Below are 261367 nucleotides of genomic sequence, written 5' to 3' on the forward strand. Positions count from 1 at the left end.
CCTTCAGCTGATGAAAGCGGTTGGCGAGTCGCGCCTGAGGCTCCGGCTGAGGATGACTCCACCGGCTGGCGCTGGCGCTGGCCTCGGCCTCGGCCTCGACTCTGACGTCCTTGGTGGTTTCGCGAGCAATGCTACGGCTACGACGGCTACGGCTACGGCTACGGCTACGGCTACGACTTATTTGTCAAGCCGTGACTACGTACAGAATGTTGTCGAAAACTGGTGTCAGCTTCTAAGAATAGCCCGCGGGTGCGGCGGACGATAGCGGCCACCTGGGAAAGTGCATAATTTAGGCATATTCAAGACCGCCCTAGGGACCGCTCTGTAACGCAGGAATCGTTCTTTACACTGTCTTTCCTATATAAAAATAGATTCCCCACTTTCTACTTACCCCCCACCTTGACGCCATTTCTTACCGCTAATCCTAGGTGGTAAGCTGAAGCTATTCGTACTATACAATCTACTAACTCTCGATATCCCTAGGCGTTGAATACCCTCGCTATTGCCCTCGCTGTGGCCGTCGTTGTATACCCTCGCTGTTGCCCTCGCTGTCGCCCTCTACTATGACACCTTATATCCCTCTTGACGTATATAGGCAGGAGATCGAGGATCTTGTCTAACTTAGGCGCTCTGCTAAAGCTATTCGTATTATCCTACTTAATAACTATAGTATTAGCGTCATAAAGCGCATAATCAATAACCGCCTATAGTTATAGAATCTCCTAGCGAAGTCTACTGAAGCTATAGATAAGCGTATTTATAAGCTTCTCTGTCTCTCTCTAAGCACTCAAGAGATTCTCTAAGTGCTTATAAGATAAGGTATACCCTTATCTAAGCGCTCTCTTTATAGAGCTCGTAAGCGGCTTAGAATATAGCTTCGGGTCGACGATCCTAAAGAACGTAGGCGGTAGGAAGCTAAGATCGAAGCTCTTCTAGTTATAGAGGACTAGATCGGAGATATCGAAGGCTATAGTCGTAGGCTATAATATATCTTCCTTCGTAACTAAGGCTATTTCTATCCTCGGTAAGTGAAGAGATACTAGTAGCCTATACTAATACTAATTTTTCCTAAAGAGATAGGATCTATAAGGTCTACCGAACGATTAACCCTAAAGCTATCGAGCGTCGTCGATTAGACCTCTAACGCCGGAGAGGAGCTTATACTTACCCTAGGCCAAACTAGATATAGTATATTAATAGTTATATAAAGCTAGAACCCTTTAGATTTAAGATATATACCGCTATCGATAGATACTCTCGATTTATTATATAGATTTATATAGGAATCTCTACTCGAACAGCAGTAAGCGTACTCTATTAATATCTCGACTATATAGCTTCGAATAGCTTTCTACTACGTATTATACGCACTAATCTAGGCACAGAAACAGTAATATTTAGTAATATATATCTCGCCCTTCGCTAGTCTACATCAGATAAAGATCTTTAGCAGAAAGACTACTTCTTCTACGGCCGAAGCACTAAAAATCAACGGATTAAATCCTAGTAGAGATAGCTCGTAGGGTCAAGCGTCTTCCTCTTCTACGAATATTTCTATATACTACAACGCGATAGGATCTTCTTAAAGCAGTATCTTCTAGAGCAGATATCGCTTCTTACTATCTACATACCTATCCTCCGAGCTCGTATATACTTATACACGAATACGTGAGATAACGGGAGTGTAAGAGCATGTTCTGTTATTATCGTAAGCGAATATGTCTATAAGGACATAAGTGCGGTCAAACATGGCAGAAGGTACCCGTAAGGGGCCGAACATGTAAGGTTAAAGGAAGGTAAAGTACGCCCAGGATTATATCCTCCCCTACTTAATAAGACTCGACCCGAGTCTACCGTACAAAATCAGTCCTTGTCGGACCCGAAAGTGTGCTAGCACACATGAATATATACGTAGATAAAAGAAAAGTGGCCGGTCGCGGCCAAACTGTGGTTAAACTGTAGTGTGAAAGTACCCCACTAAACCACCTAGGGCACCTATCCGTAGGTAACCCGACATATTATATAATACCCTAGTAGTTACGGAGGTATTATATAATATATTAGTATATAGAAATACCCCCTATAGTAGATAAACGTGAATAGAGGTAATATTTCCGTTTTCGGATATAAAGGGATATATTAGCTAAAAATATTAATAAAGATATAGCGTATTAGGTAAATAAACGGCTTAAATAATAGCCTAAGGCTAGTAGGCGCCCTAAGGCCGTCTACATATCCGATATAAATATTATTAGATCCCCTACCGTCTACCGTCGCTCGTTAACGCCTATCTTATCTACCCTACGTAAGTTTCTATTAATTTTATCGGTCGTCTATCTCTAAATACACTAGAATTAGCTACCCTAACGTATTCGGCTGCTAGATACCTTAGGGAGAGCCTTCCTAATATATATAGCTAGTAGATACTACGGGGATAGCTTTTCTAACGTATATAGCTATTAGGTACTCTAGGAATAGCCTTTCTATAGTATATTACTATTAGGTACTTCTAGAAATAGCCTTCCTACTATACCCTACTATTAGCACTTTAGAAATAGCCTTACTAATACTTCTATAACTAGGTTCCCTCCGAAGTATCCTTTCGGTCGTAATTATAACCGATCCTTCCCTGACTCCTATCGCCGCTAGTAATAATAATTAGCCTTCTAACGCTACCGGCTCTGCTAGCCCCCCTACCCCTAGGGACCCTTCGCTTCTTTTTATACTCGATAAGCTAGAAGAGGACCTAGTTATAGCTCCTATTTAAGCTATACCCGTTACTATAGCTCCTGTTTAGGCTATATCCTTTATTATAGCTCCTGTCGCCGCTGCTATTTCTCCTATCCCTATCGCTATTATAATTCCTACCGCCCCCGTTCCCTCTATTCCCGTCTCGAACCCTCCCGCTTAGGTTAAAGGGCTAGATAACTATAGTAATCCGGATACTTCCCTTTTTTATACTACGCTTAATCTAGCCTTTTTAAAGTAGCCTACCTAATAGAATATAGACTAGCGTAAGAGAAAGCCTAAGAACTATACTACGCCCTCCTAAACGTACTCTACCTTCGTTTAGTAGATCGGGTTCGTAGCCGAATAGGCCTATAAGTAATATATAAATAGATATAGACTGTTCGCGATCTATATTATTAATATTACAGACGAGAAAGGTACCTTTAAGCCGATTTTTAATAGGTCCTATACCTACTATAATTTTAATATAGCTAGTAATTATTATAGCTTCCGGTAGTCCGGTTAGATACTACCGAAATTTATTTTACGGCCCCTAAAAGACCTAAACCTTTACTACCCTACGTTAAAGTATCCTAATAAAGGTAGTCTAGGTAAGTCTAGTAAGGGTAAATACGCCCGTAAGGCTCTTACGGACTCCGATATAGAGGAAATTAAGACTCCCCCTCCTAAATAGGTAGTTTCTACTAGGCCCTCGACCCTAACTTATAAGTATATAGATTATATTTACTAGAAATACCTTAAACTCCTCTATACTTATATAGAGTTTATAACTAAAAGGATCCTAACTGACTCTTCCGCGTCTAGTAGGACCCGCTCCGCTATCGCTACCCCTTATAAAGGCATTTCTAGTACTAGTAGTATATTATATATTACTATCCCGGTGCCTAGTACCGTATCCGTTCGAGTATACGTATCCGTAACCTCTAATAAGGGGAAGGGTAAGGCCCCGGAGACTTCCTAGACTAGACCTTCCGTAGCCGATATTAGCCCGGCTATTATCCCGAACCCGTCCTTCCGTAACCTTTAGCTCGTCCTATCTACCGATAACCTACGTATATAGGTAACTACCGTAGATAATAACTTTACCGTTACCTATACGGCCTATCGGTCTATTCCTAGTATAATCGAGGCCCTATAGAAGTGCCGACGTAAGATAAAGGGCCCTTTAGAGAAGTTCGGCTAGTTAGATACTCCCGTTCCCTCCCCTATCGAGTCTAAGGAGGAGGAAGAGGAGGGTATAAAGAATCTCTACCTCTCGGACTAAGGTAGCTTCTAGTATTCGGGGGCGTTCGGATAGGGATATCTAATATATTATTTTTCGGCGGCCGATGTAGCTTTTTTATTAAATTTTCTCGATCGATAGTACCCGTTTACTAGTAAATAGCTCCGATCTTTTATAATTACTTACGAATTAAATATACTTTTTAAGAATTTTCTTTTCTAGGTAACTATAGTTTCTAGCTATAGGCTTATATATATAATCTTATTCCTAAAAGGACTATAAATATGATTTAGCCCTTATAGAGGTAACTAAGGCGACTAGTCCGAAGACGTCTATAGCCTTTTAGTTACTAAAGGGACTATTACTATAAATAGCCTATTAAATAGTGTCTTTTCGTATTTATTAGCGTCCCGATAGCGCTAGATACCTTCCCGAAGAATATCTTCTTCGACTAAAGCTTCCGAATCTATAGTAGATTTATCCCCTAAAGCTTCTGACTAGAGTTCCTCCTAGTCTTCTTCTATAGTTTTATATTATTTCTTTTTCTTCTATACGTTTTTAGCTATATTCTTAGCGATAATACGCTAAGCGATCGCTTCCTCCCTTACTTACTCGTAGCGTATACTATTATACCTAAATTTATCCTATTCTTCTTAAGTAAATATAGATAAATCTGAGTAACTAGGTAGATATTTATCTACCTCGAGGATCTTTCTAATCTCTTTAGGTCTATTTAGGCGTAATCCGGCCCTACGAAGGGTACTATACGCTACCTAGGATATCTATAAACGCTTAGGATTATCTATATTAGCTTCTAGAAGTCTTAATCTATTAATAAGGCTTCGGAGTATACGACTATTCGGCTTCTTAAGAGCGTATATTCTAAGTAGATAGGCTAATAGGACCCGATAGGGCCTAAACTATTTACTCTTGAATTTCTACCTATTTTCGTTACGAATAAGAACCTAGTCTCCCTCCCGGAAGCTTATCTTCGTAACTAAACTATTATAAATATAATTCGTCCTAATAGCCCTAGCGAGTAGTAACTCGTTTACCTTCGTCTAGGTATTATTAAGATTCTAAAGCTTATCTAGCCTTTCCGTAAAGGGTTAAGCGTTCGTAGACGAATTATTACTAGGGATTCGCGGATATATACTATATACTAAGAAGAATAGACTAAAGCCTATAATAGTATACTTATAGAGCCTTATAGCTAAGAGGGCTTACGAAAGGTACAGATCCTATACTTTCGTCGGTTTATTTATTAGATACTTTATTAGCATCCGCCCTAAGAGTCTATTTAAGTTCTCTACCTTCCTATTCGTTCGTAGGTAGTAGGGTATTATTATCTAGTATTTTATCTTTAATAGGTTTAGGTAGTAATAAACGGTACCGGCTAGGAGATTCTAGCTATTATCGGAAATTAACTCTATTAGTATACTATAGTACGTAAAGATTTTATTATATAAGAACTAGCCTAACGCCTCCTCTATTACTTCCGGGATAGTTTTAGCGACCGGCTAATCGGTTATATAATCGATAGCCGTAATAATCTATCTATTCCCGTTCGGAGTAGTTAGTAGGCGTCCGATTAAGTCGATATCCTACCTCTAGAAGGGTCGGATCCCGGTAGTAACTATATATTAGGGGGTTTCCCGCTCTAATCCTTTCTTAAGGCCCTATAAAACTTAATAATTTAGATATAATCGTACGAGATCTTCTATATTCTACTATATCTACGGCTACTATACCTATAGGCGAATAACTCTATTTAGGCCCGGATAGCCTAAATAGCCGAACTTCTTATATAGGCGGGATACTAAATCGCTACGAAAGACTAGCTCTAAATAAGATACGTAAAGCCCGTCTTCGTAGGTAAAGATTAGTTATCGTTCCTCTACTCTTACGCTTTTCGGTATACAGAAGCTTAAGTTCGGAGCGAACTTCTATATAGTCTTTATAGTAGCTTTATTATTTAGTAGCTCTTTATAGTTAAGGAAGTATATAGTTATAGCTAACTAATCTTCTTCTAGGACTTTATTAATAGTCTAGCGGACTACTTAAATTACGGCTAGGGTAACGTCCTAGACCGGTCGGGATTATAATATATTTATAGGGCTATTATAAATAAAATTAGGCCTCCTACTAATTATATTAAGGACTATAGCGTCCGATCCCTTACGGTACTAAATTTTTAGGTCGTATTCCTAGAATTTACTAACCTAGCGAGCTAAACGCTTACTATAGGTCGGGGTTATCTATAAGTACTATAAACTTACGTAATCAGTAATAACTATAGTCTAGGTACTATTCTTAATATATCGATCCTATAGACATAGCGCTTCTTTAATAGCTAATAGCTCTTTCTTATAGACGGGATAGTTTAATTCCGCTCTAGTTAGCTTACGGCTATCGAATACTATTAGGTATAGCTTCTTATCTTAATTAGCTTAAAGTAATACTATCCTAATCGCCTATTCGGACGTATCTATTTCGATAGTAAAGGGCTTTACTCTATCTATTTAGATTAGGATAGGAGTATCTATAAGCGCTTTCTTAAGCTTTTAGAAAGTACTCTTATAACCGGTCGTCTACTAAATCGGACGGAACTTCTTTTTATATAAGTCCTCGTCCTTCTCTTTTAGTAACTTATATAGCGGTACGTAGATCTATACGAAACCTCGGATAAACTTACGATAATACGTAGCTAGTCCGATAAACTAACGGACTTTATATATATTCCGAGGGGTCGGCTATTTCTAGATAATATTAATTTTAGTAGGGACTAGACGGATCTAACTATTCCCGATAATATAGCTATAGAATTCTAACTCCTTAGTCGCTATCGTATATTTACCCGGCTAGGCGATTAGCTACTATTAATCGAGTACGGAGAGGACCTTTTCTAGGTATTAGTAATGCTCTTCTATCGAATTAGAGAAGATTAAAATATCGTCGAGATAGATAACTACAAAATCTCCTAAAAACGGCCGAAGGGCCTTATTTATAGTCGTTTAGAAGGTAGCAGGGGTATTATAGAGTCCGAAAGATATAGCGAGCTATTCGTACTTACCCTAAATCGTATTAAAGGCAGTCTTCTTAATTAATCCCTCCCCTATCCGAATTTACTAGTATCCCGATATAAGATCGATCTTTAATAGGACCCTAGCGGTACCTACCTAATCTAAAAGCTCCTAGATACATAGTAATAGGTACCCGTTCTTAGCCGTTAGTTTATTTAAAGCCCTATAATCTATATATATACGCTAACTATTATTAGGCTTTTTTATAAAGATAATAGGGAAGCCCTATACACTCGCTAACGGGCGGATTAAGCCCTTTTAAAGTAGGCTTTCGATCTATTATACCTATTCCTAGAGCTTTTTATCCGATATAGGGTATAAGTTAATATTAACTAGTCGTATATCCCTAGTATTAATTTCGTAGGCGATAATACGCTCGGGCGGGAGTATCTTAGGGAGTTTATCTTTAAAGATATACTTAAACTTATATATAATCTTCCGGATATATCTATTCCTATAATCTAGTACTAATACCGGTACCTCGTCCGTTTTCTCTTTTTTTAATACCTTTAGGACTAAAAGGATAGCCTCGGTACTCTTCTTCCGTACTGCCCGTAGAACTTATTTTGCTCTTATTAAGTTTAGATAACTATTATCTGCTTCTAAGGTATTCTAGCGGTCGATTAGTGCGATTACGTAGGTTCGCTTATAATTATATAATTTTATCTTCGAAGTTACCTAGTCGATCTTAGGATTTTAGGTAGTAAGGAAATCTTTACCGAGGATGAATTTATAGTTAGGAAGATCTAGAATCTATACTATTAGATATCCCCGCTATAAACCTATAGTAACTAGTAGACGGACGGACGCGTTAGTAGCTAAATAGCTACTATCGGGTATCTATACTCTTAACTTATCTATTTACCGGTAGGTTAGTCCTAGGCCCGAAAATCTCTTTATAATATCCGTTAAGATAAAGATATACGATACGCCGTAGTCTAGAAGAGCCTATACTACTATATTTCTACCGGTAGCTCCTAATACTATCTTATAAAATAATAATAAATCCCCTATAGTAAAGAGGGAAGCTTTAATTCTAGGCCTAACGGGGCTAAACTTATACGCTAAGGCGTTTAAGTTAGCCTAATTAGCTTACTCCGGATCTAATAGGTCCTAATCCGGTAGTTTAGGTACTACCGAAGCTTTCTTTATATAGCTAACTACTACTTCGAGAGTAGTCGGCCTTTTTAGTTTTTCGAGTCCCTAGGTATTAGTAGATTCTAGTCCCTTTTTAACTTATCGGTTTTAGGATTAGGGTATTCGCGCTTAAAATAACCCTTTTTACCGTAAGCGAAGTATTTAGTATTATTCGATTTCGATCCTTTCTTATCCTTCTACTAGGATTATACTATATTTAGATCTATCTTATCTAGGTTACGCTCGTCGCTAGTAGTCGTTCTACTAATATAGTTTACGATTATTAACCCTTACTTAAAATTAATAAAATAGTTAATAACGCCCCGTAGATCGGTCGGAGGGTTGCGTTCTTCCGCCTATCTCTTCTATAAGTTAGTATTTATACCCATTTAGAGGTATTAGATAATAATATCCTCCTATATCTTAGGATTATACTCGGATATAGCCTACTAGAGTTCGGTAGTATACTACGTAAAAGTCTTTCGGCCCTATTTATATAATATAAAACGGTCCTACTTCTTCGTACTACTAAGATACTCCGAAAACTTATATAAGATCTAATCCTAGTAGACTTACTAGGTCTCGATCTTTTTACCGTATAAGTTCGCGAGCTATCGCTCCTAGCGATTATTAGTATAGCCGGTTAAGGCTCCGCGAGTATATATAACCTTATCTTTATTATTAGGTTTAATACCCGCGAATCTAGCTACTTCCGTAAAATAACGCTCGTAATTACGAAGATAATAGCGTACGGCTTTATCCGGAATACTGCTATCGTACTTCTTAATCTTTCTGATATATTTTAGAATAGTTTTTTTTATCTCCTATCGGGCCTAATTAAAAAGTACTAATAGTCCTATAGTAGCCTACGGTAGAGATATAGGTATCTACGTAGCCGGTTACGCCGGAACGGGCGCTTACAGCTAGATAGCTACTTTATAAATTACCCGGGCGGTCTCTTTCGCTATCTCTTTATAGATACTAGGATTAGCGTTATTTATAATCCGCTCCCGGTAGGAATCGGCTAGATTCTTTAGTAGATAACTAAGGGCTTCCTCCGTAACGGGAGTAATCGGATATATCTATCCTAGGCTAGTAGCTACGGTACTTTCTATAATAAGATAAGTTTTTTAAATAAGGGTTCTAGATTAAATAAAATTTAGATATAGTTAAGGTGTTTCTAGTCTAAACGTTTACGTTCGTAGCCGATCGGGGTCCTTAACGACCTCTTTTAATCTCTTATCTTTTACTTCCGATCCTCGGTACGGACTAAGTCTACGTACCCGAGGGTAAACCTCCGGAAGGATGTCTTATTACGGGGTAATCTAAAGTAATTAGACTATTCTATCCGTTTCTCTATCTTCCTATTATAGTCGGGAGGTATCGTATACGTACTAACGTAATCACTCGTAGATCCTTACGTAGTAGTAAGGGGTTTCGGTTACCGCTACTTTCCTAAGGACCCCGAGGTCGCCGATATCGCCGACCGTAAGCTATCGCTCGCTAGGTCTTGATGCTGTACTACTACGCTAGAATAGATAGAAGAAAGGTTCTTAGAGCTCCTAATTAACCTAATTTTTCCCCTACTCTCTCCGTTATATAGAGATCGCTTTAGGAGGACCTCCCGATAGTTAAGATTCACTACACAGTTAGGCCCTCCCGTAAGCGGCCGTAGAAGGCTACTCAGTTTCAGAGGTTTGCTACTATATAAGATAACGGGAGTGTAAGAGCATGTTCTGTTATTATCGTAAGCGAATATGTCTATAAGGACATAAGTGCGGTCAAACATGGCAGAAGGTACCCGTAAGGGGCCGAACATGTAAGGTTAAAGGAAGGTAAAGTACGCCCAGGATCACATACGTAGAATATTTATCTAATTCGGCGACAGTCTCGCCGGCTAAATACTATCCTAGGGAAGCCAGTTATAAACTACTACTATACCGACGTTCAAGATTATTAGTAATCCTTTAACCAAGGACTCCTTCGAAGGCTATAATAAGATATAGAAGAGTAGGATCCTATCGAATACCTACTACTAGCGACTATAGCGTAGTGTCGCTCGCAGCTTCAGCAAATTAGGTAGCAGCTTACAGGCGTTAGCTTTAACCCTAAAGATCCACTACTTCAGCTCTATAGGGAAAGAGACTAGCCATACCGAGCGGTATATAAAGCACTTCGGCTTCGTACATTACACCACTACCTATCTAGTAAGGAGCCTATACTAGGCGTTTATATAAAGCCGCATAGTGTATATTTATAGTCGCCAGCAGCCGAGACAGCTAAGACAGCAACCGAGCCAGCTAAGACAGCAGCGGAGACAGCAGCGGAGACAGCAGAGACATAGTTTAAAACAGTATTTACCTCTTACATTAAGCTCAAAGGTCCTCAATCAATCAATCTCGAATCTCAGGCCCTCGCATCTTAGGCCCTCGCACTTCGAAATAGCATCTCTACAGTCCTCCCAATAGGATACTATAGCTACTACTATTATAGCTAAATTATCTTCTTTAATAGCTACGGTAGCTTCAATAGCGGCAGCTTCTTCAACGCCTACACCATTAACACCGACACCTTCAACACTAGTAGCTACAGCTTTACTAATAACTACAGCTTCATTAGTAACTACAGCTACACTAATAACTATAGCTACACCAGCGCAGCTAAACTCTCGCTTTTCGTCACTTTCTAGCACAGTAAGCGCAGCCCGGAGCTCTTATCTACAACCACATCAACAAGAAAGACGTCCTCTACCACCACTACCACCACCACCGCCGCCGCTACTACAAGAGATTCATATCTCTACGTCCTTCTATCTCTAGGAGAGCCCAAAAGGGATAGAGCGGCTACAGGGTAAGTACTACTACCACTAGAAGAAGCTAGCTAACCTATCTTTCATCTATCAGTATCGGTTTCTCACATATTCCCCTCCTCCGAGACCATCGTCGATATCCCATCCTTCGCGAGAGACCTTATCTCAAAGCTCGATCGGAACGTACTCTAGCAATCAGGATACCAAAAGAGGCTACGAGATCAGTTCCTTCTAGCCAAGGATATCACACGGGGTAGAGGGAAAGGGCCGTTAATCGCCCACTTTCTCTCTGAGCAGAACCTCTTTCTAAGATATAGGGCCTACCAGGGCCTACTAATAGGGCTCATAATAGGGCTCACAAAGACCTACCACCAGGGCCTACCTATAAGATATATAAAATCTGGTGAGGCATTTCGGTTAGATATCTCGGCTAGATATCTTATCAAAGATAACAGCTTATTAGGCAACTTTAGCCGATAATGTGCAACTATAGCCGAGATCATACAACTTCAAGACTATAGCTACCACTATACAATTACAAATGATCTAGACCAATATCATGATACTATAACTATAACATAACTACATCATAATGATATAACCATAGGCAACCTTAGCCGATTACATACAACTATAGCCGAGATGATGCAATTATAACCAATATTATATAAACTATAGCCTAAGGCCAGCTAGCCGAGCTCAGGTATAAATACCCACAAAATTCCTAACTAAATAAGAATTGAACCAAGCTTCCTTCACATCTTTTTCTTCCCCTTCTGAGTATCTTTATTATATCATACCTACCTATATCAACTATCCTAATATAACTTCCTACGCAGCCTTACTGCTTGCTTAGACTCTTCCTATTCAGAAGCGTTAGTAAACTTTACCAGCGCTTCCAGATAGAGAAAGGAAGACATCAGATACACGTTATAATCCTACGATCCTCGGAACAGATAGCACTACAACAAGAGGAGAAGGATAAGCTATTCATAGAGCGGCTCTTTAACTACGATACAGATCAGGATACTGCTTCTATAGTAGTAGCAGAGGATGCTACTACTACAGCACAGGATACTACTACAGTAGCAGTAGAGGATACTACCCCTACAGCAGTAGCAGAGGGTACTACATCTCTTACAGTATCTTCCTCATCGAGGAAGCGAGCAGCTTCTCCATCACAACGAAGCCAGCGGCTTAGGCGGCGGCGTCGATGGTAGACGAATATAGACCAAGATACACCATACAAATAGCTTTAATATCATTATATCAGCGGAAATGACCAAGATGCACTATAAAATAGCTTCATTATAGCGACAGCGAGGTAAATAGCCTTCGAGATAGCACCTCACCACCTAATATCAGCGGAAATGGCCAAGATGCACTAAAAAATAGCTTCATTATAGCGACAGCGAGGTAAATGGCCATTAAGATAGACATACATGATTTAATATAGGCGTTGTAATAGTAATTCAAGTATCTAAATTTTCTGCCGGTCTTAGAATATGCATAATTGTGCACTTTCCCAGGTGGCCGCTATCGTCCGCCGTACCGCGGGTACTCGGCTGGAAGTATACGTCGCTAACAAGCGAACGGGGTGCGACCGGAAACCCCCTGTGGATTCAACCGACACTATTTCATTTCTCGGGGAAATCGCTGCCACACATGTCATAGTCGATCCCGGTGCCGGCCCGCAGGGAATCGATATAAATAAAAATAAGAAACCCACGTTGTGCCCCTGCAGTTGCGACCAGGGGGGGGGGGGGCCGCCACATAGTCGCATGGAAAGCGATGGATGTCGTCTTACCAATCGACGTCAGCCGTTGCACCAGAATGAATTAGGAAAATGAAGGCGATCAGCTGTCAGGACACGAAGCCATCCATGTCCATGGCCCGGGAATGATTGGCATCGTGCGACGTGTAGCCGCTGGGCGATACACTTCGAGCATCCGGTCCGAGACCCCGCCGATTAGCCAGATGGGGGCCGTTTTGCTGGTCAAGCCTCATTTCGCACCTCTAACCCCATCTTGCACACCTCCCGGCTCTGGTACGACCACTAGCCCGGGTACTATGAATAGCATGGCCAGCATGGACAACATGAATAGCATGAATAGCATGGACAGCATGGATAGCATGGACAGCATGGATAGCATGGACAGCATGGATAGCATGGATAGCATCCCTGCCGTGGGGAATGACTGCATCAACTACGCGACCACGGCTTGATGGGGCTTCATTCTTTCCTATGGCAGCATTTGTTTATCCGAACGTCCATTAGTGGGAAGAACACAATCAGGCCTGACGGTGCATTCCGGCCCCGAACTAGGGTTGAACGGCCCTGGGTCGAGCTGAACTTCATCGATCGAGCGTCCATGAGGCCTTTTGGCTGTGCGGTTCCTGTCCAAGTCGGGCTAGAGCTGCGAAGGGAAATGTCGTACAGAGTCTTTGGTGAGCCATAGGGGATGGCACACCAGGGGGGTTGCCGCGGACAGGAAGAGGATGACATTCGCGAGGTAGGGAAGAATGGTCTGTTTCTCATCAAAGGGGGCGACGGTGTTTCAAGGAGTAAAAGAAAGGACGAAACCGCCCGCGGATCAGTGCATCTCTTCAGCCTTCCCGTGAAGAATTGGCGATGCAACGGTACGCCTGGTTCCTTGGGCCAACTACCATCCACCTCCTGTCTGGTCGTCATGTGTGCCTTTGGAAAGCAGCTCATCTGTGCGGGTCTCGTCGGCCGATAAGCCTCTCCAGGCCGGCAAGGCAAGACCCAGGACCCAAGAGAAAGAGACAGTCGGGGGAACATTCAATATGCCGTGCGAGTCCGCCGAGGTTTGCATAGACGTTGCAGCATTCCATACAGTAAAGAGGAAACTCCCCAGCCGAGCGGTCGTAGAACTTCTCGCTGTCTGGCGTTTGCTCCACCATCTGACGGACTCGCCCGAAGTCGCTACAGTGGCTGCTCGCTTCCATGTGCTGGATAATGGCCGAGAAACGCGAAGAGGAACGGCCACAGAGATTGCATTGCAAGCTGCGCGACGGGTGTGCTCTCATATGCTGCGTCGTGTCATGTTAGCAAAAGGAGGGAATTTCCCGCTTCGATGTATGACAGGGAACTGACCTCGCGCCGAACATCTTCACCATCAAGCACTCGAATGCAGATCTCGCAGCCAAAGTGCTGGAATATGGTATGCTGATCGAAAATCTCTTTCGAGGCCAGCACGAGATCACACTCCGGGCACCAAAGGTGTGATTCGGTTCGATGCTGGTTCAGAGCATCCTCATCGGAGAAGTCCACGTCTTCGCAGTCGAAACAGATGCGTTGGTACTCCAAGTCCTCTCGATGTTCCTGGTACCAGCTCGCAAGTTGGGCACCATGTGTGACGGGAGGTATTTTGACAATGCGAGTAGATGGCAGTCCATGAAGGGTACCATTTCCTGCAGAGCCGACAGTGGTATCGCTCCTTTCGCCCTTCGACATGGCCTCCCACTAGGAGAGACATGATCTTGATTCACTGGGCTGTTCTTGAACTTATCACGATGCGACGTGCCGTTCGGCTAGAGGTGAAAGAGAGAGGGCGACTTCGGGCGAAGCGAGATCGGCCGCGGGAAGGAGGTCGGGAAACTGAGAGTTCTGTATGCGGGCGTTTATCATCCAGACAATATATCAGCAGAGCTAATATGATTATCTACAGGTTCGTTCCCGTGATTTCTTCTCTATTCTGGTCGAAATGAACTGCTCGAGGCGCGAATATGAGGCTCCCGTACTCAAAACATCTTCATAACGGAAGGAAGCTTAGAATTCAATGGTCAGCGATATGGGAAAGTAGCTAGGTACTTCCCATTCAATGAATCTTTTCAAGATGAGGGATCGCATTTTAATCCCAAGTGCGCCCCTTTCGAAGATTCTCCCTGAGGACCGAGAAGGAACCGAGCAGGAAAATTAGGTATCTGAACTTTTTTGAGTCCCATGGATAGTCTCCAAATATTGAAATATAGTACGCTGGGGACCTGTTCAGTGCCTAGTAGATACTATATCCGAATGAGAAGACGGGAGATCTTATATGGTAGTGTTCAATTAATTCAATATGACCGTAGACTGAGTGGGTCTGTGGCGCATTGTCTGTATGTCCATATGGGGAGAAGACGTGCATATATTTTCGCGATCATGCAAGCTCGACATCATTACGATGTTCGACACCTGCAGCGGGGTCAGGTTCTATATCGCCCTCGAGCGCCGTATAAACAGAGGATATGGAATCAGAGTCAGAATCATAATCCTCCTGCCTTCCGATACGAGGCTGAGAGGCCGCCGGGGCCGTTGTATAAGTTTGTGTCGGAAGCGTTCGTGGGACTCGTTCTGACTCAGGAGTTGGATAACTTGAGATTGCATGGGAATCAGGAACAGGGGTGCTGGGCGCCTCATCTTTCATTCTATGTACCGGGGGTCGATGGGCCTGGGCAGTTGGAACCGGTAGCGGTGGCGAAACGAAGGATGAAGATGGTACCGAGGCGACCGTTGCAGACAATAGTGACGCTTCTTTGGGCCGAGATTGACTTCGACTCCTTGTATGCCTGCTCCGCCGTCGATGCTGGTGCCTGATGGGTGATTCTCCTCGAGCTGCTTCTAGTAACGCAGTGACTCGGTCGCTAGCCAAAGGAAGCGGCTGCACGGCGGGTGGCCTTGCCCCCGGGGTGGCCATACGTGGGCTGGTGTCGACAGATCCGGCCTGACTGATTGATCGCTCCTGATCCAAGCTACCCGGCAGTTCAACGGGTGTCGAACTATCCGCTTCAATGGCAGGAGGAGGCGTATACGTTCCTAAGAACGAGTCACGCAGGCTTTCACCCTGAGACGCCCTAGGCAGACTCGCGGGTGTCGATGTGCTGGGCTGTCTCAGACTTTGGCTGAGGAGCTGCTGTACTTGATATTTTCTTTCTTCAGGTATACCAGGAGCGAATCCAACTGTGTCTGGCATGTTGAGAAGATCCGGGATATCTGCATCTGGCATTTTACCGCTCGATAAGAGCAGTTGGAGGAGATCGGGCTGGCCATAGTATACAGCATAGCGAATCGGCTGCCAGCCAGCCTCATCCTTCTTCAACACTGATGCGCCGCGTCCCAGTAGCAGAGAAGCTACATGCCAATGGCCCCCCATAGCGGCCAAGCACAGTGGTGAATCTTCCCGGAATCCGCTATCAAACTTGAGGGACAGCGGGGAGCCTCGATCAAGTAGCTTCTGCACCACGTCGACGTGACCGAACCGGCTGGCCACACAAAGAGGTCGATCACCCACACCATTCCGTGCATCGAGCAAGGCTCCTTTTGCACACAAGAGGTCTAACAAGAAGATTGACCCACGAGCGGCAACGATATGCAGAGGCCGTTGCTGGTGTTGGGATTCTGACGCTTCGACATCAGCCCCTGTCAACAGCAGCAGGCGTGTGATCTCAAAACTGTCGGCCATGCAGGCATAATGGAGAGCCGTAAGACCGGTCTTGCATCGTGTTTCGAGCGGCGCGCCTTTGCGCTGCAACAATTCCACCACGGCAAATTGCGACTGCATCACCGCCAAATGCAGTGCCGTTCGGCCAACGCTGTTGACGGTATCTAGGGCCCCTTTCTTCTCGCTGAGGATTCTGACTGTCTCTTCGTGTCCATTATAAGCAGCCCAATGGAGCGCGGTCATTTCACTGTCATCGGCACTGCGGAGAGAAGCCTTCCGCTTCAGAAGGAAATCCACTGCCTGGGCCTTTCCCGCCCCAGCAGCGCAGATCAATGGTGTTTTATGGTCTCGGCCGGGGGCCTCGATATTCGCTCGGTAATCGAGCAGAACTCTGATCGCTTCGATATGGCCTTCTTCACAAGCATAGTGCAATGCCGTCATCATGGTCCCATCTTTGGCTTCGATGTCAGCGCCCTGCGCGAGGAGTAATTGCATAATCTCTTCATCTCCGCGCTTGGCAGCAGCGTGCAGAGCGGTCATCTGATTCTCAGCTCGAGCATTCACCTGGGCGTGGTGCATGAGTAGCACTTGGACAGACTCTGGTTGTCCACAGTCTGCTGCTACCCGCAATGCAGTTCGACCTTTGAGATTCGGGGTTTCGATGAGTCCTCTTTCTACCATCAATAACTCTATGACCTCCCAGTGCCCCCTCGATGCGGCTAGATGGAGGGCTGTCTCGCCCGATCCGTCTGTCACTGTCAGTCGAGCGCCGCTGCAAATCAATAAATCAACGACTTCTTCCTTGCCACAGTGCGAAGCAACTAAAAGGGCAGTACGGCCCGATCTCTCATGTCTTTCGTCGATCAGATAGCCCCGCTCGATAAGTCGCTCAGCTTCTTCTCGAGAGCCAGCTTGAGCAGCTTTGATAAGTGGGGAAACCGACGCTCCATCCTTGGCGAGATCGATGCTGGTGTGAACGTTAGGTCTTGACCGGTATCCCCGTCTGGGATTCGGAATACTCGGAAGATTCTGCGAGCCTACAGGCGATGATCCCTTGAGACTTCTCCGACTGCTGGTATTGATACGTCCAAGGAAAGAAGAGAAGCGCTCTAGTCTGGATCCCGACGTCTGCAATCGAGGCAAGGCTTTTGAGTCGGAGACAATTCTTCGGATACCATTTATGTTTTGTCGCAGGGGAATCTGAGTTTGAGATTGGCTCCTGCTGTGCACTGGCGCGGACGGGCTCTGTGGCAAAGCAAGGAAGTCCCCTTGTTGTTGAGCAGTGTCCAATCCGAGGCCTTTCTGCTTATGGGCTTCGGAGTGATAGCTACCATAGCCTTCGTCCGTGAAGGAACTGTGGATAATGCTAATACTCGGCTGTCTTGAAGGCTGCGGATGAGTCTCAAGAGGCCGAGTCTCCAAAGGTTGAGCATTCGGAGGCAGACTGGATGTTGTCCACTGCTGCAACGCCCGTTGATAGACCGGCGAGTTCATTATAGTTGCATCGAAGTCAAATATCCGATCGCTGAATGCCCGCCGGCTGCTGCTTTCGGACAGGTTATCCGCGTCGCTGCCCACGCGGCTGAGACGGCCTGATCTGAGGGTGGCAGTATCACCGGCCACTTTGCCGATGATCTGACGGGTCGTAGCCCGTCGCAGTAGACGGACTTGCTCGGTGGAGGAATGGCTATTGTGGTCAGTGTCATACTCATCATCAACAAAGACCTGCTTACGCGCTCTCCTACCATTGACAGACTTGAAGCAACAGCTGTAGCGCCTGAACTTGAGCGTGCAATTTCTCCTGATGCCCTCTCATGGCTTCATCATTCCAAACGACCTTCATGCGGATCTTAAAGCCAATCCCCCCGCTTTCTTCGGCGCTCTGGACCAGCTCCAAGACCTCATACGACAAGACCTCCATAATCACGCGACAGCCATCCATGGCGACCGCCAGATCGTGGTCGAGCTCGTCAGATTTGGGTCCATCGCGGCCACTACCACTGCGGTGGATACGGAGCCACTCCTTGAGGCTAGTTAGCGCCGTCCGAATGCAGGCCAGCTCCTGAATCAGGGATTGGATGGTGAGATCAGCCTCTCGTAGTTTGCCGGCAAGTTGACGCAGGCCGCCGACGGTCGAGGCGATGGCCTGCAGGACCTGTATGGCACCGGAGAAGAGACCGAAGGCCGAGACTGGATCCATGGCGCCTCGTGTGCGAGAGAAGCATCTGCCAGCTGGCGAGGAGTGAGGCTCTTAGCGCCAAATCACATGGCGGGGATGTAGCTGCGCCCGCGTTGGGGGCCGTCAGTGCGGGCTGGGGACCACAGAGGGGAAGTAGACATAGATGCTGCATTCATGGATCTTGGTCGCCCAAAACCGATGAATAAACCCAGTACGTGGATGCGGCGACAGCTGATTATGTTGTGGTTATCATGGTTATCATGCGAAGATAGACATAGTACCCAAAGAGACTCGACACTAGCGTTTGTTTGGTGGATGATTTCTTGTTTACACATCGCTGAAGGTAGTTCCAGAAAGCCAGGGTAGATAGTTCTATATTTCGATGCACGAACCATCATTCCACATGAGATCCGAGATCCATGATCTGGGAGGGGCGGGTGGAAACATGGATGAATTAGGGACGGTACAACGTTAAACTTAAAAAGACCCGTGGAACTCGCCGTGTTGGCCATATTCGAAGCAACCTGATTAGATTCTTCATAACACACAAACGGGATGCTATCTTCTGCTTTTTGTACAATACAGGCTGATTCAAAACTCCGGCAAAACCTCACCCCGCGCCACAAGCGGCATCTATATAAACTCAAGCTCGGGTATCACGTCCAAACACCAGATTTTCGCCCTGGGCAAATCGATCAAGAGGTTGCTCCAGGCTTATGCCTCGATCGCATTCTTGACCCACTTCTCCAAGCCTCCCTTGGCAATAATCTCCTGCACATTGGGAGGCAGTTCGCCCACCTTGTGGGTCCACTTGACGCCGTTCTCACCCTCCTGCACCTCGATCTGGCTGCGGCGCACGTCCCAAGTCAGGGTCCAGCCGGTGCGGCGGGTGAGAGCCTTGCCCTCGCCCACACTGAAAGTCTCCCGCAGACGACTGATTAGGCGAGGGATCTCCAGGCCCATCAGGGCGTTGTTGATACTGTTGCGCGAGAAGATGTTGCCGAAGCTGCCAGCAACAACTAAGGGTATCTGCTTGGCCAGGATAGCGGTCGCGGCCTGCTCACGCGAGGAGCCGCAGCCGAAGTTGTAGCCGGAGACCAGGATGTCGCCAGCCTGGGCAATTTTGGAGAACTCGGTGTCGTAGTTCTCCATGCAGACCTGGGCCATGGTCTCCACGGACACGTTGTCCTGGTAGGTATATTTGCCTAAAAATGTTATGTTTAGTGGCGCGTGTTCACATGAACCCAACCGAATGAATCTTACCAGGATAAATGCCGTCCGTGTTGATGTTATCACCGTCACAGAAAATAATTTCTCCAGAGACACGCTCCGGGAACCCGGGGTACACATCAGTCAGGGCGTCATCGGCCTTCACCTCAACCTCAGCCGCGGCGGGCTCAGGAGCGAACTTCTTCTCACCGTCAGCTACCAGGTCATCAAGCTGGCCGATGACCTTCTCGAGGGCTTCCTCGGCAGTGAGCATCCGCTCCTCTTCGAGGATTCCATCTCCTTCTCCGCGTCTGACACCGGTCCAGCCCTCAGGTGTCTGGTACCAGCCAGGGCCAGAGAGCTTTCCGCTAAGAGCACTCGCGGCGACAACTTCAGGAGAGCCGAGATACGCCTTTGCCTCAGTCGACCCCATCCGTCCCTTGAAGTTACGGTTGGAAGCGCTGATGCCGACCTCACCAGGTTCGAGAAGTCCCGTGCCTAAGCCGATGCAGGGACCACACCCGGCGGGAAGAACGGTCGCACCAGCATCAATCAGAACCTGCCAGTCACCGGCCCCCTCCGCCGCAAGCTGCTCCGGAATAGACGCTGCGGCAATATAGAACTGGACACCCTCCGCGATCTTCGGGATCTTGCCGTCGTTCTTCTCAGCGGCCTCCTTGAACACGCGGGCAGCAGCGGCAATATCCGAGGCGCGCGAGTTAGTGCAGGAAACGAGATAAGCCTTGTTCACACTGATATTGGCCGCCTCCAGCTCACTCAGGGGCGTAGCAACCTTCACTGAGTTCGGGCCCGCCACGTACGGGGACAGGGAAGAAAGATCCAGGAACAGCTCCTTCGCGTACTTGGCGCCCTTATCCGCAGTCAGAGGATTGGCAAACAGCTCCTCGATAGCCTCGTGAGTGAATCGCTGGGCAGCCAGAGTCTTGAAGGGGCCGTCTGCCAGACCCATAGCAGCAGTAGTAGCCTTACCCTTCATCCAGCCCTTCAGCACATCGTCCATCGGGAACAGACCAGACAGGGCACCCCATTCGGTAGTCATATTCGCAATGGTCATTCGGCTATCGATAGGCAGGCTGCGCATCGTCTCCTCGGAACCAGTGAACTCAATAGCGTGGTTCAAGACATCATCCTTGTCAAACAGGCCGCAGAGTGCAACAATCACATCCTTACCCGTTACACCAGCGGGCAGGACGCCGGTAAGAGTGACCTTAGCGATTGCAGGCACCTGCCACCAGGTCTTTCCGGTGCTCCACACGCTTGCCGCGTCCGTCCGGACAATTGGAGTTCCCTACATATCGCAATGATCAGTAAATTTCGACCTTCGGACCGTACAGGAAAGGGGAAAAAGATTTACCAAGCAAGCGACGGCGCCATAGTGGTTGGAATGGGAATCCGACGCAACGCACATGGTGCCAGGCCAAGCGAAACCCTCTTCTGTCATGATCTGGTGACCGATACCACGTCCGGCAGGATAGAACTCGACGCCATGGAGCTTCGCAAAGTCCTCAATCTGCTTGTACTTCTGGAGGTTCTTCTCGCTGGTGTTTTGCACGTCGTGATCCAAAGTCATAACGATCTGGTTGGGGTCGTGCAGCTTCGAGGCGCCGATGGACATGAACTTCATGGCGACAGGCCATGAGTTGTCGTGTGTCATGCAGCGGTGGGGGGAGATTGTGACATAGTCGCCGGACTTGACGAACTTGTCCTGGGCCAGACCAACGGAGTATTTCTGTACAATCTTCTCGGTCAGAGTCTGGGGCACGGCCTTGGATGCCTGCAGTGACGACAAGACAGCTGCGGTGGCCGGGTCCTCTAGCTGTGAGTGGAAACCCTGCTGGGAGTTGAAGGCTTGCTGGAGGAACACTCGCGAGGTCGCGAAGGTACGGCGCAGTGAGCTGGGGAAAGGGCTTCGCATGGCCCGACGGCCGGACGGCATCAACCGGGACTGCATCGAGAGAGGAAGATCAGTAAAAGGCCATAGGAGGAATCAATTGAGAACTTACAGTCATGTTGCCCACCTTCAGCTCAAATGTAGTCGGGAGATTTCACAAGGATCAACAATATCGCCGCAGAGAGAAAATGCCCCGTCTATTCGGCAAATGAGCGGCCGGGAATTTGGGGAGGTGACTCATCGCTCCGTTGATTGGCTGAATTTCAATGGATGAAACCAAACAGGGCAAACATTGCCATCAACATTCACGTGACGTCAGGCAATCTCCCGATATCGGATGGACTTCGGATTTTTCTTCTCCAGCTTCTGCTCTGCCGTATTGTTTGAGAGTCAGAAGATCATATACCAGCGTGCCAGCTTCCCAGTCTGTGGATGAAGGTATGAAGGGCCAATGGTCAATGACTTCTATAATCGCAATTTATTCTACCGCGACTCCGAAGCTACATTTCCTACAGTATAGTGAAACTAACTAGTGCGGATCAGCCCCGCCATTCCGATCTTGTGAAAAGACGATCGCAGCTCGATATATACCGTAATTGAAGCCAAATGTCCATTAATGAGGTCTCAGTTCCATTTGTCTTTGGCAAAATAGATCTGCAGTAGCAATTTTTACAGCAATTAAATTGCCCTGGTGCAATCGCAGCTGCAACTTCCAATGTCCCCGCGCGCACTTAACTCATACCCCGCTATTGCCGCCAGAATGTAAGGAAAACAGGCCATTGGCCAAGAGAAGAAGATCCGGTGAATGGACTGGGAGGTGCTGCCAGTCTGATTTGGCGGAGAGCTAAAATTGACCGAATGCTATGACTCCAAGGTTGATTGATCCACTCCGGTGCGGTCCACCTGTGACTCTTTTTCCCTCTCCCGCAGCTTCCCTTTTTTCTTTTTATACTCAAGATACCCCTCCCTCTACAACAACCACCAACTGCCCACAAAATGCCGACCCGGCAAGAAGTCTCCTACTTTGGAGCTGGTCCAGCTCCCTTGCCGACCCCCGTGGTCGAGGCCGGCGCAAAGGCCTTCGTCAACTTCAACGACTGCGGACTCGGTCTCGGCGAGATCTCGCATCGCTCCCCCACCGCGAACAAGATCCTCGATGACGCCAAGGCCAACCTAACCGCGCTCCTCGATATCCCGGATAACTACGAGATCCTGTTCATGCAGGCCGGTGGCAGTGGCGAGTTCAGCGCTGTCGTCCACAACCTTGTCTCTGTCTGGGTTGAGCGCCGACGCCGCAGGGCTGAGGCCGAGGTGCTGAAGGCCAACCCCGGTGCAGAGAAGGCCCAGGTGGATGAATTGGTCTTCCAGAGGCTGCAGAAGGAGGTGGATGAGGAGCTGAAGCTAGATTACCTCGTGACTGGATCCTGGTCGCTCAAGGCTTCGCAGGAGGCTGCCAGACTGGTCGGCTCTAAATACGTCAACGTCGCTCTGGACGCTCGGAAGACCAATAATGGCAAATTCGGCACGATTCCCGCTGAGAATACTTGGTCCTTGACCCCTACCAAGCGTGAGGGTGGCAAGGGCTCTGCTTTTGTCTACTTCTGCGACAACGAGACTGTGGACGGTGTGGAGTTCCAGAGCTTCCCCAAGGTTCTTGAGGCTCAAGGTCAGGACGCAGAGGATGAGCGCCTCGTTGTGGCCGACATGAGCTCCAACTTCATCAGCCGGAAGGTTGATGTCAGCAAATATGCTGTTATCTTCGTACGTTACATTGAACTCATTTTCAAATATACAGACCTAACACGCAATACAGGGTGGCGCCCAGAAGAACATCGGTGTCACTGGTATCACTATTGCTATCGTTCGCAAGGATCTTCTCCCTCCCCAGACCGCGACTCCTCCCGCTGCGCTTCTGCACCGGCTTAACATCGGCGGCCTCCCCGGGCCCGTTGTGCTCGACTATGCCACTATTGCCAAGAACAACTCTCTCTACAACACCCTCCCCATCTTCAACCTGTGGATTGCGGGCCAAGTCATGGCCAACCTCATGACTGCTTTCGGTGCTCAGAAGGTCAGCGGCCAGCAGCAAATCGCCGATCACAAGTCGGACCTCATCTACGGCGCGTTGGACAAGTACCCCCAGGTGTACCGGGTCGTTCCCGATAAGAGCGTCCGCAGCCGAATGAATATCTGCTTTCGCGTCTGCGGCGGAGATGATGCCAAGGAGAAGGAGTTCATTGCGGGTGCGGAGAAGCGCCTCCTCCAAGGTCTCAAGGGCCACCGCAGTGTTGGCGGCATGCGTGCCAGCAACTACAACGCCGTTCCCTTGGAGAACGTCCAGAAGCTGGTGAAGTACCTGGAGGACTTCGCCTCGACCCAGTAAACTGCCCTGGAGGCAGTGACGGTGGTGTTTCAGCGAAGATTCAACCTGGCGCTTTATTTTTATTTTTGTTTTACTGGATCTCAAGTGGGTATTCGACAGGGGGTCGCTAAAATCGTCCGGGACTGTTGCAACTATTCAAGATAACTCCGTGGTATATGCTATGTTCTACCAGAAAATAATATGATACAAATGACCACAAGGATCTCTTCATAGTTTCCAAACGGCCCAATCCTTTAGATCCAGCTCTTTGATCATGCCCTGCAAAGGACCCTGGAGCTCCTGCCCTTGCGCCCAAACCTTGGGACCGGCCATGTAGCTGATAAAGCCCTCGGGACCAGACACCAAGATCAGCTTTCGTTTCTGCGGGTCCTCGGTAGGATCTGTGGATTTGATAAACTTGGAGAGATCGTTCTTCCCAATAAAGCGGTTTTCCTCGTCTAAGTAGTAATCCACAGTGATCTGCCCCGGATATTGCGACTTGAGCGCCTCCAGTTCTCGTACAACCAGTGACGAGTTCTGGCTCTGGGAGACTGCAGCAACCGCCGGGGGGTTGGAAGCGCTGGATTGAGAAGAACCAAGCCAGCCCGAGAACCACGACCGACTGGGCACCAGGGCTTTGGCAGTATCACTCTCGCCACCCACGCAGTCTGCCTTCAGTCGGCTGGCCCAAAGAATGTGTATCCTAGGGCGGTTTTCCTTGGTTGTGCGATTCAGGAGGGAATACCCAGCCTGCAGCGCCGGCGCAATCCCGGTTCCTCCAGCAATGAACAGTATCTCCTGAGTCTCTTCGGGGATCACGCACTCTATCTGAGGTCCTCGCATCTCGATATCTGCACCGACCTCCAGGCTGTGAAGATACCGCGAGACCTCTCCAAACGGGTCTTTTCGAATAAAGAAGCGCAGGTATCCCTCGTTCTCTTCATCCACGCTTAATGATGTCGCCGCCGTCGTAGGGAGAGGTGTATAGTCTCGGCCGATCTGCAGCTGGGGCTGCTTGAACATCACGCTCCATACTCCAATCCGCCACGCATCCTCGTAGACCTCGTAGTTGCCGTCGCTGTGGTATCGCGGGCGCAGGGTGAACAGGCTGCTGGTCGCGGAGACAGGCTCACGGGAGACAAGACTGTACTTAGTGAAGGTCTCTTGGTTCAAGGTCCCCGAGCTGGGGCTCTGCGATCGAATGTAGGCGCCTGCGCCTGCTGCGGCTGCGCTCACCACAGCAAGGCCTAGCCAGCGAGATTTCGGAGACGCCGAGGGCGGCGGTGCGGAGGTCGATGCATACCGGCGAGACCGGGTCGCAGTCGACCGCAAGCCAGAACTGCACCGGCAGCAGAAGGAGGGGATGGAGGACTTCATGAAGCGTTAAGGAGGGCGCACCGCCGAGAGGTGCACCGCGGGGAAATTGGGTTGGCGCTGACGGAAAGCCGATTGGGTGAGCGACCCTGAAATAAACTGCACAACCCCTTGGCAGCGGCTCTCTTGGCCTCGTTACCCGGCCTTTCACCTCTCCATCTGCTTCTCACCTAGGGTCTTGCTGGAGTTTCATGAAGGAAATGGAGAGTCTGGCCGGCTTCTCTTGACCCCAGTTCTGCACTTCCTGGTCCAATCGACCCTCGCCATCTTCTCACGTTCCTCCTCCCTGCCCCCTCCTCGGATTCACTCCTACTCGACGAACAACACAAGAGGATGTCGAGCAGCGCATTCAAACACGAGTCCAGGAATGGCAATCTCACCGCCCCGCGAGACTCGCTAGAGCTCGCATCGCTTGCCTCCTCGTCGCCGGTCTCGGTCGGTGGCTCCTCGCGCTCGTCATCCCCCGATGGCATCTCCTCCTCACGCAAACTCTCCCTCGAAGATGAGGACCCCCTCGCCGGCGAAGAGGGAGATTTCTATCTTGAATCGGGCCGTCAGCGCGGTTTACGCTCCTACTCTATCTCCTCGGCCTTCGATTTCGGTCGCAATCTGTTCCCGTTGTCGCAAACACAAGCCGGATACGCACCACTAGGGACCCCTTCTGCGCTGGACCGACAAGGAGCGGATGCCTCATTGGAGCGAAATAAAACATTGACATACCTGAATGGCCTGTCGCTGATTGTGGGTCTGATTATTGGCTCTGGCATCTTCTCCTCACCGAGCCAAGTCAACGCAAACGCAGGTTCGCCGGGCGCTGCGCTCATAGTCTGGGCTGTGGCGGGCTTGCTGGCCTGGACCGGAGCCGCGAGCTACGCGGAACTGGGAGGCGCCATCCCACTGAATGGAGGCGCACAGGTCTATCTCTCTAAGATCTTCGGAGAGTTGTCCGGGTTCCTCTTCACGTGGTGCGCGGTACTAGTCCTCAAGCCCGGTTCTGCGGCGATTATCTCGATCATCTTTGGCGAATATGTCGTGCGTGCATTTGTAGGCGCCGACGTCGAACATATTAACCCCTGGATCAACAAGGGAGTCGCGCTGGGAGGTCTGTTTGCAGTCACTCTGTTCAACTGCATCTCAACCAAAATCGCGACGCGTATTGGCGATCTCTTCCTGGTTTTCAAGTTCGTTGCTCTGCTTGGTGTCACTATCACAGGCATTGTGGTTGCGGTGACCGGCCTTTCGTCCAAAGGAACTGCCAGCCAGGAATGGAAAACGCACGGCTGGTTTGAAGGCACCAATACCGAGATTTCCGATTTCGCAGTTGCGCTGTATGCAGGACTCTGGGCCTTCGATGGCTGGGACAATGTGAGTGACTTCACATGAGATCTACTGAATGTTTTTGTGCTAACTCCTCCCTCAGACGAACTACGTAACTGGCGAGTTTAAGAACCCGAACCGCGACTTGCCGCGAGTGATTCACACGGCAATGCCGCTGGTCATCGTGTGCTACCTGATGGCCAATGTCTCTTATTTCCTAGTCCTGCCTCGCGAAACCATCGAAGTGAGCAACACTATTGCCGTCCAATTTGGCGGGAAAGTGTTTGGCCCCGTTGGCGCTTTGATCCTCGCGCTGGTAGTGGGAGCCAGCTGCTTTGGCGCTCTGAACGCAACCACCTTCACTAGTGGTCGACTCGTCTATGCAGCCGCCAAGGAAGGCTATCTACCATCGTCTTTCAGCCGCATCGGTCTCGGCAGCTCTTCCTCGCCAACTCCTCCAGCGACAGACCGTCTTCGCCGCCGCTCATGGGCCCGTAGGTCCTTCTCACGCGTATTCGGCGACGAGTCTCGGCTGGGCTACACCCCGATCAACGCCATGGCTTTCAACGCCGCGCTGACTATGGTCTATATCGGCGTGGGCGAGTTCGGCACCCTAGTCACCTTCTACGGCGTCGCTGGCTATACTTTCTACTTCGTCACCGTGCTGGGTCTGATCGTCCTGCGCATTCGCGAACCCCATCTCGAGCGCCCCTACCGCACATGGATCACCACCCCAATTATCTTCTGCTGCGTCAGCCTGTTCCTCCTCAGCCGCGCGATCATCGCAGAGCCCCTCCAGACCTTGATCGTGGTGGCCTTCATCATCACGGGTGTTCCCGTGTACTACTGGCGGATCTACCAGCGGGACGGCCCAACAAGCATCTCAGGTTGGAAGTTCTGGAAATGGCGCTCTCGGTAGCAGCGTGTGCGCCCACACTTCTTGATATTTGCGCACTTTGCTGGCACTATTTTTATGATTTTGATACCCATGCATATTGCACATAACCCGGGTGTATGGTGAGATGCGCGCCGATGCGCCTTTGATGTCTTTTGTCCTTCGCGCGCTGCGCGATTGGCGTACGATGTGATGACGGTGGCTGTGGGCCTGTGCATTTTCATCCTTTTCTTCCCCACTGTCTTATTACCTTTGTTCGTGTGATGAAGCTAGTCGAGTGTCTTATACCGATATGAATAATCATAATTTTGCATTCTATATAATAGCATTGTGGCGGAGTGATAGACTACTAGGTAGGACGTGTCCAAAAGATGATCCGGTGCGAGATGCATTCGTTATATGGAGGTTATGTACCATATCGAAAAAACCTATATATACATCTCATGTCTTCTGCAAAGAGACAATTGGCGACTCCCCCGTTCTCGCCTCATTCGACGTTCGATAAGATCGCCACTTCCAAGCAGGGACTTTGGCTGCATAGATCTCATCGACTTCCGCAAATGTGCGGCCTCGAGTTTCCGGCATGAAAACGTACACGAAGACAATAATTGCGGCCATGCAACCCGCAAAAACGAGATAGGTCTTTGCGCCCAAACCCGCCGCATCTGCAGAGGTCAGCTGCGGAACGACCAACGTGGTGATGACAGCCGTCACCTCCTGGCACGCAATAGTATACGACATGGTATGGTGGCGGAGTTTGGGGGTGGCCATCTCGGACGGCATTAGGGTGGAGAGCGAGTAGAAGGAGGAAGCCCAGAAGAAGTTGAAGATGAAAGAGAGCACGGCAATGGCGAGGGTGGAGTGATAGTTTTTTGTGTCGAAAGCGAGGCCACCTGCTACAACGTCGATTATGAATAAAATAGCCATCCCGACGAATGCCGTCGGCCGTCGGCCGGCTCGGTCGATGACGAGCGGAGCGGCGATGGTGCCGGCCAGGGTGCAGCATGATGCGATGATGGTGAGGGAGAATGGGTCTCCGATACCCAGTTCTGTGAGGAATACTGTTGTATATGTCGTGGACAGAATGACACCGGAGATCTGATTGAGAGAGTAAAAAGAGCCTGCGACCAGAGTCCGTCGGAGGTGCTGCCGCTGGAAGATATGCCAGAACTTCACCTCCGCTTGCATCTCGCGGTCGTGTTTCTCGCACAATTCCATGAGACGAAGTTCGTCTTCGACTTGCTCGTCGCTAAAGCCTCGGAGTTTGCGTAAATTATGCCGGGCTTGCGCCAGGTTGCCTTTTGCCACGAGCCACTCGGGGCTTTCGGGGAGCGGCATGGTTATGGCGATCAAGATCACGGGCACGGCCGATTGCACTGCTAACGGGATCTGGAAGGACAGATGACCTCCGAGTTTCTGGGTGCCCCAGACAATGGTCGTGCCAACGACCCCTGCTGTGAGGTTGAGGATGTTGATGGAGCTGACACTTCTCCCTCGCATTGAAGCAGGGACCACCTGTATATGATACTTAGCATGTCCTACTTCCCAGGAGCAGGTCGGGCTTTACCTCGGACAGATAGAGAGGGGCAGTTGCAGTCGCAATTCCCATGGCAATCCCGTTCACCGACCGTCCTCCCACGAAGGTCCCCAGGTTCGGAGCAAATACTTGAAGTAGCCCGCCGCCAATTGAGAGGAAATACGCTGCCATCAGGGGCCACTTACGGCCAAAGTGGAAGTTCAGGGGAGAGGCCAATAGACCTCCGAGCACGGCGCCCACCAATGGCAACGAAAAGACCAAATTCTGATTGTGCGCCGTGAGGACGAATTGGCCGGTTGCCGGGTTGGGTCCTTGGAACTTCTCGACCTGATTGTTCGTCAGTTCGGTGGTGCTGTGCGCGCGTCGCCAGCGGAGAGTCCACTCACGAATCCAGTCAAGGCAGCCACGGGCGAGATGAGCTTGTCGTCGTATCCAAACATGAACGACGCCGCGCCAAAAACGATACAGACGAACACCAGGCGCGCATTGACAGCGCCCTTCTCTGGGCTTGAGTGGTCGACGTGTTCGACCTCGGCGGAGCCGGCCTCATCTTTGTCGGCCACCATCGTGCGAAGCGAACGAGCCCAGTACGATAGCAGAGCGGACGGCGCAAAAGCCCTGGAGGACTGACGGGACTCCGCCTCCATCCGGGGTTTATATACACGTCGAGCTCAGTATACGGCCATGACAGGGCGCGGATTTCCCCATGGAGAAGCAGGGCGACGATGGGGCTTCCCCAGACTTTTGGACGGTTCGCATCGCGTTAGTCGGGCCAAGTTTCTCCGAGGTTTCCCAGTTCAGCGCAACCCCAGGGGTTCGATGCCCCCAGCATTCCAAGGGTCTCTGGGGATTGTGGCTCAGCCAGTGAGCCAGTGAGCTAGACTGCCGCAGATATATTTGCAGATCATGTCTGGGCCCGCTGTCACTGTCCATCGCGACTGGGTTTCGCCGACAATCTTCCGCTGCGATGCCGACGCAGCCCCGGTCGGTTCGCGGGAAAAGTCAGTCTTTGTTGGCTGCGCTGGAATAAACCATATACCAGTGTATGCCATCAGTCCCTACCTCCGAGGTGAGGTATCCTCGGCCAGATTGTCGGTGTGAGGAGGCGTCAGATGTCGCAATCAGTTTCGCTGAGCAGCACTACCGTACCGTCTAGTTCCATTGGACCGCTCAAGGGTTGATATCCGCTCCTCAAGAGACCCGTTCGAGATCAACCTTTCGCAAGCTCTTTGACTTGAGTAATCACTGAAGTCGCCATGTTAATTCTAGTGGGCTCGCCAGACCTGGCGGGACACGAGCTACGGGACAAACACCTGCACACTGCTGTAGAAGGCACTGGTGACGAAAAAGCTTCAAGGATCGCGGCTTCAAAACCATCCTTTCATCTGACGGCCCCCAATGGCTGGATGAACGACCCCTGCGGGCTTGGCTATGACCCTGCGACAGGACTATACCATGTATTCTTCCAATGGAATCCATACGGCAATGACTGGGGCAACATGTCTTGGGGCCATGCCACTTCCACCGACCTTGTCTCGTGGAAAGTATCACCTGTGCCAGCTCTGACGCCCTCCACGGAGTATGATCACTGCGGTATCTTCACTGGTTGTCTGCGCGCAACAGATGTCTATGGAAATCCCGGGGCTTTGACAGCTATGTACACGTCTGTCCGGCATCTTCCACTCCATTATACCCTGCCGTATATCACCGGCTGCGAGTCTCTCAGTCTAGCTGTCTCCAATGATGGGGGCAAGACATGGGAGCGCCAGAGCTGCAATCCGGTCCTCTCCGGTCCCCCTCCGCATCTCTCGGTAACAGGCTGGCGTGACCCCCAGCTCACCACTTGGCCTGGGGAGAAGCAGCGAACGAGCTCGGATATTCCCCAATCACCACTATACGGGATTGTATCCGGTGGTATTGTCGGCCAAGCGCCTGCGATTTTTGTCTATACAGTCAATCCGACTGACCTCCGGCAATGGACGTATATCGGCCTCCTGGTCAATGTCGGCCTCAACTTTCATCCATCACGCTGGTCAGGAGATTTCGGTGTCAACTGGGAGGTTGGCAACCTGACTACGCTGACCAACGACGCTGGTGACTCCCGAGACTTTGCAGTCATGGGTGTTGAGGGGTGCCTGCGCTCTGAAAGTTCGCTTTGGACAACCCCCGGTTCAGCTCGGCACAGACGACAGGCTCGGTCCCAGCTGTGGATGTCTATCAAGACACGTAATGATACCGCGGGCTGTCATGGCGCTTTGGCAGAGTATGCGTTCGCTGGATACTTCGATCATGGCTGCTTGTACGCTGCCAACTCCTTCTGGGACCCTCAAACCTCTCAGCGCATTGTGTACGGATGGGTCACCGAGGAGGATCTACCCGACGAGCCTCGTCATCGCCAAGGATGGAGCGGCATGATCTCGATTCCTCGAGTGATGCATCTAATGACAATCTATCGAGTCACGCAAGCACGCACTTCACAGCTAGAATCGATTACCTCCATTGAAGCTGTCCCCGACACATCTGGAACGGGTACATTCACGATCCACACCCTGGGAATCAGCCCAGACCCGCGACTCTCTCTCCTGCGAGATGGGGCCCAAAAAAGGCAGCTTCCGCCCTCTTCTTTATCTGCGCCTCTACACGCACAGTCGGAACACTATCTAACCTTGGCTTCGGCCCGCTGGGAACTCGAGGCTGAAATTTCAGTACGTCAGCCATGCGAGCGGGTGGGCATTGAAATAGCGCATACTGCCGGTGAGTATTCCTTTCTTGAGGAGGGCCTTGCTCTGAACCTTGAAACTGACATGTTCAATAGAATTCACGCATTGTACAACCCTCGCATGGAACCCTGCCACGGAGTCATTCACCGTCCACCGACCCCCACTAGAAGACACAGAAATCAATCACGGATACGAGTCTGCATCGCATACACTATTCACTAGGGTCAACCAACAAGGCGACGAAGTTGAAGAGACCTTGCAAATCCACGCTTTCTTTGACAAGAGTGTGTTGGAAGTCTTTGTCAACAGCAGAACGGTCATCTCAACCCGGATTTACCACCCATCAGGTCAGTGCTTCGGGATCCGATTTTTCGCAGAACGAAACAGCAGCCAGCCCGGAGACGAACCGGCGTTACTTCTGAGGGCCGATGCGTGGGATGGACTTGGGACTCGCCGAGAATCAGCGGTAATGAACCACGCCAACAATCACCGTAATACTCCCCTACAGCAACAACCTTAGAAAATGAAAGAGCCAAAAGAGCCAAAAGAGCCTTCTTCACATAAGTGTACACTTGGTATTCCCAATCCATTCCTCTATTCACACAGACTCCACGCCAAAAATTCCGCAAAATCACACTAATCAAAACCCACTACTGTGCCCAGCTCCCCTGGGATCTGCAGCGCGCGCAAGTGAGCCCTGTACTTTTCCAAAAACGGATGGTTTCCTCCCCGGAAACTGCTGAACAGCAGGAGGAAGCTTTCTGCCATGCTCTGTGGAGTCGAGGTTGTGGGCAGTGATTTGGAAAGGTTGCCTAGCTGCGTCATCCCCATACCGAAGGGTGGGCTGATGTTACAGAGGATATCTGTGGCGCCCATGGCGATATCATACAATTTTTCGGTCTAGGGGAGATGTTGAGTTAGTCCAGAAGGAAAGAAATGAAGACGCTAAGAGTGCGCGGGGGTACTAGGGTTGCGGGGGGAGGGGGTTTCACGTACATATCCGATTCCATGTGCTTCCATGGAGCTAAGCCGTAGCGAGCGACATAGCTGAAGCGTGGATTCTGCAACGGACACTGCGAACCCAAATGTCAGTTCAGGGCGCTCGGACTGGGTCCTCAAGAGGCCATGGTTCAGGCATAAAAGCCACACGCGGTTCTGAATCCATTTCTGCGTGGTATAGACGTCTGCGGCCTGGGTTTCGCGCAGGCCAATTGCGAGGAGGGCATTGCTCTCATGTCCGTCGCCTTTAGCTCGCTCGAACCAGTCGTATCCCTTGTAGCGCTCCGCTTGGCTGATTCGTTCCAAGCTGTCAAACATGGATAAGGCTTTGACTTGTGTGAATCGTTGGCAGTAGCCGCTGCTCAGGTCGCAGCGGCGATTCCAGCAGTGGATGAAATCTTCATCGATGGCATCGAATAGCTCCATCATTCGTGCGAGACCCATCATGCCTTCGGCGTCTCTTTCGTTGTGGACGATTATGCCTGAGACGAGGCTGTGGGCGGCGTTGTGGAGGAAGTCGTGTACTGAGCGCATGCTGAATCCCGGCTTGCCGGAGAATGTGACGGGATGCAGGCGCTGCAGAGCATAGGCTCTATACTAGCATTAGTATGGTTATTCCTTCAATATATCGCATATGAACACACCTTTCAGTGATGGATAGGACGAGATATGTCCGTAGCCGCTGGCCTTTCTCTTCTCCTGAGAGATCCCGGTATGATCCAGGATCATTCAATCCCAATGTGGACGCAAGATCTAGCGCCTCTCGCAGCCGCAGCCATGCCGCGTTATGTTGGTTGCTGCCAAACAAGCAGCCAAACAGGAAGAAACTGGTCAAAACCGCCTCAATCGTAGGACTTTCACCAAAGTCAGAACAGCTTCGCATCTTAGTCGCTTCATGCATCATAGAGCGAGCCTGCGTGGCGCGAGACGAAGTGGTAGCACGTTCATTGATCTCAATTGGCTGCGTTAGCGAGAATGCACATAATGACAGAAGCATTGCTCCAAACTGTGAATTCGTGCGATGCTCCTGGGACATCATCCGTGTGTACAAGGAGGACCGACTCAACACCGGGACAGTCGGATGAAGGCGGTCGAAATATACGTCAATCCAGGGTATCATATTCGCTTCGTTAATTGCACTGGGCCAGAATCTTTCTGACTCCTGGCTTTCCGATGACTGCATCGACTCCACGGCGGAGGGAAATGCAAGCCCTTGGTGCTCTTGCGGGGGGATGCTCATCGTTGATACATCAGGCACTGGCTGGATGATAGATGGGAGAGATGGTTTGAGGTAGACGTAGCTTCCGGGAAATTCAAAGACAGGCACTTGGGCGCCCAGGTTGTCTGGCAGCCAGTATTCCACGTCTGGGCGGTCGTTCCAGCCCACGGCGCTGCTGCTGTGGGAATCTAAAGATGCAGTCTCGCCGCCCCAGGCGTCTACTACACCCGATGCTGGACCAGTCGGCGCCAGGACGGCCGTGCCGTCCAGCGGCATCGTGACTTGGGCCTGCGCGGGCGTCCAGGATGGCCCCGGCATGGAAACATGCGGGCCCGTTTCCACCGATGAGGTGGGGACATGATACTGGTAGGCTTCCTGCTTGGAAATGGGTGACTCCTGTGGAGTTTGAGGGATGATATGTGTTTGCTGCTGTCGAATTTGCGACACACGGCTGGGGGGCCCGGTCAGCGCACTCTCTTCGGCGCGTGGCGCGATCACTACTTACTGCCCGGTTGGCCCGCGCTTCTTCTGCGGTTGAAGGAATGTGCAGTCAAACCCCATCGACTGGCAAGCCTTGCAGGGTTGCGACAGGCTGCACTGGAGGGCGGCGGGTTATTAGCGCCAGGGGCGACACGGAGAGGGGGACCGTGGCAGGTGTTACCTTGATCTTGCGGAACTTGCATTGGTCGCATGCCCGCTTCGCGATCGGGCTGGACGTTTTGGTGCGCGTGCGGATGGCGCCGGTCGGCGACCCTGTGCTCGTGGAATCCATGGCCGCGCCTCCGCTGCTCCATCAAGAAAGGAATCTCAGTCTTGAGGGGGAGGATTGTGGGGGGGGGGTGGTGGTTGTGGCTTGGCCGAGTGCTGGGTCGCGGTTGAGGATCGGATCTCCGACCCACTTGCGACGGTTGCCAGTTCCCCGCCTAGAGAGCCCATTATACCGTTTAGTGTGATCAACCTAGAGATCTCTAAAGCTTGGCCCATTCGTGGTCTAAGGTAGGGAAGTTTCCGATGGCAGCGGCTATGTACACCAGTACCGATAGACTAGAAACGAGGAATTAATGACTATAGTCATGGATCTCAGCTATCGCAAGAGTCGCAAGGACAGCAAGAGATAGACCAGAGATGTCGCAATTCAATCTCATTTTGATATATTCTACGGCCTCTATAGGGCATTATTTAGCACGTAGCGCCAACTATGTCTATTCAAATCCATTATCAGAGCTCTCCTACTAAGTAAGAGCAATGTGGAATGCTAAGATCCTCTTCTGCTGCACAGTCAAATCGCCCCCAGCAACACCTGGTCCGGAAGATAGTTGATCCGTGGTGGCCTGAGGCGGCTATCGGGCCGAGTGAAATCACACCAGATGCTTATTATGCAGTGCGTTAAATAAGTCACTTACACTCGTACTGTTTATTCAATACAACTGATGATAGATAGCGTTAATGAACTCTTTGCCATGACCCAACCACCTCACTTACCTTACCTGAAGGCGCCAACACACGGACGATCACGCTTCGACAGTTCTTGTAGTCCTGTAATTATGCCAAAATACTTCTCCTTTAAACAGATCTAGGGATACGTGCATTTAGGATGGCTGTCCCCTGAGACAAATCGATAAGGTATCCGCTTGACATATTCCTACCAATGAAAGACATTACAATGTACGGACCGACGTCACATAGAAATGCCGACTATGCCATTGACTTCAAATCAGCGCCAATCGGCTTCATGCCCGATTCAACGCCCTGTGGCACCTCCAATTCCTGCTGAACTAGATAATTGCCCAATCAGTATACCCAAGGTGCGGCTCGGGCCCCGGGGATCGGAATCGGCGGCTTGAAGCACATCTTTCACGACAGCCCCTACTTTTGGCCCCACCCCCAACTGGGCTCCGCAGAACACAAGGAAGATGCAGAATATTCTTATCGCTTATGATCAACGTCAAACCAACAACAGCGAGATAATACTCATCCATGTAGGGAGATTAATCAGAATATTGAATCCTGCCATTCCACAAAGTCCTGGCTTTTTTTCGTAGCTAATATATCGCGGATCGTAGATGCAAGTATATGGGTCATGGGCGATGGGCTGCTCCCAGCAGGTCGCATAGGCCGTGGTAAATAGGCTGGTTGTTCCGGCGCCATGACTGTTGGAGAAGGGACCGTTGGAGAAGGGGGTCGTTCGTTACTCCAACCACGCCTGCACCCCCGCATACGCCCCCACTTTTGGCCAACGAAGTTAGCAACTAATAACGCGACACCCTCTGACCGCTCGGATGCAGAACATACTTAGTCGGCTGTTTCGCCCCGTAGATTAGGAAGGAAAGATATCCAGAGTACTCCGGCGCAATGGGCTCCATCCACCCGCCGTGGGCGCATATCGTCTCCCAGAAACGTGCGATCAGGGACCAGCAAATTGCTCCATACCTGGTCGACGATAAAGAGCTTCGAGTACCCCGGGTGCATCAGGTTGATCATCGCACTCGTCTGGAGCAAGAGCCCCAGGTCCAGAAAATCACGGACATAGACGATATTGCATGCCTGGTGAAGGGACTGGAGGCGGGTGAGTTCAGTGCCGAACAGGTCATACAAGCCTATATTAAACGGTACGAGACATTCCACAGCTATAGAAGAGGATTGACTCTGCTAACACGGTCATTTGGCAGCGCGGTGGTGGCACATCAGCTGGTAGGCGATTCTCTAGCCCTCTATCCAAAAAGAAAATTTGCTCAAACGACCTAATAGACCAACTGCTTGACGGAAGTGGTATTTGACGAAGCCCTTCAGCAGGCAAAGAAGCTGGATGAAGAGTTTAGTAGCACGCATAAGCTCAAGGGCCCTCTGCACGGAGTTCCCATCACCCTCAAGGACCAGTTCGATGTCAAAGGGGTCGACACAACCCTGGGGTACGTGGGCAGGTCCTTCAAGCCAGCCAGCCAGGACGCAGCTCTCGTGAAGATACTGAAGGATATGGGAGCCATTGTCGTTGCAAAAACAAACCTGTGCCAGAGTATCATGGTTCGTGCACCGCTTCTTTTATACGTTTGTGCTTGCACAATGATCGGTTCGCTTTGCTGAACTAACTTGTCCGCAGTGGGGGGAGACGGAGAACCCTCTTTGGGGACTAACTACCAACCCGAGAAATCCTGCATTTACATCAGGCGGCTCTACAGGGGGCGAAGGCTCATTGCTGGCGTTGCATGGCTCAATAGTGGGCTTTGGGACGGATATTGGAGGCAGCGTTCGCATTCCACAGAGCTTCGTTGGTTTATACGGCTTTAAGCCAAGTGTGAGACTCACCGAGCCCATATATACCCCTTTCTTTACCTGGATTCCATCAAAGCTGACACAATCTACAGAGTAGCCGATTCCCCTACGAGGGCGTACCCGTGTCCACCGAGGGCCAAGAGCACGTCCCATCTTCCGTTGGCCCCATGGCCCGGGACCTTGCTTCGATCAGCTATATCACCAAGCTCATAGCGAATGCTCGACCCTGCGACTTAGATCCCCGCTGTACCCCTCTCCCTTGGAACGAAACAGCATTCCAGGAAATCCAGAACCGACCCATGGTCATTGGCCTCATCCTTGACGACGGCATGGTCAAAGTTCACCCACCGATCACGCGCGCCTTGCAAGAGTTATCCACGGCACTGACAGCCCAAGGCCACGAAGTGGTGATCTGGGACATTGCGGACCACGCTGGCTGTATCGAGATAATGGATCTCTTCTACACCGTCGACGGCGGTGAGGACATCCGTCGCGACATGGCCGTGGCAGGCGAGCCGTATCTGCCCCATGTCGAAGCCCTAGTCAATCGCGGCCAGGCCATCTCAGTATACGAGTACTGGCAGCTGAATAGGCGCAAACGTGCTGCACAGAAGAAGTATCTCGATAAGTGGAATGCTGTCCGTTCTCCTTCGGGAAAACCGGTCGATGTGCTGCTCAGCCCGGCAATGCCGCACACGAGTATTCCGCATCGCAAGTTCCGCTGGGTCGGGTATACCAAGATTTGGAACTTCCTTGACTATCCGGCTTTGGCATTTCCTGTGGATCAGGTACGGGCTAACCTCGACAAGCTGCCTGCAGAGCCCTATGTGCCAAGGAATCCATTTGACGAGTGGAATTGGAATCTCTACGATGTAGACCAGGTCGACGGATACCCAGTGAACCTGCAAATTATCGGCAAGAAGCTTGAAGAAGAGAAGGTGCTTGGGGCTGCTACCACCATTGAGGGAATCTGGCGGAGTCATGTCCAAGGGAAAGTTTGAGAAAGTGGGAATAGATAGGATCAAGTAAATTTCGGAGTCGATGCTCATATACATGTCCCATAGTGGTAAAGGAAATAGAACGTTGTTGGTCATTGAATTTCAAGACGCCATTAACGCCACGGGAATATGCTGTGGGATATCAAATTTTCACTCAAGCCTTCGGGGCTTGGAAAAGCTCCGGCTTCATGTTGATTTTGCAGAGCTTTGAGATGCAGCCGCTCAGTTGGAGCAGCGACTGCACACCTTCCAAGATGCGCATGTGGGTGAACCCGATTTCTTTGATGAATTCCAACTTGGAGTGCTCCGAGAGCGTAGGGATGGTCTTTGTGACGCGGAACATGGTGCTGATGATGTCGTGGGAGGAATATCCCAGAGTCCTGCCCCAAAGGAACAATGTGTTAGGCGAGTTATAAGTCAAATGGCACCGCAAATGGCTACTTACCATAGCTCGTTTAGACCCTCCAGCGCCGCATCCACCTTGCCCTCCCAGCAGGCCTTGATCATCGCCTGGACCTTGACCGGGTGAGGACTGTCCACGACACGGAACACGTTGTCTCCGCTAACAAATCCGAACCCTGACCAGGTACTCTGCAGATTGTTAATGGCCTGACGCATATCACCCTCGGCACTGAAGACCAGGGCTGCGATTCCGTCCTCGGAGTGTTTGACCTGCTCCGCCTCGCAGATCTGCATCAGTCGTTTCACAACCTGGGCATCCGTCAAGCGGGCATATCGAAGGATAGCACAACGCGACTGAAGGGGTTCGATAATCTTGTTCGATTGGTTGCAGGCAAAGGCAAATCGGGTTGTCGTAGAGTAGATTTCCATCGTACGCCGCAGAGCTTGTTGTGCACCAGGCGTCATGCTATCTCACATGTGAGTGTGTACTCTGGGCAAGTGAATTATCCTTTGAAGGAGATCTCACCTATCGGCTTCATCGAGAATAACCAGCTTGTGCTTGCCTGGGGGCAATGTGACCTTCTTCTGGGCGAAGCCCTTGATCCGGTTGCGAACCACATCGATACCTGAATAGTCACTATCAGCGTCCATCGCCTGCAAGCTCTGCCGGAAAGCGGACAGTCTGACCTCTCTCGTCACTTGCATTCAGCTCTAAAACAGCCTCCTTGTACGCATCACCCAGCAATTGTCGCGCCAGGCACAGAATAGAGGTTGTCTTTCCAATACCTGGCATGCCAGAGATGATAACGTGAGGCATGTTGCCATCCTTGGCGATGATCTTTAGCCGTTCCACCGTCTCCGTGTTGCCGACAATGTCATCGAGGAAGATAGGACGGTACTTCTCAACCCTGTTGCAGCGAGTAGGTGGGAAAAGTCAGCTCTTGGACCTAGCAACCATGACAACGTACTGACCAGGGCAGCTCGTAGTTTGCAGGTGCACCGGCAGTGGCAGCCCGGAGGCCATTGCGCTCGGCAGTTTTGGATGATTCGGCTTGCACCATGCTGAGAGTGTGAGTGAAAGATGGCGCGGGGGGAAGAAAGCGGTGTTGGAAAGACGCGAAAGTGGACGCGCTCCGCGATAAGTGCTTATCGGCTGCCGGGCCTAATAGCGACCGCACCCCTCGGAATAAGATTATCATCTCCAAAACTTCATTCGGGATAGCTTACGGTACCATTCTAATGGTTCTTTGTTCTGGTTTACTACATTCTCTTGCTCGTTGGTTACCTATAACTAGTATCTTTCCCTGTTCTTTTTTTTCTTGTAGGGTTACCTTAATCCCCCTCGCATTCTTCCTTTGACCAGGGATGTTGTACATATATATTGCGATCTTTAATTGCGGAGGCCATGATGTCTATCACTCTCTGACTCCAGATGCAACTCATTTCGTAATTATCGTAAGCGGGAATTAAAACAGCCTTGTCGTTACTCTATACTTGATTACCCATTGGTCGGTTGATAGCAGAAAACCTGCATATTACCTGGTTGGTAAACATAATGTCTCCGAGTCGGTATTGAGCTAGCAATAATATGATAAGGATATAGTGTATAGCTATGAGAAAGTTTGCACTCACTAACCGATATAGGGTAGTGGTTAACCTGTCAGCCTTTCACGCTGAAGCCGGGGGTTCGATTCCCCCTATCGGTGATTCTTTTTGCGCCTATTTTTTTTTTTCTGCGCTAGTTTATTGTCTTACTTGGACTGAGCGTTCCTCGAACCTGCCTCTCCTAACTTTCATTTCACTATCTACCTAGTTTTATATCAACGTCTAATTCCCGACCGCTTTTATCATAGCCAAGGCAGATAGAGAATGTAGCGAGAATTACATTTAGTTTTTACACAGTGGGGGTGACCGTTTTTGTCTAAGATTATGAAGGTTGTTGCTTATCATTTCTCACTCCCTAAGACCAATAGAGCAATAGCCCCATTAGTGCAGTACTACTGGTGCTTGTACCCACCCATAAAATAGGCTTGGTCCGCAAGGAGCGGGGGGTATCCGGTGAAGGAGGAGGAATGTGTAGTTAGGATTCTTACGCGGACTGACTGCATCAGCTAAGTTTCCCAAACCATTAAAATTTGCATCCATTAACCGATATAGGGTAGTGGTTAACCTGTCAGCCTTTCACGCTGAAGCCGGGGGTTCGATTCCCCCTATCGGTGATTCTTTTTGGCACTTTATATATCGGTTTTTGATACCCATCAATTAATTGCAAAAGAACAGAAATTGTTCCTATCCTAGGCATCGCCAGGGCTGGAAAGCGATACCACTCCTCATGACTGATCGAGACGATCTCCTATATTCTCTACAAGCCATCTCTTGCGAGTAGAATTAGCGGAGCAGTCCTGTTTTGGAAGAACTATTGAGAAATCGGTGTGGCTCAGCGCGAATATAGCTGAGAAGCGGGCTACCAAGCAGGTCGGCCCTGCGCAGATTAGGTTTCTGTATCGTAGATTGTTCCTTTGTGCCTGTCCCCCTGGCATGGGCCACGGCAATGTATCGTAGATCGTATCGTGATCCACTGTAGCAACCTTGTAGGCCTGTGCCCAGGGTTTAGATCAGCTACTTATTTTTTATTTATACAATCACACTACTTGCATCCATTTATTTTCAACTATTATGATTGAAAACTGACTGATTTCTACCATTGATCTCTTCAGTATGAAGATCCATAGCTGAACTCCGGGAGCAGAACTACGTCCGTGTATCTAAGCATCATCTTCCGCCGTTCGCGGCATTCCCTCCCCTCACCATCATCTCTCCACCCTATTCTTACCTACCCCCGGCAGCGACCGGCCAACACTCCTTGTTCTTCGTCTGTTGTGACTCGACCTTTGTCGAGCCCGCCCATTCCCTCCCCACGATCTCTGCCCCAGCGCGCGATCCACCCCCACCCATAACAACTTCCGCGGTCCCGCGCCAAAACACAGTACAATCGCGCAACACGCGCAACACGTGCAACGACCTATCCGCTAGAGCCTCACCACGCGCTGTCTTCTCACAATGCCTGCAATGGGGCCAACCTCTGTTCGCCGCAACCTGTTCCACCAGAACCTAAGCCGCCGCCCAGCCTCCACGGGCCCTCCGAATGGCAACGTGCCGCCGGGCAACAATGCGCTCTCGAACCGTCCCTCACACTCGCATCGGTTGAAGCCGACTGGCTCGGACTCATCGTCGCGCCCCATCAAGCTGTCAGAGAACAAGGAGATCGTGGTGCGGGACCAGAACGGTGGCTATAAGCTTGACGTCCCTGCTCTGCCGAATGCGCTTGTGGGTGAGGATGGGGAGGAGCTGGGGGAGCTCGAGGCGGAGGAGTGTGGTGAGACGGCGCTTGATTCCTCGGAGCTGAGTGGGCGGGAGAAAGAGAGTATGAATGATCATCTCCCTGGGTCTGGATCGGAGGTGTCTAGGAAGCTATGGCTGACGGTCTTGCAGAATTGGAGGCAGCGCTGGTCGAAATGGTGATTCGGCATCGGAATCGACCGTCCAGCAGTGAACCGGATGGTGAGTTGCTATTCTGGTAGCAATGGCTTCGCCAATGCAACTGCTGACATCAGAGGATTATGACCAGAGATCTTGAATATCGTCCACCAGAGCCTACGCAGGAAGGTCGCATCGTTGGACGACGACAAGTGGATGTTCGAGCCTGAAAAAGAGGTGCGCTTCTAGACTGGTTCGATTACACGCTGTATGCATCTTCAATTCGTTACACGGTCAATCGGGTACGTCCGCTGCCAGGCAAAATCCCCTCTGTTGCCATCTAGTCGAGCTCCATGTTGGGAGGGGGTGCCTCGACCTTCTTCGCCGGCGCGCCTCTTCCACCAACCTGGCCCTGGCCACCCTGGCCACCACCGAACAACATGCTACCCATCATGTCCAACAATGGGTTCCCTTGCCGCGGAATCTTGATGCTGAAGTACTGTTCGCCAATCTGCGCCAGGAAATCGTCCCAGATGCCCACCTCCCGGATCTGTGCCGCATAGTGCGCTGTCAGCTGCTTGAAGAGATCGGCGCTGGCTCGCTGGATCGTCAGAAGCAGCAGGCTGAGGAAGTTGAGCAGGGGGAGCGCTGGGTATAGTCGAATATCGGAGCTGGCGCTGCTGACATTCTGCACGCCAAGGGCCGGGTTGGCGGTCGAGAGGCGAGAGGTGAAGATGAGCAGGGCCTTGTTCGCGCTGCGGACGTTGCCGGTCAAGAGGTATGGGAAAATGGCGCGCGATGCGTACAGGGCGGCGGTGTGCGGCTCGTCATGGGTGTACCACTCGTACTCGAGCTTTGCCAGGGTCTCTGCCGACTCCGATGTGCCCAATACCAAGTGTCTTTCGGCATCGTACGGTTCGTTGTCTGTGCAGAATCCAGAATCAGAATCGGTAAAGGTGCCACGAATGACGCAATCTATCATCCATCAACCCACCTTCTGCGTAGACCGAGCCGACAGCATGGTGCAGCTCCGGGTCTCCGCGCTCCAGCGGGCCATGCCGTCCACTCCACCCAATGATCTCCTGAATGTAGCGCTTTCTCGTCGGCTCCTCTGAAGGGAACTCGCGCAGAAGCTCGATCAGACGCTCTGTTGACGACCATAGGCGTTAGTCAAGCCACAAATTCAAATTCAGGACAGCATCTTGCACCACGCACTCTTGAGGGCGCGACCCTCCGTATCGTTCTCACCACCCTGATACCCCCACTCGGCCTTGTTGTAGACTTCCACGACGAGCATGATCGCCAGGTCCCCACCACTGGCCGACGCACCCTGCTGGGAACCAGCCCTCAATAAGGCGGTCGCACCACCAGCCAGGAGCTCCGCGGCCGCATCGTAGTTCGACTGCTTGATATAGCGCGCAGCGATGACACGCAGTTGCTGATGAGCTTCGTAGTAAGCTCCGGCCGCGATCCTACGCGAAGGGGAGGATTGTCAGCTCGGGAATTTTCGCAGTCCGTCAGGCCGCAGAGAGCGGACTTACTTTTCTTGCTGGCGGGCGATTGTCTTGCCGATGCGGGATGTCATTATCGAGCGAGCGAGGCCCCGGTACAAGGGACTCGATGGGCGATAGATGTGCAAATGAAAGAAGGGCCCAAGCTCAAGGGCGATGATGAAGCAGAGGCGGGAGTGTTCGCGGGGAGATCGAGGACAGTTGGTGGGGAGGCGGTTGGCCACTGACAGCTCGGCCTGGCATTTCCATTTCCCCCCGAGCTCTCTCGATCCGGTCTTTCGCGCGGCTACTACCTGACGAACTCTACTTGGCGAAGATTGGTTCCTCGTTTGCTTTGCAACCTGCAATTCAGCCACGCTCAGCTTCGGCGAGACTCTTGCCACCAAGCTACGACGTCCGGGCATCTCTTGAGCGGCCCGCGGTTGGCCGCCTGTTCTAGCTGTTCTAGCTAGGGACGCTACCTGATATCGACCAGGTTTCCCTGAGCTCGCCATCGAACCCGCTTTCGAGACCACCTCGTGGAGCCCTGGGGAAGCCCGCTTCCAGCCTCTTCCAACAGCTCTTGCTAGCGACGCGCCAAGGGCTAGAGAAGGCCCTTGCGCGTGAGGATGATTGGTGGTCATTGTTAAATTACTTGCGGAATCAAATCACCACTGCGAGCCATGAGTCGCGCGATCTTCGACATCCAACCAGTGAACCGCTTCGGCGGTTCAAATACAACAATCCGGCGCCCCAAGGTACGAAGGACCGGAGAGAGTGGACTCCTGTCCTTATCCGCAGCGAACAGACTAACGGGCGGTGATATATAGGAGATCGCGTGCTTTTCCTATGATCAGGATCGCCACTTCGCCCTGGGCGATGCATCAATCGCATATTACTACCCGCCAAGTCTGCCAGCAGATCTGAATCTGGGCTTTGATACGTTTCAGAAGCTGAACGATGCGGCTGATGAACATCTGGATGCGCTCCTAGATACCATTATTGCTCTGGAGAAAGATACGGGGAAGAAGTGCGAAGCTGATATTGTTACTTGGCGAGGGATGATGACCAAGGTAGGTGACATGGGGTGAAATGTATACCGATGGGTGCAATGGGAACTGGTTTCTGATCCGCTGCTCCAGATCTTGACTGCTCCGTTTGACATGATGAATGGGTTAGTAGCTTTCTGTTCGACACGGACAGGGGTCTTTTGGTTTTTTTGGGGAGGTTTTTTTACTGACGCGTGTGGTTCCGTTCCAGCTTTGAGATGAATGCAACCTGTTTCCAGGTAAGATGCACGCCCCAAGACCCGAGAGCACTGGACTGACGTGAGATTAGGGCACAATGTGCGTGATCCCATGCAATATACATGGACGTGAGCATTCAACTAACATAGACCAGATTTATTGAGGAGAATAATGCGTACAAAAATCAACAAAAGGAGATCCAGCGCAACCAGAGAATGCCCCCCGGAATGGCCTCGCAAGAGCTGATGATGTATTGGGGTATGGTACATTCTTTCCAACCCTCCATGAATTATCTTGCTAAAATATCCCAGGTTATAAATTCGAAGTTTTGTCGGTCCTACGGAAGCCATGGGACTCGACGTCCCGTGCCGAGATCGAAGGCCGACAGGACGAAGTGGTTAACAACAGCGCACAGTATTGCTCCGTCGTCAAGACTGGCATGGGAAGTGTGCGCATGGTTCTCGGTGGCGAGGTTGATGCTGGTATGTTGTTCGATGCGAAGGCCTCCCTCCCGGGTTTATACTGATTGGAATCCACCCCCTTCTCTCTACAGTCTGGGACTGCAAGCCTGAACGAAAAGAAGACCCCATCCACTGGGTGGAGCTGAAGACATCCGCTGAAATCCGCAACGACCGCGACATGTTCAAGTATGAGCGGAAGCTGCTGAAGTTCTGGGCCCAGTCCTTCCTGCTTGGTGTGCCGAAGATCATCGTTGGCTTCCGGGACCAGCAAGGCATCGTTCATCGCTTGGAGGAGTTGGACACGGCGAGTATCCCTGGTAAGGTCAAGAAGGTGGGGAAAGGCTCCTGGGATGGGAATATCTGCATTAATTTTGCGGCGGCGTTCCTTGAGTGTAAGCCTGGGCTTTGCTACCCGTGTATAAGACGGAGCTAACATGGGGTTTACAGGGCTGAAGCAGACTATCAAGACGGATGGGACTTGGAGGATACGGAAGCTGGAAAAATCCCATGTAATTGAAGTTTTCAAGGTGGAAGAGTCCGGACACGGTGATATTCTTTCAGCTGCGTTTACAACTTGGCGATCAGAATTCGCATCGGCGCTGAATTGAACTATCACGCGCGTTCCGATCTTATGACACGGTTATGTATAAATGGTATCTTAATTCAGGATGTAGTGTCCTATCCATGGTGCTCGCCTATTTCAAGCCACTGTTGAACTTCAACGAGCCTTCAAGAATCCGCCTCCAGGGCTGCGGCTTGCTGAGCGTCTAATTCTCGCTTTCGAAAGTATGCGTCCCGCTCTGCTTTGCGTGCGGCAGACTTGACGCCTCTCTTGTGGCTATAGCTGCTGAGATGGATCTTCCACTGCTCGTCACCCACAATGGTCTTCCCGCACACCTCGCAGGTGAGGCTGGTCATAGCAGACCCGGGCTGTGCGTGCGCCTGCTCTTCTTTGGCGGCAAGAACGGTCTTCGCCAGCTCAGACAGAGACTTTGGATCGGGCGTGGGTTCACGGTGAAGCATCGACTCCACGATTTGTTCAGACGGGGCCCTGATGCTCTCCGCCCACTGGCTGACGTTGCTGCTGTCGAGAAGGTATAAGCGTTGGGTCATGCCCGCGTCAGACAGGGCCCGCCATAACTTGTTGCGGATCCATTTGATTTGCGACCCGCCGTACTGGCGCGTCGCAGTCCGGATAGACTCGGTACACCGCTGCTTCAGAGCCTCGAGTTCTTCTTCGCTCAGCTCTGCTTTCCGGAGAGCCGTGAAGTAAGGAGCCAGCTCTTTGAACCCAATGGCCACCCACACCCCACGGGTGAGATCGACCTGAATCCCTTTAGCCTCTTTCTCCTGTAAGAAGTCGAACATGGTCTCCGCCTCTGTCATTAAGCCCTGCTGAAGCATGTCGTCGACACGCGCGTCCAGGCGCGCATTGAGAATCTCCTTCTCGGCGTGGACCCAGAAGATGAGGGTATTATCGAATCGCAGGAGTCCCTCCGACTGCAAAACCGCCCGCTCTTTCTGAAGCTGCTGCTCCGCATAGATCTCCGAAGCCGGTCTTCCAGTTTGAAAGTAGATCTCCAGTGACCGGCGGATCTTCCGCGCGTCTTTCGGATGCCACCGTGCAGCCATGACGGGATCCACCTCCTTCAGTTTCTCCATCAGAACCTCAGGAGCTGAATCGAGAATAGGCCATTTCTCCGACGTAGACGGGACATCCCCGGACACCTCCACGCTGTCCTCCTCATCCGATCCTTCCCCCACGAGCTGGTCTTTGAACAAAACCGCCTGCGTATAGTAGTGTGTGCCCCCGACGAGGATCGGCATTTTCCCGCGCGACCGAATGTCCTCTATCAGCCGCAGCGCTTCCTTCTTGAAGAGGCTGATCCGCCAGGCCTCCGCTTCCAAATCGACACAGCTCAACAGGTGGTGCGGGATGCCGTTCCGCTCGTCGACGGGGATCTGGTTCGTGATGATGGGAAGGCCCCGGTACATCTGCATTGCATCGCCATTGATGATTTCACCATTGAATCGGGACGCCAAGTCCACGGCGAGCTGTCTGTCCCTATTAGCGACTCGCACTGAGTACTACTGGATGCGACAACGTTCTCTCTCTTTCTCACCTTGGACTTGCCGGTGCCCGTGGCGCCGACGACGGCTATGAGGGGATCCATGAGCGCTCTGGGACCGGGCCTGAAAGATCGGAGGGCTGCGAGCATTCCGAGCTCCGCATCGTGCTGGCCTGCGAAAGTTGCAGCAACGGGAGGGGAAAAAAAGAGGCGTGGCTGTTATCGCGGGTTTATCGCACATTACCTCATCCGCGGGCGATGGCAGACCCGCGCTAGGATCAGCCCAGTTTAGTTCTAGCTGGAGGATGCTACATACCTTAAGTCGCAAGACGTGACTCATTTTCGTGTTTCCTGCTACATATTTACACGTTTCAATTTACTCTTTGTGATTTTTGATTTCTGATTCTTTTTCTCCCCTGAGACCTTATCAACAGTTTCCAACATGCCCGCTCCGTCAATCGAGGTGAAAGACCTCTCCTATAAGTTCCAGGATGGCTCGGAGGGGCTGGAGCATGTGCACCTGGATCTCCCAGCCGGGAGCCGAACCTTGCTGATTGGCGGTAAATCCTTGAAATATCTACTCTCTTGACTTCAAACTGCATCCCAGGCTAATGCACGAAAACGCACAGCAAACGGCGCGGGGAAGACCACACTGCTCCGCCTGCTGTCCGGCAAGCGGCTTGCCCCCACCGACACCGTCGCCGTGGGCGGCCAGGACCCCTTCAAAGACAGCTTGGAGGGCGTCACCTATCTCGGGGTGGAATGGGTGTTGAACAGCATCGTCCGCACGGACATCGACGTGCCCACGCTGCTCGCCTCCGTGGGCGGCAATGTCTGGCCCGCGCGACGGGACGAGCTGGTCGACATCCTCGACATCGACCTCCGCTGGCGCATGCACGCCGTCTCAGACGGTGAGCGCCGCCGCGTCCAGCTAGCCATGGGCCTGCTGCGGCCCTGGACGGTGCTGCTTCTCGACGAGATCACCGTGGACCTGGATCTGCTCTCCCGAAGCAACTTCCTCTCGTTCCTGAAGCGCGAGACCGAGTCCCGCGCCTGCACGATCGTCTACGCCACCCACATCCTGGATAACCTCGCGCAGTGGCCGACCCATCTGGTGCATATGAGCCTCGGCAAGGTCAAAGCCTGGGGCTCCGTCGAGACCTTCCACGACCAGGTGCCCGAGTGGACCTCCGAGAATAGCAGACTCGGAGAGTTGGTCCTCAAATGGCTGAAGGAAGACTTGAAGGCTCGTGGGCCGCGTAATGGCCCGTCGATTCAGGCGAAAACCTACGGGGCCCTGGATGGGATCGGGGGCTATGGCCTGGAGAAGCGCGGCGACTAGACGCTGGTTGTTGTTGTGTCTTCCTTGTCCGGCTTGATGCTCATTCCTATGTGATTCTTTTTCGTTCTTTGGGATACATGGGGATTGGGGAGTCTGCTAACAATATGCCATTCAACAAACATTGGGTTCAACCACCTAGCATGGACGGGGTTTCGTGGGCATTTGGGTTCTAGAGACGGGGCGGTGGTTCTATTCAACATTTGGAGTTTTTCAACCATGACTCATAGAGGGCTTTGCGCGGTTTCTGCATATATAAGGTTACTTCCAAATAAACGTCTTTATTGTCGCTGCATCCTCTTGATCCATGATCTGATCACAGGTAGAGGGGAAGACTACCAAATCGGAAATGATATCGACACAAGGACGTCGGACACAGCCGGCCTGGATGACCTCGAGAAGAACGGCGTATCAGGGCCCCCTCGAAAGCACAGCGGTCGGGATCCGCTCGTACAGACACAAATACCGTGGGCTGCAGACAAATCTATAGGGTGATCCCGAATATCCAGGACATCCATCAAAGCCGGCTACGCTACTCGACATCTCCCTGGGACAGCATCAAACACGCGCTGTCACTACAACTACATGCCCGGGACCTCACTCAAGGAAAACCGTCTGCTTCAGAACTGGAACGAGTAGCGCATCGCCGGCAAGTCAGAGGGGAAACGGAGGAGAGGGGCAAGACCAGTGGAACGGTTGGAAAGGGTGGGGGAACCAAAGAGGAAGTAACCAGGAACCAGCCAAGCCCGCTAGAACCAGGACAATGACATTTGCAGAGCACGGAAGAGAAATGAAGAGAAGGAAAAGGGAAGATAGGATAAGGAAGAGGTAAAGTAAAGTCAACACAAAAGACCAAAGCAAACAGGACGCAAGGGGAAGATAAGAACAGGGTTTCTAGCGCTGCAAGTCGAAGGGGAATTCGATTTCCATTTCCATTTCCACAGGGAGGCAGTAGACCAGTAGACCAGTAGACCAGTAGATCAGTAGGCCCGGCCCAGGCGCAAAGGCAGATGCCGACTCAGACCAGATCAGACCAGACAAGACCAGATGAGACCAGATGAGACCAGATGCGGCCAGAGGGATCCGAACCAATCCGATCCGATCCGACCAGAACAAGACGAGGCCGGCCAAGACTATCGACTCCACCGTGGAAGACCGAAATCGAGGGAAAAGAGAAAAAAAAGAAAAGGGTCCAAAACCGTCGGTGATGCATCTCGTATGTCCCGGGGCCAGGGTCAGACAGAGCACGCATGGGCGGGATATCCATCCATGCCCCTTCCTCCCCTCGACCGGCGAAGCTATGCAGTCTTCCATCCCGGCAGGCCAGACTTGCACAGAAAGGGTATCACTTTTTCCTCCCAAGAGCATGTCGCAGACACCTCCAAAATAAAATAAAATAAACTCCAGGCCATGACCTCCCACCGTGACGTGACAATCATCAGGCCCCCGTTGCTGACCCCGCCAATGATTCGAAACCTCCCGTTTTCCGCTCAGCCATGAAAGCCATTGAAAAGAAAAAAGAGTCCATGTTCCACGTCCAGGCCCACTCCCACCGCATTGCATGTCGCCCCTGCTCTTCTCTTTCATGCCCCCATTCCACGCCCAGCCCGACAAAGGTTCGCAGTTCCTCCCCTCCATCATGGCCCCCCGCTGGTTTTCAAAAGGTGTACAGACTCAGCAAAAGGCCCCTCCGTGCTGTTGATTCAAAGCCCACTCGAAACACGATGGGTCGTCGGGTCGGCAGGTCGTCGAATTCTCACGCACTGGTACGGAACGCATTAACAAACAGACGTGTCCCTCGCGGAGGTGGCATCGGTCGGCTCAGTCGAGGTGGGCCATCATCTCCTCCTTGGACAAGGGCTTGAAGTTGTCGATGTCAAGACCTTGTGCTTCGAGAGCGGGACGGGCGTGAGGAGGAACGATCTGGCTATTCAGTTCGGGCGCGATCGAGAGTTCTGGGCCATTATGATCAGTATGGAGATTGTACCAAACGATAATATATCGTAGTTGAAGGAAACAGGGAAAAGAAATGGTCGGTATGGGGGCACTCACCATGCCGCGAGAAGTCGAACAGGTTGGGTAGATCCTTGGCGGGGTTGCCATGGTGTCGCGAGTCCGGTAACCGAGTGGTCGGGTCCCGCAGCTCATCGAAGAAGGGGTGGCACATGGCTTCGATGGCCGACAACCGCTGGGTAGGGGTGTATTCCAAAAGTGCCGAGATGAGATCGATGGCCTCGGGGGGAGCCTTGCGGAAGACCTAGGGACGGTCAGCATCCATGCCCGCGATCGAGCGACCGGGAGGGAGCCGGGCGACAACATACCTTGTTGAAGGGATGAGGCTTGATCTGGGGGAACTTGTGCTCCATGTAATTGGGGTTCATGGTCCGAATCTGCTCACGAGTCGGGGTGCCGAGCACCTTGATGATTTCCACCAGCTGGTCAATTCCCGATTCACCAGGGAAGAGGGGTTGCCCCAGCATCAACTCGGCCATCACACAACCAGTCGACCACACATCTACCGAGGAATTAGCCCCACGCCGGCGGGGGTCAAGGGGGAGAAGAGAAAGCAGACGACGAGAACCAACGTACCGATCTTCGTTGTGTAGTTGGTGGCACCGAAGATCAACTCCGGGGCTCGGTAGTAGCGAGAACAGATGTAGGAGACATTGGGTTCATTTTCGATGAGAATCTTGGCGGAGCCAAAATCGCAGAGTTTCAGGATACCAGTGTTGGGGTCCAGGAGGAGGTTCTGGGGCTTGATATCGCGATGGCAGATGCCTTGTGAGTGGATGTAGGCTAGCGACCGGAAGAGTTGGTAGATGTAAAGCTTGACTTCCAGCATGGGCATCGTCGTCTTCAACTTGTTGAAATACCGCGATGCGCGATACACGGTCTCGGGGACGTATTCGAGCACAAGGTTGAGGTACACTTCATCTTTCTGCAATTATGGGGAGAATGGGTACAACCAGGTCAGCCGGGGACTGAAGGGGAGAGGGAGAGAGAGAGAGAGAGAGAGAGAGAGAAGAGGGGGAGAGGGCGCTGCAGCGGGAGAGGAAAGTCGTCTCACGTACCCTGTCGCCGTTGGAGTAGTAGAAGGCCTTGAGTTCGACGATATTGGGATGGCGCACGATCCGCATAATCTGAAGCTCACGATTCTGCGAGACAGAGAGAAGTCGATTAGCCTGAGGGGGTTGCCCAGCACCTAGAGATTCCGGAGCGTCCGCCTTACCTTGAACCGCTTGTCTTGCAGGACTCTCTTGATAGCAGCGTCCTCGCCGCTGGGGGCCATCTTGGTCTGAAACACGACGCCGAACGATCCATTGCCCACGATCTTGCACTGGGTATATGAGATCTCTTTGGCCTCGCCCGTCAGGCCATCTTGGACCTTTTCACGGACGACCTCTGCGCGGGAAAGAGAGAAGCGTCAGTGATCGACTAGAAAGCGCAATTGAGCACCGGGTAGGACATGCTTACCACCCATGCGCAAGGTCGGGAACAGCCCAGGCCGACTTTGTGACATCGCTGGGGGGTGGGGAGAGGTGCTATCGATGAGGAGGAAGAGAATCCGTTTTGGGCGAGGTGTAGGTCGGTGGTGGAGTAGCTTCGGAGGGAGGGGGGGGGGGGGGGAGGAGTGGGCGGCAGGTCCGAACGGGGCGAGTTGAGAAGAAACGGCGAGCGCCAAGAATGCAGGAAAGAAGAGAGCAGGAGGAATGAAGAGGAAAGAAAGTGGGCAAATGGCAGGAGAATGCTTGACCAATAGAGAGGACGTGGAGGAAATAAGACGGGTTAGACTGGGAAGGTTAAGTGTGGACTGGGTGGATGAGGAGGAGGTCACCTGTGGTTTAGTCAGTCAGTCGGGGGAGAACTGGTACGTTGGGTGGTTTGGCTGGGTAAGGGAAGCGGGTATGATGGGTATGGGTAATGGGTACTGGGTAATGGGTACGGAGTACAGGTAATATTGGATTGTCAGGGCTGAAACTGACGAAGTGACGTACCGGGGGGAGCGGGACTGGTTGATTCCCGTCCACCACCTTATGCCGGTAGGAGAACTTACGGGTAAGAGTACAGTTGGTGGAAGTTCAAACGGAGGAGGAATCGACGATAGCCAGGAGTAAGAATGGGGGCCGGAATAGAACAGCACCAGTGATGGGTAGAAAAGAAGGTGGGGAGTGGCAGTGGACGTGGAAGGTCGCGCAGAGGGGACCACACTACGTTCAATAATCTCCCATAGCCAAGGGAAGAAACACCTCGAAGAAATGAGAAGAAAAGAATACCAGAGGTAACGGCCAGCCACTTTGGCCATTCCGGCTTTATAGACCCTCTTTTGGGTTCGATCGTGACCTGAAGAAAGACACATTGAGGCCACGATCTGATCTCCCATTCTTCTTGTCTCCATAGCCCCTCTTCTGCCCCTAAGCTAGACTAATGGCTCCCTTTTTTGTGGCCTCTCTTCCCTTTTTTGATGAAGTACTGTACATAGTCTTTCTGAATCTGACTCTCACAGTCGGGGGCTGGGCCACGCTCACGATACACGATACCAGACTGTGAAACAACCGATACAGGACCGCATCTGTATGGATTGCGGTGGGACATGATATCATACTGGAGGTACGGGATTGCCGTATTCACTGATACCTGGGTACAGTAAATACATGCCAGCGGTGTAAGGAATCTGGGGAATCCACGCTCTCTCAAACCTCTCCTCGACCGCGCGACCTCGACACCGGGACCTATCCCTCGTGGTACTGCCGGTAACCTCCCTAACTGTACGAAGGACTAGCTAATAATAGTCGCATAGTCGGATCCGAGCTCCTAGACGGTATATTCATAGTCATCGTGACCCGCAACTCCAGACAGCATGACGGGTCAGTCGGAGGCACTGATGTTCCGCGGTCGGGTGACCAGCCGTGATTTTCCTAGGAACCGCCACGATTGGCTGCCGCTGCCTCGTGACCACGACATCATCGAGTCCAGCTGACTGGGAGAAGCTTGGGCCATGCGGCGGCCCGTTTGGGATCAGGAAAGTACGGAGTAGACTTGGATACTTCAGTCCATAGCTAGTCGAGAAAGTATGCTTGGTATGCCCACCAGTATAGCTCCGGACTCGATAGGAGGTCGTCCTGGTCCCGGTCCCGGTCCAGGTCCAGGTCCAGGTCCAGGTCTAACTCTCGGTCTCGGTCGGAGATCTGGGTTTGTGTTTCCGGAACCCATCATTTGCTCTCGGCTCCACGGTCTGTTTTGTTTTCCCCCCTGCCAACTGACTCCCGTACCTACATACTCGAGGTACTTTTCTCCTGCGGTCGATCGGTTTCAAAGCTTGCTGCCATGCGAGATACGGCACGGGACTCGGCAGCCCAATGCCGTCGATCGCCGTCCCCGGGGAGGGTCTAGTCCCTTCTCCGGGGCGAGCCCGGTGGGCGGGATTAGGAAAGAGCACAGTACCCCGTCTCTGGTCTATGCAATATGAATATGCTTAGTCCGGACCCTCGAACCGATGCAAGCAGGGATCCCCTTGGCATGTGAGCTGCAGTGATCTCAGCCGACGCCCAGCTCCGAGTAATTAAGATTCCACCCGTACTTTCCTCGGTCCCATCCTGCGGGTCTGGTCCTGGCTCTCGCCCTATGGACCGTCTGATTCTGCACATCCTGTCTTACGATATATATATCTATCTACTGGAGTGTGAGTGTGAGTGTGAGTGTGTGTGTGAGTGTGTGTGTGTGTTGTTTGTGTGTGTATATATGCGCATCTGGCCAGAAGTACGGCGAGTCGGTGTGGTAGTAGCAGTAGAAACAGACCCGACCGATCGAGCATACCTAGGGGAACCTATTGAGTTCCCTAGTCGCATTACGTTCTGACAGGGTAAGTCATGGGAGCTCGACTAGTTTAGTCACTAGCCAGCTATAAATCATCCTCACGCCCACCAAGTCACCACCACGAGGACTAGGACCCGTCACCAAGTTCGTCAAAATCATCATCACCAGAGCCAGTCAATGTGGAGAGGCGTTCAGTTCCCCATTTGCTTGTTCTCCCTCCCAAACTCTCCATCGAAAGGGGCTCCGGAATGTCTGGTTCCTGACGCTTGCCCCTGATCAGAGATCAGACACCGCGACCCTCTCCCCTCCCAATCGTAGGTCAGAAGTCGGTCTATCTGGGACTACTGTACCCATCCAGCATCTCACAGATCGCAGGTTCGGGCAGCCGAGATCCGCCAATAATGTGTGGCGGGTTCTGGGTCCTCCTGCTCGGGCGGGGCTGGGGGCGGGCAGAGGGCCCAACCCAGCAGACCGAGTGGATCGAGTCGGGGGAAATGTACTTTACTCTGTACACTGGCCTACGTACCTCCGTCCACTGTAGTTGATTAGTTCTGAGCTTGGGCCCTCCAGCTCAGCGCGGGCGCTGGGGTTATTTGGGTTTAGGGGGAGAGGGCGAAGGAGGATGGGAAGATAGGAGGTGCAGACGGGACTGCACCTGGCTGAAAAGGTTAATGTTGAGCAGCTCCCGCGCTGCAGTCACTGGGCGGTCGAGCAGGCCAAGCCTGCGGCTTCAGGCCGTGCGTGGACGTACAGGCTCGTCCGCTAAGTGGCTAGTGACTAGGGACGGGCTTAGGGGCTTAGGAACTTACAGTAGGTAGAGTGACCAAGGGAACATTGGGGGAAATCGCAATACGTATTAGCCAAGCCGAAGCGGAAGGCCCCCCAGTACGACGTAAGATACTCAGCCGGACCGTTTCTCGTGGCAGGATACTGGTATTTACCAGTATGGACCTGCGTCTTATTTCCGACTGCATTTTGATTCACCACCTTCACCACGACGGAGAGAGAGAGAAGTGAGAGAGTGAGGGACGGGTTCCTGTCGTCTTCTTTGAGGGAGTAGCGAGGCAGTTCCTATATAACTAGTCGCGCGGTTCCTCAGGCACCAGTGGTTCCTCAGGCACCAGTCCCCCAGTATAACTACATCACTCACTTCAGAACTAACCCTATCACATAATCCCACTCCGGGTAACTAGTTACGCCGTGCTCTCCGTAAAGCGACTGGGTCCTGGTCTAGTGCCCTCAACGAGAATGAGCCAACATCAACACTCACCCCCCCAACCATTCGCCTCTGCCCTTGACCCTGGCAGATCAACATCACCAGACAGACCGGCCTCGCCACAGTTCGTGCTGTCATGCGACGCCGCGATCACGTAGTGACGTAGGCCGCACGGCCCCGGCACTGAACTGGGACATGACTGGGACCACTCCAACCGAACCCCCATGAATTAGCATCAGCATGGCCGACGATGGCCTGCGGGAACCGTTCCCATGCCGGAGCTGAGGATGGTCCGAGTCGCCGGTCAGCCCACTGGATGACCGGTTCAGCGGACCCCGCCTCTCTTCCGCCCATCACGGACCAGTGTCCCTGGGTGCAATACTAATCCGTGCCCTGAGGGCTACGAGATTGCCTTGATCAGGTGGTCCGCGCAGTTCCCTACCGTTCTATAGCCTCCCTACTGTACATGCCTGGTGTGGCCCGTCCGTTCCTGTGGCTTCGGCACTCTGCTCGAGCATACTCCAGTCTGGTCTGTCCGTGGTAAAGAACCCCCAGAGGCAACCGCCGTTCCTGGGACTCGGGCCACTGGCATGAGAATAGGATTTGGATCTGCGGCCTGCCGCGCCGGTCCGAGAGGGATCCTGGTCCTCGGTGGGAATGCACATCCACATCCACCGACCTACCAAGGGCGACTACGAAGGGTCCCAGCCGGCATGGCATGTGTGTGTGTGTGTGTGTTTCAGGTTCCTCGACGCGGAAGCATGGGCAGGAACCCAGCTATGCAAAGCCAATGCCAACGCCGGGACGCAAGGGCACGGCATGGCATTCCTTGAAGCGGCGCCTCAGTGTCAGACACGTGGAGTGGGATTAGGCTTCGCGTTTACTTTCTTGCTCCGGTAGCGGGTACAGGCTAGCGAGTATGGAAGCATAAATGTAATCTTAGGGAAGTGCATCAGGAATTCCACGACCTGCGTCAGTGGTGTGTCGCGCGAGGTAAATAGGGAAATTCGGCCGAGTATATTCCTGTTCACGTTTCATTTTCATTACTCGGGCTCGGGGCATCAATCTCCGCTGTCCTAAGACCGAAAGAGAGAGAGAGAGAGAGAGAGAGAGAGAGTATCTTCCCTATTATACCATGACTACCAGCCCAGAATGAATTTGAGATTCGGGAGCGAGAATTGGGACTTGCCGGCGGCGTCGGAGAGGAATTTAGGAATGTGAAATATGCGAAATATGCGAAATATGCGAAATCGGATTCTGGCGCGGCTCATTGGCTGAGATGGGGGATCCAAATAATACACCTACACCACAGTACTGTACATGCTTCCAATCATATCATAATAATACACGTTTCTGATTCCTTTTCCTTTTCCCTTTCCATTACAGTATTTAGTATTTACTTGGCTGTGAGTACGTTTGCCGTGGACGGGCGCTAGGTTTGGGGCGATCTGCCTGGTTTACGCGACGATCCAAATAAGATGCGCTGGAAGTACGGAGTGGCCCCATCCTTGGTGGGATCTGCCCTCGTTGAGCGCGTCTATCGAGGATTCCGGCATGTTACAGTAGGCTGGAACCGGCCAACTATACGTGCAGTCGGCTATGATGGGGCCCATCTATTACGCCACAGCCTGCGGTGTACAGTACTTGGACTTGGACTTCGGACATCGGTATGGATACATATGTATTCCAGAGGCAGGTATGTACTGTAGTGCTGATGCCTCCCGCATGATTATGGCGACTACGACCGAGCACACCACTCCCGATACTGACACTACCTGCCACTCTCACTACCCAACCGGCAGAGCCCGTTGTGTTGGGCCCCGATATTGGGGCGTTCTGTCGGTTTCGTCTATGCACAACCCAGCCACAGGGCCCCAACCACCCCGAGGTGCTTCACGGGCTCAGGCAGATTTCAAGAAAAGGTTCGCAACCAAACTATGGACGATGCATCATCTCCCAGCCAATTTCCGCCACGAAAACGAGCCAGTCAGGAGATCCTACCAGGGCCCCGGACCAAGAGACAGGCGGGAGTGGACCATTACCCACAAATAATTTCGAGGAAACGAGCGACCCCAAGACGACCGAGGGTTTACCCATTGGGCCCCTCTTCCGTCTCCCACCAACGAGGACTCTCGCCTGCGGGGATCATTCAGTCCATCCAAACCATCCAACAATCCCATCCACTCCGAGTCGCGCGCTACTCAACACTTAGCCTTTGTGTGAAGGGGGGCGGGGGTCCGTGACCCGCGGGAGGGGAAGACCGGCTCAGCCATGGAGTATGGTTGATCAATACGTAGGTTATAAGGATCAGGAGTTATCATGGTTCCGGACCGGACGGTAAGGACAGAGCGTAGTGTGGCCCCGTCCACCTATGAAGTTAGAAGTTAGTCAGTTGGTTGGTTCGGTAGTACTTCGAAGTGGGGATGGCCCCGGAGAGCCCAAGGGCCAATGCAGGTCGACAAACCCGGACGGAATTGGGCCAACGGCGAGGATGATGTCAAGGCCGCAACCCCCCGCCGACTATCAGATTATTCGTGGCCGGGATGTGAAAGGGCTAGCGGCGCGGGGGTGGCTTCGGGGTTTGTGTGGGAGTGATGGATGATGGTGGTGGTAGTGCAGGAGACTGGGGGGGGGAAGAGGACGCCATGGTGCAGACAGCATCCCATGCCCTTTCGGTAATCTTATGACATAGTTAGTCGTGACGGAGTACTCAGGAAGGTCCGCGGATGGATTGTGTGAGTGAGTGTGAGAGAGAGAGAGAGAGAGAGAGCTTGTTCAGAGCCGGGATGCAAGTTTAGCGTCACCCTCTCCTATATAGATCGTAATAGTCGTCCTGGAACCCGAACTGATTCTCCGTAGTTGCGAGGTCAGGCAGATGCACTCATAACATTAGCTGTACATAACAAGTCCATGGTATTTCGCCGAGATACCGGCCCCAGGGCTGGTTGGTGGAGCCACCAAGTTGGGAGAACCAGGACAGAACGGTTTGCTCCATGCCAGAGATGCATAAGGCCCCCACCTCCGGAGTCTTTCTGGGCTCGTGGGAGGTTCTCCAGCAGCCCACTAGGGCCCACCGTGCGCCTTTTTTCTTCCTTTTCGTTCGGTTGCCTCGCGCACTTTGGATGAGAAAAATTACCGGACACCGCCTTAGGCCCGATACGCTGGTTGTTGTGGGTGCCTGATATTGGTGGCATACATCTAGAGGAAGAGGTATTGGAAGACGGGAGAATTCACACCTACATCGGGATGCACGGATGCATGTACAAACGGTCTAGTATATTAGCCTGGTTTCCCAACGAGCGAGCGGGCGAAGGTCCCACTCTCAACAGTCGATAAACACCCGTTCCGAGGGCATTGGACGCTAAGGTCGTAGCATTACATGGCTCTCAATTTTAAGATGAGCTATGGACTAGTCAAGGCGTTACCTAGCGAGCCTGTTGACCGGTCAATCGATACGGGCTCCTACAGCTTTTTGACTGCCGGAGCCCCTTACAGTCCAGGCCTGGCCCTGCATCCTCCTCCTTACGCGTGGAAAGATCATCATACATGCAAAGCGCTGCAATCAAGGTTCAAACACTGTTTTACATTGGTCCGTCTATGATGCGAAAACATAACCAGAGATCTCTCCAGGCGCAAACCATGCACCTCCCACCTCACATAGACCCCTCGCGATCCCACGGGCCACACGAACAAACACCACGGTCATGAAAAGGGGAAACGGCAAACCCGATCAATCCAGCGAGAAGCAAGACTCACAAGACCACGGGCCAAAGCAGATAGCCGGAGAATGCGGGCATCAGATGCTGGTGGAGACGAAGAAGAGATAGGCAAGGTAGATCCAAGGACAGAGAATAAGAAAAAGGCAAACAGACACCAGGGACGAAACAGAGATGTGAATCTATACAGAACATGCGGGACATTCCATGGCGCCAAACAACTGCCGCCAGCACCAGCAACCCGTATTCAAATAGATATACCGAGGTGGGTGGAAGTGACGTGCCATGTCAATCCAGACATGGACATGGGGGGAAAAGGGAGCGAAGAACTACTAAAACAGAGAGGTCGAAGGGATGATTCGCTCGAGAGACCTGGGCGGGGATGAATGCACCCGGACCGTGAGAGGGTGGGAAGGGGGGAGGGAATCTTGGACGGAAGAGAGGGGATTGAGGAGATTAGAAGGGAGGAGGGGTCATGCTGGCCGCATCGGCCTTCTCCTGCAGCTCCATCAGCTCCTCGCCGGCGATCTCGAGAGAGACAGCGAGGCCGACCTTGGCCGTTTGCTATTGTAGAAAAACAAATCAGTCAGCAATCAAATGATCCCAGAATGAACATATGAAAAGAAATTAGGGGGGTTCATTGTCATACCTTGGCCTGGTCAATCTCACCCGCAAAGGTCAGAGAGATGGGCATGGCAATGCGCTTCTCCAGAAGGCAGCTAACCTTGCCGGCGCTGTCGACCTGGGCGCGGAACGAAGAAGCACGGAAGTCGTACTTGGCACCAATGGCAGTGGTACCATCCCGGGTGGGACCGCCCATCATCATAGCAGCAGCGCTGGGGGAGAACTGGAGGTTCATGTCGACACCAGCCTCAACACGCTCGGACAGCTTGCGCCAGTAGGTAGCGGCGAAGGTACCCTGGGCCTGCAACTGAGCGGTACCAATCCAGTCATCTCCCTTGTACTTGGCGCAGTAGGACAGAGCAGTCTCGGGGCGGGTGTTCAGGCCCTGGCGCTGCCAAATAGCCTCGAAGCCGAGGGCCAGGCTGGGTGTGATGGACTGGAGGTAGCTACCAACGAAGATGCCGGTGAGGCCGCCCTCGAGGAAAGACGGGTTGAAAGCCTTCAGCGATGCGGAGAAGTCCTTGCCGGTGTAGTCGTTGTCGATCTGCATGAGACCCTGGGCACCGCCGGGCATGATCTGGGCATTGGTCTTGGTAACCAAAGCCTGGTTCCAGCGCCAGTTGTAGACGGCCGAGAGGGTACCGTCGCTGCCGAGGTTACCCTGCATGAAGACCTATTGGGAAGAAAGCGAACTTGCCGTCAGGGATTGAACCAAAAGAATGACACTAAATCTTGAAATAAAATGGGAACGGAGCTTGTTCTTACCTTGGGGCTGCCGTACATGGAGGAGAAAGCGTACGGAGGCAGGTTGCCGGACGAGCCCATGGAGAAGGCATGGGATACCCGGAACAGAGGAGACATGCCAAACACCTTGGTCAGGTCTGCCCGGAGGCCTGAGAACATGAAGTTGGACAGCAGAACCTCCTTTTGCACCTCGCGCGCGATGTTATCCACGGTGCCGGGGTTGGGCAGGTTGAGCTGTGCCCTGCGCTCGGAGAACGCGGTGTATGCATCGTTGAACACGGCCATCGCGGGGTTGTCCGTGAGGATGGAGAGAGATGATGTGAGATCGGCCATTTTGGAAGATAGGAAGGTTGAATTATAGGTGTCGTCACGCGATGCCGGTCAACGGGGGGTTTTCGTTGCGAGGATGAAGACAATGGGCAGGAGGAGGGAGGATTGAGACCAGCCCGATAATTCTGGGACGAGTAAACGTCTCAGGCCACGAAGACTTTGTAAGAGGACTGTATCTGATCCACTCGGGGGAGTCGGGGGTTGTATCGAAGGAAGCGGAGCTGAAGACTTTCCTGTGAAAAATGCCAGTTGCGCAGCGCCTTTGGTAGCTGCCGTTCGCCGGGCTCCCTTATGTAAGCACACCGGGGGTTCGCGGGCGCGCAATAGATTCAGCCTCAATGAAGTAGGTTGATCTTGTATATTTTGGTGGAGCAGGAGACTGACCCGAACAGTAGAGATAGGATCTGATTTCTCATATATTATTAAGGAGTTGAATTTGATTGTGTTGGCTCGGCTTAATTATAGGTGTCGGATTCTTTTGGTCTGGTGAGGATCCACCTGATATCTACACTCACCGTTATCGCCTATACCGCCTCCTAGCTGCGTCCTACTTTTCATCCCTCCAACTTTCTCTCTCTCCAGGAATTCACCCTCTGGCATAGGCTGATTTTCCTCTTGAACCGACTGCTCTGTGAATAAGGAGCCCGACATAGCAATTACCGGAGTGGCACCCTAGGGAAAGGGCCTTGTTCGTCACTCCTTTTTGGGCCCCGCGATCATGGACACCTTACTGTAAGACACCCCTCTCCCTCGTTCGATGTTCGGTATACAGAGACATCCTATCTTGATCATGGAAGAAGCGTGTTTAAAGCTGCCAGCATAACCTATCATGAGGCACCCTTTCTAGAAGCAACACGGATATCCTCCCTTGGATCGATAGCTGACGTCAATCCAGAACCGCCGAGATCGTGGCCAACTCGCCGCAGTTCCGGCGGAAATCCTCAATTTTTGTCGATGCCATTCATGATCTACCTGAAAAGGCCGATCTTGCCCCGGCCCAACTGTATAGCACTGAATCTGGCCGGCTTTTCCACTCGGGCCGCATCGTGATCATCACTGTGGGGTTGCCCGCAAGAGGAAAGACGTACGTCTAACCTAACCTCTATAGTATTTCTCATGCAGCATGCTTATCTGATTAATAAATGACAGACACATGTCTGTGGCCTTAGCACGCTACTTGCGATGGTATGTTTCATTGCCGTGGAGCTGAGCCGCGCCTTTTCCTCTTTCCTGCCAACCACCAAGCTAACAAGTATACCAGGCTGGGTGTCAAGACCAGGATCTTTCATCTTGGTGACTATCGACGGGCCACGATTCCATTTGGCGAGGACATGCCTGATGACTATTTCTATGTGAATGGTGAGTGCAACGGCGATGGCCATCAAGTCGTTGATACTGACTTTGTGCCTAGCCTCGGCGTCCTCTGTTCTACTTCGTCAGAAGATTGTACGAAAGTGCCGCGAGGACATTTATCATTTCTTGAACCACGAAAATGGCCAGATCGCAATCTATGATGCTGTGAACCCCTTGGCCTCAGGGCGGCGCTCGCTTGCTAAAGAGTTCGCAAAGCATGATATCGAGGTGCTGCACCCCGCTTAGTTCCACTGAGTCACGTTGACAACTCACACTTTTTCTTCTATAGACGCTATTTATCGAGTCCTGGTGCGACGATGAACGAATTATTGAGGAGAATGTCCGCAGGGTCAAGATCTCCTCCCCCGATGTGAGGATCGTTCGAAGAGATTATAACCACCCCCACCAAACTGACTAGGCAATAGTATATTTCATGGCGCCCTGAAGATGCAGTCAAGCACTACTTGACCCGTATTTCCTCACGCATCCCTCAATTCCAGACCATGGAAGAAAAGGACCTGAACTACATCAAGGTTTGTACAATTGGGTTCTGGATCAAGTCTTATATATTTACTTTTGAACAGATGATTAATGCTGGCGAGCGACTGATTGTGAACAACCGTAGCTTTGGCTATCTCTCTAACCGCATTGTGTTCTACCTTTTGAATCTCCACATAAAATCGAGACGAACCTACTTTGTGCGGGTTGGCAGTGCCCCAGTCATACCGATAGGAACCAGACGTAACTAACTGTTCATATAGGCTGGAGTGTCGCGAGAGGTCGGATCTTACAAGACTGATTCGTCTCTCTCAGAACAGGGCGACGAATACGCCAGAAAAATGACAGATAGCCTGCTTGCCCACCGAGAGGCAGAGAAACAGGATATGATTGACCGGGGTGACCCGAGCTATGAACCACGACCATTGAAGGTATGGACATCCACCAGACGCCGGACCGTGGAGACTGCGAAGTACCTCTACGATAGAGGGTACATGGTCCGACAGCGGTCTCAGATGAGTCAACTCAACCCCGGCGTCTGTGAGAAGATGTCCGAGAGACGCATCCGTGAAGAGTTTCCAGATGAGGTTGCAAAGCATGAGCTTGACCCCTACCATCATCGGTATCCTCGAGCCGAGGTAAGAGATCCACGCCTCTCCGGTGTTTGAACTCGACTGACATAATGATAGTCTTACCATGACCTTGCAGTCCGTCTTGAGCCTATAATTCTCGAATTGGAGCGAGAGCAGAATGATTTGCTCATTATTGCCCACGAAAGTGTCCTGAGAGTCTTGTACGGCTATCTCATGGCTTGCAACGCCGCTGACATCCCATTCTTGGAGTTCCCTCGTGACGAGATTATTGAGGTATGCACAATTATATTTCCCATTTGCTTTATTATTTGAGCTAACTCACGTTTGCTTTTAGATCATTCCCGAGAGCTATCAGAACGAGGCGCGCAGAATCCATATTCCCGATCTCCCAGCAGAGATTATTCCGGCCTCGCCTGAAGACCTGAAGATCCCGGTGCCCTCTAGCGGAGTGGTCTCCCCGATTCAAGGCCTGGGCAGTCCACTGGATGGCGCTGCAACCCCTCAGAGCGGCTACAGGACCCCAAGCGGGCTCCGTACTCCTCGTGAGCCCGAAAGGATCTCTCAACAACATGTCGAAGACGTTGTCTAGAGCTATCCACCGAGAATCTTCTTCTGATTGACTTGAGGAGATTCTTAATTCCGGGACTCATTCCGGTATCAAGTTCCTTGTTTTATCGCATTGATCCATATTCTGTACCATCCAAGTACCACTAGCCTCCGTGTAGCGTTGAGACGAAGACTATATTATCTCCCGGTTGAAGTTCGTACTTCTCCTCGCCTTCGAGTTCCCAGTCGGCGTCATTGATCAGGACAAGGATTCCTGGACGACTATCATGATTATTAGTTTCGTGCATAGCTAGGCATATCTGTCCCACATACACATTGTCTTCCATGATGAACATCTCCTTCCTTTGATCCTGCATCAGGTTGTCGACCAGGTATGGAAGCAAATATGCGATGTTCGTTGGGCTACCATCTTCCATGCTACCAGGCAAGGTGACCTTATGCTTTCGTTCATTGCCAAAAAGCAACTCGAGTCCGCCACTGTAGAATTGTATTAGAGTCTAGTCGAACAATGGGGGGAAACCGGGACGGTACGTGAACTCGACGATAATGGGAATGGAGGCACCGGCGGCCATATTTGCAGAGTCTGCCATGGCTTCAGTGATTGTAATGGCAGAACCTCTGGCGTTTTCAGGCACGCTGACAGTGTCGTCGGCTTTCTTGACCGGGCTGGTGAAGGTTGGAAGTCGGCAGTGGGGAGGGGCTGGGCGGAAGCATTCTTATCGATAAGCTCGCTTTCCCAATCATCTTTTGCGACAGCTCTTTTTTCCGCCACTACAACCTCCAGCGCTGACACGACGGGGACGTCTGAGCCCGTGCAAATCATCACAAGCATGGCGTCTGTTACGACCGAATATATCAGCGTGGGAGGAAACCGGCACCCGGGGGCCGCGGATTGGGATGTCCAGTCGGGCGTGCTCGCCTTTGGTGCGGACAACAATGTCGCCTTGTGGGAACCTCTTGTAAGTCCAGTGGGCGCCATTGAGTTGGTATGTTTCTGCCTGGAGCTGACCATTTCCCTAGGATGACTCCCACAGGGGCGTTTATGCTCTGCTCGTGGGCCATTCCGACAAAGTGAGCGTCGTTAGATTTTACACCTGCCCCGCATCAGGAACGAAGTTTCTCCTCACCGGCTCCGTCGATCGTACAATCAGAGTATGGAAACAAGAGGCTGGCGATTCGCGTATTTATAAACAAGCTGCTTCCCTAGAGGCCCATCAGGGGTCAGTGAATGCGATTGCCGTGGCCAACGGGACGGATATCGTTGTGACTGGGGCCGCAGATGGAACAGTTCGGATTTGGAGAATCAATGCGCAGAACGAATTGAATTGCGAGTTGGTGGAAACAATCACTATGAAGCCTCGGTTCTTCCCGCTTACGCTGGCTATGCGGGTCCTTGAGGGAGACAGTGGCAAGCCTTTGGTGCTGGCTGTGGCAGGCACTACCACAAGCGTACAAATCTACGCTGCGGAATCATCCATTGACAAGCCAAATTTCCAGCGTCGGGCTGTGCTTTCGGGCCACGAAGCTTGGATTCGATCCCTTTCATTCACGCAAGACAAACAAGGCAAGACCAGTGATCTCCTGCTTGCTTCGGCTAGTCAAGACAAATACATCCGTCTGTGGCGATTATGTCAGGGTGAAGCACAGGTCCCTGCACCAATTGATGAAGATGATCCTTTGCTGGGTGGCATGGAGCCTACTTTGTCGAATAAAGCCCATGAGTTTGAAGCATCTGGATCGAAGTACTCGATCACCTTCGAGGCCCTTCTGTTCGGAAATGAAGATTGGATCTACACCACTGCATGGAATCCCGATCCGGCGCGATCACAGCTCCTGACTGCATCTGCCGATAACACCGTCACAATCTGGGAACAAGACTCAGTATCAGGTGTTTGGATGTCAGGGGAAAGAATGGGAGAGATTAGCACTCAAAAAGGCTCAACTACCGCGACTGGCTCTGCTGGTGGCTTCTGGATTGGACTTTGGTCTCCAGACGGCAAGCAGGTGGTGAGCCTTGGCCGCACCGGCAGCTGGAGAGTATGGCAGCACGACTCCGACGCGGACGCTTGGATTCAGAAATTCGGCATCTCTGGCCATGTACGCTCGGCTCATGGCGTGCAATGGGAGCCCAGCGGCGGCTATCTACTTTCCACCAGCGCTGATCAAACCACACGGCTTCATGCTCAGTGGCTGCGTGACAATAAGCGCTCATGGCACGAGTTCTCTCGCCCTCAGATTCACGGATACGACTTGAACTGCATTGACACATTGGGACCAGCTCAATTCGTGTCAGGCGCAGACGAGAAGCTTCTACGGGTCTTTAATGAGCCCAAACAGATCGCAGAGCTGCTCGAGAAGCTGACGGGCTTCCGACAAACGATTGAGGGAGACATGCCAGACACAGCTGAGATTCCAGTCTTGGGTCTTTCGAACAAAGCTCAAGGAGACGAAGCCCCGGTGGAAGAAAAAGAAGAATCCAGCGGAGTGGCACGGTTTGCGCCTGCTGCTTCGTTAATTACTGAAACCCCGCCCCTCGAAGACCAACTATCTCGGTACACACTGTGGCCAGAGCATGAGAAACTCTACGGTCACGGCTATGAAATCTCCGCCGTCGCCGTGAGCCATGACCGCGCCATCATTGCCACCGCTTGCAAGGCCAGCTCCGTCGATCACGCAGTGATCCGTCTGTATGATACATCAGACTGGCACGAGATCAAGCCATCTCTCGCAGCACACTCCCTCACAATCACTGACCTGTCATTCTCCGACGACGACCAATTTCTTCTGAGCGTGGGGCGAGACCGCCAATGGGCAGTTTTTGCCCGAAGTGAACAAGACCCGACCACATTCAACAGTTGGGCCACAAACCCCAAGGGCCACTCTCGAATGATCCTGGGCGCAGCCTGGGCACCGATTACCACACAGCGCATTTTCGCCACGGCTGGGCGTGACAAATCCGTCAAGATCTGGCAGAAGACCGAAGATGCGTTCACTTGCAGGACTACTATTGCTTTGATATCCGCAGGGTCCGCAATTGCCTTCCTGCCCACGACATACAAAGATTCCTTTATCGTTGCTGTCGGAGAGGATAGCGGTGCCGTCTCTGTCCACAGAATTGCCATCGATAACCTCGAAGCGCAGCACATTGTGACCATCGACCCGTTGATTGCGCCGTCGAGGGCAATTACGCAAGTATCATGGCGGCCCGTACCGACCGCCAATGTGGATAGCAGAACTCGGTTTGAACTTGCAGTGGCCAGCGAGGATACGTCTACGCGCATATACGCCATCTCCAACATACTCTCATGATCCCGGATGTACATAGATATCACCTTGATGTTAACGATGTTTACCTTTCTACCCTCTCGCCGGATCTAGCATTTCTAGCAGCCCTTCAGATCAGAACTGCTGATTTTCCGCTCCACCGATAGAGCTGGGAATAGTTGATTGGGTGCATCGACTGTTAGTCGTAGCGTGTGACACGATGCAAGTAAGGCTGCAGGATCGAAGGATTGCTGACCGCTGATCTCAGTGTCTGGAAAGACCACATAATCCTTAATCATTGGTACCTGGCGTGGGGTTCCCCATGGGGGCCGAATGAGCATACTTGCTGCGACTTTTAAGCCTGGCACATCGGATGATGGAGTGGTGCAGGCCCATGTGCATAGGACAAGGGATATTCGTAACACATTCGGCGCAGGCTTGTTTACTCTGGTTCTATGGGTTCGAAACATTGGGCCCATCCACAGACACATCTTTCTGTCCGTCAATATCATGTCATTCGGCTAGCTAATGAAAGGATCGAACTACACTGTAGATTCAAAATCGTGAAATAATCCACCACATAATCTCGTTACAGGAGTGCTGCCAGCATAACAACCCCCAACACACTGAAAAGGCCACTCTTGCCCTGTGTATGGGTTGCAACAGATGAAGTCGTCGCTGCAGCGGTAGTCGCCGGCGGAGAAGGTGCGACAAGGGCCTTGTTCGAATTGAACACCGCTGGCAACGGGGCAAGATCATATGTGTTCGCGGGAGTCACAGTCACATAAAAAGGGCTCGGCAAAGAAGGGGCCAGGACATAAGCCACGCTGAAGAAAGGCAGCCCGAGTTCAAGAACAGGCGGTAATGAACTGGATGATGTCGTAGAGCAGCGCGAGTCATCCGACTTTGGGAAAGCCAGGAATGAGAATGTCACATCTGTGAGCTTCTGGATGGTAGTGTCTTGGGCTGTGAGCGTAACTGAGAAGTTCGAGGTGCATGTATCCACTCCGGAGGGGAACGTAATCTGCTTGCTGCCAAAATTGAGTCATGCAGGATATGTGTGGGCGGAGCCATTTGCCATGGAATCTGAACCCGTTGCAAATTGTCGGATGGTCGCATTATGGGGTCAAATTCACCATACCAGTGTCCTAGAAGATGCCAGACTCCGAGCCAGGCAGGATGTACCACGGCTTTGATTGCACCCGGTTGGCATCATAGCTGGGCTTTCCCATCATAACCCAGATTGAGCGCAAAGGGAACGGTGAGGGTTGCTTCCGCTGGACTTCTGTACCTCTGCCCTTCTATTCGCTTTACATAATTTCAACCCCCATATTTGAACCCTGTAATCTCCAAGTCCTCGAAGATTGCATCACATAGATGGTGTGGAAGAGAGCCTTGGAGACACCTCACGCTCGGTGCGATTCTGTTTGCAGTCCCTACCGTTCCACTTCGACGCCAAAACCAGCATAGAAGCCACCTAGGGCAGCTACCTACCGACTGATAATAGAAGAGAACATAATGAATACAAGTTGAAAGTAGTTAGAAACTCGTAGTACCCTGGTGATAATTTCATGAGTCGAACGCTGTCGGATGCACAATCCACATCAAGTTGGGCCCCTTGATCGATATTCGAGAATTCTGTTATGATGTCCATGCGCAGTCAATGGTCACGCCTTTGGTAGCTCGCCTTCCTTGTCATTCAAACTTCAACCGATTCTGTGGTCCGCCATGTGGAGAAACTTCCTATCCTCGTGGAGCTCTTCGACTCTCCCACGTCGCTTGGACTCGTAACAAATTTGGCGCGAAGCGCGGCACGGATATCCTTCTTACTCCGGCCCTTCCAAGCGAGATAGCCGTCCTGGCTGAGCGGAAATAGAACCAAGTTCTCTGGGCGCGCCATGAAAACCTCCACCTTGGGCGGCGGAGTGGCGGTGATTACATCCAGCTCCTTCGCTATCTGACGACAGTATGTGGTGAGGGGGAGATCATTGACGTCCTCGCCAAATGGATTCTCGATCTCGCTGCCAATGAACAGTAAGCCGATAATGATATACGCGGCCACTGGTGGCGAACAGGTCGTCAGCGATTGTTCTTGGACACCCGCTGAGTTACGGCCAGCTTGCTTACCCATCGAAGCAGGGATCGTAGTCCAGTGCAAGAATTTATACAGCTGAAAGGGAAGCAGCATAACGTAGACCCAGGAAATCTGAGCGATAGCGATGCTATACGCGGCGGGTAGAGGAGTGTCGAGGACGCGCTCCGTCCCGGTTAAGATCTCGTTGAGCGCAGATATCATCGTCACTACATGAGTTGGTCCGTCATTCATATCTTGTCTCTCTCGCGAGTCCTTTCACTTACTCGTTTGGCCCTGGTACTGAGCTGGACCGAGCGTGCCGTTCTTCACACACGCATCGACATAGGCGGACAAGTGGACCAGGATCTCGAATGGGAGATTGCCGAGCGGCTTCTTGGACCGCTTAATCAACTTCCGTGGGTTGGACTTGGCGAAGGAAAACCCCAGATACTCTCCTGCAGATTTCCATGGAGTTTTGGAGTTGGGAGAGACGACGTTGGGATCGTGCGCGTCGAGGGCAAAAGTATCTAAATGGCCGATGAGCCCTGCTAAGTCCTCGTAGGCGACGTCGGGCTCAAAGCGGAGCTTGTGTTTTAGAGCGACAGCAAACGCGAGGATCAAATTCATGGCGGATCTATAGCATCGCTGGTTAGTCGATATCTATGACCCGGGGCCGATCGGCTCCTGAATATACAGCTTTCTCAGCAGATCCACCTTGCTCTGTTCCTCGTCCTCGCGTTCGTCGATATGCACCCAGATGATGCGGGCCAGGTTACGCGAGGTTTGAATGAGGCCAGCCCAGTACTTGCGTCCATCGGCCCATCTTATTTTCCTGTTAATTCTCGCGGGAGCAAGCCAGCAAGCCCACGCCATCGATGACTATACCTTTCGTACGCAGTCGAACCACGGAACGACAATGATAACCCCACCACGAACCCCAGCACCGTAAGGAGGATATTGTTGATCCCGACTAGATACTCCCACGAGCACGTCAATTAGTCCGAGCTAGGGCCAGACCTCCCACCGAAGACTTACGATCGTGTTGAAAGTGAGAAATGCAGGTAATGAGCGTCGCCCAGCCGCCCACGAGTAACAACGGCAGGATCATTTGGGGCATAACACTCCCTTGGATTCGCATGACCATCGGCCACTTCGAATGTTGGTTCATATTGCGGGGCCCATGCTAGGCGAGGTGATATCCGTTATATCTACGTCCGCCTCAACCTCGCTTCCCAGGGTTACATACAAAATACCGCTCTAGCTCGCTTCTCTCCTGCACCTGGAACTGGGACTCCCGAGAGTCCGCCAGATTGTCCATGAAACTCGGTCGCCGCGAGAGCGGCTCGATGAAGTCCTGCTCCTTTGAGCCGGGAAAAAGTCCGGTTGGGCGGTGATTGTTATCATGATGTACATCGGCTGTGGACGGGGCAGGATCGCCGCTATCTGACATGATGGAAGACTAATGAGCCCACGAAAGATATCAAAGAGGCAAAGGAAAAGTCCCAGCTGCTGGAACCATGCCAGGTCAACAGACGAGTTGATTCGAAAGTCGAAATGAACGCCGACAAAACATACAGAAGTATTGATATGAACGGGGAAGAGGAAGAGAACGACGTCATGCGTGCTTTTCCCGATCTACGGCAACTGGTGACGAGGTACATATTGATGAGACGAGGCGATGTGTCGAAGTACATCGAGCTGCAACGCCACTTGCTGTGTTGGGACGCAGCTGCAGCCCCGCCAAGGCGGCGCTAATCTTTGAACGAAGCTCAGGGCGTCAGCCTGGAATAATAACCTTTGGGTCTGTTCATAAACGCTTGCGCTCGAGGCCATGCGGATGGATTGACTGGGATAGATACCGCACGACCCGAGCGGGGTGATCATCGCCCCGCTTGCCCCGTCGATCCCTGGTGTGGCATGCTTGCAGCGGTGTTGAATATTATACCGAGGAAATCACTGCGCTGCTTCGATATAAGTGATGCGCAACTATTTTATACCTCACGATACGCGTTGCTCCGGAATCCTATTGTTCAGAATTCATCGCAACGCCATCAGTCCCCACGATGTCGGCGTAGTCTCCCAAGTGCAAACCCAATCTATGATTGTCGTTAAAAATGAAGAGCCAGGCACGAAGCCGTGAAGCATATGTGTTCAACGCTTGTATATCATCGTTCTGGCCTTCGTTTTCCGAGAGCCAGGCAATCCCAACAACAGCGAGTGGACCTCGTTGCACCAAAAAAAACACACACAGGAGGAACCTCCTCTAGCTGCCTTCCATATTCTTAGTACAGCTCCAGAAGTATCCAGAGGGAGAACAGGCAGTCTGAGTGACGACGCATAGTACGCTGAGTCGGAGGGCAGGTCAAAGTAGAGCCCTCCCCTTTACGTGACTCGGGCAGTTCCCCTTCCACTCGAGAAGCTTCTTTCGCTTTCTGGATACACGCGTCAACGCACAGAAGAATGTTGTTTTAGTCAGTGAGCATGAGGTGAGAATCCCTAGTTAGGCCCCAAGATGGACTCGCAGAGTCCCAATTGTAGCCGGTTCCAGCACGGTGGACGGGCTTTGGTCGAGTTTCTATCACAGACTATTTTCAGGATCATCGAGCTGAATTGGGCGGTCTCCCTCATTCGAATAGTTAATGTAACCACGAGTTATGTCAGTTTGCGCTCGAGAAAATGAGATTATAGTTATAGATCAAAAAGCTCGTCTTCAAGCGCAGTGTTGAGATAAAAGCACACCTACATATGATCTTGCTCCCCGTGGGTTGATATAAGACTATACCAGCAGCGACAGCTCAGCCAGCCCAGGTACCTCAATGAAAGCAACAACCATGTTGATTAAATGTATTGTATGGTGCATATGCGATTAGTGACGTTGTACTACCCGCGGCGAGTTTTTGTGTTGACGCAGGGAGCTCGGGCCGGAATTTCTTCTTTCCGGGCTGGCATTTACCTCTGGGGAGCTCTCGCCCGCTGAACCTCTTAAACGTCAACGCGATCCCCAGCTCTTGGATCCTCCCAGTGTTGCCCCAATCTCTTCACACAATGGCCGACTACGAGCGCCGGAATAGTGGCCACCGGGGGGTGGTGGTGGTGGTGGGCGCAAGCGCCGCTATCGAGGTGAGTGATCCTCCCAGAGGCCTCTTTTTCTGTGCTGCTGACCATGACCATTCCCAGATGACGAGGACTACGATCGCCGCCCTCAGCGACGGAGATATGAGGAGCCACTCTTTGTGCAGGTCCGCCGGCAGCTGTTGACCATTGCGGAATCGGTACGGTCTCTCTCTTGACTTCTTGATGCGCGTTGTTATCCTACGGATTACGGAACGGGATACTGATGCTGCGAACTATTGCATAGGCTGCTCGGAGAGTGGAAGATGATGTCGTTGGAATCGCGAAGAGTGTGGCAGAGAACTACGACGATGAGGAGCTGCGCGACACTATGATCAACATCTCCCTTGACCTGTACGTGACGTGCCTCCTTGTCCCCCATTGGACACAAATCCGATGCGCCTACTGACGACGTGGTTCAATGCAGTGTCCTGGAACAACCGATGAAAATTCCATTTGTTGCTGCGACGGCTCTGGTCGCCCACAATATCAAGCCGGAGCTTGGAGCGGAGCTGCTGCAGAAGGCGGTTACGGCCTTGCAGAAATACATTGATTCTGGGTCATGGCGCGAGGTCAAGCTTCTCATCCGCTTTTTGGGATGCCTGCAGCCTCTGTTTGAGGGTGATGGTATTTTTCCACTTCTGGAGGAGCTCTTCGCTCGCGCGGTCGATCTCCAGACCGCATCGTCTGAAGACGTAAGTGGTTTTGTCTCCTTCGGACAATGTCCTTCTGTCCTAACTGGTTTTCTGGTCATAGTTGCTCGGCATGGAGCTTGTCAAAATCATTCTCTTCACCATCCCTTACGTCATGTCATCCAGCGCCACTGGTTTTGAGGCCCATGCTTCCGCGCTTCTCGAGAAGACTGACATTATCGCATCCACTCCGCACGCCCTTGTTGACTTGGTGAACACCTTTAGCCCGGAGGAGAACGAATCTGCCGCTGGCCCCAGTTTAATCAGTGTTCTCCAAACCCAGCTTCAAAACGAAGCCAGCCAGGGTTGGGAGCTGAAGTGTCTGCCACGCCCTTGGAAGGATGCGCTGGAAGCGGAAGGCGACGAGCAGAAGCCTTTCGACGTGGTGACCAAGGTCGCTTTCCCGCAGATCAATGTCCCGAACCCTGTGCCGTATGGCCCCCGGGCTCTCTTCCCGGAGGTCTACCTCTCGGTCTATGCCAACCAGGAGGTGGACACCGTGCCTTCCATTTCGGACATCGCCTCGTCGCTTCTGCGAGACGCATTAGTGGATACCATCAACCTTCTTGACTTCAATCGCGTCGCTACGGCTAAGTACCTTATTGATGTGGATTGCTACTACACCCGCCACACCTTCGTCAAGCGTGCCACGCCCTTTGACCGCATGCGTGATATGGCTGGTGACAATAAAGCGTGGAAGCCAGAGGATGTGGCGGTGGATGCCGTCTTCTCACAGTTGTTCCAGCTGCCGACATCGGAGCATAAGCTTGTATATTATCACGCCCTCCTGACCGAGTGCTGCAAGATTGCTCCGGCGGCAATTGCGCCCAGCTTGGGCCGTGCGATTCGGTTCCTGTATAACAACGTGGAGACCATGGATCTAGAGTTGAGCAATCGGTTCTTGGATTGGTTTGCCCATCATCTGAGCAACTTCGGCTTCACCTGGAAGTGGAGCGAATGGTAAGTGGATAGATCTTGGATTTTCCCCCCTGGCAATAGTTGCAAGGGGCCGGCAAGATGCTGACCATGCATATAGGGTTGAAGATCTCGAGCGCCCTGCCATTCACCCCAAGATGGCCTTCATTCTCGGTGCCCTGGACAAGGAAATTCGACTTAGCTTTGCGCAGCGCATCAAAGGCACTCTCCCCGAGCAGTATTTGCCGTTGATCACAGAGTCCAAGGAAAAGGATACCCCCGAGTTCAAATATCTCTCCGAGGGTATGTGTGACGGCAGTCCCCCCCGTTTGACTACTACTAGTACTTTTCCAGTCACTAATTCATCAACGACAGCAACCCCGTACTCAAAGGAAGGACAAGAGCTCATGCAACTCATCCGCAAGAAGGCAGGCGACGACGAGCTCCAGCCTGTCATCGCCTCCATCGAGGAACAGGCGCAGAGCCTGGGCGTCGATGACCCTAAGGTCCCCTCCACAGACGCGCTCATGACCTCCATCTGCTTCGTGGGCTCCAAGTCCCTCTCGCACGTGCTGTCCTGCATCGAGCGCAACAAGGATCGCCTGCTCGCCATCGGCGCGGCCTCCGAGAAGGCCCGCTGCCAGATCATCACCTCCGTCATGGAGTACTGGGCCGATCAGCCCGGCATCGCCATCAACATCGTCGACAAGTTGCTCAACTACACCATCATCAGCCCCCTTTCCGTGTTGGAGTGGGCTCTCATCGAGCACATTGAGGCCGGCGCCATCCTCTCCAAGTCCCACATCTACGAGATGATCTCGGCCACCGTCGGCAAGGTCACCAACCGCATGCGCCAGATCGTGGCTGCCCGCACCCAGAAGGGCCTGTACGAGCCCCAGCTCAGCGTCCTCGATGAGACCCTGTCCCGCGAGCGCGTCGGGATGCAAGCCCTCTTCAAGTTCATCGAGGACTCCCTTGTCTCGGTCGCTGCCGGCAGCAACGACGAGCTCATGGAGCGTGGCAATGGCTCCGGCGATATGCCCGAAGACCTCATCCTCCGCCAATGGGGCCGCCGCTGGCTCCGCGTCTTCCGCCGCAAGGCCGCTGTCGAAGAGGCCTTTATCTCCGATGCCCTGCTCAACGCTACCCCGGTCGGCACGATCGCCCCGGTGCAAGAGGAAGTTGTGGATACCGTGGCTGATGGAGACATTCACATTGCTGATGCGGACGGGCCATAAATCAGTGGACCCTGGGGGTATGTTTGGGGGCCAGGTTAGATGGGGACTTGGAACTTCGATTTTAGCACTGATCTTGCACTTGTTTTCATCCTTTCGATTTTTTCTGTGTCACTGCGCGATTGGGATTTGCCCCCCGTTTCCTCTAATCCATGGATGCCCTGGGCGCGGATCTTGATTTTGATCGGTGACATACTCTGGATTTGTACACTACGGAACTAAAACCGAACCCTGAGACTTTGCGTGCTGCCGCAAATGGGAAATAAAAAATAAACAAAAACGAAAAACAGAATATTTCTCATTGTCATAGTCATAGTCATAGATTATTCATCTCTGGTCTCGTGCTGTCCAGGCTTCTTTGGTAACATCTGACTGTGCTCCTGAGTTGGTGAACTTCCGCACTACCGCAGTGTCGATTCAATGGTCCCAACTACCCAACGAACTATTTACTCGCGGTAGACTATATCCATTTCTTGAATGGACGTGGTACAATCATATCGTAACATTACATATTTCCCCTTGGATGGTCACTTGACCCATCTCCCGTATACGCCTCTACCATGCACCCCGCAAGTCGCAAGTGCCGGTTCACGGGAAAGTTCTACCCCCAAAACCCTAAATCAAAGTTCGAAAGTCAAAATCAATCAACGGCTGTCCCGAGAGACCTCTTGAAATTCCCCGTACAGGCAGAGCTGGAGTCCCCAAAACCAGCCCATAGAGTACAGACAGTATAAAATGAAAGAGAAAAAATCGGAGGGGGGGAGACAAAGACGTCAAACGGCATGGAAATAAACCCCAGAATAAAAGAAATGGATATCTCAAAACCAACCAAACAAGGACGGGCCCCTCGTAACCTCGTATACATAATGTCACAGAAACAACAAAGAGCCAGGCAAGACCAAATATAAGTGCACCCCAGAAAGCACAGCGCCCGGACAGGATATGTCCAGGGACAACCCAAAAGAAAGGGACGACAATAACCAAGAACCCCCCCAAAAATGCTCCTATCTCCATCAGATCTGCCGAAATATACCAATCCCAAGCCGTCCCGGAGTCGGTTCGTATCATCAAATCAACATCACATCAACAACATGACTCACCCACCCCTCCTCTCCAAATAGTACCCCCCTTCCTCACCATCACTACTGGAGCCGCCCGTATACATGGATAGACTATCCTCATAGCAGCCACGTCGCTCCTCATCCGACTCCAACGACGGCATCCGGCTGCCCATGCCCATGCCCAGCGATGTGCCGCCAGGTCCATGCCCGGATCGCTTGCCGGTCGTTGAGATCCGCCGGTCCTTGCCACGGCCCTTGATGCCCTTGTTGCTGTTCTTGTAGAGCTCGGCGAAGTACTCCCACAGCTCGCGGTCTGCTGGGTTCATGGGGCCGGCGTCTCCCATCTGCGCGAAGCGGAGGGTTAGGTTGCGGAGGGTGCCGGAGTGGAATTTGTTTTGGTGGGACTGGAGTTTGCATTAGCTGCTGCTGCTCTGCTGCTCTGCTGCTCTGCTGCTCTGCTGCTCTGCTGCTCTGCTGCTCTGCTGCTAAGAAGAGGGTGGAGGGGGAAATATGTGTCGCGGGGTTTGGCTTGGGAGGGGAATCCGGGGCTGTTGTACCTTTAGGTTACCCAATTGCGTAAACTTCTTGCCACAATCATCCAGGAGACAGGTAAATGGCTTTGCGTGGAGGTGAGTGATCTGGTGCGCGCGTACATTGCCCCGTTGGGCGAACCGCTTGTGACAGATGTCACACTTGAAGGGCTTCTCGCCCGTGTGCCGGCGCTGATGAGTCTAGCCCGGGGTGGGTCAGTCAAGTCTCGTGCGGTCCGGTTTTCCGAGGTGCAGGAAGGAAGGGGTAAGTTGTAGAGTGGGTATCCATCTGGGACGGGTAGGGCTTGGGCATCGACAGAAGCATGCTTACCTTGAGGTTGCCTAGCTGCGAGAACCGCTGCCCGCATTGGGGCTCCTTGCAGATCTGCCCAACGTCGTCAGCAAATCTTGCTCCACTCTCCCCCACCACCCATCGGCTCTAGCCCGGCCTGGCCTGGGCGAGTCTGGGCCTCTCAACCGGCCGTAGCCAATGGGAGATTCTGCTAGTGTACCGTAGACTTACAAAGGGTTTCTCTCCTGAATGCGCTCGGTTATGAATATCCAGATGCGTCTTCTGCGCAAAGCTCTTCCCGCAGTTCGGCAGCATACACGTATACTTGCGCTTTTTGCCTGACCGCGACAACTGCCCTTCGTTCGTGAGCAGGCTGCGTGGAGGCGACATGGGATAGCTAGGGTAGCTTGGATAGCCCGGCGGCGCAAGCTGCTGCAGCGGCGGCAGCGACTGCTGCACGGGCACCGGCGAGCTCGCACTGCCGGGCTTGGCCTGGATGGCTTTCATCAGGACATCGACCTCCGTCGAGAACTCGGCTTCACTGCCCTGCTTCTTCGAAGAGGAGCCTCTGGCTGCCGCCGCCTGACTGCTCGGCGGCGGCAAGCCTGGCCGATGGTCCGCCCCTTTGCCCACCTGGTTGATGGCATTCTTGGCCGGGCGGATCTCCGGGAGGGATTGCAGCGGGGCCGGTTGGTGGTGATGGGGCTGCTGGGGCTGCTGGTGTTGATGGTGGTGTTCTGAAGTCAGGCGCACCGGTGAGGCCAGCGGTGGCTGGCTCGCCACGAAGTACTGATAAGCGTGTGAGGGCTGACTCAAGGCGCTGGAGCCAAAGCTATATGCAGCGGAGGTGGGAGTTGGGTGGTAGGGCAGCGAATATGGAGTCGATGTGGGATGGGAGTAGTAGGGGAATATAGGCGAGTCCATAGCGCGACGATGGGGGAATGAGCCCACGCCGTGGCCTGGGAACTCATAGGAAACCGGTTCAGCAGTCTCCATGATAATGAGCCGACCAAGCAGACGCTAACGAAGCAGGAAGAGGAAGAGAGAGGCAGACCCGGTGGGGGGGGGGGGGGGGGGGAGGATGTTCAGCGCAGGACGGTCTGGGTCGGGGGCAACCCTGAAACCCGGACGAACCGGACAGCCTCACAGGCCCCAGCCCACGCACTCGACACTGTCTTGATCTGGATTTGTGTTTTGACTCGTTGGGCGCCAGTTGGGGACCAGAGATCTCAGGGCGCCTATTTTGGTTGGTTTGGTGCTGGCTTGGTTTGGAAGAGGAGAAAGGGGGGGACGACAGAGGGAAAGAAGAAGAAAAGAGGATGCGTGGACGAAGTATAGAAATAGACAAACGGGCTGCGCGGCACGACGAGGAGCCGGGTGTATCCTCAATCCTTGAGAGACTGGATTCTAGACGACGGGATCGTCTTGAATAATGAACCCTGGGTACGATACGGGGTAGTTCGTCTCACTGCTGCGAAGATCCGCGCCGGATGGCCGTCTCGGGGACCGATCGACCTATATACCCCCGATCTCCCGCCAGGTCGGAACGAGGCAGATGGACAGAGCGACGGAAGACAGATCGAAACGAGACAGCGAGCGTGAGAAAGAGCGCGAAAATGACTCCACCCCGACTCCCACGGGCTGCAGGTGGGCTGAAGACGCGCAGACAAGCAAGAGGGTCGCTGGGGAACTAGTGGTGATCACCCGCGTCCGTCGTCCAACGTAGTCAAATGGTCAAATAGAGGCCAGGGCCGACTGGGGCGGATGGAGTCAGAGCCAATGCATCCACCGGCAAAGACGCCAAAGACCAAGACCATCAAGTCTTGGCTCGACTGTATGACGTTCGCCCCGAAAAGGGGAGCAGTTCGAGACCAGACGTGCAGGGGCGATCTCTCGAGGGGCGTGGACGAGTACGGAGCAGAAAGAAGAATCAAAATCACTGGGAGAATGCCGAGCATAAATGTCGTAATTATAATCGTAATGATTATTTTTGCGCGACATTTCCACGTCCATCAAATCAGAAAATCATCATCCCAGATGGACCTCATGGACGCCACGATGAGGCGATCTGAACACCCCACTGGCGCATCCTTTCGGACATCCGGTATCACGAGCAGGGAAAAACTCTGCATGTTACTCCTGGGGATGATCATGATTATCATTATCATTCGCGATTGGTGTCATATCTCTGAGCATATCCAATCTCTGTGGAAGGGCGGAGGAGGGGGAACTCTCGGTGTGCCTCCCCGCGGAGTCCGCCGAATTCAGTCGCAGCCGCGACTGGCGAGGGCTGACTGGATTTCGTGACATGACTTGAGACAATTCTGGCATTCTAATTCTAGTTAGCAGCAGCACTCCCGCCTGGGGGATGGGCTTAGTTCCCCGGCCCGCAGCCACTCACCACCCGCCGGCATGTCGCCCTCTCCACCCGCTTGAGCCCTGGCCCTCGCGACGGTTCCTCTCGTCACTCGACTCTTTTCTGCCTTCTGCAGACCTCGTTTCTTTTTCGTGTTTCTCTGGATCCGCGGTTTCCCTGTACTCCGTCCTGACGGGACCATGAACAGGAACCACCGACCCAAACGGGAAAAAAAAAGAGAAAAGGAAAAAAAAAAGGAAAAAAAAGGAAAATGAAAATGCCAAACAGCGGCATCGCCCTCGAGGGCGGGCCGGGCCTTCGGGCTTTCAAGCTGGGCGATCGGCAGTCGACAGGTCGGTCGAGTCAGCCTCTCCGTCTCCTGAGAGAAAGCTTTTCGCGCTGTGATTTGCCCTCGCCCGGCTGGACTCCTCCAGCGCCCTCCTCCCCCGGTCCCCTTGACCCTCAGCGAGGGCCAGTGGCTGGGGGCCAAACTCGAGAAACGGAGTCGACTGGGGTCGAGGCCGGCTGTTCATTGGGCTCCCCCGGCTGCGCCCGCCCGATAGTCGCCAATAGCGTCCGATCCCCGCCCAGCGAATATCCTGGTTAGCCGCCCATGGCCCCAGAAATTCCTTTTGCTGTGACCCCCGATCGGTTTCAGCTCCCAGATCTGTGAGGGCGATCCTCTAGGTGAATCTGGGCACGCTGGGAACGCTGGGCACGCTGGTGTCACGCTGGCGTGCTCCATCTAGGGACAAAGTACTCTGTGCCAAGAAAGTGTACGGATATACCGTCCTTTCGTACCTCTGGATGCCCCCGGATGGGGTCACCTCACTCGTGGCTTCCCGGACAGACTCTTCCGCTGCCTCCTTTCGTCGAGGACGGAGACGTGACCCCCCAATACTCCAGAGCATGCGATGATCATCCTCGACCCCAGGGAGATTGGAAAATGACAGAGCACGCCCGCGGCGAGATTTGTTTTCATCCCGGCCACCTGCACGGCCAGTGGTGCGTCTGGAGGCGTCCGCCCTTCTGGTTCCTGCAGGGATCGGGGCTCACGAACTCCTGCCAGAATGGGTCCCGACAGGTGAGCGTGCGAGCGGATGCGGCTGCCGGTGGACGGAGTGGAGCTACGGCGAGTGAATACAGTACAGGCGATACTTGGCCACTCTCCGTCAAGGACGTGCTGATGTACATCAGAGGGGCTATGGGTATAAACCACTGTAGTATGTCAGTATGCACTGACAGGGGGGGGGAACAGAGCAAGAAGGACTAGCACTTAATGAACATGTATACCGGTACTGACAGCCGAGCACCCTTCGACAAGCCGATGGAGGCACACTCTTTCTCCTTGTCTGGTCGGGTCGGGAAGGCACCCGCTAGGCTGCGCGAGACTATCTGCCCTTACGATCCCATCACATCCAGGAGGAGTTAGCTCTGTGCTCTGTGAGGGTACTGGAGCTGGCGTTCCTACCGAATCACAGTAGTGGACGGAGAACCCCCAGGTGGCCCTCCATCCTTCGTACTCGGTACCCGGGGGGATCCACTCCCCCCTCATGAGAATGACGGATTCTCCTGGGCCGCGGATCGCCCGCCAGGGTCGATAGGTCGACCGGTCGCCTGGCCAGGTCGCCCCCGGCGGCTCTGGGGCGATTCCGACCAGGGGTGGCTCTGTTGGGCCCCAGCGGACCCAGTGTCTTGGGCCTGTTCTGGCTGGGTGTGGCCTGCTCGGTTCGATTCGGCTCTGGTTTGGCGGGCCTCCACCGAACTACACTAGACCCTTTTGCACGACTGTGCAACTGGCCTGGAGAGGGTCAGATGATCATGCGGACGGCTGAGGGCCTTCCTGATGGGGCTAGCGGCATCGTCGGGACTTCTGGCGTGGTGCGACGGGAAGTGGTCGAGAGTGGTTGGCTGGCCGAGGATTGGGCGACCCCGTGGAGTCTTTAGTGTAGTAATAGGTGCAGACGGTGTACGGGACTATGGACCGAGCATGTGTATATTGGGAATTGTATGGGGGGTTGTATGGAGGGGGTTTGCAAACGTGCCTGATCCAAAGAGAAGGGAAAGGCGACAATGGAAATCAGAACCAGACAATCAAGAAGAATTGGTAACAAGAGTAACAGAAAGACACCGTCAAATTCAAGAAGCCCCAACCTGGCTACGAAGGAATCCAAGCAAGTAAAGTCATATTGCGCCGTGGCTGAGCCGATCCCTTTTACCGTCCTGTGTACGTCGAGTATCTGCGTCGCAGAGAAAGACCAGTGCGTCAGTAAGGCGGCCAAAGATCGCGCAAGAAAGAGAAGATCATGATGGACCATGGACGAGACCGGGAGATGATCGCAGACCCGGCGCTCTGGGATAAGGGGGAAGGGGGAAAGGGAGAGGAGGGGGGACAAAAGACAAGGATGGGCGATTGCTTACCTCCAGATCCGTGCACGCATGTCTCCACTGCCAGTGGCGAAGAGGTTGCCAGTCGGGGCAGGGGCCACCGAGATCACTATCCGCGGAGAATTAGAAGAATGATCGTCAAACACGACATGCACCGGCAGACGGGGGAGAGGAAGGAGGATAGATAATAGATAGGGACAACCGAGGGATAAAGATAGTGACAGCACACTATCATCCCAGCTATTCCCTGACTATCGACGATAGACTCACCGGAGTTCTTGTGCCCCTGCAGCATCATCTGCGCGTTACCAGTAATTGGATCCCAGAATTGGACCCCACGGTCCTTCGAGCCACTCATGACCCACTGGCCATCGGGCGTCAGGCAGACGCTAAGCACGAAGTCCTGGAGCACGCGGTAGTCAGTACCCAATTAATGTCAAACGTGGACCCTCGGCGGTTGCCGCGTGAGTGGCCGTTCCATGGAGGTCATGGAGACGACGAAGAAAGAAGACGAACCTTGTGGCCCTCGAAGGTGCGAACACACTTGCCGCCCTTGACGCCGCTATGAGGGTGCATGCCCCGCGGGACGGTGAGCTCCCACAGCTTGATAGTCTTATCCAGACTACCACTGACCAGGTCGCGGCCGTTGGGCGCAAAGGCAACCGAGTACACGCTGTCCTTGTGCCCGTCAGGGTTTTCCAGACGTTCCACGAGGTAGCCGGTGGTGGTGTCCCACACCCGCACGCTCTTGTCCAGCGAACCGGCCGCCACGTAGTGGCCATCGGGGGACATGGCCACCGTGGTGACGCCGTCCTCAATGCTCAGGGTGTAGACGAGCTTGCCGTCCAGGATATCCCACAGACGGACGGTCTTGTCACCACTTCCCGACGCAATGTACCGGCCGTTGCCGGCAAAGTCCAATGAGTAGATATCCTGCTCGTGGCCGCTGAAGATGTGCTTGATAGTGCGCGCAGCAATATCCCAGACCTAGAACACATTGCAATGATTCGTCAGTCAATCATCAAGTCTTGCAACACGCTCCCTTCCACGCCCAGTGTGTAATTCGGAGCCAGAAGGGAGAAGGGGAGGGGGGGGGAGGAAACCGAGGATAGCATACCCGAATCTGCTTGTCCTCCGCGCCGGTCGCCAGGTACTTTCCATCCGGGCTGAAGCAAACACTGCGGATGTACAGGTCGCCATCCTTGTCGACATTCTCATCCTGCAGGGTCGCCACGTTCTGACCAGTGGTCACATCGAAGATCTGCGCCGAACGGTTGCAGCCCGTCGCCAGGTACTTGCCATCACGGCTGAAACGGACACAACAAACCACGCTGTCATGGTTGAGATGGTGCACCAGCTCCACGTCCAGCACGCGCTGTACCTCCGGGTTGAACACGGCATACCAATCGGTGCCCTCGCGCTTTTGCGACGCGGGAAGGTCGGCCGGGTCCCAGTTAGCGAGCATGTTGCCCGGGCGGTCGGCACGCACGAGAGACTGGTTTGGGGGCGTGGGGCGAGGGATCTGAGGCGACGCGCGAGGATCCGGGTAGGCAATCTGCGTTTGCTGGGGGGTGGCCGGGCCCGGGGCGGTGCGACGACCCTTACCGGGGCCAGGAGATGCGGTCGGGGGAGGAGGAGGTCCGTAGCCTGTGAGTTCCAAAACAAGTGACCCAATTCGTTAGCCAACCTGACAATACTTCGCATCTCACGCAAACATACCGTTCACAGCAGCACCAGGCTGATATCCTCCAGGGAAGCTCTGCGGGGGCTGCGGCGCACCAGGCTGGGCGGCCGAGGCAGGCTGTTGAAGGCTATGCTGGGAAGGCTGCTGATCCTGGGAGGGGGGGAGGGGCAAGACCGGGACCACTACCTCCTTGGTTGGTCATGATACCACCAAACAAGTTGCTGGGGCCGTGGCCCAATGAAGGGGGTTGCGCCTGAGGACCGGTGTGCTGTGCGGGCGCGATGTGAGAGGCGACGGGTTGCACGCCGCGCGACTCGAGCTCGTGTCTCAACATTCGGATCTCCGCTTCGTAGCTGTAAGCGCGCATGGAATTGTCAATCGCCGAGGGTCACCAAAAATTGCACCAGTCTCCCATCGCGCATTTATGCGCGGTCGTGGGAAGAATAGGGGAGGAGGAGGAGGAGGAGGAGGAGGAGGAGGAGAAGGGGGGGAGACACACTCTGCCTTCATCTTGATCTGGGTCTGCTCCAGCTGATACACCTTCTGACGGATCATCTCCATCTCCTGGAGCTGTCCGGTTACTGCGTGATCTGTCAGTTAGAAACATATTTCAGCGAGTTTTCGCGACCCATGAGAGAACGCTACAGCCATTGATGGACTGGCGACACTTAAACGGTGGAAAGGGGACGACTCCGCATATTTTGCTATTGTGACGAGCCACGGGGGAGCAGGGAGCAGGGAGCAGGGATATGAAGACAGTAGGAGACATACACTGATGCTCATATTCACCAGTGCTTCGAGACTGGCTCTCGAACTCCTGGCGCAGTTGGTCCAGCAACTCCGTCAGGCGGGAGTTGGGGGCGGGCACCATCCCGCGATGAGTGTTGTACATGGTGGGTTCGGTTTGACGGGTCGAGAAACGCTGTCACGCCAGTGGACGGGGGTGCTGTACGGATGACAGCTGCTGGAAGGGACGGTCGAAATCAGCGACAGCTCGCGACGACGGATCGCAGCTCAGCTAGACAGCCAATAGGGCGATCACTGCGCGATTGCTGCTCGGTGGAAGACACCAGGCAGCTAGCCACAGCAAGGGCAATGACAGTCGATAAGAGAAGAGGGTGGTTCCGAGCGGTGGGGATGGGGTTGAGAAAGAGGGATGGGTTGGATGAGGTGGATGAGGTCGGACGAGGGAAGAGGGGGGAGGAAGAGGCTGGCAGCGGGAAGGTTGAGTTGAGTTTGGGGGGTGGAGATGGGATTTGGCGGGTAGCGCTGGCGCGAGAAGCGAGTCACAGAGCCGAGAAGCGCTGCTGGGTGGGGAGGGAGAAGGGAGGCAACTCCTCTGGTTCCGGGAAAGGGAAAAGGCGAGAGGGAGGAAGGCAACTTACCAGACTGACTAAAGGACCACAGTGAACAAAGTTAAGCGGGCTGGCGTGGTCGAAGAACCCGTTTGCAGAGAAGCCGAAGACCAGGGACGTGGGACGGAGGTAGAGGTCGGTCCGGCAGGTCCAGCAGTCGTAGAGGGCAGCGTCCGTAACTACTCCAGAGTGAGTTAGAGAAGAAGAGGGTCCAGATCGTCCGAAAGAGCCTGAATGAGCCGGGCTGAGCCCACCGTGCAGTCGCCTTAGTGCCTGAACACCTTGATGCCTGGGTGGCCTGTGGCCCCCATGCTCTGTGGCCTGAGAAATCTCTGCCCGACTCTCCAGGCAGCCAACCCCTGGATTAACCAAATCGGGTAAGCGTACCGGGCCTGCACAGTCCTCCTGAAGTATACTTCGTACTGCGTAGTCCGGATACTTCCCGCAGGACGGTGGCATGAGGCCAGGTCCAACGTCAATCCGATGTAGAGAACTAGACCGAGTCCGACACATGGCATATGGTCCTATATAGACAAGCCGATTGTAATGAACCAATCCCAATAGTCCAACCGCTGGTGCAATGAGAACCGGCTTATTAAGAACGTGTGGCTTCGTCGCGGCTGGCGCCGTTCCGCGCTGGTGTGATGCGGGCAGAATTTATTATTCGCCCCGTCAAATAATCTCCAATCTCCCCCTTCCACATCTTCTCCTCCACGTCCTCTTCCATCCCTCTCCCTATCCTCGACATCATGGATATCATCCTCGAGATCTGGGACACCTTCATTGGTGATCACCTCTACTCGGCCCTTCTCCCTACCTCCCTCTCCTCCACCGTCGGCCTCCCGGCCTTCGTCAATGCCGCCAACAGTACGCTGTCCCTCTTTGGCTCCGACAAGCCCTTCATCTACGAGCCCGCCACTCAATTCATCCACTTGGAGCCCTCCAAATATGCCTACCTGAGCGCCTGGCCACGGAATAACATGTACCGCCAGTTCACCAGCTTTTTCTTGATTACGTGGTATGCGCCAGAATCACTCCCCCTCCCCCCTCCTCAACGTTCTTTTTAAGGAGAGAAGCGCGCGCAAGAACTAAATTGACCTGACGCTGATCCAGGATCTTCGGTCTTCTCGTGTATTTCATTGTCGCGACCGCCTCGTACATCTTCGTCTGGGACAAGTCCACCTACAACCACCCCAAGTTCCTGAAGGGCCAGATCCCCCTGGAAATCAAGCAGGCCATGTCCGCCATGCCACCCATGGCTCTCCTGACCGCACCCTTCTTCGTCCTCGAGGTCCGTGGCTACGCCAAACTCTACGACACCGTCGCCGAGGAGCCCTTCCCCTACTACAGCATCCTGCAGTTCCCCATCTTCATCTTCTTCACCGATTTCTTCATCTACTGGATCCACCGCGGCCTGCACCACCCTCGCGTCTACCGCACCCTGCACAAGCCGCACCACAAGTGGATCATGCCCTCCCCCTTCGCCTCCCACGCCTTCCACCCGCTCGACGGCTGGTCCCAGAGTGTGCCCTACCACGTCTTCCCTTTCATCTTCCCCCTGCAGAAGGTCGCCTACGTCTTCCTGTTCGGCTTCATCAATCTGTGGACCGTTTTCATTCATGACGGCGAGTATGTCGCCAACAGTCCCATCGTCAATGGCGCCGCCTGCCACACCATGCACCACCTGTACTTCAACTACAACTACGGCCAGTTCACCACCCTTTGGGACCGTCTGGGTGGCAGCTATCGGAAGCCGAACGAGGAGCTGTTCCGCCGTGAGACCAAGATGAGCGAGAAAGAGTGGCAGCGCCAGTCGAAGGAGATGGAAGGCATTCTCAAGACTGTCGAAGGCGACGATGACCGCACCTACTCGGCCGCCACCACGACGAAGAAGAACCTATGAGCCCGTCACGACCAATTTGGTTCTTTCTTCTGATTCTTTCATTGTTCCGGGGCGTTGCGAATCTGACTCGCGCTCCGTGGAACCCGCGCATGCCATGGGTCGAGCTGGTTTCGATCTCTGTGTTTTAGGGAGTTTCTTTCTTGGCCCTTGGCTGGCAGGGGCGATTTGGGTCCACCCAACCATTCCCTTCATTTCTAGCGTACATTAATATCGCGCTGTGCACATCCCATACTCAGTTTTAATACCTTCCACAAAAGGCGCCTGGCCCGGTGGTCACGCGGTCTGCCGGATTTCTGTACATATCTATCTGCCCATGGCGACCTGAATGCATTTTGATGACAATAAAGGCTTGGTTTTTACTCTTTACGTTCCGTTCGATTCCATACCCCCTACTTAACCTAAATGCTCTAAGTAGCTCAGTTGCCGGACTCGGTGAGTCGACATATCAAGAGCTATGTACAACACTACTAGAAGGTATGTATCTAGTGTGCACCAATCTACCGCTGTACAGCTAGCTAGAAAATAAACCCCTCAGCCCAGAAATCCAGATCATGATCCATCATACAAACCGAGTGATCGGCCCATCATGGTGACACAACCATCCACGTTGGACATCTGACCCCGTGCAACACTCCCGTGCGCTCGGGTTGCTGGTCTCGCTCTGTGCGGTACGACCATCTGTCCCCGCAGGCTTCAGCTGCGCCACAAACAAGCTCACTTCGACTCGACTCGGTACGTACTGCTTGACGATCAGGGCAGCTGACAGCCGCTCGGTCACGCGGGTGTCCGAGCACATGGGCACAGACTATGGGATAGCGGATAGTTCCAGCCTACCTAGGCGCCCTCGACGCCAGCTGCTTGATGAAGTGACTAGTCCGTGTAGGCAGTAGATGTAGAGGGCACGCTGATCCTGACAGTTCTGCACACGTGGAAAGCTCATCTGCTGTATACCCTTGTTCTCCCAGCCCTCTTCCAACAACACACCGCCGGTACCCAAGAAGTCCTGCAAGGACTCGCGACCAAGCAAGATTTGGAAGTTGTCATATGATATCAGACCGAGTGTGCAAATATATGGGTTGGGTTCGGCCCTGGCGGTGGTAGGAGGACTGCCGACTGCGCTGGAGGGCAGGCAGGTTTATATAAATTGGCAAGTACCGAGAACGCGGTCCATAATTGCGGGTAGAAATACTCGTCTCTAGTGCACATCAGCAACATTGATGAGTGAGAGGGGTGAGTAATCACAACGAACAGAACGCGGTGGTGTTTATATAAAGCTTATATGTTGGACGAGCTTGGGGTAAGCTATCAACGACGGCTTTATAGACTGGTACAAAAAGGAAGAGCCCCAATGATTACGACGGATTCGAATTTGCCTGAGCTAGCTAGGAAAGTAGAATCAAAATGTACGGGTGACCATCCCGCTCGGCGACATTGTCTTCAGTCTCGTCTTCCACGTCACGGAGTCTTTGACCGGACGCCAGTGACCCTGCTCGGGCTGTCAAACCACTCCATATAGCTTGTCGCCGCCAGGGCAGGTAGTAGATTCGGAGAGAGAGTTTGTATAGGGAAAATTCGTACGGGTTCTCCGGCAAATTCAGGAACCGTTGTCGATATTCATGTACGAATTAGCGGCTTCTCTATCTTTCAGGTGGTTCGTTGAACCGAACTATTGTTTGGCGTGGATAGAACTGGCTGCTTGAGGTTCCGATAGTTTCATTCTCGTACGATATAAGCTGGAGTTTTGATCTCGGGCCAGACTCTCCATTCAGACTGGTTATCATAACAGCCTCTTAGTCCATTCCATTCACCCGTCCCTCCCCCCATGGATAATCACACATCGCGATCCATCCTGAGGATGGAACCCGTGGGCAGCGAGATCCTGCTCTGTTGTAGGCCAGACCTCCACGTTAAAGTTACAACGGCTCCCCCCAGTCATGGTCCGGTGCATCTCAACGACGCGATCAGCTTGCATAATATCTCCGCACTCTAGAACCGTGACCTGAGCGTGCACCTTGAGCGATAGGTCTAGGATGCGCCGGTAGAAAACATCCTCTGACCGATCACCATCCTGCCCCATGAACCCAACGGGAGGTACCAAAGCCAGCCGTGGCTCAAAGAGCCGAACGCTTCGCGCAGTGGTTCCGTTGCGGAAATCGGACGTCGAGATGTACGGTGGGTTGGAGATCAATAGGTCTATCCTGGGCGCGGGGACCGATATATCGGCTAGACCGGATTTGAGCGCATAGTGGGATAGAATCTCTTCCACAGCTGGGATGGAGCTAGCCTTGCGACCCAGAACATCTGCGCGGTGGAATTGGATGTCCGCGCGGGCTCGGCGATGCAGGGCTTCTCGTCGGACGTTATGGTCGAGGTTTTTTCGCGCAAGGTTCAATGCTATGGGGCTGAGATCGATTCCTATAATCTGCATGTGCTTGAAGTGTGGGGCGAGGAGCGCGTGCAGGAGCAGCGCTATGCAGCCGGTGCCTGTGCAGAGGTCAAGGATGCGAAGCGGCCTCGTCGCGCTGGTTGGGTCTGTGCTGTTGCCGCCGCCCTCCAGCGCCATCTGGCGAACTAGCCTGGCGGCTTCATATGTATATGACTCTGTTTCTGGCCTGGGAACGGTGTTAGATGTGTGTATCTAATACTAGTGGCGGTTGTGTTTAGTGGAGAAAAGCTCAGTCACACCTTGGGATTAAAACGCCCCGTCGACAGAGTATCTCCAGGTCTCCGAATGGTTGATCCCCCAGGATATACTGCAGGGGAACCCCTTGCGAGCGCTGGCGGCACATTGATCGTAGGCGCGTTCTCCATCCTAGCCGTGCTCCAGGCGCGAGACGGGAGGAGGACGGGCTGTCGCGTAGTGCGCGTTCCCGGAGCCACCGAAGCTCATTGCGAGCTGAGTCTAGGGATCGGCATTCCTTGAGGAGGAGAGGTAGAAGAGAGTTCTCCTGATAGGCCCTCACGAGCGTGGCGGTGGGGATTCGTGGCATTTGGCGAAGCGCAATAGCGCGGGGAGAAGGGCTGACGATGCCAAGCGCTGTGATCTCCCCTCTGGTCTTAAGAAGTTAACCGGCCTTCGGGAGGACTTCACGACTGAGCTACGGGGGAAAAAAATACACGATGTATGAAGTAATAGGAGGATTTCATTGAGAACGTTCTAGGATTCGTATCACATTAAAAAAAATTCTCGAGATAAAAAATCGAAATTGGACAGAGAGAACACGACCAGGTATTCCTCGACTCCGATGCACCACCGAAACATGACCGAAACATGCTAAAGTCTTCAAACATAGTAAAGGAAAGCAAAAATATCTACATAAGCCGAACCGAACCTTCCATTAGAGCGCAAGCAAGGCTCCGGCACCAGTCAGGCCCAGAGCCAGTTGCTTAGACATGCTGGTGGCGCGCGGCACAGCAGCGTTCTTCGTCGCCGACGCGGAGAAGAAAATGTCGGTGCCTCCGCTAGGACCGCCAATGCGCGCGCCAGAGCCCACCACGGCCACGGTCGTCACTGGGTTGGCCACAGCAGTCGCCCCGGGGACCGAGTCATCACCAGTGCCGATTTCCAAGATGTGGTTGTCCGTCGAGTTGAAGCGTGTGTTGGCGAGGGAGATCTCGTTATTGGCAAGATCGTACACCACATACGCACTGCGGAGGAACGTGTCGCCCAGGACGGACATGCTATCGCCGGCCGGGACGATGCCGAAGGCGCATGCGCGCTTGCCGTTGTGGAAATAGTAGTCACCCACGTCGAGAAGCAGTTCGCTGATGCCAACGTTGATGGTTGGGGATGAGAAGGTGTAGGAGATGTTCACCTTCTGCTCCGCCATGCTGCAGGGCAAGTAGCCAACTCCGCTGGATGAGTCATAGTCAACGTCCAGATCCTCGAAGATTTTCTCCACAATCTCATCGGGGAGATATGTTAGGGAGCTGCCCGAGTCGAGCAGAACGGCCGCAGGCAGCGAGCTGGACGAGTAGTTGGTGGTGTGGGACGATGCGGTGAGAGCCACTGCAGTGAGTGCGATGACGAATTCGGAGTAGCCGCCACCGGCTTTCTGGATGGGCAGGGTCTCCAGGGTGCCGTGGTACTTCTTGGTGTTCACTCCGCCGAACAGAATTGAGCCGGTGTTCGCATCCAGGTCGTTCAACCACAGACTGTAGGCGTTCGATTTAATCAACCCTTTCTGGACCATGGCCTTGGGCAGATTGGCATAGGCGCTGTCCCCATTCCGACCCACTTGAACTTCGTTGGATGGATATCCAATTCCCAGTACACCATCTATCCATACCAGAACATATAAGCCCGCTGTCCCAAAAGGAAGTCTGAGAGGTTTCCATACCTTGAGAGGCGGACGTAAAGCCAATGCCGAACTGGAGAGCCTTCAGGGTCGCAGACCCGATGGTCACGGTGTCACGGGCGTAGTCACCGACCGCCCCAGAGCCATCCGCATATGTAATGTTGAAATCCGAGTTCACAAAGGCGTAGGTCGATGATGAGCTCGAGTCGTAGGTACCTGAGGTGCTGCAGGGGTCGCTTCGATCTTCACAGAGAGTCGAATTGGGGGCGTTGACCCACAGGTCACTACTACCTGTGTCCAGGACCAAGCGCAACTTCTGCTCCGGTGTTCCCAATGTCACATTGGAGTAGTAAAGTGTTTCCTAATTTCCTGTGTCAGCCATATAGTTGAGAGAAAAAGAGAGAGAGAGAGAGGAGGGATTGAATAAAGCGGGAGATTGAAGCGATCTGCGACCTACCTCGTTGTCGAGAGCCTGGTTCACCGTCTGGCTGCGCTTCATTCTTCTTAGTCGGTCTCGGGCCACTGGGTTCACGATCTCGTTGCGCTTGATGCCCAGGTCGACCACGGCCGGGACATCTCTTTGATGCAAAGTCAACCCACCCAGCGCTGGGCCGCCAAGGGTGGCTAGCCACAGCCAGGTATTCTTCATAGTTTTCCTCCCAGATACCCGACCTCCGCGGCCAGGAATGTGTGTGATCGGCACGCCGCCTTCTCTTTTCTGCTGCGCACGATCTTCACCGCTGCAGCTTTCCGGAAGCGACAGAGGTATCACTCCGGAATGGCAGTGAAAATGCAGTCAGCTGGAGGGTTTGGGATGGAGCGGGGAGGGCGAAATGGGGTAGAAAGGCGTGTTCGATGCTGTAGGAGGAGTCGTGAAAAAGAAGAGAAGAGGGAACACCGGCAGCCAGGCTGGAAAAGTCGGCCAATGCCGCCGGTAGGCATCGATGATCGATGCGGTTGTGCCGGGGCGATAGATGTCGTATGCCCGTCCGACTTAGGGTTCACTTGGCCGCTTTGGCTGCGCAACTCGGGGCCAGCGGGGTCGCTGGAAAAGCAGCTCGGTTGCTCAACCGCCAGTCAGCGGCTCGCGGGTGGCCCAATGCTTTGGCGTGGGCTGCGCAAGCGTAGTGAAGAGACGCAGACGACGGAGTCGCTGGGTCCGCCCGGGTAAGGCGCTGATGGATCGGGAACGAAGGCCCCACTGTCATAGATGCAGCTGTCGTCACCAGCTGGAGGGAGGCGGTCTGCGGCGGTGAGAGCCTTCTCAATGCCCTAGAGGGGATGGCCCTCTGCTCCGCCATCACCAGCCGCCACCAGAATAACGCCCGACCATGGAAAATTTTCTGTTGCGTACGTATGCAACGTACGCAGTTGGGGTTGCGGGACGCTGATGACGCGGATGGATGACGCTCCACTCGCGCCAGCCTGCTTTCGGTTAGGCTACGGTTGCGACAGCAAAGCCAAGAGTGATCCTCTTGCTTATTGAGACCTCGGAGGGCGTTGGATGATGGAGGGGTCACTTCTGGTTTCTTTCTTCATATCAACTAACCTGCCTGGGTTCACCACGTGTGTGTCGGGGATTTCTTTGACTCTGCAGATCCTCGAACGATCCCCCGTCTCCGGGACATACCAATCCCTATCTAGGGGCGCGGCTTCCGGAGTATAGACTGTGCCTAGCGTTCCCGAAACTAGCCGATCCCCCGAAGCTACGATTGCTACTTGTATCATGGAGCATTGAGGGGCTCGAAATCCACCCGACTCTCCTTGTTCCATGAGTTCGGAGACTCAATAGTAATTCATACTCATCATAATACGGCATCACGCGCAGTAGCTTGAGTAGCTGCCTACTACTGGACCTTCCCCCTCGCCCTTCCACGGTTCGGCTGTTTGCATAGCCACCTCGACTGTACAGCCACAGGGCTAGATGACGACCTCCAATGTTTGGATCGAGGGATCGATGGCACTACGAGCGATCGGCCAAACCTATCCACAAGTGGCAAATGAAGCTACTGGATCCGTCCGAGTATCGTATCTTTCCCGGATCAGCCCCAAAGGGTATATGCTATGATATTTTGGAATCCGGGAGGCTGTCATCAGCCCCCTTTGGTGATTATGAATACTGTTGGTACATAGGCTGGCCAGTGCCTCCGCCAATCTAAATTACAGCCCTATCGCATCCCGAACCTGCCGCATGGTCACGCTCGCGTTGGCCTGTGCCGCCGCCGCACCCTGCTGCGCCACCGAATCCAAGTACCCTGTCTTCTCGTCCATGATCGATCGATACCGCTCCCGGATCTCTTCAAGGTGATGTGCGATCTGGCGAGCGACGTGCTCTTTCAATGCCCGGAGGGTCGCGCCGTCGAATTCCGAGGCGATTGCTTCGCACGACTGCCCTTCGAAGTGGCTCAGGATCTCAAGCAGGTTTGAAACTCCGGGCCGATGGGCAGGGTCGTATGTGATGCTGGGTTCGGAATCGGTGAGGGCAACCTTGATCTTCTTGTGGATGACGGCGGGCGAGTCGGTGAGGATGATGCGGGACTTTTCGTCGGCGTGCGATTTGGACATCTTGGATGTTGGCTCTTTGAGTGACATCACCCGCTTGGCGGGGGCTGCTCATCTGTCAGGCTGGTGGCCGGTGGCGCCTTTCTGGCCGCGGGGAGATCTTACAGATGAGGGCTTCGGGAGTGGGGAAGATGGGCCCGTAGAGATGGTTGAAACTGTTGGCTGTGTATCTCGAGAATTCCAGATGCTGTCTCTGGTCTTCGCCAACCGGAACATGGGTCGCCCTAGTTTGGGGGTGAGCAATGCCCTGATCCTCCTCATCATGTAGAGATCGCACCTATGCACAAGAATATCCGCTGCTTGGAGCACAGGATAAGAAAAGAGCCCGAGTCGCAGCTGTGCCCGCGCGTCTGCGTCATCCAATGTTGTGTCCTCGGGCAACTGGAGTTTGCTCTACATGAGGTGTGGTCAGCGGCCATTGCATGCTCCGAGATATCTTGAAGCCCCTGGGAGGTGAGAATCTCACCTTCCATTGAGTCATCCGTGATAGATAACCCATTGACGCAACCGTACTGAGAATCCACATCAACTCTGCATGTGCCGGCACCTATCTTCTTTGTTAGAAGGCCCTCCTGTTCCCTAGAATCTCACTACCGGCGATGATAGACGTTTTAGCGCCACCTACTTCCGATTGATAAAAGATCGTGGAGCGGCTCGGATCCAAGCCCACCGCAAGCAGCGTGCCAAATGCCTCCCTCCTCCATTTCCGCAATGATGCTGCATCTTGCGGCACAGTCAACGCGTGGAGATCCACGATCGAAAAGAGCAACTTGGTCCCTGCTGTCGCCTCATTTTGGAGCCTCACCCATTCCCGGAGAGCTCCGAGATAGTTGCCCAGATGTGGAACTCCTGTCGGTTGAATCCCAGAAAAAATAATGGGTTCCTGAGCAGGAGGTGAGCCGGTGCTCGTGCTGTTTGACCGATACCCTTGGGACGGCCGGATGGAGGTGCCCGGGCGAACACGAGAGAAGCTCCCGCTCACCGATCGCGAGGGCGCGTTTCGCCGAGGGCGGATGGCGATACGCATCGCGGAACCGACCATGTATGGACCGTCGAATTCAAGGGACGATTGGGCCAGGGACCGTCCTCCGCGGACTTTTCGGTGCCCGCCGCAAATCACAATCTGATCACGTGATTTGACGTTTCGAGGTCATGGTGGGAGTTGATCATGTGAAATGATCAGGAACCTCCGTCTTGCCCGGGATGCTCCTGCGATTACCTGGCTAGCTCATACAGCATTTGTCTAACGATGTTCTTGAGAGAGGTCCGACGCCTGGTCAGCTCGGAAAGCCAGCCATCACAAAAAAAAAAAAAAAAAGTCATAAGCGGACTCCGGTTCTGGATTTTGGAGACGGCAATGATCAAAGTAGAGTACAACGGGGTCTGGCCGGGACCACAGAAAGCCTGAAGGAGATGATGACTAGAATATAAAACTACATGACGCCCAGGGGTTCCCTCAAAAACGAATTATGCAAAGCTCGCGCAACAGACCAATCCCGTGGTCAATTTTACAGGTTCTTGCGCTCGGCAAATCGCTCGCTGTCCAGCGAGTCGAAAATGGACTCCTTGGCGGTGTTGTCGTGTCTCTGACCGAACTGGGCGAGGTGTGGGCCCACGGTTTTCTGGATGTCGGACAGAGATGCATCCAACGCCTTGCCGGCATCTGTGACGGGGGTTAGCGGGTCGGACCGATCAAGCAAACGTGCATCGCGAGGAATCATACCCAGGCTTTCACTCTCCCAGACGTTCGCCTTCATGCCGACTCCGTAGAACGCGTGTTTCCGGAGGAAGGCCAGCCATGCCTGGACCGCCTGTGGGTTACCATCCTTGATCTGGATCAGGCGGCGGAGCGTGATCCGTTCGAAGTTCTCCTTGCTCTTCTTATGGACGAAGTTGCTGCGGGTCACTGTCCAGCGTTCAGTGATGCGGGGGAGCGGTACGGGGCCGGAGACAGGGAGGTTGAGATAATAGGCGGCGCGGATGGCGAAGTCGGCAAAGAACTCCAGGTTCTGGACGCTGTAGGATCGCAGTTGGAGGTCGCATACAGGGAGCCCGTATTCCGCCTTCCTCCGGAGGGGACGCAGGTAGAGCGCCTGGACGCTTCGTGGAAGTCGAGCGTGCTCACCGAAAGCGCCTAACCGCTCGGACCTGGGATACTATAAGCAATGGGGTTCGTTCCTGCCGCGCAGGTCTCTTGGAAGGCGATGCAATCCCCTCACCATTCTTTCACACGCAACTCGGATGGTTGCTCAGCATTCGTGGTACTGCATTGGGAACCCAATTCCGTCAATTATTCCATTCGATCCCAATCATCTTCCAGGGGTTGTTGCAATCTTACGCGGTGGGTGTAGGGGTGGGCTCTAGCTTGGCCTGGGGAGGTGTGGTCGTCGTCTCCGTAGATGGCGCATTCGACTGGCTCGGGGTCGAGAGTGCGCGAATGGGCATGGGCACCTGGTTCCCGGGTCAGTTCGCTTCAGTTTGCTTGGCTCAATCTACCCCTAGTCTAAAATAGACTTACCCGCAGGCGCTTGCCAGCCCCGATCAAGGAGCGCGTGCTGGGGAACATGGCTGATGGATGTGGCTATCTGTTTGGTGCGGGTTTTTTTCTCGAAGTTGGAGTGATGCGGGCTGACCGCCTTGGGTCGACCACGGCCGCAGGCGTGTACCCACGGCTATGGCCAGCAGTTCGCCCAGGGCTCGAGGGGACGTAGTATAGAATGCTGGGAGAGTGTTTCTACTGTGTCTGAGGAGATTGTTCTATACTAATGGATGTATGTTGTTGTGTCTCCAGTGTAACTATATGAGTCTCCCTATCAATCTCGTATACATTCACGCCACGACCGTCTTTGGATATAGAATGTCCTCGGACGCAACAAAAAAAGGCCTACTCGCGCTTTGCAATCGATACAGCTCATACCCAGAAACTATAACGCAGTCATAACCCGCAAAAAATGACCCATTGAATGCAAGCTAGAACGATAGAGATGGGTATCAACTGTCGTAGGGTAGGATCGGGACCCCGACGGCGGGCCAATGGGACCGCACGCGACTCCGCAGCATCAGCAGATTCTTGGACCCGCCCCTCTCCCCTCACTCGATTTTTCTCTTTTCTTGTCAGAGGCATAGGGCTCGTCCAAAACCAGGCAGCATGGCTCCAGCAGATCATTCCGCCTTTGACCGAGCGAATGAGACGGTGTCCTTTCTGAAGAGCCGCCTGCCCGAGAGCCTGCAGTCGCCCAAGGTGGCCATTGTATGTGGCTCCGGGCTGGGTGGACTGGCAGACACGGTCCATGCTGAACCTCGCGCCGAATATGACTATGCGTCGATTCCTCACTTTCCCCGTCCTACTGGTGAGTCTCTGGCTGTTGGGTGGTCATTTACAGAGAAGGAGATGGAGATCGACTGACGGGTGCAGTTGCCGGACATGCTGGAAAGCTGGTGTTTGGACTGCTGGGCCAGCAGATCCCCGCCGTCTTGATGGTTGGCCGAGCACAGTAAGCTTCTGGCGATGCGGTTGGGTGTCTGCAGAGCTCACGGCTGATCGGGGTGCTCATAGCTTCTACGAGGGCCATTCCATGGATCAGGTCACATTTCCGATCCGCGTCTTCAAGCAGCTTGGTGTTGATACCGTCGTGTGTGAGTGTCTACGCCCAGAGATTGGCTCTTGCTACGACAGATGTTCTACGACAGGAATAACAAGACGTGATTGGCAGTGACAAATGCGGCCGGAGGCCTGAATTCTGAATATCGCGTGGGCGATATTGTAATGTTGAATGATGCAAGATGGCTTCTGATGCTTCCTATCTGAACCGAATGGCTAACGCCGACTACAGCACATCTTCCTGGCCGGCCTGGCGGGAGTTCATCCCCTCCGGGGGCCCAACCTGGAAGAGTTCGGAGTCCGCTTCCCCCCTCTATCGGATGCATATGACCTGGAGCTTCGTCGGCAGGTACATCAAGTGTGGAAGCAAGTCATCCCAGCCCAGAGCACCAGGAGGTTGCACGAGGGGGTGTATGCCTTCGTTGGGGGTCCTACGTAAGTATTCTCCCATCGCGCGCATCTGCTGTCATCGATCTGACGGCAGAAAAGTTATGAAACCAGGGCGGAGAGCCGGATGCTTCGAATGCTCGGCGCCGACGTGGTAGGCATGTCGACAGTGCCGGAGATTGTGGTGGCGAGGCACTGTGGCCTTCGCGTGTTGGCGTTTAGCCTGGTAACCAACAATGCAGTGCTGGCACCTGTCCCGCGTGGAGACGAGCACTTACTCCAGGGTAAAGCTGCTGGTGAGCTTAGTGCTATCCTTGAAGAAGGCAAGGCCGGCCACGAGGAAGTGCTGGAGGCCGGCCGCATGGCAGCATTGGATATGCAGGTGAGACACCCCATACCTATCCACACCAGGACACCAGAAACTGACAGATGCAGAAATTGGTGCTGCAAAGTCTCGTGAGTGCTTTTGGGACTACTTAGATAGCCCGGCGCCAATGCCGCAAGCTGTATAGCCGCTGGAGATAGAACCCGAGCAAGCCATGGATCATCCAAGCAGCCAGTCGGCTGATCGTTCTAGCTTCACTTGATCTTCCGGGTTCGCTTGGCTTGTAGGTTTTTGTAGAAGGCCTTCTTTCCGCTCGTCTTGGTGGCTTGGATGTCGCGGTACTTGGACTCGAAACGCCTGTTCTCCCGCTCCAGCGCCAGCGTCTCCTCGACAAAGTTCTTCTTGCGGTCCTTCTTGGCGATTCGGCTACTGAAGAACTCTGTCGGGCCCTGGATAATTGTGCCAACCTGCGAGAACTCAGGAGGCTTGGCCTTGCCATTCTCCTTCTTGTAGTGTCTCTTAGGGTCCAGCACCGAACGCATCCGAATCAGTTGCAGGTCTCTCTTGAGACCTGGGGTCAACTCGGTCTTGGGAAGGTTGAACCAGTCAGGTCCGGCGGTAGCTTTGTCCTGCAGGGTCGACCAGTTAGCCAATCCATCCCGCTATAGCACTTCGGAAAAACAAGTGTATGTTTGTGTATGCTCAGAGTAACTATGAAAAATAAAGCTCTCACTAGTGCAGCACAGCCCAAGACGGACTGGTTACGCCGCATCAAGCGCTTATGCGTTGGGAAAATTTTCCTCATAGCAAATGGTGACGGGATCAAGGGGACAGGACAGTGGTATGCTCACCTTCTTTGCAGAGTTCTTTGTCTGAACGGACCGGAGAGAGTTGGCCAGCTCCTTTTGCTTGAGATCAATGAGCTGGGCCGAATCAGCGGTAGCAATCCCTTCACCACTCGGACGCAGGTAGGGCTCTAAAGTGGAGCTGGCGGACAGCTTGGGAATCCTAGGAGAAGTTAGCCAAGCTGCTTTAATAACACCTAGAGAGGATGGCATCATACCTCAGGGAAGCGGCATCGTTGGCCTGGGCGATCTGGGTGTCTGAACCGCGCAGTCGGGCCTCTGCTTCCAGCAACAGTTGTTGAATCTGGTCATCAGTAAGATCCACGTCCTCTTGAGGCGGAACATTGGCCTCGATATCAGTGGTAGCAACCATCCCTGCAGGTCAGGGCGGAAGGTCTCGGGGAATGGAGAGGACCTGGACACAAGCGGGCTTTATAGGATTTTTTTTTTCTGTTGATGCTTGTCGGGGCGGACAAACTTTTACGAGAAATCTCTTTCGGGACGTCCAGGATCATGTGATTCACAAGTAGCGGGGACCTGCAAGAGAAAGCGAGGTACACCAAAGACGAAAGTACCGGTACCTCCATCCATTCTGGCTAATGGGACACTTGAGGCACAGGGCATAGAGACCTAGTAATGAATTGAGCCCGATCCAAAGGAATGAAGTAGCTATAGGCTTTTGTCGCGACTCCGACTGGCTAGTAGTGCAGCGTAGCTAACTCGGGCTGGGCCGCAGCTTGCGACCGTGGAGGGGGGGTTCTCCGGAACGTCAGACTGCTAGAGCACCTCCACGCTTGGCACGTCCCCCCGACGCGCTTCCAACACCACCACCAGAACGCGCGCTACTCTTATCGCCGCTCCGATCGTGTCTGAGCGATTGCTTGTTAACCTACTCGCGCATCCCACCCTCATCCCCTTCCTCACCGGTCGCGTCGCATACTCGACACCCGAGAGCTTTCCCCGGGACCTGCCCAACCACAACCCATACCACCGCCGCCTCGCGCGCAACGCGTTTTGATCATCATGGAGCCGGCTCCTCAGGGTAGCGGTCAGCAGCAAGGCAGACAGCAGCAGCAACAGCCTGTCTACGATATCAGGAACGGCGGACACTATGGTAATTGCTCCCCTCCCCGGAGTGATCAGGCCTTGATGGCACGGCAACGTATTTGGGCACCACTGCCCATTCGGACCCGCGATAGGGTTTTCAGTGTCGCATTCACGCTTCGAATATAGGCTGATATTTCTTGCAGGTGCTAGTGCAGCGGTATGCTTCAAACCATGGCCCGGCCTTCGTGCCAATCTCCCGGCCTTCGACTTCTGTGATAGGCCCCCCTGGTGAACCCGACGCTAACTAGATTTTGAACTTGATTAGCTCTCTGCGCAAGGATATGCTCCTGTCGCTGAGCTATACACCGGTACCTGGGCTAATGTAGGCCCCCAGCGCAAGCAGTTTAATAGCTTCCCTCTGCTGACACCCCAGTTAGGTGAACCAAGGTCTGCAAGGCACCGCCCGCGATATCTTGACGACTTACTGGCAGCATGTCATCAACCACCTTGAGACCGACAACCATGACTACAAGATCCACCAGCTGCCGCTCGCTCGCATCAAGAAGGTGATGAAGGCCGATCCGGAGGTCAAGATGATTTCCGCCGAGGCCCCCATCTTGTTTGCCAAGGGCTGTGATATCTTTATCACCGAGTTGACGATGCGTGCCTGGATCCACGCCGAAGACAACAAGCGCCGCACTCTCCAGCGCTCGGACATTGCCGCGGCCCTTTCCAAGTCGGACATGTTTGACTTCCTAATCGACATCGTTCCTCGGGAAGAGGCGACTTCTCACGCCAAGCGCTCCAGCCAGGCCGGCGCTGCGGCCCCGGGCCCTTCTGCCACTCCAGGCCAGATGCCACCTGCTCAGCATGGCGTTCAAGCGCATATGGGCCCGGCTGACTATGGCTCCCTGGGCCAACATGGCATGCCGCAAGAACAGGAATATCGCCCACAGCCGACAATGTATCCTGGCACAGTCCAGCAGGACCCAACAGCAGCATATGGCCAGCCACAGTCGCAGATGTTTGAGGGGATGTACGCTTACCCCCATATGCCTCCTCAGCAGGTTCGTGTTACCTCCTTTCTACTCGCCCATGACCCTGAGCATGAAACTAACGCAGGTTTAGTGAGCCACGAATACGAGCGCAATTGGTCTTTCCATTCGTTGATTCAAGGGCTTGCGTGTGTTTTCCCGGCGAATACTGGGCTTTATGGTTGTCTATGCTTTCTATGTTCCTGCCTTGTCTTTTCCCCCATTGAATCTTTTGTTTTGCCAGGCTAGGGCAACTCTGATACCAGTAGTTGGAACAGGGAGAGATTATGTCATTTTGTTCCAGAATCTCAACTGGAGTTGATATTATTTGTTATTTCTTTCTTTGAATAGGATATGATTACATAAAACCTGCTCCGGACTCTGCGCTAACTCTACAGGGACACTTAAGGTCCTGGAAAGTCCCCAACACATCAAACGGAGGTTTCACAATAATCTTGAGCAGTTTGTCTGCAGAGGGATCAAGACTTTTTAAATCGTGAGGACAGGTTCGCAAATTTATCCACCTTGGCGGGCGCTTGCACCGTTCGAGTTAACCTGGGAGGTAAGGTTAGCAAAGTATTCAAGGGCAATCATCACAAACGGAGAATCATACTTTTCAAGTAGGACAGGTCCCTGCATGGCGTCGACACGCCCGTATTTCTTATTCCTAGTCGAGATATCGTAGAATTCATCCGCATTGTCTGCTTGCATGAGCTGCACCGTTTGCTGCAGCTCATCGAGGTTCTCGCGCAGAATCGGGACGTTCAGACTATCCACAAATTGCGCAAGGTATTCCACATCTTTGGCCAGTGCCATAACACCATTCGGGTTGATGGCTCTCACTTCTGGGGCAAGGGGTTGAGCCTTGGTGGTAGAGTCGGTCAGCCTGTTGTACGGTAGTCGGTGAAGGGATGAGGGGGAAAAGGCTTACCAAAATCATGTTTGCAGCATGACTGAGTGCGTCAAAGTAGATGAGCTCCTTGATTTCAGTCGGCAGCCCGAGTAGGGTGGAGTTCATGATATTGGACAGGAACCGAGTCAAAGTCTGCATATAGTTGCTGGGCTCGCTAGGAGGGGTGGGCGCCATCCATTCGTATTCGGCTGTTTCAATGAGATCGTCGATCTTGGAGTTGACAACCTCGAAGATCCGCTTCTCAGCTGCCTTTTTATTGCTTCTAAACTTCTCGGTGGCCCTTAGCGCGATTGAGGTGCCGGTGGAGTTTTGTGATCTCGCAGCGGCCAGGAGTAGTTCCAGCTCACGGCATGCCAGTTCGAAGTGTTCCAGATTGATCAGAATCTGGACAATCTGCCCGAGATATTGTGAAGAGAGTCGCTCTACTAGAGTATCGCATACCTTCCGGGAAAGAAGGTCATCCAGTGCCTACTCACTCATCTGCTTTAGCAACTCATTCCATGATGCACTTTCCTAGATGACAGCACTCACATCCTTTAAAGTCTCATCAATCACATTTGGATGGGAAAAGTCGTCATTTGCAAAGAAGTAGAACTGGTTCAAGAAATTCCGAATGTCGATGCAGCATAATGGATACATCCTGGAGAATGGTAGGATGCAAGGGAAACTGTATCCTTTGTGAGTTTGTGTTGACAGCCACTCAGCAGAAGGCGTAGAGAACATACACTTGTTCATCACGTGACTTATCCGGACTGTACCAGCTCACATTGAGCACCTTGTCATACTCCTCCAAGGTCTGGATTGGCATGGGCATATAGTCATCGGTAGATACAATCTAGACCACATTAGTGCTCAAGGATCTTCGGGTCTAGAGGGGAGCTTCGTACCTCTTGGAAGTCATCACTAAACCGCCGTTTAAGAAGCTCTGCGTATTTCTCAAATAGCTTCAACAGGAAGTCATCGAACACTCTGACTGAAAAGCCCCACGTCTGTTTGTATGTGTCAATACTGCTGCCTGGATGTGCTAGAAGGAAGGAGGGAGAGACCCGCTTACATTCATGGTCTGCATGAACAGGGCAATCAGATTCTTCGTCTTAAGAATACTTTCCGCGTTGTCTACTTCGTGCAGTGCCTTGGCAATCACACCAACCGCGGCCTGACATGACGAGTCCCACAGTTCGTCAATCTATACACGCGCCAGTCAGCTCATCATTCAGAAAACCAAGCGATTGAGGTCGGTGGTGGAAGAGTGGGAGTTTCGTACCTCAACGGATGATCTCAGGTCTGGCACACGCTTCATTGTCGCCCGCTCAACAATCGCGAATCCAGCCATTTCTTCAAGCATATTGTGAAGGCTAGCACCGTCCTCATCAACGAGGGTGACGGAGGCAGGAAGCAAGAGGTCTTTTTGCCGGCGACGTGTGTTGGCGTACTCGATCCTGAACTTATCCATTTGCCCCAACGATTGATGGATGTGGAGGCACTCGAACAGTGGTGCAAATGGGACCTGGAGATCCTCGTTCTGCAGCAGATCGTACTCCTCGTCCTCATCCGCCACGAGTTCAATCGCAGAGTTGAGGTTGAAGTTCTCCAGGTACGGAGTCTTCTCCGCTCGCTGCTTGAGCCTTGACTTGCGCTGGTCCGTGTGAAAGAGGGCCAGCTCGCCCAGAAACGGGGACATTTCACGGATGCGGTACAGCCAGGTGTTCAGATCGGACATGACAGCCTCTGCGATGGCACGTTGTGTGGCTGGCACCGATCGCTGAATCATCTCCGCAATCTTGTACTGGGTCACTCCTTTCAGATGTACATTTTGTAGCTCCTCCAACGCTCGTAGGGCTGCATAGTGGTTCTTCTTAGCTAACAAGTCATGGACCTGGTTCGCCAATCGCAGCACCTCCAAACAGTCCTGGATCGCTCGGGACGTTTCATCGATATTCTGTCTGTGACCCCTCGACTCCACCAGCGCCTTCTTCTGTTCCGCCAAGCGCTCTGTACTCGTTTGTATTGACTGGTTCAGGTCGAGAATCTCCGCAGTAAGGCTAACGGTGCCTTCGCGAATCCGCAGCAGGGAGTTGACCGACGATACGAATTCTTGGTGGTTGGTATTGCAGATGCTTTCAATTTCCGCCTCTTTATCGCTTGCAAATCGCGACAGAGATTGTAGCAGCTGAGGGGTTCGGTTGCCGACGCTATATTCACGAATCGAAGGAATCAGCTGGTCGAGGTAATCGGTATCCGAGGGGGAGATGATGATCTGCGGGCGTCAGTTCCCATTCGTTTTTGGGGCAATTCAGCGAAATATTCTGACTTGGTTTAGCACATGAGGCTCTGGCGGGGACGGCATGGCCGGCATGATGGTGCGCAATTCAACCCTGGAGAGGCCCGCGGACATCGGACGGCGCGTGGGGAGAGCTGCAGTTGCAACCAAAGCATTTCCCACTTGAGTTTAGCGCTGCGCTCGGACCAACATTTCTGAACTATACAGCTTTCAGATGTATAAAAAGATCCCAGCCGTACCTAACAGCACTTCTGGGACTGTGCTCGACGAACAAACAAAAGAGAAGTCTAGCTCTGAAAATGAGCTTCAGGCCATATGGCGCCGTCCCGCTGAGCTCCTTTGTTTCTTTCATACTGCCAAAATATCCGTGAATCACAGTCCTGCTGTCGCGAGCAACTCAACTGACGGTACCTTGGAGAGGTCATCATGACCTCCGATGGCATTTAATCTACTGTACCTAGCATGTACGGTACTGCATTGCTCGCACTACTACCACCGCTATTTTGGAACATCAGACATCAACCCCTGCGGTCCGACTGCAAGATGGCCGTAAATCCAAGGCACTGACGATGCGATAAACGCTCAAACGATGCGATTTACGAATCGACCAATCCCAGGCCCTCTCGCTCGAAGGCATGGGCTGATGGAGCGGAGATGCTATGAATCGCCGCTGTCTATCGACGACTCATCGCAACGCGCCAGGAAGGTATAAGCACCTGCTGATCACCCTCAGAATGTCCTTTTTTCTCTTTCCCTTCTCCTTTCCCCTCTTCTTCTTGATCTTTTCGTCTTTCCATCTTCTTGTCTCCTCGTCGTCTCCATCGAGGCCGACGTGCTTTACGTTACTTTGTGAAAGCCCTTTTCTTCTGGGCTCATCGTTCGATACTCCACAGCTCCCACCTCCAACTTGACTTCTCAAGTCAATCATGAGCAGTGGCCCTCCGGCTGACAAGCCAGGTGTGGCGGGCTCAGACTCTCAGAGTGCCCTGATCAGACAGTCCATGTCTTTCGCGCCCTGGCATGACGACCCTAATGTTCAGCCAGCGGTCAGCCCTGCGGCTGGTCGTGCTCTTGACTATCGGAATCCGTGAGTTATTTATTATTCACTTCTTTTCTCACATGGTTCTCTCTGGTATCATGCTTGGCCATGTTTTGCTCCATGAATAACGTTTTGATATAATGACTGATCGTGTGTGTTAGTGATCTCTATGCGGCCTGGGGCCTTCTACATGGACCTCAGCAGCCGACCACCACGGCACCAGGCACGCATGCATCCACCGAGTTGCTTGATTACCCAATGCATACTGCATCTGGTGGAGATCGTGCTTACTCTGCATCTGGCGGACATCATGCTTGGTCTGCAACGGCCCAGTTATGGACTGGCTCTGAACAAATTGGCTATGAGCAGACAAGTCAGCAACCTCCTCGCCCTGGTTATACATCTCATTCGGGGTTTGCTGTTCCCCGCCACCCCGGCAAGAGACATTCGTTGCGAAATGTCAGCCGCCATTACCTTGTCAAGAACGTTTCCACCGACATTGAAGGTCTGCAGCTGCTGGTGCTGTTCGAGGTATGTACTTGATACTGTGCGTGAAGAGCCTAAGACTGATGCTGCCATCAGAGTTTCGAGTCAAAGGAGGGTCCTTTCATCCCAGAATTGAACACCAAGGGTCGCTTCTTTGTCGGCTTTGGTGATATGAACGAGGCAAAGCGGGCTTACAGCATGCTTGAGAATCACTACCAGGACTGGGTGCTGATCCCAGTTTCGGTAGAGGACTTCAATCGCGAGAACAGACTCTCGGCCCCCCTGCCTCCAAGCTTTGACGATCGGGTTCTTGCCATCATCTACTGTGGTGGTCAATCGAGAATCAATGCCTCCAACATTGTGACCCTCCTGAAGCCTTACTTCGAAAAGATCGGTAAGGTATTGTCTATCCAGGAATTACTTCTTGGAGTCCCCGCGCAGTCCGCTCGTCTTGTCACATACGAGCTTGTCGTTCGCTATTTCGTCTGTAGTCACGCTTTGAACGCCATCAAAGCCTTGAATTCCATACGTACGGAGGTACGTCTTAGAAGCAACCCGGCTCCTACGCTGCAGCACATGAAACATGCTAATTGGAATGCCGCGTAGGACTTCGTCATTGAGATCACGCCATGGCATCCAAATATCGAGAGCCAGCCGATTCGCCACTGGACCTCCTCCACGAAGATGCGTCGGATGTCTCACCCCAGCCATTACAGTGGGAACCAGCCCAACCGGGGCTACATATCTCCTGGGGACGCGGACAGCTCTCCTATTCCACACCGTGATACTGGCAGGGACTGCACTATTGATTTGGGTAAAATCTTCTATCGCCAGGATGATCGTACATCTGTAAGTTCCGACTCATAGAGCTCCCCATGAATCTCATACAGGGTTGACTCAAAGCTCATGTATTTTACGAAGGTCATGCTCCGCAACATCCCCAACTCTATGACTTGGGTAACACATCGTCCCCTTGTTTCCCTTCCCTTTTTGCTAATCTTTATTAGCAAAAACTCAAGGACATTCTTGACCTGACTAGCGCCATTCGCTTTGACTTCTTGTACCTTCGAATGGGTAAGTCGTATTTATTATCCATCTGTCTACGTGGCTGAATATGACTCGGTTTGTGTGACCACAGACTTCAAGAACAATCAGAAGTGAGTCTCTGGAAAATTCAAGTAGTTTGATCATCCTACTGATTTCACTTTCCCTTACAGTGTTGGCTACGCTTTTGTCAACTTTGTGAGCGTGAGTGATGAGTCTTTTCGGTTTGCAATGACGGTGACTGACAATTCTTTAGCCTGGTGACATCCTTGTGGTTAGATTAAAAGCTCTTGAAATATTGACTTGTGCTGACCATGTTCTAGCTTGTCGAGGCTCGTTGTGGGTTTGCATGGTAAGGGTTATCTATCTTTCGTTTTGGCTTTCGAACATTTTACCAACTCTGTTCAGGCCTGGCTTTGAAGGCCACACGGATAAGATTGCTGAGATTTCCTATGCAAGTATGTAATCCTTTTTTGATCCCAACATTGATGACTTGCCTGACCTTCTTGAATAGCTGTCCAGGGCAAGGATGCACTGGTCGAGAAGTTCCGCAATAGCCCGGTGATTCTGAACGCGCACCACAATCGGCCCAAGGTAAGACCCTTTCGGACCTTGACAGAAACAACTACTGAACCCCATTAGCTGTTCCACCTCAGCGGCCCTCGAGCTGGTTGCGAAGCGACATTCCCGCCCGTTAACAACTTTTACACCCTGGCCAAGGGTGTTGATCGGAGCAAGCGGAGCGGCAAGTCATCTTGGCTAGGCATCATGAACTTGAAGACTAATCATATACAGGGTTGTTCCGTAGCGACAACCGGCCTTCGCGCTTTGGGTTCCGTACTCACCGTTACGGTGGCAGCGAGTGCGACAGCCCCGCATTCGAAGAGCTCCACGGCGACCGTGGAAATGAGACTCGCGACGTTGAGATGGACACCCCGTTCCAGGCTTCTCGGGCTGATCTTGATGTCTCTATGGGACCCCCTTCTCACCCTCAGGGTTGGTCCTCCCGCGCTTGAAATCTGCTGAGTTGCCTGCATCGATCGCTCATAGACCGGCCCCCCATCTCCGGTGGCTTCCACATCTTCTGCGCTGGAATGAGCGATCGATGGTTCGCTTGATGCATTTCCTTTGTTCTCTTCCTTCTTCACTTTACATTTTTATCTGAATTCCCTTTGGTGTCTCTCGAGACGCGCGCGGTTATGAGGCGTCGTGCCTCGCGACTATGTGTGGCTCCCTACGGTGACTTCGGTTCCGCTGGTTCCCTTCGGAGATGAGATGGCGGTCGGTGCAAAACAGAGATATGTATCTTTATCGGTATTTGCTCAGTTCTAGTTCTATTTTATGATCATGCTGCCTATATGCAACGTAGTCCGACGATCCGCGTGTGGGTTGATACAGTCCGGGGGGTTTCATAGATCGGTCATTTATCGCTATCCCGTGATCCTTATCAGCTATCAGCTGCGAACTAACCTGGTCGAAATGCCGCCCATTTTGCTTCTGAATTTCTTTCCCGAGCATCTAGCTCGACTCACTACCCTCCGTTATTCTCGCGTCATGGATTACCAGGAAATTCGGGCAACGCATGCTGTGCTGCATTTGATCTATCATCGCAACAAAAACCAGCATCAACGAGCGAAATGGTGGAGGTGGCTGTCACAGTTGAAGCGCACCGCTTTGGATCTGGGATCGCAGGACGCAAGTGTCGTGATGCCTGATTCTTACAAGCAGCATCTGGCCGCGCATCTGATTCCCAAATGCTATCTGTACGTATTCCTCGCACATACTGTGTTGAAATCTGGGGGAAGGCGCCGTGGTCGATGTGGTCGACATGCGCACTGCTAGAATTTAGCTAACTCACTCCAGGGCGTTCTCTACTGTCATCGCCGAGAACCAGTTTTCAACGCTGGGAATCGTGCTTTTAGCGACTTTGTCGCGCTTTTCCAAGGCAACTGGTACGAAGTACGAGGCGGAGACGCGCCGACGGGCGCAAGTTAAGAAAACCCTCACAGCTGCGCCTGCCGAGGATTTTGGAGAACGAGTGAGTCGCAGCGAGGCTGGTGGGCTGCCAACGTCGGATCATGAACGTCAAGTTCCCCGGAAAATATCGGGGCGGTCTACGACAGAGAAAGCATCGACCTCTAAACGCACAAAACAGGCTAGCAAACGAAAGAAGAACGCGATCGATGATCTATTCAGTGGGCTGCTTTGAAAAAAAAAAAAAAAGAAAACAAAATCCTATCGTTCAAGTTATTGCACAGTCTCATCTTCGTGACCGAAGAGAATAGAGGTTGGCCTCGCCTAGAAGGTTCACTGCGACGTGGTGGGCGGTTGCCCATGCCATCGTGTACAGATATTTAGGCGAGAACACGGTCCAGATGAACAGATGAGTCCTCAAGGCGGTACAAGCAGCCATGACAGAGACCAAAGAGGTTGCGATGTGGAATGTTAGCAGCGCAGCAGTGTTTTGACCCTCCGGGCCCCGTTGAGGTCGAAGCAAATGGCCTGCAGAAACCCACCAGATCGGGCCTGCCCAGTTGCTGACAAATGTCAAAACTCCCACCATCACCACGCTATAGCTGCCAACGCCGTTGTAGGCACTCGAGAGGTCGACAGAGGAGATCGCATTCGAGCCGCCAAATGCAAAGAAGGTTGTGTACTGCAGGATCAAGGTCGTGACAGTTACTTCGATCCCCGTGAGACTCATTGAGGACAAAATCGAGGCAGCGACGCGGAACAAAAGGAACAGAGGGATGTTGGCCGCTCTAGACTGGGTCATCAGGAACAGATGAAGAGCCTCATGGAGGAGCGAGCTTGAGACTATTGACGGCAATCAGTCAGAGGTCAACGAAGGGAGTTTCGGGGAAGGAGGTTAGCTTACCGGGCCTCGTGTCCGGGCTGTGTTGCGTCACGACAGCCAGAAGGGCACACACTACAAGTCCCCCAAAGATAAGCCTCGCCTGCAAAATCAGCGACAAGCTTTCTGGCCAACTCTCTGCAACCTTCGATAAGAAGGAGCTTGCGAGAAGCTCAGGAGAGTCGTTGGCCATAAAGTTCAGTTTGAACAGGAAGGCCAAGACTGTCAGGATCAACCCCCCGAACTTCAGCACGGCAGCAGATGGGAGGTTTCGGAGAAGATGATAGCCAGCATCCGCATATGTGAGCACTATGAGACCCCAGAAAACGGCTGGGTGAGCCGGTAGGAAAGTACGGGCGATATCTGGCTCTGCTGCGAACTTTTGGCCAGTCTGGTTCCAGCGACGGAGGACTCGCAGGGCGACCGCAAGTACTAGCGTGGCCAGCTTGCTGGCATGGAGTGTGAGGGGATGGGTAATCTTTGAAGTGCCCATTGTTGATGATTCTGAGCGGATGTGTAAATAGAACGTCCATCCGGAACAGATCCAATACCAGAACTGTTGCTCCTCCTCGACGTAACTGCTTGCAAACATCATGCTCCCGTAGCCGACAATCATGAATGTCAGGAATGCGCCAGTGTGCGTCGACCGTGCGCACTCATGATAGGTAGCGGGAAAGACCAAAAGTGCCGCAGCGCCTGTTATCGCCAATCCCAGACAGAGCCGGAAAATGTTGTAGTTACTGGCGGTGCTGCTCATCACATCTTGTGCGATGTGTGAAAACTGCAACAGAGACGATTCAAGGGTCGAGAAAGACTCGTCGGTTGTGATGTTGGTCGAAAGAAGCTGGAGAACTTGAGACCATGCACACTGGGCACCTTCAATACCCGAGTCTGCTCCATTCGCACAGCTTGCCGCAATGGCTTCCTGACCAAACACAAAACTGGGGAATGTAGCCTCGACTGTATTCAGAAGCTGACGAGCATTACGAGATAACAATTGAAGCCTCTCGGACCCTGTGGTTGCGTGAGTTGACGTGTCTCCGTTGATCAAGTACATCGTAAGGCGGCGAGCAGAATGACTTACTGGAATCCCACATATCTAGAAACTCCGGAATGAAGACCCCCAAGCTATTCAGAGGGATCGGCAAACCGAGGAGCCCGGCTAATGTGGGTGTGATGTCCGCTTGTTCAACCGTGCGATAGTACTGGAGATCAGCAAACGCTTCGATGGGACTTTCGTGCGGGGACGCCAAAGCCTCAAATTTGGGCGATATAAAAAGTAGCGCGGGAGATGTTTCCCCGGCCGATGCGCCACCATGGTTCCCGGCATCATTCATGCCATGGTCACCACAGAGAACGAACAGGGTAGACTGGAGGTGAGGCTCCTGCTGAATTGCTGTATACACTTCGTTCACCACTGCATCCATTTCTCGCTGTTTGGGTCTCATGAACGAGCTAGCGGAGTGTCAGGCATGCCAGTCAGAGTTGAGATACGGACAAGGATAAGATACCTTCTGGGTCCTGCCTTGTGGCCAATATGGTCCAAACCCAGGTAATGCATGATCAAGGCAGACCAGTCGCTTTGCGCAAGCTCCGTGGGAACATGACGCGTAACATTCCGGTCCACTTCCACAAAATCCTATGGCGGATAGAAGATTGACTCTCAGCTAGGGTTTCGCAGTTAAGGGAATGCTCTTCCACAATATCACTGACCGATACGAAAAAGCTGGTTGTGCCTTCGGCCCGGCCAAACATGCCTGGGAAGAGTTTAAGCCATGTATCATCCCCATACATGACCAGCTGGTCCCCTCGGGCTTTCAATTGGGCCAACCATGTGTCCTGATATGCGAGAGTGGACGAAGTGTCTGACTCGGCGATATTGAGGATCACGTCGAGGAAAGATGGAACGGAGCCCGTAGTCATTGCCTTCAACCTCGGCATAGTGACCGTTGGAGAGCTCGCATGGGCGGTAAACGGCAACGCTGCACCGGCCCGGATTAGACTAAAAAGGAATCAGCTTTTAGGTCTTCTCTTCCTGCTTTATGCTGCTCAGATGTGCCAGACCTTTGCGTGAACAAGAACCCAGACTCGGTCGAGTAAACAAAGTCACTGTGTCATTCCTTTAATGGGCTGTTCTGCTTCCGTGCTGGAATAAATTCAATTCCTACCTGCGCAATGCATCTACTACCATAAAAATGACTTTATCGAAAACCGCAGACGTGGCATTCTGGTTGACCTCATCGAACGTCGCTAGGCCCGGGAGGAGCGGTTTATAGGGGAAGAAGCCGGACGAAAAGGTGAGGATGCCCACTGGCACCATGAGATTGGCCAGCAGGGTCGCCCAGCTGCAATGGAAAAAGCCCATGATGCTCACCCCCAGCGACGTCTTTGCGGCGCCAGGCGCGCTTTGACGCGAGACATGCTGGAGCCGTTGACGATGGGCGACCACACCGCCTTCACGATCCCATGTGGCGCAGATCTACAACATGAGGGAATCTACTAGATCTACTAAGTTTACCCCATCTACAGATGCAAGGTTGGTCCCAGAAATGCCGGACTAGATCTAGAGATGCAATTGACAAGAAATGGTAAGAAACATATACCCTGAGGACTCCCAACGCCGTTGATTAAGCTGCATCCACTCCCCATCACCCTGCATATTCGACCATCAGTTATCGTTTCCTCAAACCAGCGCTTACTTCTTCTTCGAGCCCTTCGTAGACTTGGAAGCAGGTTTCTGGAACATGATGGAGTTCCGGGGCTTTCGGTTGCGCTGCTGCTTTTGCACCCGCCCGGATTTCTGCGATCGGGTCTTGGAGGATTTGGTATCGATATCCATCTCTGTAAAGACAGCAATTAGCCCTCCGGTCCATCATATCAATGAGAGGGAGAAAATCAAGGAGCAGCGGAGCCAACCTACCCTCGTCAGCGGCGGCTGTAGCCTTCGCGGCATTCCGGTCGGCTATGATGGCAGAACAGGTTAGGAGAGATTTCTCTAGGGAATAGGAGCAGCGCGCGCACACGTACCAGTCTCATCAGATCCTAGATCCATACCGGCATTCTCGGGGGCCTTGGGCTTAGGCTGCGCGGCAAGCTCCTGCAGCTTGGCGGACAGTCGCTCGGTGCGGGCATCGACGATAGGGCCAAACACCTTCTTGCGGAGGTTGGCTCTGTTGCGCTTGGACACGCTCGCTCGGACACTTTTCGCCATGGTGCTGCTGTGATCTAATCTTGTGTCCGAAGGAACTGCTGTAAAGTTGGCAAGGCCAGAAAATGTACGGAGAAGTTGGAGAAGTTTGTTGACTGAGCTGTGAAATGCGGCGGGCTCGAACTTTTTTTTTTCTATCGCGATAGGCGGGCGTCTTATGTCATCCGCAACAACGCCCGGCTCGACAACCGCCGTGGCTGGCCTTCCCCTCGAACGCTTGCGCTTGTTCCTAGGAGGAGGGCGATCCGAGACTTCAGACTTCTCGGCAATTGAGGCCTGCGACGCGATCATAGTGCGATGTATCTGTGCAGAGCCCCTATCACCGGCTTAGCTGCACTGCACTCCGCCTGAGCCCTGGTGCCCGTTCTGGGCCCTCGAAATCAGCCCGCGATGGCGTCCTCCAACCAGCTGTCGGAGATTCCACACCTCGTGGCCCTCATCAAGACTCTAACAAACCCACAATTGAAAGATCTTTTGCGCAATGAAGGGCTTGCAGTGTCTGGGGTCAAAGCATCTTTGCAGCTCCGCATCATCGACTGTTTGTGTCCTTCACCTGTTCTTCTCTACCTTCATCCCTAATCTAGCCTGTCATCCTGCCCCTCGCATTGCCTCTTTTGCTGGCCCCTCCCTACAAATTCTTGGTCTATGTTTGGCGACACATCCTTCTTGATAGACACTAACGATCTGGCCGTGATAGATCTTGAGCGCCTTGCCAATTCCGAAGGCAACGGAGCCCGGTATGATGCCCTGAGGCGACGCATTTACCAGACCGCGATCCCCGGCGCGTCTGCTTTCCAGTCGTCATCTCCCAGTTATCCACTCCAACCCCCGCCTGCTGGTCCGCCGACACCGTCGCACCCTCGGCCGGCACCGGCGGCTATGGGAGGCATCACGTCGCCCCATTCAAATTCACTTGGTTCGATTGCATCCACTCACTCAACACTGCCAGCATTGACTGATTGCTTGGTTCTTCAGCCCGTCTTACTTTCAAAGAAAGTCCCTTCTTCACGGTTGTGGCGCCTCTCACGTCGGTGATGGAATGTAAAGGTGAGCGCTGAGGCACTGAATCCCTCTATCGTGCAGTCGGTCCGTTGGTCTAATATTCGCCAGTCCGTGAACAAACGAGGGATAGTGTGGAGTTGAAGGTCAACCTGACTCCGTCCACTGCCTCGGATCTGGCAATTGACCCCAATCTTCGGGTGATGGTTTATTGTGCTGCCGACTTCGGGCTCAAGCAATACACCAAGTCCGATATTGCATTTCCCCATCAAGTGGAGCTCAAGGCCAATCTCGATGAAGTCAAGGCCAACCTTCGTGGACTGAAAAACAGACCCGGTACTACGCAACCCGCCGATGTCACAAATTACATACGCAAGAAGCCGAATTATCCCAACAACATTGTGATGACTTACGCATTGACCTCAAAGGTGAATCCCTATTCTCATTCGTATTGCTGCAATTCGCAAAAATGCTTCTGAGCTTTTTCATGGAGTCACACCCGAAATGCCTTTGCTGACGGTATATTGATAAAGAAATTTTTCGTGCTGGTCAACCTTGTCAGACAACACCCAGTCGATGAACTTGTCACGCAGCTCAAGTCTCGCAAGATCATTTCGAAGGAGCAAGTGATCCGCGAAAGTACGAACCCGAGCTTCCTTTTATACTTTTGGGTGGCGACTCTGACGCATGCTTGCTGTAGTGAAAAACCGCGCGGATGATTCTGATATTGTTGCTACATCAAGTATCATGTCACTCAAGTGCCCGCTATCAACACTAAGAATTCAAGTGCCCTGTCGCTCCGTGGTCTGCACCCATAATCAGTGCTTTGACGCGTCATCATTCCTTGAATTGCAGAAGCAAGCCCCCACCTGGACCTGTCCTGTGTGTTCCAAGTCTACCAGTTTCGAGTCATTGCAAGTGGATCAGTAAGTCCAGATCCTTTCTAGCGCTTCCAACCCCCTTAATGGACTCCGAATCTGTATACTGACCCGTGGCGGGGGCAGGTACGTCGATGACATTCTCGGAGCAACTTCATCAGATGTGGAGCAGGTCGTGGTGGAACCAGATGGCGCATGGTCCGCGCCTAGTGATGCGGATCCAGTGAACCTAGGCGGAAGAACCCCCGCAAGTGACGATGACGACGACCTCATTGAGATTAGTGAGCCGGGAGTCCCTGCTGTCAAGCAAGAACCTATACCGTCGAGCATGATGCTAGAGCGAACTCCCGCCCAGTCGCAGTCCCGAGAGGCATCGACGCCATCCTCCGCGGCTCGCCTATCCAGCAAGAAGCGACCTGCGGCCCAGGTCATCGATCTTACTGGAAGCGACGACGATGATGATGAATCGCCCGTTCCTCCGCTGAAACGCCAGGCTCTGAGCTTCGCAGTTCGCGGGCTGTCGTCGCAGGACTCTCACCAGCTGATGGCCAGCAGCCCTCTTAATGACCGACCTTACCCACCGCCATACTAGGGTTCGAATTGTAGTCTCTCGGTCCTTGATCTCCCGATGCCATACACCTTTTTTTGTTCCTGTTCGGCTTCTGTCTGGTCTTTTGTTTCTTTCGACCGTTCCATTCCCTCTTATGTTTCACATGCATCTGGCTGCGGTGTTTCTGGCGTATCCCTGGTCTTGGGATTGCATTTGGGTTTGCTTAGGCAGGTGTAGTTGTGCTTGTCCGGTCCTAGGAGAGGAGCATTCTTATCTGGAATTGATCTAGGTGAATGCATTGTCCGTATGTTCACCCTTGTGTCTTGTACTGGTGGAGTATAATGTTTTTGGGTACTGCGTAAGTCTATGGTTGTCGGAGCTGTCGGTGGTATAGCTAGTAAAACAGTGAAAGGGGAGTGGGGAAACCGAGCTGCGCTGTCAGTTGATCGCCCGCCTCCCCCGAACCCGAAACGCCTTGGCAACCACCATCTTAACAACGTCCACCTTCCAACTTCCCTCTTCCCTCCCTCCCAGCCTCGAAGCCGCTCCCCCGTCCGCCATGTCATTCGATGCCTCTGCTTCGTTGTCGATTTCCGATCCAAATGCTCGCGCCATGAGCTCCTCATGCTTTGACTTCCTGCTTATCGAGCTGGTGCCTATGGCCGAACGTCTGGCCAAGGACCTGTCAACACAAGACAACGACCCAGAAGATGAAGAGGTCCGCGAGTCCACGTATTTTCGTCTCGAGTCCCTAGGCTACCGGGTGGGTCAGGGTCTCGCGGAAAGGTGTGTGGATGCGCCTACTCCCTCCCATTGCGCTCTCGCCTACCGGGGGCGCGCGGAAGACCACCCCCCTTCTTATCGTCAGCCCGCGTCAATGGCATGCTGGCTTCGTCTACTGACGCCTATTGGATTGGTCTAGGTTCTCGCGCGATCGTCCTCGATTTACCGACAACCTCGATGTGATCAAATTTCTCTGCAAAGATCTGTGGACCGTTCTGTTCCGGAAACAAATTGATAATTTGAAAACAAACCATCGAGTATGTGGCCCGGCAGGCAGGGGCGGGAGTCGTGCCCATGGCGAGCTGGCTGCGATGCTAACGAGGATTGAATAGGGAGTCTACGTTTTGACTGATAGCGCATTCCGGCCGTTCGCCAGGATGAGCATGGCTGTGCGCGGTGAAGCAATATCGATGGCACAAGCGGTAAGGACCATCACACAAACCCCTCCAGCGTGCCTCGGAGGCGGCGAAAGGCTGATCGACGTGACTACAGTACCTGTGGTTCCCTTGCGGGATCATCCGCGGCGCCCTCGCAAACCTGGGCATCAACACAACAGTGCAGGCAGAGACCTCGGATCTGCCTGGGGCCACGTTTCAAATCAAGACTGTGCAGGGCCGGCCTTGAATTGGGGGAGAGGGGAACCATGGTGTCCAGGCAGGCCTGGTCTACTACTTGGCAAACTTGCGGACGGGCCTTTCGTCCCTTCTTCACGGGCCCTTCGCCGGCAGGTCCGGCAATGATGCGTGTCCACCGCAGACCGCTCCTTCCTGTGGGCGGCCGATGCATCATGAGGAGGCGGCCTCTTCACTCATCTGCTACGCAGGAGTACGTGCGAGTATACAGGTCTGAAACATAATCTTATTTCTTTACGCGCGCGATCTCCCCTATCTTTGCGTGCGAACAGCCTGTTATTCGACTGAGGAACCCTCCTGTCATCTCTGTTTGTCGTTCATAATCTCATCGCCTCGCCCTTAAAGCCTATCTTTCAGCGATAACCATAATTAGCAAGGCTCTGCAATTTTCGAGGCCATGACGAGGTCGCGTGCCTGTCGGTGCATATCAAATATGGGATGAGATGGTGGAGTCCACCAATGCAGCATAGGGTGGATGGAGAGGCTGGGGGAAAGGGGGGAGGGTATTTACTTTGGCGGGGGGTTCTGGGCAAACTCGACACCCTTTTCGATGTTGCCCTTCAGGCCCTTGATGCAAGCCTCGAGGAGCTTCTGCTCCTGATCGGTCACGCCACCGAGGATGTTGGTGGCCTTCTCGGCGCCGTTGGGCTGTATATATCGTGTCAGCTTGTCCTTCCCGGCATGACGATGAAAAATTTCATGATAAGCTTACGCCAAGTTCCACGGGGGTGGAGAAGAAGTCAACACCAGTCGCCTTGGCGATCTCCTCGCCACCAGGGACACCGGGCAGGTAGACGAAAGTAGGCTCGACAATGCCCTTCTCACCCTTAGCGGCCCTGATCACAGCCTCGGCAAATCTGCTCTATGTCAGTAAAATACGCCTTGTCAGGAATGACAGGATTGGACTGGACCTGAAACCGGCAAATGCCATGGAAAGAGTCGCTGAACCGGCACCGTCCTTGGCCTTGACAACCTCATCACCACCGAACTGGACGCCTGTGAAAAGTCAATGGCTGGAAACCACAGAACAATCGAACTATGGACGAGACGGTAGGGAGGGGGAGGGCACGTACGGTTGACAAGAGCATCATAGCGGTCAGCAGGGATCTCGAACTTAGGAGAGACCTTGCTGAACAGCGGGACGATCGTCTCGCCAGAGTGACCACCGATGACGGGGACGGTGGCCTTGGAGGGGTCCGACAGACCGGAGAACTCCTGGGTGAAAGTCTCGGCGCGAACCACATCCAGAGTCGTCACACCGAACAGGCGCTGGGGGTTGAAGACACCAGCAGCCTTGAGGATCTCGGCGGCAATGGGCACGGTGGAGTTGACGGGGTTGGAGATGACCAGAACGAACGCCTTGGGGCAGAATTCAGCAATGCCCTTGACCAGGTCACGAACAATGCCGGCATTGATCTTGAAGAGGTCGTCACGGGTCATACCAGGCTTGCCTATACTTGAGGTTAGCAAGGCACAACTCACTGGGTTTATGAACAGTTGTTTGGGGCGGGGTACGAACGGGGAATGCCAGCCGGGATGACCACGATGTCGGCGCCAGTTAAGGCGTGCTTCAGGCCGTCATCTTTGGGGAGGTAGCCCGAGATTTTCTACTTGCATGTCAGCGGGGGTGATTCTGGCTAGCCGCGAGCGCATGCCCACAGAGACTATCTAGGAGGATGGGGGAGCAGGTGGGGTCACGAACGGCAACGGAGGAGATGTGGGACAGGTCGGCGGCCACGCCAGGAGTGTTGACGACATCGTACAGGGCAAGCTCGTCCACCAGGGGAGAGGCCTTGAGCAGCAGTGAGAGCGGCTTGAAGGGAGCAAAGGTCTGTTAGCAAGCTTCTGGGGGCACTGGATCTCTTTGGAGGGCTCACCTGGCCAATGCCGCCAGAGGCACCAAGAACAACTAAACAAGGTCAGTCGGCAGCTAGAGAGCTAGAGAGCTAGACCATGCACGACTCACCAGCTTTGACCATGATGTGAGATGTGTGTAAGTGAGGGGGATGGATGGAAGAAGATGGGTTGGCAAGAAGGAAGGAGAAGAACCGGTTATTTATTCATGAGCTCGGAGAGGAAGGAGGGGCGTGATTTGAGGGGCAACCCCGGAGAGTCACAAGCCAAGGGATCATTACCAACTTACGGCCTACTTCCACTTACCCACTGCCAGGGCCACTATCTGTCCATGGCTGGGATGGTAATTAGAGCAATTAGAGCAATTAAATCAATGAGATCAATGAGAGCAATTAGAGCATGGCTACCCAGCTCGCCCCTCGTCTCGTCACCAGTGGTACCTGGCGAGTACCGAGAACCGGCGGTTCCTCAAGTCACTACTATACTCCATTCGGCGGCCCGGTCTGCGAAGTCGGCAGGTCTGTGTACAGAGCTCTGGACGGACAAAACCTCCAGAGGACACGGGCTTCGGAAGAAACCTCTCTGCGCCGGAGGGGCGGACTGACGGAGCGGTCACCTCCGTCGATATCGAGGCTCTGGGGGTACGGGGGAGCTCGACTCCACACGGTCTATGCGCCCTATACTATCGCACCCGCTCCCTACTTATACTTATCGCTTACCCTCCTTACCCTCCTTACCCTCCCTTCCTCTTCCTCTTCCTCTTCCTCTTCCTCCTCCCCCTCCCCCTTCGTCCGAGCAGGGCAAGATTTCCCATGAACCCTATCCGCCAACTCTCCCCTAGTCGTGGCAACGGCTCACGTCTCGGCAATTGTCGTCGCACCCGTAACGCTCGGGAACCTTCGCAGGACTCTCCTACCATCGGGAAAAGGCGGGATGCCCGACCATTCCACGGCAAACGACATCATCGCGACCTCTCGAAGGTGGGGCCGCTCCGCTCGGCTTCCACGCCTACTTCATCCTTTCGGCTGCGTTTACAGACTAACCTCCCAGCCCGACGGGCTACCAGGCAGTCCCCCTCGGCCGACCAGTGCCTCTCCTACAACACCCGCAGGCGGATCCTTTTTTTTCCCGCATTCCCCGTGACATGGACACTTTCGTTTCGTGTGAAAATTGCATTCTCTTTTTCTTCCAAAGACCAGGGTCGGGCCATTCCCGCCCCACCTCAGAGCAAGTATTTGCTAGATTACATGGACGCCTCCGTCCTGCTCCAGCATAGGCGCGCGCACCGGTTTCCATTCAGATGCCCATCCGATATCCGATCCACCTGAAGTGCGCGTTCGCCCTATCGTTTTGACTCTTCATCACTCGCGTCGCGAACACTTTTACTCCGAGGCCTTCTCAGCGGCCTTGCGAGCCTGGACGCCGCGGACCTTGCGGGGCGGGGTGTCCTTCTTGGGCTTCTGGGAGCGGCGGAGGGCGCTCACACGGGCAACAGCCTCCTCGCGGACATCCGCGCGGTAGCCGTTCTGGGCGGTCTGACCGGCGACACCCTTGTAGATCCTGTTACACACACGCACGCTGGTCAGTATCAAGATTCTTCTCGGTCCGCGAGCCTTGGTTCTCATGCCATGCTCATGCGCGAGTGTATCGTAAATGATATATGGATCGATTCGCTGGCGTAGCATGGAATTGGCGGTGGTTGGGGGGAGCTCCTTACTTGCGGGTGGAAGTCTTGGGGCCGTAGGTCACGGTAACCAGGTTCTGAGCGGGCTGCTGGGGGTTGCCGGCCTTCTTGGTGATCACGACGACGTCACCGTTCTCAGTAGACTGGACACCAACGGCCTGGAAATATCAAATGGTCGAGTTAGGATATCGTCGGGAGTGCCACAGCTGTTTTCCGAGCACAGCGCAGGGGAGGAAATGAATACCTTGTTGTTGGTGTAGCCGGAGTACTATGAACCCCTCCGTAAGCTTTCGTGTGTCCATCATGGGATCCATGGGATTGGGCTCGAGAGGCCCATCGCGGTATCATACCTTGTAGGATTGCTTGTTGACCAGGTTCAGGGGGTCCCGGGAGAACTGGGAGCCACCAAAGGTGTTGCGGCGGACCAGATAAGCATTCTGGTTACCTATGATGCCACAATCTTGGTCAGCCACGGATGCGCGCTCAATTTCACCGGAGGGACGGGAGGCATACGGGTGATCTGCCAGATCAGGTCGTTGGAGACGTTTGGGCGCGAGACAGACATGGTGACGGGAGTGGATTGCGGAGGAATTGGGATCGAGAATCGCCTTTCTGGAGGTAGTCGAGGACGGCTTGTGTGATGGAATTCTCGACTCGGGCGCCTCGCTAAGCAGGCCGCTTTGGGAATAGGGCCCGTACTGATGCCTTGGTGCCTTAATGCCTTGGTGCCTTCCACCATCGTAACTAAATTGGAGCTAGTGAGTGACACTAGTTACTCGTGGACGCCTTGCTGCCTTGGGATTGTTGCGGCCTGGCCCCTCAGGCATGGATCTCTGCTTTCCCGCTTTCCCCATTCGGCGACTCCGGGCGTCACGGATGACGACTCCCTTCCCTTCGCCTTCGCCCTCGTGGATCGTCTGGCCTTTTGTTTACTTTGCTTCGAGAGGCGTTATCTCGATCAGCCTGCTCCCAAACTGCGCGTGAACCCGCTGGGCTTCGCCAACCATGACCTACTTTCTCTTCTACTCTCTCTTCATCTCTGTCATCATCTGCGGAACAGGTACGTCGCGAGTTCCTCCTACTTCCCCCCTCCCCGCCCCTACCTCCTTTCCCTTCCTTTTCCAGAGGATTTGAGGGCTCGGAATCTGGAGGCCTGTACGTGATCAAAGCTGACCAGGGACTTCAGCGCTCTATCTCACCCGGTCACGATGGATTCACCTGCTGCCGGTGCCTGACTACATCTACCATCGTCTTCCCTCCAGCTTCACGGGCGATTTGGAGGCTGGCCTGAGTTCCTCCCAGTTTGACATTACTGCCAACCTTGCAGATGGCGACACACGAGCCGGCTTGGATCTGAAAGCAAAGCGAGAGGTCCGAAACATCATGAAGAGCCGCAAGGTCGACTTCGATGAGGCCCGCCGAATCTATACCGAGCAACGATTCGCAAAGAATAATATTGGCCCCGATGGTCGGCCCCGAGACCCCAAATTTGTCTCATTCTCATGACCTCGCGCACGCTTAGCTTGTTTTCCGTTTCTTCCTTTTCTCCCTCTCTCTCTCTCTCTCTCTCTCTCTCTCTTCCTTTTTCTTTTTCGGTTGTTTCTATTCAAACCACAAAAAGTGGTTCTCATGCTTTCCTCTCCGTCTACCATGCTAGCCGTAAGAGATTTCATATAAGTCATTCCATTACTCTACAATTTCATAGCAAATTGACAAATATATTTTGATCACATCCCTTTTGATTGATCGAGAGTTGACCCACTTGAGGACTAACTAGAATACTTGCGCCAAGGGCGCGGCTAGCCCGTGTCTGTTCATATCGGAGGGATCTGCAGGCGCTTTTGACGAATACATTCCCACAAATTTTTCATTGTGATCCGGACACCAACGTACGGTCAGCCTGGGCCCCACCGTCTTTGTCGAGGCATATATGTGTGTGTATAAGGGATTCACTAGGCTGGAGGCAGCGGCTTGATGTCCCAAACATCAGATCGTAGCATGCGAAACCATGGCGGGACTATTCGATAGAACTGCAGTGACGAATTCCAGAGCATCGCCCATGATGCTCAGCGACCGGTTCCATACCCTGGCTGCTGAAAGCCGGGGGGCAACGATGAAGGTGCAGCGGGGGTCCCAGGTCCACCTGCGGGGGGACAAAGCCCGGAGGGCCAAATCCTGGCGGCGGAGCTGCAGCTTGTGGGGGATAGAGAGGTTGCTGGCCAGCGCCATTAAACCCTGGTGGGAGGAAGGTTTGAGGCCCGCCATAGCCAGCCTGAGACGGCGGGGGACGGGCTGGGAGACCTGGGGGTGGAGTGGTGAGTGATGAAGGGGGAGGGCCGGGTCGGCCCTGCGGAGGAGGAGGAGGTACGCCCTGATAGCTCATTGGGAGGGGTATTCCCCTGCCCATATTGAGATCGGGCGTCTGCGGAGGACCGGTGCTCACAGGTCGGGACAAGTCACCATTTGGTATGGCCGTAGGAGTCGCAGGAGGGCCAGTACCCGCTCCCGGAAATTGAGCTGGTGGAACCTGCTGTGTTGGTGGCCGAACATTATGCTTCCGAGCCTGCGCTGCCAACGTCCTCTCGGCCTCGTCACCGTGCCTCTCTCCTTTGCCATCCTTTTTGTAGGCATATTGGACAGAAACTTGTTTGTTCATGAGATATTGACCGTTCATATTGGCGATGGCCGCATCGGAAGACTCAAAGTCGGCAAAAGAGACAAACCCATAGCCCTTGGATAGGTTGTTATCGTCCCGAGCAACCTAAGATCGGTTAGTTCCGCGTTGGCTGCCAATTCCTACAGATCAAGAACAAGACGTGGGGAAGGGGGAGAGGTTTCCCCGGGTAAATGGCACTGACCTTGGGGAAATTGACCAAACTCCCGAACCGACTGAATGTATCATAAAGGACTTGTTCCGAGACCATGGGATCGAGGTTTCCGACAAACAGCTCGGCACCAATTTCCACCGACTTCTGCTTGTCGGCTGAGGCCTTGTTCACACGGATGGGTTTCCCATAGAGGCGGATCCCGTTCATGATTCTCGATGCATATTCGGCATCCTCCTCGCTAATAAACTCTACAAACCCATATCCTTGGTGCGACTGCGTGACTCGGTCTTTGGGGAGGTGGACGTTCACGATGCGCCCGGCCTGCAGCATCAGCTCCCATACCAAGCTATCGGAGGCCCGCTCATCTAGGTTTCCGACATAGACTGTGGCCTCTTTGTCTTGCTCCCTGTTCCTTGGTGAGCGCCGGGGGTGATTGACTCATAGACGTGGGGAAAGGGATCTTACCAGTGCCTTGCGCCAGACATGACGGCGACGCCAGTCGCGGCGAGGCAAATTCAAATTCAAACGAACAAGAAAAAGAGAGAAAATCCTCCTCAGTGTAGCGAGAGGGTGGTGACGAAATGGCTTAATGTTCTCAAAGCGCAGCGAGGAGGGCAGAGAAGGATGGACGTTGGTGAAGGTGGTAGGCGGAGGGAACTGGAGCTGGCCGCTGATCATGGGATTTCCCGACCCCCGAAAACTTTTGAGCCCTCGCGTTCCCGCGATCATCCAAACCACCTCTTCCATCCGGTCCTCCTCCTCATCCAGAATCTATTTGCAACCCTTCAGCCCCGAATTTTTGACAAGCAAAGCTACTTCACTTCCGCACTTCCCAACCCTTTCTACTCAACATGGTCCAATTCTCCGAGGAGACCAAGGTACGGCGCCTTCTTGATTTCCAACCGCGAGTCTTTCATCACCGCTAACTAGAGTCATTTCTATCCTTCAGGAGCGCGTTTCGAAGGTGATCGATATCTCCCGGGTTGCGATCCACTAGTGAGCCCCCTACCTTGCCAGCACCAACTCTCCTGCGATCCTCTGCGACCCTCTTCACGCCTTTCCACCCACGTTCGAGCTGACCTGTTCGGATCCACCAGCGGTTACTTGCCTCTCATTGTCTACCTTGGTATGTCTCAAACAAAGCTCGCGCCAATATTTTCAAGACCGGATGACCAGGTGACTGATCTGCAAGAAATAGGCTACTCCTACAGCGAGCCTAAGCCCTCTTTGTTCAGGTATGTGGAAAGCTCCCGCAGGCCGTGTCTTCGTCTTGAAGACATCTTCAGCTTATTCTGCGGCTTTTTCTCACCCGGGCAATAGGCTGTTCTCGCCTCTGGCATAAGCATCGCGCTGCAGGGCATCCGTTCGGAACACAAATGATGATATCCCGTGCCACGTATTGATGGCCCGGCATGAGCTATCTCGTCCAGGCTTTTGGAATCTTGTTCACCTGATTTTAATGCCTCTTCCAGCGACGTTGGACCAATTCTTGGTGGCTAGGTCTTAGGACAGGCTGTACAACTCATCCAAGTCTGCGACATGTATTTTTAAATGGAATATTGATTTTAATCGGTCGCGCCTTACCTGCTCGGTTCCATCGATGGGGACGTGAACAATAGAAAGAAAGCCTCCCCGCCCCAATGAGTATTTGGGCACGTATCTGGTATCCTACGCGATACTCCGTACACCGTATGTCTCCGATGGCCTATGACCACCTGAGAATGGCCAATGGCGGAGGGAGGTTCTGCCGCGGCTCCCCGTCGCCGACCCGTCACCTACAGCCCGCCATGGCGGAGAAACATCAGTCTGGCACTACCACACGCCCTATCTCACCGACCGTCTTCGATTCCAGGTCAGGGTTCATGACTAGCCAGGATGGTTTGTCTTCATCCTCTGTGGAGACCGTAGCCGGATTCACTGCAGGGCTTGTCTCGACGCTCTGCTTTCACCCGCTTGACTTGCTTAAGACTCGGCTTCAAGGTAACGCGCTTTAGCCCTCGCCCTGATCCCGACCCATACCCTTGCCTCCATGATCGTTGGACGTGATCTGACTCAATTCGCTTTTCCTAGTTGACCGGTCAACCTCCTCTCGTCTTGGCAGCTCCTTGCGGATCATCCGTGGAATCACCACACATGAGGGTGGCTTCACTGCTTTCTACCGTGGGCTTGCTCCAAACTTGATTGGAAACTCTACCAGCTGGGGCCTGTATTTTCTATGTTACAGCAGCCTCAAGGGTGCCATTTGCACATACCGAGCACAGGAAGAATGGATGCTTACATCTTCTGATTATTTTCTCGCATCGGGTGGAGCAGGTCCGTACTCCCATCAGGAGGCCCGACCATCACCTCCCATCTAATCAGATATCTCTAGGCGCTCTCACATCTATTCTAACAAATCCAATATGGGTGCTGAAGACCCGGATGCTGGCAAGTGGCGCCCAAGCCCCGGGGGCGTATCCCTCATTCATATCTGGTGCGAGGGAGATTTATGGTACCGAGGGCATGCGGGGGTTTTACCGCGGCCTCGTCCCCTCGCTATTTGGTGTGAGCCATGGTGCTTTTCAATTTATGGCCTATGAACGATTGAAGCGTTTCAGGTTGCGGACGCTACGCAGCGAACCCTTGACGGGAGACCCCAACACGGAGACAATGGCGAGACGGCTCGGGAACTTAGATTTCCTTGTCCTCTCCGGTTTATCGAAGATCTTCGCCGGGTGTGTGACTTATCCGTACCAAGTCATCCGATCACGGCTACAGACCTATGAAGCCCACATATTGTACCGCGGTACTCTGGATACCGTTTCTCAGATCTGGGCACAGGAGGGTGCTGCAGGTTTCTACAAGGGTCTCGGGCCAAATCTGCTTCGAGTTCTGCCAAGTACTTGGGTGACCTTTCTTGTTTACGAGAACACTAAGGTCTACCTGTCGAAGCTAGCAGAGGAAGTATGAAGCAAATTCTGTCGCCTTATATGCCAAGATAGGCAACCCCTTCTTTCTTCAAAGTACCTTTACAGTAACACGATATGACTTGGGTAGAACGAAGTGAAACAAGAGAAACAGAAACAAGAAGATAGATATTAGAGCAATAACATCTTTTTAATGTAACAAAAAACCTAAGAAGTAACAACAGATTGAGGTCTACTGGTGTAACGGAATGTTACGATTGTGCGCTACTATATGTATCGGTCCTGAGCATGTCAGCCTTGAGGGCTAACATAGTGGTCTTTTTGGCCTGGTTGTACAATCATATGATTCAGGCATGACCGGTAATAGAAGCCTAAGGTTATTCTGAAGTAGAAGCCTGGAAAGGGGCGCTAAACATTAGCAGCAGATTAGCAGATGGTAAGCTAAGGAAACGAGTTATACAACTACTAACCTACTAGTGTTTGGCTTGTAGTCAGTAGTTGGGCGGATGCCATCCAGGTAAATACCTATGATAAACGCCGCTTTAGCATCGCGCGACCCGGGTGCAAAGGGTGAGTGCGCAATTACTAGGCTGAAAACCTGGCTAAGAATTGGTGAGAATCACCCTTTGTCACTCTCTCCTAGCTGAACTATGATTGAACAGTAAATCTGAAACCTTCATCTGTATAGCTAATGGCCACCACGGAACGAGTACGAATCTATCCGACGTTACTATAGACTATCCTAAGACAAACTAAGCCTATTTCGATAAGACTAGAGTATGATAAGGATATGTGTATATATCTAGGCGTATCTGGCTTACTCTTCGAATAGTCTTACCCTACTTCCCTTCGTCTACTATTACTGTATTCTATCCCCATCTAAGTATATCGTCCGCGGCGTCCCTTAATACACTAGAAAGTGTTTCTGTGTATAACATAAAACTCTTGATACTTTTAGCTCAAAGATCGCTACTATGACCTAGAAGAGATTTGTGAATCCCTATGGAACTTAGAGGGCGAAGTCCTTATTTATCAGATGATTAAGCGGCATAGTATTGACTTTTACCACTTGGATATCGATATGTAACTGCCTGTGCGGTATCCGATTTGGAACCTCCTTACTTTCTCCAACGTGTATTATTTACTAATTGTCGTGATATGAGTAGGAATCTCAAGGATGAAATTCTCGCCGTGGGATATGAATCCGCCAGTGACGGAGACAATGGGATTTTCTTCCCAGTGCCCCTATAGTTAGCACATGATAATTACGCTTGTGGGATGAGTGAAGATCTACAAAAGCGCATTCTCGATTCGAAGTAAGTCAATCCCTATACTTAGCCCTAGACCGCTAACTAATTATAGCTGATTAATAACTTATATATAAAATCCTAGATGCAATGAGGGCACAACGAATGAACTAAGAAGCATGACCTATGAGCAAAGCCTGACAACGTTTCATCATATATTACCGGTTTGGAGTTTTCATGCCCATTCTACAAACAAGATCACTAATTATAAGACTTAGAGAATGGTCCATCTATGGGACTGCTATGGACACTGTCACCTGCTCTATGTTCTTGTGTGCGATGAATCTAGGCAATGCGTGGAGGGAGACCACATGATCGGCACGGTTCTGGAGAGCCTCAAAGCTGTCATCTTGATCGGTGAGCCCGATCAGCTTCCCCCAATGGTGATCTCCCTGTCGAATGGCAACGAAGGTGCCAATTATCTGGTCCGATTCCTCTTAAGTCGACCCCGCGACATTGACTACCCACGTACGCAGCTATGTATGGACTACCGGTGCCATTGCGCTATCATAGGAACGTCCAACGAGGTAATTTACGTAACCACGATTTGGAGCGTGTTGGCCGCGACGCTGCAGCCATTGCAGAGACGGGGATTTGGGGGTTATCGCCGATAATGCTCCGCATGTTCTCCTCACTTCCCCTACACGCTCTGTTTGAACGGCTAACGTAACCCCGTTCAATGACTTGGACGCCTCGTTCAGCCTCGATTATTATTCACATCAACTGCATATACCCCAATTCTTTCCTTGGTTCTGGACAGACTACTCATCAAGAGGCCGAACCCAGATTCTGGCTGCCTACGGCATGAGCATGGCAACTGGACCCCTGTCACTTACTCCACTCTGCCAAATCGACCTATCCGCTCGATGCTCGGTCTAGCGATGTCGATCGTTCCCCTCACCGAACACCGAAGCTCATTATCGGGTCAAATCAAGTCTCTTGATTCTCTGCAAGCCTTGGTGGAGGCTTTGCCGAGCCACTCCCGGTTGGCTTGGGATGAGGAGCCCTTCTCCTCGTATGGAGATATAGCGATGCTACCTTCCCCGGGGCTCCTGCGGAGATGGCTGGTGCCGTCCCCACGATTCACTCTGATAGTGCCTCTGACTGGTTTTTCCGCTGAAGGTGATTTCTTGGCTTTGCCCGCTCTGTTATTCTCCAAGGGAAGCGGGTAAGGATGATCGTCCCAGCACGGCTATCTCCGGCCTCACGCATCCAATTCCTGTTGGCCGGGTGTCACTGGACGCGGCTGGGCGCAATTTACAGCCCGATGCATTGCGCTCCCCTCTTCCTGAAGCATTATTTAAGATGCCTGCGGACACTCCGGTCACAGCTGTTTCTTCCAGCATCGAAGTTGAGGTTGTTCCTTTGCATTATTCCGGACTGTTGAGTCACAATGCGCGTCCACAGCCTGATCCCGCTAGTGCTGCCTCTTGCAGCAGCGGCGTCGATCCCTCTCGGTACTGAGTTCGCTCGTCGCCAGCTTCCCAACGAGCCCAAGGGTGTCAAGACGATTAAGACGGCGAACAATGTCACTATCCGGTACAAGGAGCCTGGCAAAGAGGGTGTCTGCGAAACGACTCCCGGTGTCAATTCATATGCTGGCTATGTGGACCTGGCTCCGGACGCGCATACTTTCTTCTGGTTCTTCGAGGCACGCCACGATCCGGAGAATGCGCCAATTACCCTGTGGTTGAACGGTGGCCCTGGTAGCGATTCATTGATCGGGTTGTTCGAAGGTGAGTCAGGCCATTTGCTTTGCTGGGATATCTATTGTTAACGGGATTCACCTATAGAACTGGGGCCCTGCAGTGTTAACGAGAAGAACGAGACCGAAATCAATCCTCACTCATGGAACGAGGTTTCGAATATGCTCTTCATCTCCCAACCCCTTGGCACCGGTATGGAAGAAAACGAGCTATTAACGAGGAACATTCACTGAGACTCTCTAGGCTTCTCATATGCGGAGAAAGAAGCTGGCTCCCTCAACCCCTTTACAGGCTCGTTTGAGGATGCGTCTTTTGCGGGTGTTCAGGGCCGCTACCCGGTCATCAATGCCACTCTGATTGGTAAGTAGCCTCTTTTGGAGAACCATGGTAGTAGAAGCAAGTCTAACAAGGGGAAAGACACCACCAATCTCGCTGCCGAAGCTACCTGGGAAGTCCTACAGGGATTCCTTGGTGGTCTGTCCAAGCTGGACTCGAAGATCAAATCCAAGAGCTTCAATCTATGGACCGAGAGTTACGGAGGGTAAGCTTTACCTTTCAACCCCATATATGGCACAAGAATGGGGTATGCTAATGATTTCTTAGACACTATGGCCCAGCTGTAAGTACCCACGCATTGAATTGGAATGTATGCATTTACCGAAACCTAACGAACCCAGTTCTTCGACCATTTCTACGAGGAAAACGAGAAGATTGCCAACGGTACCACCGAGGGCATCCAGCTTGATTTCAACACTCTGGGCATTATCAATGGAATCATCGACGAGTCCATCCAGGCTCCTCACTACCCCGAGTTTGCCCGCCACAACACATACGGCATCAAGGCGGTAAGATATAGTGCTATGGTAACGAGGAAACCCTTCAAACTAACCAGATCTCAGGTGAATGAGACTGTCTATAACTACATGAAGTTTGCCAACTCCATGCCCAATGGCTGCCAGGACATGATCGCCAACTGCAAAGCCACCAACCGCACCTCGCTCTCCGACCTTGCAATCTGTACCGAAGCCGGCAACATGTGCCGTGACAATGTCGGTATGTATCTCTTAGGACTCAACCCCCATTGGCAAACCGGCACCGACTTACACTACTCCCACAGAGAGCCCATACTACGTCTTTAGTGGCCGCGGCACCTACGACATTCGTCACCCTTCCCAGGATCCCACCCCTCCCAGCTATTACCTCAACTACCTAGCCAAAGACGAAGTCATGAACGCCCTCGGCGTCGACCTCAATTACACGCAGTCCAACAGTGAAGTCTACTTCGCCTTCCAGCAGACCGGCGACTTCGTCTGGCCCAATTTCATCGAGGACCTGGAAGATATCCTCACCCGCCCCGTCCGCGTCGCTCTCATCTACGGCGACGCAGACTACATCTGCAACTGGTTCGGTGGCCAGGCCGTCTCCCTCGCCACCAAGTACAAGCACAGCAAGGAGTTCCGCGCCGCGGGCTACGCTCCCTTCACTGTCGACGGCGTCGAATATGGCGAGACTCGCGAGTATGGCAACTTCTCGTTCACCCGTGTTTATGAAGCTGGCCACGAGGTCCCATACTATCAGCCCATTGCCTCATTGCAGTTATTCAACCGCACGCTGAATGGCTGGGAGCTGCCCACTGGCGAGAAAAGGTTGACGTCGGACTTTGGGTCGCATGGCCCGGCTACGGCAACGCATACTGAGTCGTCGGTGGCTTTGCCGACTTCGTCTGCTACTGCAGGCGTTTCTGTTGGAAGGATGGCTTGGTAGTGGATTGGTATCTATATACATGAGCATTTAGTGTAGTCGATATCCGGACCATTCACTCTGAGTCTAGTCTATCCCATCAAGAATCAGATCATGTCTGTCGCTAGCTCGTGGTCTTTTCCTGTTTCTTAGTGCGCATTTCTGGGCCTTTATCTTACTATATTAATAAGATTATATCAAATGGTCGGTATCGGTTGTCGTCGGCTTGGTGAGGGTCGCAAAATTCCAAGTCTGCGGTGGCCGAGCCATTAGGCAAAACTCATCGTGAATATTCAGTGGTGAGCTGACGAAGTCCATCGGAGCGACTTCTCTTGCCGGTCAAGAACGCAAGGCCCGCATTCGATTTCGGCACTTTGGCTACCCTATCGAGGCGATTGTCGATCGACAGGAGGTTTGCTATGTTAAACATGCCATCGTGGTACGTCTTTTATCCAAATGAATTTAGCAGCGCCGACTAAGACTAAGTCTGTCGCGACACTTGCAAGTCGGTCCAGGTCGAGTCTGATTGGGGCGTAGAGTGGGTTGACCAATATATACTGAAGGATAAGTAGTTATACAGTCGCAATCGCAATCGCAATCGCAATCCCAATCCCAATGCGGATGGTACACGATGAAAAGCCCCGCAGAACACGAATTATCTACCCTAGTGGATGTTGTGCTTCCTGATACGTTTCGGATTCTCCAATTGGGGATTGACGGTCAATGCCTGTTCTATCGGAATACATTGACGGGGTCTATGGCAGCCCGGAATGCTGTTTATGCTATCCCGGGCCTCTCCCAGGGCAGAGATGATGTCACATCGCATTGCTGTGGAGTAGTCTGGCCCCAGGTCGCAATGACCGCGCCTCTCCGTTAATCGGCGCGGATGTAGACCACTGACACGTCCAGGTGTAACAAGGGGGAGTGGTAAAAAGGAAAGGAGGAAGGGTTGATTTGGAACAAGGTAAATAGATATTCGATGCTCAGCTTGAGATCGGGTGGTACCGAACGCCACCGTTTTATGCTATTCCAAAGATGTAGGTAAAAGGGAGGTGTAGGCCTGCCGATAGTTTGTCGTAACGAATCAAACCCCAAAAGGGTGGGGGAGGGAGGAAAGATCACGCCGCGTAATATGCATGGAGTCATCGCATCCAGGGGATGCCAAAAAAGAACAGAGTACAAGATACAGCAAGGAAAGATGTGGTGGAACAATGTGGTGATAATGCAATCAATGCCGCGCCTTCCCGGGCCTGATCACCTTACGCCTTGCTGCCGTTGACCTCCTCGGCGTGCGGCTTTTCGGGGGTCTCGTCCCTATCACCGAGGACTTCAGCGGCGGTCTCGTCGGAGAAGCGCAGGTCCTCTTCGACATCGGTGCTTTCCTTGACCTTGAAGAAGATCACGGGCGAGGCGATGAGCATGCTGCCTAGGAGCAAGCCCCAGCAGGAAGCGAATTCGGTCATGAACGGAGTCTTTTGGGCATCCATGCTAGAAAACGAATTAGAATCAACCGCAACGGTGTTTGCACGAGAACGGGGACACGTACCGCCACATTCCAGCCGCACCCGCCGACTGGATGCCCTTGTAGAAACCGGCGAAGTTGGCCAGCTTGCGGGCGTTGTTGGAGAGAGATCCCATGTACCTATATCACAACCAAGTTAGACCAAAGGGTGGCTCCAGTGAAAGAATCCTAGGCTGGGTCAGGGTGCTCACCAGTAGGTGCAAGTCTGGAAAGCAGCATCGTAGAAACCATAGAACATGTACAAGAACATCGGGCCGATGTAGTGGCTGTCTGTGAAGTCCGTGTCCGCCTTGACGGTCTCCCGAGTGTACTGCTTCTGGAAGGCATAGCCACCGCCCCAAATGCCCAGGGTGATCGCCATAAGAAGGCCAAAGTTGATTTTGGCACGGGTTGGGCGCGAGAAGTACTTCAAGTCCAGCAGCTGGCCGAAGATAAAGGCGCCGACCATCTGCATCAGCCAGTACAGAAGACTGTTCAGGGCGCGTGTGCGCACGGTGAAGTAGGCCAGATTCACGGCATTGAAGTGGTAGCCGTAGAACCAGTTGCTGGCCAGGAACATGGGGAACATGAACACAATGTACGAGTCGCTCAGCAGGGTCTCCCACAGGCCGAGGAACTCGGATTTCCACGTTGGGTTCTTGATCACGATCACACGCGACCCGTCGTTGCGCTTGATGTATTTGGAATCGACCAAGCCCCAGCACAGGACGAAACCCGCGGCCATCAGGACCATGAAGGCGATGTAGGTACCGTTATTCACGTTACCGGCCGTGCTGTGCATATTTTGGCCGAGGGGGACCTATGAGATAAACCGTTTAGTACCGGGCCCCAGGGATCACGGTCTGAATTTCGACGTACCAAGCTACCAATAACGCCCCCAGGTTGAAAATTACCCAGAAAATCGCAATGTACTTGCCCTTCTCATGCTCATAGGGATAACTCATCATCACAGCACCCTGCGCGCACCACAATAGACCCGCACAGACACCCAGCAAAGCGCCCGCGAAGATCAAGAAGCCCGCGTTCTGGTTGATATTATACGAGAGCAGCGCGGCCGTATAGAGGAAATACCCGAAGCCACCCAGGGACAGCGTAATCCGCAGACCAATGCGATTGGCAATGGAGCCAGCAAAGAAGCCCACCACGGCAAAGGTACTGTACAGGGCTGTGTTGGCGTTGTTCACATCGGTCGGATTCACTTGGCCCCCGCCACCCAGACCCGTCACCGCATTGTACATGCCGGGGCAGAGGAAGCAGACGCACGAGACCAGATACAGCTGCATGTCCGGCGACGCGAACCACGGCGCTTCCCATTTTCCGATCTTGAAAAGCGGCTTATACATCCACGGCTTGCCGAGCACAGCATGGTCCCTGGCCGGCTCGGGATCCTCCACATCGAAGGGGACGGGAGTCTCTGGCGCCCCGGAGGGGTCCTTGGCTGGGGCCTGTACCTGCACCTGCGGCTGCTCCGACTCAGGGGTCGTCGCCATGATATTGAGGGATTGTGGGGGAGGTGGATGGGGAGGAGATGAGGAGCAGATCAGGGGATCGCGAAAGGAGAACGCGAGTGGGAAACCAGGGGGGGAAAACAGGAATGTACGGTTTTCCCACGTGAGGACGCGAGATCCAAGGAACTCGCAAATTTCAATTGGAATGAAGGGAGGGCACAAGAGCGAGCCGAACAAATTTATGAGTTATTCGCAGCGCGGCTATTTGGGGGCGTTTCTTTTTTTTTTTTAGACTGGAGATCCGACGCTAGTTAAAAGTTATAGCCGAGCTAGAGCTAGCTAGTCTTATCATGTCTCCCAGGTAAGTTGCTTTATGGGATGGTACGCTGGAAACCACCGGATCATACAATGGACCATGACGAGGGGTGAAGCGAATTCACATGGACCCAGGCGAACATGGAGAGACATGGGCTGGCCGTGGGTAACTTGCTTCGTGTGGACAGGCCGACATGCGGGGAGGGGGAACAGATGGAGACTGGAGACTGGAGACTGGAGACTGGAGACTGGAGACTGGAGAAGAAGGACTCATTGGAGCGTGCGGCCGAAACCACAGGCCGGCCAGCTCAGCATGATAACATCCTCGCGGTTCTACTGGCCGAGACAGAAGTCATGATGGAGTCGATATGGAAACCGAAGGGAGGCAGGCTGGGCAAGACTGGGCAAGACGGGGCGGACGAAGAAGCGCGGATGCGACCGCAAACAGAGTCGCATTCTGCCGCATGCAACTCTCCGCATGCGGGGACCCCGTACTGTATGTACCGTACAGTAATATTACCTCGCCTGCAGACGGTCCCGGGCGTCACCTCGGTCTGCTGTTGGTTTCTGGGTATACCACATCGGCATGCCGATGTCACCTCTGCAGAAAACAATGGATGTTACATCATCGCACCACCCATGCTTTATCTGCCATACTTCCCCTAACTCCCCGCCTCCCCTGGTGCCTGAGGGACTGAGCCGGAACCACAACCCCAACAGCTAAACCTGAGACCACATCCGTGTTTACCTTTCCGCTCGACTTCTCAAGTCGCTGAACCCCTCCTCCCCGACAGCCTGAGCCGTGACCTCGATCTATATCTCGATCGCCCACCATGCCCGGCAAAACCGCCACCACCCCGCGCATCACTAAATTCACCAACTGCCGCCTCGTCCGCGGCTCCAGTCTGGTCGAACAGGATCTATGGATCGATTCGCTGTCGGGCAAGATCCTCAAGGATCAAGAGGCCTTCTATGAGCTGCACTTGTCGCCCGACGAGATTATCGACCTCGGCGGCCGCATCCTGGCCCCGGGGCTGATCGACACCCAGCTCAACGGCGCCCAGGGCTTCGACTTTTCCGTGCCCTGCGAGACCAAGGAGGAGTATGATGAGGGCATGCGTCGGGTGAATCAAGGCTTGGCTTGCACCGGCGTGACCGCCTACCTACCCACCGTGGTGAGCTCGACGCCCGAGGTGTACTGGAAGGTAAGACAAGACAAGAAAAGACAAATCAAGACCCTCTGCATGACGAATCAGCCTAAACTAAACGCCCTTCCCGTGTCCAGGTCCTCCCCTCCCTCGGCCCCACAGCCGCAACCCACCGCGCCCAAGACGGCGCCGAGTCCCTCGGGGCCCACGTCGAAGGCCCCTTCATCAGCCCCGGCCGCAACGGCATCCACAAGCCGGAAGTACTGCGCTCCGCCGAAAGCCAGGACGACCTAGTCTACTGCTATGGCGCCTCGAACCTGGCCGCGCCCACCTCCATCAAAATGATCACCGCCGCCCCCGAGGTCGGCAACATGATGGCGCAGATCCCCCACATTGCCGCTGCGGGGATTATCTACTCCATCGGCCACTCCGATGCCTCCTACGAGCAGGCCGTCTCGGCGACCGACCAGGGCGCCCGCATGATCACGCATCTGTTCAATGCCATGCGTCCCTTCTACCACCGCAATCCGGGCGTGTTCGGCCTGTTGGGTCGGAGCGAGCGGAAACGCCCGTTCTATGGCGTGATTGCGGATGGTATCCATCTGCACCCGACTTCGATTAAGATCGCGTATAATGCGCATCCGGACGGGCTGGTGCTGGTGACGGATGCCATGCGCCTATGTGGTCTGCCGGATGGGGTCTATGAGTGGACCAATGGGGAGCGCATCGTGAAGACGGGCGCTCGGCTGACGCTGGAGGGTTCGGATAAGATTGCCGGCTCGTCGGCGACACTGATCGAGTGCGTCAATAACTTCCGCCGCTGGTCCGGGGCGAGCACTGCCGATGCGATTAACGCGGCTACTGCTGTGCCAGCGAGGCTGTTGGGAATCGAGCGTGTGAAGGGCTGTCTGGATGCTGGTGCCGATGCGGACCTTGTGGTTCTAGGCGAGACCAACGATCCGTACGCTGGTCCTACGCTGACGGTGGATCAGGTATGGAAACTGGGCGTGAAGATCCATGATGCTGATAAGACTGCTGCGGTGGCAGTTTGAGACAGGAGGTGGGGAGTGGGTCTGTTTTCCCTTTTTCCTTTTCGTTCGTCTTCGGTTCGCTCTCCTGTTTTCTCGGCATGCTTTCGGATATCTCGTGATGTAGGGTTCGGCGTTCGGGCGAATTTGCATTTCGTGGGGCATAGAAACATACTACAAGCACCATTACAAGCGCCTATCATATCCATAGAGATTCAGAGTTAGATTTGCATCGCAGAAGTCATTTGAATACGTTAATCTCAGCTAATGTATGTGTTTGGTCTTTTTCCAAGTTGATATCACCCTGTTTGTATATATGAACCCGCGGCGGCACCGTCCCAATCCAATTGACGGCCTACTCTATCTACTCTTATGTCCATAATACTGCTGTGCGGGTGAGATGTATATATGTATATATATATAATGGTTCATAAGGTTCCACAAATCCAAAATACCGGGCCCGTCTGGCGGACTCTGATTGACTGGGAAATTTCCAAAGGAAGGGAAAAGTCAGGGCTACATGCTGTGCGGTGAACCCCTTCCTTCTCCCCTCTCTTCCCTCCAATCTCGACGGAGCTCTGTGCCGCGCGCTCACCAGCTCACTCGCTCTCTCGCTAAGAAAACAGAACAGGAAAGGAAAATTTTGGCAGGCATAGCTGGCTCGTACCAGGCTAACGCCAACCGGTCATGATAAGCCTGTGTTGATAGGCTTACAGACGGGGCTGAGAGCGGGTCCAGCCAGCCTCCTCGGCAATCAACTCCGCAGCACGCTCACCGATAGCCAAGACCGTGAGCATGGGGTTGACGGTGGGGATGTCGGGGAAGACACCGGCATCAGCAATGCGAATGTTCTTCAGGCCGCGGACCTTCAGCTTGGGGTCCACCACGGCCATGGGATCGCGGGTCACGTCACCCATCTTGGTGGTACCTGCCGGGTGGTACACGGTGTGCGCCACACGGCGGCCATACTCGGACAGAGCCTCGTCGGTCTGGACATCGGGGCCAGGAGCGACCTCCCGCTTGATCCACTCCTTGAACGGCGACTGCTGGGCGATCTTACGGGCCGCCTTGAAACCGTCCACAATGGTGGCCGCGTCGTAGCCCTGGGGGTCGGTGAAGTAGCGGAAGTCCAGCGCGGGCTTCACAGAGGGATCGGCAGAGGTGAGATACAGACGACCGCGGGAGCGGGGGCGGGGGATGTTGGGGGTCATGCAGAAGGCGTTAATAGGCTCGTCGTAGCCGAGGCGGGCGGTGTTGAGGGTAAAGGGGATCTGGTAGCAGTGCATCATGAGATCGGCGGCACGGCCGTCGAAACCGGCCGCATTGGGCTCCTCACGACGCAGGAAGATACCGGCGTCGGAGTCCATGGTGGTCTGGTTGGGGGGAACGGGCTGGTTGAGCTCCCACATGATGATACTCTCCGGGTGGTCGATCAGATTTTCCCCGACACCAGGGATATCCTTCACGACGGGAATACCGAGACCAGAGAGCTGCTCGCGAGGACCCAGGCCAGACAACATCATCAGACGAGGGGTGTCGACGGCACCGGCGCACAGGATGGTCTCCTTCTTCGCGCGGAGCGTGTGCTTGAGGCCGGACTGCAGGGTCACGTTGACACCGGTGACGGAGTCACCCTCCACATTGACCTTAGAGACCCAGGCGTTGGTAAGGATGGTCAAGTTGGGGCGCTTCTCATCGCCACGCAGAATGGGGTGGATGTAGGCAACGGAGGCACTGCTGCGGCGGCCATCATCCGGGTTGTAGGAGACGTTGAAGAAGCCAACACCCTCAGTCAGCTCGCCGTTCTTGCGAATATCGGCGTTGAAGTCCTCAATAACGGGAATGTCCATGGCGGTGGAGCAGGCCTGGACCCAGTCCTTACACAGCTGGTTGCGGTGACGGGCATGCACGGGCTGGAAAGTGTTGCGCAGGCCATCGATCATGCGGGTGAAGGTCTCAAAGTCCCAGCCCTTGCAGCCCTTGGCAACCCAGTTGCGGCAGTCATACTCGAAGGGACGGAAAGAGATGAGGGTGTTGTGGCTGGAGCAGCCACCCAGCACCTTGGCCCGGGAGTGGCGGATGAAGCTGTTGCCTATCGACAGAGGGTCAGAATCCTTGATACCGAGGATTTCCCCAGCAAGAGGGAAGATGGACGCGATTGAACAGGGAAAGCATACCGTTGGGCTGCTCGGTGGTTGGGTAGTCGTAGTCGAGCTCGCCGCCGAGGAGGCTGAGCCACTCCTTCAGGTTGAGGACGCGGTCATCCATATAGTCGCTGGGGCCGCCCTCAATGACGAGCACGCGCTTGTTGGGCAGGTATTGGGCCAGGCGCGAAGCAATCACGCAGCCGGCAGTTCCGCCACCGACAACGATGTAGTCGTAGCTGTCGACGTCGAGCGCCGGGAGGTCGTTGGTGGTCGCCATGTTGGATCGCAAGGCAGGTGGTGTTTGGAGGGAAAGAAGAGGAAGTCGGGGAGCTCGCTACTTGGTTTTAAACGGTGGATTCCTTGGGGTCGCAAAGAACAAGACCGGGAGGTGGGCAGGGGTGGTTTGATTGATTATGCAGACCTCGTCCAATCTTTTGTTTCTCTAGGTAATGCACTGGTTCGGCTCGCGTGTGGCTCTGCTTCGCTTTTCACACATTTTTTTTCTGCCGGATGGATGGCGGAGGCTCATTGGACGCAGAGAGTCCAAGTGGGGCGTCTCATCATAAGCCACGACCCGCCCAGATGATAACGGCGAGAGGAGGCGCTGGTTCGGGCGGGAAAAAAAAAGCCCAGGATCGACAATAGCACGATAGGGCTACTGGATCTGTGAGTGTATCATAAGTACCGAGTCGAGGCAACGGTTAACGAGAGGGAGGAGAGGAAAAAGAATGGAAGATTGGGGCTGATAAGGCATGCCCGAGCGGTCCCGTGCGGTCCCCCTGCATCGCTAATCTCTCTCATCCGCTGCATGCACTCCAACTACTCCAGTTGCATTCGTCCATCGTCCCAGTGAAGAGCGCGCATACGTCAGCGAGTCCTCGCCTCAACCAGCCCGTTCCAGCTTAACTCTTCTTAGTGCGTTTCGACCCCAAGGACGATATGGGGCCACCCCGCGCTCCATATCGGACCATTCACAGTCGCAGGAAGTGCAACCACGCGCCGCCAGCGATTCCCAGTTCCAGCGAGCAACCGTCCCTCTCCGCAGCCACGCGCTCATCGAGGCGCCCGAACCACAGATGCCTGGACACGCTAATGCACGGCGGTAATGCTAGCCCCGTTTTGTTCGAGACGCCCGAGTCACAAATGGCTGGACACGCTAATGCACAGCGGCAATGCTAGTCCTATTTTGTTCAAGTCGCCGCGCTCGCCCCACCCACAGTGCCGCGGTGCTTTTCCCGGCCGAGCTCCGAGCCAAGGCGGTGTGTGGTGCAGAAGTGTGGCGACCATTTGGACAGCGATAAAGAATCTCTTCTGCAAACAAATAAGGTGTCTTTCTTCGATCTGTTGGTATCAGCAAATCCTGGCCCGCCATGTCCCTCCCCTTCCCGACCCGTCAGCTTTACTACGACGGCCAAGTGCGCGCCGCCTCGTCCGGCAAGACCTTCCAGACTATCAACCCCGCTACCGCAACGCCGCTGGCCGAGATCCAGGTCGCTTCCAACGCTGATATCGACGCTGCCATTGCTGCCGCTGACCGCGCGTTCGTGACATGGTCACAGACTCCCTATATCGTGCGCGCCCGTGTCTTGCACAAGGCGGCTACTCTGCTACGCGAGCGCAATGATGAGATCGCCCGCGTCGAGACGCTTGACTCGGGCAAGGCTTTCACGGAGACGAGCACCGTCGATGTCGTGACCGGTGCCGACGTGCTCGAGTACTACGCCAACTTCATCGGCGGGGGTGGTCTCAATGGCGAGACGACGCAGCTGCGCGAGGATGCATGGGTGTATAGCAAGAAGATCCCCCTGGGTGTCTGCGCGGGTATCGGTGCTTGGAACTATCCCATCCAGATGTCAGTCTCATGCCCGTCTCCCCGGGTTTTTAACTAGCTACTCCGGAAAACTCCTCATACTAATTGTGGTTGTCTCTAGTGCCCTGTGGAAGTCCGCCGCTTGCCTGGCCGCCGGTAACACCATGGTCTACAAGCCCAGCGAGTTCACCCCGCTCCACGGCGAGACTCTCGCACAAATCTACACCGAGGCCGGCCTTCCGGCCGGCGTCTTCAATGTGATCAACGGCGCTGGCGACGTTGGTGGCTACCTGACCAGCCATCCCCTCATCGCCAAGGTCTCCTTCACTGGCCAGGTGTCCACCGGCATGAAGGTCGCTGGTTCTGCTGCCGGCAACATGAAGTATGTGACCATGGAACTGGGTGGCAAGAATCCGCTCGTCGTTTGCCCGGATGCAGACCTGGAGAGCGCCGTCGACGGCGCCATGATGGCCAACTTCTACAGCACCGGCCAGGTCTGCACCAACGGCACCCGCGTGTTCGTGCCCCGCGCGATGAAGGCTGATTTCGAGAAGCGCCTGCTTGAGAAGATCTCCTTTGTGCGGGCTGGCCCGCTCTTCGACGAACAGACGAACTTCGGCCCACTCAGCTCAGAGGTCCACTACAAGAGGGTCGTCGAGTATATTCGCCACGGCATCGAGAACGACCGCGCTACCCTGCTATGTGGTGGTCTTGGGAAGCCCGCTGTGCCCCAGGACCTACAGGCCGGCTACTGGGTCAAGCCCACCATTTTCACCGACTGCACGGACGACATGCGCATCGTGAAGGAGGAGATCTTCGGCCCTGTCATGTCCATCTTGTACTACGACACCGTTGAGGAGGCCGTGCGCCGTGCGAATGCCTCTGAGCTTGGCCTCGCCGCTGGCGTCTTCACGAAGGATCTCAATCAAGCCCACCGCGTCATTGACCAGCTCCAGGCCGGCATCACTTGGGTGAACACCTGGGGCGAGAGTCCCGCCGAGATGGCCGTCGGCGGCTGGAAGAAGAGCGGTCTGGGCGTGGAGAACGGCCGCAAGGGTATTGAGGCTTGGCTGCAGAATAAGAGCACCCTGGTCGATATGAGTGGGGCTGTGGCGAGCGTCTTTGCCAAGCTCTAGAGATCATGCTCTGTTCCGTTTTTTAATATTTTACGACGTGATGTGTGGAAATGGGTCATATCCGGATAGACAGAGACCATTCAAAAGCAATATATAGACGCTCTTAACCTCGCCATTTGAACGATATTCCTTCCTCTTTTTCTCAATTTATGGAATTGAATATAAATACGAAACACGTTTCGCGCTTCTACTGTTGTGGCTTTGTAATGTAGTGGCGTAACTAACATATCTACTGGTTTATTTCGCTGACTCCTAGATGAAAATAATAATAGCAATGTTGACTGACAATTTCGAATGCAAAATTCCTGAAAAGAAAAGAAAGTGTATCGTATCCAACATATATGTCAAAACCCCTTTCTATCAATTCCATACCAATCGCAACGAGCTGAACGCCTGGGTGTGATTGATCCCGGTAAACATGAAGTCAGAAAACAAAATTGAATCGGATCGAATCAGGGATGAAAGACCATGCAGCGATGTAGAAAATGTAGAAACCCTAGGTAAGATAGCAGAGAAAGACAAAACAACACCCAGATCCCAGTTCTCCTTAATTATGAAATAGTTGCAACCCAATTCTCAATTTTCGAAGTTCAAAAAGAACCCATGCCTCCTGTGGCCCTGGCCCACCCTGGGCCCTCACAGTGTAGTCATGCGAGCACCCATCCGATCGAAGATCAAATCGTTCTTCAGGGTCCCATCCAGCCCCCCAATCGCCGAGTCCACCATGCGCGACGACATGCTATCCGGCGTCAACTCATCCTCCTCCATTGCCCGGTGCAGCTCTGTGTTGATGCGCAGATCCTTGGGCACCTTTTCCGGCGTCCGGGCCGGCGTCGCCACCATGCGCGGCGGGCTCCTGATCGGCAACGTCGCAGATACTGGGAGCTGATTTACCAGTGCAGGGCCCTGCGTGCGCGCGTCCGTCCCCGCCTGCTCAATCGACTCGAAGTACCGCACCGTCTTGACCTTCAGCTCCAGCGTCGCGTCCCGGTCGCACACCACCAGCGGGTGCCGGTGCAACTGCAGCGCAGACAGCGTCCACATGTGGTTCACGCCGTCTTCCAGTCCCTTCTGCACCGCGAAGGCCTTGTGCGCACCTGTCGCAACAATGACGACTTCCCGGGCGTCCATGATCGTTTGGATGCCGACTGTCATTGCCATGCGCGGCACCTTGTTCACATCGTTGTCGAAGAAGCGTGAGTTCGCGAGGATCGTGTCGTAGGCGAGGGTCTTCACGCGCGTCCGGCTGGCCAGCGATGAGCCGGGCTCGTTGAATGCGATGTGTCCATCCGGTCCCACGCCGCCGAGGAACAGCTCGATGCCGCCGTAGCGTGCGATGCGCTGGTCGAAGGAGGCGCACTCGGCCACGAGGTCGGCTGCGTTGCCATCGAGGATGTTGATGTTCTGCGGTGGGATGTCCACATGCGAGAAGAAGTGCTTGTACATGAAGCTGTGGTACGACTCAGGGTGATCACGGGGCAGGCCGACGTATTCATCCTAGGGGGAGTTGGTGAGACGATGCGGGTTGGTTGATTGTGATGGGGTCAACTTACCATGTTGAAGGTCACGACATTCTTGAACGAGATCTCGCCCGCGCGGTGGCGCTGGACAAGGATTTTGTAGATGATCTCCGGGCTGCTACCAGTTGGCAGACCCAGCACAAATGGGTGAGTCTCCGTCGGGTTGAAGTTTTTGATGCGGCCTGGGATGTGGTGTCAGTATATCCGGTTGGTATGAATGCACTTCCGTGCCAATCCGAGCTGCAGCGCATCACTTACTGACGATGTACTCGGCGATATACACCGACACCTCCTGAGGGTCCTCACGAATGATAACACGCCTGGATAGCAGAGAGAAGCTATGGTCAGTGTTAATTGCCAGGGAGGAGGATGATCGGCGCATACATGATGGTTACGTCAGCGGACGTAGAGGATGTGGGCGGTGGTCAGTAGGGCTGATGAAAGGCGCAAACTCTATGCTCCCAGAAAAGATGTAAGGGGGAGGGGGTTTGAGAGTTGCAGAAGATTGAGAGTCAGTAGAAAGTAAAGTAGTGAAGGGAAGAACAATCGATAAAAGGTAGAAAGGCAGAGAGGCAGAGGCCCACGGATCGGTTACGTCGAGGCCCTCGGTGTACGACAGTGACAAAAGGATCTACTGTGTCGTAGTAGGGTTCCGCTTCTTTCCTGACTGCGTCTACTACCACTACGGATTATCGTCTCCGCAAATGTATCGTCGCATGCGCCATGTGGGAAATGGGTCCAATGGCCTTGTTCGGATATGATACGGTAGATACGGCAGATACCGTAGCCACCGTTGAGGACGACTGGCCACCACGAGACGGCGCCTCCACGCCTCATTCGTTGCGCCCGAGTTCCTATCATGGGAAAATTGGGTATCATGGGTATCATGGGGTCTGTTCCGGGTTAGGGGATCATCCTATGACGACTTATCGGACAGGGAAGATCGGAAAGCAGGGTGCTTGGCCGGTCCAGCAGGTACCCTGTCCTTTGTCCGGATCCGCATTTACCGGCCATGTGGTGGCCAACAATAGACGGGAATGTTGAGAATGTCGAGCCTGTCGAGCATGTCGAGAATTTCAATGACGCAGCAGCAGAAGGACATTATGATTGGTGTGGTTCCCGAGCGGATCCCCAATGTCAAGTTGGCGTGAAGGTTCCATCGTGGCACCAAAGGAGTTGCATCCGGTGAAGTCGGCAAACCCGTGCAAAACCCCCAAACCCAAAAACCGGGGGAGAGTGCAACCCTGCAGCGTCGCAACCGGATCCTGTATGGTACAAGACAGGTATTTTATACGGCACGTGACCAAGAGCTAGGCATGGGACGGGTAACGGACTCATGGTAGAGATGAACTCTGTAGGTGGGACGGCGGGAAGTGGAATGGTTGGAGAGAATGCCCCAAATTCATGATTAGACTGGGACCCCAGGCCATGGATCAACAGGAGGCCCGAGCTGCATGGCTGTCTATGTATCGGCCCGGGTCCAATTGAATTACTGTAGCCCCAGGCCGGCAGTACCACAGTCCGCGGGAAGGCGCTAGGCGGAGAGAACCAGGTCCAACTTTCTTATCGCGCCTGTCGCAACCTCCCGATTGCGGCTTGCGGCTCTTACGCTTCCCCGTGCTTATCCTGTCGGCATTCGAGGGGTGCGGTTCTGCTGGTTCTGCTGTCTAACTCCTGCTGTCACCTGACTGCGACCTCGGAGGGGACTGTCATCTCGGCCTCACCTCGGAGAAGCAGGTTGCAGCTCAGCTGCGACTACCACGACCACTACCACCACGAAACCGCCCACCCCCATCCACCTGGACACCTACCACCCCATTAATCCCTCCACCCTCCTCCACTACCCAACGTCCAAGCTTCCTGTCGGGCACTGCTGGCATTCCTCATTCCCCTGGGCCATGGCCCCGAAAGAGGACATGCTGCCCCCGGGCTGGGAGGATCTAGACAGGTATGTTGATCGCCTGCTTTCAGGTTGAATGTTCCTATCCCCAGAACCCCGCCCATCCTCCCTCTCCCCCTCTCCCCTTCTAGATGTTTCCTACCACCACCTAGTCTCCCAACACGGCACTGTGGAACCCCGACGGGCCTTTCGGGCCATTTAGACTTATTTCCCTTTCGGGAAACTGAGCACCTGAAGATGCGAAGGTGTGCGCCATGCTGACTGACCATGTGGTGATGCCAGGCAAATGGGCCAGCTCTTTATGATGGGCTTCGATGGTACCTCCGTCAGCCCGCAGATTCGCTCGCTCATTGAAGACTACCACCTGGGCTCTGTTCTCCTCTCCGCCAAGAACTTGAAATGTATCTCTTCTTCTAACTTCTGACTGCTCATCTTTCAACCCGCCGGGAGAGAGAGAGTCCCCTCCCGCTGGACCGTTACTGATTTTTTGCGCCCACAGCTGCCGAGGCGGCCACCCGGCTGGTCCTCCAATTGCAGACCATCGCACGAGATGCTGGTCATCTGGTTCCGCTGCTCATCGTGTTGGACCAGGAGAATGGCGGCGTCAACAGCTTGTACGATGAGATCTATATCCGCCAGTTCCCCAGCGCCATGGGCGTCGCGGCCACGGGGTCCAAGGCGTTGGCGCATGAGATTGCGGTGGCAACTGCCCAGGAATTGAAGGCTGTCGGGGTCAATTGGATCCTCGGCCCCGTTCTAGATGTCTTGACGAATGTGCGGGATCAACCGTTGGGGGTGCGTACTTCCGGCGATGACCCGCAAGAGGTGTCGCAGTACGGAGTGCAGTTCATGAAAGGGTACCAGGAAGCAGGGCTCGCGACCTGCGGCAAGCACTTTCCTTCTTACGGTAATCTGGAATTTCTGGGGTCGCATACTGACGTCCCCATTATAACGGAATCTTTAGAGCAACTCAGTCTGAGCGCTCTGGTTCCTTTTCGTAACGCCATCATGCAGGGCCTCGATGCTATGATGGTCGGTGGTGTGTCCATGTCATCAGCTGGGATGAATGTCATGCACGCCTGTCTCAGTGACCAGGTGGTGGATGAGCTCCTGCGGAAGGACTTGAAGTTCCAAGGAGTCGTCGTTTCCGAGTGTTTGGAGATGGAGGCTCTCACGCACAATATTGGTGTCGGTGGTGGGACCGTCATGGCAAAGAATGCGGGTTGCGATGTCATCTTACTCTGTCGGTCATTCCCCGTGCAGCAAGAGGCAATCAATGGATTGAAGTTGGGAGTGGAAAATGGCATCATTGGGCGGGCCCGAATTGAGCAATCGCTCCGTCGGGTTTTGAACTTGAAGGCTCGATGCACGTCCTGGGAGCAGGCGCTGAACCCACCGGGTCTCCCATCGCTGACGCAGATGCAGCCATCGCATACAAATCTCTCGACTCGGGCCTATAATAATTCCATCACCGTGATGCGCGACAAGAAAAATCTGCTCCCTCTTTCCAACATCATCGATGCGGGCGAGGAGCTCCTCCTCTTAACCCCCTTAGTCAAGCCTTTGGCGGCTTCAGCGGTCTCGCTTTCAGCGAATGAGTCAACTCGCGTGCCTATCTTGGACCACGCATCGATGGACCGATCAGCTTCTGTGATGAGCGGAGAGAGCGTATTTAAAGAACTGGGGAGGTCCCTCTCACGGCAAAGGAGCGGACGCGTTCTTCATACATCCTATACCCACAACGGTGTGCGGCCCATCCACGAAGACCTCATCAAACGAGCCAGTGCAGTGATCGTGGTGACTGCGGACGCAAACCGGAACTTATATCAGCAGGCGTTCGCGAAGCATGTCTCGTTGGTATGCCAGTCACAATACTCCACTACTGGTGAACGTTGCGAGAAGCCCCTGATCGCGGTGGCGGTCAGCTCTCCGTATGACTTTGCGATGGATTCTATGATTGGTACCTACGTGTGCACGTACGACTTCACCGAGACGGCGCTCCAGGCCTTGGTCAAAGTTCTTTATGGCGACTTGGCTCCTACAGGAAGCTTACCTAGCTCCATCAGCCGCAGCCAAAAAATTCATCAGTCCCGCCAGCACTGGCTTGTGGAGAATTGGAACGAGGAGCGGGATGCGGATGGTTTGGACGCGCTGCTTGATGCCGTCCGCGAGGACTGTGCACAAGGGCAGCGCTCTGAGCTTCTTGGTACTACCTACAGCAGCTTCCTTCTGCGCAAGGAAGACATCGACGAGGCGCACTTTGTGGTCCGCAACAGCAGTACACAAGCCCTTTACGGCTTCTGTGCGACCTACTTCTTTCGATCCACCGGCACGGGCGTTATTGGGTGCTTGATTGTCGACCCGTCGCGGCGCAAGCTGTCGATCGGCCACTCCCTGCACAGTCGTGCCATCCGCACGCTCCTCCAGCGTAAAGGCCTGAAGCGATTCCAGCTCGGCTCTCGTCTTCCGGGCATCTACCTGGGCATTCCCACCGCGAGCCATGTTGAACGCAAGCGTCTGCGCCAGTGGTTCGCCAACCTGGGCTGGAACACCTCACTCTCGCGCTCCGTGTGCAGCGTTATCCTGCGCAATCTGGCGACCTGGACGCCGCCTGACGGACTCACCGTGACGTTGCAGAATGCAGACGTCCTTTATGACCTCGTCTATGGGTGGGACTTTGCCCGTGCCATTCTCGACCACATCAAGACCAATGCCCGCCAGGGCGTCGCCGACATCTATCGCATTGCCCTCGGTGGCGCTCCCAATTGTGGCATCATCCGCGCCAAGCGGTCCACCGACGACATGATTCTCGGCAGCATCGTCGTATACAATGAGCGATCGGCACTGGCGGAGCACATGCCCGCCCTGCGCGCCACCCAGACAACTGTCGGGGGTATCTCGTCACCAGTCATCTCGCCTTGTGCCGACGACTACTCCACCGTTATGCAGGGGTTGATCCTGCTGGCCATCAAGCAGATCCGGAAGCTGAATGCCAATGCGGTGGTGATGGATTGTGTACGTTGATCTCTCTTGTTTCCCTTTGATTTTTCTGCTTGCTATCGTGGTTATTTTCTGGGTCTCCACGGATGTGAACGTCCTGCTAACGGGATCGTGATACTCTTTAGGTGGATGGTGACGGCAATTTCGACTGTCTTTCGTCGATGGGCTTCAGCATGCTGCACAACTTCGAGGAGGTCAACTGCGATGCGGCCACCTGGACGATGATGCATCCGTCATAGATGGCTCCTGGTGTGCGGCTTACGGCTTACGGCTTGCGAATACCTTCCCATTCGCCTTTTTTTTTTCTTTCATTTTGTTTCTACCTTGTGTGATCTGTGTTGTTTGTCCTCGCCGATTCTCTCGCATTTATGATATCCATCTGGCATTTGTTGGTTACTGGTTATGGGCTTACTGGCTTACCGGGGTTTTTATACGGCCTCCTCGGGCATTGGGGGCTGGAGGTTGGAAGTGGGAGTGGAATTGTCCCCGAGGGATGATTGGATCGGTTTTGGTTTTGACCTGTCTTTGTTTCGCCATTTTGTTACTCTTCACAAGCAGCTTCGCCTCTGTGGACATGTGCATAGCAGATCAAATTCCCTTAGGGATACTGGTGGGTAGGACAGCCCTATCTGTACGGCGTCATTTGGACCAATCTTACATCATTTTCCTCCTGAGCGAAGTGAACCCGTCCAACGGCACCGTGCCGATCACGGGAGATCCGCGTTTTCCTTTTCATGGTTCTTTTTTGTTTGTGCTTTGCCTCTGCCTTTGCCTTTTTTTTTTTTTTTTTTTTTTTTTTTTACCTTTTCGACCGGGCGTTATGAGACAACCGAGGCTTATTGAGAGAGATACATCCTTCGCTGTTCTTGACTGAGCACCGCCAGCCTTAGGGGTTTGGGATTCGGGGGAATATGCCTCGCACCGAGTGGAGTCGTGGACGATGGCCCTGCAGGCATCAGACTAACGGCGCCCGCTCACTGGACCGGACGTCCGTGGGCCCAAGGAAGCCAAAGCCAGCGCCTCTGGGCCGGCCGCTTCGCCCAGAATGGAACATGGAGTATGGAGTACGGCCTAGGACGACGCCTTCTGATTCGAGGGTACGGAGTAACTATGGAGCAGGCGCTATTTGTTCTGTGAATCTCATCCTGCACTACCGCCTATCCACCCTGGAGGACCCTTTAATTCCCCCCTCGAGCAATCTGCAAATTAGGGATTTGCGGATTCACGGCGCATAAGGGGCGAAATGTGGGTTCAGGCCGGCCGGTTCGGACCTCGCTTGGCGCCGCAGGCGAAGGGGTGCGAAAGTCACGCATCCACTTCGTCCTCCGTGCGAGGAGGCTCGCGGGAGTTGCGAATTGCGGTCTGCAGTCTACGATCGCGGGCGGAGGCCGCGGCACTTAGATACATGGCGGACGGAGTTTCGGTTGTAGTTTCTAATGTTGATGTGAGACTAAAGGGGGGTTTGGGAGTTGGGTGTTGGGAGTTGGAATGGAAGGATATTGAGGATCTTTATATTTTATACTGGGGGTCAATCTCCTCTACCGAAGACACTGCATGTGTACTTCTATGGCCCAAGTCCCATACCGTCAATAGGCTGGAGTGATGGGAATCGCCATCGCCCTCGAGTCGTAACCCATAAAACCTTCAGCCTGCATCTTGAACCTTCTGACCAAAGCTTGCGCACCCGCGGGCGTCGGGCGTCGGGGCCACATTTCTATCCGGGGCCCAAGTGGCTCGTGGCTTTGGCGGCGCTGGCCCAGGTAAGTAGTGTTGGTCCCTGGAGCTCAGATTATGGCGGCGCTCGGTTTTGCCTTTGAGGCGGTCAACCCCTCTAGGGAAATCCCTCAGTCGCACCGTGCCGGCCTCTGGGGGATGTCGCTGGATTTCGGGGGTTGGGGCTGGCAATGCTCCTGGTTTGAGCGGGGTTCTCTGCTTTCATTCCTTTTTTTGGCACCGGGCATAGTATGTGTACCGGAGCATCAGAGCGAATCGAGGCAAGCGAGCAAAACGAGGAGCGCGCTAGTTCGGTCCTCCACTCTAATCTGCCCTTGTCTGGGTCCCGCTGCGGATGAGCTGGGTTGGGCCACCCGCAAGAACGGGGATTCGCGGCCGTTAATGGACACGGCAATGTTCGATCCACATTCCTTATCTTCGATCTGGCCCCCGGCTCTGGGAATACATGAACGGTCCCGGATGCCGAAAGTGTGAGTGTCCGTTCCGTCCAGGGGTCAAACGAGAGCAAATGAGAACCAGCGAGAGAGGGAGAAGGGAGGGCGGTATGTGTCGCGTTGCACACTGGCTGGGTTGGGAGAGTATTCAGGGCCTTTTGCGCTCCCGTGCTGGGCGAGTTCCCGGCTGGTATCAAGATAGGTCGCATGCTTTCCCCCAAGGGAACTCAACCCCCAACACATCCAGATCGATCGACTCTCGGTGATGACCGGCCAGGTGACAGCTCGCAAGCTGGTCGGTGATCGGGAAGTAAATCGCACAGTCAGGGGGGCCGCAACGGGTACACCCAAACCGTACCGTAGACGCGTCGAGTAACACAGACCCAGCTGACGGTCGGGCGGCGAACCAGCGATGAATGTGAGCTCATACGCATCGTCTCTGCGATCGATGGGATACCAGCAATCGGCGGCTATCAGCGAAGGAGTGGCCGTAGCGGTCGTGATTCGCCGGGCACAGATCCACCGCAAGAGAGCCGATTAGCGGGATAGCTGGGAAGCTGGGTAGCGGGAGCGGAGCAAATCAAGCCAGCGGCGACAGGTGCAAGGAACCAAGGAACCATGGGAAGATCCAGGGATCTGCTGTCGGCTTTGGAGCCTGGCGTGTCTCGGGGCCGTGCAGCAGAGGAGCGGAGGGAAGTCGAATCGGGTAAATGCACGGGAGATTGGAGGAGGGCAGCAGGCTGCGACTGCTCGTGACGTGCTGGGAGTGCTGAGGGTGCTGGTGGGAGGAGTTGCGTGCGACCACATGGAAGCTTCTTTGGCTTCTTTGGCTTCTTTGGCTTCTTCTTCCCCGCCACACCCGCCACTCGTCAGCCAGTGTCGACCCCTTGGGCACTTCATTTCCGCTCAGGCCTGTGAGAACCTGTCTGGAATACCGGCTAGGCTGGCGCAAGAGCCCAAGAAAAGAAAGGCCTCAACGGGCTGGCCAACTCGGGCAAGAGTCCAGCCCCGATGCTTCCCAGGGGGTTCCACACGCGCTCGTGATGCCGCGAATTATACCTCCCATACCCACCGCCTCCGGTCTGGTGCCTCCGGTGCCTCTGGTGCCTCTTGTATGACCGAAACGAGCTGGATGCAAATCACCCGCCCACGAACAGGCAGAAGATCATGCCGATAATCTTGGCCGGACATCGCCGGTCCCACCCAGGCGTCCTCTGTCCCTTCCCATGGAATCCGTTCGCCCCCCACAAGGCAACTTTCAGGTGCGAGAGGGCGCCGGAGACAGAGTTTAGGCGCTCTCGGGCTACCCGCTGGCACCGCTGGCACTGCGACGGGGGACTACGGAGACCCAGCACTGCTCATCTCACACTCCCATACGCCCCCGCCTCTTAGCTCCTCTCGCAAGCCCAGCACTAGCCCACGAAGAGGCTAAAGGGCTCGCTAACACAGCGCTCGGTTCCTGGCTCCGACTGCGTCTGGATGGGTCGAGTGGATTCCCCGTTCGCAGTGGGACCCGGCCACCATACCCAATCACTCTGGTGGTCCCGGGGGTCGAATCGAAGCGGAGCTTGATCGCAGACGCTCACGGCCCTTCGCACTCGTGTTCTGCTCGCTCCCCTGCTGGCTCCCTCCGGTGATTGGTGCTGGCGCAGGTGGCCCCTCCCCCCCTTCCCTCCAGCACGATGGCGCTGCATGTCAGACGGGCCCATGTTGATCATCGATTCCTTCCTGGGACGGGGGCGCGCTGGCCCGTCGCCATGTCCCTTTCGGGCTGGTCGCTGGCTGCGGCTTCTGTCTTCTGACTGGAACAAGGATTCTTATGTATAGTACGAACTCCCGAAGGAGTCTAGTGTCTCCATCCGGCGCACAGCGATCATCTGCATCGCATCACACTGCGCCCTCTTCGGCGGGGACATCCCTTTCCGGTCTACTCTGCCAGCCAGACCCTTTCTACTTTCTCCCCGACGGAGGTACGGAGCACAGATACACTCTGCGATGGTATACGATATACTTCGGGCCCGCGTCCTACGGAGGAAGGAGGACGAGGTACTCTCGTGCCTCCCTCGTACTTTCTCTTTCCCCCCGGCATCGTCGGAAACCCGTCTCTTTTGCACCGTCCCGTTTTTGATCCGTTTCCATGATTCTTTCGGTCGCAGCCTTTCCCTTTTACCCGCTTCCTTCCACCCCTCCCTCTCCCTGTCCATCCTGATTCCTCGGTCGTGGCGTTTCCAGGGGAGGGGTAGCCCGAAGCAGCCGGGCCTCAATAGGCAGGTGGGTTCATAGTTCTTCAATGCATGATCTTCAGGGCCCAAGACGGAGCGAAACAGCGGTTGCCGAGAGCCGGCGATCGCCCGCATCTTACCCCATTCGAAGGGGGGTGGCCTGCTTTCTAGGAGAATTCTGTGAGAAGTGCAGTAGTGTAGAGCGGAAGGAGTAGAGGGGAGGGCGTGTAAAGCATGGAATAATCTTGGAATAATGACCGTCTTCGTCTGGTCGCTTCGAGTTAGTCCGTGTATCTCAACTAGCCCATGAGAAGCCGGTTCTGCGTTTTGCTTTCCTCCGCAAAAACCGCGGCTCCACTTTTCCCCGAATCCGTCGGCGCATCCGCACCGCATTCCATCTGCTCTTGTCTCGACTCTGCTCTGCGCTGCGCTGCTCTGTCTCTTCTGCTCTCTGCTCTCTGCTCTCTGCTCTCTGCTCTCGACTTGCTCTCGATCCACCCCCCTCTCACCCCTCCCCTTTGGATCCCGCTCTCGTTGTGATCTCTCTCACACTCTCGCTACTCCTTCCCGTCCTTTTTCCCTCCTTCCTCTTCCTCCTTCCTTCCTTCCTCTACTTCTACCAACTTCCCCCCCCTCTCTATCAAACCCCCCCCCCCTCAAATCGCGCGCCGTTTCCCGCCTCGGCCCTCGCCATGGAGGGCTTCGACACCATGGCCATGCCGCCGTATCTGGCCAGCCCGCTATCCCTCGGTAACCTGCAGGGCACCGACTATCTCAATGCCATGCCAGGCCTGGATCTCCCCGATCACCGCTCCAACTTTGATTCCGAGACTTTTGTCAGGTAGGTGATGATCGTTGGACCCATCCTCACGGAGCCACCGAGAGTCAAGTTGGCTGGAGAACTAATCTGGAATGCGTAATATAGCGATGACCTCGGCTTTACACAGAATGGCTTGCCAGCCTCGTTGAAGCGCTTCCCCTCGGGCTATGATGACCCATTCACCGACATGGTCGCCCCATTCGACCCGGTGCCCCCAGAGCAGGCCCAGGACTCGTCGATCGATCACAACAATAAGCTGCTGAGCTTCTCCCTTCCGGTCTACCACTTCACCTTGCTGGACTACTCCATGCGCCGCACGTCGCTCTCGGTCTCGGCCCAGCTACATGGCATGTTCTTCCTGGCCGAGTCCCCTTACACCACCTCCCCATCCGAGAACGCCCCGCCGCAACAAGGCGCCGAGTTGACTTGCTACCGCCGCAACCTCTTCCAGATCACCGGTTCCGTCACGTTACCCCGCGGCATGCGCTACATCATGACCGATCAGGGCGACCGCATCCCCATTCTCGCTCAGGAACTGACCGTGTCTGCGACGGAGTCCGTGGAAGGAAATCCCGTGAAGATCATCTCTGTACCATGGAAGACTCCCTCCGCGGCGGCCGCCAACTCGGGCACCGCCCTTGACGACAGCACTACGGGCAGTGCAGCCAAGGTGGAGAAGGAGCCCCCGCCAATCCCGCTGGATATCATGGCCGGCCAGGACTTGGACACCGACTATGCCACCTTCCCGATCGCATGGAAACGATTGCAGTTCCGTGTTGCGACTGCTAACAACGGGCGCCGCAAGGAACTGCAACAGCATTTCGTCGTCCGGCTCAAGGTGGTCGCGACCTTGTCCACAGGAGCCAAGATCTCCATTTCCGAGGTGCAGTCGGGTCCTGTCATTGTTCGTGGCCGCAGCCCACGCAATTTTCAGTCCCGAAAGGATCTCCCCCTGAGCGGCAGCGCCGCGGCATCTCGAAAGAACCAGGCCAACTCGGCGGCTGCGCTCAACCGCACCCCGACCAGCGAGTCGGTTCCCCGTCGCGCCAGCGTCACCCCGGCGAAAAACAAGGGCCCCTCCGGCACGGTCCAGAGCAGTTCCCCCGAGACCACCTCCGTCCCACCCCCACGATGATGCAACAACCACATGCCCCCCCCGACTGGACTCCCATCCCGCAATCGACCAGCAATGCCGTCATGTCCCACGCCCACCATCAGTCCCTCTTCCCTCACTCTAGCCCAGAGCAACTTTCCCAGGCCGCCGACTCGCAGCGCCGCATCAGCAACACGGCGGCAGCAGCGGCGCCGATTAATCTGTCTCTGCTGGATGACCAAGATGGCAGCCATGATGCCGGCCTTCACATGGACCAGAAGATCATGCCGCCCTATCCGACCGAGATGCCCCAGCAACGGTCCATCAGCATGGATCAATCCGCCCAACCTCCGGCCAAAATGCGCAAGCTATCCCACGGCGTCTCGCAGACCCCCTCCCGAAGTGTCACCTCGTCCTCCTTGCCGCTCCTCGAGACTGCCAATCTGCCCCAGCAGTTCGTGTCCTCGCTGCCCTTCCCCAATGAGAGCACCGACTTCCTCTACGAATACTTCCCCCTCGGCCTGGATGACTGGCAAGCACCGGTCGATGCCGTCTACCGGCCCCATGTCGTCCACCACACCAACATACCCGAGATGAAGTTCGTGGCTGGCTCCAGGGGCCGCAGCAAACGCTACTTCGCCGCCGAGGACGTCTTCTAAACCAACCTCTTATCTCACCCAATGGCGCTAAATCAGCAGTGCTGCCATATTTCTTTTCTTTTTCCCTTTTTCTTTTTTTTGCCTTGTTCTCGTTTTACGTATTGGAGGGTTTGTCTGCCCTATCATCGTGTCACATCTGCATTTGCACATTCGGACGGGGGTTCTGAGGGTTTTCTGCTCCTGTCTCCTGTCTCCTCTAGAGCTTCGCCCCTCTCATAGAAGGGAAAAGCATGTCCTCCTTTCTATGCTGCTACGCTGGGGTTGTCGGGTTGTTTTCATCGCTATGTTATGTATGGGGTTCTGGCATCGCCTCTGGTAAGGGAGGTTCTGGTAGCGTGGGCTTCTTGTTTGGGGTTTGGGGGGTTTTGGGTCTTGGGTTTGTTGGGTTCTTGCGGGTGGGTGCAAAAATGGCGGTTGTGGCGTGCTGTGGAGTTGTGTATCGTGTTTTCTTGTCTTTCTGGGGAATGTGGAGACTTGATGCGAGGGTTGCTGAGTTGTGATTGCACGGTATACTACCCTGCTATACTTTGTGCGTCACTATCGTTCTTCCCTCGTCCTCTCTCGAGGGAGTTCCGCGCGAGGGGGTCGAGCCGAGACAGGGAATCTGTTGGGTTGGGCTGGATTCACTGGCCTTCTTGTTCGCTGCTCTCTTTGCGGGTCTTTCTTCCATTTTTCCATTTCCTTTTACTTTTTTTTTGTTGATGTGCTTGGTTCTGGTTATATCCCATCGTGTTATGATGTTACGCCGCGATTTCCTGCGCGAGATCCCTGGTTGGCCCCGATGCCATATCTGCCACTCCTATATTACTGGCTTCCCAGGATTCAAATATACTTGGTAAAAATATCATCTGTGATGAATTCCAGTGGTCTGTCTTCGTTTTGTCGCTTGCGATGGTGCTGTAGATTGTCGGGTTCATGAAATGCCTAGTATTGTTGTGGGCCGCATGGACCGAGGTTTACAGCGGCTACAGCGGAGCTAGCACAAGACCACCTCCCTCCTGAAGCTTTGCAAATCTGTTCAACTGGATTGATCGTCTAGATCCTGAACCCTGAACGCCCTGGGAGGGCCCTAGGCTCGTCACAGATACCCCAGCCCGTCTCCACCAATAGTCTCCAGATCGGCCCGGATCTCCCACTCCGTCGCGCCGACCCGCCCCGCGATCTCCGCCTGGCGCTGCTTCCCCAGATTCAGCCACTGCAGCAGCAGATTCCCATCCACCATCCCCCGCCCGCCCGTCCCGTCACTCTCAACGGCCCGGAACGCCCGCGGGTTTAGTCCCCCGGGGTGCTCGATCGTGTTCGTCAGCTGCGACTGCAGCGCTGATAGCCGCCGGTACGACTCTTCTGCGACGCCCGTCACCAGCGCGAGCGATCCGTTTTGCGACCCGATCAGCACTTGCTGCGTCGATAGAGTGTTGTCCACATCCATCACGTCGTCGGTCGCCTCCACAAGTTCCGATGGAACGGCCGTACGCGGCAGAAGCATCATTTTAGTGGCAAAGTTGCCCGTGTAGAACTTGCTTCGGTGGAGCAGGCGGTCGCCATTGGAGGACTTGGGGTCTGGACATGAGCGCGTTAGCGGATCTGTTGAGGTTGTAGGTCCTGTCTCGGGGTTATGAGACAGCGAGGATGCGAATCCAATATTACGTACCCTCTGGGTCGTACTGCAGCACATGCAGGTTGCAATCGCTGTCAGCGACTAGAATGAACAATTTGCTTCCATCCGGCAGGAAGTCCGCTGCCACCACCTCCAGGTACTCCGGGTCTTTGCCGAAGAGCGCTATTTTATAAGGCTCCTCCTGTGAAATTAGTAAGACGTTAGCGTTAGCGTGCCCGTGTGCAGATACAGATGTTGGGTCCAGATGAACTGGGTCCGTACCGAGTAGCCCGCAAACCAGAGCCCCTTGACCGCGTCTCCCAGTAGACACATCCCTGTGCCTTTGAGCTCCTTCGCGACGGACACATAGCATTGCATGTCCATGAATGCCACCGGCAGAAGACTGCCATCTTCCTTCAGACCCCGCACCATGCACTTCTGCCCCTGCGCGACAATCACGAAGCCCTGCCCGCCGATGCCGGACAGCGCCGTCACAGCACCCTTCACCGTCTCCTTGCCAATCAGTTTCAACTTACGCCCTGTCTCGGGCTTCTCCGGGTCGGGGACCACTTTGATCACGTCGAAGACGTAGATGCATCCGCGCGCGGGGATGTCCTCGCCCTTGGTAATGGCCGTGCCCACAACAATCAGATCCTTCCGCTCGTGCGTATTCTCCGAGACCTCCATGTTCACGTTCTGCACGGCTGTCACATGCTCCGCGACTTCTAGCGGGTATGCATCAATGACCGTCCAGGTCTTCGGGCTGATTACCTTGATCGAGCTCTGGGGGACCTCCGGGCAAAAGGTTATCGCCTCGTTGCGCCACTCGGGATGTAACTCGTCGTTGTCGGGTAACTTGAACTCTACAGTGGAACTGGTGCCGACGACGTAGGTTTCGGATGACGTTGAGTACGTCAAAAAGTCAACTTGCTCATCTAGGGGAACCTTGCGCAGAGTCCAGGGGTGGTCGAATTGGGTCGCCGGTGGGAGTTGGCAAGCTCGGATGTTGCTTTCGGAATCGACGTAAACAAATCCTTTTTCGCAGCCAAAGGCCGCCGAATCAAAGCAGCTTAGCCATCGAGTAAACTCGCCTCGAAGGCGCACTAGATGTGGGGAGCTTGTTGCGGTCTTCAGGATAAACCCAGCCGTACTTCCGGGCATAAAGACTGTGCTGAATCCCGAAACATCTGGTAGGACTCGTAGCGGCCTTGCACGTTGCTGCATGTCTAATTCGTTGATTGTTCCCGAGGCCACGTTTGACAGGTTATAATTGGATTCCCTGTAGAACCGTATGTAACTGGAGGAGCCGTCTTCCGCCTCGGTTAAAGTGACAATCGGCTTGTAAACAATAAGTTCGTCGTTCTCAGTTCGAACCTGTGTCACATATTAAAATCTTATTCATTGTTCATAACGGATTGCATGAAGACCTTACGATCAGGTATGGGGACGTAGCCCAGCGGTCGCCGAGATCAGCAACAAGAGTTTCTTTAAGAGGCTCCCGTGTATTGGCGCGCCGGGGAGGTTCAGGCGACAATACAGGTTGCAAGCAGTCGACGCCGTCGATGGTCGATAGAAGCTTCATGTCTGGAAGGTTGAATATCTGAATTTTGCAATCAGAAGATGAGTTCCTGGAATAGCAATGACCCGAAACAACTTACCGAGAGCTTGCACTCGGGGCTTAGAAGGAACAGAAGCATGTTGCCGTCAGCAGTGCCGGCCGGCGTTGAGCCTGGGCAACTAAAGACTTGATTAATATCTCGATAGAGACAAGCGGAGCGCCACTTCAGATTTGAAACAGCCTCTGAAAGTGAAACTTCATCAAGGTCTCCACCATCATCTGCTTGAAGAAGCAAAAGAGAGGAGTCATCTCGTAGAATCGCAAGATAAGGATCCGCAAAGCTCGCGCTGACCGCAAACCGTTCTTCATCAGTGTCCTCGTCCCATACGGGATAGATCTGTGCCAGTCCCAAGTCTAAATGGGGATTGTGTTAGTTTTATGGCCGCTGTCACTCATTTTTTTAGGCTGAAAAGACTTACCCATGTCATAACTTCGAACTTCATTTCGGAGAACCTGCACTAAGCGAGTAGTGTCTGCAAGCGGGCCAATATCCACAGTGTGGTCTCCATTTGGGTTGAATTCAGAAGCTTTGAAGGGCTTTAGTTCTTGACCCTCAACCGCTAGGACCTCGGAAACTTCTTTGTCCGTCTCTGATGGCCGTGAAATAATCACATATTGACGGGATAGATTCTCTGCAGAATCGCTGGCATTAGTGGGATCTCCCTTCTTTCCCTGGGTCACAGTCGCCGACCACACTCCATCAGCATCATTGACTGTCATAGACAAGACTGTCAGAGGGTCGATCTCTCGCTTGATGACAACCAGCCCACCGGCTCGACCGGAGCCATGTGATGCCACAAGTTCCAACTCCGCCGAGACATCTTCATCTGTCGATTGGCTTTGGCCACTCAAAACTTGAGAGGGTCTGCCCAGTGCAATATCTCGCAGGGGGCCAATCGAAGACAGCTGGTCATTCAATCGGAAATGGTAGAACTCGGCTGTTGCACCTCCACAAGCCGTGCGCGAGTTAGTCTGCGTTGGCTCCGGTGCTGTCGAATAGAGGTCGTCTTCATATGCATCATCTTCCATCTGATCTTCATCCGAAGAATCCTCTATCTCTCCAGCAGCATGCTTGGACTCCAAGCGCGCTTTTTTGGCAGAGACTGCTGCTGAATGAGACCACCCTAGGAGAACAGAGTCTGCTTCTTCACTCCCAATGAAGATATTGCCATCGCCGAAGCAAGTCGAGCATGAGGCAGCCGACTTCAAGAGGTTTCCACCCGCTTGCGCAGGCAAAGAATGGACCGTCAAACCCGACACAGATCGACCGTCCAGCTTGAATCTGATCAAGGCCATGTTCCCAGACGCAAGTGCGAGGAGAAGATCCCCGCTAGCACCACCGAGTCGCTCCACAACACAGCCCTCCAGGCGGAAACCCAAGTTGGATTGGTCACTCATCGAGAACGATGATATCTGTCGGGAGAACTCATTCACTCCAACCGCATTGGTCTTGCCGGCTTGGTCGACATGCACGATCTCGTTCGCGCCAATAAGGAGAGCTCCTCCCACGGGTGGGGGCAGTGCTACCACTTTAAACAAATCACTGGGAAGTCGCGAGACTGACAGAAGGGTTGTCGACGCCCTTTGCTCCAGATCTAACGTGAAGACCGTGTAGAACATCACATCTTTCCGTTCGTGAAGTAGGGCAGTGGAAGTCGCAACTTGGGAGTACAAAATGCCAAAAGTCGGCTCCCTATACTCGTAAAGAAAAGCAAGACTGACAGGATGCAGCAATGAAGGGTCCAGGGCTGTCAATGGCAGGACAAAGGACGCCGCATAGGGCGTATGGTGTACAGCCCCATCCTTTCTTTTCCCGGCATCTGTTCCAGCTTCAGCGTCTTGAGTCGGCCGTGCGCCGTCAAGCTCCGAATCATAGTCATCCATAACCAGGTCATCTCCCGCTTGGTGGAAGGGCAAGATGGCGAGATTGCGTACCCCGAAGTTGAACACCGCGCACCGACTGCTGGGGTCCACGCTGAGGGCGCTACCACAGCGACTGAGATCGGGCACCCAGGGGCTACGAGTCAGATCATCCCGCTCGTAATAATGGATCGAGATGGTCGAAATGCCATGGCGCTCGGGATCCCACTCAATCAAGCTGAGCTTGGCATTGCGGACGGCAACGAGAATAGCCTCACCACCACTCTTACTGTTCAATGTTTTGACCCGGCTTAAGTCTGTCACAGTTCCCGGTAATGGGTACTCTTTTTCCAGGATGAGCTTCGTCTCTGGTGGGTGAGTTGGTGCTGTTGTGTGGGTCTCGGCGTTTTCTGCCAGCCGCTGAGCAGCCGGCTTGAGCAGAGAGAAAATCTGCAGCAGAGATGATCGGACCACGATCAAATTGTTGGCTGTGGCAGAGAGAAAGGGGACCGCCAAGGCATGAGTGACCCCCGATGGGGGCAGCAGCTCCGTATAGCACTGCATCAGAAAGCCCCTGCCTCACCGCGGTATGAATTGCCCCAATGACCTGTTTCTTCTGGGATGAATATGGTCAGCGAGTTAACATGGCAGCTCCAAAAGCCCAATTCACTTCAAACGAAAGCCCCCAAACAGCGGGGATGGGGAGATCATACAAAGCCATCAAAATGCACCGCAGGGCGGCCTCGAATCAAAGCACCCGTCACGTGGTGATAGCCCGATCAGGCTAGCTTATGACGACAGGCGCGTCAATGGTTTACTACATACTTCCCAGCTTTCCCAGCTTTCCTGGCTACTCAGTTTCTCAGTTTGCGCTAAGGGACCACAACCTTCGTGGACTCAGACAACTGCCTCATATTCTCTTCTCTCCCCATGAGGGCCAGCCTATCTACAAGATGGCGCTTCTTCAGACTTCACTGATCTGGATCGTTTATGCCGTCGTGATTGCTATCCTGCTCGCGGTAGCGTCGGTATTTATCTACATCTACCAAACTCCTCGGGACCGGTCGCCCTCTGTTACTTTGACTTGCATCCTCGCGATCACCAGTCTTCTGGCAACGGTGCTCCTGCTTCCAGTGGATGTCGCCCTGGTGTCCTCGACCACCTCGTCAAAGCTGGGTCGTCGCAAAGACTGGGCCACCCAGGATGCCGTTGACAGTATCACTTATTCGCTGACCATTGTCTATTACCTTCTGTACTCGCTGGATGCGCTACTCTGTCTTCTTGTCATTCCTTTCACCTACTTCTGGTACGAGGAATACGACGAAGTCGCCGCGGAGGCGGGAGAGCAGACGCTCGGACAGCGGCTGTGGGGTGCTCTCAAGTACACTTTATCTTTCGTCGCGATCGTGGTGATCATATTTCTCGTCGGGTTCTTTGCCCCTGTTGCCAAGGATAAGGGCGATTTGGACCTGGACTACTTCAAGCGATTGCTGACTGAAAACCGTAAGACTATACATAACCTGTTTTCTGTGCCGAGACTGACACAGTCGCAGATGGAGAACGCGCATTGACGTTTGCGCTCGGACTGCTGATGACCGTTGGCATCTGCCTCTATGTCTTATATACCTCTGCAGGCCTGGCTCTGTTCCCCATAAGCCTGATCAAGACCGCACCCTCCATCTCCAGTCCCACGTTGCGGGCGACTACTGCGCAACAACTGGAAGCAAACCGAGAGCGGCAGCGGCAGCTCGAGGGTCGCTGTGGGGGCAACCCTGAACTCCTGTCATCTAAGGATCGCAGAGAGCTTGATACTCTCACTCGAGAAGAGAGGACGCTAATTCGGCGGCAACGCCTGGTTGAGGAAACACAAGGTGAAGGTCGGAGCTGGTTGATGCGCGCATGGTACAAGGTCGGAGCCATCTTCCGCCCGTTCAAACTAATTGGGGGAATTTTACTGCTTTTGGTCGCGTTCGTGGTCTGGGTCTCGATGCTCTTGACATCTATCGACAAAGCGAAAAACTCGATCTGCAAGCACCGTTGTGGATATATTCTTGGTCACATCAATGTCTTCAACCCTGTCAACTGGACTCTGGTCCAATCCGCCAAAGTCTTCCCGGTGGACTACGCCATCTTTACGGTTCTTGTGCTTCTCTTGTTTTGCAGCTCTGTTGTTGGTATTGCTGTGGTCGGAATTCGCTTCCTCTGGATCAGAATCTTCCAGATCCGCCAAGGCCATACTTCGCCTCAAGCCCTCCTTCTGGCAACTGCCCTGTTGATGCTAATGATACTGGCACTGAACTATTCCATTTCTATGGTGGTCGCTCCTCAGTATGCCACCTTTGGCCCGCAGACATTCTGCGATCGCGCGCCGAGTCTGCCTCTGGGACAGCCGGATTGCACCAACAGCAAAGACCTCATCAAACCATGTTCAGAGCTAGCAAAGAATCCTGCAGCGCGCCAAGTGTGCACTCCCAGCGTTGTTAGCACTTTCCTGAACCGAATAACCCTCAACTTCCCATTCTTTGGTGTTGTCTTCTTCTGGGCCCAATTTTTTTTCCTTGGTAAGAAAACCAGCCGCGACGATTGGTCTGCTTTGGCCATGACATGTTCCGAACTGACAATGTACCCATATTATAGGTATCTATTTAATCGTCTTTGTGACTTCCCTCTTCCGAGCACCCAAGCTGGACGAGAGGCAGCTCGATGAAGACGCTGAGGAGGCGGAGGAGGAGGGTTTATTGGCTAGCACTGGCAGGCGTTTCGGTGCGACTTGGCAAGATATCACCGGCAGGGCTGGTCAAACTGGACACTCTGGTGATTGAGAGGACACACAATGGAAGGCATGGAGCAGCTGGATAATTTGTTTCGAATCTTTCATATATTCCGTAATGGTGATTCTATTGCATTGATGCCATTATTTGATGGACTAATACATGATTCGACTCCATCTAAGGAAACAGATTAAAGAAGGCATGTCAATCCATAACCTTTCGAATGCATTAGAAGCAAGCTTGCATGGGCCAGCATGTACTTGCTCGGGTCTGAAAGAATACAGTCACGCTTGGTATAGGCTTGGAACAGGCTCAAACCTTCATCTGCTCGTTGAGCAAGGCCAAGGCACTCTGAAACGCCTTTACTACGTCCATATCTTTTTCATGATAAAACTGTTAGCTCTTGACCAAGGACTGGCATAAGGTAGTCTCGGGGATGGACATACAGTGCTTTCTTTTGCTTTCCACGCTCGCTTCAGAGTTTTGCACATGCTGCATCTGTGTTTTAAATCTGTGGCGGATTAGATCGGAGCTTTTATAAAACACAAGGACATCGTCCTTAGCGTGGTAGGAACCGGGGCCCACACCGTTTCAATGCCCTCGTCTCATCTTGCAGCACCGTAGTCTGAGACCAAGCGGTAAAAATCTGTCCCAATGTGAGAAAACATCATCCAAGCTGGGTATATCCCAGGTGTCTTTACCTCGAGCACCTTTGCTGTCTCGGCACGCAGATCTTCTTCAACGCGACTGTGCTCATCCATAGCGTCTGTGTACCTCTCTTGCAGCTGGTCCCAATCGCAGCCCTCCAGCCCTTGCACCAACCGAGTGACAAGGGTGAATTCAACATCGGTAGCGGTCTCGGTCGGCTCGAGGCTGCGAGGTTGCCATGTTTCTCCAACAGCGGTTGGCCGAGGAGTCCTCTTTGCCGGGCTGCCTTGTCTCGACATCTTGAATGGCTCAATTTTAGGCACAAGAGACAGCACAGGCGTCAATTCAGTCACAGGACAGTAAGCGTAATTCAAGACTCTCTGGTGGCTTGCGATAAAACCATCTTCACGTGCCCCGTGCTTTGATATACTGGCGAGATCATCTGGTCGGTTTGCCAAAGCGGGAGCCGCGTCAGGTGACGACATCATACTGCGAACTCCGACACCGCAGGCTTTGGACGCAGCATCTCTCTCCATGGTTAACGGCAGCTCTGGCAGCGTCCACGACACACCATGGAAATGCGATCCTTGACGACCTTGAACCTTCACGACTGTCTGCGATGAGCTGTCACATATGCACCTCTGCCCACTCCCGCCTGCCATTCCTCTGTCCCACATGTGCCCGCAGTCGTCTTTATCAGCTGCGCCTAGAAAACACTCGGGTTCTTCTGGAAAAAGAGAGCCTGGGCCGACAGATCGAGCGTGCGGTCTCCCAGGAGTTCCCTCAGAACCCACAATCAGCGCCCGGTGAGGGGCTCAACGCAAATGATCACGAGAGCTCTCGGCGCTGGACCCTCCAGACGATTGCCAGTCGCCAAGCTGCCTCATCATCCAGAAGAGAAAATCTTGGTCAACAAATTGAAGCCCTGAAAGAGGAAGTCAAGGCTAAGAAGGCTGACATCTCTGAGCGCAAGGCGAACTTGTCCCGCAGGCGTTCCGATGCTGAATCCGCCCAGTACCAGCTCGAGGGGCGGGAAGCCGCGATCTTGACTGGAGTTCAGAATACCTCCAAACGAGCAGAACATCTTTGGCACAATCTCCATAGCAAGACAGCCGAAGCGCGCATCTTCCTTTGCCGGGAGGCGGCCCATCTCTACGGTCTACGACAAAAAACCTCGAGGAAGAGCGATGGTCGGCAAAGCTATGTCCTGGGTGGCATAGCGATAGTCGATCTGAAGGATATGAATGGTAAGCTTACGATAGCCTGTTTCCGCATCTTCGGTATACTGATATATTCCCAGGTCCCACACCAGCTCAAATCTCTACATCGCTATCCAACATCGCCCACCTCCTGGTCCTTGTCTCGCACTATCTCTCCCTTAGACTCCCAGCGGAAATCACCCTGCCTCACCGGAATCATCCTACCCCCACAATATATTCCCCTGCCGCATCATACCATTCGCGAGAGCCATCCAACGGGTCTGATACTCCCCACTCTTCGACATTTGGTCCAACTGCGTCGAAAACAACAGAGCCACGCACCCAGCCACGACCCAGACCGCTCTTCATTGACAAACCCCTTCCCCGGCTAGCCAAGGAAGATCCTGGAACATATGCTCTCTTTCTAGAGGGTGCCACACTCCTCGCTTGGGATGTAGCCTGGCTGTGCAGGACCCAAGGAATTAACTTGACCTCTGACTCGTGGGAGGAAGTTTGCAACATCGGGAAAGGCATGTGGCAGCTGCTAGTTGCCCCCCTGCTCAAACATCCACCTTGATGCGAGCCTTTGCCGGTCGAGACACACAAGCGAAGATGAAAGCCCCTAAAGACTCCCCTCAAACAACTATTCAACGCACCAAATCATTTCCCATGCTTGGTCATTATTCCCACGGTACTGTGCATTCGTTTATCGGGGCATCTGAGGGTTCCGAGTTCATGCGCACCTGGAAGCTGCCAACTCCAACGAAGATTGTGGATAAGCTCAAGGCTAATCTACTTGGGGAGATGGCGAGCGCCGAATGGGAGCTCTTGGAAGAAAAGGAATGGTTTGATAGAAATCCGGAATCCCATCAACCATCGAGCTCACAAGTCTCGAAGACTTTCGCTTCACCCACACCCCATGCTGAGTCGACCCAGCAGGGAACAGAGAGTAATCAGACATCTATGCAAGCGACAGATGATAGTCGTCGGTCGAAAGGTACAAGTGGATGGACGAAATTAAATAGTCGATAGACCTCAAGCAGGGATCCCAATATTTTCATTTTCCTTCTGGATCTTTAAACGAAACCTACAATAAAGCGTGCTATTGCTTCTGACCTCACTATGTTAAAGAGAATAGATTGATATGGTGGGAGAGTCCTCCTCTCAAGACGGTTGCGCCGGAACCGTCATTACTAAGCGGCCGATATAAGGTGGGATTAAAGTGTAGCCGCGTGGCCCGAGTCCCTCCGCTTCAGTGCCAAAACGATGCATTGCGGATCGGCATCCCCTGGACGGTGTTAGCATATTGCAGGACCTCGTTGACCGAGCCCAATTGCGTGGTTCCACCCTTGCAGCAGATCCCTCAACTTTTTTTTGCCTCCACGTGATTCTCTGAGCTGGGATGCGGCCAGGGTCCAGCGGTATCTAAACACCCCGATTAAAGATGCAGAATGCCCGGATATGGCAGGATGCAGGCGAGGGAGCTTTGGGTTAGTGGTCTCCCTGACAATACAGCCACCGCCGACCTGGACTAAACCCGTTCTCAGATCTCAAGCGCGCCCTCTCCGCCATTTCAGACCTCCCCGATTCCCTCCTGAGAGCGGAACTCCAGCGACGAAATGTGGCCCGATCCTCAGACTCGGTCGATGCAGCACCGGCCTGTGGATCTCGACAAAGAGGTGCTTATAACACACCCCTTCATGTCATGGCTCTATTCCTTATCTTGGTATTGAGTACATTCGGTATGCATCGTCGTCTCTTATCCTCCCCCTAAAGTGGCTCCTAGCGAAGTTGACCACCAATCTCAAAACTCAGCCTGCTCATTCCCGGTCCTTGCTCGTCGATTCCCTCGTCTTCCAATCCCCCGCCACTTTCTCTTCATTTCAAGGCATTTCGGAACTGGTGTCTTGATTGCGACGGCTTTCGTACACCTGCTGCCAACAGCATTTGTATCATTGACCGACCCATGCCTCCCACGGTTCTGGAGTCAGACTTACCGTGCTATGGCAGGATTTGTGGCCATGGTAGCTGTCTTCGCCGTCGTCTTAGTGGAGATGTTCTTCGCTATGAAAGGGGCAGGTCATGTGCACGGAAATGATTACGATACGCTCATGGGGGGCATTGGTCGTGAATCCATGGACGAGTTTGGACATGGAGACTCCACTTACTCGCATTTGGGAACCCAAGAAGGATTTGGCCATATCCCTATGGAGGGCCTACAGCAAGGTAGTCATGGCGACACTGAACGGCCTTCAGGCTCCTCACGCGAGTTCGAACGGTCACACCTCCCGGGCACCCATCCCGATAAGGAGGAGGAAGAAGAGGATTCTGACATTGAGGGACTGGACCCGTTTGCTGATGATGTCTCCATCAATGGGCGATCACAACCACCCCCACATTCTCGTCACCATCGCCGGCCGCGGGTCAGTACCAACTATAGGACCCAGGAAGACTTGGGGTCGCCGATGCCGAACCCACAGCGGCAACTTCTTCAGTGTCTTCTTCTAGAGGCCGGTATTCTATTCCACAGCATCTTCATCGGTATGGCTCTCAGTGTCGCCACCGGGACGTCATTTATCGTTCTCCTTATCGCTATCAGTTTCCATCAGACCTTCGAAGGGTTTGCTCTGGGATCTCGCATTGCGTCCCTCATCCCCGATCTCTTCTCACCGTCTTCTATGAGGCCTTGGCTCATGTGCTTGGCGTACGGAACTACGACTCCCTTTGGCCAAGCCATCGGCCTTGTGTTACACAATTTCTATGACCCCGCAAGCGCAACGGGTCTGCTTATGGTGGGTGTCACCAATGCGATCAGTAGCGGATTGCTACTCTTTGCGGGTCTTGTGGAGCTACTTGCCGAGGATTTCCTGAGCGAGTCGAGCTATGCGACTCTGAAGGGTAGACGGCGTGTCGAAGCTTGTATATCAGTTGCCTGTGGAGCTCTCCTAATGGCGTTTGTTGGGGCTTTTGCCTAGTTAAAATGACTGCAGGGGGCAGGACACCACCCGCTTTAGTCCTTAATGGATCGTGTTTGGTTAGACTAATGACACCAGAAATCTGGCCCTTAAATGTGCTACTGATACCCAGCTGCCGTTCTAGAACTCATGTCCGTGGTAGGTCTATGGTGTAAAGATTAGGGACTGTACCTTTTGAGGAAGTTAGTCTACGACAACTGCACTAGTAGAAAAAATTCAGTATTCAAACAATTATTATTAATCCCGAAATGCTGCATTTTTTCTGCTTGAAGTATCGGGTTTCAATATCTATGTCTAGCAATAACCCCTTTCTTGGTCTTTCACATGAAGGGAGTCAGTAGTCATTTCATATCCGTATATCGTTAATAAGCCGCTTTAAAAGAGAGACTCGAGCACCAGGGCGCTAGCACCGCCACCGCCGTTGCAGATGCCGACACAGCCAAGCTTGCCCTGCTTTGCCTTCAGAACACCAAGCAGGGTAGACACAATACGGGCACCGCTGGCACCCAGAGGGTGGCCGATGGCGACGGCACCACCGTGGATGTTGACCTTGTCCTCGGGGAGACCGAGCAGCTTCATATTCGCAAGGGCGACCACGCTGAAAGCCTCGTTGATCTCAAAGGCATCGATGGAGTCCTGAGTCACGCCTGCGTGCTTAAGAGCCTTAGGAATCGCCAGGGCGGGGGCAGTGGTGAACTTGCTGGGCTGGTGAGCGGCCTCGCCCCAGCCCAAGATCTTGGCAATGGGCTTGAGGCCAAGCTCCTTGACCTTGGCCTCGGAGACGAGGACAACAGCGGAAGCACCATCGTTCAGCGGCGACGAGTTGGGGGCAGTCACAGTGCCGGTGCCGGGAATGAAGGCGGGCTTCATGGCGCGCAGCTTATCGGGGTTGAGCTAAAACAGCAAAATAGAAGTGGTGAGCAATGTCCAGGTCTAGGACAGAGTCTTGGGACACCTTCAACTTACGTTCTTGGGTTCGTCATCCTGGGACACAGTGACGCCGGGCTTGCCGCGAAAGCCAGGGATCTCAATGGGAGCAATTTCATAGTCGAAAGCACCGGCCTTCTGGGCAGCCTGGGCCTTCTGGTAGGTGCGGATGGCATACTCGTCCTGCTGCTCACGGTTGAAACCGTGGTCCTCGGCACACTCCTCGGCAGCGAAGCCCATGAGGTCCTGCTTGCCATATGCATCCTGCAGACCGTCCTTCATGATCCCGTCCACCAAGCTCTGGTTGCCGTACTTGGCACCGGTGCGCATGTTCGGCAGGTAGTGCGGGGTGTTCGACATGGATTCAGCGCCACCGGCGACGACGATGTCGGCGTTGCCGGTCATGATAGTCTGGGCACCGAGGATGATGGCCTTCAGGCCAGAGGCGCAGACCTTGTTAACGGTTGTGCAGACGGTGGAGTCCTGGAGACCGGCGCCGATGGCGCATTGGCGAGCGGGGTTCTGTCCAACACTAATTGTGTAATGTTAGTGTCGATTGGAGGGATAGAATTGCTAATCACACAGCTCACCCAGCAGACAGGACGTTTCCAAAGAAGACTTCCTCAACATCGGAGGCCTTGATACCCTCGGCCCGCGCAACAGCCGCTATTATCCGCCATCAGTGTCAATTGGAACAGGGCAAGGACTCCTGATGGGGATAAATCGACGTACCTTTGATCGCATGAGCACCAAGCTGGGGCGCACTCAGGCTGGAGAGGGAGCTAGCAGGAAGTCAGTATTCTGGCAACCAAAATTTCAAGAAATGGAGGGGCATTACCCAAGGAACGAACCCACGGGAGTACGGGCCGTCGAGACAATGTAGACAGGAGGAAGAGAAGCCATGGTGAAGAACAAAACGAAGATTCAGATTCTATGAAGGCGGGAAGAGAGGAGCGGATGGCCAAAGGGGGTATAAATGGAGAAGGAAAGGGAGTGTAGGAAGGGGGGTGCATATAAATAAGAGTGGGGAGTGAGGAGCTGTACGGTGTAGGTGCGAGTATGTCCGGGAACTAGTGAGTTACTGACTGGCCTGACCGACTGCCCGCCGAACGCTCGGGCCAAGTGAAAGTTGCGAGCCCTCAGCCTTTCTCCGGCGTCACGCCAGCATCAATTCGGGGGACCGGCGCATTGTCTTTTCGCGTCCTAATCCACTCTCGCAATCTGGCCCATCATGGACGACCTCTACGATGAGTATGTTACCCCTCAATTCTAGATCTCCTCTTGGCTTTCTCTGGGACTAACCGAGGGGCCTCCAGGTTCGGTAACTACATCGGCGAAGCCGAGTCCGATGAGGAGCAGCAGGAGCAGGTCCCGCAGGCCTTCAAGTTTGACGAGGCCTTCGAGGACGAGGAAGAAGATGAGGAAGTCAATGATCAGCAATTGATGGAGGTGGATGGTACGTTGGCGCTCCCAATTGTCCCTCCGGGCGGACCGCATGCTCATTCGCGTCTCGCGCACAGATGGCCCTTCGAATGCAGTCATATTACACGAGGACAAGCAATACTACCCCAGCGCGCAACAAGTATATGGCGCCGATGTCGAAACTATGGTCCAGGAGGAGGATGCGCAGCCGTTGTCCGAGCCCATTATCGCGCCCGTCCAGCAGAAGAAATTTGCGATCGCTGAAACGGAGCTTCCGCCCGTCTATTTCTCTCGCGAATTCATGACAGATTTGCTCAACTTCCCCGAGCAAATACGAAATGTAGCTGTGGTGGGCCATTTGCACCATGGAAAGACCGCTTTCATGGATATGCTGGTGCGACAGACACATGACCTTTCGGCGCGGCTAGAGAAGCGGCAAGGCAAGCGCAAGGAAGAACAGCTTCGTTATACCGATGTTCACTTCCTTGAGCGCGAGCGGGGGGTCTCCATCAAGGCAGCGCCCATGAGCTTGGTACTCCAGGGAACCAAGGGGAAGTCTCACCTCTTTAACATTATCGATACCCCCGGCCATGTGAACTTTGTGGATGAGGTCGCCGCATCGATTCGCCTGGCCGATGGTGTCGTCCTCGTTGTGGATGTCGTCGAGGGTGTGCAAGCAAATACCGAGCAGATTATCAAGCATGCGGTCTTGGAGGATATTCCCTTGACCCTGGTGGTGAATAAGATGGACCGGCTCATCTTGGAGCTCAAGCTGCCGCCCAATGACGCTTACTTCAAGCTGAAGCATGTCATTGAAGAGGTCAACACGGTGATTGAAAATGTTGTCCCAGGCCAGGGCGAGCGGCGACGGTTGAGCCCCGAGAAGGGCAATGTCGCTTTTGCGTCCAGCTCGATGAACTGGTGCTTTACCTTGCAGTCTTTCGCTCGCATATACGCCGACACCTACCCGAAACTAGACTCCACCGAGTTCGCGGCGCGTCTCTGGGGTGATATTTTCTACAACCCCCAGAGCCGGAAGTTTACCCGGAAGGGCGTGGAGGAAAACGCGAAGCGGGCATTTGTGAAGTTCATCCTCGAACCTATCTACAAACTCTATTCGCACACAATCAGTGAAAGCCCGGAGGATCTCAAACAAACGCTGGCGAGTGTGGGTGTCACCTTAAAGCCGTCTCAATTGAAAACGGACGCAGCCGAGCTCCTGAACCTGGTCTGTGAGCAATTCTTTGGTCCTCCAACCGGATTTGTGGATATGGTCGTTCAGCACGTCCCTTCCCCAGTTGGCGGCGCTCAGCGAATGCTAGAACGCTTCTACACTGGGCCCTTGGATACAAAGGTTGCGGCTTCGATGTCTGCCTGTGACCAAGATGGCCCCTTGGTCGTTCATGTCACCAAGCTTTTCAGCACCACCGACGCCACGGGTTTCAATTCTTTCGGAAGGATCTTGAGTGGCACTGCTCGACCGGGTCAGCAAGTTCGTGTTCTTGGAGAGGGATATACCCCCGAGGATGAGGAGGACATGGTCGTTGCAACAATCTCAGACACATGGATTACCGAGACCTGCTATAATATTTCCACCGACGGCGTCCCCGCCGGCAACTGGGTTCTTTTGGGTGGCGTGGACAATTCTATCGTCAAGACGGCGACGCTCGTCCCGCTCAAATTGGAAGAAGATGAGGAACCGTATATCTTCCGTCCCATCCGGCATCTGACTGAGTCTGTTTTCAAGGTCGCTGTGGAGCCCGTGAACCCGTCCGAACTGCCCAAGATGCTGGACGGACTGCGCCGGGTCAACAAGAGTTATCCTCTCATTTCCACCAAGGTGGAGGAGTCTGGTGAGCACGTCGTGCTGGGTACTGGCGAGCTCTACATGGACTGCGTACTCCATGACCTCCGACGACTGTACTCCGAGATGGAAATCAAGGTCTCTGATCCGGTTACCCGATTCTGCGAGACGGTGGTTGAAACTTCGGCGATCATGTGTTACTCGATCACGCCGAATAAAAAGAACAAGATCACCATGATCGCTGAACCTTTGGACGACGGGATCGCAGAGGACATTGAAAGTGGCAAGGTCAGCATCAAGGATCCTATTCGGAAGGTTGCTCGCTATTTCGAGGAGAACTATGACTGGGATAAGCTTGCTGCCCGCAGCATCTGGGCGTTTGGCCCTGAGGAGATGGGGCCCAACATTCTCCAGGATGACACATTGCCCTCGCAGGTGGACAAGAAGCTCCTCGGAACCGTGCGAGACTCCATCACGCAGGGTTTCAGCTGGGGCACGAGAGAGGGGCCTTTGTGTGAAGAACGTGAGCTGCTTTTTTCTCCCTCTCCCGCTCCTTCCCTCATCCTTTCTCGTGATTCACTTATACTGACTCTGACGTAGCGATTCGGAACACGAAATTCAGGCTCACTGACGTGTCTCTTGCTGACCAAGCCATCTATCGCGGCGGCGGCCAGATCATTCCTACTGCTCGCCGGGCCGTGTACTCGTCATTCCTGATGGCCTCACCCCGACTCATGGAACCCATCTACTCGTGCACGATGACCGGGCCCGCCGACGCCGTCGCATCCGTCTACACCGTGCTCTCCCGCCGACGAGGCCACGTCCTGTCCGACGGCCCGATCGCCGGAACTCCGCTCTACTCTGTCCGCGGATTGATCCCCGTGATTGATTCATTTGGCTTTGAGACCGATCTGCGCATCCACACCCAGGGCCAGGCCATGGTCAGTCTGGCCTTCGATAAGTGGAGCGTCGTGCCTGGCGATCCGCTGGACCGGGATGTGAAACTGAAGCCGCTGGAAGTGGCCAATGCCATGTCCACTGCGCGCGACTTTGTGCTGAAGACTCGTCGGCGGAAGGGTCTGGCGGAGGATGTCACGGTCAGCAAGTTCTTGGAACCGGAGCTGTGGAAGGGTCTACAGGAGAGCGGTGTTTTGGATTCATGATTGGTTCACTATCCCCGGGGACGAGCGCTGAAAATGAAGAGAGTTGCTTGGGAGGGGGATTTGGGCTACGGAGTCAGTGATTGTTGTTGCATTTGGCTTGTTGCGGCATGTAATTCTAATGCGAGGATCAAAATATATCTCATGGCATATTGAGAGTCATTCAGTCTGGATCTGGTATTGGTATATATCGTAACGGGGGGGGGGCGTCATGGTTCATATGCATCCGGTGTGAACTGAAGAGGAGGGGAGGAGGGAGTCCAGTATCATATCACGCGTTGGTCAGGAATTATCATGTTACATCCAGCAAGGATTTTTGGTCGGATTCCGTTTCATTGGCAAGTTTCCATCATCTTGGCGATGACCTGCATCAGCGCTCCGTTCTCCAAGGCAGCCGCCACTCGCTCCTTGTCTCCTAGTTGTTTGTTGACCTCATCGCCGGTGCTGTGGGTTCCTTCCTTAATCCGCACGTCTACACGGAATCGGGGAGGGAGGGATTGCTCGAGCCGCACTCGTACCCCGAGGCCGATGACGGTGGCGAGACTGCAATGCGTGATGGTGGGGGTGATCAGGATGGTGACTGTCTGGAGGGGTGATTCCGGCACGTTGGGAAGGGTGGGCGTGATTGAGATATCGGGGAGAGATACCACGGCTAGTTCTCCCAGTGAGAGGGGGTGTTCGGGATCCGAGATGGACTTGATCAGATCTGTCTAGGGTTAGGGAAGCTCTGATCCGAGCGATGATCGGCCGGGGGTGGAGGATGGAGGAAGGGCCAGCCTACCATAGATCTCCTGCTCATCAATCGGCTCCTCCAGCAAGTCCTCGTCGCCCTCGGAGTCTGACGAGAGAAAGTCCGACGGGTTGGGGACTGCGGCGAAGATGCCACTCCCATAGTTCCCGGAGGTCTTCTCTGCAGCCCGGGACCTTGTGGGGAGATCGGCCACATTGAGAATCGTGGGGTTGGAATTCTGCATTTCCGCCATGGTGATATTCGTTTTGGTGGCTGGTGGCTGGTGGCAGGTGGCTGATGGTGGGATGTGGAGGGTGGTTGGATGTCACAGTTCGGCGATGGCTAGGCTTTCGCCGCGTTCACGTGCCTTCGGGGGATCCTCGGCTTTTCCCTGCGAATCGGGGGCTGGTTCGGTCGCGCGCCTCTGATCAGATCATACACGATACACGAGTCCACCGTCTACCTGACATAGACTAGTTTTCGTCCTCTGTCCTCCCCAATTCACGGCTGGCGAGGTGATTTATGGTTATTCCCATCGCGACCAATGATCGGTTTCCCCCCAACAGGAGGCCCGAGAACGCCCTGTCGATCCTGGTTTGTCCCCTTTCCCCCACCATCCGAGAAGCTTGGGAGCGGGGATCGACCTGGGTTGGCCAGGCCGGGTGTTCCCCCCTGGACGATTTGCCGAGTCGATCACGAAAAGGGCTGCTTGGCTGCATGGCCATAGTGCTGGCTCCACCGAGGGGACCTAGCTTGTAACCATGGCGGTTCCAGTTCGTGTGGCCTTCCAGAATATAGCCGCCCCACTCCTTAGCTTATCCACGACCGGGTTCCCCTTGCGAGGACTGTTGAAACGCAGGCCATGCCGGGTCGCATGCGGCGCGCTGTGCGGAGGGGGGCATGCATAGGACCGGCCCTGCACCAGTAGACAGGATCGGGATCAGGATTGGGAGGAGGAGGAAAGGGAAGTTGGGGAGGGTTCACGTTCCTGTTCCCTCCGAACCCAAGGACCTCACCGCTCGGCTGGAAACTGGGAAAATGCGATGGGCGACGTGCAGAGTGGGAGAAGGGGGGTCGAAGGTTTTTGCTTATTTTTCCGGGACCTGCAGGTATTCTTCCGGAGGCTGCAGCCCAACTCGACTCAAGCCCTAAGGGGGGAGAGGCGATCCATCCAAATCCGCTGGTCGGCGAAACATGGGAGGGGATGGTGTGAGATCCTGGGGGGGAAGAAACCTCGGCCGGCGTTGTCGACTAGTCCTGATTGAAGGCAGAGAAGTCTGGGTCCCAGCAAGTGGATCATGATAGATTATCAGCCATGTGCAAGAATCTATCATCTACTCACTAGGTCCCGTAGTGGACTGGGCCGTGGCTGATCACCCCCGACAGCCCTGGCCTCCCCCAGAGCATGGGAATCAGGCTAGCGACTGTACGGAGTACAGAGTACAGAGTACTAGTCAGGCATTTGACTTCCTCCCTCCTCCCTCCTCCCTCCTCCCTCCTCCCTACTCCCTAGGGACATCCAGGGGTCTCGACCTGACTCCGGAGTCCGTGGCAGTCATGGTGTGTGAGAGGCACTACTGTCAGACCTAGAGTCATTGGCGTAGTTAAATAGATTAAGAGGCAAAGTTCGGCGGTAGTCCGTCAAAAAGTGGAGGGAGACGGTTCGGTTCGTCAGGATATTTTCGTGGGAGGCGTATTTTAGTTTTTTAGCTTGATAGGAGTCGGAGTCAAGAGGTGGACAGGAGGCAGTATATGCATCCGGGAATACGCTATCTACCGACTGTGGCGCGGAGTCTGTATTTGCATTTGGGGTGCTGCCACTGCTGCGACTGCTACCAGACTGGGCCGAGGAGTATATTACGAAACTCAGGAGAGACCAGATCGGCCCCCCACCCGAACCCACAGCCACGGCGATTGGACCACACAATTGCACTATTGCACTCTTGCTTGAGAGACTGGTCCAGCTCGGGATTGCCCATCGGCCCTGCGCTTGGCGGTGCCACCCCTCTCAGCTCCTCTGACGCTGCTCTCTGTTCACTACTCTCCGCCCTTTTCCAATCTGATCATCTCTCCCCCCCACCCTCCCTCCCCCCCCAAAGTACCCTCCACGACATTCCTTCCCCCTCCCATCGCACATACCACGCCCACGACTACGCCCACGCCCAGGCCCACTGATACTTGCCTACCGATCACCCTCTCCCAAATCACCCGAATGTCTCCACCCAGGCTCTGAGCACACCTTCACCATGCTCCTCGTTGTGACTCGCTGGGACTCGCTCAACTCCAATCTAATTCCTTCGTATGCTTCCCGTCTGGAATGCGCCCGCTCAGAGACTAATACCTCGGCTCTTAGGATTTGCTCCCCTCCCATTCCAGAGCACGCTTGCGCGCGACGATCCTCGTGACTCGATTCTCTGGCTTCGACAAGCGCGTCAATTTCCCTCTCGCCGACCTGTGTGTTTCGGCCGACTGCGCTGCAACCGGCGTGGACATACCTAGGCCAACCTGCGCCGGACCATCGCGCCGGCGACTTCTCTCTCATCTGACTACGCTCTATCGATTCGGCTCGCTTAAACTCCACGACCCACCGCTGCGTCCAGAGCTATCTTCTATACCCGCGCTCTATATTGCTACCCGGCGCGACCCACGACCGGGATTCGGGAGAGCGCGCATCCACGTAACATTCAGATTGTGCGTGTGTATAACCAGTTTCATTGATTCCATCCCAAGGCCGGTCCTGGTGGATAAGTTCTTCGGATCGTTAGCAGACGACGACGCGATACCAGACGCTACGGGCCTGAGCCTCGACGTGTTTTGTGGGAGCAACGAACAATGCAAGGCTACTCATTTGCACCTCCGTCGGGCCCGCCCCGGGAGGGCCAGAAAAGTATCGATCTCCCTACCAAAGGAACACCGGCAATGGTTGCTAACTGTGGTCTGTCATAGATTATGTATTTGTCGATGAGCATAATCGACACAAGAGGTTGAAAGGTAGGCGACTCATTCCACCGCCAAACGAAGCGATTCCCCCCTGCTGACCAATCCAGTGATGCGGGCGTGCAATGGCTGCCGGAAAAGAAAGATCAAATGTGATGCGGCCACCACAAATACGTGGCCTTGCTCGGCATGCACTCGGCTCAAGCTAGTCTGTGTTCCCCCAACCATCGGCCAGGACGGGGACTTTCTCCCGGAAGGAATGGATCCCACGCAAGAGACCGGTTCCTCCACTGCATCCGAATCCTCGCATCATGCCTTCCCGGTGCCTCCCGCTTATAGGGACCCCAACCAAGCCACGATGGGAAGTATGCCATCCTACGACGGGATGGGAGGCATGTATTCCCAATTTGTTCACGCGCCGCCGACCCAGCCAGGAATGTATAACGACATGCGATCCCCCTCCATGGTCATGCCACACCAGTCATATCAACAACAACCCTCAGTGTTTCCGGGGGCCAACCGCCACCTTTGGCCACGCCCGATCGGGGAGTGTACGTGGACAACGATCCATCAACGGCGGAAAATCTGAGCGATGTCCTTGGGGAGCTGAAAATCGACGAAACAGGCATTGGTATGGTTTTGGTTCTCTTTTGCCTCGGCTCGCGCGGAGTGCAATGGCTAATGCTGCCTTTTCAATTCTAGCACCATATATCCGGAGGCAAAGAACAGATCGTGTTGAACCGGATGCCCCGGTCCAGGATGAACTGGAAGAAAGGCTACCCCCTCTCAGTACGGGAGCAGGCGCCACCATTCGCATCCCTCCCGAACTCATGCCCGACGAGGAAGACGTCATGAATTACTTTAAAGTCTATTTCGATGAAATTCACCCTTACGTTCCCGTGATCCCCCGCGCCCACCTATACTACCAATGGCAAAATGACCGCCGCTCGATATCTCCACTACTCCTCGAGGCCCTCTTCGCATGCGCGGGGCGATTATCCGAAGAGCCTTCGGAGGGAGCTCAATGGCTTTCCATGGCGAACAGTACGTTTGTACTAACTTGTAAACCTACTGCGGTCTTAACTTGCTGACCTTTTTCTGCCAGGACACGAGTCCAGCTTCATGGATGTCCCGCGGTTGAGCACTATCCAAGCCTTGCTTCTCCTACTGAAGGCGAGGGAGTCGTTGCCCAAGAAAGGTTACTACTATCGGTCCTGGCAGACCGTCAAAACTATTGTCTCCATGGCCAAGGATCTAGATATCAATGAACATTATAATGGCCACGCCGAAGGAAGAGCCTGTGATTTGAGCCCAATTGAATGCTTGGTGAGCACTCGGGTATGGCAAGTGCTTTTAGTGGTTGAGGTGATGATTGGAGCACCCCAGGGTGAATTTCTCTTCTTCCAGAATGGTCTACAGACCCTTATCCCGTCCGAGTCGCTGACGCTTTTTTTCCCCCTCTAGGCCGTTCCGACTATGGTGTTGACCCCGAGACCGTGGATATGCGCCCAACCCTGGATATCAGGGGTCTGGACCACTACGAGACGGAACGCTCAAGACAATATGCCTACTTTGTCCGTAACGCGCACCACATCCGTATCATCACGGACATCTATCACAAAATCAAAAAGCAGAAAGACTGGGGAGCGGACCCTCGATTCGCACAGAAGAACCCCTTGTTCGCAGATTGGCTTCGTAACCTACCTACAGACTTACAGGTGAATTATCCAGCCGATGGTGCCCCGCCATGGATTCCATCTCATTTCGTCGGAAACATGCATTGCCACTGTCATTTGGCTATCATCTTGCTGCACCGTCCTCAACTTGTGGCCTCTCAATCCTTTGCGGCGGATGGAGAGTGGAGAGTCCACTTCTCTCTGTGCTATACCTCGGCGAAGAATATCTGTCGGTTGCAGGAAGCCATTCTCGAGAGATTTGGACTGTCTGGTCTGCTTTACATGCAGCGGGGGATCAATTTCGCCATTTATTGCATTCTCACCTGCACTATGCTCCATCTCGTATGCCCGGCCCCCCCCTCCAAAACAGCAATATCACGTTTGTAGAAAGTACTGTCTGACAGCTACAGGTTGCCATTACTTCCCCGGATACAGAATTCAACTCCGATGCCCGGGAATATTTCACACGCCACATGCGCATCTTGGAAAGGTGCTCCGCAGCCTGGCCTATGCCGGAGATTCAGGCACAAATCGACTCTCTGCGGCTGGCCTTTTCCGCGGACACCCATCGCCCCTTTGAGCTGAAACCGAGTTTCCCCTACGGCAGTCCCTCGGAACCGTATCAGCCCAGTCCCCCCATGGATGCGCATTATCATCCGCACCTGAGCCAAATGTCAAGCAATGTCCAATCCAGAGTGGGTTTTAACGCGCATCCAATCACTCCTCCGATTTCCGTTGGTGCTGAATCAGACACGAAGTCGGACACGTCTTCCCAGTTACAATCCCTTGGAATGGTTCCCCATCAACCGCCTACCACCCACCCGCTCGACACTCCATTAGTTGATGAAAGCAGCTGGGATCCGACCCGTATTATCCAGTACGTGATTTATAAGAGGAGACTCCACACATGTCTTTGCTCGATCATTCATTGCTAACCGCCGCATCTTAGCCAATGGGACATGGCCTTTTCTGTCAATCCCTCCACCGTCAGCACAAATTCCCCTCCAATGCCCATGAGCAATCCAGCCCAACCCATATCGAATATGGTGAATCACCAGTACCCGATGCAGTACGAGTCGCCTTCCAAGGTGGCTGTCCCACAGACCCAATCTGTCTCGCCACCACAGTTCCAGACCGCCCCTGTCGTATTTAGTGCCCGAGACTGGCAACAGAGTGTTGCGAGCGTGTATGATCCACAGGGTTTGAAGCGACGCTGGAATTATTCCGTCGATCTCGGTTCCGACAATATGACCAAACGGCAACGAGGATAAGACAGCTGATTGGCCCTGAAAACGTTCTACTTCCTTCCCTCCTCTCATTCTTTGGTGCCGTTCTACCTACCGCTCCTCGGACGGCGCCCACTCATCTCCCCAAACCGTTGTTCCCTCTCTTCTTTGATTCCCCCCGATTCTTTGATGTATGTTTGCATTTTCTTGGCTCTTTGTTTATGTCTGCCACCACGGGCCTTGGACAACGCGCGTTGTCTTTGGACTACGATTGAATTGGGAAAGATCCCTCGGCGATCTCTTTGAAGGCCGAGGACGCCGTTGATTGACTTGACTGAATTGACGATTGGATTCAAAAATCCTACTGTACATCACACCAAAAATATCCGGGAAAGGGCTTGTAGAAGAAATCACATTTCACGAGGCTCTATTTTGAACTGTTTCCTGAAGTGAAGCGGCTATCCAATGGCCGCCAGTTTTCCACTTTCCACCGACATGCTCAAGTGTGCTCTTGTAGCTGAAAGAGTATGACAAGGTCTTTTGTAAATGAACAGAGGGTAGAAATGACTAAGGTTCATAGTATGTGTCCAATAGATCGCCACGTCATGCACGAGATATATCACCAAAAACGGAGATTGGCGACGATGGTCATGGCCAGCAAGTTGTGTTTGTGTTTCAAAATTCAAGTCCTTGCCAATTGGAAGGGCAGGATGCCAGAGTTGTGTTGTTTTCACAGGGTGCTGCGCAGTATATAATTGGCCTCGGGTCTGCCCAGCGTCCGTTATTGCCTTTCTTAGGAATTGATCGGGAAGACGGCACCGCGAAGACACAAGAGCTGGGTGGCAGGACGAGGATGTAATGTTTATGATAGTCCTGAATTGAGCTCGATTTGGGATTCCAGGCCAGGAAGCCCGCGGTTGGTATAGTATGTAGCAGACATACTAGATCAGCCACGATGACCGAGGCCTATCCTCTCTTCGCGGGATCGGACAATCCTGGCCTTGTCTCCAGGGAGGGGTTTGAGTTCATCGCTTGGATCGAAGTTGACATTGGCGCTCCCCTTCGCCTGTTCGGGCTGACGAGTCTCCTCCAGTTTGCGGAGTCTCATCTCCTCAAACATGGCAAGGTCTTCAGAAGTGATCGCGATCGCCGTGGGCTTTCGGCGGAGCATCGTGGGCGGCGTTGGGAGGCTGTGGATGGTCCTGTCCTCGCGCAATTGCGGTCAGTTGGGGCTCGTTCGCGAGTGGTCACGTGAACGCATACCGGCCCTGTAAAAGTTGTTCCCGTCGAGGTGGAAGATCTATCTCGAGTCCATCACCTCCCCGCGACAGACATGATCCGGTCACAGCTAAGCCAGCTTCTCCGGCACGGAGACCGTGCATGCTTGGGCCTGTCCACACCCATCCGTCACTTTTCTGTCTCTTATGCGGCCGCTTCGGAGGGTCAGAGTCCGCCTTCAGGTATGCTACCCACGCCCTTACCACGCAGACATACCGCAGACGTCCTCACGCCTGCGGCTTTCAAGCCGGAACTAGGCTGCTTTTTCCCAAGCATCGCTAATTGTACTCGCTGGACAGCTCAGACCGGACCCAAACAGAGACCGGCGGCCCCCCCTCGCAAGCCTCGACCTTCCAACAGACCACCGGGACCCGGAGCTCAAAATAAGGGACGCCCAGCCAAGGTAATTGATGCTCGGTCACTTGCGGCCCCTCGTGCCAGTGGCGAACCCCCTAAGATCATCCGAAACCCCAGGCTGCGAAACCGAACTAGCAACCAGCCGCAGGGTCGCAAGCCCAAACCCGGGGCCGCCAAAGCCAGCCAGAAAGGTCGGCGGCAAAATCGAACCCGACGTTCAGAAAATGAAGTGGATGACGACGAGGCTGCACAGGCTGCTGCCATAAAACAAATTGAGCTTGAGCAGGTGGTCAAGGCGCGCCCGGTGCCCGTTCGCTATGAGCCGCGGGATATCGATTTCTCTACACTCCAGAAAACTTGGCCCTCACTGCCAACGGACGCAAATGCCCGCTCTGCCGCCATTCTCGAGAAGCTGTCGAGTCTGAGCGGCCGCTTTGCAAACGGGTACATCCCCCCTCATGAGCTGGGCCGCCGTCTCTGGAAGGGACAAAGTGTCTTGTTCGAGAGCGAGGCTGAAAAGGCGGAGGCGCTAGAGGAAGTCAAGCGTTTAGCCCAAGCACAAGCGGACAAGATGTCTCAGCGCAAGGGAGAGCCCGTCGAGCCTCGTGACGTCAAGTTCAAGGCCGTCAGTGCGGATGACACGAAGACGTTGCTGGAGACCATCGCGCAAGGAAAATATCCCGCTTTGGAGGCCGACAAGGACCAGCCGGCTGTCATGGGTGACGTGCTGAGGAATCTCCGGAACAATGCGACTTACCAAACGGCTGGTAAACGGCCCCAGTTCCTAGCCAAGGTTGAGTCCCTACTTGCCTCCAGTCGCGTCAAGCGCACCTAGTGCTAGCTCGGTTGGCTTCGCATTAGGTCGTGCTTTGTGTATTATATGGATCGAATGTTTTGAATTTGGTTTCTCTCACTGGGCGCTTGTTTTTTGGGGGGGTTGGGGGGCGCCCTCTGCCTCCCTGTTCCTCTGTATCTAAATTTACAATGTGACTATATTACAAAATGTGGTGGCTGCCCTTTTTTTTATGCCTGTTCCAAGGTCTTTTTGGCTGTGTCAAAGAGCTCCTTGACGTCTTTTTGGCCCTTCTCCGTAGCTTTCTCCATTTGATCATGAGCCTTGCGCACGTCGTCGGGAAGGGCGAGCTTCTTTTTCTGCATGTCTTGAAGACGCTTGTGCATGGCGCCTCGGGAGTCCCGGACGGTACTCGCAGCCTTTTCAAACGCCTGCTTGGCCGCTTGGACGTTCTTGTCCCGGGACTCCTTGGTTGGCGGGGGAATAGGGATATTCAGTTGAAGAGCGTTATGAGGATCGGGCTGGGGAGTCAAGGACAAATTTGAGGAGACAATTGCCGAAGTAACGGGCTTGATGTGCTGGAAAATGGTAGATACCTTGTTAGAATCATGGTAATAGCAGAGGACAAAACCGAATCACACGGGAGACTTACCTCTTCTTCGGCCGCCAGGATGGTTACCATTCTCCCTCCCTTGGGTACCACTTGGGCCAAGTCTCCCAATCGGACAGAATCATGGCTATCCTTGCTCAGCTGAACCTTCAGGCCCTCAAGAGTCGTGGTATTGAATCGCCCGCCTGCACGAAGCTTTGACAGGTCATCTTTCAATCGCGAGACGGCGGTCGATATGCCTGAGTGGAGAGGGGACAGATCAAAGGGATCCTCCAAAGGTGTAGCAGCGTTGGACTCCGCGTCGGAGGTCTGGCTCTTCTTCGCTGCCTTGTCTTTCTTCTTGTATAGCGCGGGCGAGTTGGCGAAGTTGCGACTTTGTGGAAAAGTCACGCTGAGGCCACATGGGACAGACAATCGCGGACTCCGAGACAGGGGATGGCATTGGAGAAGGGCACGCAATGGCAATCGAGGCACGAGACGGTGCATAGTGCGGAGCAAGAGAGCTGAGGGGTGGAGGGTGGAGGGTGGAGGGTGGAGGAGATAAAAGGTCTGTTTGAGGAAGTTCTAGGCCGGGGAAGCGGCGGAGATGAGACCGTACAGGTAGTTAGTTGGAGCGGTCCGATGACGCCTGCCTGCCTGCCTCGCCCTGTCCGCCCTCCCTCTGGTCACCTTGCTCCCCACGATCAACGAGCTGCCTCTTGGTTGATAATATATCCCGTAAGGGCCAAATGTGGATACTTTGGCAGAGTATCTATCTACCCACACACCCAATTGTCTACGGAGTGGTAGCGGAAACGTCACGGAGGACAGAGGTCGTCACACATTAAATTTGCAACGTCGATCTTCGTCTACATAAAAAGGCATACTTTTTAACATAAGGAAAAATAAACTGCGCCCAAGTTTGCCCGGTTTCAATCACAAAACAAAACACATAAGACCGAACGCTGCCCTCAAGATCTATATGGCGCAGACATTCGCCGGATACCGTCCGGGAATGGGGTAAGCGTTGGTCATCCTTATGTTCATCTCTCTCTTTAGCGGGTGGCCATGGCCTTGGTGATGAGGCGCTTGAGCGCCAGCTCCTTCTTCTTCAGGTCCTCGGGGGTGGAGTCCTCAATCTCGAGCTGGGCCATGGCGTCGCTGAGAGCGGACTCGATCTTCTCCTTGTTACCACGCTTGAGCTTCAGCGACATGGAGGGGTCGGAGACGATCTCCTCGACACGGGAGATGTAGGACTCCAGCTGCTGGCGGGACTCGAACTTCTTGGTGAACTCCTCGTCGCTAGACTTGAACTTGGCAGCGTCTGAAGCAGCGAAAGTTAGCATTGTGACCAGAACTGTGTATACTGGGTGTGGATTTTGGGAACTTACCCTCAACCATCTGATCGATCTCGGTGCTGGAAAGCTTGCCGACGGCGTTGGAAATGGTGATGTTGGCACTGCGGCCGGAGGTCTTCTCAGTGGCAGTGACCTTCAGGATACCGTTGACGTCGACCTCGAAGACACACTCCAGAGCGGCCTCACCGGCGCGCATGGGGGGAAGGGGAGCCAGAGTGAACTCGCCCAGGGAGGTGTTGTCAGCACAGTTGGTACGCTCACCCTGGTAGACGGGGAACTGGACGGTGGACTGGTTGTCGACGACAGTGGTGAAGGTACGCTTCTTGATGGTAGGGACAGTCTGGCCACGGTTGACAACCGGGGCGAAGATGTTACCCTCCATGGCAACACCAAGGGAGAGGGGAACGACATCGAGCAGGAGCAGATCCTGGGTCTCGGCAGAGGTGGCCTTGCCGGAGAGGATACCGGCCTGGACGGCAGCACCGTAGGCAACAGCCTCGTCAGGGTTGATGCTCTATAACGAAAGGATTAGCCACTGATACTTGTCACAAGATCTGGAAGTAGATCTTACCTTCTCGAGCTTCTTGCCGTCGAAGAAGTCGCTCAGCAGCTTCTGAATGCGGGGGATACGGGTAGAACCACCGACAAGGACGATCTCGTCAACCTTAGACTTCTCCATGCCGGAGTCCTTGAGGACCTGCTGGACGGGCTCAAGAGTGCCAGAGAAGGACTTGGCGTTCAGGTCCTCGAAACGGGCACGGGTGATGGAGGAGTTGAAGTCCTCACCATCGAAGAGGGAGTCAATCTCGACGGTAGTCTGGGTGGCGTTGGACAGAGTACGCTTAGCACGCTCGCAAGCAGTGCGCAGGCGACGAAGGGCACGGGCATCACCAGAGAGATCCTTGCCAGTCTTGCGCTGGAACTCCTTCTTGAAGTGGTCCAGCAGGTTGGTGTCAAAGTCCTGACCACCAAGGTGAGTATCACCAGCGGTAGCCTTGACGGTGAAGACACCACCCTGGATGTTAAGCAGAGACACATCGAAAGTACCACCACCCAGATCGTAGATCAGGACATTGCGCTCCTTGTCGGACTTGCCAGCGCCCAGACCGTAGGCGATGGCGGCGGCAGTAGGCTCGTTGATGATACGGAGGACGTTCAGGCCGGCAATAGCACCGGCGTCCTTGGTAGCCTGACGCTGGTTGTCGTTGAAGTAGGCGGGCACGGTGATAACGGCCTTCTCCACCTTCTTGCCGAGCTTGGTTTCGGCAACCTCCTTCATCTATTTCTAGGTATTAGAACCTCGGATTTTTTCCCCATTTTCTCACGTTTTGATATGAATGGATTCCGACTCACCTTCATGAGGACCATGGAGGAGATCTCCTGGGGAGTGAAGGTCTTGACCTCACCGAGGTAATCAACCTCGACAGCGGGGGCAGTGCCCTGCGCGACGACCTTGAAGGGCCACGACTCAACATCCTTCTTGACGATGGGGTCGTCGAAGCGGCGACCGATGAGACGCCTTTTGAGTATGCCAGTCAGAGCCAGTCCCGTAAAATGGAGTGGTGGTGTCGCGAGAGCGTTTAAAATGGTGCGATGGGCAATAATGGAGAGCATGGGGTGCTCAAGGGGTGTCGAAACTCACTTAATGTCGAAGACGGTGTTCTTCGGGTTCATGGCGGCCTGGTTCTTGGCGGCCTCACCGATCAGGCGCTCCTTGTCGGTGAAGGAGACAAAGGAGGGGGTAGTGTAGCTACCCTGGTCGTTGGCAACTGCGTGTTTGGTTAGCCTGTAGCATGAATATCGACTCTTTGAGTAAAACGCACTGATCTCAACGTTGGTGCCCTCATAGTTGGCAACGCAAGAGTAGGTGGTACCTAGACAAGGAGAATAATGTCAGCAACATGTCTTCGAAAATCAATTGGCGTCAACCTTACCAAGATCGATACCGATCGCCCCGTCGTAAACCGGAAGGTCCGCCATTGTGAAAGTTGGTGGTAAAATTGGAGAGTGGGAAAGGGTTGAAAGGAGGGGTTTTGCCGGGACGAAATTTTTTTATAAACGCAATGCCACACATGGGAGGGCAGAAAATTTTGCGGGAGCGGTGAGTCACGTGCTACTGGAGGTTCCCGGGGATCGAGTAAGTTGAGTTTAGTGAAGTTCGGTAGTGCCGAACTGTACGCAATACGAAAGAGTGGTCGTGCTTCTTTAGGGAGAACTGACCTCCACGACACTCGCAACCTGCTACGATCCGGCCAGTGAGTTCACTAGATCCTCGAAGGTGGCAAAATCGCTACATGGTTTCCGGCTACGAATACATACAATCAAATCGACACACACAGAGAGAGAGGAAGAGAGGAAGAGAGGAAGCAAGGAAAAAAACAAACAGAAAAAAAAGAAAAAAAAAAAAAAAAAAGCAGTGAAATCGAGATGGGTTTGATCTTCCTAATAATCTTAACCCTTCGCCCTTGGGATGGCATGATCGCGCTGCCTCCCTTGTCGACAGCTTCTGATTGGACTTGATCACCGCAGCAGGTTAAAGAAAATGGTCACTCGCTCGTAGTCGATCTCGGACCCCGGGGGTCCAGACTTCGGAACACCTCTTGCTGGCCCAGCAATGGCTTCCAGGTCGACCTTGGTGGTCCCCGGATGAAGTGGGATATCATACGCCAGCGCAGATGTATCGCCCGTTGAGTGAAGCCGTTGCAAGCCCACGAGAGCGACAATCTTGACCTGCCTCTTTGCAGTGCCGGCGACCAACGTCGGCCTGACCGTCAGCAAATGATGTGATGCGGGAAGGTTGATCGTGATGGACTGCTGTGAAAGCGTGGGTGAAGGGGGAATGTCGAGGCGCAAATCATGTTGTAAAGAAAGGGAAGGGTGGGTGAGGATTTGCACGTTGCGGATCAGGGCTGAGCTGGCATCTACGCTGCCGTTAGCGGACTCTCGGTCTCTCTTTCCCCTGTCAATCACATGTAGGGCAGTTTAGCGAAGCTTTCTTACCCTGACCTGGACGCCTCCAGAGCGAATCCAACGGTGATGCGGAGATAGATTGCTGAATAGATGCTATGTGGTGTAGCGAAGGGTCAGCCACAACCCGGCGGTCAGGGTCGCTCATCTCGTGGTGCAGCTTACCATCAGTGGCCTCCAGTGGGACCCCGTGCAGACCGTTCAAAGTTCGTGTCTCGGGAGGTTGCGATGCCGCCCCAGAGGCTTCGTGTTTTATCACAGGGGGCCCATCTCTTCCACCCGCAGGCCCATTCTGGGGCTGCTCCAAGGCGGACGGGGTGGTGGCCACACTGGACCGGCCGGGGCTTACAACGTGTCCCCGCAGAGATCTAGTTCGAGGAGAAGTCCGGTGTGCATCAATCTCCTGGCTCGCCGATCCTGTTCGGACCAGCTCTTGCTGTCGTTTCAAAGATTCGTTATCGACGGTGACACCGGATGGTGGCCCGTCATCCTTGGACGGGGGCTCGGAGGTCTGCCCAGCCATCTTCAGTGTTAACCTTTGCGCCCTGGGTTCCGGATTCCTTGCGCCCATTTTCAACTTGATGCGAGGCATTTCGGGGTGGCCATCTACCTGAGTGGGATCCGGAACATGCTTCTTTGCTTCCGCCACACGTCGCTTGAAATAATCCTGCTATGGAGTTAGCGCCTTTATGCCAAGACAGTCGTTTAGTAGGAAGAGAAAGAGCTTGCCTCCAGGACCCCTGCGAGCATCGAGATCTCGCTGCCATCCTCGTTGTACTCCCTCGCATTTTGCCAAATATACGCGACTTCTTCTTCGAAGGATTGCCATGTGGAAAACGCGGTTGATTTGGAGGGCTTTTTGCGGCTGTCAGTGCCGCGGACCTGCTTTTGGATTGTCCGCAGCGATACAGGGTGCTGAATGACCTCATAGTAGTCCCGGTAAAGGTTGCGATCGGGCTTCCCAATGAATGGATACGCGACTTCTTCGCCACTGGATACACCGTTAGTCTCCTCCCGGAGTAGCTGCAGACGGAAAGGGGAAAGGGGGAAAGGGAGGGAAGGGTGCCAAAGCTCACTCAGAGTCCTTTAACCGTGTCAATTCTGTCATGATCTTGTCTTGCGCGGTCTGGAGATCATCGCCCTCGAAGTCTGCCTCCGTCTCCTCGTCTTCTTCTTGAGCGATGGAGCTTCCCTCTGCTTGGGCCTCATCTGCGGGGTCGGAGTCTTCTTGGGACGGCGTTTGGTTGGAGTCTTCGGGGTCCACGGGGCTGTCTTCCTAATGAGATGCGCATGGGCATTAGCGGCGCGATTCACAATCACCACTGAGCGTCACGATTGGAGCTTGTCGCGGAGCTCCGTTGGCCGCGGGATTTGGGATCAGGGAGTTGTGCGACAAGTAAGGAATATGCTTCAGTCGGCACGAGTGTATCGAGTCCCACTCGGACGAACTGGCCCCTCGTGGAGGTCGGGGGGGATTGCGAGAAGAGTACGGCGACTTACAGACACCTTCCGGCGCTTTTGGCCGCGGACCCTCACATCTGGCGAAGCAGCCGTCCCACGCCGTTTGGTGCTCATCTCGGATTACGGGCAGTGATTTCAAATCGAGTCACAATGGCCAGGAGGAGAAAGGCCCACGGCTAAAATGAGGGTAAAGAATTACAAGAGTTCATACCTCGACGTGTGCAGACAGACGCGCTGCGACCATCCGAGTGGAGACCCGCCGCCTTAGGTAAGTGGTATGGTGACAGGTCTTATGAGGTATTTTACGGGATACCGTACGGACCCTACACCAATACTGTAGTGGAGGGGTTCGGCGGAAGAGGGAGGAATGGTACAGTATTATAACTTTTCACGGATTACGGTACCTTATCTACGTACAATACAGTAACTTCGTGGTACTGATGTACAGTATGTCCATGTATGTCGAGTACCTACGCACGATACTGTAGTCGCAAAAAGGACGTTATAGTACCCAGTGTAGGCACTTTGGGGGTAGACTATCAGTCAAGTCAGGTACACTGGAAAAATATCGACCGATACTCACCCATCCAGATCCCGGGTGCCTGGCCCCGAATAGGTGCCTATAATTGCTATGGTTAACTCGAAAGTTATAAGTTAAGTTATCCACATCTGATGCACACCTGATTCACACCTGTCCCCTCAGGCATCCAACCTCCCCTCTGTTTTCCGCGTCCCGCAAACCAACCCGATCTCTGGCAAAACACGGCCCTGAACCACCCTGTCTCTTTTCTTCTCCCCCCTCCTCCAACCGCACTTGGGGTCTTGCGCCAATTCCCCTCCCCTTTCATTCGCTTCTACTAGTGATCCCTCAGTTAGTTGCAAGATGATCTTTCCTCAAACCTGCTCCACAACACGCCAAACTGACCAGCCACGTGCGAAACAGATTCCGGATCCCGCTTTTTTTGTCCGCAGCCTCCCCTTTACCTCTCCCAATGGATATCGACCCCAACAGGAGGAACAAGAAGCCCCGTCTCCTATTGGAGTCGGAGCGTGAGCGCCTGGATGAATTCATTGACTCAATCCACTACTCCGCACGGTATGTGAGCGACTGGTACCCCGCGGCTGGCCGTGGATGTTTCACTAATTCGAAGTAGATACTCGGACGACAAGTTCGAATACCGCCACGTGCAGCTGCCGAAGAACATGCTTAAAAAAATCCCCACAGACTACTTCGACAGCTCCAAGGGGACATTGAAGCTGTTGTGGGAGGAGGAATGGCGTGCGTTGGGTATTACACAGGTGCGTTTGGGACCTTCCACTTCGATCCGGGGCTGGCTAACATGCAAACGCCAGAGTTTGGGTTGGGAACACTACGAGGTACACGAGCCTGAGCCTCATATCCTCCTTTTCAAGTCGGTATCACCCTTTTAGTTCTCCCAGTTTGCTCCGCTAACCCGTGCGCAGACGACCTCTGAACTACCAGCCCCCACTGGCGCAATAGACTCGTGATGAATTGGTGGTGCTGCGTTTGGAATTTCCCGATTTCTCCCTTCCTTCCCCGTTCCTCAGCAAGACATAACCGTGGTGGGGGGAGGTTTTTTTTTCCTTTTTCTTTACCACACGGACATGCGTTCGCAGCATGTTCACTAGGGTCCACAGCAGCTTCGTAATGGAAGTTCTGGAATGAGATATGATTTGTTTTTCCCTTCCCTTCACCTACCCCAGGACTACCTCGGTTCAGACTCTATATACGCGCACAAATGGAACCTAGCGTGTCATAGATGCGCCCCTCCCCTCGATGTCCCTGACCATCAGACCACATTCTTCGCCAGCCACTCTCCCCATTGGGCGGCTGTGAAGCTACTGCTGATCCCACGCTCTTCCACCCCCTGGGAGAGATGTCAGTGTGTTGGACTTGCTTCCTGTGGGCGGGCATTCTCACGTTGAAGAAGACGGTTGGCGAGACGTGAACCCCAATAACTCGATCTGCCTGCATGATGTTAAGAGGGACCCTAAGCTGTGGGCGAAATCGGGTAGCCCTACCTTGATCATCCACTTGATGTCATTGGTCACCTGGTTTCCTACATTCAACTGGCCGGAACTGTCGCTTGTTTCCGGGATCAGAAGCAGAGCCAGGACCTTCTGTTCATCCACCCCAACAGACCCTGCGATCTTTGCCAGGCGCTCATATGTTTTGTTACGTGTTTCGTTTACCACGCTCACATCGAAGAAATCCGCCTGACGCTGGAACAAGGCTGCACTGAAGTCCCAGAATTTCTCTGGGGCCAGTCGAAGGACCGCTGCACCAGCTTCGTGGGTGAGGGTAGATGACGGGTGCCATGGCTGGATATGCTGCCGGAAAATTACTTGGAGCCGAGAGCTGTACTGCTCCGCAATCAGGGGACACGTCGTATAGAAGGTATTGAACATCTTAGCAGAGAACTGGAAATGTACTCAGTCGCAGCCATCGTTGTATCAAGGCATCTTACCTACGGGGCACACGTAGTCAAGGTCTGGAAACGGTTAGCTCTCGGACTTCCAGTACAGACCGACGATGCGCGCGTACACAGTTCAAGGGTATGCTGCGTCTCCTGTGGAGTCCCCGCGGAGAGCTTGAGGCCTGCATATTTGGGAGGAACCGACATGACGCCGGGTTGCGGAAGAAGTGTCGGGAGGGTGTTACAGTAGTAAGGAGACGAACGGGAAGCAGGAGGTGGAGAAGAAGAAGAAGAAGAAGAAGAAGAAGAGGAAGAAGAGGAAGAAGAGGAAGAAGAGCACTTGCGTCACTGGTCCGTTACTACCCCGCCACCTCCGGCTCTTCTATTCCCGCCGCACTCCATTACTCATTCCATACTTCAATCGTGGGTACGGAGACAGGCCAACTGAATGGGCTCCGAATGAACCAAGTACTCGTTGTAGGGCTTGTATTTTGTTTACCTTTTTTTTTGTTCTCCTCGACCGAATCTCTATAGATCGCTCAAGGAGGCTTACTGGTCTGGCACGGGTGTATTATTTCCAACCCATTGCCTTTCATAATCCAGATCTGAATTAGCCCCAGGATCCGCTAGCTATCAAGACATTCATTCATATTTCAACAGCCCTTTAGTGTGAAAGGTAGATGCTGGCCCAGTACTCCCAAATGCAGTGGATATCCTCCGCGAGCGGGGTCATTCGGGGCAACTGCCCCGATGATGTAAGCTTGGTGATTGGGTGTCATGTGATCGGTCCATAGGGCCGGGCAGCGGCCCAAATCAGATTCAACATGAACCCATTCGCTTCTGCAACTCCGCGCGTGCAATTAAGGCTGGGAATATTCTTCGGGGATTTTCTCAATGCTCTGGCTCAGGCAGCTAATTCGAAGCCAACCCCGTTTTGCTCTCTTTCATATTGGCCCTCGCCAAACCTCCACACCTCCAGCAATACGGCATGTGAGATTCAGACGGCCCTGGCTAAGGTGAGTGTTGTAGTGTGGCTGTTTCAATGATCCACAATGGAAATACTAACTCGTGGCTCTTGTTTGATTTTGGAAGGTCTTTCCTGGGCAAGTTTCTCTTATACGGCACCGCATTCCACCTATGGAGCTCTTTCGTGTTGGTTCGATTTGACGACGACGATACCCAGGACGATGATCCAGCCCCCAAGGCACGCCTGGAAGACACCGGCTTGCACCGTGCATCTGGTGGGGACAAACAGTTGACGGAAGGGGCACTGGAAGAAGACGAGCCCGTGTTCATTCCGCTAACGTGGTCTCGGTTGCAAGAGGGAGATCTGTATACTGCTTCAGATCCAGAATGGCAGGAGTTTGTCAAAATAGCGAAGGATCGAAAAAAACTGCAGAATCTGCGAGGTCAGTTGCGATAGGGCTATCTCGTTGTCCGGGTGGGTGGATTCCTATTGACAAGTATAGATGAACTGGCTACCATCGTCCTGGAGAGTGCGTCAGATCGCATGTCACAGATATTGGGAAGCCCCCTTTCTTTGACCGGCTTCTGGCTTGTCCATCAGTTTCCACCTCGCGCCCCTCCGGGATATTTACGTTCTGGGTATGCGTCTCTCTCAACCCCGTACGGCTCACCTACTGACGTGGCCGCAAATAGTCTTGAAATCGCAGATGATGGTGTGTCCTGGGTGACTAGACCATTGGATCCCGATGTCGGGGATCGACTGCAAACGTTTATGAAGCCGGTCCATGTGGCCCTTGCGATCAAGGACGCGTATGTGATCCTGATCAAAAGACAATGGGCCCGACTTCGAGACCCTAATACCCAGCCGGTCGATGCCCTGGAACTGTTGAGCGGCAGTTATATTTTGTCGGGGAATGAGAAGCTCAACCCCATCAGCCCCCGCCAACAACCCAAATTACCACCCCCACTATCCGACGGGCCCCCGGAGAACATTTTACCCGACGACGATCCTGAACTCCATCCGTCTTCTATCATATCGTCGTTGCAGCGTCTTCCCTTGCCTGATCTCGGACCGGGCTCGGATCTACATCTGGCCTCTGTAGCGTTCAAGTTGCGATTGAACGAGTACCGGGTGCGCAGTCCACGGACCCCGCGTCGAGGGACTTTCTTTGTATCTGGTCCTGTGGGCCTAAAGGGCCCGAACGGGTTCTGCCGGTTTGAAGTGTGCGGCGAATATGACCCCGTGAAGTCAGCGTGGCGAACGGTCGAGATGAAATTGAAGGATATTAATCCTAGGAGGCAGAAGGCACTTGGGGGTCAGTGAGATCAGGCTTGTTCGGCTGGGCCAGACGCCTAGATCCTTCACTGTCATTGAAATAACCTGTGGATGGTTGAACCGTTTTTGAACAAGCGATTCACAAGCTCACCATACCATGTATACTTATACTCTTATACTTGATCACAATCACAATCACAACGTCGGCCGCTCAAAAGCATAGCAGACAATAGACGGTCTAAGAGTGTTGTAGCTCTGTCCAATAAAGCCACCTATTCAACGTCCAGACTAACCCTATAACTATATCACCCCTCATGGGTCAGTTGTAAGTGTAAGTAGATTGGGTTCCACCGCGGGCTCTGCCACACCAGTGCTTAGCTAAGCACCGACGGGCGGTCGAGGTGTCCCAACGGGGAGACAGTTGAGCTTCGTCACTTTCCCAAACCACTCACCAAGGCAACATCCCGAGCTACTCCAAGGAAAGGCCCTCGCGTGGCCGGCACAGAATCAGCTGTGATTGTCTGACCTGAAACTCCCCCGAACCCATTGACCGAAATGCGCTGGGTCTCCAAGCTCCTGGCCCTAGCGGCGACGGGTGCATTGGGGACACATGCCTTGGAGGCCTCGATATTCACGTTCCCTTCGGGCAACCAGGAAGACCGAGACACCATCTCGGTACACCAGACCGTATCAGAAGATGCTGCTCGGCTTATTCTCGAGCTTCGCATCAAGCCCTCTTTGGGGTCGGTCCTTGGGAAGGTTGAAACAGACATCGTGGATCGCATCAACGAGTTTTCTGGCACCCAACACTCTCTTTTCGGAGGATCCAGCGACCATGAAATACCAAGCAGGAGTATCATAATTATTGAAGGAGTCGATGAGGCTGTTGGTACGTTGCGTTGAAGGATGCGCAGGATGGGTTGTCAGCTAATGGCCTTCTTTCCTTTCCTTTGGACAGGTACAAATATGCGAAAAGGGCAAGTGCAAAGCATTTTCGTTCCTCATGCGTCGTCAGATCTGGTTGATGATTCACTGGGGTCTTTTCTCGGCCATGGTGACGTGAAGAAACGCTGCGCATACGATCAAGGTGCTGTGACGTCGGAGACGGACTATGTTCAGGTATCAAGGACTGCCACTGGTGTCTTGGAAGCATTACGCTAATTTGTGACGATGCTATAGTCTGCGAAAGAATGCATCTCCCAAGACCCAGTTTTCTCCCACGGACAGACGCTATTCAGCCGTGACTTTCTTAACCTGGTCGACTCGGTGGAAATCTGGTCAAGCAAGGACCAAACATCAACCGTCGCACGGCTATCGCTCAAGGTATGTCATCCATGAACATCCTAGCAGCAGCAACACCCCTCTCATTCCATGTTCAGACCAGATCCGATGATGGCGCGCTCGTAGTCCAGTCCATCAAGTCTCTCTTCCACGATTTGGACAAACTGGCTTCGTCGGAAAGCCGGGATATCACCGCTTTTTTGCTGCCTAATTCCGATGCCTCGCGAGACATTTCGCGAATCGCCCAGCGAGACACGTCCACTTGGTCTCGATCACCCGCGTCTTCATCTGATGCCCAGGGCACGCTGCGAAAGTCTGCACAGGGCCTAGCTATGTCCTCGGTGCTTGCACCTGTTTGCCATGCCTCCAACTCGTCTTGTTCCGATGCAACCAACAACTGTTCTGGGCATGGCCATTGCTATCTCAAATCCGGATCTGGTGTTGAAGGTACTACGGATAACTGCTATGCGTGCCGTTGCCAAACTACTGTGCGCACCAAAAGCGACGGCTCTACACAGAAAATCTACTGGGGTGGTCCGGCGTGCCAGAAGGAGGACATCAGCTCGCCCTTCTTCCTGATCGCTGGCGTGAGCGTTTTGGCCATCGTCTTGGCGGGCAGCGCCGTTGGGATGCTTTTCAGCATGGGGCAAGAAGAACTCCCGAGTGTGATCGGTGCAGGGGTCGGGGGTTCGAAAGCACAGATGTAAGACCCGAGGTTCTCGGGAGGGTCTTCAGTCATGTTAAATTTTGGGGTACATTTGCTTGATATTTTGCACACATCCATCTACTTCCTCAGCCAGAAAAGATCTCGGTATTATGCGTTTCATCTATGCTCGAGCGGTCCATGGACACCAAAGGTGTCCTCCTAGCTTAAGTCTCCGGTCATTCAAAATCGGTTAGATTTCTAGCGTCATAGATGGGGGCGGTTGGGTGTTGATGGCAATGGGTGTTCATTCAGCTTAGATAGTCAAACAAGAACGAGGTAGCCATCCGTACCCATACAAATTCGGACCGCGGAGATGGACCGACCGCTAGATGTAATTACTCGGAATCATGCCCATCCTTTGCTCATCCTTTGCTCATAACTAGGGAGGGGGGAGCCGGGGGGGGGGGGGTGGAAAAGAGAAAAGGGAGCGTGTCGTGTTCATATGGGACCAAAGAAGAGAGAAAAGATATTAAGCCGGGGCCCGGCGCCTTGGGAAGATCGTGACTCCCAAGACGCCGAGATCCAAACCACAGAAACAATAAATTACAGAATAGAGCCATTAACAAGGAAAGAGCCGCGCTGAACGAACATTCCAGATGTTGATGCAGCATGCAAAAGGTTTTCCGGGGATATCAAGGATCGTAGCCAAGGGGTGTGCGGCAGGAGGGCTCAAGTGCCCGCTTCGAGTTGGCCAGGCGTGCGGCGTTGGCCGGCGACCGTATTAATGGGCGATCCATCGGTTTCGGACGATGGTTCATAAGCTGCTCCCGTGGTGGAAGTCCGAGATGAAAGGCCTCGTAGACGCGCTGGCAGCAATCGTGATAAGCCCTCCCGGGGCAACGATTCATTCGGCTCTTGCGATTCGCCATGAGGCTGTCTTGAGCGCCCTCCCATTCGAAGAGGTCGCGTTTGTGGCTCTGGGGGTGTTGATTGGAACAAGCGTCCAGAGAAGACCATTTGCACTCGGAAAGGATTTGCGTGCGCAGCACGGGGGGGCCTGGTGAGACCATCGGGGCGGATCGATGTCGTATGACGCCCTTGCCGATCCGAGGCCGACGGCCCCTCGACTGCCTGCGAGCGGGGCTTGGGAACATAGTAGTCGGCTTTGCACAAAGGACAGCAAGCCCTTCGACTTGTCAACCAAGGGTCGACACACGAGGCGTGGAAAGCATGTCCACAGGTCAGTCCACGGATGTCATCATCGTCTTCGATGATATCCAAGCAAATTGCACAAGAGTCGCCGGGATTCGGAAGTAATTCTGCAGGAACGGCTTTACGAATCTGATCGCCATCCTCTTCATCTTCTTCCAAATCGAGGTTCTCATTCATCAAAGAATGTTGCCACTTCTCTTCAGTCGTTTTTGTACCAGATTCTTGATTTGTAGACGGGGCACTCGTGCCCATGGAAGTCTGTTCTTTCGTAGACCGTAACGCAGGTTCGACTTGCGCATCACGGGATGGTTCAGGCGGATTGGTCGATACCATCGGGCCGTCCTCCAATGCGGGCGCAATCGCAGCTGTAGAACCGCCGGTTGGCGCAGAGAAAACACCGCCATCATCCTTCAGACTCTGTGGTCTGCTGTTGGGGGCCGTGATGCCTCCTTCGGTTGGGAGGCCTTGATTAGCACGAGACGACCTCCACACTTTATATTTCACTAGTGGGAATCGCTCGTTGACTTCATCCATGCTCATCAACTTCTTTTCTCGTCGTCTCCGATGCGCACGAGGCATGGCAACTAAGTCTATTGGCTCGCCAGTCTCCTCGTTGCGCAACTGGCGATTCCGTTGATTGTAGCGGAAGCAATACTTGACCCCAACAATGATCCTGTGTCGCCGAATGAGACTTGAGCATACAGGCTAACGCGTGGGATAAGGAGAGAACATACCAGAGATTAGTGAAGACGACGCCAAATCCCAATGCGACAAAAAAAAGAAGAGGGGAACTAGTCGCATTTGAGCCGGAGGAGCCATCACCACTACTAGTCGTAGTTGCGGCACTGCTGGCCGCCGTGGTCGTAGACGGAGCCATGTCGCCAAGAGCGCAAAATTTGTTCAAGAGGTTCGCAAGGATACAAAATATCAGGTTCCCTTTTGCAGTCGGATTCCAGTATCGCCCGAGTTGACCCGGCCGTCAGTCATTCCTTTTGGACGGGGGACACAGGAGGGATATAAGCCAAACAGGGGGGATGGCTACTCGCGGAGGCGTCAAAAGCAGCCGGGGTGAGAATGATGAGCCGCCGCTCAGAATTCAGAGTGCAATGAAATGCATGCAGTTGGCGGTTGACCACTTTGGTTCAGTCAAAGATAGCCCGGTCGGTCATGGATCGACGGAGCAGGGAGACCCACAGCAGGCTTTCGGTCGGCGATGTCGAGTCTTGAATTCGAGGGACAGAAAAAGTCCAGCTCCTAGCACCAGGTCATACCATCTATTCTGGGGGACCCAAAAAGGATGATGAGTAACCAAGCAGGCTATGTGGGAGGGAAAGCAGGAGGGTAAGAGGGGAGGCATGAGAGGGATGCATGCGGATTTCGGGGGGCAGGCGGACACCTGAAGACACCTGAGGCTGTCAGGTCACGGGAGCTGCATCAACAGCCGCTCGTGGCCCATCGCATTGACAGTATGGCCATTTCTCTTCCTTCGGCTTACTTTGGTGACTTGACCCTCGGTATTTGTTTGTCTTTGTTTGTCTTTGGTTCTTCAAATATTCTCCAGAGGGGACTCAGCAATAAGAAAAAGCAAATATAACGCAATTGAAAGAGAAGGAAGAGCCCCCACACACACACACACAGAGAGAGAGAGAGAGAGGAGAAATTCGAGAAGCCTCACGCAAGCCATACAGCGGTGCACAGACAATAGAACCCTTCTTCAAGGCATCAATCACCTTACGGCTTGCTGCCAGTCCAATTTAGCCACCATCACCACCTCCGCCTCCAGCATATTTGACCTTCATCATGGCTGAATCTGCCACTCGACCCATTGAACCTACCAATCCGGTAGTCTTCTTTGACATTGCCCTCGCCGGTGAGCTAAATATTCACCTTTTTCTTTTTCTTTTCCTACTTCTCTTTTGCAACCATGGAATCTCCTCCATGGACGAGGAGACTTCTCTCAAACACACGCTGAACAAAGACCGCCAGGTGAGGCTCTTGGACGGGTCAAAATGGAGCTCTTCGCCCATGCTACTCCAAAGACGGCAGAGAACTTTCGGCAATTCTGCACTGGCGAGAGCAAAAACTCCAAAGGGCAGCCCCAGGGCTACAAGGGTAGCAAATTCCACCGGGTGGTATGTGTCGGAGCCCCCAATTGTATTGGCAAGGGCCGGGAACCCTGACTTTACTTGGTTCAGATCAAAGATTTCATGATTCAAGGCGGCGATTTCGTCAATGGTGACGGCAGCGGGAGCTGCACCATTTACGGCACGCCCAAGTTTGCAGACGAGAGTTTTGCGCTGCCACACGATCGTCCAGGGCTTCTGAGTATGGCGGTAGGTCCTATTCCCCCTCGTCGAACAGGCTCCTCAATCCAGGACTCTGTCTTTCTTCTCCTTCGTTCTCTTCGTCTGCTATTCGGAGTGTCCTACTAAACTGCTCAACCAGAATTCGGGCCCAAACACCAATGGTTGTCAGTTCTTCATTACGACCACCGCGACACCTTTTTTGAACAACAAACACGTTGTATTCGGTCAAGTCATTGATGGCATGGATGTAGTTCGCATGATCGAGCATACTCGGACCACTCGAGATAAGCCGAACCAGGATGTAACGATTGTGCAGTGCGGAGAGATGTAAGGATATCTGTGTCGTCTGTTCTTGCAAGATCCTTCTTGAGCCAACAATGCGAGAGACCCTAGTCTGGTTCTGATATAAGGACGGGATGGGTCTTCGTCTACTCGCAGCAAACTACAGGGAAGATGATTTGTGGAGAATTAGCCGTCACATAGAAGAATTAGACGCCGAAATAAAAGATTTCCAAACAAGTCAATTTCATCTACTAGAAACGATCTCTGTTTTTCCTCCCCCTTTTTGTTCGCCATGTCCCTTCTTGTCTTATGTTCTCTCGCCCTTCACCCCTCGGTATATCACGGTCAATGTAGCCGACAGCAAATCCAGGGAGCAGAGGTTGTGGCCGACTTCTTTTGTTTTGGCAGTGGGTCCCATTTGTAACTCGCATTACGCGCGCGGGGGCCTACAGTTTAAATTTACTCAAGTAGTCCGATGCGAGCGACACAGCTTCGTCGACCTTGTCGGGGTTGGTGCCATTACCGATGGAAGTCGCACCTTTTCCACCGGCTTTGCCTCCAACAGCGTTGGAAACAACGGCGGCCCAGTCATTCGCGGAAGCACCTTGGTCACCAAGCTCCTAAAATGGGATGTTAGATGCACAGCGCAAGATGTGTGGCGTATTGCTGTTGGGTGAAGAAGCCTGATTACTCACCTGGGACACATAGCAGCCGTGTGCAACCCGGGTCTGTTCGGGATCCACTGCCATCACATAAACATTTTTGTTTTGCATCTTCGTCTTAACGTAGTTGATAGATTCGCTGACAGCCTTGGCACTTGTGGGCATCGGGAGCTTAACAACAAATGACGAGGCGTTCTGATTTTCCGCCGCCTCGAAGAAAGACGTGATGGTTTCCACGGCCATCTTAGCTTCCAGCTTCTGCTGGGCTTTCTGGCCATCCAAAACCTGCTTGTTGATCGCGGTAAAACGTGCGCGGAATTTCGCCTTCTGGACCGCAGAGATTACCAGCTGGTTGAGATCAACCTGCACCTGCTTGGCTTCTCGCTCCTTTTCGGGGCCAAGAGGCATAGCGTCCAGCTGGTCAAGGCGGTTCTCAAACTCCTGAGCGATTCGCTGCACTTCATGGGCCTCCTCACCGGTAACAGCAATAATGCGACGAATGCCCTTAGCAATACCACTCTCTTCCAGAATGATCAGATCCTTGATGTCGCCGGTTTTCTGGACATGAGTTCCACCGCAGAACTCAATGCTGACTTCATGCCACCGGGGATCCTTGACATTCCGCAAGATCTCTTCCAATTCAACTCCGACGGACACAACCCGAACAGGATCCGGGTACGTCTCACCGAAGACTGCGCGAACGCCAGAAATTTGCTGCGCGGTAGCAAGAGGCACTTCCTGGGAATAGACAGCGCAGTTCTGTCGGATATATTCGGTGGATTTGGCCTCAATCTTCTGCAGATCGGCATCGGATACTGCAGCCTTGTGGGAAAAGTCGAAGCGCAGCTTCTCAGCCGCCACCAGGGAGCCCTTTTGCTCCACCCCATCTCCGAGGACTTCTCTTAGGGCGAAGTTCAGGATGTGGGTACCCGTATGGTTGTTCCGGATGGGCCATCGACGAAGCTCATCATATTCACAAATCACGGCGTCGCCCACCGACAAAGATCCATACTTCATGAAGCCGGTGTGCAGAACGTACCCAGCATAGACTTGAACATCTCCTACTTCCAGCTCAGCTTGCCCATCAATGACAATCCGGCCCATGTCAGCCTCCTGGCCGCCTTGTTCGGCGTAAAAGTTGGTACAGTCGAGGATGACACCTAGCTGTTCGCCACTGGGAGCATCTTCGGTGCTGTTGTAGAAGGCTTTCCCATGGTAGATGGCCTTGATGTGAGCCGTGATATTGTCTCGTCCGAATTTGGCGGAGTCGTCCGTCTTCTGGACGTCCTCCATCTTCTCTAGCTTGCCGAGATCATGAACATCCAGCTTCACGACATTGGCGGCGGCTTTCTTCTGGCCTTTGCTAGCTTCTTTCGCTTTCAATCGTGCTTCTTCAAACTCGGCGTCGTCGATGCGGAGACCACGCTCTTCAGCCATGATCTGGGTCAGGTCGACCGGGAACCCGAACGTATCGTAAAGCCTCCACACATCTGCACCGTGCAGTCTGTCTGATCCCTTGAGTGTAGCTTGCTGGGCATACTGCTCAAATTGCCGCTCTCCTCGGTCCAGGGTCTTGGCAAAGGATACTTCCTCCTCGTCTAATATCTCCACCACGTCGTGCTGTTTCTTTCTCAGCTCCGGGAACATTTCCCCGAGCTGATCCACGACCGTTGGTACAAGTTTCGAGAAAAAGTTGCCGATGTCGACCTGGAAGTATTTGCGAGCATAACGGGCTCCACGGCGCAACACCCGACGGATCACATAGCCACGACCCTCATTGTTCGGGATCACACCATCGGAGATGGCAAACATCAAGGTCCGCACGTGGTCTGCAACCACGCGATACGCAGTATCGATCCCGTCTCGGTCTTCGGCGCCAAAAAGCCCTCGGTATTCGCGGGCCCCGGTGACGGTTTTAATAGCCTGGAAGATCGGGGTGAAAACGTCCGTGTCATAGTTCGAGGGTTTGTCTTGGAGAACAGACACCAAGCGCTCAAAGCCCATTCCGGTGTCGACGTGTTTGTTGGGTAGCGATCGCAAGGAGCGGTCTGCCTCGCGGTTATATTGGATGAAAACGTTGTTCCAGATCTCGAGCACATTGGGGTCATCCTGGTTGACCAGGTAGGCAGCATTACGACCGCCAATCCGATCATAGTGCACTTCGCTGCAGGGTCCACATGGTCCTTGGTCGCCCATTTCCCAGAAATTGTCCTTCATGTTGCCGGGGAGGATGTGGGACTCGGGTACTCCCACTGATTTCCAAAGTTCCTTGGCCTCGAGATCGGGCTCGAGACCGCCGGCCTCGTTGCCTTCAAAATAGGTCACGTAAAGGCGATCTGGGTCTAGTCCGTAGACCTTCGTGAGGAGTGTCCACGAATACGAAATGGCCTCCTTCTTGAAGTAGTCGCCAAAGCTCCAGTTTCCGAGCATTTCGAAGAAAGTCTAGAGAAAGAGAAGAAAAAGAGAGGATCAGTACTACCGCCATGGGACCAACAGGGGTACTGTTCGAAAGATACTTACGTGGTGGTAGCTATCCTTGCCCACATCGTCGAGGTCCTGTGCGAAGCCAGTCAACAGCTGTAGAGGCGAATCATGCAACAACCCCACTCACGTTGTGTTTACCACCAGCGCGAATACACTATAGAATGAACTGGTCAGTAGGGGAACCGATAAGTGAGGACTCTCGTATGGTAGGGGCTGCCGTGCCTTCTGCGAATTCACGGCGCGCCGCAGCTTTGCAAAGTCTGACTGCGGGTCCACGGTGCCCAGAAAAATGGACTTGTACTGATTCATTCCCGCATTGGTGAAGAGCAGCGTTGGATCCGACAAGGGAGCCACAGGCGACGAGGGGACTATCAAACAAATCGGCCAGTCAGCCTCGAAAAATATTTTTGAAGGGGGGGGTGGCCACGCAGATGGCGGGGGTTGGGTGAACCATTCACCACGCACCGAAAGTATGACCATTCTGCTTGAAATAATCGAGAAAGGTTTCTCTGACCCGCTGCGCAGTCCATTCAGAACTGCCTGTGTCGGAAGAAGCCATCCTGACTGTGAAAGGAAAGGGAGGGGTCGGGGGTCGGAGGGGAAAGAGGCGGGGAGGAGGGTAGAAGGTTCTGGGAGGGCACGCGAGGAGATGACTCAAAGCCAGACGTTCCCCCTTCAGCATCCCAGATACCCGCATCGACCCCGAGAATGACCAGCCAGACCGGGCAGACGGACCAACTCAATCAGATTTCCCGGTTTCCCTTTACCTGACCCTCTGAACACAACGCTTTTCTCTCGTCCTCGGCAAGGAAAAGGGGGGGTCGTGGATGGCGCGGAGTGATGAGAAATCCCACGGCAGAAAGCGCCCCGCGGAGGGTGACCCGGACGGCGCGCAACCTCTAGCGAAGCGGTTTGGGCGCCTGCAAATAGGTAGGGTCTCGGGGTGAAGATGGTTGCGGATGCGAAGATCGAATTAACATTCCTGGCAGATAATGAGGCGCCAATCTCCGAAGCTCGGGCCCAACCTGCTGGGTGTCCCAGCCCAGCCTTTCCGGCTCAGGCCGACGCGATGCTGCTGGACGATACCAAACATACCATCTATATTCACGACTTGGATCGCGAACTCGCAGAGCCCGAAACTCCGGGGGGACTGGTCCTGTTGCCCATCGCGGCGAAGATGATCTCCATGCCTGAATCGGTTCTGTCGGCCTCCTCACCGGGGAAGGAATTGGTCCTGTACACGGAGCCGTCCTCCTTGACACTTCCCAAGGAGCAAGACAGCGTGAGGAAAGCGATCATCGAATCCAGGGCCCGGGCGAGAGCCGGTCGTCATCAATCACCCCCTCCGCCAACCGAATCCTCTCCGTCCTCGAGCAACGGCTTCCCGGTTACTACTGTGACGTATAGTAACGATGACGATCCAATGGATATTGACTTCAATCCCTAGACGCAGCGGAGAGGTACTAAGCTAGGAAGACCGTTTTGAACTTTGACCCTTTCTGGGAATCATGTTGGCGATTTCGGTTTGGGTGTCAACCTAGAAAGATAGAGGTAGGCACAATTGAATGCTCTGTTTGGATTTCGATATCGACTGATGTAATGGGAGGAGGCTGGTACATTGTGGAGGTGAAATGCTCGATCGATCACTCATATTGTTGATTCTTGGTGTTGTTGGTGGTATTGGCTTCAGCGCAGGCTAGGGATACTGGGCATTATCTGCATTGATTGTAGTACTGTACAGAGCTCAAGATGGTAATCATCTCTTGGGGGAAAACCTGGGTTCGTGGATTACCTTGCCCACTAGGGCTGATGAGGGTCTATCGGTCAGCCTATTCTGATTGGACCCTACCCCCGATTGTTTAATTATCTAGCTTAACTAGTGGTGGCGGGTATAGCATCGGTCATTAGAGCGATTATTTTCTTATTATACCTCGGCAAGAACCATAAGGGACCGGACCAGACCGGGGACTGGGCTGCACTATGTACAGCTTGGTCCTCGCACCACTACAATCTGGTCTGGTCTTGCGGTCCTATAAATAGAATAAACATAGAAACCCCTATAACATGTAAAATTTATGTAGAACCTATAGGTATTTTTTAGTATTATACTTTTATTCTTTATTAGATATATTCTTCATCGATATATGCTAATTCGTGCTAAAATGGTTAGAAGATAATGTCTATAGAAATAATTTATAAAGATAGTTTCTGTAGAAAAAGTGTATAATTCTTTATCTCTACTAATATTATGGTATCTACTTATAGGGTAGAGGGCCTATCGATTAGGTAAGAAAGAACTAGTATAGTTGCTTTAGAATAAAGACTAATTCTCAAGGAATTAGGAAGAGATAGGAGATATAGGACTTTTTATACTGGAGTATCTTATAAGATACATTAGCGGGAGGGGTATAGATAATATTTCGCACTATAGTTAGTATCTAACATACTAAGATATACTACTATCCTAGAGTAGGGTAGCCCAAAAGTACGGTCATTGTGGTGGTTATATTGTTGGTTGCCTGAATGTCAAAAATTGCTTAACACATCGCATATGCGCATTTTGGCCCTATATAAGGGGTATCGGTCTTAGGGAGAGCTTACCTAAGAGTCTAAATGAAACCGCTAACCGCCTTGATATTATAGAAGTTAACATATATTCTTTTTGTGGCCTCTGTCGTGCCTTAAAGTCTTAACTGTAACGGGCTGGCGCCCACTTGGTATCACGTATCACTGTATGTGACCTTTCGCCCCCTTTTGTTTCCTTCTGCTTCTCTTTCCTAGCTTTCTCTCCTTAAGCTTTTTATTAACAGTTCACAGCCTAGTTAGATTAAATCAATTTAGCTATAGCCTTTTATATATAAAAAGCTTCCTTCTCGATTTTTTATTAAAAAGGTTAAGTTATATTAGACCTAGTTAGCTAGTTTATCTCCCAATTTTAGCTAGTTTCCGGTAGTTATATCTAAATATATTAAAATTAGCCCTTTTTTGCTATTATCTAGCAACTCTAGTAGTAACTTATAAATTAGTAACATTAACTAAAGGCCCTTACACCTACCCCCCTTAGTTTAGACTACTGGATCTGCTACAATTTGATAGGAAGCTATATATAAAGGGCTATAGCTAATTTGATTTAACTTAACTAGGCTATAAACTATTTATAATAATCTTAGAGAAAGGGAAATAAAAGGGGTAGAATAGTGTTACAGAATCTACTTATAGGGTAGAGGACCTATCGATTATGTAAGGAGGAACTAGTATAGTTAAATTAGGATAAAGTCTAATTCTTAAGGAATCAGAGGAATATAGGAAAATAGAGGACTTTTATACTAGAGGAGATACTCTGGTATAGGGTATTGGTAGTATTTTGCTATATTAGCACTATATCAATCAATATTCTTATAAAGCTGCCTATAGCGAGATTAGATAGCTTACTACTATTAGACTAAAGAAAGTAGTATAAATATAGTAAATAATAAGATAAATAGGATAAATAAAAATAGTAGAAAAGAGAGCTAGGGAGTTACTACCCCTATAATCTAATATCCCTATATGTTACGGGGTCTACTTATAGGGTAGAGGGCCTATCGATTAGGTAAGGAGGAACTAGTATAGTTAGATTGAAATAAAGACTGATTCTTAAAGAATCAGAGGAATATAGAAAGATATAGGACTTTTATACTAGAGTAGTCACTCTAGTATAGAGTAGTAGTAGTATCTCGCTATATTATCGGTATATAGTAGCCGAGGTATACTATCTTCCCGAAGTAAGGTAACTCGGGGCTACTTAGATAGAAGATAGGGGTCTTACTAGGGGAGTCGGTATATTAGATACTAGGCTATATAATCTCGCTCGAGTAGGGGTACTTATTTTATAATAATTATACTTTCTCTAGTAATATATATCTCTAGGTACGCTAAAGATTATATTATCTAAGATTACTTATATTACTATATATTAAGACTATAAGTATTAATAAGGATTATATAGATTAGAGGTAGCGATACTTAACTAAGATTATATATATTAATATATATTAAAGATTAGATCTAGTAACTAAGATTATATATCTAGAATTATAGATATTAATAAAGACTATCTAGATTAAAGGTTATAATACCTAACTAATATTATATATATTAATATATATTAAGGATTAGGTCTAGTAACTAAGATTATATATCTAGGATTATAGATATTAATAAAAACTACCTAGATTAAAGATTATAATACCTAACTAAAATTATATATATTAATAAAAGAGAGTCTTAGTTCTTAAATTAATATAATTCTCTAAGCTTCCTAGGCTTTCTTTTTTTTTATTATCTCTCTATTTTTTATTTTATAGTAGTTATATTATCTTCTTTTTCTATTATTTCCCTATTTCTATTTATTATATCTTTATTTATTTTTTACTAGGTAATATCTTTTTACTATATCTCCTAAGATTAAAGCTAAAAACTATACTATCTTTAATATACTAATTAGGGCTAAAGTACTATAGTATATATATTATCTATATACTATAATTAGCTAATATAATCTAATTAGTAATTAGTTAATAGAGATTAACTATATCTTAGATACTATAGCTTTTATTTTATATTACTAATACTATACTAGGAACTTAATATATATTCCTATAGATTTTACTATATTCTTTTTAGATAATAGTTATTAATAAAATAGGCTTTTATTAGTATTTTAGGTAATACTAATAATCTAGGTTTTCTATTAGATTAAGCTAAATATTTTTAGACTAATAATAAGATTAATAATAATAATAAAGACTTTTTTTAAACTATTAGTATTTAGTAAGAGATAGCTAATATTATAGTAGATTTATATTAATCTTTTAATAATATAAAGATTATTTATTAGGTCTATTACTCCTAGACTAATACTAAATCTAAGAATAAGATAAATCTAGCTACTATATAGATTTTAATAATATTTAGCTAATAGTTTAGTAAAAAAATATTATAGTCTATAAGGTTTTTATTATAATCTATTATATTAAACTTACTAATATCTTTTTTTTTATTAGATATCTCTAAAGTTTTTTAGTATAATTTCTATTCTAAAAAACTACCTAGGCTTTTATCTAGTAATAAAAACTATATAATCTAGTCTTAAAAGAAACTAGTCTTTTTTAGCTATATTTAGTTAGTAATCTATAAATATTTCGAGAATAAAAAAAAAAAGAAAAAGACTTAGTTATTTATTAATATTATAAATACTAAGTTCCTAGTAATTTTATCTTATATTTAAATAGGCTAGTCTAGATAGATTTCTTTTTAAAGATCTTTAGAGATTTTAGTATAAATATCTATAGTTTCGATAAAGAATAAGTAGTTTATAGTTTAATAATACTAATAGAATATATATTTATCTCTTAATCTTTTACTTCCTAAATTTTTTAATAAGATCTTATATATTCCCTATATTATCTTAGGATATCTATTAGTTATATTTAGATAGCTAGCTTTTTTATTTAACTAAGAAATAGATTTCGTTTTTAATAATATATTTATTATAGATTTCTTCTATTTTATATTTATTATTACGCTTAAGTTCTAGTATTAGTATTATTTTATTAGTATTTCTTTTATATTTCTTCTATAGTTCTAGATAGGAAATATAGAAGATATTATAGATATAGTTATATTAATAGGATAAACTTAGGTAATAAGCTTATTTTCCTATAATCTTAATAATTCTAAAAAGGCTAATAAAATATAGAGTAAGTTTTTAGTTTATTTTTAACCTAAGAGTCTTTATAGAGAATCTAACTAAATCTTTTTTCTTAAACTATAGAGATTTATATTTATAATTATAGTTTTTTATTATAGATTCTATTATTTTTTACTAGTATTTCTATAGTTCTTAGTAGATTTTTTCTAGTTTCTTAATTTTTATTAATATAGCTAGAATCTCTTTTTATATAATATTAGTCTTAATATAGCTATAGAAACTAGATAAATAGCCTAGTAAAATTTAGAAAAATAAATAGTAATTATATTTATTATATTATTATAAGTAAATTTAGCTAATTTTAGTAGTTTTAGCTATATAATTTATTCTTTATTAATAAAATAATAGAGATAATATTTAAAGATTTAGTTAATCTACTCTATTTAGTTATTAGTTTATAAATAGAATACTATTAATAATCTTAAATAGATATAAAAAATATAGTAAAATTATAATTAGAATCTACTAATAAATAGTAAACTATAATCTAATATAATATTTTTTAATAGTCTAAAATAAAGTTTAATTTCTATATAGAATAATTTAGCTAGTTCTCTAGTAATAATTACTATAGAGATAAATAGGAATATTAATTATTTTATAAATTAATTAATAATAACTAATATTATATTAATAATTTTATTTTAAAAGATTATAGATAGTAAATCTATAATAAAATCTATAGATAGTTTAATAAATAGTCTTTTAAGTATTAATAATAGTTCTAGTTAACTATATAGTTTATATTTTTTTATTATTATATTTTAGTAGATTTAGTAATATTCTATATATTTAGTAATATCTTTATTAAGATTTATCTAATAGTATTTTCTTTTAATTAGTTTAGAAGTTCTTATTTATCTAAAATATCTAGTAAAAAGATTATTATAATAAATACTTAATAATTTTTACTATAAATTATTTCTAAAATATATAAATAGTTTTTATATTAGATAAAACTATCTAGACTAATACTCTAGTTTTTAAATCCTAATATTATTTATTCTATAATAGTTTTTCGGTACTAAGTCTTTAGATCTTTCTCTTAAAGATATCTAATAAATATTTTAAGATTATTACTAGTTTTAGCTAGACATAGTTATTTATTTATATATATAGTCTAAATTTTTATAAGAAAGACTAATTTTATATAGTCTAGTTCTTTTTAATTAATAATATTTTCTAATTCTTTATTAATTTCCTATAGGAATTATAGTAAGATACTTCTATCTCTAGAAGTCTTTATCTTTTTTTTATAAAAATTATAGCTTTTTTTCTAGAAACTTTTTTTTTTTAAAGATTATAACTATATTATCTTCTTTTTTAAAAAAGGTTTTAGCTAATATTAAGTCTTTAATAATTAATATTTATACTATAGTAGATTATTTATCTAATATCTATATATTAGTAAGGTTTTTTTAGATTACTATAATAGATTATTAGTTTAATATTAGTATATTAATAATAATCTATTACTATAAAAATAATAAGAGATTAATTTTATTTTTATTAGCTAATTTAGATCTTTAATATTTTAATAAACTATTAGTAAGATTTATCTTCCTAACTTAATATTTTATAATAAAATTAAAAGATATAAATCTAGCTTATTAGCTATTTAGTTTTAGTTATTTTATAAATATTTAGAGATTTAAATAGTTAGATAGTATTTTAATAGTATATATACTTCTCTCTAGGTAGTATCGCTAATATTTAAATAAATAAATAATAGTAAATAGTTTTTAATCTAGTATTTTATATAGGATCTCTACTCCTAAGAACTTCTTTAACTAGAGTATTACTAGATAATAGATCTTATATTAGTTAGATTATAATAAGATACTAGCTATTATATATAGTAATATATTAGTTTCTAAATAGATAGATTTTATTAGATTAAAGTATTAGAGAAAAAGAGCTAATTAAAATATAGTAATAAACTAATACAATATTACTATTTTTTCTATATTTAGGTAATAAATCCTTAGTTTCTTTTTATTTTTATTTTTTTTTAAGAAAGATATAAATAATAAAATAATTTTTAAATAATTCTAGATAAACTATTAGTAAAAATTATAGAAATCTAGGAATATCTATATATCTTAATAAATCTTAAGGATTATCTATAAAATAATATTAGTTATCTAATAAAGATCTATTAAGATATCTTTTTAAGAAATAATAAATCTAAAAAATTCGATCTAGTCTTAGTAGAATATATATTTACTAGGTTTAGTATAGAGATCTATTTTATATATTTATCCTAAGATCTAATAGAGATAGTTTATATATAAATTTTAGTCTATTAAAAAAACTAGGATATTATTAAGATATACTATTATAAAAATATTAAATATATTATAAAATACTATATAAATATAATTTTAAAAAGTTATAGATATATTAGTTAGCCTAAAAGATATAGCTATATATTTAAAATAGCTATAGTATATTTAGAAAGTAGTCTTTTATTTATCTCTTTTTTTAATATATATTTAGTAATATATTTTAGATATTAATCTTATTAAATATTATAGTTTTTAAAAGCTAGTTAAGAATCTCTAAAATTACAGATAAAAAATTAGTATTTTTTATAGAAATTTTATTAAGATCTTAATAATCTATATAGAGATAAAAATTACTATCTTTTTTTAGTATAAATAAAATTAGAGTATTAATAGGGCTTTTTAATAGATAAATTTAGCTATTAGTAAGATTTTTATTAATATATTTTTATAGTTTTTAGAGCTCTTTTTAGGATAAAAGATAAATAAAACTATATAGAGATAATTTATCTAAGAAAAGATCGATAGAGTAATTAATAAATTTAGATAATAAAAAGAGTTTTAAGTTTTTACTAGAGAATATATCTTAAAATATTTATAATTTAGTAAATAGTTAAGTAGGATTTATAGATTTTTTAAGTTTTTTATCTTTAGGAATCTAAATTTCTTTAGGTATTTTTACTATAGTAAAGATATATATATAGTTCCTATAGGCTTTTATAAATTAGTAAAGAATAAAGATTTTTATAATAATAGTTTTAAATTACTAGTATTAATCTATTATAGAAAGATAGATATAGAGATTATATAATATAGATATAAAAAGAAAGATTAGGCTTTTTTTTAGGTAAAGATCATCTATTAATAGCTATATAAGATCTTATTATTATTTATATTATTTTATATAAATCTATAGTCTAAATAGGGATCTCCTAAATACTATAGATAGGGATTTCTTATTAATTAATAGTAGATATAAAAGATTTAATTAATTTTATCTAGCTTAGGTAATATTTCTTAATAAAATTATAGCTAATTATATCTATTTTTATATTATTATTAAGATCTTTTATATAGTTATTAGGATATAGAACTAAGTATTTACTCTTACTATAGAATATAGAGTTAGTATTATAGGATTTATACTAATTTAGCTATTTTTTCTTATATAGATATTTCTTTTTAGGTAATAGATTAGATAGTTATAGTATTTTTAAGATAATTAGGAAAGAGATATTTCTTACTATTATATTTAAAATATTAGAGCTATATATTTTTTTTTTTTAATAGGATTTAGGCTTTTTTTTAATAATTTATTATTAGTTAGAATCCTATTATTCTTATTATCTTAATAATATAGATAGCTCTAGGAATAATCCTTTCTAATATTATTAGTTTTCTATTTATAATTAGACTATTAGATCTCTTAGTAATAATAGATAATATTAATTATATCTTTTTTTATTTCTAGTAGATAGAGAATATATAATTAAATATAGGATTAAAGATTAAATTATAATTTAGTAAAGAAGATAAAAGAATATTCTCTCTTAGTTTAATATAAAAAATATTATTCTAAAATATTAAGATAAATATAGAACTTTTTTAGATTTTTATTAAAATATTAGTAAATCTATTCTATCTAGATTATTATTTCTATTTTAAGACTAATAATATTCTAAATAAAGATTAAGATCTATATTTTAAAATAAGACTAGTTTTTCTTAAAGATTCTAGTTAGTATTTAGTAGTTTTTTCTCTATATATTTATACTATCTTTATTAATAGACTATTTCTATATAATTAACTAAATAAATAATATTTTTTTTATTAGTTTTATATTTCTTTAGGGCTTTTTTAAAAGATTATTAGAGGTCTAAGAACTATTTTTATTATTTCTAGAGAGTATAGTTAAATTTAAAGATTAAGATATTCTTAAACTTAATTTTAAGCTTATCTTTTTTAAAGAATAAATAGATATATTAGTAATAATATAGTTAAGGTTTAGATATATTTCTTAGATTAAGCTTAGTTTTAAAAGTAATTATTTTATTTTATAGGCTTTTTAGCTTTTCTAGCTTTTAGATCTTTTTTTAGATAGTTTAGATATTTATATCTAGTTTAATATCTATAGTTAAAAAGATTTTTTCTAGGATAGGACTTAGTAGATTATTAGTAAATACCGAAAAGTTTAGTTTAATATTAGTAATAATACTAGAGTAATTTCTTAGTATTATAATTCCTTAGATAATCGAAGAAGAAGAATTAGAATTATTATAGGGTCTATTTATAGGGTAAAAGATCTATCGATTAGATAAAAAGGAATTAGTATAATTAGATTAAAATAAAGACTAATTCTTAAGGAATTAGAGGAATATAGAATACTAGAGTAGTTACTCTAGTATAGAATAGCAGTAATATCTTACTATATTATTAGTATATAGTAGCTAAGGTATACTACCTTCCCGAAGCGGGGTAATTTAGGGCTACTTAGGTAGAAGATAGGGGTCTTACTAGGGGAGTCGGTATATTAGATACTAGGCTATATAATCTCGCTTAAGTAGGGGTACTTATTTTGTAATACTATAGCTATCCTTAGGTAGTACTAGTAAGGAAAGATTTAGTACTATAATCAAAAAGCCTTATTAGTAGTACTATACTATATATACCTATAGCCTCTATAGATTAGACCCTGGTTATCTAATATTCTAATATCTAATATCTAATATCTTTTTAGCCTATATTACTAGGCTGATCTCTCTTTCTCCTTTTTCTATCTTATTAGTATATACTTATACTACTTAGTCTTAAATTACTAGATTACTATTTTGCTATACTATACTACTACTTACTTCTGGCTAGTAGACTTAAATTACTAGATTCTTGAATTACTAAGTAGCTAATCTTATTTTATTCTCTATAGTCCTCTACAGATACAGAGATAGGTGTTACGGACCTCAAGAGGCGCGGGGACCGCAGTTATTTAAGGAGCAACCGTGAACCAATCGTCCACGGACGCTAGGGAGTAGCGTCATCACGTACGTTTCGGTATACTTAGGCATGCCCCGGAAGGCCCTAAGATATTCCGGAAAGAGAACCAGAAACGGCCTACAGCTAACCACTACGGATAATACCTGCTTATATAAGGAGGTAGTTAGTGTAACGTAGGAAACGGCTACTATTTTACCCGTACTTAGATTACGCCCTAAGTACTAGGTACTGGTAAAACTATACGTAACCTCTAGTAGTAGAAGGGTAGATTAGTATACGGGTAGATCGTACTAAGACTTATCTACTACTCTACTATCTACTACCTATACTATCACGAAGGACTAGATATATAAAGATACTCGTTTAGTATTATATATTTAGTTCTTCGCGATTAATTATATATTATTACTTAGTTACTACTTTTAGTACTCTACTTTATAGTTTACCTTTAAGATAACCTAACCTATAAGTAGGGGAGCTTACTTTATAGTAACACTTAGTAACTGACCTATTTAGCGTATACCTCTAGTACGTTCTATAAGATACTTAATAGGACCCGAACCCGACGTAAGGCTAAGTATAGTAACAGTACGGTTACGAGATACTCTTAGAATCCGTAATTAGAACTAGGTAAGTATAACCCGAATACTCTAACTTATAGTAACTAGTCGGTACCGTATAATATATTAATCGCCCTATCTTTAAACCGTAGAGTATAGTTATTATAGTAGGTAATAATAGTACTTTAAGTAACGTTTCGAGTAGATCGAACGCTATATCTACTAATACGTAACTTATAGAGATAATATCCTAGTTATAAGAATAGTTTATATAGATAAGTAATACCCGTACGCCGGCTATAGTTAAACTACCGAAACCTAAGTTCTATTATAGTAAATAAACTAAGCTTCGTTCCTTCTTAATTTAAATAGATATATAGCTCCGCTTAATTAATTATATAGAAGAAGCTAATAGAGTAATCTACGCTTCTACCTACCTCTACGGATAGGTATTTAAATAGTTTAAGCCTTATATCTAGGAATTTAATAATAAACCCCTAGGGGATTAGGGAGATATTACCTAAGAAATCTTTATATCCTATAAAACTTTTAAGAAAAAATTAGAATAAACCTTTAATAATATCGATACCGTAAGAATAGCGGAGAGATAACTTAATCGGCTACGATAGACTAGATTAGCTAGTATATATACCGCCGAATTCTAATAGATTATTTTATACCTTAACTTCGACGACGATACCTATATTTAGCTCTTTAAACGAGGATTTAAGGAAGACGTTAAAAACGAACTTATAAGAATTAACCGACTAGAAGAACTTTATAAAATAATTAAACTTACGGTTAAATTCGATAATCGACTTTATAAACATAAACTCTAGCGACGGGAGCAGCGATAAGGAGGTAACTAAGGTATAGTACTATACTAATACCGCCGCTACGAAGGTAGGCGAGGGTAGCGACGAAACTAACTAAGGGAGTTATATAGCGACCCCTATAGGCTATAACTAATAGAGCTTAACGTAGTAAGACTCCCTATTAAAGAAGAGAAACGGCGAAAAGATAATAACCTATACTTCGAGTGCGAGAAGCTAGGATATCGGGCGTATAAATATAATAAGCGTAATAATATAAAGCTATAGGTATATAAGTAGAATAACGGACGTAATAACGTAAAGCTATAATAGCTAAGGGCTATTTAGGATATTAAGGTCCGATCCTAATAGCTACGAGCTACTAAGGGGCCTAAAGAATAGGAACTAAGCCTAGAAGAGGCCGAATACGCCTATAACGACCGAGTAGAGGTTATAAGGAATACTACGAAGGGTAAAACTACGGATACTTTTATAAATAATATCGAATACCGTAGCCTAAATAGCGTAGAGTATATAACGGAGAATTTCCCCGAGATAGACTAGGAAAATATCGAGAGTTAAAGGTAGACCTAGTACGGTCCCGGGAATACTATTAACTCCTAGAAACTATCCGATAAGTACTAGGAGTAAGGTATAGGGATCCTAAAAATACTAATCGAGATTCTAGGAACCCTAGAGATCCCGGAGACTCTATCCTAGCTCCTAGGGACGGATACGACTAAATAGCCTTAAGAAAAACCCTAGAAAGCCGATATTATCGCCGATATTAAATAGCTATAGAATAAACTCTAAGGTTTATTCTAAAATAAAGAAAGAAATAATAGCTAGATAATCGATAAAGCCCTCAAAATTACTAATTAGTTATATAAACTATATTAATTAAAGATAAAGATCGAGGACGGACTTTATCTATACTAGTAAGACTATTATATATACTAAGGATATATATAATACCCTAACTACCGACTTAGATCTATAATAGGATATTACGACGAGGGATATACGATATATATAGTAGGAAAAGTCGAAAATAGCCTAGAACTAAAGCCGCTACGACGAGAAAAGAAACTAAATTAGAGCTCGGAATATATAAGACTCTAGTATAAAGACTAGAGGATAAACACCGAACTATAGTATCTCGTAGCTACTATATAGGGTATATATATAAAAATTACTACTAATATTACGTTTCGATTAACTAAAATAATACTCGATTTAGGAGTAATAAGAAACTTTATAAGCCTACGGTATAAATACCGCTATAAGATCTAAGGCGTAGAAAAGCTACGACCTTAATCTATTATTAGACTTAATAGAGAGAGCCTAAGACTAGGGATTACGTATAAGAGTAGACTATTACTAGTAATTATTAGAGACTACTTCGAGATAATTAACTTCGATATTACGAGCCTCGGGGAATATAATATAATACTTAGAGTATCCTAGCTAAAGAAGTATAATCTAGCTATTAATTAATAATAGGGATATATATTATTCGATAGATATAACTATCAATAAACTAGCGAGATATAGACCGGAGATAAGATACGAAAAGCGCTAAAAAGACCTAGTAAAAAGGAAGTAGGTACTTAGGAGAACCTTTACGAAGGCGAACTTAAGAGGAGTTTTCGGCCTAGAGGTAGGCCTAACCGAGAAATAACCGATATTAGAGATATCGCGATAACCGAATAACGATCGGATATAACTAATAAGGAACTTAAAGAATATATTCTTATTAGTAACGAAGAAACGTCCTTTTACGCTACGGGAGCGCTAGAAGGAGAATATAAGATTCCCGAAGAATATATCGAATTCTAGGATATATTTACGCTATTACTAGACGGTAAGCTATTAGAATATAGTCCGTTCGACTATAAAATTAAAATTAAGGAAGGCGAGAAACTAAAGTTTATACTAATTTACCTATTATCGTAAAAGGAATTAGTAACACTATAAGAATATATTAGGGATAATCTTAAGAAAAGAAATATTAGAAAATCGAAATTATCGGTAGGATACCTAATCCTATTTATACCTAAGAAAAGAGGGGAACTTCGGATATACGTTAATTATCGATAACTTAATAATATTATAATTAAAGACCGATATCCACTATTACTAATTAGCGAGATATAAGATATTATTTAAGGAGCGAAATATTTTAGTAAATACGATATTACTAATATATATAACTAACTCCGAATTAAAGTAGGAGACGAATAAAAAACGGTATTTAGGACTAAGTTCGGTTACTATAAATATACCGTTATACCTTTCGGACTTACTAATATATCTATATTATTCTAATACTTTATCTTTACTATATTAGAAGAATATCTCGACGAGTTTATTATTATATACCTAGACGATATCCTCGTATTCTCTAAAACTAAGGAAGAATACCTTAAATATAATAAGAAAGTACTATAGAAACTAAGGGAAGTAAAAGTTATACTTAAACTTAAGAAATATAAGTTCTATATTTAGGAAATAAGTTTCTTTAGATATACTATTAGCCCCGACGGGTTAGGAATAGAATAGGATAAGGTTAAGAGTATTCTTAAATAGCTAACTCTAATATATATTAAGGACGTTTAGAGCTTCCTCGGATTAGCTAATTACTACCGAAAACTCGTTCTAAAATACTTATAATATATAGCTAGACTCTACCGATTTACTAAAAAGGAAGTACTATTCGAATAGGACGACGAAGCAGAAAAATCGTTTATAGTACTTAAAGAAATATATAATAAAAAAGTAGAAGAGGTAATTCTTACGATCTTTAACTATAACGTACCGATTATTATAGAAACCGACGTATTAGACTTTACGCTCGGCGTATAACTTATATAACTAGGAGAAGACGATAAGCTTAGACCTATTATCTTTTAGTCTCGAAAAATAATACTAGCAGAGCTTAACTATAATATCTACGATAAGGAATTATTAGCTATAGTATTAGTATTCTAAACCTAGAAAGTATACCTAGAAGGAGCGAAATATACCGTAATCGTACGGATAGATTACTATAACCTTATATACTTTATAATAACGAAAAAACTTATACGACGATAAGCTAGATAGATAGAAACCCTAGCCTAATATAACTTTAAGATAGTATACTATAAGGGAACTAAAAATACAGTCGTAGACGTACTAAATCGACGACCTAACTATAAATTTAGGACTAAAGAAGCAGTACCTACTATCCTAACTATAAATAATAAGGGATATATTATCTATAACTACTAAATCCTCGTAGTAACTAGCGAAGTATAAGATAACGAATAGCTACAGAAGATTCGAGAAGCTATAACTAATAACGAATTAATATAGAAGATTTTAGGTAATAATACCGTACTAACTAGGAATAGCTTAGTCTATATCTATAGCTTAGTATACGTTCCTAGAAATTTATAGACTAAGATTATCTAATTATACTATAACAAACTAATATAAGGATATCTAGGAATCGAAAAGATAATCGAGAAAATTATATAGAACTATTATATCCTAGTAATATATAGAAAAGTTAAAAAATATATCTAGTAATACGATTTATATTAATAAAATAAATCGTCTCGATACGTACTATACGGAGAGCTATAGATAGTAGAAATACCGACCTAACTATAGGAGTAGATTACTATAGATTTTATTATAAAATTACCTATCTTAGAGGAGAACGATATAATTATAGTAGTCGTAGATCGACTAACTAAATACGTATATATAATCCTAATAACCGAAACTATTAACGTATAGATAATAGCTAACCTACTATTTAGATATATATTCGCTAACTATAAAATATTAAATAGGATTACCTTAGATAGAGACGAACTCTTTATATCTAATATATAGTAATTACTTATAGATTAGATCGGTATTAAGTATAGACTCTCTACCGTATACTATCCTTAAACTAATAGATAAATAGAACGAGTTAACTAGACCTTAGAATAATACCTACGTTATTATATAAACTACTAATAAAATAATTAGATAGGATTATTACTAATAGTATAATTCGCGTATAATAACGCTATATACTCGACGACTAAAGAAATACTATTCTTCGTAAATTATAGGCTTAATCCTATAATTATTAGAGAATCTATCGGTAAACGACTAATTATAGAATTATTACGACTACTAATAATAGGGATAAAATAATTATATCTTTAACTATCTAGAGATATCGAGTTTCTTAATATATATATAAAGTTCTACTACGACTAGTTACGCTAGGAGGCGCCGGACTTCTAAGAGAGAGAGAAAGTTTATCTCTTATAATATAATATTCGTACTAGACGACCTAGTACGAAACTCGATTACCTTAAACTAGGACTATTCGAAATTATAGAAAAAATAGGACTACTTAATTATCGACTAAAGCTACTAGAGAGTATATAACGTATCTATATAATATTTTATATCTTATTATTAGAAAAAGTACCTAGAAACGCCGAAGCCGCTACTAATATAGAGATCGAGGAAGAAATAGAGAACGAATATAAGATCGAGGAAATCCTAGTAACGAATAAAGTTAACAGGAAACCTTACTACCTCGTAAAATAATAAAGATACGATACTTTAGAAAATATATAGGAATCTATCGAGAACCTAATAGGCTACTACTAGCTAGTTTAATAGTTCTATTAGCGAAGGGGGAGCTACCTAGCCCGGAAACGTCTAAACTATCCTAGAAGGATAAAGATAACTAAGTAATCTCCTAAAATATCTAATTAAAGTTTAGATTCTTAGTAGTAAACGCTAATTACTAAACTTTAAAGGTAGAGGGAGTAGCCTACTTTAGGAACGACGTCTTTTTATTAAGAATTCTTAATAATTTAGTATTATATTCTAATATTTTAAAACCTTTTTACTTAAGGAAAGCTATTTACTTTCGTAGACGACGCTATTAAGATATAGCTTCCTAATACTATTTTTATTTATTTAATAATTATTAATATAGCTCTACGAGATAAGACTATAAATCGCTTAACTCGGGTTCTAATAAGTTAAGTTTATTTTTATTCTTTTCGATATCGGAGGAAAGTTTATTCTTAGTATAACGTAATAAATCCTATTCCCGACCGGTATAAAACTCTCGTTTATACGCCCGACTAGCGTAAGTATAAAAAGTACACTTAGAATATCGACGACTCCGATCTATTATATACTCTTTATTAGATTCCCGGTAATAATCGTAAGGAATAGACGCGATAAAGCTATTTATAACGATATATTTAGCTTAACGAATACGACTAGCGACCTAATCGTATAGAATAGGAAGTTTAGGAATACCTTTAAGAATAGAGTTAGCCTTACGTTTAGGTATAATAAATAGATATAACGGGGTAAGAAGAAAAAATAGAAAAACACTATACCTATCTAAAAAGGTACTAATATTTAAAAGGAAATCCTTTAAGGATAAAGGACTAGAGAGGAGGGGATAATATTACGGACCTTAAGAGGCGTAGGGACCGTAGTTATTTAAGGAGTAACCGTAAACTAATCGTCTACGGACGCTAGGGAGTAGCGTTATTACGTATATTTCGATATACTTAGATATACCCCGGAAGGCCCTAAGATATTCCGGAAAAAGAACCAGAAACGGCCTATAGCTAACTACTACGGATAATACCTATTTATATAAGGAAGTAGTTAGTATAACGTAGGAAATAGCTACTATTTTACCTATACTTAGATTACGCCCTAAGTGCTAGGTACTAGTAAAACTATATATAACCTCTAGTAGTAGAAAGGTAGATTAGTATACAGGTAGATCGTACTAAGACTTATCTACTACTCTACTATCTACTACCTATACTATCACGAAGGACTAGATATATAAGGACACTCGTTTAGTATTATATATTTAGTTCTTCGCGATTAATTATATATTATTACTTAGTTACTACCTTTAGTACTCTACTTTATAGTTTACCTTTAAGATAACCTAACCTACAAGTAGGGGAGCTCACTTCGTAGTAACACTCAGTGACTAACCTACTTAGCGCGCACCTCTAGCACGTTCTGCAAGATACTCAACAGGACCCGAACCCGACGTAAGGCTAAGCATAGCAACGGTACGGTTGCGAGATACTCTTGGAATCCGCAGTTAGAACTAGGCAAGTATAACCCGAACGCTCTAACTCACAGTGACCAGTCGGCACCGCGTAACAATAGGCCTCTCTATATATATATAGCCTTTACTACTTTTTACTTATAGTAGAAATTAAAAGGATATACTAAGATTCTAGTAGTTTACCCCTAGTTATATATCCTATTAATCTTCAAAGACTATTACCCTAGGCGCTTTTAATTAATAAGGTACTTTTAAGATTCTATCTGTTTAATAACTCCTATTACTACTAGATTGATATAGTAGAACTAGTTAAGAAGCTTCGATAAGAGTATAGACTAGGCTAGTATTAGCCTCGCTAGAAGCTATTATAAGAGCTTATTAATACCTAAATATATTAATACTTCTATTTTACTAAGACTTTCTCTTATAATCTATGTTAAGGGTTAGGTTACAACTGTGCGCTACTATATGTGTTGGTTGAGCATATCAACGTGGTGGTTAACATAGTGGTCTTTTTGGCTAAAGCGAATAATCATGTGACTTAATGATGATCTGTTATAATTATATCAACCATCAAAGGTTAAAGGTTATGGGTGAATTAGGCTGTAACGATTTTACTACTTGTTAGGGTAGAAAGCCCGTCGATCTTGTAAAGAATCGATAGCGAATAGGGAGTGAAATGATTTAATATAGTTTAACTATTCTTTCTTTTAAAGACTAAATCTTGATAATTTAGATTAAAAGGAAATAAGGCACTCTCTTTTATTAGGGAATTATAATATAGAGTAATAATAAAGAATAATATAACTATTTTTAATATTAACGCTTTCCTATATTAGACTAATACGTAATCCTTTATAATTTAGTCCCCCTCTAATAGTAGCTATCCTTAGCTATAATAGGGGGAATAGGGTTATTTTATTTCTAATATATATATATAATAAAATATATAATAGTTATATTTATTATAAAGTTTATTTTATCTCTATAATTTAGTAGGGTATAGTTCTTACTACTAATTTTTAATTAAATTAGCTTAGAACTATAGCTCAAAGTAAAAAAGTAAAAAAAAGAATATAGCTAAGGCTATTTATAGTCTTTCTTTTTAGAATTATTATTCTTTTAAGATTATTTTATTATAATAGAGATAATTAATAGCGAGAGATTAATTAATAGAGAATTTTAGTTAATTTAGATATATTTTATATCTAAAAATAGATATAAATAAAAATTATCTAAGATTAATTAGTATTAATATTAATTCTTTTATTATTAAGTTTTATTAAGTTTTATATTTTTAATTAATAAAAAAAGATAAATGATTAATAGGAATTTAGGGGTAATTTAATATATTTTTTTATTAGAAAATAAGAATTTTAGTATATTTTTATATACTAGAAGTCCTCTAATTAGGCTAGAAGTTTCTATTCTAGTTATAGTTTATTACTATTTATAATATTTTAAATTATATATATATAATAGATCGATAGTAATTTATTAAAAAAGAACTATCTCTTGGCGAAATCGATTTCTTACAATATCTCGATAACTAGAGGTCCTAGGATCTTAAGATCTAGTTTAAATTTTAATTAACTCTAAGCGCTATTATTTAATACTAGTCTAATATTATTATCGATAATAGTAATTATAAGTATACCTAATTTACTATATATATACCTATCTAGGGGTTAGAATTTTCTACCTCTGACTAGGCTATATATATAAAATTAATACTAGTAGAACTAGTAAGAGACTTACCTAACTAACTATATCTAATTCAAAAATATAGAGGAGATAGTAAGAGTAGCTATATCGATACTCTACTATATTAATAAATCTACCTATAAAACTACTAGTACTATCTATAGCTTCGTAAAATAGGTCTATTAGTATATATAAAACGCCTAATAGGGTAATATATAGGAGATAAAGAAGGTCTTACTAGTACTAGAGAAAATCTCTTATACTACTATCTTACCTAATAGATAAATATATTTAAGAAATTAGCTACTAATATCTCTAAATTAATAAGTAGTATCGAATTATCGATCTCTAAAGGATTATTAGTAATAATATAGTAAGGCTTCTATACCTAGTTATAGCGATAGATAGTTATAATAGTAGCTTCTTTTATAGCTAGCCTAGTAACCTTAGAGGGTATATTATCTATAAAGATTCCCTAGGTTAAACTCTAGGAAGACTAGTAAATAATTATTAAGATTTATAATAATATAATATAGACTAAGCTTTAGGCTAGAATAGAGACTAACCTTACTTTTATAGCTAATTAGGGTCGAATAGCTATAATAAGAAGAATGGATAGTAGTACTCTTACTAGTATTTAGGTAGTTATAGCCTAAAAGCTACTATTAGGGAATATAGTAATTATTACTAATATAGCTATATTAATAGAGATAATATAAAAAGCTTAGGTTAAAGACTAGCTAAGACTATTTAGTAAAGATATAATAATCTAGAGGCCTTCCTAGGGGGTAGTTATATATAGACTATCCCTATTTAACCTATCGGACCTTATATAGATAGTAAAGATAGTAGATAAACCAGTTTACTAGAACCTAGAGTAGTTTAGCGAAGATAAGAATAAAGATAGATCTACTATCCTCTATCTAAACTAGCTTACTAAACTTACTCTAAGAAAGAATAAAAGATCTTTAGTTATTAAGATATTATTACTAGTTATAGCTAATTAGATAATTGCTATTAGTACTATCTAAGATTACTTACTAAATCTATTAGATTATCTACTTCTATTAAGAGAGAAGATCGAAGTTCTATAGAAAATATTAGAAACTAAGATATATTTAGGCTTACTATCTCTCTAAGACTTATTTTTATAGCTACTATATAGCTAAGTACCCTATCTAGGAGTATAAGGCTATATATAGTATTATAGTAACTATTAAATATACTAATTATAAAGGATTATATAGATCTATAGCTTATAAATATAAGATTTATAAGAAAAAAATAGTAAAGGCGAGAAGCTATCTACTTAAAGTACTATCTTACTATTATATCCCTATCTATTATAAACTAATTACCTAGTAGCTTTAGCGATAGGCTTAACTAGCTTAGTAATCTTAATAATAGGTATAGCTAATTTAGTAATCTTAATAATAGGCTAGGTTAGTCTAGAGATAGCCTTAGGTAATAGTCTAATTAGACTATAATATCTAATCTTAATAAAATTAGGGCTAGGTCCTTAAAGTATCCTAATATATCCTAGAAATCTAATAGCTAGCTAAATTAACCTAGCTATTAATCTAGCTAGAATACTAAGGCCTAGGTTAACTACTAAGGTCTAAAGACTAATTAAAACTATCTATTAATATAATAATCTCTAAAATCTATATAGATATAGTAATTAAGATTATTAAGGTTATAGAAGCTACTAAGACCCTAAATCTATATAAGAAAATATATCTTAATAAAAAAAAAGAGAAAGACTATATTATATAGGAGACTATATTAGTAGTCTTTTTATTAGTAAGGTTAGATAATATCTAAATTATCCTAGAAGAAAAAGATAAAGATATCTAGGCCTTCTAGTAATTAATATAGTTATTAGTAGCTATACTAGACTTATTACTAAGCTTATGACTATAATTACTATTATAATTTACTAAGCTAGATCTATTTTTACTAAATAATACTATAGTAGACTTTCTTTTTATTTATATAGAAAGAGTATAATATAAAATCTATATACTATTATAGACTAAGAAAAAAGAGATCTATTATAATATATTATTAGATAGTAACTATAATCTAAACTAGTTATAATATAGTAAGCCTTCTAAATCCTATAGTATAATATATATAAATAATAGCTAGTAATAGCTATATTTCTATATGTAAAAAGAGTAAGAAATACTAGAGTAATAGTTATCTAAGAACTATAAAAGAATAATCTACTTAAAACTATATATTATCTAGCTATAGTATCCTATTAACTACTATATCTAATAGTTAAATATACTAGGTTAGATATAATAAAGAGAACTAGGATTTATATATTTATTTTAAAATAAATTAATCTTACTATATAGTTTTATATAATAGTTAATACTAATTACTAGATTTTAAAACTTCGGAGAGACTAGTATAATAGCTAGATAGATCTCTTTTTATATAATATATATTACTATATAGATAATAATATACTATACTAATACTTATATACTAAAATCTAGAAATAATTAAAAGCTAAATTTATTATTATAAAGGATTTTAATCTCTATTATCTTCTCTAGGGCCTATTAGTTAAAAAGATCGAGTAAGAAGCTTATATCTTAGTAGATTTAATCCTTCCTAATCTCTTACTAATATATATAAGAGAGATAGGTAAGCCTATATAATAGTAAAGCTTGTTAAAGAGTATTATTAATCTTATCTTTATATTAGATAGCTTACTAGACTATCTAACTACCTATAAGATTACTAATAATATAGAAAGCTAGTCTAACTATCTTCTAATATAAATAATCTTTAATATTATAATATTATAATTTATATAGCTATATAAATAGAACTAAGAGGCTACTAATAATAAGAAACTAACCTAATATCTCGAAGTTTACTTACTATCCTTACTAACTAATATAGCTCTCTAAAGGCTAGAGACTATCGAAATTACTTATATAATACTAATATAGATAATCGCTATAGCTATCGAGGCCTTAATATTATAAATAAACCTATCCTCTTAGTTAAATCTAGGCTTTAATAAAGAATACTATAATATAGTTAAAGAAATATAGAGACTCTACTATATATTTTATATATTTAAAATATAGTAAACTAGGCTATCTATATAATAGCTAGGAACTAGAAAATAAGATTTATTAAATTAAAGCTTTCTAGAGTATATTATTAATAGATATAGGATATAATTAAATAAAAAGAGAGAGGCCTATAGTAATTTACTAAGTAAATATAAAACTAGAAAGATATATATAAATAAAATATTATACTATTACTAAAAAAGATAGGAATAGAATCTAAATCTCTTATAGAAATAGTTAATAAAAAGACTTAAGGCTTTTTATAATATCTTTTTTCTTATACTATTATTAGTAAACTTATTAGATATTAAGAGATTTTACTATCCTAACTAAATCAATATACTACTAATTTAGTTATATAAGATTAAAGAGGCTATCCTCTATATACTAGCTAGATAGGTATCTAATAATAATACTATATCTAATAGTTTATAGTATAAACTTATTAAAATCCTATAGATCTTAGTATACTTTACTATATTATTTAATATCTATATATAAAAAGAATATAATCTAAAATATTTCTAATAGTTAATAATAATAGTTCTCTATAAGATAGATAATTAAGAATTTTAGCTTATAAAGTTATATTACCTAATAGTATTACTAAATACTATTACTAAAATACTTAAATTAGTAATAGCGAGGTATATATTATATCTTATTAAGTAATATAGTTTACTATTCTCTAACTATCTTAGTAATAAGAAAGATATCTTAATTAACTATAGTATTTAAATTATTCTTAACTATATCTAAATAGCCTAAGGAAAAGGCTCTCTAACTAAATAGATAGTATCTATACTATTCTTAGATATCTCTAGTACTTATAATAATATAGTATATCTCTAGCTACTATATAATCTCTATAAATATAGGCTTAGATAGTTTATACTATAGATAAAGGTTTTTTTTACTAATTAATTAATAAGAATTTATATATCTAAAAATATATTTAACTAGATTCTAATACTAACTAGTATCCTATAAAACTTACTAATATTCCTAATCCTTTACTTAATCTATAATATTAATCTTACTAAACTTTATAGTAATATTAAGATATTTAGCTATAGCTAAATAAATAATATTAGAGTAATAACTATTAGTTAAATAGAAATAGAAATAATTAGGAAGTTTTAGAGGATATATAGACTTATCTAGTAATAAGCTAGATAATATATATCTATCTTTAATATTAAGAAATATATATTAGTTTATTTTATTAAATCTTATTAAGAATTATAATATATCTTTTTTTATCTAAGAAAGATAGTAATCTAAATCTTTACTAAGATAGAATAATATCTTAGTTTCTAGCTTAATAAAAAGTTTATATTTAATATTTACTATAAGAAATTTTTTACTAAAAGCTAATTAAGCCTAAAAGCCTTTAGATTACTCTTAGGCTTAATCTAAAAAGTATTACTACTTTCGATATACTATCTATACTAAATTATAGTAATCCTATAGATTATTTTTAGGTTTTATAGATTAATATAAATCTTAGTAATAGATTAAAATAAAATAGATATAAATTACTTATCTTTTTACTAAACTCTAATACTAAATAATATATATTATTAGAGATATTTTTAGAATAATAGCTATAGCTATATTATATATAGAACTAAGCCTAATATCTATACTAATTCTTATAACTAAAATAGTCTATAAAATAGCCCTATAAATCTATATAGACCTACTCTATATAATACTAAAATCTATATTTTATTAATACCTAAAAGCTTAATAGGATTAATCTAGATAGTTTTTAATAGAGATATAGATTTAGAAAAAAGGTAATTACTTAATAGCTCTCCCTAAATTCTTAATAAGAAAATAGGAGAGCTATTTTATATATATTTAGGAGCTTTAGTATATATCTCTAATAATAATTATCTCTAATTAGAAAGAAATAAAAAGATAATATAATTAAATTATATCGAAATAGGATAGTTTAGTAATCTATATTAATAGTAATAGCTATAAAAGTTATATAGATATTACTATAGTAATTAGTAATAAAATAAATATAATTATAATAATTAGTAGTAAAAAAGAGACCTATATCTAATTATAGATAGATATAGAAAGAATCTTAATAGTCTATACTATAAAGCTCTAGATAATTAATCTAGCTTTTTTACTAATAAAAAAATAGTTAAGATAGCTAATAAATCTCCAAACTAACTAGTAATCTAACTAGTAATCTAACTAGTAATCTAGCTAATAAACTAGTCTATTTACTAATCTTATAAGATTATTATCTGTACTAATAGCTAGGCTATCCTAATAATCTTTTACTAATTACAGATATTATTAGGCTAGATTTATCTAGTCTTAACTATCTAATATCTTTAAAACCTAAATAACTAAGGCTATTAAGTTAAATTTTACTAGATCCTAGCTTATAAAAAAATACTAAGAAATAAACTAGCTAATATAACTATAAAAAAAACTACTCTAGCTAATATAGATCGAACTAAGATAACTATTATATTATTCTTATATTAGTAATAAAATAATATATATACTAATAGATAAAAGAAAAAAGAGAGAGAGATTAGTTTATATAGGCTAAATAAGGTAATAGCTATTAGAGTTAGATAGCTAGGATCTAACTAATTAAAATAATCTATTAAGACTATAAGTATATATAGTATAGTATTACTAATAAGGCTTTTTAATTATAGTGCTAGATATTTCTTTCTTTACGAAAGATAGCTATAGGGATATTAGATTATAGGGGTAGTAACTCTCTAGCTCTCTTTTCTATTACTTTTTATTTATTATAATTATCTTATTTTATTTACTATATTTATACTACCTTCTTTAGTCTAATATAAACTACCTAACCTCGATATAGGTAGCTTTTATATATATACTAGGCTAGATACTAGATAGCGTAAATCCCTATATAGTACCTATAAGATAGGAAGCTAGATTAGGAATAAGAATATTAGTTAATTAATAGTAATTTATTGATAAATTAATTATATTTCTAGTTTATATAATAAAGAATTCTATAAACTAGTATATATCTTTAATAATACAGATTTTATAGATAATAATATAATTTATTTTTTTTAGCTATTTTATTTTTTCTTAATATAAATTATAAAATCTCTAGATTTTTCTTTTTAATAAAAGTTTTCTTCTTTTTTTATTAATATCTTTTTTAACTACTATCTTTCTATAGTAATTAGTTATTTTTATATCTTTTTTTTACTAATCTTTCGATATCTTTCTAGCTATAATATTAAAAAAGACTATTACTAGCCTTAAATTATATATTATTAAGATATTTTTATCTATTTTATTATAGTATATAGGTTATTTCTATATTATCTTTATATAGTAAAATAGTACTAAATCCCTAGTAATTTAGTACTAAATAATCTACCCTACTTCGAAGTCTTATAAATACTATTATAAGAATTATAGAATCTCTAAAATAATATAGAATATCCTATATTTTTTTATTAATTAGATTTTATGAATATTATAAAGATCCTAGATAGTATAACTAGAGACTAACTAGATTTTACTAGGCTTTTTAAGTTTATTAAGAAGTTTTAGGCTTCTTATTGAAATAGTATTATTATTAATACTTCCCTAAATTATAATTCTATATTAGATATCTATTTATTAGCCTTTTTACTATATATTACTTAGGCTATATAATATCTTTATAATAGATTTAATACCCTAGTTGCTATATATTAGTATAAATATAAATTTAAAAACTAAAAGATAGCTAATAATATATATAATTATCTTTTTTCTATAAGGTTTCTCTACTAATTACATAGAAAATCTTAATAAATTATAATTAATATTTAATCTCCTAATAAATTACTATTTTTTTATTAGCTTATTTTATTATAGATACTTCTTAAAAAAATATTAAGGCCTATAAAAATTTAATTTATTACTAAATTAGCCTTATAGATAATAGATATAGTATATAGATAGCCTATAAAGAAATATTTTTTAAATAATATTTATAATACTATTAAGAACTATCTTTTATAAAAGCTATCTATTAGCTAGGAGGCTTTAAATATAGAAATATAGGTAACTAGCTAGTTATATTATATTAATAATAACTAGCTTATTCTATATCTAACTTATTAAAATTTAATATAAATATTACAAGATTTTAAGGTTTTAGGGTTTTAAGGTTTTTTTATAGCTAGTTCGAAGGATATTTTTAAATTTTAATATAATTAATAACTTTTTATAGCTAATAACTAATTAAAATCTAATTAAAAAGAATTAGATAGGGAATAGCTAGCTTTTTACTATTATTTTAGAATAAGATAAAGATTTCTTAATTTGCTTATAGAATATAGAGACTATAGATTTTATATTATCTATATCTTTCTTAGGTATCTATTAGTTATACTCTAAAAGCTATTTTTTCTACTTAATAAGAAAGTATAATTCACTATATAATTATTTCTTTTTTTAATTTTTTTTAATTTTCTATTTATTATTATTTTCTAGGTCTAGTATTAGTAGTAATTTATAACTATTTTAGTCCTATTACTCTATTTATAGTTTAAAATAGGATATATAGAATATATTATAAAGTCTTAAGTACTAAGCTAGTAATATAAGATAATATACTTATTTTCTAATAGTGTTTAGGATCTAAAATAGTTTAATAATTTTAGAATAAACTTTCGAGAGGATATTTTAAGCTTAAGATTTTTAGTAAATAATCGAATAAGATCTTTTTTAATATTAATAGGATATAATAGATATTAAAGTATTTCGCCTAAGTATTAGTAGCTTTTCGCTACTAGTCCTTTAGATCTTTATAAAGCTTTTCTAGCTTCTAGATATAGTCTAATATTACTAGGATCTTTAAAGTAGATTTATCTATAATCCTAGGCGTACTTTACTATCCTTTCTTTACTTTATATATTTAACCCTTTATAGATACTTTCTACTATATTTTACTATACTTATATCCTTATAGATATATTTATTTATAATAATAATAAAATATATTTTTATACTTCTATTATCTAATATAGTAATAAACCCCTAAAACTAAGTAGCTTTCTATAGCTATTTATAGGAGGGCCTAATCTTATAGTAAATCTTAATTATAGGAATATCCATCTAAAGTAATCTTTATATAATAAAGAAAATAGGGGAAATACTAGGGTAAGTAAGAGTTCTAAGAATCTTTCTTCATTCTATTCTAGCGTAGTAGTATAATATTAAGATCTAAGTGAGTGATAGTTTATAGTTAGCGATCTTAGCGATCTTAAGATTCTTAAGAAAATAGCGATAACTTAAAATCCCTTACTATTATATAAGAATCTATAAGTAATTATATTAATATATATATAATATTTTCTAATAATAATAGGAAGATAGAGAAATAGATAAAATAGTCTAATTATCTTAGATTACTCTATAATAAAATATCCTTCTAGAGGCTTGTTTTTAACTATTTAGATATATAGCCTATACTAAGAATTAGAAATAAAAGATATAAGATTAAAAGAGATTATTAAAAATCTTAACTATATCTAAATTTTATTTAATCTAGAATCTTTATTTAAAGAATTTATCTTATAGAAAATACTATAGCTATTAATCTAGAATAGATATATCTAATTACTCCTATTATAAAAAATACCTTTAGTTATCTACTAAAGAATCTAGCTAATTCTTACTATAAGTAGATTATAAATAATATTAATCCTAATATCTATAAAAAGATAGTAAAAGAGACTATCTAGATAATTTATAAAATAGCTATCTAGCTATAAGCAGTTATTCTAGCGTAATTAGCTATATAGATATCTATATCTCTACTATAGATTACTATAAGACTATTAGTATTTTTTAATTAGACCTAATAGAAAATAAAAAAGACTATTCTAAAAGATATTAGAAAAATTAAGAAATATAATAGTAGTATTCTAGATAAAGCTATATACTATTATCTTTATAATTATAAATATTATTTAATCAAAGTAGCTAAAGTTATAAATATTAAACCTAATAATAAAAATAAGATTATATATATTTATAGAGCTTTAACTAGCTATACTAATAATCGCTAGAAATAATAACTTCTAAATTTATATAATAAAAAAATTAAGATTTAGTAAGTCTATTAGGATTAGATCTTATATAATTTTTTAGAGTATCTTAATAATATAAAAAAATAAGACTATTTTATATTATATAAATAAGACTAAAAGAGTTTTATATAGTATACTATCGAACTTTAGTAGACTATATCTAAATATAATCCTAAGATATAGAAAGATATTATTATCTAATATCTCTAAATAGATATAAATACTAACATATAGAAAAAATAGGCGAAGAAATATAATCTTCTAACTAATCTATAAAATATTATTAACTATTTTATTAATTTTAAGTAAGGATTAATAATTATAAACTATATTAGTAAAATAATTAATAATAATAAATATAATCTAGATAATATAGATCTAAATATAGTATAATCCTAGTAAATAAATAAGAAAATATCGAAATCGAAGAATACTAAATACTTTATTTATAGTAAAAAAGGCTATTTTAAGTATAAATACTTTAATCCTAAAACTAATAAGTTTAAAAAAACTAGAATCTACTAATACTAAGAAACTTAAAAAACTAAAAAGCCTAATTACTCTCGAAATAGTAATTAGGTATATAAAGAAAGCTTTAGTAGTACCTAAATTACTAGATTAGGACCTATTAGATCTAGAGTAAGCTAATTAGACTAACTTAAATATTTTAGTATATAAGTTTAGCCCTAAAGGTATTAAAATAAGAGAAAATAGATAAGATACTAATATTAGTACTAGATTATAGGAATAGATATATCTAGAAGATTATATATATTTAAATATATCTTTAAAGATAAACACTCTAAGATATTTCTATCTAAATATATTATCGCCTATAATATTAATATTAGAGATATATAACTACTTAATATTAATTTATACCCTATATTAGATAAAAAGCCCTAGAAATAGATATAATAGATTAAAAGCCTATTTTAAAAAAGCTTAATCTATCTATTAGTAAGTATATAGAGCTTCCCTATTATTTTCATAAAAAAGCCTAATAATAGCTAATATATATATATTAATTATAGGGCTTTAAATAAGCTAATAACTAAGAATAGTTATCTATTACTATATATCTAGAAGCTTTTAGATAGATTAATATTACTAAGATCTTATTAAAGATTAATCTTATATTAGGATACTAGTAAATTTATATAGGGAAAAGATTAATCGAGAAGACTATTTTTAATATAATCTAGGATAAATATAAATAGCTTATAATATCTTTTAGATTCTATAATGTTTCTATAATCTTCTAAATAACTATAAATAAGATTCTTTAGCTATTTTTAGGAGATTCTATAATTATCTATCTTAATAATATTTTAATCTTCTCTAATTTAATAGAAAAATATTCCTAATATCTAGAAAAGGTCTTTTTTATACTTAATTAATAATATCTATTTAATTAGTTAGATAAATATATAATAGTAACTAAGAAATTAGAATTCTATAGATATATTATTAGGAATAGTTAAATCTATCTAGTTCTTACTAAAATTAATATTATCTAGAAATAGCTAAATTTTTAGAATATATAAAAAGTCTATTAGTTTATTAGACTAGCTATATACTATTATAAGTTTATCTAAGATTTTATATAGATCTATATATTACTATATAAATTACTAAAAGAAAAGAATAAAGATTTATATAAAAAGAAGTTCTATCTAATTTAATAGATAATTAATCTATAAGAGTATCTTCTAAAAACTTAAGAAAATATTTATAGATACTCTTATTCTAATCTAAATAGATAGAATAAAACCTTTTATTATTAAAATAGATATATCTAAATAGATAATTAGGATAGTATTATTTTAAGCTAATTAAGATAAGAAGCTATATCTAATAATATTTAATAGTTATAAGCTAACTAGAGTAGAATTAAACTATCCTATCTATAAGAAAAAACTATTAGCTATTAAAGAAATACTATATCTATAGGATTAATATATTAAGAATAGTGCCTAAACTATAGTTATTATTAATTATATAAGTTTATAATATCTATAAATAATCCTAATCTATAGTAAATATTTAGCTCGCTAGATTAGTAAATTCTAGAAATATAATCTTAAAATTAAGTACTATAAAAGATTAGATACTATAGCCCCTAATATAGTTAGTAGAAGGCCTAATTTTATTTATAATAGCTTTATAAATATATTATAATCCTAACTAGTCTAAGATATCGCTCGAGCTATAATTTAAGTAATCTATTAGACTATTAATAAAATCCTAGAAGAAGATTAGTTAGCTATAATTATATATTTTCTTAACTATAAAAAGCTACTAAATAATAAAACTAGTATAAGGATTATATAGAAATTTACTTCGAACTTTAGCTTCTATATACTAAAAGATATAATAAGAGTAAAGAAATAGTAACTAATCTTTATTTATAATAATAGGTTTTATATATCTTATTTAGAGCTAGTTTTTTATAGTAATTTAGTATCTTACTTATATAAGAAATTTAGTTATTTAGGGCTATCTAGGCCTAAATAATATTAGTTATCTATAGATATAATAAAATATAGAAGATCTTATATAATTATATCTAAATTATTAAGTCTTATAATATTTTAAGAAGGGATTAGAGTAGGAAACCCCCTAATATATAGTTACTACTAGGATCTAACCTTTCTAAAGATAGAATATCGACTTTACTAGATATTTACTAACTACTCTAAATAAGAATAGATAGATTATTATAGCTATTAATTATATAACTAGTTAGCTAGTTACTAAAACTATCCTAGAAGTAATAGAAACGATATTAGGCTAATTCTTATATAATAAAATCTTTATAAACTATAATATACTAATAGAGTTAATTTCTAATAATAGCTAAAATCTCCTAGCTAGTACTATTTATTACTATCTAAACTTATTAAAAATAAAATATTAGATAATAATATCTTACTATCTATATATAAATAGAAAAATAGAGAATCTAAATAGATTCCTAGATTAGATATTAATAAAGTATATAATAAATAAACTAATAAAAATATAAGATCTATATCTTTTATGAATCTTTTTAGCTATAAGGCTCTATAAGTATACTATTATAGATTTTAGTTTATTCTTCTTAGTATATAGTATATATCTACGAATCCCTAGTAATAATTTATCTATTATTTATAGGCCTATTTAACTATAAACCTAATCTACTAAATAAAGATAGAGTAAATTTAGAAGGGTATAGTATATATTTTATAATAAGTATATCTTCTCTAGTAGTATATATCCCTAGATATATTAAAGATTATATTATCTAAGATTACCTATATTACTAAGTATTAAGATTATAGATATTAATAAGGATTATATAGATTAAAACTAGTAATATTTAACTAGGATTATATAGATTAAAAATAGTAATATTTAACTAGGATTATAGATATTAATAAAGACTACCTAGATTAAAGGTTATAATATCTAACTTAGATTATAGATATTAATATATATTAAAGATTATACCTATTAACTAAGATTATATATCTAGGATGATATATATTAATAAAAAAGGGGTTATAGTTCTTAAATTAATATAACTCCCTAAGTTTTTTAGGCTTTCTTCTTTTTTATTATTTCTCTATATAAGAAGAATTTAGCCTATTAGGAGAATCTATAGAAGGCTATATTATTAATTCTAATCTAGTTATATATAGGTAAGATTAGCTTAGCTAGTTATCTATTAAAAATTAACGCTAGAGATTTACTAAGATATAAATATAACTTAAAGAACTAGATAGTCCTCTATATATTACTCGAATATCTACTACTATACAAAGAGAGATAGATTATAAGAGAAAGCCTAAATAAAATAGGTATATCGATATATCTAGGTACTAATAAGCTCCTATAATAGCTTCTAGTAAGACTAATTTTAGCTTAGTTTATATTATCGTCGAAGCTACTTAACTAATTCTAATATATTAATATAGTAGCTACCGGAGTTATCGAACTAGAAGAGTCCTAAAAGACTCTTAAGAGAGCTATAACTAATCGAAAATATCTAGGGTAGTAGTCTTTTAAGACTAATAGGATATATAACTAGAGATAAACTACTAGGACTTCGGTTTATCCCCTTAATTTCTACTATAAATAAAAATAGTAAAAGCCGAATATATATATATAAAAGATATATATAGAATAGTAAGATCGGCTAACTTAGTAATTCGAGAATCTAGTAATTTAGGCCTACTAGTCAGAAGCGAGTAATAGTATAGCGTAGCGAGATAGTAATCTAGTAATTTAGAACTCGGTAATTCGAGTATATACTAGCGGATAGAGGATAGAGAAAGAGAGATAGGCCTAGTAATATAGGCTAAAGGATATTAAATATTAGAAGGTTAGATAGCTAAGGTCTAATCTATTAAGGCTATAGATATATATAGTATAGTACTACTAATAAGGCTTTTTAATTATAGCGCTAAATCTCTCTTTACTAGCGCTACCTAAAGATAGCTACGGGGACGTTTAGATTACGGGGGCGGTAACTCCCTAGCTCTCTTTTCTACTACTTTTCGTTTATCCTATTTATCTTATTTTATATACTACGATTATACTATTTTCTTTAGTCTAATAGTAGTAAGCTATCTAATCTCGCTATAGGTAGCTTCGTATACGTACTAGGCTAGAAACTAGAAGGCATAAATCCCTGTATAGTACCTATAAGTATAGGAAGCTAGATCGGGAATAAGAATATTGATTGATTAATAATACTAATATAATATATACTTATTTTTTAATTTTTTAATTTCTAAAAGTTTTAATAAGATTTTATATATTTTTTATATTATTTTAGGGTATCTATTAGTTATATTTACTTATATTTAGATAGCTAGTTTTCTATTTAATTAGGAAGTAGATTTCTTTTTTAATAATATATTTATCTATAGCTTTCTTTTATATCATATTTATTACTATTCTTAAATTCTAGTATTAGTATTAATTTATTAATATTTCTTTTATATTTCTTCTATAGTTCCGGAAAGAAAATATCGAAGATATTATAAATATAGTTATATTAGTAAGATAAGCTTAGATAACTAGTAAGCTTATTTTCTTATAATCTTAGTAATCCTAAAAAGACTAATAAAATATAGGATAAACTTTTAGTTTATTTTTAATCTAAGATTCTTTATAGATAATATAAATTAATCCTTTTTCTTAAGCTATAGAGATTTATATTTATAATTATAGTTTTTTACTATAGATTCTATTATTTTATACTAATATTCCTATAGTTCCTAGGAGATTTTTTCTAGTTTCTTAATTTTTATTAATATAGTTAGGATTTCTCTTTATATAGTATTAGTCTTAATATAGCTCTGAAAAATAAATAGCTAGTAATTATATTTAATATATTATTATAAATAAATTTAGCTAATTTTAGTAGTTTTAGCTATATAATTTATTATTTATTAAAAAAATAATAAAGTTATATAATATTTAAAAATTTAGTTAATCTATTTTATTTAGCTATTAGTTTATAGATAAAATGCTATTAAGAATCTTAAATAATATAAAAGATATAGTAGAGTTAAACTAAAATCTATTAATAAATAATAAACTTTAATCTAATATAATATCTTCTAATAGTCTAAAATATAGTTTAATTTTAATATAGAATAATTTAGTAAGTTCTTTTATAGTAATTATTACTAAAATAAATAGAATATTAACTATTTTATAAATTAGTTAATAATAACTAATACTCTATTAATAATCTTATTTTAATAGATTATAGATAGTAAGTTTATAATAAAGTTTATTAATAATCTAGTAAATACCGTTTAGATATTAATAGTAGTTCTTAACTATATAGCTTATATTTTTTTATTATAATATTTTAGTAAATTTAGTAATAGTCTATATATTTAGTAATATCTCTATTAAGATTTACCTAATAGTATTTTTTTTAATTAATTTAGAAATTCTTATTTATCTAAAATATCTCCTAAAAAGATTATTATAGGAAATACTTAATAATTTTTATTATAGATTATCCCTAACTAGGATATATAGATAGTTTTTATATTAAATAAAACTCTCTAGACTAATACTCTAGTTTTTAGATCTTAATATTAATAATTTTATAGTAGTTTTTTAGTTTTAAATCTCTAGATTTTCTTTCTAAAAATATTTAATAAATATTTTAAGATTATTATTTAGCTATATATATATATAGCCTAAATTTTAATAAAAAAGACTGATTTTATATAGTCTATTTCATCCTAAAATAGTAATTCTTTCTAATTCTTTAATAATTTCCTATAAGAATTATAGTAAGATATTTTTATCTCTAGAAATCTTTATTTCTTTTTATAAAAATTATAGCTTTTTTAGGAACCTTTTTTTCTTAAATAATTATAGCTATATTATTTTTTTTAAAAAGGATTTTAGCTAATATTAAGTTTTAAATTATTAATATTTATACTATAAATAGATATATTAGTAAGATTCTTTTAGATTATTATAGTACATTATTAGTCTAGTATTAGTATATTAGTAATAATCTATTACTATAAAAATAATAAGAGACTAATTTCTTTACTATTAGATACTTCTAATCTCTAATATCTTAATAGGCTATTAATAGGATTTATTTTCTTAATTTAATATTTTATAATAAAATTAAAAGATATACCTAATATATACTATTTAGCTTATTAGCTATTTAGTTTTAGTTATTTTATAAAAATTTAAAAGTTTAAATAATTATATAATATTTTAATAATATCCCTTTAGATAGTATTACTAATATTTAAATAAGAATATAATAGTAAATAGTTTTTAATCTAGTATTCTATATAGGATCTCTAGCCCTAATAATTTCTTTTAACTAGAATAGTACTAAATAATAGATCTTATTTTAGTTATATTATAATAAGATACTAACTATAATATATAATAATATTTTAGTTTCGAGATAGGTCTTATTAGATTAAACAAAATATTAAAAAAAGAGCTAATTAAAATATAATAATAAACTAATAAAATACTACTATCTTTTTATATTAAGACAGTAAATCTCTAGCTTCTTTTTATCTAGTAGCTAGATAAGATCTATAGATTCTTAATCTCTAAAATCTAAACTTCTTTAGGTATTGTTATTATAGTAAAAATATATATATAGTTCCTATAAGGTTTTATATATTAATAAGATATAAAGATATCTATAATAATAGTTTCGAACTACTATTATTAATCTATTATAGAAAAATAGATATAAAAATTATATAATATAATTATTAAAAGAAAGATTAGACTTTCTTCTAGATAGAAATCTCTATTAATAATTATATAGGGTTTTATTATTTTATATATTATTATATATAAGTCTATAGGTTAATTAGGAACTTCCTAAATATTATAGATAGGAATATTTTATTAGTTAATAGCTAAAATAGAAGTTTTATTAATTTTATCTAGTTTAGATAGTATTTCTTAATAAAATTATAGCTAATTATATCTATCTCTATACTACTATTAAGATATTTTAATAGTATCTTATATAGCTATTAGGATATAGAACTAAGTATTTATTTCTACTATAGGATATAAAGTCGATATAGGATTTATACTAATTTAATTAATCTTTATTATATAGATATTTCTTTTTAGATAGTAAATTATATAGTTATAGTATTTTTAAAATAGTTAAAATAGAGATATCTCTTAATATTATATTTAAAATATTATAGATATATTCCTTCTTTTCTAATAGGATTTAGACCTTTTTTAATAACTTATTATTAGTTAGGGTCTTATTCTTATTATCTTAGAATTTTAATAAGATATAAATAATAGAGAAATTTTTAAATAGTTCTAAATAAACTATTAGTAAAAATTATAGAAACTTAGGAATATCTCTATATCTTAGTAAGTTTCAATAATTATATATAAAATAATATTAGTTATCTACTAAAGGTCTATTAAGATATATATCTATTTAAAAAATAATAGATCTAAAGAATTTAACCTAATCCTTATAAAAAATATTTTTACCAGATTTAGTATAAAAACTAATCCTATATATTTATCCTAAAATCTAGTATATATAAATATTAGTCTATTAAAAAAACTAGGATATTATTAAGATATACTATTTTAAATATATTAAAAATATTATAAAATATAATATAGATATAATTTTAGAAGATAATAGATATAATAGATATATTAGTTAGCTTAAAAGATATAACTATATATTTAAAATAGCTATAATATATTTAGAAAATAGTCTTTTACTTATCTTATTCTTTAATATATATTTAGTAATATATATATTAGATATTAATTTTACTAAATACTATCGTTCCTAAAAACTAGTTAAGAATCTCTAAAATTAAGAATAAAGAATATCAATTCTTTATAGAAATTTTATTAAGATCTTAAAAGTCTATATAAAAATAATTTACTTAAAAAGATATTAATAGAGTAATTAGTAGAAAAGGTCTAAATTTTTCCTAAAAAATATATCTTAGGATATTTATAATTTAGTTAGTAATCTATACTAATAGTAATAAATATAATAATTATATAGATATTACTATAATAATTAGTAATAAAATAAATATAACTATAATAATTAGTAATAAAAAAGAGATCTATATCTAGTTATAGATAGATATAGAAAGAATCTTAATAGTCTATATTATAGAGCTCTAAGCGATTAATCTAGTCCTTTTACTAATAAGAAAGATAGCCAAGATAGCTAATAAGCTTCTAAACTAACTAATAATCCAACTAGTAATCTAACTAGAGATCTAGCTAATAACCTAGCTAATAATCTAGCTAGAAATCTAACTAGTAAACTAGTCTATTTACTAATCCTATAAGATTATTATTTTTACGAATAGCTAAGCTATCCTAATAATCCTTTATTAACTATAGATACTATTAGGCTAGATTTACCTAGTTTTAGCTATCTAGTATCTTTAAAATCTAAATAACTAAGGCTATTAATAAGATTAAATTTCATTAGATCCTAGTTTATAAAAGAATACTAGGAAATAAGCTAGCTAAGATAACTATAAAAAAAACTACCCTAGCTAATATAGATCTAACTAACTAAGATAACTATTATATTATTCTTATATTAATAATAAAATAATATATCTAATAGTAGGCGAAACTAGCTTAGAAAGCTATATAATAGAAAAAGAAAGAGGCTTATTTACTAAAATAGCTAATCGAATAACTATATAAAAAAATCCTAGCCTATTAGGAGAACCTATAGAAGGCTATATTATTAGTTTTAATCTAATTATATATTAATAAGATTAGCTTAACTAGTTATCTATTAAAGATTAATACCTAGGACTTACTAGAATATAAATATAATCTAGGAAACTAAATAGTCCTTTATATCTTACTCGAATATCTATTACTATAAAAAGAAAGATAGATAATAAAAAAAAGCCTAGAAAAGATAGGGATATTAATATATCTTAGTACTAATAAGCTTTTATATTAGCTTCTAATAAGACTAGTTTTTACTTAATTTATATTCTTATTAAGACTTCTTAATTAGTTCTACTATATTAATCTAGTAATAACTAAGATAGTTAAATAAAAAGATTCTTAATCTAAATATTATATTTAATTAAAAATATCTAAAATAGTAATCCTATAAAACTAATAGGATATATAATTAAGGATCAATTACTAGGATCTTAGTATATTTTTTTAATTTCTACTATAAATAAAAAATAATAAAAACTAAATATATATATATAGAGAGTATATATAGACAGTAAAGAGATTAGCCTATTTAGTAATTCGAGAACCTAGTAATTTAGGCCTACTATTTAGAAATAAGTAATATAATATAGTAAAATAATAATCTAGTAATTTAGGATTTAGTAATTTAAGTATATACTAATAAATAAAAAAAAAAGTAAAGAGAGAGATTAATTTATATAGACTAAATAGGGTAGTAATTATTAGAGTTAGATAGCTAGGATCTAACTAATTAAAATAATCTATTAAGACTATAGATATATATAGTATAGTACTACTAATAAGACTTTTTAATTATAGTGCTAGATATTCCTTTTCTTACTAATATTACTAAAGATAGTTATAGGGATATTAGATTATAGGGGCGGTAACTCCCTAGCTCTCTTTTTTACTACTTTTTATTTATTATATTTATCTTATTTTATTTACTATATTTATACTACCTTCTTTAGTCTAATATAAGCTACCTAACCTCGCTACGGGTAGCCTTTATATATATACTAGGCTAGATACTAGGTAATATAGATCCCTATATAGTACCTATAAGTATTGGAAGCTAGATCGGGAATAAGAATATTGATTAATATTACCTTTAATATCTATTTATATATTAAGTACTCTACCTTTTCTCTCTTTATTTAAGCTCCTTAAAAATTTTACTATCACTAAATAATCTCGATCTATATACTAAAATTAGCTAGATACTATATAATATCTTAAAGAACCTAATAAAGAAAGTAAATAGATATTTATATATCTTATTTTAATAAGTAGTTAAATAATTTAATCTATAACTAGGCTATAACCTTTAATAGATTAATAGTCCTATTCAAGTAGAAGAGTTATAAGCTAGTTATATATCTTTATATAGATTATCTCTCTATTTACCCTAGTAAACCTTTAGATAATATCTATTATAATTATATACTAGATAGCAAGATACCTAAAATATCTAGTATTAGTAACATATTTATTATACTAATTCTAGCGGATACTATATATTTATAGTTAAGATTACTTTTTACTATCCTAGTACTCTTACTATTTAAACTACTTTTTATATTATATATAATATCCTTAAGACCCTATACTAGAGGAAGATATAGTATGAAAGGCTATAGCCGGTTTGATTTAATCTAATTAGGCTATAAACTATTTATAATAATCTTAGGGAAAGGGAAATAAAAGGGGTAGAATAGCTATCTACGTATTTAGCAGAAATAGGGTGGTAGGCTATAGTTACGTAGTTATATATAGGTACTAGTCTATTATATTACCCCCCTCCTCCTCTTATAGGGCTTATAAGCCTTAAAAAGCTTATATAAACTAGTATCCTCTTATTTTAAAAGATAATACTATATATCTATTTATAGTTATTAAGGGCTAAAATACCTTATACTACGCCTAAGGATTCCTATAAAGGATCTAGATACCCTATCTATTTTACTAAAGCTTTTATTCGGGAGCAGTACCTTTACTAGTACCTATAAATACCCTAGACTATTTCTACCTCGAACTCTCGCTTACTATCTACTATAATTAGCAGTAGCTAGGAGGTATCTATAACTTAAGATAGTAATAGGTCTATAGCTACTAGCCGGACTAAATCTATATAAAAACCTAGGTAAATATTAGTAAAAATATCTAAATAGATAGTATAAGATATAGAAATCTCTAAGATATTATATTTTATATATAACTAATTAAGTTTCTTTAAGAGGTATTATATATATATTATAGAGTTTTAGCTATATTTAATTATATATTTTATAGACTAGTACTAGCTATCGGCCTTAGTTAGCTTACTCTTATTAGTATTCTTATACTATTACTATAGTAGATTATACTTAATCTATTGTTTCTTATAGGTAATTTATAAAGGTTTATCTAGCTATTTTTAGATAGGTTAATATTAATCTATTTATATTTTAGTTTAATATAATTAGATTAATATAGTAACTATATATAAAGAAGAAAAATAATAACTCTATAGATATACTATCTTAATTATTAATAGTTTTAGCTATAATTAGTAGTAATAGGGCCTAAGTATCTTATATATAGTAAAGATATATAAGATCTATTTAACTTCTTAATTTACCTTTATATTAAGCTATCTATTAATAGGTTAGACTATAGTATATCCTCTTAGTTAGATATTAGGTTTAATACTATATCTATAAATTAAGGATAATAGATATTACTTCTATACTATATCCTTAATAAGGATATATATACTAGTATAACTCTTATTTAACTATCTATTTAGGGGAAGTTATATACCTCTTATATAGCTTATTAATTTATTTTTTAGAAAGATATATAGATTTAGTCCTAACTATACTACTAGCCTTATTTATCCTATTTACTAATATTAACTAATAAAACCCTAGTTTTATTATTACTTATAGTATTAATCTTATTTTTAAAGTATGCTATAGAATATATATGATTTTTATTATTCTATTTTACTTTACTATACAAATATATATTTATTTAGGATAGTAATATAGGATCTTTTAGCTAAACTAAGTATATATAACTAAACTTATTATTTTTTAGTTAATTCTAATTAGTTTAGCTCAAAATTAATAATCTAAGCGTATTATTTTTTAAGTATATTAAGTTTTTAAATATATTTTTTAAAAAATATTAGTTAGAAGTTCTAATATTATAAATAGCAAACTTAGTAAATATAGTAATAATATTAAGGATATCTATAGATATCTATATATATATCTATAGAATATCTATAATTATCCTTAACTAGCTATACTAGTAATTATTAATAGCTAATTATTACTATTAATTTTAAAAAATATATCGACAATATATTTATAATTTATAAGTTATAGTTTATTTATTATATCGCTAATATTTTTAGCTATTTCTATAGATATATTTCTCTCTCTCTTTCTTTTATGGCCTATTTCTAGATAATTAGTAATTAAGTATAATATATTTTACTTATAGGTTAGGTATCTTAGTCTTATTACTCTTATTATACTAATTTAGATCTAAGTCTAAATCCTAACCTATTTTTTATTTAGATAATATCTCTAAACTTATTAGTACAGTCAATCCTTCGTATAACGAACCTGGCTATAGCGAATTCCTGGCTATAACGACCTATATCGCCGGTAAAAATTCAAATTACTATATATATAGCGAATATCCCCCCTACAGCGAATTCGACCTAATTTTACCTAATATCTGTTATACCTAGGTGATTACTTAGCTATTTCATCGTTTCTATTAGCTAATATCTCTGTCGAACCAGCGAAATGCCTCCCCTATTACGCTTAGCTATCTCTATCGAACAGAAAAAGGCGCTGCGAGCCTATAAGCGAGATTATCCTTTACTGACTAATATTGCTATTAGTAACTAGTTTAAAACTACCTTCTAACGACCGATTGCCCTTTCCTCCGTCTCCGAAATCCTCTCGAAGCGATATATCTTCCTTGATGAATAATACTAGCGACGGCTAGCTTAGTAACGTTACCGTAGTAAGTACTGGCTAGCGCTCGAAGATACGCTACTAGAGTAGATATAACGCGCCGAATAATATATTACTATTACTAGTGCTATAGTCCGCGAGAAAGTATAGTTCTTTTAGAGGAATCTAGTAGAATATAAAGACTAGGAGATGCCTATATTTAGTAATGGTTGGCTAGGGGGCTTCTAGTAACGCCGTAGTATTAAAAGCTATAAGTAATATAGCGAGCTTGCGAGCGTAGCGAGCGCTGAGGAAGAGATGGATACTGTCCGATAGGCTCTCTTAAGTTTTTACCTCGGGATATCTTTAACTGTGATGAAACTGGGCTGTTTTGGAAGCTTATACCTGATCGAAGCCTCTCTATACGTTCTTTGCCTAGTCGGCGGAAGGAGAAGGCGTGTATTACTGTTAAGTTCTGTACTAACGCCGATAGATCTAAGAAATTACTACTGTGGGTAATCGGACGAGCTGTGAAGCCGCGAGCGTTCTAAGCTACCCGGGTTAACCTCCGAGCCCTCGATATCTACTAGCGATATAATCGTACGGCTTAGATGACTACCGATATTATAAGCGAGTAGCTATATTAGTTTGATAAGCGGATAAGTAGCTAGAAAGTCGTTCTTTTAATAGATAATTTCTCCGCTTATGAAGCCGTAGTGAATTAAATCAAAAGATCTTACGTCCTATTATAAAATACCTTGATTATCTAGCTTCTACCGAATACTACGAGCAAATATTAACCGCTAGATTAAGGGATTATCAATACTTAGAAGATCTATTAGCGTAAGGAATAGGTTCGCTATATACTTTAGGAATATAAAGCTAGAAGAGATCCCCTGGTAACTATAGATATCTTGAAAGCCCTTCGCTAGGCTGTTAAGGTATAGGAATTTAATATAACTACTTCGGTTATTACTAACTACTTTCGTAAAGGTCTATATAAATCGACAGACTAAGTGAATACTAATATCGTTGTAGTACGTTTAGAGATATTAGGGGATATTTAGCGTCTTCTAATTCGTGATGTGATAGATATTAGCTAATTTCTAAATCTAGTAGGTGAAGATATTGATAATATATACGATACTATTGATAAGCTAGTTTTATTATAGATCTAGGGGCCGAAGATAGAGGATATTAATAAGGAAGATATTATATAGGATATTAACATATAGCCGTTGATTAAATTATCTAATATACTCTATACACTCCGAGGGCTAATATCGTTTCATAAGTAGCAGGAAATGCCTAATACTGTATATATTAGGCGCCTACGGCAAGATGAGATGGATATACAGAGAAAGGAGGTTAATAATAGGTATTAGAGCGATATTCAAGGCTATTTTAATGTATAATAGGGGGTAATTTGATATAGCGAATCCCTAGTTATAACGATTTATATGCGTGAAATAATTAATTCGTTATAGCGAGTTTTGACTGTAGCTAAACTCTATTAATATCTATATCCTAAGTTTTATCTCTAATTATATTTTTCTTATTTATATATACTAGCCTTTTTTTTAGTAGTACTAGGTTCTCTGTTTCTTTAAACCTAGTAATAAGATAGCTAAATCTTATAAGTATTTTATAAGATAATAGCTAATTATAGTCTCTTAATTAATATCTAATATATAAAACTCTATCTATTAGGATAAGAAAAAGATATTAAGTATCTTGGATAATTTTAATTAGATTATATATAAGAAAACTATTTATTTTTATTTAAGATATTACTATATTAGATTATTACTAATAAATATATATATTAAGATAGATATCTATATTTAGAAGCTAGTTATCTAGAGAATTAATTAGCTACTAAAATAAATAATATATTATTCTATTATCTAGATTCTTAAGATCCCTCTTACTAATCTCGATAACTATCTTAGAATTAATTATCCTAAAAAGCTAATTTTCCTCTTAAGAGTATCTAATAAAAATAATACTAGATTTTATCTCTACTATTTATCTACTCTTCTAAATTATTAACTATATCCAATCTAAAGATTTAGTAAAGATTATTTAGTAAGCCTAAAATAATATTAATATACTATTTATATAAAATATATAATATTACCTAGATTTCTATAATTAAAACTAACTAAAAAGACATTATTAAAAAAGTTCTAAATAAGAGTTACTTTTTACTAGTACTTAATTACTAGATATTACTATTTTAGTAAGTTCTTATAGCTATTATAAGTTATTTATTTAATTAGAATTAGAATTACTATAAAATTCTTCTTAGATTTAAATATCTTGATAAATCTTATATTAGTAAAAATCTAAATTAAGATTATTATTTAGTATCTAACTAATTATAGAATTACTAATTATAATAATAATAATAGATAATATAACTAATAATAATATCTTAATAATAAATACTATATAGTTATAAAGCTAATTAGATATCTTAATCTTCTAAATTCTATATATTATATATATAATCTAGTTAAAATTAAATAAGCTTCTTAGGAAGCTAAAAATAATACTATCTAATAAAAAGATTAAATATAGTAGTCTAATAAATAAACCTATTTATTTTAGACTAAATAATCTAGCTTAACTTAGTAAATTATAGATATTTTAAAAAGAATAAGTCCTGAAATTTCTAAATTTATTCTAATAAAAGAGTCTAAGATCGAAGATCTTATAGTCTTTATTAATATAAGCCTATAGTACTAAGGGATATTTATAGCGCTATAAATAAAAAACTTTATCGTCCTTATTTAGGATATCTAAATATAATAGAACTCGACCTTTATAATATTTAATTAGGCTAAAAAACTATAGCTATTCTATAATTAGTATTATATAGATTATTAATATCTATATTCTAAACTTAATTAAAAAGAATAGCGATTGATTAGATATTTTCTTCTTTTGATAAAAATCTTTCTTTAATTTTATTACTATATTATTAAAAAGTAAGGATATTACTATATATAATATCTATAGTATTTATAATAAGTTTTTATTTTATTTTAGTAAAATTAAGAATAAATTAAAGAATAAAGATATATTCTAGCCTTTTTAGACTACTAAATAGAAGCTCTTAAAATAATATATTACTATTAATTATAAATTATATAGTAATATCTATATAAAAAACTTTCATATTTTATATTATTAGACTAATAAATTAATTTTAGGGAACAATTATAATAATCTTAAAACTATTTATATTTTTTAGAACTAGCTATAAAATAAGCTTTTAAAACCTAAAAATAATAAGATTATAAGATATATTACTTATAGGATTAAGAGCTAGAAGCCTAAAATATTCTAGAAAGACTATAAATATAAGTTTCTTATTCTTATAAAAATAGTATAAAATATTCTCTTGATCCTAACTAGTAATATAGGTATTAAGTAATTATTTAATTATATTTATAACGTAGTCCACGGCCGGTCGGGTCACCCTAAAGCACTATATAAAATGCAATTTTTCCAATATCATACTTCAACGCTCAAGGCTAATTATATAGACTTAAGGTATCTTAGTGTTTAATATATCATACTAGGTATTTTTATTAGGTCGAGAAATATTTTAGGGTATTATAAAGTAGATATATATATCTTTATCACTCGATCGGACCGTATTCTTGGTAATAGTAGTAATTAATCATTTTCTGAATATATTAGCTATACTATACTATTTCTAATACTAGGCAATTATTCTATACTGAAAATTAAGCAATATTGTCTTCTTGTTGTTGATATATTATAACCTGAAAAATCGCATTTTATATAGTGTTTTAGGGTGACCCGACTAGGCGTAGATTACGTTAATATCTATTAGTATTATTATTATTAAAACTAAGTACTATCTAAAGACTAATACTTTATTAATTTATTATTAATTTTAATCCTAAATAGAAAAAGATAGAGATTATTAAAAAGTATCTCTCTATTATAGAAACTAATATCCTAGCTTAAAACTCTTAACTTAATTAGTAGTAATAAAAAGAAACATTAAAAGCCTAATATAAAAGATATATAATAAATAGAAAACTATAATAATAATTTAGATAATAGGAAGACTAGTAATCGATATAAATAACTATAGCGTAAATAAATAATTATCTAAATCTTTTAATAATAATAATAATAATAGTCTTCTAGAAATACTAATAGATAGAGATATATAGAGATAGTTAGGATAAATTCGGAAATAACCTAAATTACCTAATAGATTTTAGATTAATTAACGATAGTAAATATTATATAGAAATAATAGAATTATATTTACTAAATTAAAATCTTTAAAAATAATAATTATACTATAATTACAAAATATATAAGAAACTATATAAAAAAATACATACTTAAAAATATTATAAGGCTAGGTATCTTAATAACTATCTTAAAGCTTTCTTTAAAGTATATAAAGATAGATATATTAATAAAAAGCTCTTTTAGCTTACTAAATACTTATTTATAGTTATTATCCTATTTAAACTCTAAATGCTTTTAGATTAAATTAGTCAAAAGAGCTACTAAATCTATAAATCCTAGGATAAATACCTAGTAGAAATTAGTAAAACTAATAAATATTTATATATCTCTAGTTAATTTTAGTATCTCTTATAAATTTTTATAATACTTTTATAACTTTTTACTAGTAGTCTCTATAAAAGCTATTTAAATAGATAGTAATATTATTAATATAGGCTAAGATAAAATTATCTAGGAACTCCGAAAAAGTATAATCAATAAAATATTAGAAAATAGTAAGCACTCTTATACGTCTAAAAAAATATTATTTTCTATTCGAAAAGGCTATAATATATATAAAAAGTAGTCTTCTATTCCTTTCTTAGATTAATTTAGATCTTATAAGAAGCTATAATTATATCTAGTTTAGTAACTTACTAAATACTTTTTATATTATAAAAAATCTCTTAGATTTAAAAAAAGAAATATTAGTTTTTTATATTTATTTTATTTAATCTATAATAGTCTATATAGAACTAAACTCCTTTTCTTAGTTTCTATACTAGTAACATTAGGATAAATATAGGTAATTAGCTAATTTAGATAAAAGTCTTATCTAAAAGATCTATTAATATCTTCTAGAGATATAGTAGTTCTTTCTTATTTATCCTATATAGAGAATTATATAGAGTTAATTCTTTTTATCTATCTTTATTATACTAAAATAGTATCTAATAGTTAATTCTAGGCTAATTAGGTAATAAATAATTAGTAAACCTTTAACTAAATATATCTATCTATTTCTAGTAATATTTCAGTAGCTTCTTTTTTAGGTCTATATATTTCTAAGTATATAGGGCTATTTCGATATTTACTAATATTACTTTCCTAATTTATAGCTATTTAGGGATTTTAATACTATTAAATATAATTTTAATTATCCTCGTAAAAGATTATTATATCTATAGCTATTTAGTACTAGTTAGTCTAATTATACTATTAGGTTTATTCTAATATTATATATACTTTATCTATATATTATCTAATATTATCTTATCATTTTAATAGTCTATAATATATATAAATATTTATAATTATTTATATCTATAGATATCTAGATCGAAATATATTACATATATAATCTTCCTAAGATCGTAAATTATATTACGATGATAGAAAAGAGCTAACTAGAAGATAACTAGGTATATTTAACAAGATAACAAAGGTAAATAAGAAAAAAACTATAGAGGCCCTATTAACTATTTTATAGAGGGCTTCTACGTAAATAGGCCTTATTAGGTTAGTCTAGTTAGGTACTCCTATTACCTATATCTATTAGGTAATCTCTATCTATTATTCTATTATATATTATATAGCCCCCTTTTTCTCTTTTTTAAAGAGGCTCGCCCCGAGACTCTAGGATATTATTATCGCTATAGTTACTAATAAATTCGTTAGCTTCTAATATAGCTAGCTAGATCTATAGGTTCTTTAGGGGTCTAGGATAGTTAGGGAATTATTAGTAGAAATCTATTAGTTTTAGTAGTATATTTTTAAGTTAGCTATAGAATACTAAGTATTATTTTTATTATAGCTTAGCTACTTAATTTTATATTATAGTTTTTAGTAATATAGGCGTAACTATAGGATCTCTTCGACTTCCTATTCTTACTAATTATAAACCTAGTACTAGTAATAGCAGGTCTTTAATCTAACCTAGTAGAGGATTAGTCTTTAATATATAATATAGCTTATTTAGCGAATAGATTAGGTATATCTTAATAGATAGGGGTAGCTCGAGCCTAAATATATAGCCTTCTTTTACAATAATCTTATATAGCCCGCTAGCTTAGTCTGATAGTTTCTAGCTATAGACTGTATCTCCTACGTTAAAATCTACCTTATAGTAGTATTTATTTATCTATATATATTAGCGCCTTTATATATAGTAGATTATTTTAGTAGTTTCTTTCTAGATTTATTCGATTTACTTTATAAAGTTTTATATATCACTAGTTAATTATAGCGAGAGAGAAGTAACAGTAAAGAGATCCTAATTTAATAATATTCTAGGCTTATATTCTCTCTTTATAAAAAAAAAGGATATTTTTATCGAATCTTAGTATAGCGTAGATATAGTAAAATTAATTATTAGTAGTTATTTAGACTAGTTATCTTAGCACTTATTAACTATTACTCTTAGTTATTAGGCTATCTATTATTTAGCTATCTCGGTCTAGCTATCAGTCTATAAATAGTAGATAGTAGATAGTTTATATTTAATACTAAGAATTTAGTAGAATTTAGTCTAGAATATAGATATAAACTATCCTCTATAGTCTAATATAATTAAGTTAGATATACCTATCTATTAGAAGAGATATATAATAAATAATCGAGCTATTTCTTTAGCTATAGTAATCTTATAATAGAGGATAGATATTTAGTATTTACTAAGATAATAGTATATAAGCTTTTAGTAATTTTTTATAGCTATTTTCGAGAGATCTTTCGAAAGTTTAATAATATAATTAATAATCTAATACCTAATTAAAATCTAATTAATAAGATATTAGTAAAGAATAGTTAGTTTTTTATCAGTATTTAAAATAAAATAAAGATTCTTAAATGTTTTATAGAATATAAAGACTATTAATATTATATTAGCTATATTTTCTTTAGATATCTATTAATTATATTCTAAAAACTAGTCTTTATACTTAAGAAATAGGAATTACTATATAAATTTCTCTTTTTCTTAATTTTTTTAATCTTCTATTTATTCTTATCTTCCAAGTTAGACATTAATAGCAATTTAGTACTATTCTAGTCTTCTCATTTTCTCTATAGTTTAAGAAAGGATATATAGAATATACTATAGACTCTTAAATATTAATCTAGTAATATAAAGTAATATATCTATATTCTAATAGTATTTTGGATCTAGGAAGAAATATAAATAGTTTATCTATTTTTAGTTATTATTTAATTTATATTTTACTTTTACTAATAAAAGATTCATATTAGTATTAATTTATTATAGTAAAAAAATAATCCTAAGAAGATTATAAAGATTGTTTAGTATATTAGATAATATATATAATTAGATTTAATAACTTAATTAGTAAATATATTTTTATACCCTTTAGCTATATTATTATTCCTAAATCTATAGATTCTTTTTAGTGTAGATAAAAACTTAGTGACAAATCATTTTAGTCATTATTTTTATTTTGTTTAGATTTAGATTACTATTTTTATTTTCTAGATATCTAATTAAATTTTACGATTTCTTCCTATACTATCAAATAATATTATATAAATACAATAGTATTTCTATTTATATTCTTTCTGTTTATAAATAAATATAAAAAATATATTTCTATATTTATAATTAATTTATTTTTTATACATATAGAGATATCTATTTTTAACTTCTACTATACTTATTTCAACTATCTCTTTCTATTTTTACTTAAATTATCTAATTTACTTATATAACTAATAAAATGGATAGTAAAAAGCCTAAAAATAAAGCTATTTTATATAATTATAAAATAGAAATATAGAAATAAGATAAACTATAAATATTAATACTAAAATAGATATAAGAAATAGTAAGTAAACTAAGATTTATATAAGAAAGATACCTAATTTATATCTAATTTAGATAGATAAGATATTAATAGGACTAATAGAGATCCCATAGGAGGGATAGTCCTATCTTATAGAAGGGACTACTATAGGTTATCCTATTATATAGGACCTATAGGATAGGATATAGGACTAATCTTAGTCCCATAGGACTACTATAATAAATCTATATAGGTATATAGCTTAAGGCTATTACTATTAGGTAGTTAAGGCTATAAGCTTCTAGATAACCCCATTTTACCCTTTCTACCTACTATAGTTAGCTATAAAATAGAAACTAGCTAAAAATAGGATTAATCAACCTATCTTAGTCTAATAAGCAATTTAATAGGCACTACAATAGGTATAGTATACTAGTTTAATAGTTTATGTTTTACTAAAGAGTTACTATAATTATAATAAACTACTATTAATTAATAATTACTAAAATCTTTTTAGAATTAATCTTAATACTATTATTAGTACTAATAATAAAAAATAGAAATTAGATTATCTAGATATAAAATCTATATTTATTTAGGCTTATTTATAGTCTAGCTTCGTAAAACTTCTAAAATATCTTCTGAATATATTTAATATACTTTTTTATTATTTTACTATAAATTAAGATATTATTAATAAAAATAATTATAAAATAATTAAGATATTTATTAAGAGTTATATTAATAAACTACTAGAATATAGTAGATCTATTTATTACTCTAAAAGATATTATTTTATATTTATAAGATCTATAATATATAGAAAATAGTAAGATCCTCTAATTTCAAATTTAGTAAAATCCTTACTAAATATCTAGTTTTATAAAATGTCTAGCTTTATTTAGCTATTAAAAAATCTTATTCATTAATAGGATTAGATAATAATTATTATAATTAAATTAAATTTATAATAGTTAATATAAAATTAAAATCCTTTATTTAGCTTTAAAACTATTAAATATATAGTCTTACTTGTTTTAATAAATCTTTATATAGGGTTCTTTATAATATAGATCTTAGCTATCCTAGATTCTTTCTATAACTATCTATAGAGTAAATAGTATCTAAAAATTAGGCTTTTTTTAAAGATAATTTAATAATTAGTAAACTCTCAATATAATAGTAATATCTTAAAGTTTTACTATAAAAATATATTAGTATATATATAATATTTGTTTAGAATAATATATTTTATCTTATACTTTTTAACTAATACTTATATTATTTATTCTCTAATATCTAGTTAATCCTTTTAAGTAAGATTAGAAATATTTTATTACTATCTTTTCTTATATATTAGTAAAATCCTATAATACTAATTATCATAATAATATTTAATATGATTAGTTATTATTTTTATATATAAAGAAAAGATTATAACTTTTTATAGTATTTATTTTATCTTAGCTAGTATATTCTTATAGTTTTTAACTATAGTTTTTATTAATTTATATTATAGTAAAGAAGTAATCTTCTTAAAAAAACTAATTATATTAATTAGTATATCTTTAGTAATTTAGATTAAGCTATTACAGGATTATATGAAAAAAGGAATAGTAAATAGCTAGCTATCTTATTCTATAGGCTCTATTTTTCTAGCTAGATTAACTAATATTTTATATAGTTAAAAAAGATTCTATACTCTATAAACTAGGCTCACTGCCTAATAGATCTAAGTATGAATTCATTATTATTATCATCATTACTCTATAATCTATTTATATCAGAGATTAACGTAATTCCCGGCCGACCGAGCAACCCGGCCGACCGAGCAACCCCACCCCCTATAGAAATTTTGAACCAAAATATATCAACCAAAACGCATCAATTTAGCTATATCTGACGATTTTTACATTGATTGATCTTATGGCCAATTCCCCTATACCCACTACACCTTAGTGGTGCCCTGGTTGCTGGCTGGGCTAGTTGAATAGCCTCATCGGCCTGCTCATGCGAAACGACCCGATTAGCTTCAACTGGCTGATTTAGCTACGCAACTAGCTGTTGACCCTCTTCGACCGATAGGCCTCCTTCGTAAGCTATCTGCCGATTTGATCGTGTGCGTTTTTGGCGTATTTTCTCATTCCCTATGCGTAGATCAGCGTTTTCTTGCGTATATATCGCAAGGTTATGAAGCGATATATAGTGGCCTTTGATGATTTGATCTAGAACGGTTTTTGATGGGCTCGGAGGGCTATTTGACCGTTGTTTCAATAGATCTTTGAGTAACGAAGCTGATTTTTCAAGTTGAACGACGGTTCTAGGTGTTTTTAGGCTAAAATAGCTATCGCTGGTAGCTGGCCGGCTATTCGGTGGTAACGGTGTTTTGAGTAAGATATTAAGCTTCGAAAGTACCCGTTCTGGGTCAATTAGAACAAGACCAGTGGCTGCGAAGGCGCTTTGAATAATATTTAGTTGAAAGGCCTCCGCGCGCGCCCGAGGGTAATCAGCGAGGAAATTAAATTTGTCGATGTGGTTATATAATACGCGAGCCAGATCGCTCACGAAGCGGCCGTATGTGCGTTTTAATATAGTAAAACAGCCAACGTTAAGCGGTTGTAAGAGATGCGAACTATGCGGAGGTATATAAAGTAGTATTACATTGTTTTCAGCGTAGATTCGGTCGAATTGAGGTATAAGATGGCTACCGTGGCTATTAAGAATTAATAGCCGATATTTCCCTTTCGTACGCGTCGTCGTCGCTAGGATGAAAAGCTTTTATAGCCAACGAAGGCTAATTTCATCGGTTATCTAGCCGTTTAGCGATACCTCGATACGCTAGTCTTTTAGAAGATGAAGCTGTTCGTCGAACTAAGAAGCGATAAAGTTTTTGCCTTTAAATATCACGTAGGGCGGCAGCGAATAGCCGTCAGCGCTTACTGCTTCGACCGCAGTAACCTATTTACGATTGCCTAGTTGTAAAAGCGATCGCCGACCGTAATATTCAGCTCTCGTAACCACTTTTTGTGTAGCTATAAGACCTATAGCGAAGCCCGTCTTATCAAAGTTATAGATATCCCCCGGTTAGATACCTTTCTTATTAATAACACGTCGGACGGTCGCAAACTAGGCTCGTAGTGAGTTTAGGTCTTCGTTTTAGGCGCGTTAGTAATCGTAGCGTCGTGAGAAGGCTAAACGAAGCTCGTCTCGTCGGTTAACGAAGCTTGATAGCCAATTCTTACCTACTATAGCCGGAGGGTTCTTACTACGCGTAGCTAATAGAATATTAGCCATTTCTCGCACAGTAGACGGCCTAGGCGCTACTCCACGCGTATCTATAGAGATAACCCACTTAGCAAGCGAATCCTCTTTTAATTAGGTTAATTTATAGCTAGATGGGCGTTTATCAACGCGTAGGGGTCGGCCGTCGACGCGGTGTTATAGTGTTAAACGCGGTATTCTATATAGCTTCGCTGCTGCGTTGACAGACTTGATGCGGCCATTTTTGATATCATCAATAGCCAATAAGAACTTGCCCTCTTGGTCAACCAATTTTGACGCGTTTTTGACGCGTTGTGGTGGCATAGTAGGTGGTTGAATTAGGTAGGTAGGTAAAGAAGCATGATTTTGGATGGGGTTGCTCGGTCGGCCGGGTTGCTCGGTCGGCCGGGAATTACGTTAGATTATATTTACTAAGATTAATAATTAATAATAGTAAATAGTATTATATATATCTATTAATTATTAGTATTAATTTAATAGTATATATAATTAGCTTTTTAGGATAGTTATTAAATCCTTAGATAGATTTTTTTTTCTAGCTATATTAATAAGCTATCTAAAAATCTTTATAGTTTATAGTATTAATTAAGTATTAATATATATAACTCTATTTACTCTAGTATTACTAAATATAGAAATTAAGAATAAATATCTATTATAAATTATTTAGATATTAAAAGATAAATTATTTCTTTTTCTTAGTAATTTCTATAGATTTAGCATAAAAAGTAATAAAATTATACTATCTAGGAAAGAGACTTTCCCTAGGCTTAGATATTTCTTAATTTAGGAATAATATTAATAGTAGAAGCTTATAGATAAAGTTCTTTAGTAATATTAATTAAAATAATAGTCATTAGTTTCTTTAGGTAATTATATAAGATATAGCTGTATTTATAATATCTCAAATATTAGCCCTTTTTTAGGTGGATATTTTATTCTTCTATATTTATTAGCTAGTGAGCTAGAGTATTTTTATATTTAATAGATAGAGATAGAGATAGAGCTAGTTATTAGAGCTTAAGTATAATAGGATTCTTTCTATTTATATTATAAGCTTAGATTTAGAACTATATACTAGTAGATGGTAATAAACTACTTAAATCTAATATTTAGGTTATCTAGTGGATATATTATCTAGATCTAGAGTGTTATTAATAGTTTACTATAAAATCCTTAGAGCTAACGTAATTCCCGGCCGACCAAGTAACCCTATCTAAAATCATGCTTCTTTACCCACCTACCTAATTCAACTACCTACTATACCACTATAACGCGTTAAAAACGCGTTAAAATTAGTTAACTAAGAGGGTAAGTTCTTATTAGCTATTAATGATATTAAAAATAGCCACATTAAGTCTATTAACGTAGCAGCGAAGCTATATAGAATACCGTATTTAACACTATAATACCGCGTCGACGGCCGACCCCTATATATTAATAAACGCCTATCTAGCTATAAATTAACCTAATTAGAAGAGGATTCGCTTACTAAATAGGTACTCTCTATAGATTCGCGTAGAGTAGTACCTAGGCCCTCTACTATATAAGAAATAGCTAATATTCTATTAGCTACGTATAGTAAGAACCCTTCGGCTATAGTAAATAAGAATTAGCTATTAAGCTTCGTTAACCGACGAAACGAGCTTTATTTAGCCTTCTTATAACACTACGATTACTAATACGCCTAAAACGAAGACCTAAACTTACTACGAGCCTAGTTTACGACTGTCTAATATATTATTAATAAGAAAGGTATCTAACCGGGGGATATCTATAACTTTAATAAGACGGGCTTCGCTATAGGTCTTATAGCTATATAAAAAGTAGTTACGAGGGCTAAATATTACGGTCGGTAATTATTTTTATAACTAGGTAATCGTGAATAGACTGCGCCAAAAACCGCAATTGGGGGCAAACCTTGCCCCCAAAAAACCAAACCGCAATGGTTGCGGTTTTTAAAACCAAAAACCAAACCAAACCATAAACCATTGCGGTTCCCTATTGGGGAACCATCAAAAACCATTCTTACATAAAATTACATAAAATTGCATAATAACTAGTTATAAACTAACGTAATTCCCGGCCGACCGAGCAACCCGGCCGACCGAGCAACCCTATCCAAAATTATGCTTCTTTACCTACCTACCTAATTTAACCACCTACTATGCTACCACAATGCGTCAAAAACGCGTCAAAATTGGTTGACCAAGAGGGTAAGTTCTTATTGGCTATTGATAATATCAAAAATGGCCGCATTAAGTCTGTTAACGTAGCAGCGAAGCTATATAGAATACCGTATTCAACACTATAATACCGTGTCGACGGCCGACCCCTATGCGTTGATAAACGCCTATCTAGCTATAAATTAACCTAATTAGAAGAGGATTCGCTTACTAAGTAGGTTATCTCTATAGATACGCGTAGAGTAGCGCCTAGGCCGTCTACTATACGAGAAATAGCTAATATTCTATTAGCTACGTATAGTAAGAACCCTCCGGCTATAGTAGGTAAGAATTAGCTATTAAGCTTCGTTAACCGACAAGACGAGCTTCGTTTAGCCTTCTTATGACGCTACGATTACTAATACGCCTAAAACGAAGACCTAAACTTACTACGAGCCTAGTTTACGACCGTCCGACGTATTATTGATAAGAAAGGTATCTAACCGGGGGATATCTATAACTTTAATAAGACGGGCTTCGCTATAGGTCTTATAGCTACATAAAAAGTAGTTACGAGAGCTAAATATTACGGTCGGCGATTGCTTTTATAACTAGGTAATTATGAATAGGTTACTGCGGTCGAAGTAGTAAGCGCTAACGGCTATTCGCTGCCGCCCTGCGTAATATTTAAAGGTAAAAACTTTATCGCTTCTTAGTTCGACGAATAGCTTTATCTTCTAAAAGACTAGCGTATCGAGGTATCGCTAAACGGCTAGATAACCGATGAAATTAGCCTTCGTTAGCTATAAAAGCTTTTCATCCTAGCGACGACGATACGTACGAAAGGGAAATATCGGCTGTTAATTCTTAATAGCTATAGTAGCTATCTTATACCTTAATTCGACCGAATCTACGCTAAAAATAATATAATACTACTTTATATACCTCTATATAGTTCGTATCTCTTATAACCGCTTAACGTTAGCTATTTTACTATATTAAAACGCGTATACGGCCGTTTCGTAAGCGATCTGGCTCGTATATTATATAACCACATCGACAAATTTGATTTCCTCGCTGATTACCCTCGGGCGTACGCAGAGGCCTTTTAACTAAATATTATTCAAAGCGCCTTCGTAGGCACTGGTCTTGTTCTAATTAACCTAGAACGGGTACTTTCGAAGCTTAATATCTTACTTAAAACACCGTTACTACCGAATAGCCGGCTAGCTACCAGCGATAGCCATTTTAGCCCAAAAACACCTAGAACTGTCGTTTAACTTAAAAAATCAGCTTCGTTACTCAAAGATCTATTAAAATAACGGTTAAATAGCCCCCCGAGCCTATCAAAAACCGTTCTAGATCAAATCATCAAAGGCCACTATATATCGCTTTATAACCTTACGATATATACGCAAGAAAACGCTGATCTACGTATAGGGAATGAGAAAATACGCTAAAAACGCACACGATCAAATCGGCAGATAGCTCACAAAGGAGGCCTATCGGTCGAAGAGGGTCAACAGCTAGTTACGTAGCTAAATCAGCCAGTTAAAGCTAATCGGGTCGTTTCGCATAAGCAGGCCGATGAGGCTATTCAACTAGCCTAGCCAGCAACTAGGGCACCACCAAGGTGTAGTGGGTGTAGGGGAATTGGCTATAAGATCAATCAATGTAAAAATCGTCAGATATAGCTAAATTGATACGTTTTGGTTGATATATTTTGGTTCAAAATTTCTATAGGGGGTGGGGTTGCTCGGTCGGCCGGGAATTACGTTAGTTAAAATAGCTTAGTAATTAAGATGTAGCCAATAAATATCGATAGAATATTATCCACGTGATATTTTAGCCCCGCTTTAAAAACCATTGGGGCCCCAAGAACCATTGCGGTTTCTAACCTAGAAACCAAAAACCATTGCGGTTTCTAGAATTAGCCCCAAAAACCCCCCCAATTGCGGTTTGGTTTTTTGCGGTTTTGCGGTTTTGCGGTTTTTGGCGCAGTCTAATACTGGAATCTTAAACAGATTTAGTATTAGTAATCTTTTTTTATTAAGATTAGTTTTAGGATTTCTAGCTAGATTCTTCATAAACTAATTATAAAGTTTACTAGAGATAATACTCTAATAATAATAAATTAATTAAAACTATACTATAATATTAGTTTATTTTAGTAAAAGAAAGAAGATTTTTAGGTTAGTTAGAATTATTTAGGATTTATTAGTTTTAGTTTAGGATAGGTTATAGTAAGTAAGATAGTAATAGTATACTACTTATATCTAGATAGCCTTAATAGTAATCAGAAAAAATAAAAGTGATTTCTATTATATATTATAATTTAAGAAAAGAGCTAACTAGAAAGGAACTAGGTATATTTAATAAAATAATATAAAGAGAGAAGAAACTATAGAGGTAGTATCTACTATTCTATAGAGGGCTTTTTATATAAATAGGCCCCATCTAGTTAGTCTAGTTAGCTACTCTATCATATATCTATTAGGTAATCTCTAGGTCTATTATTATATTATATGTTATAACTTTATATAATAAACATAGATTTAATATCCTTAATTAGGTGATAGAGTATAATAATCTCCTAATAGTATAGCTACTCTATAAAAGTAAAGCTAAAATAGATACTACTAATAAAAAAGTATAATAGTACTTTATTAAGCTTCTAGATAGGGCTTTGTAGAGGCTATATAGTTTCTTATAGGAAGATAGGTAAAGATAGATCTAGTAGATAATAATAGATAGACACTTTTATACTATACTATAATAGAGGGCTACGAGAGTATTATCAAGCTATTTATATTAATAGGAGCTGAGGTAGATTGGCACCATGGGGTTTAGTCTTTTCAGGCACTGTAGTGCGTTCAGTTGCTGCTTCCGACTCCCATGTATAGGGGCGTTCAGGAACTGGCAACGCCTTATCCTTGACAGCTTGCTGGGGGGGGTTTTGTTTAGGTGGTCGCCTGTTATAGGCTGACCGGGTGTTGGTCCCAGCCGAAGGGTTCATGCTGGGCCACAGAACGGAGGTGGTTTGGTGTTGTTCAGCCACCCTTCATGGGCTGGCTCGGGTAGATGGCCTGGACACACAGAACGGAGGAAGGTGGCTTGGTGTCAAACAGCTGCCCTGCATGGGCTGGCTGAAGAGTCGAGTGGGATGTTTGGTCACAAGAGGAAGAAGATGAAATGAATGACAGAAGGTGATGGTAGGGGAGGCTTTAACGTTGGTCACATGCGGCAAGAACTAACAAGCAGAACATTCACTTCCTACCTTGACTGCCTACTAACCTGGGTTGCATCTTCATATCAAATCTAGCAAGAAACATTG

General features: G+C 47.2%; 78 protein-coding genes across 78 annotated transcripts; 39 read left to right on the forward strand and 39 right to left on the reverse strand.

Annotated features, from left to right (window-relative positions):
- Positions 1-12901: 12901 nt before the first annotated feature.
- On the forward strand, positions 12902-13228 carry N7482_005253 (uncharacterized protein; the record flags this gene model as incomplete). Its single annotated transcript, XM_056687378.1, has 1 exon — positions 12902-13228. The coding sequence occupies one exon, from the start codon at positions 12902-12904 to the stop codon at positions 13226-13228; it is 327 nt and encodes a 108-aa protein (XP_056542933.1).
- A 486-nt stretch (positions 13229-13714) lies between these two features.
- On the reverse strand, positions 13715-14480 carry N7482_005254 (C2H2 finger domain-containing protein; the record flags this gene model as incomplete). Its single annotated transcript, XM_056687379.1, has 2 exons — positions 13715-14056; positions 14121-14480. The coding sequence occupies 2 exons, from the start codon at positions 14478-14480 to the stop codon at positions 13715-13717; spliced, it is 702 nt and encodes a 233-aa protein (XP_056542934.1).
- Positions 14481-15165: 685 nt separating this feature from the next.
- Positions 15166-18646, reverse strand: N7482_005255 (ankyrin repeat protein; the record flags this gene model as incomplete). Its single annotated transcript, XM_056687380.1, has 2 exons — positions 15166-18133; positions 18192-18646. The coding sequence occupies 2 exons, from the start codon at positions 18644-18646 to the stop codon at positions 15166-15168; spliced, it is 3423 nt and encodes a 1140-aa protein (XP_056542935.1).
- A 693-nt stretch (positions 18647-19339) lies between these two features.
- lysF (homoaconitase LysF) lies at positions 19340-21806 on the reverse strand (the record flags this gene model as incomplete). The annotated part of the gene is made up of 3 exons (XM_056687381.1): positions 19340-19830; positions 19889-21143; positions 21210-21806. 3 exons carry the CDS (start codon positions 21804-21806, stop codon positions 19340-19342), a joined length of 2343 nt encoding a protein of 780 aa, XP_056542936.1.
- Positions 21807-22742: 936 nt separating this feature from the next.
- Positions 22743-24129, forward strand: N7482_005257 (O-phospho-L-serine:2-oxoglutarate transaminase; the record flags this gene model as incomplete). Its single annotated transcript, XM_056687382.1, has 2 exons — positions 22743-23507; positions 23560-24129. 2 exons carry the CDS (start codon positions 22743-22745, stop codon positions 24127-24129), a joined length of 1335 nt encoding a protein of 444 aa, XP_056542937.1.
- A 207-nt stretch (positions 24130-24336) lies between these two features.
- N7482_005258 (cytochrome b5 reductase family protein) lies at positions 24337-25485 on the reverse strand (the record flags this gene model as incomplete). Its single annotated transcript, XM_056687383.1, has 1 exon — positions 24337-25485. The coding sequence occupies one exon, from the start codon at positions 25483-25485 to the stop codon at positions 24337-24339; it is 1149 nt and encodes a 382-aa protein (XP_056542938.1).
- A 330-nt stretch (positions 25486-25815) lies between these two features.
- N7482_005259 (putative amino acid transporter) lies at positions 25816-27718 on the forward strand (the record flags this gene model as incomplete). The annotated part of the gene is made up of 2 exons (XM_056687384.1): positions 25816-26847; positions 26903-27718. The coding sequence occupies 2 exons, from the start codon at positions 25816-25818 to the stop codon at positions 27716-27718; spliced, it is 1848 nt and encodes a 615-aa protein (XP_056542939.1).
- A 417-nt stretch (positions 27719-28135) lies between these two features.
- N7482_005260 (uncharacterized protein) lies at positions 28136-29878 on the reverse strand (the record flags this gene model as incomplete). Its single annotated transcript, XM_056687385.1, has 3 exons — positions 28136-29209; positions 29262-29558; positions 29618-29878. 3 exons carry the CDS (start codon positions 29876-29878, stop codon positions 28136-28138), a joined length of 1632 nt encoding a protein of 543 aa, XP_056542940.1.
- Positions 29879-30487: 609 nt separating this feature from the next.
- On the forward strand, positions 30488-32471 carry N7482_005261 (glycoside hydrolase family 32 protein; the record flags this gene model as incomplete). The annotated part of the gene is made up of 2 exons (XM_056687386.1): positions 30488-31985; positions 32047-32471. 2 exons carry the CDS (start codon positions 30488-30490, stop codon positions 32469-32471), a joined length of 1923 nt encoding a protein of 640 aa, XP_056542941.1.
- A 131-nt stretch (positions 32472-32602) lies between these two features.
- N7482_005262 (CeGAL family transcription factor) lies at positions 32603-34953 on the reverse strand (the record flags this gene model as incomplete). The annotated part of the gene is made up of 5 exons (XM_056687387.1): positions 32603-32851; positions 32948-33542; positions 33595-34620; positions 34675-34766; positions 34831-34953. Coding segments are annotated over 5 exons (2085 nt in total), but the record flags the coding sequence as incomplete, so codon positions are not given.
- A 1568-nt stretch (positions 34954-36521) lies between these two features.
- Positions 36522-38440, forward strand: N7482_005263 (uncharacterized protein; the record flags this gene model as incomplete). The annotated part of the gene is made up of 5 exons (XM_056687388.1): positions 36522-36778; positions 36839-36860; positions 36918-37190; positions 37267-37461; positions 37532-38440. The coding sequence occupies 5 exons, from the start codon at positions 36522-36524 to the stop codon at positions 38438-38440; spliced, it is 1656 nt and encodes a 551-aa protein (XP_056542943.1).
- Positions 38441-38591: 151 nt separating this feature from the next.
- N7482_005264 (replication factor C subunit 4) lies at positions 38592-39900 on the reverse strand (the record flags this gene model as incomplete). The annotated part of the gene is made up of 5 exons (XM_056687389.1): positions 38592-38817; positions 38883-39305; positions 39366-39465; positions 39527-39747; positions 39812-39900. The coding sequence occupies 5 exons, from the start codon at positions 39898-39900 to the stop codon at positions 38592-38594; spliced, it is 1059 nt and encodes a 352-aa protein (XP_056542944.1).
- A 1999-nt stretch (positions 39901-41899) lies between these two features.
- N7482_005265 (uncharacterized protein) lies at positions 41900-42565 on the forward strand (the record flags this gene model as incomplete). Its single annotated transcript, XM_056687390.1, has 3 exons — positions 41900-42263; positions 42332-42400; positions 42468-42565. The coding sequence occupies 3 exons, from the start codon at positions 41900-41902 to the stop codon at positions 42563-42565; spliced, it is 531 nt and encodes a 176-aa protein (XP_056542945.1).
- Positions 42566-42656: 91 nt separating this feature from the next.
- Positions 42657-43901, reverse strand: N7482_005266 (protein GET4; the record flags this gene model as incomplete). The annotated part of the gene is made up of 4 exons (XM_056687391.1): positions 42657-43240; positions 43311-43463; positions 43532-43788; positions 43858-43901. 4 exons carry the CDS (start codon positions 43899-43901, stop codon positions 42657-42659), a joined length of 1038 nt encoding a protein of 345 aa, XP_056542946.1.
- Positions 43902-44489: 588 nt separating this feature from the next.
- N7482_005267 (DXO/RAI1 family decapping nuclease) lies at positions 44490-46122 on the forward strand (the record flags this gene model as incomplete). The annotated part of the gene is made up of 9 exons (XM_056687392.1): positions 44490-44564; positions 44637-44879; positions 44949-44980; positions 45067-45094; positions 45145-45152; positions 45208-45311; positions 45365-45535; positions 45607-45906; positions 45962-46122. The coding sequence occupies 9 exons, from the start codon at positions 44490-44492 to the stop codon at positions 46120-46122; spliced, it is 1122 nt and encodes a 373-aa protein (XP_056542947.1).
- A 121-nt stretch (positions 46123-46243) lies between these two features.
- On the reverse strand, positions 46244-47923 carry N7482_005268 (tRNA dimethylallyltransferase; the record flags this gene model as incomplete). The annotated part of the gene is made up of 3 exons (XM_056687393.1): positions 46244-47569; positions 47638-47751; positions 47900-47923. The coding sequence occupies 3 exons, from the start codon at positions 47921-47923 to the stop codon at positions 46244-46246; spliced, it is 1464 nt and encodes a 487-aa protein (XP_056542948.1).
- A 102-nt stretch (positions 47924-48025) lies between these two features.
- On the forward strand, positions 48026-48925 carry N7482_005269 (putative ABC transporter; the record flags this gene model as incomplete). The annotated part of the gene is made up of 2 exons (XM_056687394.1): positions 48026-48143; positions 48213-48925. 2 exons carry the CDS (start codon positions 48026-48028, stop codon positions 48923-48925), a joined length of 831 nt encoding a protein of 276 aa, XP_056542949.1.
- A 1818-nt stretch (positions 48926-50743) lies between these two features.
- On the reverse strand, positions 50744-52442 carry N7482_005270 (GSK family serine/threonine-protein kinase; the record flags this gene model as incomplete). Its single annotated transcript, XM_056687395.1, has 7 exons — positions 50744-50877; positions 50975-51179; positions 51244-51437; positions 51512-51860; positions 51994-52077; positions 52152-52324; positions 52397-52442. The coding sequence occupies 7 exons, from the start codon at positions 52440-52442 to the stop codon at positions 50744-50746; spliced, it is 1185 nt and encodes a 394-aa protein (XP_056542950.1).
- Positions 52443-60124: 7682 nt separating this feature from the next.
- On the reverse strand, positions 60125-61369 carry tom40 (TOM complex pore protein TOM40; the record flags this gene model as incomplete). Its single annotated transcript, XM_056687396.1, has 3 exons — positions 60125-60232; positions 60318-60965; positions 61058-61369. 3 exons carry the CDS (start codon positions 61367-61369, stop codon positions 60125-60127), a joined length of 1068 nt encoding a protein of 355 aa, XP_056542951.1.
- A 715-nt stretch (positions 61370-62084) lies between these two features.
- N7482_005272 (bifunctional fructose-2,6-bisphosphate 2-phosphatase/6-phosphofructo-2-kinase) lies at positions 62085-64399 on the forward strand (the record flags this gene model as incomplete). The annotated part of the gene is made up of 11 exons (XM_056687397.1): positions 62085-62098; positions 62262-62450; positions 62516-62551; positions 62628-62725; positions 62778-62947; positions 63009-63089; positions 63145-63252; positions 63304-63423; positions 63481-63855; positions 63907-64083; positions 64145-64399. 11 exons carry the CDS (start codon positions 62085-62087, stop codon positions 64397-64399), a joined length of 1623 nt encoding a protein of 540 aa, XP_056542952.1.
- A 121-nt stretch (positions 64400-64520) lies between these two features.
- N7482_005273 (ubiquitin-related modifier 1) lies at positions 64521-64949 on the reverse strand (the record flags this gene model as incomplete). Its single annotated transcript, XM_056687398.1, has 2 exons — positions 64521-64854; positions 64885-64949. The coding sequence occupies 2 exons, from the start codon at positions 64947-64949 to the stop codon at positions 64521-64523; spliced, it is 399 nt and encodes a 132-aa protein (XP_056542953.1).
- A 258-nt stretch (positions 64950-65207) lies between these two features.
- N7482_005274 (Elongator subunit ELP2) lies at positions 65208-67686 on the forward strand (the record flags this gene model as incomplete). Its single annotated transcript, XM_056687399.1, has 2 exons — positions 65208-65336; positions 65398-67686. 2 exons carry the CDS (start codon positions 65208-65210, stop codon positions 67684-67686), a joined length of 2418 nt encoding a protein of 805 aa, XP_056542954.1.
- Positions 67687-69340: 1654 nt separating this feature from the next.
- N7482_005275 (bestrophin family protein) lies at positions 69341-71165 on the reverse strand (the record flags this gene model as incomplete). The annotated part of the gene is made up of 7 exons (XM_056687400.1): positions 69341-69702; positions 69769-69942; positions 70000-70349; positions 70410-70547; positions 70601-70685; positions 70751-70898; positions 70962-71165. 7 exons carry the CDS (start codon positions 71163-71165, stop codon positions 69341-69343), a joined length of 1461 nt encoding a protein of 486 aa, XP_056542955.1.
- Positions 71166-72760: 1595 nt separating this feature from the next.
- N7482_005276 (NCBP1 family protein) lies at positions 72761-75671 on the forward strand (the record flags this gene model as incomplete). The annotated part of the gene is made up of 6 exons (XM_056687401.1): positions 72761-72835; positions 72901-72987; positions 73074-73180; positions 73254-73521; positions 73583-74478; positions 74555-75671. 6 exons carry the CDS (start codon positions 72761-72763, stop codon positions 75669-75671), a joined length of 2550 nt encoding a protein of 849 aa, XP_056542956.1.
- A 1093-nt stretch (positions 75672-76764) lies between these two features.
- Positions 76765-78547, reverse strand: N7482_005277 (C2H2-type zinc finger protein; the record flags this gene model as incomplete). The annotated part of the gene is made up of 4 exons (XM_056687402.1): positions 76765-77133; positions 77287-77460; positions 77591-77698; positions 77783-78547. The coding sequence occupies 4 exons, from the start codon at positions 78545-78547 to the stop codon at positions 76765-76767; spliced, it is 1416 nt and encodes a 471-aa protein (XP_056542957.1).
- Positions 78548-82324: 3777 nt separating this feature from the next.
- rcoA (uncharacterized protein) lies at positions 82325-84871 on the reverse strand (the record flags this gene model as incomplete). Its single annotated transcript, XM_056687403.1, has 8 exons — positions 82325-82404; positions 82566-82698; positions 82812-83282; positions 83413-83942; positions 84015-84161; positions 84241-84332; positions 84479-84560; positions 84751-84871. The coding sequence occupies 8 exons, from the start codon at positions 84869-84871 to the stop codon at positions 82325-82327; spliced, it is 1656 nt and encodes a 551-aa protein (XP_056542958.1).
- A 1212-nt stretch (positions 84872-86083) lies between these two features.
- Positions 86084-87237, forward strand: N7482_005279 (sterol desaturase family protein; the record flags this gene model as incomplete). Its single annotated transcript, XM_056687404.1, has 2 exons — positions 86084-86352; positions 86448-87237. 2 exons carry the CDS (start codon positions 86084-86086, stop codon positions 87235-87237), a joined length of 1059 nt encoding a protein of 352 aa, XP_056542959.1.
- Positions 87238-89041: 1804 nt separating this feature from the next.
- Positions 89042-90227, reverse strand: N7482_005280 (N5-glutamine methyltransferase family protein; the record flags this gene model as incomplete). The annotated part of the gene is made up of 2 exons (XM_056687405.1): positions 89042-89849; positions 89923-90227. The coding sequence occupies 2 exons, from the start codon at positions 90225-90227 to the stop codon at positions 89042-89044; spliced, it is 1113 nt and encodes a 370-aa protein (XP_056542960.1).
- A 348-nt stretch (positions 90228-90575) lies between these two features.
- N7482_005281 (pepsin-like aspartic protease) lies at positions 90576-92184 on the reverse strand (the record flags this gene model as incomplete). Its single annotated transcript, XM_056687406.1, has 3 exons — positions 90576-91516; positions 91578-91896; positions 91993-92184. The coding sequence occupies 3 exons, from the start codon at positions 92182-92184 to the stop codon at positions 90576-90578; spliced, it is 1452 nt and encodes a 483-aa protein (XP_056542961.1).
- Positions 92185-93695: 1511 nt separating this feature from the next.
- Positions 93696-95139, reverse strand: N7482_005282 (tryptophan--tRNA ligase MSW1; the record flags this gene model as incomplete). Its single annotated transcript, XM_056687407.1, has 4 exons — positions 93696-94144; positions 94203-94321; positions 94375-94490; positions 94723-95139. The coding sequence occupies 4 exons, from the start codon at positions 95137-95139 to the stop codon at positions 93696-93698; spliced, it is 1101 nt and encodes a 366-aa protein (XP_056542962.1).
- Positions 95140-95605: 466 nt separating this feature from the next.
- Positions 95606-96663, reverse strand: N7482_005283 (mitochondrial 37S ribosomal protein uS10m; the record flags this gene model as incomplete). The annotated part of the gene is made up of 4 exons (XM_056687408.1): positions 95606-96245; positions 96317-96361; positions 96436-96548; positions 96616-96663. The coding sequence occupies 4 exons, from the start codon at positions 96661-96663 to the stop codon at positions 95606-95608; spliced, it is 846 nt and encodes a 281-aa protein (XP_056542963.1).
- A 582-nt stretch (positions 96664-97245) lies between these two features.
- On the forward strand, positions 97246-98565 carry N7482_005284 (purine-nucleoside phosphorylase; the record flags this gene model as incomplete). Its single annotated transcript, XM_056687409.1, has 7 exons — positions 97246-97447; positions 97513-97591; positions 97654-97733; positions 97811-97860; positions 97931-98133; positions 98188-98467; positions 98521-98565. 7 exons carry the CDS (start codon positions 97246-97248, stop codon positions 98563-98565), a joined length of 939 nt encoding a protein of 312 aa, XP_056542964.1.
- Positions 98566-98664: 99 nt separating this feature from the next.
- On the reverse strand, positions 98665-99628 carry N7482_005285 (Fcf2 domain-containing protein; the record flags this gene model as incomplete). Its single annotated transcript, XM_056687410.1, has 3 exons — positions 98665-99039; positions 99262-99418; positions 99474-99628. The coding sequence occupies 3 exons, from the start codon at positions 99626-99628 to the stop codon at positions 98665-98667; spliced, it is 687 nt and encodes a 228-aa protein (XP_056542965.1).
- Positions 99629-100278: 650 nt separating this feature from the next.
- Positions 100279-101433, forward strand: hapE (CCAAT-binding factor complex subunit HapE; the record flags this gene model as incomplete). The annotated part of the gene is made up of 5 exons (XM_056687411.1): positions 100279-100369; positions 100506-100519; positions 100628-100684; positions 100740-101369; positions 101431-101433. 5 exons carry the CDS (start codon positions 100279-100281, stop codon positions 101431-101433), a joined length of 795 nt encoding a protein of 264 aa, XP_056542966.1.
- Positions 101434-101815: 382 nt separating this feature from the next.
- On the reverse strand, positions 101816-104644 carry N7482_005287 (Rab GTPase-binding exocyst subunit SEC15; the record flags this gene model as incomplete). Its single annotated transcript, XM_056687412.1, has 9 exons — positions 101816-101891; positions 101950-102200; positions 102268-102717; positions 102781-102916; positions 102975-103084; positions 103137-103238; positions 103304-103435; positions 103514-104506; positions 104561-104644. The coding sequence occupies 9 exons, from the start codon at positions 104642-104644 to the stop codon at positions 101816-101818; spliced, it is 2334 nt and encodes a 777-aa protein (XP_056542967.1).
- An 812-nt stretch (positions 104645-105456) lies between these two features.
- N7482_005288 (putative meiosis protein MEI2) lies at positions 105457-108115 on the forward strand (the record flags this gene model as incomplete). Its single annotated transcript, XM_056687413.1, has 7 exons — positions 105457-105617; positions 105731-106100; positions 106152-106592; positions 106662-106904; positions 107622-107693; positions 107742-107848; positions 107908-108115. 7 exons carry the CDS (start codon positions 105457-105459, stop codon positions 108113-108115), a joined length of 1602 nt encoding a protein of 533 aa, XP_056542968.1.
- A 538-nt stretch (positions 108116-108653) lies between these two features.
- On the forward strand, positions 108654-109308 carry N7482_005289 (uncharacterized protein; the record flags this gene model as incomplete). The annotated part of the gene is made up of 2 exons (XM_056687414.1): positions 108654-108862; positions 108963-109308. The coding sequence occupies 2 exons, from the start codon at positions 108654-108656 to the stop codon at positions 109306-109308; spliced, it is 555 nt and encodes a 184-aa protein (XP_056542969.1).
- Positions 109309-109359: 51 nt separating this feature from the next.
- N7482_005290 (GPI ethanolamine phosphate transferase 2) lies at positions 109360-113452 on the reverse strand (the record flags this gene model as incomplete). Its single annotated transcript, XM_056687415.1, has 10 exons — positions 109360-109916; positions 109978-110967; positions 111038-111408; positions 111465-111592; positions 111667-111955; positions 112018-112062; positions 112122-112358; positions 112653-112794; positions 112874-112915; positions 112981-113452. The coding sequence occupies 10 exons, from the start codon at positions 113450-113452 to the stop codon at positions 109360-109362; spliced, it is 3273 nt and encodes a 1090-aa protein (XP_056542970.1).
- A 99-nt stretch (positions 113453-113551) lies between these two features.
- Positions 113552-115630, forward strand: N7482_005291 (uncharacterized protein; the record flags this gene model as incomplete). The annotated part of the gene is made up of 7 exons (XM_056687416.1): positions 113552-113699; positions 113859-114077; positions 114137-114208; positions 114272-114588; positions 114694-114799; positions 114861-115086; positions 115165-115630. The coding sequence occupies 7 exons, from the start codon at positions 113552-113554 to the stop codon at positions 115628-115630; spliced, it is 1554 nt and encodes a 517-aa protein (XP_056542971.1).
- Positions 115631-116147: 517 nt separating this feature from the next.
- Positions 116148-116995, forward strand: N7482_005292 (trafficking protein particle complex subunit; the record flags this gene model as incomplete). Its single annotated transcript, XM_056687417.1, has 4 exons — positions 116148-116374; positions 116511-116628; positions 116704-116793; positions 116864-116995. 4 exons carry the CDS (start codon positions 116148-116150, stop codon positions 116993-116995), a joined length of 567 nt encoding a protein of 188 aa, XP_056542972.1.
- Positions 116996-117510: 515 nt separating this feature from the next.
- N7482_005293 (malate dehydrogenase) lies at positions 117511-118982 on the reverse strand (the record flags this gene model as incomplete). The annotated part of the gene is made up of 8 exons (XM_056687418.1): positions 117511-117651; positions 117716-117860; positions 117915-117999; positions 118077-118454; positions 118523-118610; positions 118706-118816; positions 118881-118912; positions 118970-118982. 8 exons carry the CDS (start codon positions 118980-118982, stop codon positions 117511-117513), a joined length of 993 nt encoding a protein of 330 aa, XP_056542973.1.
- A 274-nt stretch (positions 118983-119256) lies between these two features.
- Positions 119257-120185, forward strand: N7482_005294 (uncharacterized protein; the record flags this gene model as incomplete). The annotated part of the gene is made up of 2 exons (XM_056687419.1): positions 119257-119293; positions 119413-120185. The coding sequence occupies 2 exons, from the start codon at positions 119257-119259 to the stop codon at positions 120183-120185; spliced, it is 810 nt and encodes a 269-aa protein (XP_056542974.1).
- Positions 120186-120239: 54 nt separating this feature from the next.
- N7482_005295 (uncharacterized protein) lies at positions 120240-121106 on the reverse strand (the record flags this gene model as incomplete). Its single annotated transcript, XM_056687420.1, has 4 exons — positions 120240-120417; positions 120575-120699; positions 120892-120986; positions 121055-121106. The coding sequence occupies 4 exons, from the start codon at positions 121104-121106 to the stop codon at positions 120240-120242; spliced, it is 450 nt and encodes a 149-aa protein (XP_056542975.1).
- A 440-nt stretch (positions 121107-121546) lies between these two features.
- Positions 121547-122047, forward strand: N7482_005296 (DUF2015 domain-containing protein; the record flags this gene model as incomplete). The annotated part of the gene is made up of 2 exons (XM_056687421.1): positions 121547-121601; positions 121728-122047. 2 exons carry the CDS (start codon positions 121547-121549, stop codon positions 122045-122047), a joined length of 375 nt encoding a protein of 124 aa, XP_056542976.1.
- Positions 122048-122493: 446 nt separating this feature from the next.
- On the reverse strand, positions 122494-123854 carry N7482_005297 (U2 snRNP complex subunit HSH49; the record flags this gene model as incomplete). Its single annotated transcript, XM_056687422.1, has 4 exons — positions 122494-122558; positions 122627-123302; positions 123400-123775; positions 123835-123854. 4 exons carry the CDS (start codon positions 123852-123854, stop codon positions 122494-122496), a joined length of 1137 nt encoding a protein of 378 aa, XP_056542977.1.
- Positions 123855-124220: 366 nt separating this feature from the next.
- Positions 124221-124711, forward strand: N7482_005298 (mitochondrial import receptor subunit TOM7; the record flags this gene model as incomplete). The annotated part of the gene is made up of 5 exons (XM_056687423.1): positions 124221-124247; positions 124319-124365; positions 124467-124495; positions 124568-124604; positions 124690-124711. The coding sequence occupies 5 exons, from the start codon at positions 124221-124223 to the stop codon at positions 124709-124711; spliced, it is 162 nt and encodes a 53-aa protein (XP_056542978.1).
- A 445-nt stretch (positions 124712-125156) lies between these two features.
- Positions 125157-126318, forward strand: N7482_005299 (putative mitochondrial folate carrier protein Flx1; the record flags this gene model as incomplete). Its single annotated transcript, XM_056687424.1, has 3 exons — positions 125157-125349; positions 125440-125682; positions 125741-126318. 3 exons carry the CDS (start codon positions 125157-125159, stop codon positions 126316-126318), a joined length of 1014 nt encoding a protein of 337 aa, XP_056542979.1.
- Positions 126319-128975: 2657 nt separating this feature from the next.
- Positions 128976-131052, forward strand: N7482_005300 (Carboxypeptidase S1; the record flags this gene model as incomplete). The annotated part of the gene is given in 8 exon segments (XM_056687425.1): positions 128976-129318; positions 129376-129480; positions 129532-129648; positions 129706-129829; positions 129892-129907; positions 129966-130133; positions 130188-130337; positions 130357-131052. The coding sequence occupies 8 exon segments, from the start codon at positions 128976-128978 to the stop codon at positions 131050-131052; spliced, it is 1719 nt and encodes a 572-aa protein (XP_056542980.1).
- Positions 131053-132287: 1235 nt separating this feature from the next.
- N7482_005301 (unc-93 family MFS transporter) lies at positions 132288-134040 on the reverse strand (the record flags this gene model as incomplete). The annotated part of the gene is made up of 4 exons (XM_056687426.1): positions 132288-132516; positions 132575-132670; positions 132742-133349; positions 133417-134040. 4 exons carry the CDS (start codon positions 134038-134040, stop codon positions 132288-132290), a joined length of 1557 nt encoding a protein of 518 aa, XP_056542981.1.
- Positions 134041-134454: 414 nt separating this feature from the next.
- Positions 134455-134979, forward strand: N7482_005302 (uncharacterized protein; the record flags this gene model as incomplete). The annotated part of the gene is made up of 1 exon (XM_056687427.1): positions 134455-134979. One exon carries the CDS (start codon positions 134455-134457, stop codon positions 134977-134979), a length of 525 nt encoding a protein of 174 aa, XP_056542982.1.
- Positions 134980-135146: 167 nt separating this feature from the next.
- On the forward strand, positions 135147-136513 carry N7482_005303 (N-acetylglucosamine-6-phosphate deacetylase; the record flags this gene model as incomplete). The annotated part of the gene is made up of 2 exons (XM_056687428.1): positions 135147-135518; positions 135599-136513. 2 exons carry the CDS (start codon positions 135147-135149, stop codon positions 136511-136513), a joined length of 1287 nt encoding a protein of 428 aa, XP_056542983.1.
- A 686-nt stretch (positions 136514-137199) lies between these two features.
- Positions 137200-138913, reverse strand: N7482_005304 (GMC family oxidoreductase; the record flags this gene model as incomplete). Its single annotated transcript, XM_056687429.1, has 2 exons — positions 137200-138581; positions 138667-138913. 2 exons carry the CDS (start codon positions 138911-138913, stop codon positions 137200-137202), a joined length of 1629 nt encoding a protein of 542 aa, XP_056542984.1.
- Positions 138914-140006: 1093 nt separating this feature from the next.
- On the forward strand, positions 140007-141582 carry N7482_005305 (NAD/NADP-dependent betaine aldehyde dehydrogenase; the record flags this gene model as incomplete). Its single annotated transcript, XM_056687430.1, has 2 exons — positions 140007-140488; positions 140568-141582. The coding sequence occupies 2 exons, from the start codon at positions 140007-140009 to the stop codon at positions 141580-141582; spliced, it is 1497 nt and encodes a 498-aa protein (XP_056542985.1).
- A 636-nt stretch (positions 141583-142218) lies between these two features.
- On the reverse strand, positions 142219-143484 carry N7482_005306 (uncharacterized protein; the record flags this gene model as incomplete). Its single annotated transcript, XM_056687431.1, has 3 exons — positions 142219-143079; positions 143136-143284; positions 143361-143484. The coding sequence occupies 3 exons, from the start codon at positions 143482-143484 to the stop codon at positions 142219-142221; spliced, it is 1134 nt and encodes a 377-aa protein (XP_056542986.1).
- Positions 143485-145000: 1516 nt separating this feature from the next.
- N7482_005307 (putative beta-N-acetylglucosaminidase) lies at positions 145001-148241 on the forward strand (the record flags this gene model as incomplete). Its single annotated transcript, XM_056687432.1, has 4 exons — positions 145001-145050; positions 145285-145403; positions 145502-148017; positions 148128-148241. The coding sequence occupies 4 exons, from the start codon at positions 145001-145003 to the stop codon at positions 148239-148241; spliced, it is 2799 nt and encodes a 932-aa protein (XP_056542987.1).
- Positions 148242-153084: 4843 nt separating this feature from the next.
- N7482_005308 (NDT80/PhoG-like DNA-binding family protein) lies at positions 153085-154964 on the forward strand (the record flags this gene model as incomplete). Its single annotated transcript, XM_056687433.1, has 3 exons — positions 153085-153233; positions 153318-154116; positions 154176-154964. 3 exons carry the CDS (start codon positions 153085-153087, stop codon positions 154962-154964), a joined length of 1737 nt encoding a protein of 578 aa, XP_056542988.1.
- Positions 154965-156042: 1078 nt separating this feature from the next.
- Positions 156043-160603, reverse strand: N7482_005309 (cleavage/polyadenylation factor CFT1; the record flags this gene model as incomplete). Its single annotated transcript, XM_056687434.1, has 6 exons — positions 156043-156524; positions 156616-156763; positions 156844-157935; positions 157994-158161; positions 158220-158533; positions 158599-160603. The coding sequence occupies 6 exons, from the start codon at positions 160601-160603 to the stop codon at positions 156043-156045; spliced, it is 4209 nt and encodes a 1402-aa protein (XP_056542989.1).
- A 389-nt stretch (positions 160604-160992) lies between these two features.
- N7482_005310 (uncharacterized protein) lies at positions 160993-162861 on the forward strand (the record flags this gene model as incomplete). Its single annotated transcript, XM_056687435.1, has 3 exons — positions 160993-161542; positions 161593-162600; positions 162677-162861. The coding sequence occupies 3 exons, from the start codon at positions 160993-160995 to the stop codon at positions 162859-162861; spliced, it is 1743 nt and encodes a 580-aa protein (XP_056542990.1).
- A 261-nt stretch (positions 162862-163122) lies between these two features.
- On the reverse strand, positions 163123-163994 carry N7482_005311 (uncharacterized protein; the record flags this gene model as incomplete). Its single annotated transcript, XM_056687436.1, has 4 exons — positions 163123-163187; positions 163257-163321; positions 163398-163456; positions 163512-163994. 4 exons carry the CDS (start codon positions 163992-163994, stop codon positions 163123-163125), a joined length of 672 nt encoding a protein of 223 aa, XP_056542991.1.
- Positions 163995-164077: 83 nt separating this feature from the next.
- Positions 164078-165234, forward strand: N7482_005312 (Atg14 domain-containing protein; the record flags this gene model as incomplete). The annotated part of the gene is made up of 2 exons (XM_056687437.1): positions 164078-164705; positions 164759-165234. The coding sequence occupies 2 exons, from the start codon at positions 164078-164080 to the stop codon at positions 165232-165234; spliced, it is 1104 nt and encodes a 367-aa protein (XP_056542992.1).
- Positions 165235-166101: 867 nt separating this feature from the next.
- On the forward strand, positions 166102-167632 carry N7482_005313 (putative ZIP family zinc transporter; the record flags this gene model as incomplete). The annotated part of the gene is made up of 3 exons (XM_056687438.1): positions 166102-166147; positions 166205-166399; positions 166473-167632. The coding sequence occupies 3 exons, from the start codon at positions 166102-166104 to the stop codon at positions 167630-167632; spliced, it is 1401 nt and encodes a 466-aa protein (XP_056542993.1).
- Positions 167633-168007: 375 nt separating this feature from the next.
- On the reverse strand, positions 168008-169462 carry erg10B (acetyl-CoA C-acetyltransferase; the record flags this gene model as incomplete). The annotated part of the gene is made up of 5 exons (XM_056687439.1): positions 168008-168526; positions 168599-169091; positions 169150-169225; positions 169292-169341; positions 169398-169462. 5 exons carry the CDS (start codon positions 169460-169462, stop codon positions 168008-168010), a joined length of 1203 nt encoding a protein of 400 aa, XP_056542994.1.
- Positions 169463-169790: 328 nt separating this feature from the next.
- N7482_005315 (U5 snRNP component Snu114, putative) lies at positions 169791-172948 on the forward strand (the record flags this gene model as incomplete). The annotated part of the gene is made up of 4 exons (XM_056687440.1): positions 169791-169810; positions 169876-170015; positions 170080-172308; positions 172386-172948. The coding sequence occupies 4 exons, from the start codon at positions 169791-169793 to the stop codon at positions 172946-172948; spliced, it is 2952 nt and encodes a 983-aa protein (XP_056542995.1).
- Positions 172949-173277: 329 nt separating this feature from the next.
- On the reverse strand, positions 173278-173928 carry N7482_005316 (iron-sulfur cluster assembly protein CIA2; the record flags this gene model as incomplete). The annotated part of the gene is made up of 2 exons (XM_056687441.1): positions 173278-173651; positions 173727-173928. The coding sequence occupies 2 exons, from the start codon at positions 173926-173928 to the stop codon at positions 173278-173280; spliced, it is 576 nt and encodes a 191-aa protein (XP_056542996.1).
- A 2579-nt stretch (positions 173929-176507) lies between these two features.
- On the forward strand, positions 176508-179559 carry N7482_005317 (Zn(II)2Cys6 transcription factor; the record flags this gene model as incomplete). The annotated part of the gene is made up of 8 exons (XM_056687442.1): positions 176508-176562; positions 176622-176666; positions 176723-177163; positions 177315-177656; positions 177718-177999; positions 178077-178630; positions 178699-179165; positions 179238-179559. The coding sequence occupies 8 exons, from the start codon at positions 176508-176510 to the stop codon at positions 179557-179559; spliced, it is 2508 nt and encodes an 835-aa protein (XP_056542997.1).
- Positions 179560-180460: 901 nt separating this feature from the next.
- On the reverse strand, positions 180461-180685 carry N7482_005318 (CDC26 family anaphase-promoting complex subunit; the record flags this gene model as incomplete). The annotated part of the gene is made up of 1 exon (XM_056687443.1): positions 180461-180685. The coding sequence occupies one exon, from the start codon at positions 180683-180685 to the stop codon at positions 180461-180463; it is 225 nt and encodes a 74-aa protein (XP_056542998.1).
- A 162-nt stretch (positions 180686-180847) lies between these two features.
- On the forward strand, positions 180848-181984 carry N7482_005319 (uncharacterized protein; the record flags this gene model as incomplete). Its single annotated transcript, XM_056687444.1, has 1 exon — positions 180848-181984. The coding sequence occupies one exon, from the start codon at positions 180848-180850 to the stop codon at positions 181982-181984; it is 1137 nt and encodes a 378-aa protein (XP_056542999.1).
- A 188-nt stretch (positions 181985-182172) lies between these two features.
- N7482_005320 (ribosome-recycling factor) lies at positions 182173-183038 on the reverse strand (the record flags this gene model as incomplete). Its single annotated transcript, XM_056687445.1, has 2 exons — positions 182173-182520; positions 182595-183038. The coding sequence occupies 2 exons, from the start codon at positions 183036-183038 to the stop codon at positions 182173-182175; spliced, it is 792 nt and encodes a 263-aa protein (XP_056543000.1).
- A 548-nt stretch (positions 183039-183586) lies between these two features.
- hscA (putative Hsp70 chaperone (HscA)) lies at positions 183587-185873 on the reverse strand (the record flags this gene model as incomplete). The annotated part of the gene is made up of 7 exons (XM_056687446.1): positions 185824-185873; positions 185713-185763; positions 185532-185658; positions 185243-185408; positions 184461-185168; positions 183923-184403; positions 183587-183855 (listed from the first exon to the last, which is right to left on the reverse strand). The coding sequence occupies exons 1-7, from the start codon at positions 185867-185869 to the stop codon at positions 183587-183589; spliced, it is 1848 nt and encodes a 615-aa protein (XP_056543001.1). The 5' UTR covers positions 185870-185873.
- Positions 185874-186409: 536 nt separating this feature from the next.
- On the reverse strand, positions 186410-188431 carry N7482_005322 (uncharacterized protein; the record flags this gene model as incomplete). Its single annotated transcript, XM_056687447.1, has 5 exons — positions 186410-186810; positions 186890-187523; positions 187595-187847; positions 187933-188132; positions 188357-188431. 5 exons carry the CDS (start codon positions 188429-188431, stop codon positions 186410-186412), a joined length of 1563 nt encoding a protein of 520 aa, XP_056543002.1.
- Positions 188432-189291: 860 nt separating this feature from the next.
- Positions 189292-189826, forward strand: N7482_005323 (cyclin-dependent protein kinase regulatory subunit CKS1; the record flags this gene model as incomplete). The annotated part of the gene is made up of 4 exons (XM_056687448.1): positions 189292-189413; positions 189472-189616; positions 189671-189733; positions 189782-189826. Coding segments are annotated over 4 exons (375 nt in total), but the record flags the coding sequence as incomplete, so codon positions are not given.
- Positions 189827-190128: 302 nt separating this feature from the next.
- Positions 190129-190962, reverse strand: N7482_005324 (DsbA family protein; the record flags this gene model as incomplete). The annotated part of the gene is made up of 5 exons (XM_056687449.1): positions 190129-190206; positions 190260-190307; positions 190361-190759; positions 190811-190830; positions 190884-190962. The coding sequence occupies 5 exons, from the start codon at positions 190960-190962 to the stop codon at positions 190129-190131; spliced, it is 624 nt and encodes a 207-aa protein (XP_056543004.1).
- Positions 190963-191797: 835 nt separating this feature from the next.
- N7482_005325 (uncharacterized protein) lies at positions 191798-193045 on the forward strand (the record flags this gene model as incomplete). The annotated part of the gene is made up of 2 exons (XM_056687450.1): positions 191798-192164; positions 192225-193045. 2 exons carry the CDS (start codon positions 191798-191800, stop codon positions 193043-193045), a joined length of 1188 nt encoding a protein of 395 aa, XP_056543005.1.
- Positions 193046-193552: 507 nt separating this feature from the next.
- Positions 193553-194985, forward strand: N7482_005326 (DUF3844 domain-containing protein; the record flags this gene model as incomplete). The annotated part of the gene is made up of 4 exons (XM_056687451.1): positions 193553-193886; positions 193956-194116; positions 194177-194320; positions 194377-194985. 4 exons carry the CDS (start codon positions 193553-193555, stop codon positions 194983-194985), a joined length of 1248 nt encoding a protein of 415 aa, XP_056543006.1.
- A 668-nt stretch (positions 194986-195653) lies between these two features.
- On the reverse strand, positions 195654-197013 carry N7482_005327 (E3 ubiquitin-protein ligase RNF103; the record flags this gene model as incomplete). Its single annotated transcript, XM_056687452.1, has 2 exons — positions 195654-196809; positions 196871-197013. The coding sequence occupies 2 exons, from the start codon at positions 197011-197013 to the stop codon at positions 195654-195656; spliced, it is 1299 nt and encodes a 432-aa protein (XP_056543007.1).
- A 923-nt stretch (positions 197014-197936) lies between these two features.
- cyp3 (putative peptidyl-prolyl cis-trans isomerase) lies at positions 197937-198773 on the forward strand (the record flags this gene model as incomplete). The annotated part of the gene is made up of 4 exons (XM_056687453.1): positions 197937-198006; positions 198123-198268; positions 198332-198469; positions 198498-198773. 4 exons carry the CDS (start codon positions 197937-197939, stop codon positions 198771-198773), a joined length of 630 nt encoding a protein of 209 aa, XP_056543008.1.
- A 397-nt stretch (positions 198774-199170) lies between these two features.
- On the reverse strand, positions 199171-202429 carry N7482_005329 (alanine--tRNA ligase; the record flags this gene model as incomplete). Its single annotated transcript, XM_056687454.1, has 5 exons — positions 199171-199344; positions 199420-201828; positions 201907-201942; positions 202009-202238; positions 202336-202429. The coding sequence occupies 5 exons, from the start codon at positions 202427-202429 to the stop codon at positions 199171-199173; spliced, it is 2943 nt and encodes a 980-aa protein (XP_056543009.1).
- A 268-nt stretch (positions 202430-202697) lies between these two features.
- Positions 202698-203317, forward strand: N7482_005330 (uncharacterized protein; the record flags this gene model as incomplete). The annotated part of the gene is made up of 2 exons (XM_056687455.1): positions 202698-202800; positions 202860-203317. 2 exons carry the CDS (start codon positions 202698-202700, stop codon positions 203315-203317), a joined length of 561 nt encoding a protein of 186 aa, XP_056543010.1.
- Positions 203318-261367: the final 58050 nt, after the last annotated feature.

This window comes from Penicillium canariense, assembly GCF_028826845.1.
Source record: "Penicillium canariense strain IBT 26290 chromosome Unknown utg000003l_segment0_segment0, whole genome shotgun sequence".
Classification (NCBI taxonomy): domain Eukaryota; kingdom Fungi; phylum Ascomycota; class Eurotiomycetes; order Eurotiales; family Aspergillaceae; genus Penicillium; species Penicillium canariense.